The 288,358-nt window shown below is 44.4% G+C and overlaps 3 protein-coding genes across 4 annotated transcripts; 2 read left to right on the top strand and 1 right to left on the bottom strand.

Moving 5' to 3' along the window:
• Positions 1 to 93,288: 93,288 nt before the first annotated feature.
• Positions 93,289 to 190,570, bottom strand: rragd (ras-related GTP binding D). 2 transcript variants are annotated; one of them, XM_083792669.1, is made up of 9 exons: positions 190,197 to 190,570; positions 187,924 to 188,228; positions 181,580 to 181,779; positions 179,439 to 179,553; positions 172,410 to 172,552; positions 142,808 to 142,956; positions 93,928 to 94,073; positions 93,817 to 93,836; positions 93,289 to 93,606 (listed from the first exon to the last, which is right to left on the bottom strand). In XM_083792669.1, the coding sequence occupies exons 1-8, from the start codon at positions 190,459 to 190,461 to the stop codon at positions 93,822 to 93,824; spliced, it is 1,338 nt and encodes a 445-aa protein (XP_083648795.1). In that variant the 5' UTR covers positions 190,462 to 190,570; the 3' UTR covers positions 93,289 to 93,606; positions 93,817 to 93,821. The 2 variants fall into 2 exon arrangements, with proteins under 2 accessions (XP_083648795.1, XP_083648794.1); XM_083792668.1 differs by having other exon boundaries at positions 93,289 to 94,073.
• Positions 190,571 to 200,817: 10,247 nt separating this feature from the next.
• Positions 200,818 to 209,207, top strand: LOC310878428 (hereditary hemochromatosis protein homolog; the record flags this gene model as incomplete). Its single annotated transcript, XM_083792760.1, has 6 exons — positions 200,818 to 200,969; positions 204,348 to 204,608; positions 206,667 to 206,939; positions 207,528 to 207,668; positions 208,550 to 208,653; positions 209,106 to 209,207. Exons 1-6 carry the CDS (start codon positions 200,960 to 200,962, stop codon positions 209,205 to 209,207), a joined length of 891 nt encoding a protein of 296 aa, XP_083648886.1. The 5' UTR covers positions 200,818 to 200,959.
• A 24,941-nt stretch (positions 209,208 to 234,148) lies between these two features.
• LOC310878514 (uncharacterized protein) lies at positions 234,149 to 282,048 on the top strand (the record flags this gene model as incomplete). Its single annotated transcript, XM_083792843.1, has 13 exons — positions 234,149 to 234,406; positions 234,927 to 235,025; positions 239,141 to 239,239; positions 242,019 to 242,117; positions 243,617 to 243,715; positions 252,516 to 252,593; positions 255,856 to 255,960; positions 257,027 to 257,167; positions 271,057 to 271,227; positions 272,445 to 272,510; positions 277,733 to 278,057; positions 280,372 to 280,910; positions 281,860 to 282,048. 13 exons carry the CDS (start codon positions 234,149 to 234,151, stop codon positions 282,046 to 282,048), a joined length of 2,268 nt encoding a protein of 755 aa, XP_083648969.1.
• Positions 282,049 to 288,358: the final 6,310 nt, after the last annotated feature.

The following is a 288,358-nucleotide window of genomic DNA, read 5'->3' as shown; positions in this document are numbered from 1 at the left end:
ATGTCTTAAAAAAAAGCAATTGTAGACGCAAAAAAAGAGAAAATAACTAAAAAGAGCCCCGCAAACTAATTGTTCACCCTCATGCATGCCATCCCCACCCCCGCCCGCCCATACCCATACCCATCCACCCACCCACTAAGGCTGTCCCCAAACATTCAAGGTTCGAATGTTTGCTCGTTATAGGGTTGGCACTCGAATCTTAATTAATGGGCTTGAACCATTCGTTTTTTTATATTATTTTTATTTAAACAAATTTAAATTTTTATAAAAAAAGATATTAGTATTTTTTCCTTTTTAATTACCTTGAAAATATATCTCGGCGAGAATGCGATATGAGCATGTAAAAAAAAAAGTAAGTTTCTAGTGCATTCCTGTCAGAAGTTATGATACATGATACATGTGTGGGTGGCAACCACACATGTACCGGAGTCAGTTTCACAAGATTCTGCAATTTCCTGAAGTATGCATGCGTCTCTCTCTCTCTCTCTCTCTCTCTCTCCCTCTCCCTCTCTCTCTCTGCAAGAGAGACGTGAGGCTCCATATCCGCTGCTCTGAGGGGTAATGACAAGCTGCGATCAGAGCGTTACGGAGCTGTGACTGAACGCGCCTCACACCCTCAAGACATGTCTTCTTGAAATAAACACTTGTTGGATAAAATGTCCATCATGCTTGATTGAAGGGAGTTTTACAGAGGTGGACAGAGTACTCGACCCCTGGTTTACTTGAGTAAGAGTACAAATATACGACCTGGTCAGATTTAGTAAAGTAAAAGTATAGCTCAGTCAAAAACAAATCTTAAAAAGACGCTGGTAAAAAAAAGAATTGTTGAAACAAAAGACTAGTCTAGTCTAGGGTTGTCATTATCTGCAGTTCCAGCAACCACGGAGGCAGTGGGTTCAAACCCACCGTGGTGCAACCAGCTTTGTGGAGCGTCTACAGTCTACACACACACCAATAGACCCGTGGTGGGGGGAGGGGAGCCGGGCAGGGAAGGTGATAATTGTTGCCGTACTTATTCCCAAAATGAATGTGAAGTTAGAGGGCACAAATATCATCACACATCACATTCCGTGATCAGCCAATCATATCGCCATAAGAGTCATTCCGGCCAATCACATTGGGCGTCTTCACATTTCTGCCCACACTTTTATCTTCAATATTATGCACTTTGCTCAGCCAATCAAATCATCGGTATGGGGTGATCAGCCAATCGTCAGCCAATGTTTGAGTTCACACAGACCCACAAAGCTGGGCATAGGAGAGGCTAGCGCCCCTCAATAGAAGAAAGGAGGTTCTTAATAAGAAGCATTCTTTGGTTCCACTGCAAAATACAGAGATATCTTTATAGACAGAGCTCATGTCATCTGTGGTTTATTAATCTGTGCCAGCTGGACACTTTATACTATTTCATTTTTCACCTGGACTGATTTCTTGACTATTAGTCATGGCTGCCAGTTCCCACCTGATGTTGTGCGTGAGTTCAGACTGATCCAGACCGTACTGAATAACTGCCAATTTGCATAAGGTCTTAAGACTAGGACTTAGGTCTAAGATAAACAGGTCACCAGCGGGGTTGTTCCGTCTATCAAAGAGGAAGACACGATCTCCCACCATGCAACAGCACATGAAAGACAGCTGAGGCGGGCGTTTCCAATTGGGCTCGACCTTCTTCCAGGAGCAGGACTCTAGATTTAATTTCCACAGATCTTTGAAGGTCTGGTTCATGTTGATACCACCATATATGTACAGCTCTCCATTGAAGGTAAAGGCTGAATGACCCCAGCGTCCTTCTGGAAGAAGCTGTGCAGAAGGCGTTCTCAGCCAACAGCTGGTCTCTGTGTCAAACACACTGATGGTGTTGTATTTGACCCCAGACCACCCACAGCCCCCAAATACAAACATCTTTGTCCCGATGATGGTGGCAGAGTGACTTGATGAAGCATGTGGTGGCGTTCCTCTGGTGTTAATTAAAGTCCAGACCATTGTGGTGGTGTCCAACTTGTAGATGTCATTATTGCGTTCATACATTTGGTTGTATCCTCCATAGACATACATGACCGTCTCCAAGACACAGGCACAGTGGTTTCTCCACCCTTCAGGAAGACTCCCAGAAGCCTCGGTTCTGACCCACAGATGGGTGTCAACATCAAATGCATAAAGCATGTTACAGTACTCCCCTCCACAGTAGCCCCAGATGTAGACAACATATTGTATTAGCACAGCTGTGTGGCATTGGCGATAGGAGGGACACTCAAGGTGAGCTTCTCCTCTTCCATTTGTCTCTGGGGTCAACTTCCTCCAGCGCAGAGACACTGTGTTGAAGACGTTCACATCTTTCACATTCTTCTTTTCACATTCATTCTTTTCACATCTGATCACGGTTTCCATCACAACATCCTCCAAAGGTGAACACTTCATGCTTCACTGCAACAGCAACCAAACCGGATCTGTCTGGTCCTCCATTCAGATGTACCGTCCAGCAGAACATTGCTCACTCTGTATATCAGGTAAGATTCTTATTAAAAACAGCAGAGTCCCAAATGTATGTGTTATACATCGCATATATTGGTTTGGCGGCACAACTATCACGTAAAGATTGGCCTATGAACAAAGCCGATAAGTTGGGTTGGCCAATCAGGGAAGCCGATGCCTATTGATATTCCCAACATTGCAAATTGATCACTGGCATAATCACGTATTGAGGAAAGACCCCCCCCCCCCAGAGAGTACGTATAGGGCCTTAGTCCTAATCCTCCTCCCAGCCAACACTCCCCACTGACAGGGGGTCCGTTTCAACGGTGTACTGCAGCTGCCAATGCAATCCCTATATGAGAGGCATCATAAAATACCTTCATTTCACTGGTCCATTACTGAGGCTGTAGCGATTTTGTTTGTGTTCCAATAAAGTGTCCCATATGTTTGATTTGTCCTCTTCAATGTCACATACCATGCCATCTCAATATACAACCCACAATGTACTATAATAATTATACTCCATCAATTTGTGAAAAGTGCTAGCATTGTGAATCTCAAGTCAAAGGCGGGGCTTTTCAGAGTAAAATCGGCTTCATCTGCAGGGCACTCTAGCGCCTTTATTTTAGAGAAATTGCGGCGCGCTGGAAGTGTTAAAATGAATGCTCTCTCATACGCAAGATAATCAAATGATATATCGTTGCTGTTATATAGGCAGAAAACCTCTTCTCTCCATATTCTATAGCTCTATGTGTTTTATCGTAAATTAACGCCCTAGTGCAGAGGGGTGGTTTTCAACCCTTTTCACGTCAAGGCCCATTCTTTATTCAGGAACCACCTTTTGATGACATTTAGCCTCTCAGACCCAGAACTAAAGAATATGTTGTTGTCGTTCGATAAGATTTTTCCCACAATTCCATGCTGTTCATGCAGGCAGACAGCTTGGAAATAATTACAATTATTCTACATTCTCCAATTGTGTAGAGCAGGGGTCTGCAACCTTTTTTAAATGAAGTGCCATGTTTTTATTTTCTAGATAGTCAGTGTGCCATATCATTAATTAATTAATTCCATTAATTTCATTAATTTTAATGACACCACGTGAAAAATTCCAACATATTTTGCTTGTCCACAGATATGAAGTTTCTCCTGATTTTTAAATATTTTCTTTCACGTAAAAAAAAACGTAAGTTTCTAGTGCATTCCTGTCAGAAGTTATGATACATGTGTGGGTGGCACCCACACATGTACCGGAGTCAGTTTCACAAGATTCTGCAATTTCCTGAAGTATGCATGCGTGTCTCCTCTCTCTCTCTCTCTCTCTCTCTCTCTCTCTCTCTCTCTCTCTCTCTCTCTGCAAGAGAGACATGAGGCTCCATATCCGCTGCTCTGAGGGATGATGACAAGTTGCGATCAGAGCGTTACGGAGCTGTGACTGAACGCGCCTCACACCCTCAAGACATGTCTTCTTGAAATAAACACTCGTTGGATAAAATGTCCATCATGCTTGATTGAAGGGAATTTTACAGAGGTGGACCGAGTACTCGACCCCTGGTTTACTTGAGTAAGAGTACAAATATATGACCTGGTCAGATTTAGTACTCCGACCACTACTGGTAAAAGTACAGCTCAGTCAAAAACGAATCTTAAAAAGCCGCTGGTAAAAAAAAAATTGTTGAAACAAAAGACTAGTCTAGTCTAGGGTTGTCATTGTGTGAAGTTCCAGCAACCACGAAGGCAGTGGGTTCAAATCAAGGGGCCAGCTACGCACTCCAATGTTGAAGCGCTGGGCCCTAGTGGTAAGAGGAAGGACTGCAGGCGGACCCGTGGATTCATGACGAGGAAACCCCGTGCAGCAGCTGGGCTTTAACATTGAGCGCTCGGTTGCACTTCCGCATTTAACCTCCAAATTTTGGAGGTCAAATGCGGAAATGCGCCCCCAAAAGGCGGAAATAGACGGTCCCTCCGGCGGCTTCAAAACGCCACTGAGCAACTTCCACTGACATGAATAGCGGAGGGGGCGGAGCTTCGCTCCAGTTCAGTCTCTATCCTTTTAATACTCTATGGTTCAAACCCACGGTGGTGCAACCAGCTTTGTGGAGCGTCTACAGTCTACACACACACACCAATAGACCCGTGGTGGGGGGAGGGGAGCCGGGCGGGGAAGGTGATAATTGTTGCCATATTTTCCCCCAAAGAATCACACTTAGTATCACAAGAGTCAATCCGGCAAATCATCGTTATGCACTTTGCTCAGCCAATCAAATCATCGCGATGGGGTGATCAGCCAATCGTCAGTGTTTGAGTTCACACAGACCCACAAAGCTGGGCATAGGAGAGGCTAGCGCCCCTCAATAGAAGAAAGGAGGTTCTTAATAAGAAGCATTCTTTGGTTCCACTGTAAAATACAGACATAACTTTATAGACAGAGCTCAAGTCATCTGTGGTTTATTAATCTGTGCCAGCTGGACATTTTATACTATTTTATTTTTCACCTGGACTGATTTCTTGACTATTAGTCATGGCTGCCAGTTCCCACCTGACGTTGTGCGTGAGTTCAGACTGATCCAGACCGTACTGAATAACTGCCAGCTTGCATAGCGTCTTAAGACTAGGACTTAGGTCTAAGATAAACAGGTCACCAGCGGGGTTGTTCCATCTATCAAAGAGGAAGACACGATCTCCCACCATGCAACAGCCAATGAAAGACATCTGAGGCAGGCGTTTCCCCTTGGGCTCAACCTTCTTCCAGGAGCAGGACTCTAGATTGAATTTCCACACGTCTTTGAAGGTCTGGTTCATGGTGTAACCACCATATATGTACAGCTCTCCATTGAAGGTAAAGGCTGAATGACCACAGCGTCCTTCTGGAAGAAGCCGTGCAGAAGGCGTGCTCAGCCAACAGCTGGTCTCTGTGTCAAACACACTGATGTTGTTGTAGGAGACCCCAGACCCCCCATGGCCCCCAAATACAAACATCTTTGTCCCTATGATGGTGGCAGAGTGACTTCCTGAAGCAGGTGGTGGCGTTCCTCTGGTGTTAATTAAAGTCCAGAACATTGTGGTGGTGTCCAACTTGTAGATGTCATTATTGCGTTCAGACATTTGGTTGTATCCTCCATAGACATACATGACCTTCTCCAAGACACAGGCTGAGTGGTTTCTCCTCCATTCAGGAACAGTCCCAGAAGCCTTGGTTCTGACCCACAGATGGGTGTCCACATCAAATGCATAAAGCATGTTGTACTCCCCTCCACAGATGTAGACAACATCTTCTATTAGCACAGCTGTGTGGCATTGGCGATAGGAGGGACACTCAAGGTGAGCTTCTCCTCTTCCATTTGTCTCTGGGGTCAACTTCCTCCAGCGCAGAGACACTGTGTTGAAGACGTTCACATCCATCTGATCACGGTTTACATCACAACGTCCTCCAAAGGTGAACACTTCATCCTTCACTGCAACAGCAACCAAACCGGATCTGTCTGGTCCTCCATTCAGATGTACCGTCCAGCAGAACATTGCTCACTCTGTATATCAGGTAAGATTCTTATTAAAAACAGCAGAGTCCCAAATGTCTGTGTTATACATCGCTTATATTGGTTTGGCGGCACAACTATCACGTAAAGATTGGCCTATGAACAAAGCCGATAAGTTGGGTTGGCCAATCAGGGAAGCCGGTGCCTATTGATATTCCCAACATTGCAAATTGATCACTGGCATAATCACGTATTGAGGAAAGACCCCCCCCCAGAGAGTACGTATAGGGCCTTAGTCCTAATCCTCCTCCCAGCCAACACTCCCCACTGACAGGTAGTCAGTCGGGAAAAGCATGAATGTCTATTTAAAACAAAGTGTTTTTTGACTGGGGGGGGGGTCATATTTTGACAGCAGGAATTGCCTGTCATAATTTGACCCCCCAGTATTAGGATGTATTAGGATGTTGATATTCATTAATCAGCCAACACTCCCCCCCCCCCCCCCCCCCCCAGAGGACGTATAGGGCCTTACGTACAGGTTCTGTATTTCTGCCCTGTGTCGTATACTGCAGTCTGATGTCTTAAAAAAGAGAAAATAACTAAAAAGAGCCCCGCAAACTAATTGTTCACAGTCATGCATGCCATCCCCACCCACGCCCGCCCATACCCATACCCATCCACCCACCCACTAAGGCTGTCCCCAAACATTCAAGGTTCGAATGTTCGCTCGTTATAGGGTTGGCACTCGAATCTTAATTAATGGGCTTGAACCATTCGTTTTTTTATATTATTTTTATTTAAACAAATGTCATTTTTATAAAAAAATATATTAGTATTTTTTCCTTTTTTATTAACTTGAAAATATATCTCGGCGAGAATGTGATATGAGCATGTAAAAAAAAGTAAGTTTCTAGTGCATTCCTGTCAGAAGTTATGATACATGATACATGTGTGGGTGGCACCCACACATGTACCGGAGTCAGTTTCACAAGATTCTGCAATTTCCTGAAGTATGCATGCGTGTCTCCTCTCTCTCTCTCTCTCTCTCTCTCTCTCTCTCTCTCTCTCTCTGCAAGAGAGACGTGAGGCTCCATATCCGCTGCTCTGAGGGATGATGACAAGCTGCGATCAGAGCGTTACGGAGCTGTGACTGAACGCGCCTCACACCCTCAAGACATGTCTTCTTGAAATAAACACTCATTGGATAAAATGTCCATCATGCTTGATTGAAGGGAGTTTTACAGAGGTGGACAGAGTACTCGACCCCTGGTTTACTTGAGTAAGAGTACAAATATACGACCTGGTCAGATTTAGTAAAGTAAAAGTATAGCTCAGTCAAAAACAAATCTTAAAAAGCCGCTGGTAAAAAAAAAACTGTTGAAACAAAAGACTAGTCTAGTCTAGGGTTGTCATTATCTGCAGTTCCAGCAACCACGGAGGCAGTGGGTTCAAACCCACCGTGGTGCAACCAGCTTTGTGGCGCGTCTACAGTCTACACACACACACCAATAGACCCGTGGTGGGGGAAGGGAGCCGGGCAGGGAAGGTGATAATTGTTGCCGTACTTATTCCCAAAATGAATGTGAAGTTAGAGGGCACAAATATCATCACACATCACATTCCGTGCTCAGCCAATCATATCGCCATAAGAGTCATTCCGGCCAATCACATTGGGCGTCTTCACTTTTCTGCCCACACTTTTATATTCAATATTATGCACTTTGCTCAGCCAATCAAATCATCGGTATGGGGTGATCAGCCAATCGTCAGCCAATGTTTGAGTTCACACAGACCCACAAGGCTGGGCATAGGAGAGGCTAGCGCCCCTCAATAGAAGAAAGGAGGTTCTTAATAAGAAGCATTCTTTGGTTCCACTGCAAAATACAGAGATATCTTTATAGACAGAGCTCAAGGCATCTGTGGTTTATTAATCTGTGCCAGCTGGACATTTAATACTATTTTATTTTTCACCTGGACTGATTTCTTGACTATTAGTCATGGCTGCCAGTTCCCACCTGATGTTGTGCGTGAGTTCAGACTGATCCAGACCGTACTGAATAACTGCCAGCTTGCATAAGGTCTTAAGACTAGGACTTAGGTCTAAGATAAACAGGTCACCAGCGGGTTTGTTCCATCTATCAAAGAGGAAGACACGATCTCCCACCATGCAACAGCACATGAAAGACATCTGAGGCGGGCGTTTCCAATTGGGCTCGACCTTCTTCCAGGAGAATGACTCTAGATTTAATTTCCACACATCTTTGAAGGTCTGGTTCATGTTGTGACCACCATATATGTACAGCTCTCCATTGAAGGTAAAGGCTGAATGACTCCAGCGTCCTTCTGGAAGAATCCGTGCAGAAGGCGTGCTCAGCCAACAGCTGGTCTCTGTGTCAAACACACTGATGTTGTTGTAGGAGATCCCAGACCCCCCACGGCCCCCAAATACAAACATCTTTGTACCGATGATGGTGGCAGAGTGACTTGATGAAGCATGTGGTGTCATTCCTCTGGTGTTAATTAAAGTCCAGACCATTGTCGCTGTTTCCAACTTGTAGATGTCATTAATGCGTACAAACATTTGCTTGTATCCTCCATAGACATACATGACCTTCTCCAAGACACAGGCTGAGTGGTAGCTCCTCCCTTTTGGAACAGTCCCAGAAGCCTTGGTTCTGACCCACAGATGGTTGTCCAAATCAAATGCATAAAGCATGTTACAGTACTCCCCTCCACAGTAGCCTCCCCAGATGTAGACAACATCTTCTATTAGCACAGCTGTGTGGCATTGGCGATGGGAGATACCCTCAAGGTGACCTTCTCCTCTTCCATTTGTCTCTGGGGTCAACTTCCTCCAGCGCAGAGACACTGTGTTGAAGACGTTCACATCAATCTGATCACGGTTTACATCATAACGTCCTCCAAAGGTGAACACTTCATCCTTCACTGCAACAGCAACACAACCTGATGTGTCTGGTCCTTCATTCAGATGTACCGTCCAGCAGAACATTGCTCACTCTGTATATCAGGTAAGATTCTTATTAAAAACAGCAGAGTCCCAAATGTCTGTGTTATACATCGCTTATATTGGTTTGGCGGCACAACTATCACGTAAAGATTGGCCTATGAACAAAGCCGATAAGTTGGGTTGGCCAATCAGGGAAGCTGATGCCTATTGATATTCCCAACATTGCAAATTGATCACTGGCATAATCACGTATTGAGGAAAGACCCCCCCCCAGAGAGTACGTATAGGGCCTTAGTCCTAATCCTCCTCCCAGCCAACACTCCCCACTGACAGGTAGTCAGTCGGGAAAAGCATGAATGTCTATAAAGTGTTTTTTGACTGGGGGGGGAGGGGGGTCATATTTTGACAGCAGGAATTGCCTGTCATAATTTGACCCCCCAGTATTAGGATGTATTAGGATGTTGATATTCATTAATCAGCCAACACTCCCCCCCCCCCCCCCCAGAGGACGTATAGGGCCTTACGTACAGGTTCTGTATTTCTGCCCTGTGTCGTATACTGCAGTCTGATGTCTTAAAAAAAAGCAATTGTAGACGCAAAAAAAGGAGAAAATAACTAAAAAGAGACCCGCAAACTAATTGTTCACCCTCATGCATGCCATCCCCACCCACGCCCCGCCCATACCCATACCCATCCACCCACCCACTAAGGCTGTCCCCAAACATTCAAGGTTCCAATGTTCGCTCGTTATAGGGTTGGCACTCGAATCTTAATTAATGGGCTTGAACCATTCGTTTTTTTATATTATTTTTATTTAAACAAATGTAATTTTTATTAAAAAATATATTATTTTTTCCTTTTTTATTAACTTGAAAATATATATCGGCGAGAATGCGATATAAGCATGTAAAAAAAAAAGTTTCTAGTGCATTCCTGTCAGAAGTTATGATACATGATACATGTGTGGGTGGCACCTACACATGTACCGGAGTCAGTTTCACAAGATTCTGCAATTTCCTGAAGTATGCATGCGTGTCTCCTCTCCCTCTCTCTCCCTCTCTCTCTCTCTGCAAGAGAGACGTGAGGCTCCATATCCGCTGCTCTGAGGGGTAATGACAAGCTGCAATCAGAGCGTTACGGAGCTGTGACTGAACGCGCTTCACACCCTCAAGACATGTCTTCTTGAAATAAACACTCATTGGATAAAATGTCCATCATGCTTGATTGAAGGGAATTTTACAGAGGTGGACAGAGTACTCGACCCCTGGTTTACTTGAGTAAGAGTACAAATATACGACCTGGTCAGATTTAGTACTCCGACCACTACTGGTAAAAGTATAGCTCAGTCAAAACCAAATCTCAAAACCAAATCAAAGCTGCTGGTAAAAAAAAGAATTGTTATGTGAAGTTCCAGCAACCACGGAGGCAGTGGGTTCAAATCAAGGGGCCAGCTAGGCACTCCAATGTTGAAGCGCTGGGCCCTAGTGGTAAGAGGAAGGACTGCAGGCGGACCCGTGGATTCATGACGAGGAAACCCCGTGCAGCAGCTGGGCTTTAACATTGAGCGCTCGGTTGCACTTCCGCATTTGACCTCCAAATTTTGGAGGTCAAATGCGGAAATGCGCCCCAAAAGGCGGAAATAGACGGTCCCTCCGGCGGCTTCAAAACGCCACTGAGCAACTTCCACTGACATGAATAGCGGAGGGGGCGGAGCTTCGCTCCAGTTCAGTCTCTATCCTTTTAATACTCTATGGTTCAAACCCACCGTGGTGCAACCAGCTTTGTGGAGCGTCTACAGTCTACACACACACACACCAATAGACCCGTGGTGGGGGGAGGGGAGCCGGGCGGGGAAGGTGATAATTGTTGCCATATTTTCCCCCAAAGTATCACACTTGGTATCACAAGAGTCATTCCGGCCAATCATCTTTATGCACTTTGCTCAGCCAATCAAATCATCGCTATGGGGTGATCAGCCAATCGTCAGCCAATGTTTGAGTTCACACAGACCCACAAAGCTGGGCATAGGAGAGGCTAGCGCCCCTCAATAGAAGAAAGGAGGTTCTTAATTGGTGCAGGTTCCAAATAAGAAGCATTATTTGGTTCCACTGCAAAATACAGAGATATCTTTATAGACAGAGCTCAAGGCATCTGTGGTTTATTAATCTGTGCCAGCTGGACATTTTATACTATTTTATTTTTCACCTGGACTGATTTATTGACTATTAGTCATGGCTGCCAGTTCCCACCTGATGTTGTGTGTGAGTTCAGACTGATCCAGACCGTACTGAATAACTGCCAGCTTGCATAAGGTCTTAAGACTAGGACTTAGGTCTAAGATAAACAGGTAACCAGCGGGGTTGTTCCGTCTATCAAAGAGGAAGACACGATCTGCCACCATGCAACAGCCAATGGAAGACCTCCGAGGTGGGCATTTCCCCTTGGGCTCGACCTTCTTCCATGAGCAGGACTCTAGATTGAATTTCCACACAGCTTTGAAGGTCTGGTTCATGGTGTGACGACCATATATGTACAGCTCTCCATTGAAGGTAAAGGTTGAATGAATCCAGCGTCCTTCTGGAAGAAGCTGTGCAGAAGGCGTTCTCAGCCAACAGCTGGTCTCTGTGTCAAACACACTGATGTTGTTGTAGTAGACAGAAGACACCCCATGGCCCCCAAATACAAACATCTTTGTCCCGATGATGGTGGCGGAGTGACTTGATGAAGCATGTGGTGGCGTTCCTCTGGTGTTAAGTAAAGTCCAGACCATTGTCGCTGTTTCCAACTTGTAGATGCGTTTAATCATTCGGTTGTATCCTCCATAGACATACATGACCTTCCCCAACACACAGGCTGAGTGGTAGCTCCTCCCTTCTGGAACAGTCCCAGAAGCCTTGGTTCTGACCCACAGATGGGTGTCCACATCAAATGCATAAAGCATGTTAAGCATGTTGTACTCCCCTCCACAGTAGCCTCCCCAGATGTAGACAACATCTTCTATTAGCACAGCTGTGTGGCATTGGCGATGGGAGGGACCCTCAAGGTGATCTTCTCCTCTTCCATTTGTCTCTGGGGTCAACTTCCTCCAGCGCAGAGACACTGTGTTGAAGACGTTCACATCCATCTGATCACGGTTTACATCACAACGTCCTCCAAAGGTGAACACTTCATCCTTCACTGCAACAGCAACACAACCGGATGTGTCTGGTCCTTCACTCAGATGTACCGTCCAGCAGAACATTGCTCACTCTGTATATCAGGTAAGATTCTTATTAAAAACAGCAGAGTCCCAAATGTCTGTGTTATACATCGCTTATATTGGTTTGGCGGCACAACTATCACGTAAAGATTGGCCTATGAACAAAGCCGATAAGTTGGGTTGGCCAATCAGGGAAGCCGATGCCTGGTGATATTCCCAACATTGCAAATTGATCACTGGCATAATCACATATTGAGGAAAGACCCCCCCCCCCAGAGAGTACGTATAGGGCCTTAGTCCTAATCCTCCTCCCAGCCAACACTCCCCACTGACAGGGGGTCAGTCGGGAAAAGCATGAATGTCTATTTCAAACAAAGTGTGTTTTGACTGGGGTACGTACAGGTTCTGTATTTCTGCCCTGTGTCGTATACTGCAGTCTAATGTCTTAAAAAAAAGCAATTGTAGACGCAAAAAAAGAGAAAATAACTAAAAAGAGCCCCGCAAACTAATTGTTCACCCTCATGCATGCCATCCCCACCCACGCCCCGCCCATACCCATACCCATCCACCCACCCACTAAGGCTGTCCCCAAACATTCAAGGTTCGAATGTTTGCTCGTTATAGGGTTGGCACTCGAATCTTAATTAATGGGCTTGAACCATTCGTTTTTTTTATATTATTTGTATTTAAACAAATGTCATTTTTATTAAAAAATATATTAGTATTTTTTCCTTTTTTATTAACTTGAAAATATATCTCGGCGAGAATGCGATATGAGCATGTAAAAAAAATGTAAGTTTCTAGTGCATTCCTGTCAGAAGTTATGATACATGACACATGTGTGGGTGGCACCCACACATGTACCGGAGTCAGTTTCACAAGATTCTGCAATTTCCTGAAGTATGCATGCGTGTCTCCTCTCCCTCTCTCTCTCTCTCTCTCTCTCTCTCTCTGCAAGAGAGACGTGAGGCTCCATATCCACTGCTCCGAGGGATGATGACAAGCTGCGATCAGAGCGTTACGGAGCTGTGACTGAACGCGCCTCACACCCTCAAGACATGTATTCTTGAAATAAACACTCATTGGATAAAATGTCCATCATGCTTGGTTGAAGGGAGTTTTACAGAGGTGGACAGAGTACTCATCCCCACTGACATGTAGTCAGTCGGGAAAAGCATGAATGTCTATTTCAAACAAAGTGTTTTTTGTCATATTTTGACAGCAGGAATTGCCTGTCATAATTTGACCCCCAGTATTAGGATGTATTAGGATGTTGATATTCATTAATCAGCCAACACTCCCCACTGACAGGTAGTACCCCCCCCCCCCCCCCGAGAGGACGTATAGGGCCTTACGTACAGGTTCTGTATTTCTGCCCTGTGTCGTATACTGCAGTCTAATGTCTTAAAAAAAGAGAAAATAACTAAAAAGAGCCCCGCAAACTAATTGTTCACAGTCATGCATGCCATCCCCACCCCCGCCCGCCCATACCCATACCCATCCACCCACCCACTAAGGCTGTCCCCAAACATTCAAGGTTCCAATGTTCGCTCGTTATAGGGTTGGCACTCGAATCTTAATTAATGGGCTTGAACCATTTGTTTTTTTATATTATTTTTATTTAAACAAATGTCATTTTTATAAAAAAATATATTAGTATTTTTTCCTTTTTTATTAACTTGAAAATATATCTCGGCGAGAATGTGATATGAGCATGTAAAAAAAAAGTTAGTTTCTAGTGCATTCCTGTCAGAAGTTATGATACATGATACATGTGTGGGTGGCACCCACACATGTACCGGAGTCAGTTTCACAAGATTCTGCAATTTCCTGAAGTATGCATGCGTGTCTCCTCTCCCTCTCTCTCTCTCTCTCTCTCTCTCTCTCTCTCTCTCTCTCTCTCTCTCTCTCTGCAAGAGAGACGTGAGGCTCCATATCCGCTGCTCTGAGGGATGATGACAAGCAGCGTTACGGAGCTGTGACTGAACGCGCCTCACACCCTCAAGACATGTCTTCTTGAAATAAACACTCATTGGATAAAATGTCCATCATGCTTGATTGGAGGGAATTTTACAGAGGTGGACCGAGTACTCGACCCCTGGTTTACTTGAGTAAGAGTACAAATATACGACCTGGTCAGATTTTAGTACTCCGACCACTACTGGTAAAAGTACAGCTCAGTCAAAAACAAATCTTAAAAAGCCGCTGGTAAAAAAAAAAAATGTTGAAACAAAAGACTAGTCTGGTCTAGGGTTGTCATTATCTGCAGTTCCAGCAACCACGGAGGCAGTGGGTTCAAATCAAGGGGCCAGCTAGGCACTCCAATGTTGAAGCGCTGGGCCCTAGTGGTAAGAGGAAGGACTGCAGGCGGACCCGTGGATTCATGACGAGGAAACCCCGTGCAGCAGCTGGGCTTTAACATTGAGCGCTCGGTTGCACTTCCGCATTTGACCTCCAAATTTTGGAGGTCAAATGCGGAAATGCGCCGCAAAAGGCGTAAATAGACGGTCCCTCCGGCGGCTTCAAAACGCCACTGAGCAACTTCCACTGACATGAACAGCGGAGGGGGCGGAGCTTCGCTCCAGTTCAGTCTCTATCCTGTTAATACTCTATGGTTCAAACCCACCGTGGTGCAACCAGCTTTGTGGAGCGTCTACAGTCTACACACACACACCAATAGACCCGTGGTGGGGGGAGGGGAGCCGGGCGGGGAAGGTGATAATTGTTGCCATATTTTCCCCCAAAGAATCACACTTAGTATCACAAGAGTCATTCCGGCCAATCATCTTTATGCACTTTGCTCAGCCAATCAAATCATCGCTATGGGGTGATCAGCCAATCGTCAGCCAATGTTTGAGTTCACACAGACCCACAAAGCTGGGCATAGGAGAGGCTAGCGCCCCTCAATAGAACAAAGGAGGTTCTTAATTGGTGCAGGTTCCAAATAAGAAGCATTATTTGGTTCCACTGCAAAATACAGAGATATCTTTATAGACAGAGCTCAAGGCATCTGTGGTTTATTAATCTGTGCCAGCTGGACATTTTATACTATTTTATTTTTCACCTGGACTGATTTCTTGACTATTAGTCATGGCTGCCAGTTCCCACCTGATGTTGTGCGTGAGTTCAGACTGATCCAGACCGTACTGAATAACTGCCAATTTGCATAAGGTCTTAAGACTAGGACTTAGGTCTAAGATAAGCAGGTCACCAGCGGGGTTGTTCCGTCTATCAAAGAGGAAGACACGATCTCCCACCATGCAACAGCACATGAAAGACATCTGAGGTGGGCGTTTCCAATTGGGCTCGACCTTCTTCCAGGAGAATGACTCTAGATTTAATTTCCACACATCTTTGAAGGTCTGGTTCATGTTGTAACCACCATATATGTACAGCTCTCCATTGAAGGTAAATGCTGAATGACCCCAGCGTCCTTCTGGAAGAAGCTGTGCAGAAGGCGTGCTCAGCCAACAACTGGTCTCTGTGTCAAACACACTGATGTTGTTGTAGTAGATCCCAGGCCCCCCATGGCCCCCAAATACAAACATCTTTGTCCCGATGATGGTGGCAGAGTGACTTGATGAAGCATGTGGTGGCGTTCCTCTGGTGTTAATTAAAGTCCAGACCATTGTGGCTGTTTCCAACTTGTAGATGTCATTATTGCGTTTAATCATTCGGTTGTATCCTCCATAGACATACATGACCTTCTCCAAGACACAGACTGAATGGTCTCTCCTCCATTCAGGAACAGTCCCAGAAGCCTTGGTTCTGACCCACAGATGGGTGTCCACATCAAATGCATAAAGCATGTTAAGCATGTTGTACTCCCCTCCACAGAAGCCTCCCCAGATGTAGACAACATCTTCTATTAGCACAACTGTGTGGCATTGGCGATAGGAGGGACCCTCAAGGTGATCTTCTCCTCTTCCATTTGTCTCTGGGGTCAACTTCCTCCAGCGCAAAGACACTGTGTTGAAGACGTTCACATCCATCTGATCACGGTTTCCATCACAACGTCCTCCAAAGGTGAACACTTCATCCTTCACTGCAACAGCAACACAACCGGATGTGTCTGGTCCTTCACTCAGATGTACCGTCCAGCAGAACATTGCTCACTCTGTATATCAGGTAAGATTCTTATTAAAAACAGCAGAGTCCCAAATGTCTGTGTTATACATCGCTTATATTGGTTTGGCGGCACAACTATCACGTAAAGATAAGTTGGGTTGGCCAATCAGGGTAGCCGATGACTATTGATATTCCCAACATTGCAAATTGATCACTGGCATAATCACGTATTGAGGAAAGACCCCCCCCCCCCCCCCCCCAGAGAGTACGTATAGGGCATTAGTCCCAATCCTCCTCCCAGCCAACACTCCCCACTGACAGGTAGTCAGTCGGGAAAAGCATGGATGTCTATTTCAAACAAAGTGTTTTTTGACTGGGGGGGGGGGGGGGGGGGGGTCATATTTTGACAGCAGGAATTGCCTGTCATAATTTGACCCCCCAGTATTAGGATGTATTAGGATGTTGATATTCATTAATCAGCCAACACTCCCCCCCCTCCCCCCCGAGAGGACGTATAGGGCCTTACGTACAGGTGCTGTATTTCTGCCCTGTGTCGTATACTGCAGTCTAATGTCTTAAAAAAAAGCAATTGTAGACGCAAAAAAAAGAGAAAATAACTAAAAAGAGCCCCGCAAACTAATTGTTCAACCTCATGCATGGCATCCCCACCCACGCCCGCCCATACCCATACCCATCCACCCACCCACTAAGGCTGTCCCCAAACATTCAAGGTTCCAATGTTCGCTCGTTATAGGGTTGGCACTCGAATCTTAATTAATGGGCTTGAACCATTCGTTTTTTTATATTATTTTTATTTAAACAAATTTTTATTAATTTTTTTTTTTTTTTTTCCTTTTTTATTAACTTGAAAATATATCTCGGCGAGAATGCGATATGAGCATGTAAAAAAAAAGTAAGTTTCTAGTGCATTCCTGTCAGAAGTTATGATACATGTGTGGGTGGCACCCACACATGTACCGGAGTCAGTTTCACAAGATTCTGCAATTTCCTGAAGTAGTGTGGTACGATGTGTATTTCCGTAGGATTTTTTTGCTAAAAGTGTTTTTTTTTTCATTTTTTGGCTTTCATAGGGACCAAACTGTCAGAAAATGATGGGGTTCAAATTTTCCCGACCCCCACCCCTTATTTGGGGGATCATATATTTTGGGAACCCCCATAATAGTATGCCAGACAATTAATGTCCGATTTTCATAATATTAGGGTTGTTTTATAGGTTTTTTAATATTCTGAGTTGATTTCTTACACTTTGAAAGTAGCCAGAATAATCTTTTCTGACTTTTGGTTGGGGTCTTTCTTCACCCGGGGCCCCCGGACTCATCTCAGTACTCATTACATTCCTCGCTCTGCTCCTGTTCCAGAACAATGTCAAATTAGATAATAATTTAAGCATTAAAAGTTTTTGTAGCTGGGCACCGATTACAAAAATGAGTAGTATTTAATACCAGGGGTCTTCCACAGGGGGCCGGGACTAGTTTTGCCCCTATTCTTGCACCCATATATGTGATTTGCAAGTATTTAGAATAGTATTAGAATATCTTGCGTTTATGTAAAGTACTTTTAATAAAGATAGTTTATTAGTATTCTACCATTATTGTTGACACTGCAGGGAATAAAGGTATTACAACTTCTCACTTTGGGCACGCAGAACGTGTCTATTTATTTCACACACTGCACTCACACTAACACACACACACACACACACACACACACACACACACACACACACACACACACACACACACACACACACACACACCTATCCTCTTAAAGAGCCCATGGCAAATTATGCCTACAATACATCATTTGTAGGATCTATTCATCTTCGTCATCATCATCTTGAATGTCCTCCCTGAGAGTGTTGACACAGACTCCACCATAGCATTTGCAGAGAGGAGTGCAAGGCAGGTTATTGTTTGAGCAGCTGCACTGTCCCTTGCAACCTGCTTTGCAACCACATTTGATGAGCTCAAGTACTGCCTTTGGAGCAGGGAGGGCAAGACACCTGACTGGAACATACCCTCCACTATCTGAATTCCATCCATTTTGTTCGATTGGTGGAAGCTCAGGGCAATTTGCCAGGTATGAATGACTTATCCCGCATTGTGACGTAGTTGGCACAGAGGATATGTGGTAGCCGTGCAGCACGAGTTGGAGGTAGCATCTCACCCTCAAGTTATTTGACCGAAATAGTTCCCATCTAGTAATGGCAAGGTTGTTGGACCTCCATGCTCCAATGACTCCAATGGTGATGGAAGCTTGCCGTTAACAAGCTCAGGTGCTTGAAGCAGTTAATGGCAGGATCATCATCATCAAGCCTCAAGTAGGCATTGACCCATCTTCTTGGAGATTCCAACAAATTTTCCTCCCCAGTCAGGACCAGAAAATTTGTGTAGGCCCAGGAAGAATGTCATTTTTTGCCCCATCTGACACAAGCACTGATGAAACCAGACTCTTCAATGGTGTGTTCTCTTTGAACAGATTGCCTCCACAGTGCAACTCAATCAATTTACATTGCTTGAGAGCATTTTCTCTTGACCTCAATGCAATCTCTCCTGAGAGCTGATAATGTTCTTTCCTTGAAGACCTGGAAGCTTTTGGGTGTTGAGGTACTGATTCACTAGACCAGAAAGATGAGGTGTGGTAGTGACTAGTCGGTCCAGAGCTGCTTCATCTCTACTGATTCCAACCATCCCACCATGTCCCTTTAGCTTCTTGATTTCCTTCGGTATCTCTGACTTTGCCACAACAAATTCACCTGACTTCAGTGCGTTCCATGTTTCTGGGTCATCCTGTTCAAGAGCGTTCATTTGGGCAAGATAGACTGGCATCAGTCGAGCATATTTAAGGAGATCACGAGCAAAGAAATACTCGATGAGTTCCTCTAAGGATGACAAGTAGCCCTCCCAGTCACCTGACCAACAACAGAAAGACAAAGAGAAAGACAGCAGCAGCCTGGCTGATCTTGGCTGATCTTTATTTAGCAGCAATATTTGCTACACTGAGGCACCTTACTTTGAAAATAGCTGATCTACAAGCTCAAACTACAACCTTGTAGATCAGCTATTGTTGGCTAAAGTTCTCCCTGGAAAAGGGATGCTATGGTTCAAGTGGTTTAATGTAAAATAATAATAAAAAGTTCCTATCCCACAATGATTTGGTGGGCCCCTGTATAGTAACTCTGAGGACCCCCTAGGGGTCATGGGCCCCCTGTGGAAGACCCCTGGTATAGGCTACTACTATTTATTTTATATCAGAGCCCAGCTACAAATACTTTTATGCTTCATTTATGATCTAATTTGACGTTATTCTGGAACAGGAGCAGAGTGAGGAATGTAATGAGAACTTATAGGCCCAGAGGTCAGTCCGGGAGGTCCCAGGTGAGGAAACACCCCTACCAAAAGTCAAAAAAGATTCTTCTGACCACTTTAAAAGTTTAAGAAATCAACTCAGAATGTTTTAAAACATACAAAACAATTCTAATATTATGAAAATCGGACATTAACTGGCTGGCATACTGTTCTGGGAGGTCCCAAATAGATGACCCCCCCAGAAACGGGGTGGGGGTCGGGAAAATTTGAACCCCATCATTTTCTCATAGTTTGGACCCTATAGAACCAAGATCTGCAAAAAAATCAATTTTAGCACAAAAATCCTACGGGAGCTGTTTTTTTGACGCATCGTACCTATGCATGCGTGTCTCCTCTTCCTCTCTCTCTCTCTCTCTCTCTCTCTGCAAGAGAGACGTGAGGCTCCATATCCGCTGCTCTGAGGGATGATGACAAGCTGCGATCAGAGCGTTACGGAGCTGTGACTGAACGCGCCTCACACCCTCAAGACATGTCTTCTTGAAATAAACACTCATTGGATAAAATGAGCAACTTCCACTGACATGAATAGCGGAGGGGGCGGAGCTTCGCTCCAGTTCAGTCTCTATCCTTTTAATACTCTATGGTTCAAACCCACGTGGTGCAACCAGCTTTGTGGAGCGTCTACAGTCTACACACACACACCAATAGACCCGTGGTCGGGGGAGGGGAGCCGGGCGGGGAAGGTGATAATTGTTGCCATATTTTCCCCCAAAGAATCACACTTAGTATCACAAGAGTCATTCCGGCCAAGGCTCAAGGCATCTGTGGTTTATTAATCTGTGCCAGCTGGACATTTTATACTATTTTATTTTTCACCTGGACTGATTTCTTGACTATTAGTCATGGCTGCCAGTTCCCACCTGATGTTGTGCGTGAGTTCAGACTGATCCAGACCGTACTGAATAACTGCCAATTTGCATAAGGTCTTAAGACTAGGACTTAGGTCTAAGATAAACAGGTCACCAGCGGGGTTGTTCCGTCTATCAAAGAGGAAGACACGATCTCCCACCATGCAAGGGAGTTTTACAGAGGTGGACAGAGTACTCAACCCCTGGTTTACTTGAGTAAGAGTACAAATATACGACTTGGACAGATTTAGTACTCCGACCACTACTGGTAAAAGTACAGCTCAGTCAAAACCAAATCTTAAAAAGCCGCTGGTAAAAAAAATTTTTGTTGAAACAAAAGACTAGTCTAGTCTAGGGTTGTCATTATGTGAAGTTCCAGCAACCACGGAGGCAGTGGGTTCAAATCAAGGGGCCAGCTAGGCACTCCAATGTTGAAGCGCTGGGCCTTAGTGGTAAGAGGAAGGACTGCAGGCGGACCCATGGATTCATGACGAGGAAACCCCGTGCAGCAGCTGGGCTTTAACATTGAGCGCTCGGTTGCACTTCCGCATTTGACCTCCAAATTTTGGAGGTCAAATGCAGAAATGCGCCCCCAAAAGGCGGAAATAGACGGTCCCTCCGGCGGCTTCAAAACGCCACTGAGCAACTTCCACTGACATGAATAGCGGAGGGGGCGGAGCTTCGCTCCAGTTCAGTCTCTATCCTTTTAATACTCTATGGTTCAAACCCACCGTGGTGCAACCAGCTTTGTGGAGCGTCTACAGTCTACACACACACACCAATAGACCCGTGGTCGGGGGAGGGGAGCCGGGCGGGTAAGGTGATAATTGTTGCCATATTTTCCCGCAAAGAATCACACTTAGTAACACAAGAGTCATTCCGGCCAATCATCTTTATGCACTTTGCTCAGCCAATCAAATCATCGCTATGGGGTGATCAGCCAATCGTCAGCCAATGTTCGAGTTCACACAGATCCACAAAGCTGGGCATAGGAGAGGCTAGCGCCCCTCAATAGAAGAAAGGAGGTTCTTAATTGGTGCAGGTTCCAAATAAGAAGCATTATTTGGTTCCACTGCAAAATACAGAGATATCTTTATAGACAGAGCTCAAGGCATCTGTGGTTTATTAATCTGTGCCAGCTGGACATTTTATACTATTTTATTTTTCACCTGGACTGATTTCTTGACTATTAGTCATGGCTGCCAGTTCCCACCTGATGTTGTGCGTGAGTTCAGACTGATCCAGACCGTACTGAATAACTGCCAATTTGCATAAGGTCTTAAGACTAGGACTTAGGTCTAAGATAAACAGGTCACCAGCAGGGTTGTTCCGTCTATCAAAGAGGAAGACACGATCTCCCACCATGCAACAGCACATGAAAGACATCTGAGGCGGGCGTTTCCAATTGGGCTCGACCTTCTTCCAGGAGAATGACTCTAGATTGAATTTCCACACATCTTTGAAGGTCTGGTTCATGTTGTAACCACCATATATGTACAGCTCTCCATTGAAGGTAAATGCTGAATGACCCCAGCGTCCTTCTGGAAGAAGCTGTGCAGAAGGCGTGCTCAGCCAACAACTGGTCTCTGTGTCAAACACACTGATGTTGTTGTAGTAGATCCCAGGCCCCCCATGGCCCCCAAATACAAACATCTTTGTCCCGATGATGGTAGCAGAGTGACTTGATGAAGCATGTGGTGGCGTTCCTCTGGTGTTAATTAAAGTCCAGACCATTGTGGCTGTTTCCAACTTGTAGATGTCATTATTGCGTTTAATCATTCGGTTGTATCCTCCATAGACATACATGACCTTCTCCAAGACACAGGCTGAGTGGTAGCTCCTCCCTTCTGGAACAGTCCCAGAAGCCTTGGTTCTGACCCACAGATGGGTGTCCACATCAAATGCATAAAGCATGTTAAGCATGTTGTACTCCCCTCCACAGAAGCCTCCCCAGATGTAGACAACATCTTCTATTAGCACAACTGTGTGGCATTGGCGATAGGAGGGACCCTCAAGGTGATCTTCTCCTCTTCCATTTGTCTCTGGGGTCAACTTCCTCCAGCGCAAAGACACTGTGTTGAAGACGTTCACATCCATCTGATCACGGTTTCCATCACAACGTCCTCCAAAGGTGAACACTTCATCCTGCACTGCAACAGCAACACAACCGGATGTGTCTGGTCCTTCACTCAGATGTACCGTCCAGCAGAACATTGCTCACTCTGTATATCAGGTAAGATTCTTATTAAAAACAGCAGAGTCCCAAATGTCTGTGTTATACATCGCTTATATTGGTTTGGCGGCACAACTATCACGTAAAGATAAGTTGGGTTGGCCAATCAGGGTAGCCGATGACTATTGATATTCCCAACATTGCAAATTGATCACTGGCATAATCACGTATTGAGGAAAGACCCCCCCCCCCCCCCCCAGAGAGTACGTATAGGGCATTAGTCCTAATCCTCCTCCCAGCCAACACTCCCCACTGACAGGTAGTCAGTCGGGAAAAGCATGAATGTCTATTTCAAACAAAGTGTTTTTTGACTGGGGGGGGGGTCATATTTTGACAGCAGGAATTGCCTGTCATAATTTGACCCCCCAGTATTAGGATGTATTAGGATGTTGATATTCATTAATCAGCCAACACTCCCCCCCCTCCCCCCCGAGAGGACGTATAGGGCCTTGCGTACAGGTTCTGTATTTCTGCCCTGTGTCGTATACTGCAGTCTAATGTCTTAAAAAAAAGCAATTGTAGACGCAAAAAAAAGAGAAAATAACTAAAAAGAGCCCCGCAAACTAATTGTTCAACCTCATGCATGGCATCCCCACCCACGCCCCGCCCATACCCATACCCATCCACCCACCCACTAAGGCTGTCCCCAAACATTCAAGGTTCCAATGTTCGCTCGTTATAGGGTTGGCACTCGAATCTTAATTAATGGGCTTGAACCATTCGTTTTTTTTATATTATTTTTATTTAAACAAATGTCATTTTTATAAAAAAATATATTAGTATTTTTTTCCTTTTTAATTACCTTGAAAATATATCTCGGCGAGAATGCGATATGAGCATGTAAAAAAAAAGTAAGTTTCTAGTGCATTCCTGTCAGAAGTTATGATACATGATACATGTGTGGGTGGCACCCACACATGTACCGGAGTCAGTTTCACAAGATTCTGCAATTTCCTGAAGTATGCATGCGTGTCTCCTCTCCCTCCCTCTCCCTCCCTCTCTCTCTCTCTCTCTGCAAGAGAGACGTGAGGCTCCATATCCGCTGCTCTGAGGGATGATGACAAGCTGCAATCAGAGCGTTACGGAGCTGTGACTGAACGCGCCTCACACCCTCAAGACATGTCTTCTTGAAATAAACACTCATTGGATAAAATGTCCATCATGCTTGGTTGAAGGGAATTTTACAGAGGTGGACAGAGTACTCGACCCCTGGTTTACTTGAGTAAGAGTACAAATATACGACCTGGTCAGATTTAGTAAAGTAAAAGTATAGCTCAGTCAAAAACAAATCTTAAAAAGCCGCTAGGAAAAAAACAATGTTGAAACAAAAGATTAGTCTAGTCTAGGGTTGTCATTATCTGCAGTTCCAGCAACCACGGAGGCAGTGGGTTCAAACCCACCGTGGTGCAACCAGCTTTGTGGAGCGTCTACAGTCTACACACACACCAATAGACCCGTGGTGGGGGGAGGGGAGCCGGGCAGGGAAGGTGATAATTGTTGCCGTACTTATTCCCAAAATGAATGTGAAGTTAGAGGGCACAAATTTCATCACACATCACATTCCGTGATCAGCCAATCATATCGCCATAAGAGTCATTCCGGCCAATCACATTGGGCGTCTTCACTTTTCTGCCCACACTTTTATCTTCAATATGCACTTTGCTCAGCCAATCAAATCATCGGTATGGGGTGATCAGCCAATCGTCAGCCAATGTTTGAGTTCACACAGACCCACAAAGCTGGGCATAGGAGAGGCTAGCGCCCCTCAATAGAAGAAAGGAGGTTCTTAATAAGAAGCATTCTTTGGTTCCACTGCAAAATACAGAGATATCTTTATAGACAGAGCTCAAGGCATCTGTGGCTTATTAATCTGTGCCAGCTGGACATTTTATACTATTTTATTTTTCACCTGGACTGATTTCTTGACTATTAGTCATGGCTGCCAGTTCCCACCTGATGTTGTGCGTGAGTTCAGACTGATCCAGACCGTACTGAATAACTGCCAGCTTGCATAAGGTCTTAAGACTAGGACTTAGGTCTAAGATAAACAGGTCACCAGCGGGGTCGTTCCGTCTATCAAAGAGGAAGACACGATCTCCCACCATGCAACAGCACATGAAAGACATCTGAGGCGGGCGTTTCCAATTGGGCTCGACCTTCTTCCAGGAGAATGACTCTAGATTGTATTTCCACACATCTTTGAAGGTCTGGTTCATGTTGTTACCACCATATATGTACAGCTCTCCATTGAAGGTAAAGGCTGAATGACCCCAGCGTCCTTCTGGAAGAAGCCGTGCAGAAGGCGTGCTCAGCCAACAGCTGGTCTCTGTGTCAAACACACTGATGGTGTTGTATTTGACCCCAGACCCCCCATGGCCCCCAAATACAAACATCTTTGTCCCGATGATGGTGGCAGAGTGACTTGATGAAGCATGTGGTGGCGTTCCTCTGGTGTTAATTAAAGTCCAGACCATTGTGGCTGTTTCCAACTTGTAGATGTCATTATTGCGTTTAATCATTCGGTTGTATCCTCCATAGACATACATGACCTTCCCCAAGACACAGGCTGAGTGGTTTATCCTCCATTCAGGAACAGTCCCAGAAGCCTTGGTTCTGACCCACAGATGGGTGTCCACATCAAATGCATAAAGCATGTTACAGTACTCCCCTCCACAGTAGCCTCCCCAGATGTAGACAACATCTTCTATTAGCACAGCTGTGTGGCATTGGCGATGGGAGGGACCCTCGAGGTGATCTTCTCCTCTTCCATTTGTCTCTGGGGTCAACTTCCTCCAGCGCAGAGACACTGTGTTGAAGACGTTCACATCCATCTGATCACGGTTTACATCACAACATCCTCCAAAGGTGAACACTTCATCCTTCACTGCAACAGCAACACAACCTGATGTGTCTGGTCCTCCATGCAGATGTACCGTCCAGCAGAACATTGCTCACTCTGTATATCAGCTCAGATTCTTATTAAAAACAGCAGAGTCCCAAATGTCTGTGTTATACATCGCTTATATTGGTTTGGCGGCACAACTATCACGTAAAGATTGGCCTATGAACAAAGCCGATAAGTTGGGTTGGCCAATCAGGGAAGCCGATGACCATTGATATTCCCAACATTGCAAATTGATCACTGGCATAATCACGTATTGAGGAAAGACCCCCCCCCCCAGAGAGTACGTATAGGGCCTTAGTCCTAATCCTCCTCCCAGCCAACACTCCCCACTGACAGGTAGTCAGTCGGGAAAAGCATGAATGTCGATTTCAAACAAAGTGTTTTTTGACTGGGGGGGGGGGGGGGGGGGGGGCATATTTTGACAGCAGGAATTGCCTGTCATAATTTGACCCCCCAGTATTAGGATGTATTAGGATGTTGATATTCATTAATCAGCCAACACTCCCCCCCCCCCCCCCCCCCCAGAGGACGTATAGGGCCTTACGTACAGGTTCTGTATTTCTGCCCTGTGTCGTATACTGCAGTCTAATGTCTTAAAAAAAGCAATTGTAGACGCAAAAAAAGAGAAAATAACTAAAAAGAGCCCCGCAAACTAATTGTTCACCCTCATGCATGCCATCCCCACCCACGCCCGCCCATACCCATACCCATCCACCCACCCACTAAGGCTGTCCCCAAACATTCAAGGTTCCAATGTTCGCTCGTTATAGGGTTGGCACTCAAATCTTAATTAATGGGCTTGAACCATTCGTTTTTTTTATATTATTTTTATTAAAAGAAATATTTATTTTTTTCCTTTTTTATTACCTTGAAAATATATCTCGGCGAGAATGCGATATGAGCATGTAAAAAAAAAAGTAAGTTTCTAGTGCATTCCTGTCAGAAGTTATGATACATGATACATGTGTGGGTGGCACCCACACATGTACCGGAGTCAGTTTCACAAGATTCTGCAATTTCCTGAAGTATGCATGCGTGTCTCCTCTCCCTCCCTCTCTCTCTCTGCAAGAGAGACGTGAGGCTCCATATCCGCTGCTCTGAGGGGTAATGACAAGCTGCGATCAGAGCGTTACGGAGCTGTGACTGAACGCGCCTCACACCCTCAAGACATGTCTTCTTGAAATAAACACTCGTTGGATAAAATGTCCATCATGCTTGGTTGAAGGGAGTTTTACAGAGGTGGACAGAGTACTCAACCCCTGGTTTACTTGAGTAAGAGTAGGCTACAAATATACGACCTGGTCAGATTTAGTAAAGTAAAAGTATAGCTCAGTCAAAAACAAATCTTAAAAAGCCGCTGGTAAAAAAAAATAATGTTGAAACAAAAGACTAGTCTAGTCTAGGGTTGTCATTATGTGAAGTTCCAGCAACCACAGAGGCAGTGGGTTCAAACCCACCGTGGTGCAACCAGCTTTGTGGAGCGTCTACAGTCTACACACACAGACCCGTGGTCGGGGGAGGGGAGCCGGGCGGGGAAGGTGATAATTGTTGCCATATTTTCCCCCAAAGAATCACACTTATTATCACAAGAGTGATTCCGGCCAATCATCTTTATGCACTTTCCTCAGCCAATCAAATCATCGCTATGGGGTGATCAGCCAATCGTCAGCCAATGTTTGAGTTCACACAGACCCACAAAGCTGGGCATAGGAGAGGCTAGCGCCCCTCAATAGAAGAAAGGAGGTTCTTAATTGATGCAGGTTCCAAATAAGAAGCATTATTTGGTTCCACTGCAAAATACAGAGATATCTTTATAGACAGAGCTCAAGGCATCTGTGGTTTATTAATCTGTGCCAGCTGGACATTTTATACTATTTTATTTTTCACCTGGACTGATTTCTTGACTATTAGTCATGGCTGCCAGTTCCCACCTGATGTTGTGCGTGAGTTCCGACTGATCCAGACCGTACTGAATAACTGCCAGCTTGCATAAGGTCTTAAGACTAGGACTTAGGTCTAAGATAAACAGGCCACCAGCGGGGTTGTTCCGTCTATCAAAGAGGAAGACACGATCTCCCACCATGCAACAGCCAATGGAAGACCTCCGAGGTGGGCGTTTCCCCTTGGGCTTGACCTTCTTCCAGGAGAATGACTCTAGATTGAATATCCACAGATCATTGAAGGTCTGGTTCCAGGTGCGACCACCATATATGTACAGCTCTCCATTGAAGGTAAAGGCTGAATGACCCCAGCGTCCTTCTGGAAGAAGCCGTGCAGAAGGCGTGCTCAGCCAACAGCTGGTCTCTGTGTCAAACACACTGATGGTGTTGTATTTGACCCCAGCCCCCCCACGGCCCCCAAATACAAACATCTTTGTCCCGATGATGGTGGCAGAGTGACTTGATGAAGCATGTGGTGGCGTTCCTCTGGTGTTCATTAAAGTCCAGACCATTGTGGTGGTGTCCAACTTGTAGATGTCATTATTGCGTTCAAACATTTGCTTGTATCCTCCATAGACATACATGACCTTCCCCAAGACACAGGCTGAATGGCAGCACCTCCCTTCTGGAACAGTCCCAGAAGCCTTGGTTCTGACCCACAGATGGGTGTCCACATCAAATGCATAAAGCCTGTTACAGTACTCCCCTCCACAGTAGCCTCCCCAGACGTAGACAACATATTCTATTAACACAGCTGTGTGGCATTGGCGATGGGAGGGACCCTCAAGGTGATCTTCTCCTCTTCCATTTATCTCTGGGGTCAACTTCCTCCAGCGCAGAGACACTGTGTTGAAGACGTTCACATCCATCTGATCACGGTTTACATCACAACGTCCTCCAAAGGTGAACACTTCATCCTTCACTGCAACAGCAACACAACCGGATGTGTCTGGTCCTCCATTCAGATGTACCGTCCAGCAGAACATTGCTCACTCTGTATATCAGGGAAGATTCTTATTAAAAACAGTAGAGTCCCAAATGTCTGTGTTATACATCGCTTATATTGGTTTGGCGGCACAACTATCACGTAAAGATTGGCCTATGAACAAAGCCGATAAGTTGCGTTGGCCAATCAGGGAAGCCGATGCCTAGTGATATTCCCAACATTGCAAATTGATCACTGGCATAATCACGTATTGAGGAAAGATCCCCCCCCCCCCCCCCAGAGAGTACGTATAGGGCCTTAGTCCTAATCCTCCTCCCAGCCAACACTCCCCACTGACAGGTAGTCAGTCGGGAAAAGCATGAATGTCTATTTCAAACAAAGTGTTTTTTGACTGGGGGGGGGGGGGGGGGGGGTCATATTTTGACAGCAGGAATTGCCTGTCATAATTTGACCCCCCAGTATTAGGATGTATTAGGATGTTGATATTCATTAATCAGCCAACACTCCCCCCCCCCCCCCCAGAGGACGTATAGGGCCTTACGTACAGGTTCTGTATTTCTGCCCTGTGTCGTATACTGCAGTCTGATGTCTTAAAAAAAGCAATTGTAGACGCAAAAAAAAGAGAAAATAACTAAAAAGAGTCCCGCAAACTAATTGTTCAACCTCATGCATGGCATCCCCACCCACGCCCCGCCCATACCCATACCCATCCACCCACCCACTAAGGCTGTCCCCAAACATTCAAGGTTCCAATGTTCGCTCGTTATAGGGTTGGCACTCGAATCTTAATTAATGGGCTTGAACCATTCGGTTTTTTTATATTATTTTAATTAAAAGAAATATTTATTATTTTCCTTTTTCATTACCTTGAAAATATATCTCGGCGAGAATGCGATATGAGCATGTAAAAAAAAAGTAAGTTTCTAGTGCATTACTGTCAGAAGTTATGATACATGATACATGTGTGGGTGGCACCCACACATGTACCGGAGTCAGTTTCACAAGATTCTGCAATTTCCTGAAGTATGCATGCGTGTCTCCTCTCTCTCTCTCTCTCTCTGCAAGAGAGACGTGAGGCTCCATATCCGCTGCTCTGAGGGATGATGACAAGCTGCGATCAGAGCGTTACGGAGCTGTGACTGAACGCGCCTCACACCCTCAAGACATGTATTCTTGAAATAAACACTCATTGGATAAAATGTCCATCATCCTTGATTGAAGGGAGTTTTACAGAGGTGGACCGAGTACTCGACCCCTGGTTTACTTGAGTAAGAGTAGGCTACAAATATACGACCTGGTCAGATTTAGTACTCCGACCACTACTGGTAAAAGTATAGCTCAGTCAAAACCAAATCTTAAAAAGCCGCTGGTAAAAAAAAGAATTGTTGAAACAAAAGACTAGTCTAGTCTAGGGTTGTCATTATCTGCAGTTCCAGCAACCACGGAGGCAGTGGGTTCAAATCAAGGGGCCAGCTAGGCACTCCAATGTTGAAGCGCTGGGCCCTAGTGGTAAGAGGAAGGACTGCAGGCGGACCCGTGGATTCATGACGAGGAAACCCCGTGCAGCAGCTGGGCTTTAACATTGAGCGCTCGGTTGCACTTCCGCATTTGACCTCCAAATTTTGGAGGTCAAATGCGGAAATGCGCTGCAAAAGGCGTAAATAGACGGTCCCTCCGGCGGCTTCAAAACGCCACTGAGCAACTTCCACTGACATGAATAGCGGAGGGGGCGGAGCTTCGCTCCAGTTCAGTCTCTATCCTGTTAATACTCTATGGTTCAAACCCACTGTGGTGCAACCAGCTTTGTGGAGCGTCTACAGTCTACACACACACACCAATAGACCCGTGGTGGGGGGAGGGGAGCCGGGCGGGGAAGGTGATAATTGTTGCCATATTTTCCCCCAAAGAATCATCTTTATGCACTTTGCTCAGCCAATCAAATCATCGCTATGGGGTGATCAGCCAATCGTCAGCCAATGTTTGAGTTCACACAGACCCACAAAGCTGGGCATAGGAGAGGCTAGCGCCCCTCAATAGAAGAAAGGAGGTTCTTAATTGGTGCAGGTTCCAAATAAGAAGCATTATTTGGTTCCACTGCAAAATACAGAGATATCTTTATAGACAGAGCTCATGTCATCTGTGGTTTATTAATCTGTGCCAGCTGGACATTTTATACTATTTTATTTTTCACCTGGACTGATTTCTTGACTATTAGTCATGGCTGCCAGTTCCCACCTGATGTTGTGCGTGAGTTCAGACTGATCCAGACCGTACTGAATAACTGCCAGCTTGCATAAGGTCTTAAGACGAGGACTTAGATCTAAGATAAACAGGTCACCAGCGGGGTTGTTCCGTTTATCAAAGAGGAAGACACGATCTCCCACCATGCAACAGCACATGAAAGACATCTGAGGCGGGCGTTTCCAATTGGGCTCGACCTTCTTCCAGGAGAATGACTCTAGATTGAATTTCCACACATCTTTGAAGGTCTGGTTCATGTTGTTACCACCATATATGTACAGCTCTCCATTGAAGGTAAAGGCTGAATGACCCCAGCGTCCTTCTGGAAGAAGCTGTGCAGAAGGCGTGCTCAGCCAACAGCTGGTCTCTGTGTCAAACACACTGATGGTGTTGTAGTGGACCCCAGACCCCCCATGGCCCCCAAATACAAACATCTTTGTCCCGATGAAGGTAGCAGAGTGACTTGATGAAGCATGTGGTGGCGTTCCTCTGGTATTAATTAAAGTCCAGACCATTGTTGCTGTTTCCAACTTGTAGATGTCATTATTGCGTTTAATCATTCGGTTGTATCCTCCATAGACATACATGACCTTCCCCAAGACACAGGCTGAGTGGTTCATCCTCCATTCAGGAACAGTCCCAGAAGCCTTGGTTCTGACCCACAGATGGGTGTCCACATCAAATGCATAAAGCATGTTACAGTACTCCCCTCCACAGTAGCCTCCCCAGATGTAGACAACATCTTCTATTAGCACAGCTGTGTGGCATTGGCGATGGGAGGGACCCTCAAGGTGATCTTCTCCTCTTCCATTTGTCTCTGGGGTCAACTTCCTCCAGCGCAGAGACACTGTGTTGAAGACGTTCACATCCATCTGATCACGGTTTACATCACAACGTCCTCCAAAGGTGAACACTTCATCCTTCACTGCAACAGCAACACAACCGGATGTGTCTGGTCCTCCACTCAGATGTACCGTCCGGCAGAACATTGCTCACTCTGTATATCAGGTAAGATTCTTATTAAAAACAGCAGAGTCCCAAATGTCTGTGTTATACATTGCTTATATTGGTTTGGCGGCACAACTATCACGTAAAGATAAGTTGGGTTGGCCAATCAGGGAAGCCGATGACTATTGATATTCCCAACATTGCAAATTGATCACTGGCATAATCACGTATTGAGGAAAGACCCCCCCCCAGAGAGTACGTATAGGGCCTTAGTCCTAATCCTCCTCCCAGCCAACACTCCCCACTGACAGGTAGTCAGTCGGGGAAAGCATGAATGTCTATTTCAAACAAAGTGTTTTTTGACTGGGGGGGGGGGGGGGCATATTTTGACAGCAGGAATTGCCTGTCATAATTTGACCCCCCAGTATTAGGATGTATTAGGATGTTGATATTCATTAATCAGCCAACACTCCCCCCCCCCCCCCCCCAAGAGTACGTATAGGGCCTTACGTACAGGTTCTGTATTTCTGCCCTGTGTCGTATACTGCAGTCTAATGTCTTTAAAAAAAGCAATTGTAGACGCAAAAAAAGAGAAAATTACTAAAAAGAGCCCCGCAAACTAATTGTTCACCCTCATGCATGCCATCCCCACCCACGCCCGCCCATACCCATACCCATCCACCCACCCACTAAGGCTGTCCCCAAACATTCAAGGTTCCAATGTTCGCTCGTTATAGGGTTGGCACTCGAATCTTAATTAATGGGCTTGAACCATTCGTTTTTTTATATTATTTTTATTTAAACAAATGTCATTTTTATAAAAAAATATATTAGTATTCTTTCCTTTTTTATTAACTTGAAAATATATCTCGGCGAGAATGTGATATGAGCATGTAAAAAAAAAAGTAAGTTTCTAGTGCATTCCTGTCAGAAGTTATGATACATGATACATGTGTGGGTGGCACCCACACATGTACCGGAGTCAGTTTCACAAGATTCTGCAATTTCCTGAAGTATGCATGCGTGTCTCCTCTCCCTCCCTCTCTCTCTCTGCAAGAGAGACGTGAGGCTCCATATCCGCTGCTCTGAGGGGTAATGACAAGCTGCGATCAGAGCGTTACTGTGACTGAACGCGCCTCACACCCTCAAGACATGTCTTCTTGAAATAAACACTCATTGGATAAAATGTCCATAATGCTTGGTTGAAGGGAGTTTTACAGAGGTGGACCGAGTACTCGACACCTGGTTTACTTGAGTAAGAGTACAAATATACGACCTGGTCAGATTTAGTAAAGTAAAAGTATAGCTCAGTCAAAAACAAATCTTAAAAAGCCGCTGGTAAAAATAATAATTGTTGAAACAAAAGACTAGTCTAGTCTAGGGTTGTCATTATGTGAAGTTCCATCAACCACGGAGGCAGTGGGTTCAAACCCACCGTGGTGCAACCAGCTTTGTGGAGCGTCTACAGTCTACACACACACCAATAGACCTGTGGTCGGGGGAGGGGAGCCGGGCGGGGAAGGGGATAATTGTTGCCGTACTTATTCCCAAAATGAATGTGAAGTTAGAGGGCACAAATATCATCACACATCACATTCCGTGCTCAGCCAATCATATCGCCATAAGAGTCATTCCGGCCAATCACATTTGGCGTCACTTTTCTGCCCACACTTTTATCTTCAATATGCACTTTGCTCAGCCAATCAAATCATCGGTATGGGGTGATCAGCCAATCGTCAGCCAATGTTTGAGTTCACACAGACCCACAAAGCTGGGCATAGGAGAGGCTAGCGCCCCTCAATAGAAGAAAGGAGGTTCTTAATAAGAAGCATTCTTTGGTTCCACTGCAAAATACAGAGATATCTTTATAGACAGAGCTCAAGGCATCTGTGGCTTATTAATCTGTGCCAGCTGGACATTTTATACTATTTTATTTTTCACCTGGACTGATTTCTTGACTATTAGTCATGGCTGCCAGTTCCCACCTGATGTTGTGCGTGAGTTCAGACTGATCCAGACCATACTGAATAACTGCCAGCTTGCATAAGGTCTTAAGACTAGGACTTAGATCTAAGATAAACAGGTCACCAGCGGGGTTGTTCCGTCTATCAAAGAGGAAGACACGATCTCCCACCATGCAACAGCACATGAAAGACCTCTGAGGCAGGCGTTTCCCCTTGGGCTCGACCTTCTTCCAGGAGAATGACTCTAGATTGAATTTCCACAGATCATTGCAGGTCTGGTTCATGTTGTTACCACCATATATGTACAGCTCTCCATTGAAGGTAAAGGTTGAATGCCCCCTGCGTCCTTCTGGAAGAAGCCGTGCAGAAGGCGTGCTCAGCCAACAGCTGGTCTCTGTGTCAAACACACTGATGGTGTTGTATTTGACCCCAGACCACCCAGAGCCCCCAAATACAAACATCTTTGTCCCGATGATGGTGGCAGAGTGACTTGATGAAGCATGTGGTGGTGTTCCTCTGGTGTTAATTAAAGTCCAGACCATTGTGGTGGTGTCCAACTTGTAGATGTTATTATTGCGTACAGACATTTGGTTGTATCCTCCATAGACATACATGACCTTCCCCAAGACACAGGCTGAGTGGTAGCTCCTCCATTCTGGAAGAGTCCCAGAAGCCTTGGTTCTGACCCACAGATGGGTGTCCACATCAAATGCATAACGCATGTTACAGTACTCCCCTCCACAGGAGCCTCCCCAGATGTAGACAACATCTTCTATTAGCACAGCTGTGTGGCCTCGGCAATAGGAGGGACCCTCAAGGTGAGCTTCTCCTCTTCCATTTGTCTCTGGGGTCAACTTCCTCCAGCGCAGAGACACTGTGTTGAAGACGTTCACATCCATCTGATCACGGTTTCCATCACAACATCCTCCAAAGGTGAACACTTCATCCTTCACTGCAACAACAACACAACCGGATGTGTTTGGTCCTCCATTCAGATGTACCGTCCAGCAGAACATTGCTCACTCTGTATATCAGGTAAGATTCTTATTAAAAACAGCAGAGTCCCAAATGTCTGTGTTATACATCGCTTATATTGGTTTGGCGGCACAACTATCACGTAAAGATTGGCCTATGAACAAAGCCGATAAGTTGGGTTGGCCAATCAGGGAAGCCGATGCCTATTGATATTCCCAACATTGCAAATTGATCACTGGCATAATCACGTATTGAGGAAAGACCCCCCCCCCCCCCCCCCAGAGAGTACGTATAGGGCCTTAGTCCTAATCCTCCTCCCAGCCAACACTCCCCACTGACAGGGGGTCCGTTTCAACGGTGTACTGCAGCTGCCAATGCAATCCCTATATGTGACCAGTGCCAACAAAACATGCCTCATGTCGCCAGAATGAACATGCCTTAAATCAATAAATAAACTCGTTTTTTTTTTTTATGTGATTTTCTTTTTTTTTCATATTTATACAGTTTGAATGTTGAAGAAGGTTTTCATTCAAACAGATTGTTCATTTGGGCAAATGAAATGTATACATTTATACGTCAAAGTGGGCTTGTTTTTTAACAAGTTTCTGGGGCAGAAGAGCGCAGTTCCGAGATTTGCATGTTGTTTACAATTGGTCCTGGAATCTCTTTGTCCTCAGGTTTCACGCTCTGATCACCGCCCATTAGCGTGCTTGTGTTTGTAAACACAGAAGTATTCTACATGGCTATAGTATAGTATGGAGGAGCATTTGGGTTAGACTTTACAGAAAATAAACAAAACCACGTATAGCTACTCGCTGAAATACACTTCCCAGCTTGGAGTCTTTCACCAACAAACAGGCTAGAAACTAGCTAGCCTAGTTAGCTTGTCGTGTGTTAAAGAGCAAAGAGATCACACGTCTTTTCTTTTAATCACAACTCGCTCATTTCTTGCTCATTTAAAAAAAGGTTATATACTATGTAAACTATGAAATGCAGGCTTTCATTTGGTATATAGAACGTTTGTGTAGGCCCTCTCTACGAAACGGTATCAAGTGAAAAGGAAATGTCGGAAATCGGTTTATTGTGTAAAAGATTGGATACGTCTTTTCAAATACGGCCGTTAGTACTGTTAATTCAACATCCGGTGAGGGGAGGATACGGATCGTGTATGTATTGTGTATATAAATCAGCGCAGACAGTGGGTGGCCTTTAGACCGGATGTAAGCCTTGCACACTAAATAGACACCAGGCATTGTGACTGCATGTGGACAGATCTGTTTATTAAAATAGCAAATCTACAAGCGCACAACATCATAGCCTGATGCGTCGATTTTATTTATTTAAAATACTGGGTCAATTGTCTGACTTTGATTGCTTAAAGTAGACCTGCATAAAATGGTGTACTGCAGCTATTTACAACCAGGTAGTGTATAAGTTAAATTGAACACTTAACTTAATATTTAATACTTGAATACTTATACTTAGTATTTAACACTTAGTACTTTCAAAAGGGTTTATTGGGGCACCTTACAAATTGCATTGTTTGTTCTACTGGCTTAAACATGTCAGTGTTTCTAGTGTTGCACTGTTGACAGCTAAAACGTCCTATTGTCTCTTGTCCCTCCCATTGTCACACCCACTTCTGTCCAGCTCTAAGGTGATAAAATGTTGTGAATATTGAAAAGGGCTTTTCTCAGCTTTGGGTGAAAGGCCCCAGTCATTTTAAAATGGTTATATCTCCTTCAATTATTGTCCAATTTCATTGAATGATACATCATATGAAAGCTTACATTCTGTACTTTAATAATCTGTAAAAATCTGAAAAATGGAAAAGGCGACATGAGGCATGTTTTGTTGGCACTGGTCACATATGAGAGGCATCATAAAATACCCTCATTTCACTGGTCCATTACTGAGGCTGTATAGCGATTTTGTTTGGGTTCCAATAAAGTGTCCCATGTGTTTGATTTGTCCTTTTCAATGTCACATACCATGCCATCTCAATATACAACCCACAATGTACTATAATAATTATACTCCATCAATTTGTGAAAAGTGCTATCATTGTGAATCTCAAGTCAAAGGCGGGGCTTTTCAGAGTAAAATCGGCTTCATCTGCAGGGCACTCTAGCGCCTTTATTTTAGAAAGATTGCGGTGCGCTGGAAGTGTTAAAATGAATGCTCTCTCATACGCAAGATAATCAAATGATATATCGTTGCTGTTATATAGGCAGAAAACCTCTTCTCTCCATATTCTATAGCTCTATGTGTTTTATCGTAAATTAACGCCCTAGTGCAGAGGGGTGGTTTTCAACCCTTTTCACGTCAAGGCCCATTCTTTATTCAGGAACCACCTTTTGATGACATTTAGCCTCTCAGACCCAGAACTAAAGAATATGTTGTTGTCGTTGGATAAGATTTTGTCCACAATTCCATGCTGTTCATGCAGGCAGACAGCTTGGAAAGAATTACAATTATTCTACATTCTCCAATTGTGTAGAGCAGGGGTCTGCGACCTTTTTTAAATTAAGTGCCATGTTTTTATTTTCTAGAAGTCAGTGTGCCATATCAACATTCATTCATTTTAATGACACCACGTGAAAAATTCCAACATATTTTGCTTGTCCACAGATATGAAGTTTCTCCTGATTTTTAAATGTTTTCTTTCACGTTGTTATAATGATCATTAGAGTCAAGGCAATGACAGAGTTCAGTTTTAATGAATGTAGAATGCAGGATGTAATTTATACAAAAATGTGAGGGACTTCATTTATTTGACTGCATTTTTTTAAATAGTTTATTTAAAACCAAAAATACTCTCACACACTTGCCAGTGTGCCAGTGATCACCCTCCTTTCTGCCTAAGGTTGCCTATCCCTGGTGTAGACTTTAAAACAACAATTTAACTCTTGAGAGTGTAAAATGAAACCAAATTAACCTGTATAGGGGTCCATGTAAAGATCTACAAGGGCCCATTTGGTTAGCAACTCTCCATCATTTAGCTTGGGACCACCTGGAACCCCCTCAAGGACCACTGGTGGTCCCCGGACCACTGGGGACCACCTGGAACCCCCTCAAGGACCACTGGTGGTCCCCGGACCACTGGTTGAAAACCAATGTACTACAGCATCACACACAATGTTCGTCGACTACCATTTTGTCTTTCATGGACAAAAAAACACATAAAAACTAAAGGACTATAAAACTATGACTAAATATACTGTCGATTTAGTTAACAAATAAAAACTAAACTAAAATGTTAGGAAGGGACTAGTGGAGAAGAGATCCAGTATAAGTCATTTTACACTTGGCTGCATGCTGAAAATAGCAGATCTACAAGCTCACAATGACAGCCGGAATGTAGACGGAGTTCAGGAGTTGACCTGGTGAGACGTAGGAGGGGCCCGAACAGGAATCAACCCACAGAGCCTATAGTCCTTCCACGTGCCAGAATCTGGTTCTCTCAGTCCCGGCAGAGTAGTTCCGGAGCAACGTATTGTGTGGCCTTGCTCATTCCCTGATGGACTGATCGAGGGTATAGAGCTACTGGGACGTAAGTCGGTATTTGATCAACCACCGGCCGGGTCGCCTGAGTGAGGGGTATGATGTCGGTAGACCCCGAAACCCCGTTGACCTCAGGATACATCACTGAGGATACGTCCCAGGTGAAACCCCGTTGACCTCAGGATACATCACTGAGGATACGTCCCAGGTGAAACCCCGTTGACCTCAGGATACATCACTGAGGATACGTCCGAGGTGAAACCCTGTTGACCTCAGGATACAGGTATATATATGCAGAGAACATATGTGAACTTTGGAGGCAGCACTATGCTGCTTTGTTCAATTGTGTCAGTAGTGAGCCCTACTGTACAGGCAAGCTACAAGAGAAAGGGGTTCAATTCAGCCCTCATGAGATCCACCAAGCCATAAGGCAACTAGCTGATAATAAAGCTAGTGGCATGGACAATATTTCTGCTGAGCACCTTAAGTTGGCCAGCCCTAGAGTAGCAGCGTTGCTGTCCATCTGCTTTACAGGACTGCTAACACATGGTGTACTGCCAGATTCCTTGCTCACAGTGGTTTTAGTGCCTGTCATTAAGGACAAGGCTGGCAAGGTAGGTAGTATGGACAACTATAGACCTATCGCCCTAGCCAGTATACTGTCTAAAGTTCTGGAAAGGATACTACTAGAAAGGTTAAGTGATTTTATCCACACAACGGACAATCAGTTTGGCTTTAAGGCTAAACATGGCACTGACTTGTGTATTTATGCCTTAAAAGAAGCAGTAGAATCCTACAGAAGACACGGATCAACCATGCTGATAGGTTTTATTGACACTTCCAAAGCCTTTGACCGAATTAACCACTACAAGCTCTTTGTCAAACTGAAGCACTGGTATGCCAAGCAGAGTATGCAGGTAAAATGGGGGAACAGCCTATCCTCCCCCTTCAGTGTAGGCAATGGGGTGAGGCAGGGGGGGCTGCTGTCCCCCGCCCTCTTCAATCTGTATATGGATGACCTGTCAAGGCTGCTGGGAGGGTGTAGGACTGGCTGCATGATAGGTAACACTTTGATCAACCATTTTATGTATGCCGATGATTTGGCCATTGTTTCCCCGTGTAGTGCTGGGTTCCAGCAGCTACTGAACATTTGCTCTGAGTATGGGGTCACGTATGACATCAAATACAATGCCAAAAAGAGTGTGGTAGTCATTTGCAGGACCAAAGGGGGATCGGAAACAGCATTTCCCTGTGTTCTACTTGTCGGATCAAACCCTCTCTGTTTGTAGCAGCTGTAAATATTTGGGGCACATCATTACAGATAAGATGGAAGATGATGCTGACATGTATAGACAGCGTAGAATGCTCTATGTCCAAGCTAATATGTTAGCCAGGAAATTTCACTACTGTTCAGTTGAGGTCAAGGTGAACCTATTTAGAGCTTACTGCACCCCGCTGTATACAGCCCCCTTATGGGTGAATTATAAAAAAGAGAGTCTGCGCAAGCTAAAGGTGGCTTATAACGATGCTCTGAGGATTCTCCTGAAGAAGCCTAGGGGTGGCAGTGCTAGTCAGCTCTTCTGCGACTCTGGTCTAACCACCTTCCAGGCTCTCCTAAGAAACCTCATGTTCAGCTTTAAAAGCAGACTTGATGGCTCACTTAATAATGTGATTAAGGTGTTGACTAATCCTAGGTTTAGCACTGTTAGATACCGCTCCCTGATGTGGAAACATTGGTACGAGTGCCTCTTATAGATTTTCTTATTATTTTTTTACAAGAGAGTTTTTAGAGTTTTATGAACCAATGTATTTATTTGTAACTGTTTTGTATGTTTTTTAATTGTTTTTAGTCTTCTACTGGCTACGGCTGTCAATAAAGTTTCATTGATACATCACTGAGGATACGTCCCAGGTGAAACCCTGTTGACCTCAGGATACATCACTGAGGATACGTCTCAGGTGAAACCCTGTTGACCTCAGGATACATCACTGAGGATACGTCCCAGGTGAAACCCCGTTGACCTCAGGATACATCACTGAGGATACGTCCCAGGTGAAACCCCGTTGACCTCAGGATACATCACTGAGGATACGTCCCAGGTGAAACCCCGTTGACCTCAGGATACATCACTGAGGATACGTCCCAGGTGAAACCCTGTTGACCTCAGGATACATCACTGAGGATACGTCCCAGGTGAAACCCCGTTGACCTCAGGATACATCACTGAGGATACGTCCCAGGTGAAACCCCGTTGACCTCAGGATACATCACTGAGGATACGTCCCAGGTGAAACCATGTTGACCTCAGGATACATCACTGAGGATACGTCCCAGGTGAAACCCCGTTGACCTCAGGATACATCACTGAGGATACGTCCCAGGTGAAACCCCGTTGACCTCAGGATACATCACTGAGGATACGTCCCAGGTGAAACCCCGTTGAACCTCAGGATACATCACTGAGGATACGTCCCAGGTGAAACCCTGTTGACCTCAGGATACATCACTGAGGATACGTCCCAGGTGAAACCCCGTTGACCTCAGGATACATCACTGAGGATACGTCCCAGGTGAAACCCCGTTGACCTCAGGATACATCACTGAGGATACGTTCCAGGTGAAACCCCGTTGACCTCAGGATATATCACTGAGGATACGTCCCAGGTGAAACCCCGTTGACCTCAGGATACATCACTGAGGATACGTCCCAGGTGAAACCCTGTTGACCTCAGGATACATCACTGAGGATATGTCCCAGGTGAAACCCCGTTGACCTCAGGATACATCACTGAGGATACGTCCCAGGTGAAACCCCGTTGACCTCAGGATACATCACTGAGGATACGTCCCAGGTGAAACCCTGTTGAACCTCAGGATACATCACTGAGGATACGTCCCAGGTGAAACCCCGTTGACCTCAGGATACATCACTGAGGATACGTCCCAGGTGAAACCCCGTTGACCTCAGGATACATCACTGAGGATACGTCCCCGGTGAAACCCCGTTGACCTCAGGATACATCACTGAGGATACGTCCCAGGTGAAACCCCGTTGACCTCAGGATACATCACTGAGGATACGTCCCAGGTGAAACCCCGTTGACCTCAGGATACATCACTGAGGATACGTCCCAGGTGAAACCCTGTTGAACCTCAGGATACATCACTGAGGATACGTCCCAGGTGAAACCCCGTTGACCTCAGGATACATCACTGAGGATACGTCCCAGGTGAAACCCCGTTGACCTCAGGATACATCACTGAGGATACGTCCCAGGTGAAACCCTGTTGACCTCAGGATACATCACTGAGGATACGTCTCAGGTGAAACCCCGTTGACCTCAGGATACATCACTGAGGATACGTCCCCGGTGAAACCCTGTTGACCTCAGGATACATCACTGAGGATACGTCTCAGGTGAAACCCCGTTGACCTCAGGATACATCACTGAGGATACGTCCCAGGTGAAACCCCGTTGACCTCAGGATACATCACTGAGGATACGTCCCAGGTGAAACCCTGTTGACCTCAGGATACATCACTGAGGATATGTCCCAGGTGAAACCCCGTTGACCTCAGGATAGATCACTGAGGATACGTCCCAGGTGAAACCCTGTTGACCTCAGGATACATCACTGAGGATACGTCCCAGGTGAAACCCTGTTGACCTCAGGATACATCACTGAGGATACGTCCCAGGTGAAACCCCGTTGACCTCAGGATACATCACTGAGGATACGTCCCAGGTGAAACCCCGTTGACCTCAGGATACATCACTGAGGATACGTCCCAGGTGAAACCCCGTTGACCTCAGGATACATCACTGAGGATACGTCCCAGGTGAAACCCTGTTGACCTCAGGATACATCACTGAGGATACGTCCCAGGTGAAACCCCGTTGACCTCAGGATACATCACTGAGGATACATCCCAGGTGAAACCCCGTTGACCTCAGGATACATCACTGAGGATACGTCCCAGGTGCATCCATGCCATGTGTTCTTTTGTTATAGTCGACTAAATCTGAAACTGAAAACTATTCAAGAGACATTGGGCTGTATTTTGTGTGTCTTACTGTAAGTACCAGGTCTTATCCCCTAACTTGAGTAAACTAAATACCTGGAGGCGTGATCAATGCTCTTTGACCACTCAGAATAGCCAAATGGCATTGATCACGCCTCCAGGTCTTATAGTTTACTCAAGTTAGGGAATAAGACCTGGTACTTAAGACACGCAAAATACAGCCCTAAGACTAAAACAGAAACTTGCTGCCAAAAACAACACTGCACGAAAGCACAAAAAGCAGTAGCCCCATATGTGCCCTCTCCCTACGCTCATTCTGTAGCTCCGGAGCTACAGAATGAGCGTAGGGAGAGGGCACATATGTAGCAGATCGGTTCGCCAGCTCGGAGCACGGCGCCGATATAGAGCCAAATACCTTTGCTATACTTTAGCAATTGAATCAATTTGACATAATGAGGTTTCCGCCCGACAGAGACGATGCGCATTCATGTCCCTGTGATGCCTTTGTGATGTCACAATGGAAGAATAGAAACGACAAGACGAGATGCAATGAATAATATGCAATCAAACGGCATATTGTCTCGCACACAGAGGGATGCATACAGCATGTATTTATGTATGAATGCATATTGTCTCTCACACAGAGGAATGCATACAGCATGTATTTATGTATGAATGAATGCATGCAGGGATTATTGTGCTCTTGGACAGGATCAAAGCTTCAGGCACATCTCTCAAGGCATGAGCGGTATAGCAGTGTGATTGAGTTTGGGACTCAGGAAAATCTCATTCCCATACGCATGCACTCCTGATGTGCGCGCGCACACACACACGCACACGCACACACACGCACGCAGGTGGTAGATTTTGTGGAGACCATGTGGAGACCAATTTAGTGAGATCACCATAGGAGATGACATCAACATGTGATGCTGGAATGAGGGGTAGAGGATGTGGGATGAGGGGTAGAGCATGTGGGATGAGGGGTAGAGCATGTGGGAAATGGAGGTTGGGAGGTGTTTGTTTGTGGAGCTGTAGCAACTTGCTCTTATAGTCCGTTCTCTATAATTGACTCCACTTTCTTATTGAAAAAGTGTAAGTAAGGCTTCATATATACACACATAAAGAACAAGTGTTCTGTGCTCTGCCTGTGTCTGATGGCCCGCCTCGATGCTTTTCCAATGGAACTCACGTGGTTTGACCAAACATTGTTGTTTGATGTGGGCAATCAAACACAAGTGTTTGGTCAAAGCATGTGACTCCCATTGGAAATGCATTGAGGCGGCCATGACACACACAGAAGACACAGGACACAAGTGTGTCTTGCGTGTGTCTTACGTGTGAGTAGAGTGAGTAGACAAAACAGGAAAAGGCGCACACCAGTGTTGGCTGGCCTAAGGCAGTAAATAAGGAGGCCGCACACTCGTATAGCCACGATGCTGTATATTTATTATTATCCAACGTTTCGACCTTTCGGCCTTCTTCAGGGGAATAAAATAATGTTATTCCCTGAAGAAGGCCGAAAGGTCGAAACCGAGGGATTTGCGTGAGTGTACTGCCTCCTGAACTTCTTCTCTGTATTTATATAGTCTTTATGCTGGTTTGTGCGCTATGGGAGGAAAACGGTTTCTCTCTATTAGTTCATTTACTTCACGGGTACAGAGTCAAGTACTGCCGTACACATACTGTACACAGCAATAGATTTCAGATGTTGTATTGAAGGGATAAAGACCCTTGAGATGCAGCATCTCATTTTCAAGTGGGACTCATAAAACAGGAACAAAATACATATACTGTAGAAACATGCAGTACACACAGATACACAAAATATGCAGGTACATACACGCAGATAGCGTGCTCACCCTCTTCCACCAGTGCAATGGGAATGAAAAGTTCACAGTGCAACCGTAAGGTTCCCATGCAGTTCGAACCCAGGCTCCTCCAGAGTTACTGTCAAAGTGTCCTTGAGCAAGACACTGAACCCCTAATTGCTCCTGATGTGCTGGTTGGTATACCTTGCATGGTTTCCGCCGCCATCGGTGTGTGAATGTGTGTGTGTGAATGGGTGAATGTATAATGCACAATCTACAGTAAAGCGCTTTGGATAAAGGCGCTATATAAATGCACCATTTACCATTCACCGACGGGTTCCCTATACCCATGCACTTATCCCAGGAATGAATATGATGTAGTGTTTGCAATGGGCCTGTGGGCATACTTATACACATGCATATTTTTGCTGTTGCTATTACTGTCCAAGGAAATGGAACCGATGAATCTTGCATACCAATGGAACCAATTAGTTATTATTATTTAGCTCTTGTTAATCATGGATTAGTTCCGTATTTATATAACCGACAGACACTGTCGACACGTTTCAAAGATGGTGTGGAACACGCGAAGGAAAGGTGAGAGGCATAATTGTCAAAGCGTACGCGAGTCCCACAAGGCTGAACCTGTTTGTTCGGCGTGTGTATTGAAGGTGGCAGCAGGCGCCTTGATGTTGTGGAAGGCAGCAGTGTTTGCATGACAACGGCACGTTCCTTCCCCCTTAGGGACTAATCAGGCTTATCTATCTTAAACCATTTGTACCTGAGGCCGATTCTACAAAATTAAATAAATTCTGACAGTTTCCTGAAAAGCCCAGGTTTCTATATCAGTAGCCTCGGAAACCCAGACGTTTTTATTTCCAGGGAGAAAACTATATCAGTGGTGCTCAACCTTTTTCATGTCAAGAACCCCAGAAATATCTGTATTTGGCTGCCGACCCCCAGCTGAAAATATGTTGTTATACCTCCCATATAGAAGCAAAGATTTGAGTTAAAAATGTTCTGAAATAATTTGTATTCAAAGATGTGCGCCACATTTTCACAATTTCTTTCAAAAATAGCAGATCTACAAGCTCGTAGCTTCGGTGTTTTAAGCATTATGTATTCATGACCATGTTTATTAAGGTAATACAGTCTAGGTGAAGTTGGGCCCAAATACATGGACCTCTATGGAGATATGGGTTTTTTTTAGCCCAATGACAGCGCCACAACAGGCCATTATATGAATTTTCAGGAAATCCCGATTTCCCTATGGCTTCACAAAATATCTGTCTGACTGCCCCCCTGGCTTGGACAGACAGACCCAGGGACACACATAGCTGTGTAATGGAGTGGTTGCACCACTCAAAAATGGTTAGTATAAAGAAAAAAAAGTTCTAGAATCAAATGAGGAACATGAAGAACGACACTGAATAAAACAGTAGGTGATGTTTCTTCATGGGAACCGAATAGCCTTTGATAGAACCATTCCCTTTCTGTGTGAAAGCATTGTCACCGCCAGTGTTGTTTTCGTCGACTAAAACTAAGACGAAATATGTTCGTCGACTACCTTTTTCCACTGAAGAAAACTAAAGAAAACTGTGCTATGATGACTAAAACTAAGACTAAATATACTGACAATTTCGTCAACAAATAAAAACTAGACTAAAATGTTAGGAAGGGACTAGTGGACAAGTTTTATGCTGGGTTGCATGCAGAAAATAGCAGTTATACAATCTCACAACGCGTCTGCTATTTTCTGCATGCAACCAAAGTGTAAAATATGTCATTACAACGACATCAAGGCCTGTCAAAACACATTTTAGTCGACTAAATCAACTGTAGATTTAGTCGACTAAAATCGTATGACATTTAGTCGACTAAAACTAGACTAAACACTAGAACATTCCAGGTGACTAAAATGTGACTGAAACTAAATGAAAACTATTCAAGAGACAACGACTAAAACTAAAATAGAAATTTGCTGCCAAAAACAACACTGGTCACCACTTTGCCCCAATGTATCTGACCAGTACTGAACCAGTAGAGCGGGTACGGCACATCTTTCTGAAGACCAAATTTGTCTAAGAAAGCATACTACTTTATACTCAATTACCTTTCTTGTCAGGAAGCATTCTAAAAGTCAACTGAAAAGCCAAATTAGTAATTGACCTGTTCTTGACTTGTGGGAATAAAGACTTTGGCAGTTGGGAGATTATAACACCAAGGCATATGATTGATAACGCTGTCTCAAATAATCATTGCAATCATTACGCTACAAGTAAAATAACCCACACACTCCACCCATGTTACTCTATATCTCTAAGTCATATGAGAGGGGGGGGGGGGGGGGCGTAATTGCTTAACCCATTCTGATCTGAGATCAGATTCATACGAGGTTTCCACTGGACACACACTGGTCTGATGAACCCATTCTGACCTGAGATCAGATTCTAAAAATGTCAGTCGTTCTTCGATTTTTCAAAAATAGCAGACCTACAAGCTCGTAGCGCGCCACTCGGTGGCGCGCTATGAGCTTGTAGATCTGCTATTTTTCAATAGCTAAAGCATAACATGATGCTAACACCAAATTGTGTTCTCGTTCAGAATGGGTTAAAGACAGTATCATCACCATCATTTGAAGACTTGTTTTTGAAGTCGACTGCCTGAGGCACACTCATTAGCCTCTACGGTTTCACCAATTTGCTCTAACGATGACATTACATACTGTAGATCCAAGAGAGCATGAGCCAACATCTGGCAAGGATTCTGTAGGATTCCAGGATCTGGGAATCACAGTTCACTTCAGATAAGATAGCCTACGGAGTCTTCCATGTTTTACAGGCCAAGGAAAGACCCCTCCACTGAGAGAGAGAGAGAGAGAGAGAGAGAGAGAGAGAGAGAGAGAGAGAGAGAGAGAGAGAGAGAGAGAGAGAGAGAGATATATTTGAAATTTGAAATATGGACATACAGGTTTGCACCCGACAGCAATGAAATGGTGCAGTGAGAGCAGTGTGCTGTAGGCCATGTTTATTTCTATTGGTTTGGATTGTGAATGTAATGCGCTATAATTGTTGATAGCTGGAAGGATTAGGATTATTATCTAATGGGCTGTTTACGTACATACACACAGCTATAGTCACACACTTCCTTGCAAATCATGCAGAAACCTCTCTCCCTATTCCTCACATTCAAACAAGTGTGTGTGTGTGTGTGTGTGTGTGTGTGTGTGTGTGTGTGTGTGTGTGTGTGTGTGTGTGTGTGTGTGTGTGTGTGTGTGTGTGCTAATAAATGCTCCATTTACCACACACACACAAATGCTACTATTAACACCCAACTAAAACACACACATGCATTGATCTTTCACCAAGAGTTTTGGACCCATGGGAAGCATGGTGTCAATATGTTAACAATAACTCCAGGCATTAGTCAGAGCCTGCCCCAACTGTAGCCAACTGTGCAACTACAGTACATCATGCTGACTGACTCTGACTCTCTCTCTCATCTCTGTTATATCCCATTCCACTCACTGGATGTGTCTAGACTGAGATATTCAAAGATATTCAAACTCTCTGTGTGTCTCTCTCTCTCTCTGTGTTTTCTCTTAGGCACACTCTTAAACTTAAAGTTTAAAACAACATTGTCTGCAGACATTTACCTTGGCTCTCTCACAAAGCATGCAGAAGCAGGGGGTGTTCTTTGCCATTTCAGCCCTGAAAGAGACTGGAACAGATATTTCAAGTTTGGACGTGCTTGTTTTCACATTTAGCTGCCTCCTGCATCATGTGACATTTAGAAACAGGTGGTACGGCAGGACGGTTGAGTGATTTACAATGAGCGCTTCCAAACTCAACACTCCAACATGCTGCTCAATGTTCTGCCACTCAGTCTAGATGAGGGGGGCGTGTCCTGATGGGGAAATCATGCATGTGCATATACTCTCTATAGACCGATTCCGTACCGGTTTCATGGTTGCAGCCTACGTATTTCCTGTAGGCGGACTCGACATAGCTGCGGGAGTAAAACCCTCACCAGGCGCACCTCTTCCACTACAGTGAACGGCAGAGTGACTGATTTTAGTTTGCCTCAAACTTTACTCCTTTACCTGCTTTTTTACTAACACTAACATTACAAAAATGCCCAGAACATCGAGATGAACCTGTGTAGTTTATGGCTGCTCCAACAGTAGTGGCAACATAAAAAAAAAAAAAAAAAACGGAATGTCTAATATCCACCTCGGTGGCGGAGACCAGAGCCATTGAGTAATGGTTGAGACAAAGCAGTGAAGGGTCCTGAAAGATACGTAATTTCCCAATACCCAATCTTTCTGTTTTATGAACACAAGGCTGCTGTATTTTATACCTCATACTAAGCATTTAAAGTATGAGGTATAAAGTACAGCAGCCTTGTGTTAATAAACAGAAAGATTTGGTATTGGGTAAGACTTGCGTTATGTATCTTTCACTGCTTTGTCTCAACCATTACTCAATGGCTCTGGTCTCCGCCACAGCGGTGGATATTAGACATTCCGTTTTTTGTTTTTTTTTATGTTGCCACTACTGTTGGAGCAGCCATAAACTACACAGGTTCATCTCGATGTTCTGGGCATCTTTGTAATGTTAGTGTTAGTAAAAAAGCAGGTAAAGGAGTAAAGTTTGAGGCAAACTAACATCAGTCACTCTGCCGTTCACTGTAGTGGAAGAGGTGCGCCTGGTGAGGGTTTTACTCCCGCAGCTATGTCGAGTCCGCCTACAGGAAATACGTAGGCTGCGACCATGAAACCGGTACGGAATCGGTCTATTGGGTATGGCAGGATATGGTAGCTGCCATTCCTTGGCTTCAGGGGAAAATAAAAATGTAGCCTACTTTGAAAAAATAAATCCATGAATGTCTCTTTGTCTATATCTGCGTTGATTATTCTGCTATTAAATTACAGTAAAATAGCTACAAATGCAAATTTGAACAAAATTATTGTTTTCACAAGGTATTATTATATTGCCCACAACATGTATTTCCCCATATATATCTCAACTTCCAGGTTGTGAGCATTAGCAGGCGCCGCAATTTCAACATTCTGTGAGGGAGAGAGAGTGTGTTTACAGTATATACACTGTGTGCTAAAACCTAAACTGAAGAGCACCACCACATGAAAACAAGACTGCGAGGAGAAGACAGTGACAGTGAGTCAGTGACGAGTTTGCCTCGGAAACCCAGGCGTGTTTATTTAGTGAGACTTGGTTTAATTGAGCTCCTGCATAGCCTCAAGCCCCCAGATAACACCACCACCACCAGCAGCAGCCCCCAGATAACACCACCACCACCAGCAGCAGCAGCGTACAGGTAAACACAATGCTCCTGCTAATGCGGCAGTGAAGCTCCAGGATGCTTAATTGTCTCCACTAGGCCGAAGGCATGGGGAGAGAGTATGTTTTGCACTCCGTCCGTCCGTGTGTGTCCGTGTGTGTGTGTGTGTGTGTGTGTGTGTGTGCGCGGACAGAGGTGAGTTAAACTCACTGGTTGTGCAGTGGCGGTTCCATCCCCGGCTCCATGTGGCTGCATGTGTGTCCATGAGCAAGACACTCAACTTCCAGGTTGATGCCTTGCAGGGTTTTCCCCGGCCACGATGAGCAGGGACCTGCAGAGTCCGGTCGGCAAAGAGAGACACCAGGATTCGTGTGTGGTTTTCTTAAAAAAAAAACAATTTTACCGGGGCGCCCGCTGCATGGCCATGCAGGTTCAGGCGCATGCCACATATAGACTTTGCGCGTCACGTGTTCGAGTCCCGTTCATGACGACCTTCGCGGCGTGTCTCTCCCCTTCTCTCTCTCCCTCGTTCCTGTCTTGATACTATCAATAAAGACAGAATGTCAGGATGTGATCCAAGTAGGACCCAAATGCGAGGAAGTCAGAATCAAGTGGAAGTTTATTTTAACAGAGGTTGGCAGGAGAGCAACACCATCAAACAAACAGACTTGGAGCTCAGGTTTACAAGACAATAAAGAATAATCCAACAGAGAACACAACCAAACACAGGGTTTAAATAGGCACAAGATTAACAGGACACAGGTGAACTCAAATCAAATCAGCACAAGGATTGGCTGAGGGAAAAACAAGACACAGGTGAAACAAAGAACCAAAAATCAGGGAAGGTGAGACAAGGCAGGAACCAACTACGAAGGAAAACAGGAAACACAAAGCATCACTTCAAAATAATATTCAAGAACACCATAGCATAACTTCAGAATAAGTTTCAAGAACAACAAAAACAACACACGGAAGGCAGATCGTGACACAGAAAAGTCAAAAACAAATCTTAAAAAAATATTTTATTTTCTCCATGAAAAACAGAATGACAAACATTAATTCTATAGGCCCCAGATAATGAAGACAAACTGAAGACTGAGCGAGCCAAAATGAGACATGAGGGGAGCATATATATAGTGGGTGATCAAACCACTTTAATGACACAAGGGGGAAGACAAATAATAACATTTAAACATACTACAAATCACTGCAACACCATCCACTACAACACTACGTCACTAACTCATATTAACAAAAGAAAGATACAACTGAAACTGAAATATCAAAAATGCATTTCTTCAAAAATACAGATAAATTCAAAACTAAACCCCTGCCCATCCCTATATGAAAGGGGACATGGTGCAGTCCAATTACCCATGCTCCATGTAAGCAGCTGGGCCTTTCTGTGGCCAGCCATTTCAACCCTGCAGCATACTCATGAACTGATACTCAAAACAGACAGTGGCCTTGTGGTTAGAGTGTCCGCCCTGAAACTGGGAGGTCGGGGTTCGATCCCCGGCCGGGTCATACCAAAGACTGTAAGAAATGGGACCCAATGCCTCCCTGCTTGGCACTCAGCATCAAAGGGTTGGATTGGGGGGTCAAATCTACTAATCAAATGATTCCCGAGCGCGGCTCAGCTGCAGCTCACCGCTGCAGCTCACCGCTCCTTGGCTGCGGCTCACCGCTCCTTGGCTGCAGCTCACCGCTCCTTGGCTTCAGCTCACCGCTCCTTGGCTTCAGCTCACCGCTCCTTGGCTGCAGCTCACCGCTCCTTGGCTGCAGCTCACCGCTCCTTGGCTGCAGCTCACCGCTCCTTGGCTTCAGCTCACCGCTCCTTGGCTGCGGCTCACCGCTCCTTGGCTGCAGCTCACCGCTCCTTGGCTGCAGCTCACCGCTCCTTGGCTTCAGCTCACCGCTCCTTGGCTGCAGCTCACCGCTCCTTGGCTTCAGCTCACCGCTCCTTGGCTGCGGCTCACCGCTCCTTGGCTGCGGCTCACCGCTCCTTGGCTGCAGCTCACCGCTCCTTGGCTTCAGCTCACCGCTCCTTGGCTGCAGCTCACCGCTCCTTGGCTGCAGCTCACCGCTCCTTGGCTGCAGCTCACCGCTCCTTGGCTTCAGCTCACCGCTCCTTGGCTGCAGCTCACCGCTCCTTGGCTGCGGCTCACCGCTCCTTGGCTGCGGCTCACCGCTCCTTGGCTGCAGCTCACCGCTCCAAGAGATGGGTCAAATGTGGAGAACAAATTTCACTGCAGTAACGTGTGTGACAAATCGTATGACTTTGACTTTGACTTTGACTTTGAACAAATACAAATTAAATAACTCCTGATAAAAACCTGGCATTGACTAAATTAAGCGTATGTACAGTCCAGTCCGTAACTTTATCACCAAACTTTAAGTAAACAGTGTGTCATTTAACCAGTTGGAAATGGTAGTTTCTCATTGCATTGTACATAATCTGAAATGGTAGTTTGTTCTATAGTAAGAATTTAATTATAGATATCCAGAATGTTGATTTTAGATGGGCAGTTACGGATATCCAAAACGAAAAGCCCAATTATGAATGGAAATTTTCTCCTATAGGAAGAATGAGATATGGATATCTGAAATTACAGTTTTGGATAGGAGGAATGTCATTGTGGATATCTTAAATTACAGTTTTGGATAGGAAGAATGTCATTGTGGATATCTGAAATTACAGTTTTGGATAGGAAGAATGTCATTGTGGATATCTTAAATTACAGTTTTGGATCGGAATAATGTCATTGTGGATATCTGAAACGTTAGTTTTGACTAGGAAGGAACTGAATTACAGATATCTGGTCATACATTTCCAGTCTAGCTATTAAATGTTAAAACGGCTTGCCCTAGTCCGTGAACCGAAAGTGAAAGCCACCAATGTTAAATCTATATCAGATGGCATTATCTAAGTCACCCAGAACATAAACCTTGCAATAACGAGACTAGTAGCGACGTGGCCAAAATTGGCCGTAAACAACATACATAACGGTTGACTGTGGCTCAGGAGGTCGAGCAGGTCGTCCAATGATCCGTGGGTCGGCGGTTCGAATCCCGGCTCCTCCTCCTGTCTACATGTTGAAGTGTCCTTGGGCAAGACACTGAACCCCAAATTGCTCCCGATGTGCTGGTTGGTATACCTTGCATGGCTTCTGCCGCCATCGGTGTATGAATGGGTTGTTAATGCAATCTGTCGGTGAGCACTTATAACACAGTTGAACAACAATAATGAGACAGACACAATTCAGAGTTTCAGAGTATTGGAATAGAATGTATTCGAATACGGAGTAGCCGTGAAGCGTTACAATGGAACACCACGTACTGACTCAACATATCTCAGTCAGACTTCAGCTTAAGAACATTATTACCCCCCCCCCCAGGGGTATGGGTCCTAACACATGCCAATGAGAGACCCCTCCACACAAGTCACAGAAAACAGCTTCTCACGGTTTGGTTTATGATGTCCTTAAATATACAACTCAGGTCATTCCACATTTCCTTGACAGGGTGAATGTAATGCACAATCTATGTAAAGCTCCTTGGATAAAGGCGCTATATAAATGCACCATTTACTACAGTCGCCTAACAACCTGTTCCCCAGCTTCTTGCTCCTTGTTGCTCAGTTTGTTCAGGTTGTACTTCAGCTAAAGGATATCTATCTATCACTAGGCTATCAAATGTTGACTTGAGGCTCAAATTGAACGCCCACACGTGTGCCCAGATAATCTAGGGGAGATGGAGCGTGTACAGTAGGGGGACGGATGGCGTTGCCACAACCACTGTACCAAGCTAATAGTTTCTTTCAACAGCACTGACACAAGCTTTGTGAAGTTTATCATTTTGTCAGCCTTTCTTCTTTCCTTTGAAGGCAGGACTTGATGTGTAAAGCTTGTAACATGTCAGGAGAGGTCAAACTCATATACACACACTGCTGTTCGTTTCACACCAGGGGCGTCATTTGGGGTCCCATTGGGGATTGCCAACTCCCCTATAGGCGTCAAATTCAGCTCATTCATGCATACTTTCTCCACCTCATGAACATTGTTGTCTCCACCAGGCCGAAGGCATGGGGGGAGAGTATGTTTTGCATTCCGTCCGTCCGTCCGTCCGTCCGTGTGTGTGTGTGTGTGTGTGTGTGTGTGTGTGTGTGTGTGTGTGTGTGTGTGTGTGTGTGTGTGTGTGTGTGTGTGTGTGTGTGTGTGTGTGTGTGTGTGTGTGTGTGTGTGTGTCCGTCCGTCCGTCTGTCCGTGAGCAGCTAATCTCGGCCACCGTTAACCCGGTCGATGCCAAATTTTGCACACACACTCCCTGGATGCCAACGATGAACCTCTGCCCCAAAATTTCCAGAACGGCCTGTTATAGCGCCACCAGGAGGCCGCTTTGTGCAAAACAAGTTTTTGCACAGTACACCTACAGATTTTGTCCAAACATCGCGCAAATTGGTACACAGTCTCTCTAGAGCCATTCAACAAAACCGGTCAGATTTCTCAGACTCCATCCTGATTGGTTAAGATTGGCTTCCAAAGTTCACAGGAGTGCTCAGTTTCAAACAAAATGCTGCAAATCATGAACACATCGCGTGATTTCTATGAAATTGTGCACGCACATTCCCACTAGGCCGAGGAAGAAATGCCACATGAACGATTTCAACTCAGCCTCAAGGTGGCGCTATAAGTGGCCGAAAAGTGTTTTTACCTCTAATTTACTTTTGTTGCCCTTTTATCCAACCACCAGATGAAGGCAAGCTGCAATGTCCTACATTCCTATCCTGGTGGAGACCTGTGCCCAGAAGGGCACTTTTTCTAGTTTGCATATTAATCTGATATGAGGTCAGTGCTGGGTGCTTTTCAACGCCCGTCCGTGACACGTCTGTGATTCTGCAACCATACTGTACCAACAATTTTGAGGTATTTGTACTTGTATTTCCAATTTCCAATAGGCTACTTTTACTTACTACTCCACTACATCTCGTCTCCAAATATTGTACTTTTACTCATTTATTTATAAGCATTTATTTGAGAACTGTAGTTGCTATAGTTACATTGTATACTTTGACTCATTTATTTATAAACATTTATTTGAGAACTGTAGTTGCTATAGTTACATTGTTTACTTTTACTCATTTATTTATTAACATTTATTTGAGAACTGTAGTTGCTATAGTTACATTGTTTACTTTTACTCATTTATTTATAAACATTTATTTGAGAACTTTAGTTGCTATAGTTACATTGTTTACTTTTACTCATTTATTTATAAACATTTATTTGAGAACTGTAGTTGCTATAGTTACATTGTTTACTTTTACTCATTTATTTATTAACATTTATTTGAGAACTGTAGTTGCTATAGTTACATTGTTTACTTTTACTCATTTATTTATAAACATTTATTTGAGAACTTTAGTTGCTATAGTTACATTGTATACTTGTACTCATTTATTTATAAACATTTATTTTGAACGGGAACCCATTTTGGTGTCAGCATCATGTTATGCTTTAGCTATTTAAAAATAGCAGATCTACAAGCTCATAGCGCGCCACCGAGTGGCGCGATACGAGCTTGTAGGTCTGCTATTTTTGAAAAATCGAAGAACGACTGACATTTTTAGAATCTGATCTCAGGTCAGAATGGGTTAATCAGACCAGTGTGTGTGTCCAGTGGAAACCTCGTATGAATCTGATCCCAGGTCAGAATGGGTTACTTTTACACACAAAGCTCCCTGGAGTAAAAGAAAACAAAAAAAGGGTGAAAAAATTATCCTAGACTAAGGTGAACGGTCTCGGATCCTCCGAGCTTCCGTCTCATCATTGCAGACAGCCAGACACGTATACATTTATTGCAGACACGTACATTTATTGCAGACACGTACATGTATTGCAGACACGTACATTTGTCAAATCAAAAACAGTCGAAGCCTAGATATAGCTTGCTGCTTATCGGAAATGGTAATTAAAAAATGCATGTAACGGAGACGAACACGACAGGCTTGACAGCCTCGTTTCGTTTCTCTGCTTCTGGCAGGCCTAGTTCCAGAAGTCTTAGCATTCTGAGAATACTGTAGTTGTCTGGCTATTATTCATTAGACTACTATAGCCTATAATATAATTATAATCAGTGGGAACGACAGACTGACAGCGGTCAGCCTGCTGATGCTTAACCCATTCTGACCTGAGATCAGATTCATACGAGGTTTCCACTGGACACACACTGGTCTGATTTTAATTAAAGAACATCCGATGAGCTCACAAAGACGGACCGGTCAGTCCAACAACGACTTGTGAAAGGCACACGGAATCTGCCATGCCAAGACTGAACAGATACTCACTGCATGAAATGAGTGCAGACCGCTGTCTGAGTGAGCTGAGGGTTCCTGTGATCTTCAAGGTTTATCAGAGCAGAAACCTCTGTTTTCCTCTGAGGTGCACGGAGGTGTTGGCTGGAGGTGTTGGCTGATGATTTGACTCGGGCAGCAGACCTGAGTCAAACAGTATATGACAGGTTATTCACAGGAGACTTGACTCTCTGGTAGAATGTAATACCAGCGTACAGCGGAGGGTGAGCAGGTTTTCAAACAATGTTTTCTGTAAGTTCAAAACGTCTGCATGTCTGTACGTATATAAATTGGTATAGCAATATATAACGTTGCTGCCAATATAATAGCCTTATACATCTCCATATTTCATCTTTTTTATGTCCAGCAACAGTTGTCTATAACGACTCAAAACACACCGGGTTGAAAGTTTGTGTAGGCGTTTATAAATATTGAATCTTCTTTTGTCCTGTTTCTTGGAAAAGTATAAAAGGCGTTTGATACATGCAAGGTTACTGTGCTGATATAACCCATTCTGAACGGGCACCCATTTTGGTGTCAGCATCATGTTATGCTTTAGCTATTGAAAAATAGCAGATCTACAAGCTCATATCGCGCCACTCGGTGGCGCGATATGAGCTTGTAGATCTGCTATTTTTGAAAAATCGAAGAACGACTGATTTTTTTTTTGGAATCTGATCTCAGGTCAGAATGGGTTCGTCAGGCCAGTGTGTGTCCAGTGGAAACCTCGTATGAATCTGATCTCAGGTCAGAATGGGATAACCAGTGGTGTTACGCACCTTCGTCTAGGGTGAAGGTAAACAACATAATGTGAGAGGAGACAGGGTTGAAAAATAACTTTAGTTTATTGCTGTAGCTCTTTTCTTTGTCCACAGAGACACTGGAACAAAAATACAATACTAAACCCTAACTAACCTAACTAACAGAATTACAATAAAGAGAAAAACAAAAAGGGACCTAACACCCTTACAAAAGGACAGAAACAAAGATAGAATAATACTAATAACAAACTGGGGTTTTACTCTTAAAGGGAACAAACAGATAACAAAAGGAGCTAAGGCAAAACTTACAGAACAGAACGGAATCAAAGTCAAAGAAACTAAAGCAAACAAAAGGGCAGGCAAAGGGTGGAGGACCAGAGGAACCGAGTCTCTGCTGCAAACTGCTGTCGTCCTCTCCAGAGCAAAAGTTCAACTGAGCTTTTATAGGCAACAGCCAACTAGGCACAGCCAACTGGGATTAGGGTGTGGGCGAAGACACCCAATCAGGAAGGAGGGGCAGGTCAGAACATGGACCTGTCACTCTCACAGGCAAGTCTGCATTCAATCATTCACTGCCAGCCATCAGCCTCTCTCACTCTCCAACATACTCCATTCAGCTCCATTCAATACCTTACATGGAACACAGAAAGAAACAAATTATAATACAAGCCATCCACAGAAGACCAACATTTCCATACTATAAATATTATTCACAGCTCAACTAATTATCATCATAACAATTAACCATCACAACATCAATAACAAATACTGTCAGAAGGACCATGGTCCGTAACAAAAGTAAATTGGAGTATTTCCAATTTTCAACACTTTCTACTTTCTGCTGCAGGAGAAATGTTCAGCGAGTTCATATCGAGGAGGAGCTCAAATGGGACGCACGCATAAGATTGAACCCATTCTGAACGGGAACCCATTTTGGTGTTAGCATCATGTTATGCTTTAGCTATTGAAAAATAGCAGATCTACAAGCTCATATCGCGCCACCGAGTGGCGCGATACGAGCTTGTAGGTCTGCTATTTTTTGAAAAATTGAAGAACGACTGACATTTTTAGAATCTGATCTCAGGTCAGAATGGGTTAATCAGACCAGTGTGTGTCCAGTGGAAACCTCGTATGAATCTGATCTCAGGTCAGAATGGGTTAATCAGACCAGTGTGTGTCCAGTGGAAACCTCATATGAATCTGATCTCAGGTCAGAATGGGTTAATCAGACCAGTGTGTGTCCAGTGGAAACCTCGTATGAAAAGGCTCAACGGTGACTGTATTCATGGCTGAACAGTGACTGTACTCATGGCTGAACAGAGACTGTACTCATGGCTGAACAGAGACTGTATTCATGGCTGAACAGAGACTGTATTCATGGCTGAACAGTGACTGTACTCATGGCTGAACAGTGACTGTACTCATGGCTGAACAGAGACTGTATTCATGGCTGAACAGAGACTGTACTCATGGCTGAACAGTGACTGTACTCATGGCTGAACAGAGACTGTACTCATGGCTGAACAGAGACTGTTCTCATGGCTGAACAGTGACTGTACTCATGGCTGAACAGAGACTGTACTCATGGCTCTGAACAGTGACTGTACTCATGGCTGAACAGAGACTGTACTCATGGCTCTGAACAGAGACTGTACTCATGGCTGAACAGAGACTGTATTCATGGCTGAACAGAGACTGTACTCATAGCTGAACAGAGACTGTACTCATGGCTGAACAGTGACTGTACTCATGGCTGAACAGTGACTGTACTCATGGCTGAACAGAGACTGTACTCATGGCTCTGAACAGTGACTGTACTCATGGCTGAACAGAGACTGTACTCATGGCTCTGAACAGAGACTGTACTCATGGCTGAACAGAGACTGTATTCATGGCTGAACAGAGACTGTACTCATAGCTGAACAGAGACTGTAACCATGGCTGAACAGAGACTGTACTCATGGCTGAACAGTGACTGTACTCATGGCTCTGAACAGGGACTGTACTCATGGCTGAACAGAGACTGTACTCATGGCTGAACAGTGACTGTACTCATGGCTGAACAGAGACTGTACTCATGGCTGAACAGAGACTGTACTCATGGCTGAACAGAGACTGTACTCATGGCTCCGAGAGCATGGAATTCACGATGCCAAACGCCAGACTTTCCGGTCCTTCATTGCCATTCCCAGTTCCTGTTTGCTGATGCATTGCTAGTGTAACACCCGGCGTTCAAACTCGGGTCTCCCGCTTGAAAGTTCACCATCGTAACCCATTCTGACCTGAGATCAGATTCACACGAGGTTTCCGCTGGACGCACACTGGTCTGATGAACCCATTCTGACCTTGGATCAGATTCTAAAAATGTCAGTCGTTCTTTGATTTTTGAAAAAATAGCAGACCTACAAGCTCGTAGCGCGCCACTCGGTGGCGCGCTATGAGCTTGTAGATCTGCTATTTTTCAATAGCTAAAGCATAACATGATGCTAACACCAAAATGGGTTCCCGTTCAGAATGGGTTAAATTTGGAGTGAAATTAAAAATACGTTTTTCACACTTTTAGAGCATATATCTGTGGTCATCATATTATGGGCATACCTAAGTAGCAAAAAAACGTTTTTAATTACTTGAGGAAAACGTGCTGAGTGGTGACGTGTCGAGGCCGCCCACATCGATAAAAGCCAATACAAATGAAGCTCACCCGTTTAGTAACCTAAGCCTGGATCAATGCAGGCGCCTCCCATAAGGACCCACTCACTGTCGTTTCTTTGCTGAAAATAGAGGAATGGAGTTGAATGGGGTGGTGAGGACAGATGGGAGGATCATCGGTCCTCTGTTCCCCCCTGGGAGGATCACCGGTCCTCTGTTCCCCCCTGGGAGGATCATCGGTCCTCTGTTCCCCCCTGGGAGGATCACCGGTCCTCTGTTCCCCCCTGGGAGGATCATCGGTCCTCTGTTCCCCCCTGGGAGGATCATCGGTCCTCTGTTCCCCCCTGGGAGGATCATCGGTCCTCTGTTCCCCCCTGGGAGGATCATCGGTCCTCTGTTCCCCCCCTGGGAGGATCATCGGTCCTCTGTTCCCCCCTGGGAGGATCACCGGTCCTCTGTTCCCCCCTGGGAGGATCACCGGTCCTCTGTTCCCCCCTGGGAGGATCATCGGTCCTCTGTTCCCCCCTGGGAGGATCATCGGTCCTCTGTTCCCCCCTGGGAGGATCACCGGTCCTCTGTTCCCCCCTGGGAGGATCACCGGTCCTCTGTCCCCCCTGGGAGGATCATCGGTCCTCTGTTCCCCCCTGGGAGGATCACCGGTCCTCTGTTCCCCCCTGGGAGGATCATCGGTCCTCTGTTCCCCCCTGGGAGGATCATCGGTCCTCTGTTCCCCCCTGGGAGGATCATCGGTCCTCTGTTCCCCCCTGGGAGGATCATCGGTCCTCTGTTCCCCCCTGGGAGGATCATCGGTCCTCTGTTCCCCCCTGGGAGGATCATCGGTCCTCTGTTCCCCCCTGGGAGGATCATCGGTCCTCTGTTCCCCCCTGGGAGGATCATCGGTCCTCTGTTCCCCCCTGGGAGGATCATCGGTCCTCTGTTCCCCCCTGGGAGGATCATCGGTCCTCTGTTCCCCCCTGGGAGGATCATCGGTCCTCTGTGCCCCCCTGGGAGGATCATCGGTCCTCTGTTCCCCCCTGGGAGGATCATCGGTCCTCTGTTCCCCCCTGGGAGGATCATCGGTCCTCTGTTCCCCCCTGGGAGGATCATCGGTCCTCTGTTCCCCCCTGGGAGGATCATCGGTCCTCTGTTCCCCCCTGGGAGGATCATCGGTCCTCTGGTCCCCCCTGGGAGGATCATCGGTCCTCTGTTCCCCCCTGGGAGGATCATCGGTCCTCTGTGCCCCCCTGGGAGGATCATCGGTCCTCTGTTCCCCCCTGGGAGGATCATCGGTCCTCTGTTCCCCCCTGGGAGGATCATCGGTCCTCTGTTCCCCCCTGGGAGGATCATCGGTCCTCTGTCCCCCCTGGGAGGATCATCGGTCCTCTGTTCCCCCCTGGGAGGATCATCGGTCCTCTGTTCCCCCCTGGGAGGATCATCGGTCCTCTGTCCCCCCCCTGGGAGGATCATCGGTCCTCTGTTCCCCCCTGGGAGGATCATCGGTCCTCTGTCCCCCCCTGGGAGGATCATCGGTCCTCTGTTCCCCCCTGGGAGGATCACCGGTCCTCTGTTCCCCCCTGGGAGGATCATCGGTCCTCTGTTCCCCCCTGGGAGGATCACCGGTCCTCTGTTCCCCCCTGGGAGGATCATCGGTCCTCTGTTCCCCCCTGGGAGGATCATCGGTCCTCTGTTCCCCCCTGGGAGGATCATCGGTCCTCTGTCCCCCCCCTGGGAGGATCATCGGTCCTCTGTTCCCCCCTGGGAGGATCATCGGTCCTCTGTCCCCCCCTGGGAGGATCATCGGTCCTCTGTTCCCCCCTGGGAGGATCACCGGTCCTCTGTTCCCCCCTGGGAGGATCACCGGTCCTCTGTTCCCCCCTGGGAGGATCATCGGTCCTCTGTTCCCCCCTGGGAGGATCACCGGTCCTCTGTTCCCCCCTGGGAGGATCATCGGTCCTCTGTTCCCCCCTGGGAGGATCATCGGTCCTCTGTCCCCCCCTGGGAGGATCATCGGTCCTCTGTTCCCCCCTGGGAGGATCACCGGTCCTCTGTTCCCCCCTGGGAGGATCATCGGTCCTCTGTTCCCCCCTGGGAGGATCATCGGTCCTGTGTTCCCCCCTGGTGTTTCCCCAAAGCGCAGTGAGGCTTGAAAATGAACTGCGAAGTTCCATGAGATATGGGACTATTTTTATTTGTATATCAAAGGATTGTTGTAACATTTTGTATTTGTACATTACATATGATATAACCTTGGAACGTCTCGGAATCCCCCAGGAGGAAGTCACTAATGTTGCTCTGGAGAGGGAAGTCTGGAGCTCTCTGGTGGAGCTGTTGCCCCCGCGACCCGACTACGGATAAGCGGTTGAAGATGGATGGATGGATATGATATAATCACGAGTGTCAACAACAGAGTGTGGAGGGGTGTTGTCCAGGGGTTTTCTTTTTTTTTTTTACTGCTAGGTGTGTTTTGTTTGTTTGTTTTTTCTTGTCTTTTTCTTTTGTGTAAGTCATGTGGATTTTGTATGATTTATTTCAAATCATTAAAAAAACGTTGATGACAAAAAAAGAAAATGAACTGCGCCCCCCTGCCAATACATGTTTTGTTTTAGTTTTTAGCTTATATGTTTCTTAAATAGGTTCTACGTTTTATGTCACACTGCCAATAACTTGAGGGGAAACAGTATTTCATGTTCTTTTATGTATGCAAGTACATGATGGGAAAATGACAAAAATGGGAGGAGTACAATCAAATCAACAACGGTGACCCAGCACTGTTTATTATTACAGTGCTGCGATGGTGTCACTGCCTGGTGTTTGTCCTGTTAGTTAACATGCTCTACTGTACATGCTCAGCTGAAACACAGGCCTTTTGTGTGTTTCATCATCACACAGGCAACGATTTGCTCCGTTAATCTCCCAATATATCCGCCTCAGTCTCCACTAGATATGTTTGACCAACACGGGACAAAACATCTGTTGATTCCAGAGGCTATTGATGTCTCCACCGCCGAGTCCATGAAGCCCTTAATCCCGGGGGTTAAGACGATAGCCTGCTGCATGCGTGCGCCCAACCCGAGGAATCACAATAAAGGCACGTTGATTTTAATCGCAATCTCCAGTGAACACGCACAGCAGCGTCTCCCGTGTGTAGCCACATGGGGAGGCAGATTAGAAGTGATCTGGCTATTATCACATGACGAGCAGAGCAGGGCGGCTGAAGACATGAACAGCTTGCTGCCGTTCCAAGATGTCGTAGAGCTTTTCTTCCCCCGAGTGTTCTTAATCCATTCTGAACTGAGATCAGATTCATACGAGGTTTCCACTGGACACACACTGGTCTGATGAACCCATTCTGACCTGAGATCAGATTCTAAAAAATGTCAGTCGTTCTTCGATTTTTCAAAAAATAGCAGACCTACAAGCTCGTATCGCGCCACTCGGTGGCGCGCTATGAGCTTGTAGATCTGCTATTTTTCAATAGCTAAAGCATAACATGATGCTAACACGATGCTTAACATGGGTTAATCCATTTTGGTGTTTTAGTTATACTTTAGCTATTGAAAAATAGCAGATCTACAAGCCCATAGCGCAGCACCGAGTGCCGCGCTATGGGCTTGTAGGTCTGCTATTTTTGAAAAATCGTGAAAATGTGGCTCAAATCTTTGAATATATATATATATTCTTTCAGAGTTTCAGTTTCAAATCTTTGCTTCTGGGAGGGGGGGGGGTCGCAGGAACAACATATTTTCAGCTGCGGGTCGGCAGGCATATTACATATAATTTTCTGGGGTCCTTAACATGAAATATTGAGACCCACTGAAGACATTTTAAAAAGGACATTTTTTTTTTTTACGTCAGACCTAAATGGGTTAATGACTGCAGGCTCCAGCTGTGCCTGAGTCATCCTGTGTGCTATACATACATGACGGTAACTGTACATCGTTGTCTTGAGTTTCATGTAGGCTACGTACGTATTTTTTAAAATAATCTGTACATACATGGGACATAAAAGCGACAATACAATTGCAATACTATAGTCATTAAGCTACTAATATAGACTGAACTTAAAGGTATATTCAGTGATTTCACTTAATTCAAATATTACTTTTTTTTTTTGTTTTGTTGTGATAATCCTCCCTACTATAGAGTGTGCTGACCATATAAGGAGTTCCTCCCTGTCCCCAGTTAACCCCTGGGGGTCAAAAAACCTTAGGTTTCGTTTTTGGCTCTCTATCCTGATTGGATGAAAGGCTTAGGTCCCACAGCCAAAAAACGAAACCTAAGGTTTTTTGAGTGAAATCACTGAATATACCTTGAAGTAATTCAAAGCGATAATGTTTGGCATGTTTGGAACAGCTGAAATCAATACTACATTATTTCCGATAACCTTAACCTGCTTGGGAACCGAAAGGTTGCCAGTTCGAACCCTGTGGGCTCCCCCAGAGTTAGTGTCAACGTGTCCTTGAGCAAGACTCTGAACCCCTAATTGCTCCCGATGAGCAGGTTGGTGCCTTGCATGGTTTCCCTCGCCATCGGTGTATGAACGTATGTGTGTGAATCATAGACTGGAAAAAAATATGGACAAAGCGTTCCCCGGGTCTAACATGAACGTAAAATGAAGCCTGTCAGTCCTTGAATTGTAAGTCGCCATCTTTCTAGATCCGTTTTAGCCCAGCTGGCCATTGGCTGGCCCAGACAACGAGGCGGGACTTCCCCCCTTCTTCTCCGTTGGTTTTTATTTTGACTCAAGTGGGAGGGGAATCCCGATCATAGACTGTAACGGTAGCCACGCCCCTCAGAACATACGCGACTTTATGGTCATTTATTTTATAAATGGGACCATAATTTTCCAAAAAGAATATTATGACATTAGAAATGAGACTTTAAACTACTGACTGGAAGCAGAAAGTATTCATGACCATGTTTATTAAGGTAATACAGTCTAGGTGAAGTTGGGCCCAAATACATGGGCCTCTATGGAGCTATGGGGCTTTTTGGGTCCAGTCCAGCGCCACAACAGGCCATTATATGAACTTTCAGGAAGTCCCGATTTCAAAAGAGGCTTCATGAAATATCTGGCTGACTGCCCCCCTGGTGTGAATGTAGTAATAAGTAAGTAGCCTTGCCGAGCCATGAGGCCCATAGGGGCAGGAGCCTATCTCCTGTTTCTGTAGCCATGAGGCCCATAGGGGCAGGAGCCTATCTCCTGTTTCTGTAGCCATGAGGCCCATAGGGGCAGGAGCCTATCTCCTGTTTCTGTAGCCATGAGGCCCATAGGGCAGGAGCCTATCTCCTGTTTCTGTAGCCATGAGACCCATAGGGGCAGGAGCCTATCTCCTGTTTCTGTAGCCATGATGCCCATAGGGCAGGAACCTATCTCCTGTTTCTGTAGCCATGAGGCCCATAGGGGCAGGAGCCTATCTCCTGTTTCTGTAGCCATGAGGCCCATAGGGGCAGGAGCCTATCTCCTGTTTCTGTAGCCATGAGGCCCATAGGGCAGGAGCCTATCTCCTGTTTCTGTAGCCATGAGGCCCATAGGGGCAGGAGCCTATCTCCTGTTTCTGTAGCCATGAGGCCCATAGGGGCAGGAGCCTATCTCCTGTTTCTGTAGCCATGAGGCCCATAGGGGCAGGAGCCTATCTCCTGTTTCTGTAGCCATGAGGCCCATAGGGCAGGAGCCTATCTCCTGTTTCTGTAGCCATGAGGCCCATAGGGGCAGGAGCCTATCTCCTGTTTCTGTAGCCATGAGGCCCATAGGGGCAGGAGCCTATCTCCTGTTTCTGTAGCCATGAGGCCCATAGGGGCAGGAGCCTATCTCCTGTTTCTGTAGCCATGAGGCCCATAGGGGCAGGAGCCCATCTCCTGTTTCTGTAGCCATGAGGCCCATAGGGGCAGGAGCCTATCTCCTGTTTCTGTAGCCATGAGGCCCATAGGGGCAGGAGCCTATCTCCTGTTTCTGTAGCCATGAGGCCCATAGGGGCAGGAGCCTATCTCCTGTTTCTGTAGCCATGAGGCCCATAGGGCAGGAGCCTATCTCCTGTTTCTGTAGCCATGAGGCCCATAGGGCAGGAGCCTATCTCCTGTTTCTGTAGCCATGAGGCCCATAGGGGCAGGAGCCTATCTCCTGTTTCTGTAGCCATGAGGCCCATAGGGGCAGGAGCCTATCTCCTGTTTCTGTAGCCATGAGGCCCATAGGGGCAGGAGCCTATCTCCTGTTTCTGTAGCCATGAGGCCCATAGGGGCAGGAGCCTATCTGCTGTTTCTGTAGCCATGAGGCCCATAGGGGCAGGAGCCTATCTCCTGTTTCTGTAGCCATGAGGCCCATAGGGGCAGGAGCCTATCTCCTGTTTCTGTAGCCATGAGGCCCATAGGGGCAGGAGCCTATCTCCTGTTTCTGTAGCCATGAGGCCCATAGGGGCAGGAGCCTATCTCCTGTTTCTGTAGCGTGAGGCAGCTTGATGTACAAGTACACCCCCTGGACATGACGCTAGTATGTCACAGGGACTTACCCCCAATCCAACCCTTGATGCTGAGTGTCAAGCAGGGAGGCACTGGGTCCCATTTTTACAGTCTTTGGTATGACCCGGCCGGGGATCGAACCCGACCTCCCAGTCTCAGGGCGAACGCTCTAACCACAAGGCCACTGAGCTGGTGAATGGGTGAATGTAATCCACTGTAATCTATGTAAAGCGCCTTGGGATAAAGGCGCTATATAAATGCACCATATATCTAACCACAAGGCCTGCTTGTTGTAGCACTATAGGCTATACGTGTACACTTTGCCTTTGAGTACTGTGGGGTTGAGTACCTACTTGTCCATCACTGAAAGCATCACGGATCTTTTCCCCGTCCTCTAATCCACACGGGGCGCGTCGGCAGCACGCTCCATTTCACCACTACGATGAACAATAATAACCCATTCTGACCCGAGATCAGATTCATACGAGGTTTCCACTGGACACACACACTGGTCTGATTATAACCCATTCTGACCTGAGATCAGATTCTAAAAAAATGTCAGTCGTTCTTCGATTTTTCAAAAAATAGCAGACCTACAAGCTCGCTTGTAGATCTGCTATTTTTCAATAGCTAAAGCATAACATGATGCTACAGTAACACCAAAATGGCTTCCCGTTCAGAATGGGATAAACAAAGCATGATGTGACTGAAGAACTGAACGCCTGCCTTCCTGTTCGCTCAGAGCCCTGAGCCGTGCACTGTGCACGAGGCGCACACGCCCACAGCCTGCTGTGTGTTTGTTGGCATACGGTCCATTGACTCCGGTAATGGTGCGCGGCGGGGCTGAGCGCTGAATTTTCCCCTCCGATTCAGATTCAACTTCTCTTGTCACATCAAAGGTTTAACAAACAGGTGTCAAATGGGGGCGTCGTACATATAGCCTATACAAGATGCCGTCGTTCGCAGAGAAATGGGTACAGAATGAGAGAAAGAGAAAGAAATAATCACATTGCGTGTGTCAAAATAAATAAGTAATATTATCCTAACCTGACAGTAACAGATGTCACATATATACGGTGCGTGGTTACAAATACATGTGCACAGCAATTACAGAAGCAGAAATAGAAACAGACCCTCGCTTGTCTATATAGTCTCTTGTGCGACATCAATTAGCAGCAGATGTCATTAGATATCATTAGACATCATATCATTAGACATCAATTAGCAGCAGATATCAGATGTCAGCGTATGCAGAAGTGACAGTATCACAAATATATAGACACATATTGTATACACAAAAAAATTAAGCGATATTACACAAGAAGGTGTTCTTTATCGTCATTAATGCGTTGTCTGCGATGCTGCAGGAACTTTCCCTCAGGGGCCTGAGCGAGGCCCGATGCTGAAGGGCCCTCAGGGGCCTGAGTGAGGCCTGATGCTGAGGGCCCTCAGGGGCCTGAGTGAGGCCTGATGCTGAGGGCCCTCAGGGGCCTGAGGGCCCTCAGGGGCCTGAGTGAGGCCCGATGCTGAAGGGCCCTCAGGGGCCTGAGGGCCCTCAGGGGCCTGAGTGAGGCCCGATGCTGAAGGGCCCTCAGGGGCCTGAGTGAGGCCCGGTGCTGAAGGGCCCTCAGGGGCCTGAGTGCCCTCAGGGGCCTGAGGGCCCTCAGGGGCCTGAGTGAGGCCCGGTGCTGAAGGGCCCTCAGGGGCCTGAGTGCCCTCAGGGGCCTGAGGGGCTGAAGGGCCCTCAGGGGCCTGAGTGAGGCCCGATGCTGAAGGGCCCAAAAGAGGAGTTTATGATTATAAAGATTTCGTCGACTAAAACTATGATGAAAAATGTTGTGTCAAACCATGCATTGGGCCAAGATGTAAACAAACCCTTTGTATACATCTAGCATGCATCGATGTTGTATGCTAGATGGAAAGGTGTGAGTGAAGCCTAGGAGAGGAAAACAGGCACTCACCACTGACCACAATCACAAAACAACAACAACAACAAAACACTCACCACTGACCACAATCACAAAACAACAACAAAGAAAGGGAAATAAATGCAATTCACCTGAAAACACCCGCCGTACGCAAGTGACGACACTTGGGAAATCAGACAGAAGCCGACCCGCGCTGTGAACCGCAGCCGAGGGCAATACCATTATACCAACCACCAGCCGAGGGCAATACCATTATACCAACCACCAGCCGAGGGCAATACCATTATACCAACCACCAGCCGAGGGCAATACCATTATACCAACCACCAGCCGAGGGCAATACCATTATACCAACCACCAGCCGAGGGCAATACCATTATACCAACCACCAGCCGAGGGCAATACCATTATACCAACCACCAGCCGAGGGCAATACCATTATACCAACCACCAGCCGAGGGCAATACCATTATACCAACCACCAGCCGAGGGCAATACCATTACACCAACCACCAGCCGAGGGCAATACCATTATACCAACCACCAGCCGAGGGCAATACCATTATACCAACCACCAGCCGAGGGCAATACCATTATACCAACCACCAGCGCTTGACCCCAGCAAATAATAACCAACTTAAATCCCACGCCGTGTGTCTCATATATACAGAGGGAAATGAAGCAGACAATCCCACCTGCGGAGCACAGCGGGAAAACATGGAGATTGTTAACAGTGCCTCAGGTAAGGAAGGGCTCGCATGAACGGTGAGTGAGTCATTATTGACAGACACAACCAGGTGGGCAGGGTTCGACCCCGCAGTGGCCAATTTAGAAATAAATAATTCAGATCATTATTAGAATTAGATTCTGATTCGATTGGATTAGATTCAAAGTCGCATACTCGGGTGAATTCTTGTAAAAACTCACTTCATCGCTGCACCCCTGATTTGTTGTGTGTCAGTTTGACTAATATCATTAGGCAGGCCCAGACATGTAGACAACCCAAAGCCCCCGGAGCCCCCAGGCGCCCCGGCCCAGGGACTCTCTTGATAGACGGATTGATTTCTCCGAGCCGGAGGAGCAGAGGAACCGGCACGCTGCAGCATTCTTCATGCAGAATAACGGCACGCACCAGCATTCTTCATGCAGAATAACGGCACGCTGCAGCATTCTTCGTGCAGAATAACAGCACGCTGCAGCATTCTTCGTGCAGAATAACAGCACGCTGCAGCATTCTTCGTGCAGAATAACAGCACGCTGCAGCATTCTTCATGCAGAATAACGGCACGCTGCAGCATTCTTCATGCAGAATAACGGCACGCTGCAGCATTCTTCATGCAGAATAACGGCACGCTGCAGCATTCTTCATGCAGAATAACGGCACGCTGCAGCATTCTTCGTGCTACAGAATTCATCTGTATGCACGAGTTCCAGACTCTCGTCCCCTGAAGACCACGAGGGTTACATTTTGTAAAAGAATAATGTCATTTATTAAATATTTGTTATTAGTTATATTTATTTAAAAGGCCCATGGTTAACGTGCCCTGGGCGCGGCCATTACTGAGGGGTAATCCATTGAGCAGGTGCTGCATAGGCCAGGTGTAGCTAATCAGTGCTGCTGCACTCAATGGTACACCTCAGTAATGGCCGCACCCAGGAAACCCTCTGTGAATCGGTCTATAGAGGTTTAATTAAATTGTTGAATTGTGATATTATCAAAGATAAATATCAAACCTACTGTATATCAGACTATGTCTATGTTTCTCCCAAAAGGAAATGCATGTATTTATTTAATTCAGTTTGAAAGGGGCGGAGGTCGCGAGACATGGCCAAAGCATTCCCGGGGGTCCCCAGCTGTAGGAGCCAAAACCTTAATATGTTTAATTATATTATTTATTTATGGCCCTCTGGTGGTGGTGTTCTGTATAATAATGATGTCTGCTCTCTGCCCACTGCAGGATACCTTATAAGGAGCTGTGTGTCACAATAGGGGCGTGGCAGACTGGGCAAGCACACAGTCTTTTGACCTTAATTGCAACTGAAGGATCTCTGTGTACTTTATTTATTTACAAGTTTAAGTTTCCCGTTTTTGCATCCCTGTAAAGGAAGAAAATAAACAACTTTAATTTAACACCTGAACCAACCTGGAATGGACATTCTATCATTTCATTCAAACAACAACAACAACAAGCAAGCGTCTTTAGTATAGTCTGTAGTCTTCCCAAAGAAGTGGATCACACAAAGGGAGAAAAGTGGATAAGTGCTCACTACACCAGCCAACATCGATTTACAAGGAAAATACAGAAGGTTAGAATCTAACGAGACAAGACAAAAAAATAAGGGGAAACAACTGTAAGGAACGAAAGACAAAAGAAAATTGATCTGCTACCATTTGATAGCCTGGTTAATAAACCAGACCGAATCAGCCGTTGGCAAAAATAAATTGCCTGCCGGCGGATTACGGTCTGGAGAGGCTCAATTGTACGCCCATTTCCTACACCAGAGAAATGGGGCGGCCAATCGGGACACGGTATGCAATATGGGCGGGCTTTGGTACAGTGACTTTCAATGCTTGAGACCTTTGACTGACAGTAGCTCTGACCAATTGCGTCAAAGAGAAAATGTTTCCCTGGAAATGAAATCCAAGCTGAGCCTCCCCAGACTAATATCCCGCGGTCCGTGCGATATTAGTCTGGTTTATTAACCAGGCTAACCATTTGATGCTTTGGAATTTTGATTACTGGAAAAGTAACCGTTTTGGACATGCAATACTTCCACCTGCCACACAGGGGTCAAACAGGTCTACAGCAGGGGTCAAACAGGGGTCAAACAGGTCTACAGCAGGGGGTTTTCAACCCTGTTCACATCAAGCCTGCATTGTTTATTTATTCATTGTTTATTCTGCATTTGAGCCGTACGGAACCACCATGAGATTTAAATAGCCTCTCAGACCGCAACAACTAAAATATTATGTTCAAACAAATAAGTGTTGGAACAACCTTAAAGAGCATGTGTGTTTCTGTTCATGGAGTTAAGCTGCATGTGGAACAGCTTGTCTGAGCCCATAAAGCAAAGCAACAACCTAAAACAATTTAAAAAGAGGCTCAAACAGGAATTATTGCATAGATATAACCTGGAATGAGCGAGGAGCTGAGCCATGTTTATGCCATGTGGACTAAGGTATAACATTGTAGCTTTGTCTGTTTTTGTCTTTTTTCCCCTCCTTGTTTTGTTTTTTCTCTTTGTCTGTTTTGTTTTTTGTTTGTTTAATTTTCTATTCTCCTTCGTTAAATGCCATTTGTTTGTTTTGTTTATATGTTGATTGTGATGCATATCTTCAACAGTATTTTGGAATACATTGAGATAAGGATAGGCACTAATAAGCTTTAAGCTTCTGCCTATGCCTTTTCCATCACCTAAAAGTAAACTGTTTTTGTGTAATGTCTCCCTCTCAAAAGATCGAAATAAACTATTCATTCATTCGTTATCGTCGGATAAGCCTTTGTTCCACACAGTTCAATGCATTCCAGGCACGATAGGAGATTTAACAGGCAGACATTGATCAAAAATAACAAATCATTTTACATTCTCGAATTGTGTATTGACTATACACCCAGAGGCTAACATTTTGGATAGAATATACTGTTTGATATTGCACAAGGATAAAAAATAAGAAATGCAATGAAGGAAAACGGAGAATGTATTAATGCAAAGAACATCTTTGTTTGTTTTCACCACCAACGCTGCATGCTGGCTTATACGGGTACTTTATTTGCTTTGAGAAATTAGCAAACATTACAATGTAATATTGAAAGGCCATAAAATCATGAAAAAAGAAAAATCAAAGTTTGCTCTATTAAAGCAAACATAATTATGTTGCGGCTCCAAATGGAATTGTAATAATGTTTTGGTCCAAAAGTGTCTCTTTTGATAATAAAAGGTTGCTGACCCCTGCTACAGTTTAATAGAACATTCTGTCTTTTCTGGGGAAATCATGACTTGCGCGCAGCATTCCATAACAGAGCTGACAAACACACTTTTCACCAGTGTTGTTTAAAATGGGTCTTTAATGCTTCCAACTTGAGTAGAATTATTAATGTTTTGTACAAGTGTCCATGACAAAGAAAATATATGATGTGGAGACAATAAAGACTATTATTATCATTATTATTGAAGTCCATTTGCTCAGTACAATATTTCGGGGGCATATTTAGAATGTGTGCAGGCTTGAGTATGTTGAATCTTAGTTTGCAATTAATGAGGATTTAGTTGACACGATGAAATAAAATGGTGATAGTATTCCGTGTGGGGCAGACGGCCTGTCACTGCCAGATTTGGGAGAGCAGTAGCTTTGTTGTTTGCGAGGAAAGCGGTAAAATGAGACTTTCGTGGGTTGTTTTCGTCTCAGATTTAGTCCGACAGAGCGTCACAGTATAACTCTATGGGGACACAAAAGAGACACAAAAGTATAGGACCCGGAAGTATCTCTGGATGGGGGCGCTCACGTCACAGCTAAAATACTGAATAGTATAAATGCTGCATTGGTGGTCTGGAGAGGGCAGTTGTTTTAACCCATTTTGGGGCGGGAACCATTTTGGTGTTATGCATCATGTTATGCTTTAGCTATTGAAAAATAGCAGATCTACAAGCTCATAGCGCGCCACCGAGTGGCGCGCTATGAGCTTGTAGGTCTGCTATTTTTGAAAAATCGAAGAACGAACATAGTTTTTTTTTCAGAAAACTGTCAGGATGTAGAAGACATTTATAGAATCTGATCTCAGGTCAGAATGGTGCAGACCACAGATGGGGGGGGGGGGGGGGATAGGGGGGGGGGGGGCAGCAGTATGATGCTCAGGCATCAGACAGAGGGCTGTGTCTTTAAGGGCCGCTGTTGCTGGATAACAGTAAACATGGGATTGTGTTACGTAACACGTAGTAGTCCAGACCATCCTCACACGGACCAGCAGCGGGCCAGCGGGCCAGCAGGCCAGGCCAGGCCAGGCCAGGCCAGGCCGGGCCGGGCCGGGTCGGGTCGTGTCGGGTCGTGTCGGGCCGGGCTGGGGTGGGGCGGGGCGGGGCGGGCTGGGGCGGGTCATTCCGGGCCGGGCCTGGCAGGCCCTTCTTCTTCTTACGCAATCTCTGTTTGACCTGGCACACGACGTGTGTGCCGCGCACGTGTTAAGCACGAGTGTACGCAATAAGCTCGCGCTCGCATACTGTACACACACACACTCACACACACACACACACACACACACACACACACACACAGCTCCCTTGTGGGTCTTAACTGATATATCTGTTTGTTACAATTTTACAATTTACAATTTAGGCATTTAGCAGATGCTCTTAATCCAGAGCGACTTACATTAAGCAAGAACAAAAGCATGGGAATACATCACAATTGAACATTTATCAAGAAACATGCGTAAGCTAAGAAAGTAACAGTGGAATATCTATATAATGAAGCTATACATATAAACTATATATCTATACTACTATGCTATACATATGTACTATGACGTGCTATGACTACATACAATACAACTATAGTGCTGTCTACATAACATGCTATAAGTCTGTATCAAATGCTATCTAAGTCAACAGAAATGCTATCTAAGGGGTTAGGGTAAGTGCTATGGGCCATGATGGAGTCTGAAAAGGTGGGTTTTCAGACTACGGCGGAAGATTGGGAGTGATGCTGCAGTTCTGACTGCAATGGGAAGTGCATTCCACAGTTTTGGAGCCAGAAGGGAGAAGAGTTTGGGACGTGTGGAGCGTTGTTGTCCCGGCGTTTTTAGTGAGGGTACTTCCAGCTTCCCTGCGTTGGCTGATCTGAGTGCGCGGGAGGGTTTGTAGGGTTTGTTTCAGATATATCCGTTTGTAATACGGATATATGAAACAAATGGGAACAATGTCACTATAAGCTCCCGCATTTCGAGCGTGTGGAAACGGTGCATACATTTACAGTATATATATATAGCGCTTATATCATGGCTGCTGCGTGTTTCTAAGCAACATGGTCCATCTAACTGTAGGTGTGTATTTGCTATAGGTATTACTTAAACATTCTGCCTGATCCGTGCACACACACTTACCATCACAGGTTTCACCGATGATACTAATGAAGGCTCTGTTCCATTCTGCTCAAACTGATGGGTCTGTCTATGGGGGGGGGGGGTCTATTTCTTTATAAATGTTCCTATTTAAGGGTCTATTTATTTTAAATGTTTGATCCCACGATTTTGCAATAATTTTTTCTTTTCACCCCAGTATTCAATTATCTAATGGAATCTTGGGTGCTGTATATACACTACTACACCCAGGTTGGCAGAGGGAGTCTAGCCTATATACTACACTCCTTCTACCCAGGTCCGGATCTACCATATGGGCACTTTGGGCACCAGAGGCCCCTCAAAAAAAAAATGTTTTTTTTTTTTTTTAATAAAAAATGGTGTCTAAAAAGATTAGTGTTTTATTGTTGCATTTGTTGGTGAGAAGGGCAGCTGAAAAGTGCAAATTGTGTGTGTAAAGCAGCAACAATGCGCTAGATTGGCTGTCACTCTGGGGGGGGGGGGGGTAGGCGACCGGAAATAGGCCAATATAACGGCATAAAACCGCCCCAAAACGGCTCCAAAAAACAGCAAAAATGTTGCGCGCGGGTGAAGGGGGGGCCCTTCGAGCTTCAGTGCCCAGGTGCTCTCAGAGGTGTTAATCCGGCCCTCCCTCTACCTAGCCTAGGGGACACGGGGGAAAACAGGCCCTTTCGCCAACCCCCACCCAGGGTACTGATGATGCAGGAGGAGGGAACACGTCCCCCAGCAGCAGTGTTGCAGTTGACACTGTTGTCTATGGTGATATTGTTGTGGACTAAAACTAAGACGAAAAATGTTTGTCGACTACCTATTTTCACTGAAGTAAACTAAATGGAAACTAAATGAAAACTATGCTATGGTGACTAAAACTAAGACTAAATATACTGACAATTTCGTCAACAAATAAAAACTAGACTAAAATGTTAGGAATGGACTAGTGGACAAGAGATCCAGTATAAGTCATTTTACACTTGGTTGCAGACCAGTGTGTGTCCAGTGGAAACCTCGTATGAATCTGATCTCAGGTCAGAATGGGATAATTGCCTTATTGGCTCTGCACCCTGCACTGTCGAGGTGCGTGTAAATAGGTATGCTCTGAAATTTCTTTTTCCGAGAACAAAAATGTAAAATATATGAATGTTGTGTTCGAATCATGCAAGTGAAATGATATTTGAATGCATGTATTTTGATTCACTGACTTGATAGAATGAAATAAAGATCACGTACATCATTATTATTATTAGGGTGCCTCGCAGTCTCTTATAGCCTGTTTGCCTTTTCCTCACAGGAGTATTTCAAACAGGTGTTTCAAAGCGCTCCCCAGAGATCCGCCGCACAGCAAAACACACACCCCCTTTTTCCCACTCTGCCCTGCTCGGTAAGCTAATAGCTCACACTGTCAAACCTCCACAGCTGTTTACCAAGCGGAAAGTCAAGTATTTAGCTGGTACCGCCTGGGGGAGGAGGAGCGCTTGTTTACAACCCAGTTGATGTCTGCTCAGATGGCCTTACAGTAGACCGGTTTTGAGTGGTTGTTTTGAGTGGTTCACTGTCTTGATGAAGGTCGAATAGACCGAAACGTTGAATAAAGAGCAACATTTTTGGCAAGTTTCTGACAGTGTCCTTTTTAAGTATGCTTTATTGCCCTACGCACCTGTCACGAGTCTTCTGAGGTGTGCATCGGCCTTTTGCTAAAAGGGGCATTGCTTTAAGAAACACGCACCAAAGCAAAACAAGTTAGAATACAGATGAGAAATATTAGATCATTCTAAATATGTCATGTTCTTGGACAAAATGTGGCTCTTGTTTATTCAGTCGGTCTGACTAGCTGGATAATACTTATGCAAGCCAGTCTTTCCCAAGGCCTGTCTATGTTCTACTGAGGACAGGAGGGGGATGGTCTTACACTCCTGAGTCTCCTCCTGGACAATTTGTGTAACAAAGCAATTTGTGTTGATAGCTTGGAACAAATCGTGGATTAACATTTTATCTTCAGAGAAGCTGCAGTGAACACGCGCCTATTCTCACCTCTGTGAAACTGTATTTAATTCCATTACTTAGTTTGAATGTAAGGCGGTCATTCTCTCCGACGGCGTAAGGCCTTTCGGAGGTGCCTCTGCTGTAGGCTACTCTGAAATAAACCATCTGAGCCAACATCGCTCCATCAGCCAGGATGTGAAGAAGAGAAAGTAGGGGTGGATTGGACATACCCTCCAAAAACCTACTGACAACATCACTATAGGCAAGCACTGGACTGGAACCCACAGGGCCAAAGAAAAGTGGGGAGGGCCAAAACAGACCTGGAGAAGATCAGTGGAGAGTGCAGTGGCGTGCACAGATAGACACTAGGGGGTGCTAGGGGGTGCTGTTTATTTTTCTTAATTTGTAGTGTGTGGACCATGGTGACATTGATCAAATATTGATAAAAAACGCTTCTACTATATTATTTAGGCCCCCACAATCTAAAGCTATGTTTCTATGTCAGTGGTTCTTCGATTAAAGAAAAATAGCAGACCTACAAGCTCGTAGCGCGCCACTCGGTGGCGCGCTATGAGCTTGTAGATCTGCTATTTTTCAATAGCTAAAGCACCACTTGAGCACCTGCCCCTCTAAATGTCTGTGCACGCCACTGGGAGAGTGAGGCAAAGACGACCTGACTATGGTGGGCCCAGCTGAAGAAAACTGCTCAAAACAGAGTCCAGATGGCGGGGTGTGATTGCGGCCCTATGCTCCACCTAGGAGCCTACAGGAATAAGTCAACAACATCCCTCCATCTGCTGTCTGCCGTGTCTCACACTTTTCTCCTGCTCTCCGGTTTTTGGTTAAGTCTCTGTATACCGTGTATACAATGGTCGAATCAGATACCACACAGAGATGAGAGGTTTCTATACCCGACATCAATACTATTATACTGGGGCATGATTAAGCCAGCTATAGGGGTTGAAACTGGCTGCCTTCCCATTCCCAAACTAGCTGCGTTCCCATTCCCCAAAAAGGTCAAGGATACTTCATTTTTACACCTGCTTTTCAAAGGCTTCTGTTGCGTTGTGACGTGCTTGCGGTGATGTTTAGGTTTGGAGTATAGGGTCAGTGGCGTGCACAGACATTTAGGGGGGCAGGTGCTCAAGTTGGGCAGCCCCCAGCTCCGGTGGTGAGGTGACCACTGGAGCTGAAATAACGCTGAGCGGTGGTGAGTAAAAACAGAGAGAAGGGCTGAGGGGCGGTGGCGGTGGTTTTCTCTTCACCGCGGCTCGTGACGTCATGTTGTAGTTCAGTGGTCACCTCAGTGACGTCATGTTGTAGTTCAGTGGTCACCTCAGTGACGTCATGTTGTAGTTCGTTGGTCACCTCAGTGATGTCATGTTGTAGTTCGGTGGTCACCTCAGTGATGTCATGTTGTAGTTCGGTGGTCACCTCAGTGACGTCATGTTGTAGTTCGGTGGTCACCTCAGTGACGTCATGTTGTAGTTCGGTGGTCACCTCAGTGACGTCATGTTGTAGTTCGGTGGTCACCTCAGTGATGTCATGTTGTAGTTCGGTGGTCACCTCAGTGACGTCATGTTGTAGTTCGGTGGTCACCTCAGTGACGTCATGTTGTAGTTCGGTGGTCACCTCAGTGACGTCATGTTGTAGTTCGGTGGTCACCTCAGTGACGTCATGTTGTAATTCGGTGGTCACCTAACCACCGAAAATCCAGACTATGTATGAGCCTTAAGTTTCAAGCATGATAGTCCAGTTATAGGATCCCGCCTATATATGGAAAATAGTCGAAAATGTACTGAGGTCAATATTTGCGATTTTCATATTTTTCATGTCTCATATTGATTAGTATGTCTAGACGTAAATGTAGGCAGCATGGTTTCCTCTGCCGTCTGTGTGTGGATGTGTGGATAAATGTACCGTTTCATGTCATTTTCTTCTTTCCCCCAAACAGGCAATTTCCTTCTGAAATGGGCCTTCCGCAATCTGAACAGAATAACTCTAAGTCGACATAAAGTGCTATCTAAGGGGCTAGGCTATAGGGCAAGTGCTACGGGCCATGATGGAGTCTGAAGAGGTGGGTTTTCAGACTACGGCGGAAGATTGGGAGTGAGGCTGCAGTTCTGACTGTGATGGGAAGTTCATTCCATAGTTTAGGTTGGGAGTGAGGCTGCAGTTCTGACTGCGATGGGAAGTTCATTCCATAGTTTAGATTGGGGAGTGAGGCTGCAGTTCTGACTGTGATGGGAAGTTCATTCCATAGTTTAGGTTGGGAGTGAGGCTGCAGTTCTGACTGTGATGGGAAGTTCATTCCATAGTTTAGATTGGGAGTGAGGCTGCAGTTCTGACTGTGATGGGAAGTTCATTCCATAGATTAGATTGGGGAGTGAGGCTGCAGTTCTGACTGTGATGGGAAGTGCATTCCATAGTTTAGATTGGGAGTGAGGCTGCAGCTCTGACTGTGATGGGAAGTGCATTCCATAGTTTAGGTTGGGAGTGAGGCTGCAGTTCTGACTGTGATGGGAAGTGCATTCCATAGTTTAGGTTGGGAGTGAGGCTGCAGTTCTGACTGTGATGGGAAGTTCATTCCATAGTTTAGATTGGGAGTGAGGCTGCAGTTCTGACTGCGATGGGAAGTTCATTCCATAGTTTAGGTTGGGAGTGAGGCTGCAGTTCTGACTGTGATGGGAAGTTCATTCCATAGTTTAGATTGGGGAGTGAGGCTGCAGTTCTGACTGCGATGGGAAGTTCATTCCATAGTTTAGATTGGGGAGTGAGGCTGCAGTTCTGACTGCGATGGGAAGTGCATTCCATAGTTTAGGTTGGGAGTGAGGCTGCAGTTCTGACTGTGATGGGAAGTTCATTCCATAGTTTAGATTGGGGAGTGAGGCTGCAGTTCTGACTGCGATGGGAAGTGCATTCCATAGTTTAGATTGGGAGTGAGGCTGCAGTTCTGACTGCGATGGGAAGTTCATTCCATAGTTTAGATTGGGAGTGAGGCTGCAGTTCTGACTGCGATGGGAAGTTCATTCCATAGTTTAGATTGGGAGTGAGGCTGCAGTTCTGACTGCGATGGGAAGTTCATTCCATAGTTTAGATTGGGGAGTGAGGCTGCCGTTCTGACTGCGATGGGAAGTTCATTCCATAGTTTAGATTGGGAGTGAGGCTGCAGTTCTGACTGTGATGGGAAGTTCATTCCATAGTTTAGATTGGGGAGTGAGGCTGCAGTTCTGACTGTGATGGGAAGTTCATTCCATAGTTTTGGAGCCAGAAGGGAGAAGAGTGGACAACAGAGGACAACCATGTAGGCCTAAAACAAACATTTATTTATGATTAACATAAATAAATAAGCAGAACGAACGCCTTTTCAGCAGACCAGACAATGTCGAATGTACAATGAGGTGAACCAGTCTATAGAGTGCAGGGGAGTTTATTTGTACTGCTGACAGAGAAACAACTCATGTACAAAACAGTCAGAGTCTTCTGAGACGTCCGTGTCACTTCAGCAAAAGGCTAAAGGCCACATTTTATCCCATTCTGAACGGGAACCCATTTTGGTGTTGGCATCATGTCGTGCTTTAGCTATTGAAAAATAGCAGATCTACAAGCTCGTAGCGCGCCACCGAGTGGCGCGCTACGAGCTTGTAGGTCTGCTATTTTTGGAAAAATCTAAGAACGACTGACATTTTTTAGAATCTGATCTCACTCAGGTCAGAATGGGTTAATCAGACCAGTGTGTGTCCGGTGGAAACCTCGTATGAATCTGATCTCAGGTCGGAAAGCCTGGTCAGGTTTGGCATCACAGTTTGGTTCGGTAACCTCTCAGTGCAACTGAGGTCCAAATTGTTCAGATTGGTGCAGACTGCAGAGAAGATCATAGGGGTAAGACAACACCCCTCTCTTCAGTCTATTTATGAGCAGGCTACATTAAAACAGGCTCAAAAGATTGTCAGTGATGTTACCCATGTTTTAAATGGCGAGTTTGTACTTCTGCCCTCTGGGAGAAGATACAAAGAACCAAAGTGGAAGTACATTAGATTTAAAAAATCGTTTGTATCAGCATCAACTAAGATGCTGAACGAGGCTCTGAAACAGCGGTAACTACGTGAGGCCTGATTATCCACATCATGTGTGCAATGGTGTAATGTTGTGTCTTCCTCTGTAATGTATTTTTGTTGTCATTGATGTTTTATGTGTGGCTGTAGCTGGGGTGATGTTTTATGTGTGGCTGTAGCTGGGGTGATGTTTTATGTGTGGCTGTAGCTGGGGTGATGTTTTATGTGTGGCTGTAGCTGGGGTGATGTTTTATGTGTGGCTGTAGCTGGGGTGAAAGCCCAAGACAAATTTCCCTTGTGGACAATAAAGTTTACCTTGACCTTGACCTTGAGAATGGGTTATTTGTACTGCTGACAGAGAAACAACTCAAAACAGTCCGACTCTTCTGAGACGTTCCGTGTCACTTCAGCAAAAGGCTAAAGGCCACATTTTAATAAACAGACTGGGTTTCAGTCTGTCTGTGGGAAAGACATCAGTGAATAGGGTCAGACATGAGGGTTGAAACAAGGTCACTTTGGATGAGTGTGACACTGTGGCGCATCAGTCATCTGACTGAGCATGTCCGCGGTGCTGTGCAGGCTGAGACTGCTCAGCAGCGCCACCTAGAGAGGGACATTATAATAGGGAGTAAAGCCCTCATAGCTCATTACAGAGACCATCCCAGTGGAGGTTGAAGGAATTGCGTTCACTGTAGCAGTGTTGTTTTCGTCGACTAAAACTAAGACGAAAAATGTTCGTCGACCATTCTTCGCTGACTAAAACTAAATAAAAACGAATCTATGATGACTAAAACTAAGACTAAATATACTGACAATTTTGTCAACAAATAAAAACTAGACTAAAATGTTAGGAAGGGACTAGTGAACAAGAGATCCAGTTTTATGCTGGGTTGCATGCTGAAAATAGCAGATCTACAATCTCACAACGCGTAGCGCTGTGACGCGTTGTGAGATTGTAGATCTGCTATTTTCAGCATGCAACCAAAGTGTAAAATATGTCATTACAACGACATCAAGGCCTGTCAAAACACATTTTAGTCGACTAAATGAACTGTAGATTTAGTCGACTAAAATCGTATGACATTTAGTCGACTAAAACTAGACTAAACACTAGAACATTCCAGGTGACTAAAATGTGACTAAAACTAAGTGAAAACTATTCAAGAGACAATGACTAAAACTAAAATAGAGATTTGCTGCCAAAAACAACACTGGTGGGAAACTTTGATGATGAAGAGGGCCACTATATTTCAACATGCACGCACTCCAGAGGGGCCACATTGAATAACCCATTCTGACCTGAGATCAGATTCATATGAGGTTTCCACTGGACACACACTGGTCTGATTAACCCATTCTGACCTGAGATCCGATTCTAAAAATGTCGGTCGTTCTTCGATTTTTCAAAAATAGCAGACCTACAAGCTCGTAGCGCGCCACTCGGTGGCGCGCTATGAGCTTGTAGATCTGCTATTTTTCAATAGCTAAAGCATAACATGATGCTGACACCAAAATGGGTTCCCGTTCAGAATGGGATAATACTGTCGTAGCAAGAAATAGCCGATCTACAAGCTCAGTTTTGAGCTTCCTAGATCAGCAATTTCTTTCTATATTTTGAAATTGAAATCCTGAATATTTTTTTTTGCTATTTTTGGCTAGTTATATTATACTTTAATATGTTAACTTTATGAACTTAAATGCAAAAACATTGAACATAAAAGAAAACTAACTAACATTTTAATAGTAGGCCTAGTCATTAAGCTACTAATATAGACAGTTATTAACAGTTTGACTGTTTTAAACGTGTAACCCGCATTTTAATCAACCCCCCTTCACTGCCGAGATTGTTGTATTAGAGCATACGCTGAATTATTTGGGCTTTTGATCCGTGAAAATCCCGCGAAAAAAGGTTGCTCCGCTTGTTATGAACGATCGCACCACCCGCCATCTTGGTACGACGCAAGACGGCCCCACAAGACCCTCCTCCATGAGGCGTTGTACCCCGTTCATTTGCATTGGCCTCAATTTCCCAGAAGCCCTAGCAGCCCACAGCATGTGTTGATTTCCTGGTTTCGTCATCAAAACGAAACCTTCTCGTCTCCATAGCTCCGCAGCAAAGACGGAGTTTCTTTTTAATTATTACAATACGGCGTATTAAACACATAAAACAAAAGGCGGGTATGTCGTATATCGCAGCGACAGTAACCTGGAGTAAACCATTCCTGGCAGGTAAACTGTTTTAAAGTGGATCATGTTCGTATCTTTGGAATTGTAACAGCTGAAACCAATAATATATCAGTATTGGGATATTAACCTGTGGTTAAGGTTGGGGGCCACATGTGGCCCCCGGGCCGCCAGTTGCCCCATGTATGCTCTAGAGGGAATAAGGGTTGGCCCAAATCAATACATCATTCTAAAGGCCAGACCGCATCAACTCCTTGGCCTCACTCACACCTTTCCATCTAGCATACAACATTGATGCATGCTAGATGTAAGCAAGATGTAAGTGTCATGGCCGCCCCAATGCATTTTCAATGGACGTGACTACAAGCTGTTGTATGGCTTTCGGCTGTGTTTCGACTGCCCCCCTCCCCCTCATACAACACAAATGTTGTGTCAAAGCATAATGTGACTCCCATTGGAAATGCATTGGGGGCAAGATGTATCACACCCTTTGTACACAACAAGCATACATCAGTCTGTTGCGAAGGTGTGAGTGAGGCCTAAAGGCCAGACCGCATCAATGCAACTAGTTGCAACTCCTTCCTTGTCCTTGCAACAGACCAGTTTGCACCCATTCTGAACGGGAACCCATTTTGGTGTCAGCATCATGTTATGCTTTAGCTATTGAAAAATAGCAGATCTACAAGCTCATAGCGCGCCACCGAGTGGCGCGCTACGAGCTTGTAGGTCTGCTATTTTTGAAAAATCGAAGAACGACTGACTTTTTTTTTAGAATCTGATCTCAGGTCAGAATGGGTTATAATCAGACCAGTGTGTGTGTCCAGTGGAAACCTCGTATGAATCTGATCTCAGGTCAGAATGGGTTATAATCAGACCAGTGTGAGTCCAGTGGAAACCTCGTATGAATCTGATCTCAGGTCAGAATCGGTTAAGGCCCAGTCCACACATGTTGCAAGGAGTTGCACCTATAGTTGCATTGGTGCGGTCTTGTCTTTATCCGATGATGAAAGGGTTCTCCCCTGATGGGAGTGGTCTCTTCCAGGATGACAACAGCTCCCTCCACAGGGCACCAGGTGTCACTGCAGGGTTTGACGAGTATGACAAACATCATAATGGATCATGAGGTTGGGACTGTCACAGGTCAGGCACCATGATCTCAACTCCATTGAACACGGCCATCGATCGGCTATATCTTGCAAAATAGGCGATCTACATCGACCCCTCTTTGAGCCTGTAGATCGTCTTTATTTTTATTTTTATATTCTTTATCCCACGATTTTGTAACCCATTTTTCACCCCTGTGTCAATCATCTAATGTGATCCTGGGCTCTACACACCCTCCGCCAACCAGTCCCCATATATGGGGGACAAGGGGAGAGCAACGGTCTTGAACTCATGCTTCCTTCATGCCTGAGTGTCCAAGTTGCTCCTTTACACCTGACAGGGGGGAGTTTCCCTGGTTGGACGTAGCGCGTGGAACCAGTTCCTTTCCCCTCCATCAGGCGCCCCGGCTGGCCAGGGGGAGGCAGTTTAGTGACCAGGATTACTAGATAGATAGTAGATCGGCTATTTGAACTATTTTAGAATGTTTTTCAAAATAGTCAAAAATGCCTAAAACGCTTTAAATGCATAAGGGATGAGTCGGAGCACAAGCCAGGGGAGTACCTATAGGCCAAAAGGTAGATCGTGATCACAAATGAAAAAAAATATATATATATATATTGAATGGATTACTCCAGGTTAATGTCGCTGCCATATCGGACATACGCGAGTTTTGTTTTATGTGTTTAATCCGTAAGTAGGTGCATCTGTTGTGATAAAGCAACCGGAAATCGTCACATGCTGTGGGCTGCTAGGGCTTCTGGGAAATTGAGGCCAATGTAAACGAATGGGGTGCAACGCCTCATTGAGACCAGTCTTGTGTGCGTCTTCCGGGTGCACCAAGATGGTGGATGCTACACTCGGATCATAACAAACCAGGGGAGCTTTTTTTGCGGGATTTTCGCGGATTAAAAGCCCAAATAATTCAGCGTATGCTCTAAAGGTAATACAACAATCTCGGCAGTGAAGGGGGGTTGATTAAAAGTCTGGTAAATCGTTTTCCGCAGTCAAACTGTTAATATAATTATGTCGTATCTGGACAAATAATAATCATTCTATAACCAAATGACACACCGTGCTAAGTCAATGTTGGAGTCTGTATAAGTCTAGCTGAAGCCATCATGCATAGATAGTAAGTAGCCTGGCTCGGCTGGTCCTGGGTGTGATAGGAATTAGCATGCTATTGTTTCAACCAAGAGGTCAATTGAATAAATCTCAGACGTCACTCTATATGCATCTCAATGCCATTTGTATGTAAAAGTTTCAAACCCCTCCCAGAGACACCAATGTTTGATGTTAGACGCATTATAATGTCTGTTTTTGCAATGTTAGGAAGGCTTGAGCAGGCTGACGCCCGAGAGGTGGTCAGTCTGTTGTGTGCTCCCGTGGGCCAGCATGGCCACGGGGAAGCTCTCTGCTGTGTTCTTGGTCTGACTCTGCAATAAATACAATCCATGGATCTTCAGTTTCACCCGATCTGCCTGCGTGTTTCTTCATCATCTGATCGTCTGAGGCTTTGATGCCGAATACTCTTCGTCCTCTTTTTGTCACTATTTTAGTCCAGTTTAGTTAGTGTACTTGAAGTAGAAATTATACTTCATATACCGGTATTAAAAAAGTTATCTGCCACTTTAATTAAGGCGCCTTGTTTGACATCAAACCCACAAAGCAATATACTTTTTCAAGAGTGTTACGAACATGTAAGCGTCACTATAAAGTTAAAATAACCCTATACCAATTCCATTTCCCATTTCATGTGTGTTTGTCTTATAATGTAACGCCCCCCCCCCCTCAGGTAAAGTTTAAACTATTTTCAGCAATGGAATAATATTCTTTTTTTTGCTGGTCATTTTGAAAGTAGCTCTACAAAGTCAAACATGTGTGGGCACCCCTGATCTAGGCCTATATGGGAGATATTGGACCTAACGTGATAGATGTGTGGGCACGCCTGATCTAGGCCTATATGGGAGATATTGGACCTAACGTGATAGATATGTGGGCACCCCTGATCTAGGCCTATATGGGAGATATTGGACCTAACGTGATAGATATGTGGGCACCCCCTGATCTAGGCCTATATGGGAGATATTGGACCTAACGTGATAGATGTGTGGGCCCCCCCTGATCTAGGCCTATATGGGAGATATTGGACCTAACGTGATAGATGTGTGGGCCCCCCCTGATCTAGGCCTATATGGGAGATATTGGACCCAACGTGATGGATGTGTGGGCCCCCCCTGATCTAGGCCTATATGGGAGATATTGGACCTAACGTGATGGATGTGTGGGCCCCCCCTGATCTAGGCCTATATGGGAGATATTGGACCTAACGTGATATGTGGGCACCCCCTGATCTAGGCCTATATGGGAGATATTGGACCTAACGTGATAGATGTGTGGGCCCCCCCTGATCTAGGCCTATATGGGAGATATTGGACCTAACGTGATAGATGTGTGGGCACCCCTGATCTAGGCCTATATGGGAGATATTGGACCTAACGTGATAGATGTGTGGGCCCCCCCTGATCTAGGCCTATATGGGAGATATTGGACCTAACGTGATAGATGTGTGGGCCCCCCCTGATCTAGGCCTATATGGGAGATATTGGACCTAACGTGATGGATGTGTGGGCACCCCCTGATCTAGGCCTATATGGGAGATATTGGACCTAACGTGATAGATATGTGGGCACCCCCTGATCTAGGCCTATATGGGAGATATTGGACCTAACGTGATAGATGTGTGGGCCCCCCCTGATCTAGGCCTATATGGGAGATATTGGACCTAACGTGATAGATGTGTGGGCCCCCCCTGATCTAGGCCTATATGGGAGATATTGGACCTAACGTGATAGATGTGTGGGCCCCCCCTGATCTAGGCCTATATGGGAGATATTGGACCTAACGTGATAGATGTGTGGGCCCCCCCTGATCTAGGCCTATATGGGAGATATTGGACCTAACGTGATAGATATGTGGGCCCCCCCTGATCTAGGCCTATATGGGAGATATTGGACCTAACGTGATAGATATGTGGGCCCCCCCTGATCTAGGCCTATATGGGAGATATTGGACCTAACGTGATAGATGTGTGGGCTCCCCCTGATCTAGGCCTATATGGGAGATATTGGACCTAACGTGATAGATGTGTGGGCTCCCCCTGATCTAGGCCTATATGGGAGATATTGGACCTAACGTGATAGATGTGTGGGCCCCCCCTGATCTAGGCCTATATGGGAGATATTGGACCTAACGTGATAGATGTGTGGGCACCCCTGATCTAGGCCTATATGGGAGATATTGGACCTAACGTGATAGATGTGTGGGCCCCCCCTGATCTAGGCCTATATGGGAGATATTGGACCTAACGTGATAGATGTGTGGGCCCCCCCTGATCTAGGCCTATATGGGAGATATTGGACCTAACGTGATAGATGTGTGGGCACCCCTGATCTAGGCCTATATGGGAGATATTGGACCTAACGTGATAGATGTGTGGGCCCCCCCTGATCTAGGCCTATATGGGAGATATTGGACCTAACGTGATATGTGGGCACCCCTGATCTAGGCCTATATGGGAGATATTGGACCTAACGTGATATGTGGGCACGCCTGATCTAGGCCTATATGGGAGATATTGGACCTAACGTGATAGATGTGTGGGCCCCCCCTGATCTAGGCCTATAGGGGAGATATTGGACCTAACGTGATAGATGTGTGGGCCCCCCCTGATCTAGGCCTATATGGGAGATATTGGACCTAACGTGATAGATGTGTGGGCCCCCCCTGATCTAGGCCTATATGGGAGATATTGGACCTAACGTGATGGATGTGTGGGCTCCCCTGATCTAGGCCTATATGGGAGATATTGGACCTAACGTGATATGTGGGCCCCCCCTGATCTAGGCCTATATGGGAGATATTGGACCTAACGTGATAGATGTGTGGGCCCCCCCTGATCTAGGCCTATATGGGAGATATTGGACCTAACGTGATAGATGTGTGGGCACCCCCTGATCTAGGCCTATATGGGAGATATTGGACCTAACGTGATAGATGTGTGGGCCCCCCCTGATCTAGGCCTATATGGGAGATATTGGACCTAACGTGATGGATGTGTGGGCCCCCCCTGATCTAGGCCTATATGGGAGATATTGGACCTAACGTGATAGATGTGTGGGCACCCCTGATCTAGGCCTATATGGGAGATATTGGACCTAACGTGATAGATGTGTGGGCACCCCTGATCTAGGCCTATATGGGAGATATTGGACCTAACGTGATAGATGTGTGGGCCCCCCCTGATCTAGGCCTATATGGGAGATATTGGACCTAACGTGATATGTGGGCACCCCTGATCTAGGCCTATATGGGAGATATTGGACCTAACGTGATATGTGGGCACGCCTGATCTAGGCCTATATGGAGATATTGGACCTAACGTGATAGATGTGTGGGCCCCCCCTGATCTAGGCCTATAGGGGAGATATTGGACCTAACGTGATAGATGTGTGGGCCCCCCCTGATCTAGGCCTATATGGGAGATATTGGACCTAACGTGATAGATGTGTGGGCCCCCCCTGATCTAGGCCTATATGGGAGATATTGGACCTAACGTGATGGATGTGTGGGCTCCCCTGATCTAGGCCTATATGGGAGATATTGGACCTAACGTGATAGTGGGCCCCCCCTGATCTAGGCCTATATGGGAGATATTGGACCTAACGTGATAGATGTGTGGGCCCCCCCTGATCTAGGCCTATATGGGAGATATTGGACCTAACGTGATAGATGTGTGGGCACCCCCTGATCTAGGCCTATATGGGAGATATTGGACCTAACGTGATAGATGTGTGGGCCCCCCTGATCTAGGCCTATATGGGAGATATTGGACCTAACGTGATGGATGTGTGGGCCCCCCCTGATCTAGGCCTATATGGGAGATATTGGACCTAACGTGATAGATGTGTGGGCCCCCCCTGATCTAGGCCTATATGGGAGATATTGGACCTAACGTGATAGATGTGTGGGCCCCCCCTGATCTAGGCCTATATGGGAGATATTGGACCTAACGTGATAGATGTGTGGCCCCCCCTGATCTAGGCCTATATGGGAGATATTGGACCTAACGTGATAGATGTGTGGGCCCCCCCTGATCTAGGCCTATATGGGAGATATTGGACCTAACGTGATAGATGTGTGGGCCCCCCCTGATCTAGGCCTATATGGGAGATATTGGACCTAACGTGATAGATATGTGGGCACCCTGATCTAGGCCTATAGGGGAGATATTGGACCTAACGTGATAGATGTGTGGGCACCCCTGATCTAGGCCTATATGGGAGATATTGGACCTAACGTGATATGTGGGCCCCCCCTGATCTAGGCCTATATGGGAGATATTGGACCTAACGTGATAGATGTGTGGGCCCCCCCCTGATCTAGGCCTATATGGGAGATATTGGACCTAACGTGATAGATGTGTGGGCCCCCCCTGATCTAGGCCTATATGGGAGATATTGGACCTAACGTGATAGATGTGTGGGCCCCCCCTGATCTAGGCCTATATGGGAGATATTGGACCTAACGTGATAGATGTGTGGGCCCCCCCTGATCTAGGCCTATATGGGAGATATTGGACCTAACGTGATAGATGTGTGGGCCCCCCCTGATCTAGGCCTATATGGGAGATATTGGACCTAACGTGATAGATGTGTGGGCCCCCCCTGATCTAGGCCTATATGGGAGATATTGGACCTAACGTGATAGATGTGTGGGGCCCCCCCTGATCTAGGCCTATATGGGAGATATTGGACCTAACGTGATAGATGTGTGGGCCCCCCCTGATCTAGGCCTATATGGGAGATATTGGACCTAACGTGATAGATATGTGGGCCCCCCCTGATCTAGGCCTATATGGGAGATATTGGACCTAACGTGATAGATGTGTGGGCCCCCCCTGATCTAGGCCTATATGGGAGATATTGGACCTAACGTGATAGATGTGTGGGCACCCCCTGATCTAGGCCTATATGGGAGATATTGGACCTAACGTGATATGTGGGCACCCCCTGATCTAGGCCTATATGGGAGATATTGGACCTAACGTGATAGATGTGTGGGCCCCCCCTGATCTAGGCCTATATGGGAGATAGTGGACCTAACGTGATAGATGTGTGGGCACCCCCTGATCTAGGCCTATATGGGAGATATTGGACCTAACGTGATAGATGTGTGGGCCCCCCCTGATCTAGGCCTATATGGGAGATATTGGACCTAACGTGATAGATGCGTGGGCACCCCCTGATCTAGGCCTATATGGGAGATATTGGACCTAATGTGATAGATGTGTGGGCACCCCTGATCTAGGCCTATATGGGAGATATTGGACCTAACGTGATAGATGTGTGGGCTCCCCTGATCTAGGCCTATATGGGAGATATTGGACCTAACGTGATAGATGTGTGGGCACCCCCTGATCTAGGCCTATATGGGAGATATTGGACCTAACGTGATAGATGTGTGGGCCCCCCCCTGATCTAGGCCTATATGGGAGATATTGGACCTAACGTGATAGATGTGTGGGCCCCCCCTGATCTAGGCCTATATGGGAGATATTGGACCTAACGTGATAGATGTGTGGGCACCCCTGATCTAGGCCTATATGGGAGATATTGGACCTAACGTGATAGATGTGTGGGCCCCCCCTGATCTAGGCCTATATGGGAGATATTGGACCTAACGTGATAGATGTGTGGGCACCCCCTGATCTAGGCCTATATGGGAGATATTGGACCTAACGTGATAGATGCACTCCACCAAAGTCAGCCAAACAACACCAATGAGGGGATATCTTTGTTCCAGAATGGTGTTCCAGTCACTCGTGATAACCTTAAGACTTAAGAAACGTCATGTTTCTTTTCCCTTTAATGTGTCATCTTTACACAGAACAGGATCTCATGTATCATAATATGACATACAGTATTTAGCCCATTCTGACCTGAGATCAGATTGATACGAGGTTTCCACTGGACAGGACACACACTGGTCTGATTAACCCCATTCTGACCTGAGATCAGATTTTTTCGATTTTTTCAAAAAATAGCAGACCTACAAGCTCGTAGCGCGCCACTCGGTGGCGCGCTATGAGCTTGTAGATCTGCTATTTTTCAATAGCTAAAGCATAACATGACGCTAACACCAAAATGGGTTCCCGTTCAGAATGGGTTAGTTTTACATTCAAAAGGCTTCTATATAAGCAACGCTGAAACGAATGTTAAATATGGATATATAAATGAACTATAGTACACCGTAGTCATTTGGCACAGTATAGGTTTGCTTTTATCAGCCTGTCATGCACGAGGTGCACGTGTGTCTCTGACTCACGGGACCAAAGCCATATCCGTAACGCTGTGCATAACAGGCCCAGTAGACCCCGTCAGTGAGTGGAGCTGCGTTGCTAGGGAACAGTTGGGATCCATACGTTCACCTATCTATGCTGCCAGCCACTGTTCACACACCGCAACTTAACCCATTCTGACCTGAGATCAGATTCTAAGAAAATGTGTGTTTGAAAATGACAGTTTTCTGAAAAAGCTATGCTTCTATATGTCAGTCGTTCTTCGATTTTTCAAAGAAATAGCAGACCTTACAAGCTCGTAGCGCGCCACTCGGTGGCGCGCTACGAGCTTGTAAGGTCTGCTATTTTTCAAAAGCTAAAGCATGACATAATGCTAACACCAAAAGGGGTTCGCGCCCCAAAATGGGTTAAAGAAGATAATTAACTTGGAGCCATTTCGAAAATGTTGATGTTAAGTGTGAAAAAGCTCTACATCGTCGTGGACAAAGAGGAAGGATTATTTACGCAGATCCAAAAACACAAAGTTCATGGGCAGGTTAATGCTGCGTAAAATAGACTAAACTCTCGCACTCCTTTTGTTTTACAGATAAATCCTTTGAATTCTGCCTCTGGGGATCAGTGCACAATTCCCCGTGTAGAGACCGGATGTCAGCCCGTTCACGTTCACACTCCTTCAGGCCTCCCCTACACTAACCGAGGGTGGATTTGGTGCATTAGGGCTTTTCATATAGCAATACAATGTTTGTTTGTATTAAATGGTAGCAGCTAACAGGGTTGTGAACAGCACTAACAGGGTTGTGAACAGCACTCACACTTGCCTTGCACATGTTTGTTGAAAGGCGCACAGACAACTCATGCATTCCCTGGAGGAAACAGAGAGCAAACATGTTAAATAATTATTGTTGCTGTCAGGGAGAAACCTTACAGTGGGCTGTCAGTGGTGGGAAAAGTACTCAAATGTTAATAGTATTAATACTGCAATGTAGACGTCGTACAATGTAGACGCAGCGAAATGTACTTTAAGTACCAACAGTAAAAGTACTCATATTGCAGAATGTCCCATTTCACAAGTTCAAAATGTGTAGCCTATACATAATCTTGTGAAAATAATAGCCGATCTACAAGCTCACACTGCGTCGCATCGCGACACATTGTGAGCTTGTAGATCTCTCGAAATTAAGATCAATTGAAATTAAAATCGCCAAAGTAACTATAGTAACTAAAGTTTTCAAAAAACTATAGTGGAGTAAAAGTGCAAATTGTTGTGGCTCTGAAATGTAGTGCAGTAGAGTAGAAGTAAAAGTATTTGAAATAATAGTAAAGTACAAATACTTCAAAATTGCACTAAGTACGTAAGTATGTAGTTACTTTCCACCAATGTACCTTATTATGTTTTTAGTTTTTCATAAATGAATGTCCTACTTCGTCATACAAGAGTGTCACAATAAAATCATTGTATGATGAAGTAAGGCATTCATTTACTAAATGTATGCAGGCCTACAGTAGCACATGGAGATACTGTACTAAGGTGTCTGCCTTTATAGACGGGGTCACAATTATCATCTGAAATGTCTCTGGCATAGTTACACAAAACAAATAAATACAAATCCTTAGACGGTGTGCCAGGAGCAGGCATGGAGTGGTACACTTCTGCAGTGCCATTATACACATTATAGTGCCGTTTGTAAATTATCTATAATAATAAAGGTATATTCAGTGATTTCACTTAATTCAAATATCTTGTTTTGTTGTGATAATCCTCCCTACTATAGAGTGTGCTGACCATATAAGGAGTTCCCAGTTAACCCCTGGGGGAAGGGGGGGGGGGGGGGGGGGTCACAAAACCGTATAGGTTTTGTTTTTGGCTAGGTGGCCCAGCCTTCATCCAATCAGGATAGAGAGGGGCCTTCCGCCAATCATGATCGAGCGGGGGCGGGCCTTAGTGTGTGTGTTGCTAGCCTATCGCAACAGCTGTGGGTGCGGCTTCAGTTCAGGTGGATCACCACCCATCACCACCCACCAGGCAAACCATACTTACTTAAAGGTATATTCAGTGATTTCACTCAAAAAACCGTAGGTTTCGTTTTTGGCTGTGGGACCCAGCCTTTCGTCCAATCAGGATAGAGAGTCAAAAACGAAACCTAAGGTTTTTTGACCCCCAGGGGTTAACTGGGGACAGGGAGGAACTCCTTATATGGTCAGCACACTCTATAGTAGGGAGGATTATCACAACAAAACAAAAAAATAAGTGATATTTGAATTAAGTGAAATCACTGAATATAACTTTAATGAACTGGTGGGAGTGACCGCATAAAAATGACATTTTAACAAATACTGTCCATGCTTGAAACAATAATACACCCCCCCCCCACCCCTTTTTCCCCCTCACTGTATATGTTTCTTTTCCCTTTTTTACCTCCTTTATGATGAATTCCTGTTCTGTTCTTTGGCTATATAGAAGTGTAAACAAGTGCAATTCTTAATTGGGTCGTCCACTCACAGTTAACAAACAGTCTTTGTATTGAGTTTGTGCTTGAAATATTCTGCAAACTGTTAATACATCATATTTCAATCAATCAATCAATGATCATGTTTTAGGGTGAAAAGAAAATCACGGCACTATCAATAGCAATAATATCATATAAATAATTTCATATCAATATATCGAAATCATGACATGAGACACACCGGAGTGATGTTTGGATATCGTAATACTGTAAAATACTGAGTGTTTTAGTCACTTAATTAAGCCCTATTTAATACATTCCAAAACAATAAAAATAGCCAAGTATAATGCTCATCATAAAGCATCGCTGTGTGTCACGTTATGAGCATCATGAACGTGTGTTATGATCGGATATTTGAGTGAATGAAAACATACTAAAATTATAAAAGTATCATTGTCACAATATCGATATTGGAATTTGTCCATCCCATTCAGCCCTAGTTATGTCCACTGCCTTTTTACACATGGCTAAGGGGCTTTATTTTGTCATTTGAGCACCCCCCCCCCCCCCCCCCCCCGTGGGCACTGAAGCTAGAAGTCCCCCCTTCACGCGCACGCAACATTTTTGCTGTTTTGTAGCCGTTTTGGGGCTGCTTTAGACACAATTGCACTTTTCAGCTGCCCTTCTCACCAACAATAAAACACTAATCTGTTTAGACACCATTTATTGCATTCGGATTAGCAGGGAAATTATCTGTGGAACTAAAAGAATTTAAAAAAAATAAAAAAAATAAAAACGTTTTTTTTTTTTTTTTGGGCACGTGCCCAAAGTGCCCATATGGTAGATCCGGCCCTGCTTGTGCCCAACCTCGGCAGCGTTTGCGTTTGTTTGAACTATAAACCAGTGGTTTAAGCAAATTAAGTAACAGTGGAGGCAAGGCAGGGGTTTTTGACCTAATTGCAAAAAAGCAAAGTTCAGATACATTCATTAGCGGCGGCGACGGCGGCTGCCCGGCTGCGTGGCGTTCCCCTCAGTGGCGTCCCCCTCAGTGGGGGACCCCTCAGTGGGGGACCCCTCAGTGGCGTCCCCCTCAGTGGGGGACCCCTCAGTGGTGTCCCCCTCAGTGGGGGACACCACTGAGGGGGACCCCTCAGTGGTGTCCCCCTCAGTGGGGGACCCCTCAGTGGTGTCCCCCTCAGTGGGGGACCCCTCAGTGGGGGACCCCTCAGTGGCGTCCCCCTCAGTGGGGGGACCCCTCAGTGGGGGACCCCTCAGTGGCGTCCCCCTCAGTGGGGGACCCCTCAGTGGGGGACCCCTCAGTGGCGTCCCCCTCAGTGGGGGACCACGGGCGGCACGCCGTTGGTGGCCGAGGCCTGTCGGCTCCATCTCCTCTGGCTCAGCAGCTTGGCGCGGTTCTTCTGAACCTCCACGCGGACGTCAAAGACCTCCTGGATGGCTATCTTGAAACAGTGGAAGTTGTAGTCGATGAGGCCTATATGGAAGGTACACACATGGAGAAGAGGTATTACTTAACCCATTCTGACCTGAGATCAGATTCATACGAGGTTTTCCACTGGACACACACTGGTCTGATTATAACCCATTCTGACCTGAGATCAGATTCTAAAAAAATGTCAGTCGTTCTTCGTTTTTTCAAAAATAGCAGACCTACAAGCTCGTAGCGCGCCACTCGGTGGCGCGCTATGAGCTTGTAGATCTGCTATTTTTCAACAGCTAAAGCATAACATGATGCTAACACCAAAATGGGTTCCCGTTCAGAATGGGATAATGAGACAATAAGTTGTAGTCGATAAAGGCCTATATGAAGGTACACATGGAGAAGACGTATTACATAATGAGACAATAAGTTGTAGTCGATAAAGGCCTATATGAAGGTACACATGGAGAAGACGTATTACATAATGAAACAATAAGTTGTAGTCGATAAGGAGCTAAAGAAGAGTCTCACGTGGCCCTCTGGGGGCTATATGGACACGCTCAAAGGGGACAGGATGTATCATAGATCAGGGACCTTTGCGCCACAAACGGAATCCATCAGTGAGAGAAATAGAAGAAGAAAAAGCTTCTTGATTAAAATGTTGCAAATGGTAAATGGTAAATGGTGCATTTATATAGCGCCTTTATCCAAGGCGCTTTACAGAGACTGTGCATTATACATTCACCCATTCACACACACATTCATACACCGATGGCAGCGGAAACCACGCAAGGCACCAACCAGCACATCGGGAGCAATTAGGGGTTCAGTGTCTTGCTCAAGGACAGTTCGACAGTAACTCTGGGGGAGCCCGGGTTCGAACTGGCAACCTTACGGTTACCATCCAGGCACTCTACCCCTGAGCCACCGCCGCCGCTGTTGCCATACTGTATCGGTGAGACTTCACCCACACCGTATCGAGATAGCTGCCCCGGGACCCAGATTCTACCCAACAGCCTTATCCTTATTAACCCATTCTGACCGGGCACCCATTTTGGTGTCAGCATCATGTTATGCTTTAGCTATTTAAAAATAGCAGATCTACAAGCTCATATCGCGCCACTGAGTGGCGCGATACGAGCTTGTAGGTCTGCTATTTTTTGAAAAATCGAAGAACGACTGACATTTTTAGAATCTGATCTCAGGTCAGAATGGGTTAATCAGACCAGTGTGTGTCCAGTGGAAAACTCGTATGAATCTGATCTCAGGTCAGAATGGGTTAACCCATTCTGACCCGAGGACGATTCTACAAATGCCTTCTAAATCCTGACAGTTTTCTTGGAAAATCCATGTTTCTACAGTATGTCAGTCGTTGTCAAACTTTTTGATGTCAAGGACCCCCAAAAATATATAGTATTTGGTCGCCGACCCCCATCTGAAAATATGTTGTTCCAGTGACCCCCCCCCCCCCCCCCCCCCCCCCCGAAGCAAAGATTTGAGTTTAAAAATGTTCACTCTGAAAGAATAGATTCAAACATTTGGATACAGCATAGTATACTGTTATACTCTTATCTCTCGTTCTATACCGCTGCGAGAAGTTGACGAGAAATCACCATCAGTGTTTTTCGGGGCAGAACTGGAGAACAATACATAGCTACGGCCAATCGAAACAGCTCTATGTAAATACGTGCAGGAATGTTCACACCCCCAATATACGGAAAATAGTCTTTCATTATAGAGACATTTTTACAACGTAATTACAACGACTTAATGACACTAAAACGACTTTCTGATGGAATAAAAACATTCTTTAACATTCCAACTGTGTTAATGTGGCTAAAAACGAAAACGAAATAAAAAGAAATAATCTATTTTGCTCTATAGTGAAGTTATACTATTGCCGACTTGTGGTTCAAATCACTGGCACTGGTCACAGACAGAGGTGTCTTCGCAGTCTCCACTTTCTTGCCACCTTCTTGCGTCAGCCAGCTATAGCCTTGGCAGTTTGTTTCAAGGCTTGGCAGCTTGTTTCAAACCTTAGCACAGTGACAGTGACCATTACCATTCCTCATTTTTGCCCCCCCTCTACCCCCCCCCCCCTCCTAACATTAAACATAATATCATTAGAGCTTATTGCACCCCTCTCTAGTCTCTACACAGCTCCACTGTGGGTTAAGTATAAGAAGGAGAGCTTATACGCAAACTGCAAGTAGCCTATAATGACTGTCTTCGAATCCTGTTAAAAGAAAACCCAGGAGCACTAGAGCCAGTGGGGCTTTTCTGTTCACTGGGACTCACTACGTTCATGGCTCTGTTGAGGATTCAAATTCATGAGCAGGCTCATGGATCGCTCACTGAATGGACTCATTGGACAGATGACAGACCCAGGCCGTAGTTCTGTAAGGTACACTTCTACCATCAGAGGACACTGAATGGACTCATTGGACAGATGACAGACCCAGGCCGTAGTTCTGTAAGGTACACTTCTACCATCAGAGGACACTGAATGGACTCATTGGACAGATGACAGACCCAGGCCGTAGTTCTGTAAGGTACACTTCTACCATCAGAGGACACTGAATGGACTCATTGGACAGATGACAGACCCAGGCCGTAGTTCTGTAAGGTACACTTCTACCATCAGAGGACACTGAATGGACTCATTGGACAGATGACAGACCCAGGCCGTAGTTCTGTAAGGTACACTTCTACCATCAGAGGACACTGAATGGACTCATTGGACAGATGACAGACCCAGGCCGTAGTTCTGTAAGGTACACTTCTACCATCAGAGGACACTGAATGGACTCATTGGACAGATGACAGACCCAGGCCGTAGTTCTGTAAGGTACACTTCTACCATCAGAGGACACTGAATGGACTCATTGGACAGATGACAGACCCAGGCCGTAGTTCTGTAAGGTACACTTCTACCATCAGAGGACACTGAATGGACTCATTGGACAGATGACAGACCCGGGCCGTTGTTCTGTAAGGTACACTTCTACCATCAGAGGACACTGAATGGACTCATTGGACAGATGACAGACCCAGGCCGTAGTTCTGTAAGGTACACTTCTACCATCAGAGGACACTGAATGGACTCATTGGACAGATGACAGACCCAGGCCGTAGTTCTGTAAGGTACACTTCTACCATCAGAGGACACTGAATGGACTCATTGGACAGATGACAGACCCAGGCTGTAGTTCTGTAAGGTACACTTCTACCATCAGAGGACACTGAATGGACTCATTGGACAGATGACAGACCCAGGCCGTAGTTCTGTAAGGTACACTTCTACCATCAGAGGACACTGAATGGACTCATTGGACAGATGACAGACCCAGGCCGTAGTTCTGTAAGGTACACTTCTACCATCAGAGGACACTGAATGGACTCATTGGACAGATGACAGACCCAGGCCGTAGTTCTGTAAGGTACACTTCTACCATCAGAGGACACTGAATGGACTCATTGGACAGATGACAGACCCAGGCCGTAGTTCTGTAAGGTACACTTCTACCATCAGAGGACACTGAATGGACTCATTGGACAGATGACAGACCCAGGCCGTAGTTCTGTAAGGTACACTTCTACCATCAGAGGACACTGAATGGACTCATTGGACAGATGACAGACCCAGGCCGTAGTTCTGTAAGGTACACTTCTACCATCAGAGGACACTGAATGGACTCATTGGACAGATGACAGACCCAGGCCGTAGTTCTGTAAGGTACACTTCTACCATCAGAGGACACTGAATGGACTCATTGGACAGATGACAGACCCAGGCCGTATAGTTCTGTAAGGTACACTTCTACCATCAGAGGACACTGAATGGACTCATTGGACAGATGACAGACCCAGGCCGTAGTTCTGTAAGGTACACTTCTACCATCAGAGGACACTGAATGGACTCATTGGACAGATGACAGACCCAGGCCGTAGTTCTGTAAGGTACACTTCTACCATCAGAGGACACTGAATGGACTCATTGGACAGATGACAGACCCAGGCCGTATAGTTCTGTAAGGTACACTTCTACCATCAGAGGACACTGCAGGCATGAGTGCCTCGCCTACAGTAGTAACCTGTGGGGCTGGGGGTAAATGTACTGTATATTTTATTTATTTGTATTCTCGTATATGTGAGTCTTACCTTGTGGGCCACGAGCCTGTAATAAAGTTTATATATATTATTTTGTGAAATCGGCTGACGTTGGGGTTGGGGTTGGGGTTGGGGGGAGGTGACACGACTCACACATGCAGCATGGACTGCGTTCTACAACAACACCGCAGCAGAGCACAGATAAGATTCTCTGCACACGAGATTCAAGAAAAAGTCACTTTGGTGTCGTCCACAAAAATGCACCTGTGCCAAAAAACACAATGTCACCATATGCAGCACTAGAATCATTATGACCGGGAGTTCACCTTCTCCATCTACCCACTTGCCTTAAGGCGACACACGGACACCCTGAGCAGTCTGGCTGCGTCTCCCTCGCGGAGGCTACATGTATAGCAAAAAAAAATACTTTCTGGCCTTGACAGCCCCCATACATCCACAGGAAAAGTCCTGTCTGAATGCATTAAAACAATGTTAAACTCACCAACACTGCAGCATGTACGAAAAGCTTGAATTATCCTCTTTGTATCTGCAAAGTTTTTGTTTTTCATAAAAATCCACCATAGAAACGTTATTATGAGCTACTTTCTGTCAAGAAATGCCCTGCATTTGATTATTTTTGTAGTCAGAGTTTGGAAGTGCTTGTTTTCAATAACACAACGTTTTGCTGCCTCCTGCATTATGTGACATTTAGAAACAGGTGGTACGGCAACATGCTGCTCAATGTTTTGCCACTCAGTCTAGCCCATTCTGAACGGGAACCCATTTTGGTGTTGGCATCATGTTATGCTTTAGCTATTGAAAAATAGCAGATCTACAAGCTCATAGCGCGCCACCGAGTGGCGCGCTGCGAGCTTGTAGGTCTGCTATTTTTGAAAAATCGAAGAACGACTGACATTTTTAGAATCTGATCTCAGGTCAGAATGGGTTAATCAGACCAGTGTGTGTCCAGTGGAAACCTCGTATGAATCTGATCTCAGGTCAGAATGGGCTAGATGAGGGGGGGCGTGTCCTGATGGGAGAATCATGCATGTGCATACTCTCTATACTCTGACAGGGCGGTGGTGAAGGTCTGTATAGTGGCGAGGCTTGGGCGTGATCACAGCGTGACGCGTCGTGTGAGCTTGAAGATCTGTTATTTTCAGCAAGCGTTAAAAAAAAAAAAACAGTCGACATTACGATGGCATCAAGGCCCGCCAAAATACATTTTAGTCGACTAAAACTAGACACGCTGTACAGCAGAGACTGATGGATGTCTCGACCACGCTGTACAGCAGAGACTGATGGATGTCTCGACCACGCTGTACAGCAGAGACTGATGGATGTCTGGACCACGCTGTACAGCAGAGACTGATGGATGTCTCGACCACGCTGTACAGCAGAGACTGATGGATGTCTCGACCACGCTGTACAGCAGAGACTGATGGATGTCTCGACCACGCTGTACAGCAGAGACTGATGGATGTCTCGACCACGCTGTACAGCAGAGACTGATGGATGTCTCGACCACGCTGTACAGCAAAGACTGATGGATGTCTCGACCACGCTGTACAGCAGAGACTGATGGATGTCTCGACCACGCTGTACAGCAGAGACTGATGGATGTCTCGACCACGCTGTACAGCAGAGACTGATGGATGTCTCGACCACGCTGTACGGCAGAGACTGATGGATGTCTCGACCACGCTGTACAGCAGAGACTGGAGGATGTCTGGACCACGCTGTACAGCAGAGACTGATGGATGTCTGGACCACGCTATACAGCAGAGACTGATGGATGTCTGGACCACGCTGTACAGCAGAGACTGATGGATGTCTGGACCACGCTGTACAGCAGAGACTGATGGATGTCTGGACCACGCTGTACAGCAGAGACTGATGGATGTCTCGACCACGCTATACAGCAGAGACTGATGGATGTCTCGACCACGCTGTACAGCAGAGACTGATGGATGTCTCGACCACGCTATACAGCAGAGACTGATGGATGTCTCGACCACGCTATACAGCAGAGACTGATGGATGTCTCGACCACGCTGTACAGCAGAGACTGATGGATGTCTGGACCACGCTGTACAGCAGAGACTGATGGATGTCTCGACCACGCTATACAGCAGAGACTGATGGATGTCTGGACCACGCTGTACAGCAGAGACTGATGGATGTCTCGACCACGCTATACAGCAGAGACTGATGATGTCTCGACCACGCTGTACAGCAGAGACTGATGGATGTCTGGACCACGCTGTACAGCAGAGACTGATGGATGTCTCGACCACGCTGTACAGCAGAGACTGATGGATGTGGAGTGGGTGGCCGTGCCATTACCATGGTAATATTGAGCTTAAACAATCATCTCTAATTGTGTTCATGTCAGCCATGCCGCGCTGCTGAGCTGCTGAATTTATTCTCCGTAACAGGACTATGGCGCGTGCCGGAAATGCGTTTTTATTTTATTATGTTATTTTGTGTGTGTGTGTGTGTGTGTGTGTGTGTGTGTGTGCGTGCGTGGAAAGCTAAATAATAATAATAAAAAATAACGAAATAATAAAATAATATAATGAATGAAATAAATAGATAAATGCATTGGCGCTCGGAACTGTAGTTATTCATGTACAGATTGCTCAAGACATTAGATTAGAAGAGCGTTTTTTTGTGATGTAAAATAAATTGTTATTTAGAGGAAGCCAGAATGTATAAATGTAAATGTGCACACATGTGCATTTCCGTTGCTTTTAAAAACAGCCGTATGGAACGACTTAACCCATTCTGACCTGAGATCAGATTCATACGAGGTTTCCACTGGACACACACTGGTCTGATTAACCCATTCTGACCTGAGATCACATTCTAAAAATGTCACAGTCGTTCTTCGATTTTTCAAAAACAGCAGACCTACAAGCTCGTAGCGCGCCACTCGCGCCACTCTTCTTTTTTTAAGGTCCATATATGGGCATTCCAGACCTGTTGTTTCAGCGTGACCCTCACCCCTCTCACCCTCAAGGCGTCTTACTGGTTTAATATATTTTGATGAATCATACAGCATGTTAGGGAATTCAACATATCGGGTAAAATATAGCGAAAGTTAGTGATGGTGTGACAATTGTCAACGTTCTGGGACTACTGACGTTATCAATATTATTTTGTTGCAATGCATGATAGATTGTGCCAGTGATCAATTTGCCATATTAGGAAGATCAACAGTCTTCGGCTTCCCTGATTGGCCAACTCAACTTTTCAGCTTTGTGGATTGGCCAAACCTTGTGTGACATTTGCGCCGCCGAACCAATATAAGCTATGCATAACGCAGACATCTGGGACTTGTTTCTCAGGGTTAGAATTTAAGAATCTGAGCTGATATACAGAGTGAGAAATGTTCTGCTGGACGGTACATCTGAATGGAGGACCAGACACATACGGTTGTGTTGCTGTTGCAGTGAAGCATGAAGTGTTCACCTTTGGAGGACGTTGTGATGTAAACCGTGATCAGATGGATGTGGACGTCTTCAACACAGTGTCTCTGCGCTGGAGGAAGTTGACCCCAGAGACAAATGGAAGAGGAGAAGGTCACCTTGAGGGTCCCTCCTATCGCCGAGGCCACACAGCTGTGCTAATAGAATATGTTGTCTACATCTGGGGAGGCTACTGTGGAGTGGAGTACTGTAACATGCTTTATGCATTTGATGTGGACACCCATCTGTGGGTCAGAACCAAGGCTTCTGGGACTGTTCCAGAAGGGAGGAGCTACCATTCAACCTGTGTCTTGGGGAAGGTCATGTATGTCTATGGAGGATACAACCGATTGATTAAATGCAATAATGACATCTACAAGTTGGAAACAGCGACAATGGTCTGGACTTTAATTAACACCAGAGGAACGCCACCACATGTTTCATCAAGTCACTCTGCCACCATCATCGGGACAAAGATGTTTGTATTTGGGGGCTGTGGGGTCTCCTACAACACCATCAGTGTGTTTGACACGGAGACCAGCTGTTGGCTGAGCACGCCTTCTGCACAGCTTCTTCCAGAAGGACGCTGGGGTCATTCAGCCTTTACCTTCAATGGAGAGCTGTACATATATGGTGGTCACACCATGAACCAGACCTTCATTGATCTGTGGAAATACAATCTAGAGTCATTCTCCTGGAAGAATGTCAAACCAGCGGGGAAACGCCCACCTCAGACATATCGCATGGGCTGTTGCATGGTGGGAGATGGTGTCTTCCTCTTTGGAGGAGAGAACACACCCAATGACCTGTTGGTCTTAGACATGAGTCCCAGTCTTAAGACGCTATGCAAGCTTGCAGTTATTCAGTACGGACTGGAGCAGTCTGGACTCCCACACAACGCCAGGTGGGAACTGGCAGCCATGAGTACAGTAGTAAAGACCAAAAAGAGGTAAAAAATAAATAAATAAATAAATAGAAACAATATAAAATAGTGATAAAGCACAGATCACCTGACCACAGTCCATGATGCTCTATTGTATGTGACAGTGGAACCATTCATAAGAATGATGATTGATTGCTTCTTACTCAGAGATGGCTGCAGGGGGTTGAAACTAACCTGTGGCAGGTTAAAACTAACCCGTAGCAGGTTAAAACTAACCCGTAGCAGGTTAAAACTAACCCATGGCAGGTTAAAACTAACCCATAGCAGGTTAAAACTAACCCATAGCAGGTTAAAACTAACCCGTAGCAGGTTAAAACTAACCCGTAGCAGTTTAAAAGTAACCTGTGGCAGGTTAAAACTAACCCGTAGCAGGTTAAAACTAACCCATAGCAGGTTAAAACTAACCTGTAGCAGGTTAAAACTAACCTGTAGCAGGTTAAAACTAACCCGTAGCAGGTTAAAACTAACCTGTAGCAGGTTAAAACTAACCCGTAGCAGGTTAAAACTAACCCATAGCAGGTTAAAACTAACCTGTGGCAGTTTAAAACTAACCCATAGCAGGTTAAAACTAACCCGTAGCAGGTTAAAACTAATCAGTGGCAGTTTAAAAATCACACACACACACACACACACACACACACACAAAAAGTTCAAAAAGTTTGCTCTGCACTGTTGAATCCGATGCGGTTTCATTAACATTATTCAAGTGAAATGCGTTGCGTTGGTTTAATAGACTATTTAACAGCAACGTTGCGCTAATATAGCTACCAATATACGACACGTTATATATATATATATATATATATATATATATATATATATATATATATATATATATATATAAATAAATATATATATTATCATCTGATCATCTATCGATACAGTCGACAGACAGACAGACATACAGACAGACAGACAGATGCGGTCGCAACCCAGTTCATGCTGAATGAGGTCCAGTTGGCGAGGGAGCCAAATATCAAACCTGCTAGATATTCTTTCACACACAGCGAGCAAAACCTCTGCCATCAAAGCCAGATCTTGCGTCAGATCAGAATGAGAGGTTTGAGAAGGTCTTAAGGGTCTTATATATATATAAGGGTCTTGCAATATGGCATTACTGATATCCTGTAGCAGACATAAAATCATAAAACACAACTCACAAGATAAACTGTCCATATTTTTTTCAACAGCTTTAGAGATCATGCTTTTGTAAAACGATTAGATGTGTATAATTGGTAGAAGTGATTTTTTCTTTTTTCTTTTTTCTAGAATCATGAATTGTAGAATTTTCTGCATGCATGATAGAAAATAATATACCTTGTGCCAGTGGTTCAGTATCTGATTTCTGAATCCAAGAAATGTCTGTTCAAACAACCAATGTCCAAAACATATTCATTATTAATGAGAATGCAAAATGATAACAAAGCTACTGGTATTTTTTGTTTTTTTCGCATTAGATGAATTTTCAGAATTTAAAAGTATCTGTTGACCTGTGTTTATTATTTATGAGAATGCACAATTTATGAGAATGCTAAATTATATCAAAGCTACTGTTTTTTAGGATCAGAGGGAACTGTGTGCAACCTGGAGTTTACAAGGTCAATGTAGTCGGGAGCAAAAGATGAAACTCAATGAATAGTGTGTTCTAGTCAGAAAAATCTGTTTTCTGAAATACCTCATATTTCTGTGTCAGTGGTGATCCATATTTCATGTCAAGGACCCCAAAAATTATATGTAATTGGCCACCGACCCCCATCTGAAAATATGTTATTCCAGGAACCCCTCAGAAGCAAAGATTTGAGTTAAAAATGTTTCCTGTGAAAGAATATATATTCAAAGATTTGTGTCGCATTTTCACGACCTACAAGCTTGTAGCGCGACACTCTGTGCCGCGCTACGAGCTGCTATATTTTTCAATAGCTAAAGCATAACATAATGCTAACACCAAAAGGGGTTCCCGCCCAGAATGGGTTAAAGTTGTCGGCGAGTGATCAGATCGTTATGTATTTCACACTACAGGAGTCTTTTTTTATTATTCATTTATGTGTTTATTATTCATTATATCATTATATCTGCGTGGCTTTTCACACTAAATGATTGGTCTCAGACTAGGCATCAGACACTGCAAGAGTTCACCATGATGAGACCCAGACTAGGCATCAGACACTGCAAGAGTTCACCATGATGAGACAAGACTAGGCATCAGACACTGCAAGAGTTCACCATGATGAGACCAGACTAGGCATCAGACACTGCAAGAGTTCACCATGATGAGACAAGACTAGGCATCAGACACTGCAAGAGTTCACCATGATGAGACCAGACTAGGCATCAGACACTGCAAGAGTTCACCATGATGAGACCAGACTAGGCATCAGACACTGCAAGAGTTCACCATGATGAGACCAGACTAGGCATCAGACACTGCAAGAGTTCACCATGATGAGACCCAGACTAGGCATCAGACACTGCAAGAGTTCACCATGATTGGTCGCAGACTAGGCATCAGACACTGCAAGAGTTCACCATGATGAGACCAGACTAGGCATCAGACACTGATGTTCACCATGATGACATCCAGATACATAATTTGTTTTTTATTCCAATTCATTTTGACATCTGACGTGCAGGATGCTGTGATACAAGCGTGAGACCCACACAGGACGCCTCTCTCTCTCTCTCTCTCTCTCTCTCTGCATGCACGCCACACACACAGGAATAGCCAGGCTACACGCACGCATGCGCACGCACACGCGCGCACACACACACACACACACACACACACACACACACACACACACACACACACACACACACACACACACACACACACACTAACTAGAAAATTCGCAATTTTAAAAAATTGCAGAGTGTGGTTGCCGCAGTGGCTTACATATGCCCCTCCCACTAATATTGCCAGCCAATTACAATTTCAAGTCACGCCTTAGATCATGCGTAAGTAATTCGGAGGGGATTTAACCCCCGAAATTCATGTTTTTGCGACAATCGGTTACATTTCTCGCGTTTGCGGCGCCCCCTATGGATGAAAATGGAATTGCTTTTAGAACTTGGTTGATTGAACCACCCCGGACATGTGATTCAAATTTGGGATGGATTGGACATTCCGTTCGTGATTTATGGCATTTTTGTGATATAGGCCCCTCCTACTAACTTCGGAAGACGATTACGGCCGAACGATACGCACTACCAAAATTCTGCATTTGGTGTTTTAATCGGATATGTCCAGAGATCATGTGTGCCGATTTCTGTGAGATTTGGACAAAATATGTAGGAGGAAAAGCAAAAAGTTTGTTTTGGACAAAATTCAAAATGGCGGAAAATCCATCATGGCGGAAATGGGCGTGGCCTATATGGGGAGATGCGTCATGACCCAAGGAATCCAGGGAAAAAATAATTTTGATTTTACGACCTACGGTTCAAGAGTTATAAGCCAAAAGGTAAAGTGGGCTGTTATAGCGCCACCATGAGGCCGACCTATAAAATTATAATTTTAATTAATTTTAGTGATAATTAAGAAATATCCCTAAAAGTTTTGTAACTATAGTGATTACAGTCTCCGAGGAAAAAATACTTGAATGTGATTTTTTGCCTTTTCCCATTCATGTCAATGGGGAAATTTAATTCACTAATAAATTCATATCAATTAAACTATACAACATTTCTCTTAACAAAATACAAGCACACGATTCCCGATTTTTCCGGTCAATTTGACATATGGCTCAAGTGCGTACAGCGTACAGTGTGGGAGGTATAAAGCGACAAAAAAAAGACTACTGTGAAATAAAAAGAATACGCATGAATAAAGTGTTACAATTACTAGAGTCTGGTTGCCCCTTTTGGGGCAACCACACTAATTAGCACCAATTGTATGCTCTACCCGGCGAGAAAACTTTTTTCTTTTTCTAAGGTCCATATATGGTCATTCCAGACCTGTTGTTTCAGCGTGACCCTCACCCCTCTCACCCTCAAGGCGTCTTACTGGTTTAATATATTTTGATGAATCATACAGCATGTTAGGGAATTCAACATATCGGGTAAAATATAGCAAAAGTTAGTGATGGTGTGACAATTGCCAACATTCTGGGACTACTGACGTTATCAATGTTATTTTGTTGCAATGCGTGATAGATTGCGCCAGTGATCAATTTGCCATATTAGGAAGATCAACAGTCTTCGGCTTCCCTGATTGGCCAACTCAACTTTTCAGCTTTGTGGATTGGCCAAACCTTGTGTGACATTTGCGCCGCCGAACCAATATAAGCATTGCATAACGCAGACATCTGGGACTTGTTTCTCAGAGTTAGAATTTAAGAATCTGAGCTGATATACAGAGTGAGCAATGTTCTGCTGGACGGTACATCTGAGTGGAGGACCAAACACATCCGGTTGTGTTGCTGTTGCAGTGAAGCATGAAGTGTTCACCTTTGGAGGACGTTATGATGGAAACCGTGATCAGATGGATGTGAACGTCTTCAACACAGTGTCTCTGCGCTGGAGGAAGTTGACCCCAGAGACAAATAGAAGAGGAGAAGGTCACCTTGAGGGTCCCTCCTATTGCCGAGGCCACACAGCTGTGCTAATAGAAGATGTTGTCTACATCTGGGGAGGCTACTGTGGAGGGGAGTACTGTAACATGCTTTATGCATTTGATGTGGACACCCATCTGTGGGTCAGAACCAAGGCTTCTGGGACTGTTCCTGAATGGAGGAGAGACCATTCAGCCTGTGTCTTGGAGAAGGTCATGTATGTCTATGGAGGATACAAAAGGATTGGATACAACCAAATGACTGAACGCAATAATGACATCTACAAGTTGGACACCACCACAATGGTCTGGACTTTAATTAACACCAGAGGAACGCCACCACATGCTTCATCAAGTCACTCTGGCACCATCATCGGGACGAAGATGTTTGTATTTGGGGGCTCTGCAGGGTCTTTTGTCTCCTACAACACCATCAGTGTGTTTGACACAGAGACCAGCTGTTGGCTGAGCACGCCTTCTGCACAGCTTCTTCCAGAAGGACGCTTGGGTCATGCAGCCTTTACCTTCAATGGAGAGCTGTACATATATGGTGGTCACACCTGGAACCAGACCTTCAATGATCTGTGGAAATACAATCTAGAGTCATTCTCCTGGAAGAATGTCAAACCAGCGGGGAAATGCCCACCTCAGACATATTGCATGGGCTGTTGCATGGTGGGAGATGGTGTCTTCCTCTTTGGAGGAGAGAACACACCCAATGACCTGTTGGTCTTAGACATGAGTCCCAGTCTTAAGACGCTATGCAAGCTGGCAGTTATTCAGTACGGACTGGAGCAGTCTGGACTCCCACACAACGCCAGGTGGGAACTGGCAGCCATGAGTACAGTAGTAAAGACCAGAAAAATGTATAAATAAATAAAATAAAAAAATAGAAACAATATAAAATAGTGATAAAGCACAGATCACCTGACCACAGTCCATGATGCTCTATTGTATGTGACAGTGGAACCATTCATAAGAATGATGATTGATTGCTTCTTACTCAGAGATGGCTGCAGGGGTTGAAACTAACCCGTAGCAGGTTAAAACTAACCCGTGGCAGGTTAAAACTAACCCGTGGCAGTTAAAAACTAACCTGTGGCAGTTTAAAACTAACCTGTAGCAGGTTAACCCATTCTGACCGGGCACCCATTTTGGTATCAGCATCATGTTATGCTTTAGCTATTTAAAAATAGCAGATCTACAAGCTCATATCGCGCCACCGAGTGGCGCGATACGAGCTTGTAGGTCTACTATTTTTGAAAAATCGAAGAGCGACTGACATTTTTAGAATCTGATCTCAGGTCAGAATGGGTTCATCAGACCAGTGTGTGTCCGGCGGAAACCTCGTATGAATCTGATCTCAGGTCAGAATGGGTTAAAACTAATCTGTGGCAGGTTAAAACTAACCCGAAGCAGGTTAAAACTAACCTGTGGCAGGTTAAAACTAACCTGTAGCAGGTTAAAACTAACCCGTAGCAGGTTACAACTAACCTGTAGCAGGTTAAAACTAACCCGCAGCAGGTTAAAACTAACCTGTAGCAGGTTAAAACTAACCCGTAGCAGGTTAAAACTAACCTGTAGCAGGTTAAAACTAACCTGTAGCAGGTTAAAACTACCCCGTAGCAGGTTAAAACTAACCTGTAGCAGGTTAAAACTAACCCATAGCAGGTTAAAACTAACCTGTGGCAGTTTAAAACTAACCCGTAGCAGGTTAAAACTAACCTGTAGCAGGTTAAAACTAATCCGTGGCAGTTTAAAAATCACACACACACACACACACACACACACACACACACACACACACACACACACACACACACACACACACACACACACACACACACACACACACACACACACACACACACACACACACACACACACACACACACACACACACACAAATTTCCAAAAGTTTGCTCTGCACTGTTGAATCCGATGCGGTTTCATTAACATTATTCAAGTGAAATGCGTTGCGTTGGTTTAATAGACTATTTAACAGCAACATTGCGCTAATATAGCTACCAATATACGGCACGTTATATATATATATATATATATATATATATATATATATATATTATCATCTGATCATCTATCGATACAGTCGACAGACAGACAGACAGAAGGATAGACAGACGCGGTCGCAACCCAGTTCATGCTGTATGAGGTCCAGTTGGCGAGGGAGCCAAATATCAAACCTGCTAGATATTCTTTCACACACAGCGAGCAAAACCTCTGCGATCAAAGCCAGATCTTGCGTCAGATCAGAATGAGAGGTTTGAGAAGGTCTTAAGGGTCTTATATATATATAAGGGTCTTGCAATATGGCATTACTGATATCCTGTAGCAGACATAAAATCATAAAACACAACTCACAAGATAAACTGTCCATTTCTTTTTTCAACAGCTTTAGAGATCATGCTTTTGTAAAACGATTAGATGTGTATAATTGGTAGAAGTGATCTTTTTTTTTCTTTTTTCTAGAATCATAAATTGTAGAATTTTCTGCATGTATGATAGAAAATAATATACTTTGTCCCATTGGTTCAGTATCTGATTTCTGAATCCAAGAAATCTCTGTTCAAACAACCAATGTCCAAAACATATTCATTATTAATGAGAATGCAAAATGATAACAAAGCTACTGGTATTTTTTGTTTTTTTTCGCATTAGATGAATTTTCAGAATTTAAAAGTATCTGTTGACCTGTGTTTATTATTTATGGGAATGCACAATTTATGAGAATGCAAAATTATATCAAAGCTACTGTTTTTTAGGATCAGAGGGAACTGTGTGCAACCTGGAGTTTACAAGGTCAATGTAGTCGGGAGCAAAAGATGAAACTCAATGAATAGTGTGTTCTAGTCAGAAAAGTCTTTTCTGACAGTTTTCTGAAATACCTCATATTTCTGTATCAGTGGTGATCCATATTTCATGTCAAGGACCCCAAAAATTATATGGAATTGGCCACCGACCCCCATCTGAAAATATGTTATTCCAGGAACCCCTCAGAAGCAAAGATTTGAGTTAAAAATGTTTGCTGTGAAAGAATATATATTCAAAGATTTGTGTCGCATTTTCACGACCTACAAGCTCGTAGCGCGACACTCGGTGCCACGCTACGAGCTGCTATTTTTTTCAACAGCTAAAGCATAACATAATGCTAACACCAAAAGGGGTTCCCGTTCAGAATGGGTTAAAGTTGTCGGCGAGTCATCAGATCGTTATGTATTTCACAATACAGGAGTCTTTTTTTATTATTCATGTATCTGTTTATTATTCATTATATCGGTGTGGCTTTTCACACTAAATGATTGGTCTCAGACTAGGCATCAGACACTGCAAGAGTTCACCATGATGAGACCAGACTAGGCATCAGACACTGCAAGAGTTCACCATGATGAGACCAGACTAGGCATCAGACACTGAAAGAGTTCACCATGATGAGACCCAGACTAGGCATCAGACACTGATGTTCACCATGATGACATCCAGATACATCATTTGTTTTTTATTCCAATTAATTTTGACATCTGACGTGCAGGATGCTGTGATACAAGCGTGAGACCCACACAGGACGCCTCTCGCTCTGCATGCACGCCACACACACAGGAATAGCCAGGCTACACGCTCACACGCACGCACGCACGCACACACACACACACACACACACACACACACACACACACACACACACACACACACGCACACACACACACACACTAATTAGCACCAATTGTATGCTCTACCCGGCGAGAAAACGTTTTTCTTTATTTATTTTTCTTCTTTTTTTAAGGTCCATATATGGGCATTCCATACCTGTTGTTTCAGCGTGACCCTCACCCCTCTCACCCTCAAGGCGTCTTACTGGTTTAATATATTTTGATGAATCATACAGCATGTTAGGGAATTCATCATGTCGGGTAAAATATAGCGAAAGTTAGTGATGGTGTGACAATTGCCAACATTCTGGGACTACTGACGTTATCAATATTATTTTGTTGCAATGCGTGATAGATTGCGCCAGTGATCAATTTGCCATATTAGGAAGATCAACAGTCTTCGGCTTCCCTGATTGGCCAACTCAACTTTTCAGCTTTGTGGATTGGCCAAACCTTGTGTGACATTTGTGCCGCCGAACCAATATAAGCGATGCATAACGCAGACATCTTGTTTCTCAGAGTTAGAATTTAAGAATCTGAGCTGATATACAGAGTGAGCAATGTTCTGCTGGACGGTACATCTGAATGGAGGACCAAACACATCCGGTTGTGTTGCTGTTGCAGTGAAGCACGAAGTGTTCACCTTTGGAGGACGTTATGATGGAAACCGTGATCAGATGGATGTGAACGTCTTCAACACAGTGTCTCTGCGCTGGAGGAAGTTGACCCCAGAGACAAATAGAAGAGGAGAAGGTCACCTTGAGGGTCCCTCCTATTGCCGAGGCCACACAGCTGTGCTAATAGAAGATGTTGTCTACATCTGGGGAGGCTACTGTGGAGGGGAGTACTTTAACATGCGTTATGCATTTGATGTGGACACCCATCTGTGGGTCAGAACCAAGGCTTCTGGGACTCTTCCAGAATGGAGGAGCTACCACTCAGCCTGTGTCTTGGAGAAGGTCATGTATGTCTATGGAGGATACAACCAAATGACTGAACGCAATAATGACATCTACAAGTTGGACTCCACCACAATGGTCTGGACTTTAATTAACACCAGAGGAACGCCACCACATGCTTCATCACATCACTCTGCTACCATCATCGGGACAAAGATGTTTGTATTTGGGGGCTATGGGGGGTCTGGGGTCTCCTACAACACCATCAGTGTGTTTGACACAGAGACCAGCTGTTGGCTGAGCACGCCTTCTGCACGGCTTCTTCCAGAAGGACGCTGGGGTCATTCAGCCTTTACCTTCAATGGAGAGCTGTACATATATGGTGGTTACAACATGAACCAGACCTGCAATGATCTGTGGAAATACAATCTGGAGTCATTCTCCTGGAAGAATGTCAAACCAGCGGGGAAATGCCCACCTCAGACATATTGCATGGGCTGTTGCATGGTGGGAGATGGTGTCTTCCTCTTTGGAGGAGAGAACACACCCAATGACCTGTTCGTCTTAGACATGAGTCCCAGTCTTAAGACGCTATGCAAGCTGGCAGTTATTCAGTACGGACTGGAGCAGTCTGGACTCCCACGCAACGCCAGGTGGGAACTGGCAGCCATGAGTACAGTAGTAAAGACCAGAAAAAGGTAAAAATGAATAAAAATAAAAATAGAAACAATATAAAATAGTGATAAAGCACAGATCACCTGACCAGAGTCCATGATGCTCTATTGTATGTGACAGTGGAACCATTCATAAGAATGATGATTGATTGCTTCTTACTCAGGGATGGCTGCAGGGGGTTGAAACTAACCCGTAGCAGGTTAAAACTAACCAATAGCAGGTTAAAACTAACCTATAGCAGGTTAAAACTAACCTATAGCAGGTTAAAACTAACCCATAGCAGGTTAAAACTAACCCGTAGCAGGTTAAAACTAACCCATAGCAGGTTAAAACTAACCTATAGCAGGTTAAAACTAACCCATAGCAGGTTAAAACTAACCTGTAGCAGGTTAAAACTAACCCATAGCAGGTTAAAACTAACCCATAGCAGGTTAAAACTAACCTATAGCAGGTTAAAACTAACCTGTGGCAGTTTAAAACTAACCCGTAGCAGGTTAAAACTAACCCGTGGCAGGTTAAAACTAATCTGTGGCAGTTTAAAAATCACACACACACACACACACACACACACACACACACACACACACACACACACACACACACACACACACACACACACACACACACACACACACACACACACACACACACACACACACACACACACACACACACACACACAAAAAGTTCCAAAAGTTTGCTCTGCACTGTTGAATCCGATGCGGTTTCATTAACATTATTCAAGTGAAATGCGTTGCGTTGGTTTAATAGACTATTTAACAGCAACGTTGCGCTAATATAGCTACCAATATACGACACGTTATATATATATATATATATATATATATATATATATATATATATATATTATCATCTGATCATCTATCGATACAGTCGACAGACAGACAGACAGACAGACGTGGTCGCAACCCAGTTCATGCTGTATGAGGTCCAGTTGGCGAGGGAGCCAAATATCAAACCTGCTAGATATTCTTTCACACACAGCGAGCAAAACCTCTGCGATCAAAGCCAGATCTTGCGTCAGATCAGAATGAGAGGTTTGAGAAGGTCTTAAGGGTCTTATATATATATATATACATAAGGGTCTTATATATATATATATACATAAGGGTCTTATATATATATATTATATATAAGGGTCTTGCAATATGGCATTACTGATATCCTGTAGCAGACATAAAATCATAAAACACAACTCACAAGATAAACTGTCCATATTTTTTTCAACAGCTTTAGAGATCATGCTTTTGTATTAGATGATTAGATGTGTATAATTGGTAGAAGTGATCTTTTTTTTTTTTTTTTCTAGAATCATGAATTGTAGAATTTTCTGCATGCATGATAGAAAATAATATACTTTGTCCCAGTGGTTCAGTATCTGATCTCTGAATCCAAGAAACAACCAATGTCCAAAACATATTCATTATTAATGAGAATGCAAAATGATAACAAAGCTACTGGTATTTTTTGTTTTTTTCGCATTAGATAAATTTTCAGAATTTAAAAGTATCTGTTGACCTGTGTTTATTATTTATGGGAATGCACAATTTATGAGAATGCTAAATTATAACAAAGCTACTGTTTTTTAGGATCAGAGGGAACTGTGTGCAACCTGGAGTTTACAAGGTCAATGTAGTCGGGAGCAAAAGATGAAACTCAATGAATAGTGTGTTCTAGTCAGAAAAGTATTTTCTGACAGTTTTCTGAAATACCTCATGTTTCTGTATCAGTGGTGATCCATATTTCATGTCAAGGACCCCAAAAATTATATGTAATTGGCCACCGACCCCCATCTGAAAATATGTTATTCCAGGAACCCCTCAGAAGCAAAGATTTGAGAATGTTTGCTGTGAAAGAATATATATTCAAAGATTTGTGTCGCATTTTCACGACCTACAAGCTCGTAGAGCGACACTCGGTGCCACGCTACGAGCTGCTATTTTTTTCAATAGCTAAAGCATAACATAATGCTAACACCAAAAGGGGTTCCCGTTCAGAATGGGTTAAAGTTGTCGGCGAGTCATCAGATCGTTATGTATTTCACACTACAGGAGTCTTTTTTTTATTATTCATTTATCTGTTTATTATTCATTATATCATTATATCTGCGTGGCTTTTCACACTAAATGATTGGTCTCAGACTAGGCATCAGACACTGCAAGAGTTCACCATGATGAGACCCAGACTAGGCATCAGACACTGCAAGAGTTCACCATGATGAGACCCAGACTAGGCATCAGACACTGCAAGAGTTCACCATGATGAGACCCAGATACATCATTTGTTTTTTATTCCAATTAATTTTGACATCTGACGTGCAGGATGCTGTGATACAAGCGTGAGACCCACACAGGACGCCTCTCTCTCTCTCTCTCTGCATGCATGCCACACACACAGGAATAGCCAGGCTACACGCACGCACGTGCACGCACACGCGCGCACACACACACACACACACACACTAATTAGCACCAATTGTATGCTCTACCCGGCGAGAAAACGTTTTTCTTTTTCTAAGGTCCATATATGGTCATTCCAGACCTGTTGTTTCAGCGTGACCCTCACCCCTCTCACCCTCAAGGCGTCTTACTGGTTTAATATATTTTGATGAATCATACAGCATGTTAGGGAATTCAACATATCTGGTAAAATATAGCGAAAGTTAGTGATGGTGTGACAATTGCCAACGTTCTGGGACTACTGACGTTATCAATATTATTTTGTTGCAATGCGTGATTGATTGCGCCAGAGGTCAATTTGCCATATTAGGAAGATCAACAGTCTTCGGCTTCCCTGATTGGCCAACTCAACTTTTCGGCTTTGTGGATTGGCCAAACCTTGTGTGACATTTGCGCCGCCGAACCAATATAAGCGATGCATAACGCAGACATCTGGGACTTGTTTCTCAGAGTTATAATTTAAGAATCTGATCTGATATACAGAGTGAGAAATGTTCTGCTGGACGGTACATCTGAATGGAGGACCAGACACATCCGGTTGTGTTGCTGTTGCAGTGAAGCACGAAGTGTTCACCTTTGGAGGACGTTGTGATGGAAACCGTGATCAGATGGATGTGAACGTCTTCAACACAGTGTCTCTGCGCTGGAGGAAGTTGACCCCAGAGACAAATGGAAGAGGAGAACGTCACTTTGAGGGTCCCTCCTATCGCCAATGGTACACAGCTGTGCTAATAGAAGATGTTGTCTACATCTGGGGAGGCTACTGTGGAGTGGAGTACTGTAACATGCTTTATGCATTTGATGTGGACACCCATCTGTGGGTCAGAACCAAGGCTTCTGGGACTCTTCCAGAAGAGCGGGGCTACCATTCAGCCTGTGTCTTGGAGAAGGTCATGTACGTCTATGGAGGATACAACCGAATGTCTGGACGCAATAATGACATCTACAAGTTGGAAACAGCGACAATGGTCTGGACTTTAATTAACACCAGAGGAACGCCACCACATGCTTCATCAAGTCACTCTGCCACCATCATCGGGACAAAGATGTTTGTATTTGGGGGCCATGGGGGGTCTGGGATCTCCTACAACAACATCAGTGTGTTTGACACAGAGACCAGCTGTTGGCTGAGCACGCCTTCTGCACAGCTTCTTCCAGAAGGACGCTTGGGTCATGCAGCCTTTACCTTCAATGGAGAGCTGTACATATATGGTGGTCTGGCCTCGAACCAGACCTGCAATGATCTGTGGAAATACAATCTAGAGTCATTCTCCTGGAAGAAGGTCGAGCCCAAGGGGAAACGCCCACCTCAGACATATCGCATGGGCTGTTGCATGGTGGGAGATGGTGTCTTCCTCTTTGGAGGAGAGAACACACCCAATGACCTGTTGGTCTTAGACATGAGTCCCAGTCTTAAGACGCTATGCAAGCTGGCAGTTATTCAGTACGGACTGGAGCAGTCTGGACTCCCACACAACGCCAGGTGGGAACTGGCAGCCATGAGTACAGTAGTAAAGACCAGAAAAAGGTAAAAATAAATAAAAATAAAAATAGAAACAATATAAAATTGTGATAAAGCACAGATCACCTGACCACAGTCCATGATGCTCTATTGTATGTGACAGTGGAACCATTCATAAGAATGATGATTGATTGCTTCTTACTCAGAGATGGCTGCAGGGGGTTGAAACTAACCCATAGCAGGTTAAAACTAACCTGTAGCAGGTTAAAACTAACCCGTAGCAGGTTAAAACTAACCCGTAGCAGGTTAAAACTAACCCGTAGCAGGTTAAAACTAACCCGTGGCAGGTTAAAACTAACCCATAGCAGGTTAAAACTAAGCCATAGCAGGTTAAAACTAACCCGTAGCAGGTTAAAACTAAGCCGTAGCAGGTTAAAACTAACCTGTGGCAGGTTAAAACTAAGCCGCAACAGGTTAAAACTAACCCATAGCAGGTTAAAACTAACCCATAGCAGGTTAAAACTAACCCGTAGCAGGTTAAAACTAACCCGTAGCAGGTTAAAACTAACCTGTAGCAGGTTAAAACTAACCTGTGGCAGGTTAAAACTAACCCATAGCAGGTTAAAACTAACCTGTAGCAGGTTAAAACTAACCCGTAACAGGTTAAAACTAACCTGTAGCAGTTTAAAACTAACCCGTAGCAGGTTAAAACTAATCCGTAGCAGGTTAAAACTAATCCGTGGCAGTTTAAAAATCACACACACACACACACACACACACACACACACACACACACACACACACACACACACACACACACACACACACACACACACACACAGTTCCAAAAGTTTGCTCTGCACTGTTGAATCCGATGCGGTTTCATTAACATTATTCAAGTGAAATGCGTTGCGTTGGTTTAATAGACTATTTAACAGCAACGTTGCGCTAATATAGCTACCAATATACGACACGTTATATATATATATATATATATATTATCATCTGATCATCTATCGATACAGTCGACAGACAGACACACGTGGTCGCAACCCAGTTCATGCTGTATGAGGTCCAGTTGGCGAGGGAGCCAAATATCAAACCTGCCAGATATTCTTTCACACACAGCGAGCAAAACCTCTGCGATCAAAGCCAGAGCTTGCGTCAGATCAGAATGAGAGGTTTGAGAAGGTCGTAAGGGTCTTATATATATATATAAGGGTCTTGCAATATGGCATTACTGATATCCTGTAGCAGACATAAAATCATAAAACACAACTCACAAGATAAACTGTCCATATTGTTTTTTCAACAGCTTTAGAGACAATGCTTTTGTAAAATTATTATATGTGTTGTATAATTGGTAGAAGTGATTTTTTTTTTTTTTTTCTAGAATCATAAATTGTAGAATTTTCTGCATGCATGATAGAAAATAATATACTTTGTCCCAGTGGTTCAGTATCTTATTTCTGAATCCAAGAAATCTTTGTTCAAACAACCAATGTCCAAAACATATTCATTATTTATGAGAATGCAAAATGATAACAAAGCTACTGGTATTTTTTCTTTTTTTCGCATTAGATGCATTTTCAGAATTTAAAAGTATCTGTTGACCTGTGTTTATTATTTATGGGAATGCACAATTTATGAGAATGCAAAATTATAACAAAGCTACTGTTTTTTAGGATCAGAGGGAACTGTGTGCAACCTGGAGTTTACAAGGTCAATGTAGTCGGGAGCAAAAGATGAAACTCAATGAATAGTGTGTTCTAGTCAGAAAAATCTTTTCTGACAGTTTTCTGAAATACCTCATATTTCTGTATCAGTGGTGATCCATATTTCATGTCAAGGACCCCAAAAATTATATGTAATTGGCCACCGACCCCCATCTGAAAATATGTTATTCCAGGAACCCCTCAAAAGCAAAGATTTGAGTAAAAAATGTTTGCTGTGAAAGAATATATATTCAAAGATTTGTGTCGCATTTTCACGACCTACAAGCTCGTAGCGCGACACTCGGTGCCGCGCTACGAGCTGCTATTTTTTTCAATAGCTAAAGCATAACATAATGCTAACACCAAAAGGGGTTCCCGCCCAGAATGGGTTAAAGTTGTCGGCGAGTCATCAGATCGTTATGTATTTCACACTACAGGAGTCTTTTTTTTATTATTCATTTATCTGTTTATTATTCATTATATCATTATATCTGTGTGGCTTTTCACACTAAATGATTGGTCTCAGACTAGGCATCAGACACTGCAAGAGTTCACCATGATGAGACCCAGACTAGGCATCAGACACTGCAAGAGTTCACCATGATGAGACCCAGACTAGGCATCAGACACTGCAAGAGTTCACCATGATGAGACCAGACTAGGCATCAGACACTGCAAGAGTTCACCATGATGAGACCCAGACTAGGCATCAGACACTGCAAGAGTTCACCATGATGAGACCAGACTAGGCATCAGACACTGCAAGAGTTCACCATGATGAGACCCAGACTAGGCATCAGACACTGCAAGAGTTCACCATGATGAGATCCAGATACATCATTTGTTTTTTATTCCAATTAATTTTGACATCTGACGTGCAGGATGCTGTGATACAAGCGTGAGACCCACACAGGACGCCTCTCTCTCTCTCTGCATGCACGCCACACACACAGGAATAGCCAGGCTACACGCACGCACGCACACGCGCACACACGCACACACACACACACACACACACACACACACACACACACACACACACACACACACTAATTAGCACCAATTGTATGCTCTACCCGGCGAGAAAACGTTTTTCTTTTTTTAAGGTCCATATATGGGCATTCCAGACCTGTTGTTTCAGCGTGACCCCCACCCTCTCACCCTCAAGGCGTCTTACTGGTTTAATATATTTTGATGAATCATACAGCATGTTAGGGAATTCAACATATCTGGTAAAATATAGCGAAAGTTAGTGATGGCCAACGTTCTGGGCCTACTGACGTCATCAATATTATTTGTTGCAATGCGTGATTGATTGCGCCAGTGATCAATTTGCCATATTAGGAAGATCAACAGTCTTCGGCATCCCTGATTGGCCAACTCAACTTTTCAGCTTTGTGGATTGGCCAAACCTTGTGTGGCATTTGCGCCGCCGAACCAATATAAGCTATGCATAACGCAGACATCTGGGACTTGTTTCTCAGAGTTATAATTTAAGAATCTGATCTGATATACAGAGTGAGAAATGTTCTGCTGGACGGTACATCTGAATGGAGGACCAGACACATCCGGTTGTGTTGCTGTTGCAGTGAAGCATGAAGTGTTCACCTTTGGAGGACGTTGTGATGGAAACCGTGATCAGATGGATGTGAACGTCTTCAACACAGTGTCTCTGCGCTGGAGGAAGTTGACCCCAGAGACAAATGGAAGAGGAGAACGTCACTTTGAGGGTCCCTCCTATCGCCAATGGTACACAGCTGTGCTAATAGAAGATGTTGTCTACATCTGGGGAGGCTACTGTGGAGTGGAGTACTGTAACATGCTTTATGCATTTGATGTGGACACCCATCTGTGGGTCAGAACCAAGGCTTCTGGGACTCTTCCAGAAGAGCGGGGCTACCATTCAGCCTGTGTCTTGGAGAAGGTCATGTATGTCTATGGAGGATACAACCGAATGTCTGGACGCAATAATGACATCTACAAGTTGGAAACAGCGACAATGGTCTGGACTTTAATTAACACCAGAGGAACGCCACCACATGCTTCATCAAGTCACTCTGCCACCATCATCGGGACAAAGATGTTTGTATTTGGGGGCCATGGGGGGTCTGGGATCTCCTACAACAACATCAGTGTGTTTGACACAGAGACCAGCTGTTGGCTGAGCACGCCTTCTGCACAGCTTCTTCCAGAAGGACGCTTGGGTCATGCAGCCTTTACCTTCAATGGAGAGCTGTACATATATGGTGGTCTGGCCTCGAACCAGACCTGCAATGATCTGTGGAAATACAATCTAGAGTCATTCTCCTGGAAGAATGTCAAACCAGCGGGGAAACGCCCACCTCAGACATATCGCATGGGCTGTTGCATGGTGGGAGATGGTGTCTTCCTCTTTGGAGGAGAGAACACACCCAATGACCTGTTGGTCTTAGACATGAGTCCCAGTCTTAAGACGCTATGCAAGCTGGCAGTTATTCAGTACGGACTGGAGCAGTCTGGACTCCCACACAACGCCAGGTGGGAACTGGCAGCCATGAGTACAGTAGTAAAGACCAGAAAAAGGTAAAAATAAATAAAAATAAAAATAGAAACAATATAAAATTGTGATAAAGCACAGATCACCTGACCACAGTACATGATGCTCTATTGTATGTGACAGTGGAACCATTCATAAGAATGATGATTGATTGCTTCTTACTCAGAGATGGCTGCAGGGGGTTGAAACTAACCCATAGCAGGTTAAAACTAACCTGTAGCAGGTTAAAACTAACCCGTAGCAGGTTAAAACTAACCCGTAGCAGGTTAAAACTAACCCGTAGCAGGTTAAAACTAACCCGTAGCAGGTTAAAACTAACCCGTAGCAGGTTAAAACTAAGCCATAGCAGGTTAAAACTAACCCGTAGCAGGTTAAAACTAAGCCGTAGCAGGTTAAAACTAACCTGTGGCAGGTTAAAACTAAGCCGCAACAGGTTCAAACTAACCCATAGCAGGTTAAAACTAACCCATAGCAGGTTAAAACTAACCCGTAGCAGGTTAAAACTAACCCGTAGCAGGTTAAAACTAACCTGTAGCAGGTTAAAACTAACCTGTGGCAGGTTAAAACTAACCCATAGCAGGTTAAAACTAACCTGTAGCAGTTTAAAACTAATCCGTAGCAGGTTAAAACTAACCCGTAGCAGGTTAAAAATAACCTGTAGCAGTTTAAAACTAACCCGTAGCAGGTTAAAACTAATCCGTAGCAGGTTAAAACTAATCCGTGGCAGTTTAAAAATCACACACACACACACACACACACACACACACACACACACACACACACACACACACACACACACACACACACACACACACACACACACACACACACACACACACACACACACACACACACACACACACACAGTTCCAAAAGTTTGCTCTGCACTGTTGAATCCGATGCGGTTTCATTAACATTATTCAAGTGAAATGCGTTGCGTTGGTTTAATAGACTATTTAACAGCAACGTTGCGCTAATATAGCTACCAATATACGACACGTTATATATATATATATATATATATATATATATATATTATCATCTGATCATCTATCGATACAGTCGACAGACAGACAGACAGACAGACACACGTGGTCGCAACCCAGTTCATGCTGTATGAGGTCCAGTTGGCGAGGGAGCCAAATATCAAACCTGCCAGATATTCTTTCACACACAGCGAGCAAAACCTCTGCGATCAAAGCCAGATCTTGCGTCAGATCAGAATGAGAGGTTTGAGAAGGTCGTAAGGGTCTTATATATATATATAAGGGTCTTGCAATATGGCATTACTGATATCCTGTAGCAGACATAAAATCATAAAACACAACTCACAAGATAAACTGTCCATATTGTTTTTTCAACAGCTTTAGAGATCATGGTTTTGTAAAACGATTAGATGTGTTGTATAATTGGTAGAAGTGATTTTTTTTCTTTTTTCTAGAATCATAAATTGTAGAATTTTCTGCATGCATGATAGAAAATAATATACTTTGTCCCAGTGGTTCAGTATCTGATTTCTGAATCCAAGAAATATCTGTTCAAACAACCAATGTCCAAAACATATTCATTATTTATGAGAATGCAAAATGATAACAAAGCTACTGGTATTATTTTTTTTTTTCGCATTAGATGAATTTTCAGCATTTAAAAGTATCTGTTGACCTGTGTTTATTATTTATGGGAATGCACAATTTATGAGAATGCAAAATTATATCAAAGCTACTGTTTTTTAGGATCAGAGGGAACTGTGTGCAACCTGGAGTTTACAAGGTCAATGTAGTCGGGAGCAAAAGATGAAACTCAATGAATAGTGTGTTCTAGTCAGAAAAGTCTTTTCTGACAGTTTTCTGAAATACCTCAAGTTTCTGTATCAGTGGTGATCCATATTTCATGTCAAGGACCCCAAAAATTTTATGGAATTGGCCACCGACCCCCATCTGAAAATATGTTATTCCAGGAACCCCTCAGAAGCAAAGATTTGAGTTAAAAATGTTTGCTGTGAAAGAATATATATTCAAAGATTTGCGTCGCATTTTCACGACCTACAAGCTCGTAGCGCGGCACTCGGTGCCACGCTACGAGCTGCTATTTTTTTCAATAGCTAAAGCATAACATAATGCTAACACCAAAAGGGGATCCCGCCCAGAATGGGTTAAAGTTGTCGGCGAGTCATCAGATCGTTATGTATTTCACACTACAGGAGTCTTTTTTTTATTATTCATTTATCTGTTTATTATTCATTATATCATTCTATCTGTGTGGCTTTTCACACTAAATGATTGGTCGCAGACTAGGCATCAGACACTGCAAGAGTTCACCATGATGACATCCAGATACATCATTTGTTTTTTATTCCAATTAATTTTGACATCTGACGTGCAGGATGCTGTGATACAAGCATGAGACCCACACAGGACGCCTCTCGCTCTGCATGCATGCCACACACACAGGAATAGCCAGGCTACACACACGCACACGCACACGCACACGCACACACACACACACACACACACACACACACAGGAATAGCCAGGCTACACGCTCACACAGGGTTGGGAAGTAACGGATTACATGTAACGGAGTTACGTAATCAGAGTAAAAAAAAAAGTAACTGTAACGTCTTAGAGTACATTTTAAAATGTGTAATCTGGATTACAGTAACGGGGGTGTTGTAACGGGGGTTACATGAGGATTACATTCTCCCCTTCCCCTCATTAATTTGACAAACAAGTTATAAATTATTATAACACCAAACAACCACCTGCAAGAGCGCACACTCCGCACACACGGCAATGGATTGGAGTTGAGCGCAGCGCACACCTCTCTGACTCTGTGTAAAATCCTCACAGTGGAGGCTGCTGCGTCAGGGCGGTGTTGCCAATTTGCGAGATAAATAAGCAACCAGGTCTATGAAAACAAGCCCAAAAGAAGAGACTATAAAAGGCCACACGAGCACTTCAAAGCTATATATATCGTCCATTAAACAATGTGCATATTTATATATGTTGGCTATTTGAAAATAGACGATCTACAAGCTCACAACCGTTCTACCATTATTTACAAGCAACTTCAGAAAAATAAGCCCAATGTGGCTTATAATAATCAGACCAGGCAACACTGCAGAGATACTAGATAGGAGAGCATATATGATATATTGGATTGGGGATGAGTTCTTTGTAGACTATATAAATTAGTCTTTACTGTCTAGTCAATGTTTTAAACTCATGCCATGTCTATCTAAATGAGTGTCAGCCAGGAATGTCAAAAATAGTTTTTATTTGCCACTTTGACCACACATGGATGGAGTTGTTGGTTGTCAAAGTTGTTGGTTGTCAAAGTTCTTGGTTGGTGTCAAACAATCAAAATGGTTCTGTAGGTCAAGATGCATTTTTCTTATGATCTGTTATTGTTGACACAATGACTCTACAGTAATGTAACTGTTCAGAGAGGTCAACAATTAAATTACCTTAACCATGTTTCTGTTGTCCTTATCTTAATTTCATAGGCTCAACATTCTTGTCTATCAATGGTAAAACTTGTATTATCTAATACAATTGAGTTTTACTTCAAAGTAATCCAAAAGTAACTGAAAGTGACTTGTAGTTACTTTTTAAATGGAGTAATCGGGATTACGTTACTGACTACATTTTTTAGCAAGTAACTTGTAACTGTAGGGGATTCCTTTTTAAAAGTAACCTTCCCAACCCTGCACACGCTCTCTCTCTCTGCATGCACGCCACACACACAGGGATAGCCAGGCTACACGCTCACACGCACACACACACACACACACACACACACACACACACACACACACACACACACACACACACACACACACACACACACACACACACACACACACACTAATTAGCACCAATTGTATGCTCTACCCGGCGAGAAAACGTTTTTCTTTTTTTAAGGTCCATATATGGGCATTCCAGACCCGTTGTTTCAGCGTGACCCTCACCCCTCTCACCCTCAAGGCGTCTTACTGGTTTAATATATTTTGATGAATCATACAGCATGTTAGGGAATTCATCATGTCGGGTAAAACATAGCGAAAGTTAGTGATGGTGTGACAATTGCCAACGTTCTGGGACTACTGACATTATCTATTATTTGTTGCAATGCGTGATAGATTGCGCCAGTGATCAATTTGCCATATTAGGAAGATCAACAGTCTTTGGCTTACCTGATTGGCCAACTCAACTTTTCAGCTTTGTGGATTAGCCAAACCTTGTGTGACATTTGCGCCGCCAAACCAATATAAGCATTGCATAACGCAGACATCTGGGACTTGTTTCTCAGAGTTAGAATTTAAGAATCTGAGCTGATATACAGAGTGAGCAATGTTCTGCTGGACGGTACATCTGAATGGAGGACCAGACACATCCCGTTGTGTTGCTGTTGCAGTGAAGGATGAAGTGTTCACCTTTGGAGGACCTTGTGATGGAAACCGTGATCAGATGGGTGTGAACGTCTTCAACACAGTGTCTCTGCGCTGGAGGAAGTTGACCCCAGAGACAAATAGAAGAGGAGAAGGTCATCTAGAGGGTCCCTCCTATTGCCGAGGCCACACAGCTGTGCTAATAGAAGATGTTGTCTACATCTGGGGAGGCTACTGTGGAGAGGAGTACTCTAACATGCTTTATGCATTTGATGTGGACACCCATCTGTGGGTCAGAACCAAGGCTTCTGGGACTGTTCCTGAAGGGAGGAGACACCACTCAGCCTGTGTCTTGGAGAAGGTCATGTATGTCTATGGAGGATGCAACCAAATGATTGGACGCAATAATGACATCTACAAGTTGGACTCCACCACAATGGTCTGGACTTTAATTAATACCAGAGGAACGCCACCACATGCTTCATCAAGTCACTCTGCTACCATCATCGGGACAAAGATGTTTGTATTTGGGGGCTGTGGGCGGTCTGGGGTCTCCTACAACACCATCAGTGTGTTTGACACAGAGACCAGCTGTTGGCTGAGCACGCCTTCTGCACAGCTTCTTCCAGAAGGACGCTGGGGTCATTCAGCCTTTACCTTCAATGGAGAGCTGTACATATATGGTGGTTACAACATGAACCAGACCTTCAATGATCTGTGGAAATACAATCTGGAGTCATTCTCCTGGAAGAATGTCAAACCAGCGGGGAAATGCCCACCTCAGACATATTGCATGGGCTGTTGCATGTTGGGAGATGGTGTCTTCTTCTTTGGAGGAGAGAACACACCCAATGACCTGTTGGTCTTAGACATGAGTCCCAGTCTTAAGACGCTATGCAAGCTGGCAGTTATTCAGTACGGACTGGAGCAGTCTGGACTCCCACACAACGCCAGGTGGGAACTGGCAGCCATGAGTACAGTAGTAAAGACCAGAAAAAGGTAAAAATAAATAAAAATAAAAATAGAAACAATATAAAATTGTGATAAAGCACAGATCACCTGACCACAGTCCATGATGCTCTATTGTATGTGACAGTGGAACCATTCATAAGAATGATGATTGATTGCTTCTTACTCAGGGATGGCTGCAGGGGGTTGAAACTAACCCGTGGCAGGTTAAAACTAACCTGTAGCAGGTTAAAACTAACCTGTAGCAGGTTAAAACTAACCCATAGCAGGTTAAAACTAACCCGTGGCAGGTTAAAACGAACCCATAGCAGGTTAAAGCTAACCTGTAGTAGCAGGTTAAAACTAATCTGTGGCAGGTTAAAACTAACCTGTGGCAGGTTAAAACTAACACATAGCAGGTTAAAACGAACCCGTAGCAGGTTAAAACTAACCCGTAGCAGGTTAAAACTAATCTGTGGCAGGTTAAAACTAACCTGTGGCAGTTTAAAACTAATCTGTGGCAGTTTAAAACTAACCCGTAGCAGGTTAAAACTAACCCGTGGCAGGTTAAAACTAACCCGTAGCAGGTTAAAGCTAACCCGTAGCAGGTTAAAACTAATCCGTGGCAGTTTAAAAATCACACACACACACACACACACACACACACACACACACACAAAAAGTTCCAAAAGTTTGCTCTGCACTGTTGAATCCGATGCGGTTTCATTAACATTATTCAAGTGAAATGCGTTGCGTTGGTTTAATAGACTATTTAACAGCAACATTGCGCTAATATAGCTACCAATATACGACACGTTATATATATATATATATATATATATATATATATATATATATATATATATAATCATCTGATCATCTATCGATACAGTCGACAGACAGACAGACAGACAGACGCGGTCGCAACCCAGTTCATGCTGTATGAGGTCCAGTTGGCGAGGGAGCCAAATATCAAACCTGCTAGATATTCTTTCACACACAGCGAGCAAAACCTCTGCCATCAAAGCCAGATCTTGCGTCAGATCAGAATGAGAGGTTTGAGAAGGTCTTAAGGGTCTTATATATATATAAGGGTCTTGCAATATGGCATTACTGATATCCTGTAGCAGACATAAAATCATAAAACACAACTCACAAGATAAACTGTCCATATTTTTTTTTCAACAGCTTTAGAGATCATGCTTTTGTAAAACTATTAGATGTGTATAATTGGTAGAAGTGATCTTTTTTTTTTCTTTTTTCTAGAATCATAAATTGTAGAATTTTCTGCATGCATGATAGAAAATAATATACTTTGTCCCAGTGATTCAGTATCTGATTTCTGAATCCAAGAAATCTCTGTTCAAACAACCAATGTCCAAAACATATTCATTATTAATTAGGGCTGACCCAAAAAAATCGATTAATCGACGTTCAATCGATACGCATGGAAATCGTATCGGCCCCATTTGGTCCGCGAGCCATGCTTGCGCCTCGCAGCACCTCGCAACGCCTCCTCTTTCCCCGTGTTAAAAACAAGGAAGCGCACCACAGCTCAGTGGACATTAAATATAGGCTACCATGTTTTATAAGTCATATAAAAACATTACTTACACCCAAATGAAAATATAAACTTCACAGATTATAGATCACATGGATTTATAACAATCTGTTGAGTATTGCCTGAATAATGCCACTATAAAATCTCAACTTTTATCGACACGCCATTTCGCTGAGAACCTTGTGGAGCCTGGCGGTGTACCTATACTTGTGAGGACCTGCTTGGATTCACATGGTGACTGCGCGCACCGAAAATTCAAAGATCTGCAATCTCATGCGCTGCGTTGTGCATATTGGCTGAGTATAATGGCACGAATGAAACTAGGCCTATAGATTTATTTTGGCGATGCGGAGAACTGATTTAGCCGTTGCCAGCGATATCTTTATTTTTTCTTGTCTGAAGACTGACCTGTTCCATCACTGTGAACTCCCATGCAGCAGAGCAGCTCCTACAGACCCAGACCAAAACACCTTTTCTCTTTGGCATTTAATTGCACCTGATCGTATTATTGTAATTATGTAGCCTATTTGCCTGTGTTTTTTCTTTTAATTATGTTTTTTTTTGTGCGCCGATGGTGATGCTCCACTTGTTTCAGCCTGTAGGCCTACAGCACTTTGGTCAGCTTTTATTGTTTTAAATGTGCTATATAAATAAAGTTTGATTTAGGCCTATATTGGAGCAGGTGCTGGCAAATAACTAATTACTGTAATGCCATGCAGTGAAGTTGCGCAAATGTCAACTCAATTAGCAAGCGGAGCTGCTCTCATGCGCTCTGCACTGTCACAATGACTGCAGATCTCTTCTTAAAGTTTACTTATTATGGTTTACTTTCAACCATAAACCATAATATGATTGACAAACCTTGGATTATAATTCTTCATCGACCAACAGCGCATGCAGCATGACTATGAGGTAATTTAACTATGTGGGATTTCTCCATCGGCATCGCATGTCGATAAAAATGGGATTTCACTAGTGGCATTATTCAGGCAATACTCAACAGATTGTTATAATTACAAGTGATCTATAATCTGTGACGTTTATATATTTTTTCCCATACGCACACTCACATTAACTTTATGATCAATCAAATTAACCGTGGTTGATTTTATTTCTGACAAGTGTCAGGCTTGAAGAGTTCATTCATGTTACCGTTCGTTTACAATTGACAGAGAAGTTTGGATTATATATATTTTTTTTTGATGGAGAGGTAATGCCTGTTTCAGGCACTGTTTAATTGTTAAATAAAAGACCAATCCAATATGCGCTCCTCTCTATCTTCTGCAGCTATATCGCTGTTTTATTTTAAGCCTATAGTTCATTGGTCAGCCCTAAAGGCTTATCGTTTAAAATAAATGATACCAATCCAAGCATGCCTTTCTCTCCGCTATAGCGTTGTTTAAACCAAAGAGTCACTGCTCGCCTCGCGCGCCTCGCATCGCGCATGGTGCACCCCCCCCCGTTGGGTTTCGAAGCGTCAAATTTATATCGAAGCGTCGATCATCAAAAACGTAATCGAAGGTCAGCCCTATTATTAATGAGAATGCAAAATGATAACAAAGCTACTGGTATTTTTGGTTTTTTTCGCATTAGATTAATTTTCAGAATTGTATCTGTTGACCTGTGCGCTACGAGCTGCTATTTTTTCAATAGCTAAAGCATAACATAATGCTAACACCAAAAGGGGTTCCCGCCCAGAATGGGTTAAAGTTGTCGGCGAGTCATCAGATCGTTATGTATTTCACACTACAGGAGTCTTTTTTTTTATTATTCATTTATCTGTTTATTATTCATTATATCATTATATCTGTGTGGCTTTTCACACTAAATGATTGGTCGCAGACTAGGCATCAGACACTGCAAGAGTTCACCATGATGAGACCCAGACTAGGCATCAGACACTGCAAGAGTTCACCATGATGAGACCCAGACTAGGCATCAGACACTGCAAGAGTTCACCATGATGAGACCAGACTAGGCATCAGACACTGCAAGAGTTCACCATGATGAGACCCAGACTAGGCATCAGACACTGCAAGAGTTCACCATGATGAGACCCAGACTAGGCATCAGACACTGCAAGAGTTCACCATGATGAGACCAGACTAGGCATCAGACACTGCAAGAGTTCACCATGATGACATCCAGATACATCTTTTGTTTTTTATTCCAATTAATTTTGACATCTGACGTGCAGGATGCTGTGATACAAGCGTGAGACCCACACAGGACGCCTCTCGCTCTGCATGCACGCCACACACACACAGGAATAGCCAGGCTACACACACACACACACACACACACGCACACGCACACACACACACACACACACACACACACACACACACACACACACACACACACACACACACACACACACACACACACACACACACACACACACACACACACACTAATTAGCACCAATTGTATGCTCTACCCGGCGAGAAAACGTTTTTCTTTTTTTAAGGTCCATATATGGGCATTCCATACCTGTTGTTTCAGCGTGACCCTCACCCCTCTCACCCTCAAGGCGTCTTACTGGTTTAATATATTTTGATGAATCATACAGCATGTTATGGAATTCATCATGTCGGGTAAAATATAGCGAAAGTTAGTGATGGTGTGACAATTGCCAACGTTCTGGGACTACTGACATTATCAATATTATTTTGTTGCAATGCGTGATAGATTGCGCCAGTGATCAATTTGCCATATTAGGAAGATCAACAGTCTTCGGCTTCCCTGATTGGCCAACTCAACTTTTCAGCTTTGTGGATTGGCCAAACCTTGTGTGACATTTGCGCCGCCGAACCAATATAAGCGATGCATAACGCAGACATCTGGGACTTGTTTCTCAGAGTTATAATTTAAGAATCTGAGCTGATATACAGAGTGAGAAATGTTCTGCTGGACGGTACATCTGAATGGAGGACCAAACACATCCGGTTGTGTTGCTGTTGCAGTGAAGCACGAAGTGTTCACCTTTGGAGGACGTTGTGATGTAAACCGTGATCAGATGGGTGTGAACGTCTTCAACACAGTGTCTCTGCGCTGGAGGAAGTTGACCCCAGAGACAAATGGAAGAGGAGAACGTCACTTTGAGGGTCCCTCCTATCGCCAATGGCACACAGCTGTGCTAATAGAAGATGTTGTCTACATCTGGGGAGGCTACTGTGGAGTGGAGTACTGTAACATGCTTTATGCATTTGATGTGGACACCCATCTGTGGGTCAGAACCAAGGCTTCTGGGACTCTTCCAGAAGAGCGGGGCTACCACTCGGCCTGTGTCTTGGAGAAGGTCATGTATGTCTATGGAGGATACAACCGAATGTCTGGACGCAATAATGACATCTACAAGTTGGAAACAGCGACAATGGTCTGGACTTTAATTAACACCAGAGGAACGCCACCACATGCTTCATCACGTCACTCTGCCACCATCATCGGGACAAAGATGTTTGTATTTGGGGGCCATGGGGTGTCTGGGATCTCCTACAACAACATCAGTGTGTTTGACACAGAGACCAGCTGTTGGCTGAGCACGCCTTCTGCACAGCTTCTTCCAGAAGGACGCTGGAGTCATTCAGTGTTTACCTTCAATGGAGAGCTGTACATATATGGTGGTCACACCTGGAACCAGACCTTCAATGATCTGTGGAAATACAATCTAGAGTCATTCTCCTGGAAGAATGTCAAACCAGCGGGGAAACGCCCACCTCAGACATATCGCATGGGCTGTTGCATGGTGGGAGATGGTGTCTTCCTCTTTGGAGGAGAGAACACACGCAATGACCTGTTGGTCTTAGACATGAGTCCCAGTCTTAAGACGCTATGCAAGCTGGCAGTTATTCAGTACAGACTGGAGCAGTCTGGACTCCCACACAACGCCAGGTGGGAACTGGCAGCCATGAGTACAGTAGTAAAGACCAGAAAAAGGTAAAAAAAATAATAAAAAAAAATAGAAACAATATAAAATAGTGATAAAGCACAGATCACCTGACCACAGTCCATGATGCTCTATTGTATGTGACAGTGGAACCATTCATAAGAATGATGATTGATTGCTTCTTACTCAGGGATGGCTGCAGGGGGTTGAAACTAACCTGTGGCAGGTTAAAACTAACCCGTAGCAGGTTAAAACTAACCTATAGCAGGTTAAAACTAACCTGTGGCAGGTTAAAACTAACCCGTAGCAGGTTGAAACTAACCCGTAGCAGGTTAAAACTAACCCATGGCAGGTTAAAACTAACCCGTAGCAGGTTAAAACTAACCCGTGGCAGTTAAAAACTAACCTGTGACAGGTTGAAACTAAACCGTAGCAGGTTAAAACTAACCCATAGCAGGTTAAAACTAACCCGTAGCAGGTTAAAACTAACCCATAGCAGGTTAAAACTAACCCGTAGCAGGTTAAAACTAACCCGTAGCAGGTTAAAACTAACCCATGGCAGCTTAAAACTAACCCGTAGCAGGTTGAAACTAACCTGTGGCAGTTTAAAACTAACCTGTAGCAGGTTAAAACTAACCCGTGGCAGGTTAAAACTAACCCGTGGCAGTTTAAAACTAACCCGTAGCAGGTTAAAACTAACCCGTGGCAGTTTAAAACTAATCTGTGGCAGTTTAAAACTAATGTGTGGCAGGTTAAAACTAACCCATAGCAGGTTAAAACTAATCCGTGGCAGTTTAAAAATCACACACACACACACACACACACACACACACACACACACACACACACACACACACACACACACACACACACACACACACACACACACACACACACACACACACACACACACACACACACACACACACACACACACACACACACACACACACACACGTGGTCGCAACCCAGTTCATGCTGTATGAGGTCCAGTTGGCGAGGGAGCCAAATATCAAACCTGCCAGATATTCTTTCACACACAGCGAGCAAAACCTCTGCGATCAAAGCCAGATCTTGCATCAGATCAGAATGAGAGGTTTGAGAAGGTCTTATATATATATAAGGGTCTTGCAATATGGCATTACTGATATCCTGTAGCAGACATAAAATCATAAAACACAACTCACAAGATAAACTGTCCATATTATTTTTTTCAACAGCTTTAGAGATCATGCTTTTGTAAAACGATTAGATGTGTATAATTGGTAGAAGTGATCTTTTTTTTTTTTTTCTAGAATCATAAATTGTAGAATTTTCTGTATACATGATAGAAAATAATATACTTTGTCCCAGTGGTTCAGTATCTGATTTCTGAATCCAATAAATCTCTGTTCAAACAACCAATGTCCAAAACATATTCATTATTTATGAGAATGCAAAATGATAACAAAGCTACTGGTATTTTTTGTTTTTTTCGCATTAGATGCATTTTCAGAATTTAAAAGTATCTGTTGACCTGTGTTTATTATTTATGGGAATGCACAATTTATGAGAATGCAAAATTATATCAAAGCTACTGTTTTTTAGGATCAGAGGGAACTGTGTGCAACCTGGAGTTTACAAGGTCAATGTAGTCGGGAGCAAAAGATGAAACTCAATGAATAGTGTGTTCTAGTCAGAAAAATATTTTCTGACAGTTTTCTGAAATACCTCATATTTCTGTATCAGTGGTGATCCATATTTCATGTCAAGGACCCCAAAAATTATATGTAATTGGCCTCCGACCCCCATCTGAAAATATGTTATTCCAGGAACCCCTCAGAAGCAAAGATTTGAGTTAAAAATGTTTGCTGTGAAAGAATATATATTCAAAGATTTGTGTCGCATTTTCACGACCTACAAGCTCGTAGCGCGACACTCGGTGCCGCGCTACGAGCTGCTATTTTTTTCAATAGCTAAAGCATAACATAATGCTAACACCAAAAGGGGTTCCCGCCCAGAATGGGTTAAAGTTGTCGGCGAGTCATCAGATCGTTATGTATTTCACACTACAGGAGTCTTTTTTTTATTATTCATTTATCTGTTTATTATTCATTATATCATTCTATCTGTGTGGCTTTTCACACTAAATGATTGGTCGCAGACTAGGCATCAGACACTGCAAGAGTTCACCATGATGAGACCAGACTAGGCATCAGACACTGCAAGAGTTCACCATGATGAGACCCAGACTAGGCATCAGACACTGCAAGAGTTCACCATGATGAGACCCAGACTAGGCATCAGACACTGCAAGAGTTCACCATGATGAGACCCAGACTAGGCATCAGACACTGCAAGAGTTCACCATGATGAGACCAGACTAGGCATCAGACACTGCAAGAGTTCACCATGATGAGACCAGACTAGGCATCAGACACTGCAAGAGTTCACCATGATGAGACCCAGACTAGGCATCAGACACTGCAAGAGTTCACCATGATGAGACCAGACTAGGCATCAGACACTGCAAGAGTTCACCATGATGAGACCCAGACTAGGCATCAGACACTGCAAGAGTTCACCATGATGAGACCCAGACTAGGCATCAGACACTGCAAGAGTTCACCATGATGAGACCCAGACTAGGCATCAGACACTGCAAGAGTTCACCATGATGAGACCCAGACTAGGCATCAGACACTGCAAGAGTTCACCATGATGAGACCCAGATACATCATTTGTTTTTTATTCCAATTAATTTTGACATCTGACGTGCAGGATGCTGTGATACAAGCGTGAGACCCACACAGGACGCCTCTCTCTCTCTCTCTCTCTCTCTCTGCATGCACGCCACACACACAGGAATAGCCAGGCTACACGCACGCACGCGCACGCACATGCGCACACACACACACACACACACACTCACACACACACTAATTAGCACCAATTGTATGCTCTACCCGGCGATAAAACGTTTTTCTTTTTCTAAGGTCCATATATGGTCATTCCAGACCTGTTGTTTCAGCGTGACCCTCACCCCTCTCACCCTCAAGGCGTCTTACTGGTTTAATATATTTTGATGAATCATACAGCATGTTAGGGAATTCAACATATCGGGTAAAATATAGCAAAAGTTAGTGATGGTGTGACAATTGCCAACATTCTGGGACTACTGACGTTATCAATATTATTTTGTTGCAATGCGTGATAGATTGCGCCAGTGATCAATTTGCCATATTAGGAAGATCAACAGTCTTCGGCTTCCCTGATTGGCCAACTCAACTTTTCAGCTTTGTGGATTGGCCAAACCTTGTGTGACATTTGCGCCGCCGAACCCATATAAGCGATGCATAACGCAGACATCTGGGACTTGTTTCTCAGAGTTAGAATTTAAGAATCGGAGCTGATATACAGAGTGAGCAATGATCTGCTGGACGGTACATCTGAATGGAGGACCAGACACATCCGGTTGTGTTGCTGTTGCAGTGAAGCATGAAGTGTTCACCTTTGGAGGACGTTGTGATGGAAACCGTGATCAGATGGATGTGGACGTCTTCAACACAGTGTCTCTGCGCTGGAGGAAGTTGACCCCAGAGACAAATGGAAGAGGAGAAGGTCACCTTGAGGGTCCCTCCTATCACCACGGCCACACAGCTGTGCTAATAGAATATGTTGTCTACATCTGGGGAGGCAACTGTGGAGGGGAGTACTTTAACATTCTTTATGCATTTGATGTGGACACCCATCTGTGGGTCAGAACCAAGGCTTCTGGGACTCTTCCAGAATGGAGGAGATCCCACTCAGCCTGTGTCTTGGGGAAGGCCATGTATGTCTATGGAGGATACAACGGTTACAACCAAATGACTGAAATCAATAATGACATCTACAAGTTGGACTCCACCACAATGGTCTGGACTTTAATTAACACCAGAGGAACGCCACCACATGCTTCATCAAGTCACTCTGCCACCATCATCGGGACAAAGATGTTTGTATTTGGGGGCCATGGGGGGCCTTGGGTCTCCTACAACAACATCAGTGTGTTTGACACAGAAACCAGCTGTTGGCTGAGCACGCCTTCTGCACAGCTTCTTCCAGAAGGACGCTGGGGTCATTCAGCCTTTACCTTCAATGGAGAGCTGTACATATATGGTGGTTACAACATGAACCAGACCTGCAATGATCTGTGGAAATACAATCTGGAGTCATTCTCCTGGAAGAATGTCAAACCAGCGGGGAAATGCCCACCTCAGACATATTGCATGGGCTGTTGCATGGTGGGAGATGGTGTCTTCCTCTTTGGAGGAGAGAACACACCCAATGACCTGTTCGTCTTAGACATGAGTCCCAGTCTTAAGACGCTATGCAAGCTGGCAGTTATTCAGTACGGACTGGAGCAGTCTGGACTCCCACGCAACGCCAGGTGGGAACTGGCAGCCATGAGTACAGTAGTAAAGACCAGAAAAAGGTAAAAATAAATAAAAATAAAAATAGAAACAATATAAAATTGTGATAAAGCACAGATCACCTGACCACAGTCCATGATGCTCTATTGTATGTGACAGTGGAACCATTCATAAGAATGATGATTGATTGCTTCTTACTCAGGGATGGCTGCAGGGGGTTGAAACTAACCCGTAGCAGGTTAAAACTAACCAATAGCAGGTTAAAACTAACCTATAGCAGGTTAAAACTAACCCATAGCAGGTTAAAACTAACCTGTAGCAGGTTAAAACTAACCCATAGCAGGTTAAAACTAACCCATAGCAGGTTAAAACTAACCCATAGCAGGTTAAAACTAACCTGTAGCAGGTTAAAACTAACCTGTGGCAGTTTAAAACTAACCCGTAGCAGGTTAAAACTAACCCGTGGCAGGTTAAAACTAATCCGTGGCAGTTTAAAAATCACACACACACACACACACACACACAAAAAGTTCCAAAAGTTTGCTCTGCACTGTTGAATCCGATGCGGTTTCATTAACATTATTCAAGTGAAATGCGTTGCGTTGGTTTAATAGACTATTTAACAGCAACGTTGCGCTAATATAGCTACCAATATACGACACGTTATATATATATATATATATATATATATTATCATCTGATCATCTATCGATACAGTCGACAGACAGACAGACAGACAGACGTGGTCGCAACCCAGTTCATGCTGTATGAGGTCCAGTTGGCGAGGGAGCCAAATATCAAACCTGCTAGATATTCTTTCACACACAGCGAGCAAAACCTCTGCGATCAAAGCCAGATCTTGCGTCAGATCAGAATGAGAGGTTTGAGAAGGTCTTAAGGGTCTTATATATATATATATACATAAGGGTCTTATATATATATATATACATAAGGGTCTTATATATATATATTATATATAAGGGTCTTGCAATATGGCATTACTGATATCCTGTAGCAGACATAAAATCATAAAACACAACTCACAAGATAAACTGTCCATATTTTTTTCAACAGCTTTAGAGATCATGCTTTTGTATTAGATGATTAGATGTGTATAATTGGTAGAAGTGATCTTTTATTTTTATTTTTTCTAGAATCATGAATTGTAGAATTTTCTGCATGCATGATAGAAAATAATATACTTTGTCCCAGTGGTTCAGTATCTGATCTCTGAATCCAAGAAACAACCAATGTCCAAAACATATTCATTATTAATGAGAATGCAAAATGATAACAAAGCTACTGGTATTTTTTGTTTTTTTCGCATTAGATAAATTTTCAGAATTTAAAAGTATCTGTTGACCTGTGTTTATTATTTATGGGAATGCACAATTTATGAGAATGCTAAATTATAACAAAGCTACTGTTTTTTAGGATCAGAGGGAACTGTGTGCAACCTGGAGTTTACAAGGTCAATGTAGTCGGGAGCAAAAGATGAAACTCAATGAATAGTGTGTTCTAGTCAGAAAAGTATTTTCTGACAGTTTTCTGAAATACCTCATATTTCTGTATCAGTGGTGATCCATATTTCATGTCAAGGACCCCAAAAATTATATGTAATTGGCCACCGACCCCCATCTGAAAATATGTTATTCCAGGAACCCCTCAGAAGCAAAGATTTAAGAATGTTTGCTGTGAAAGAATATATATTCAAAGATTTGTGTCGCATTTTCACGACCTACAAGCTCGTAGAGCGACACTCGGTGCCACGCTACGAGCTGCTATTTTTTTCAATAGCTAAAGCATAACATAATGCTAACACCAAAAGGGGTTCCCGTTCAGAATGGGTTAAAGTTGTCGGCGAGTCATCAGATCGTTATGTATTTCACACTACAGGAGTCTTTTTTTTATTATTCATTTATCTGTTTATTATTCATTATATCATTATATCTGCGTGGCTTTTCACACTAAATGATTGGTCTCAGACTAGGCATCAGACACTGCAAGAGTTCACCATGATGAGACCCAGACTAGGCATCAGACACTGCAAGAGTTCACCATGATGAGACCCAGACTAGGCATCAGACACTGCAAGAGTTCACCATGATGAGACCCAGACTAGGCATCAGACACTGCAAGAGTTCACCATGATGAGACCCAGATACATCATTTGTTTTATATTCCAATTAATTTTGACATCTGACGTGCAGGATGCTGTGATACAAGCGTGAGACCCACACAGGACGCCTCTCTCTCTCTCTCTCTGCATGCACGCCACACACACAGGAATAGCCAGGCTACACGCACGCACGTGCACGCACACGCGCGCACACACACACACACACACACACACTAATTAGCACCAATTGTATGCTCTACCCGGCGAGAAAACGTTTTTATTTTTCTAAGGTCCATATATGGTCATTCCAGACCTGTTGTTTCAGCGTGACCCTCACCCCTCTCACCCTCAAGGCGTCTTACTGGTTTAATATATTTTGATGAATCATACAGCATGTTAGGGAATTCAACATGTCGGGTAAAATATAGCAAAAGTTAGTGATGGTGTGACAATTGCCAACGTTCTGGGACTACTGACGTTATCAATATTATTTTGTTGCAATGCGTGATTGATTGCGCCAGAGGTCAATTTGCCATATTAGGAAGATCAACAGTCTTCGGCTTCCCTGATTGGCCAACTCAACTTTTCGGCTTTGTGGATTGGCCAAACCTTGTGTGACATTTGCGCCGCCGAACCAATATAAGCGATGCATAACGCAGACATCTGGGACTTGTTTCTCAGAGTTATAATTTAAGAATCTGATCTGATATACAGAGTGAGAAATGTTCTGCTGGACGGTACATCTGAATGGAGGACCAGACACATCCGGTTGTGTTGCTGTTGCAGTGAAGCACGAAGTGTTCACCTTTGGAGGACGTTGTGATGGAAACCGTGATCAGATGGATGTGAACGTCTTCAACACAGTGTCTCTGCGCTGGAGGAAGTTGACCCCAGAGACAAATGGAAGAGGAGAACGTCACTTTGAGGGTCCCTCCTATCGCCAATGGTACACAGCTGTGCTAATAGAAGATGTTGTCTACATCTGGGGAGGCTACTGTGGAGTGGAGTACTGTAACATGCTTTATGCATTTGATGTGGACACCCATCTGTGGGTCAGAACCAAGGCTTCTGGGACTCTTCCAGAAGAGCGGGGCTACCATTCAGCCTGTGTCTTGGAGAAGGTCATGTATGTCTATGGAGGATACAACCGAATGTCTGGACGCAATAATGACATCTACAAGTTGGAAACAGCGACAATGGTCTGGACTTTAATTAACACCAGAGGAACGCCACCACATGCTTCATCAAGTCACTCTGCCACCATCATCGGGACAAAGATGTTTGTATTTGGGGGCCATGGGGGGTCTGGGATCTCCTACAACAACATCAGTGTGTTTGACACAGAGACCAGCTGTTGGCTGAGCACGCCTTCTGCACAGCTTCTTCCAGAAGGACGCTTGGGTCATGCAGCCTTTACCTTCAATGGAGAGCTGTACATATATGGTGGTCTGGCCTCGAACCAGACCTGCAATGATCTGTGGAAATACAATCTAGAGTCATTCTCCTGGAAGAAGGTCGAGCCCAAGGGGAAACGCCCACCTCAGACATATCGCATGGGCTGTTGCATGGTGGGAGATGGTGTCTTCCTCTTTGGAGGAGAGAACACACCCAATGACCTGTTGGTCTTAGACATGAGTCCCAGTCTTAAGACGCTATGCAAGCTGGCAGTTATTCAGTACGGACTGGAGCAGTCTGGACTCCCACACAACGCCAGGTGGGAACTGGCAGCCATGAGTACAGTAGTAAAGACCAGAAAAAGGTAAAAATAAATAAAAATAAAAATAGAAACAATATAAAATTGTGATAAAGCACAGATCACCTGACCACAGTCCATGATGCTCTATTGTATGTGACAGTGGAACCATTCATAAGAATGATGATTGATTGCTTCTTACTCAGAGATGGCTGCAGGGGGTTGAAACTAACCCATAGCAGGTTAAAACTAACCTGTAGCAGGTTAAAACTAACCCGTAGCAGGTTAAAACTAACCCGTAGCAGGTTAAAACTAACCCGTAGCAGGTTAAAACTAACCCGTGGCAGGTTAAAACTAACCCATAGCAGGTTAAAACTAAGCCATAGCAGGTTAAAACTAACCCGTAGCAGGTTAAAACTAAGCCGTAGCAGGTTAAAACTAACCTGTGGCAGGTTAAAACTAAGCCGCAACAGGTTAAAACTAACCCATAGCAGGTTAAAACTAACCCATAGCAGGTTAAAACTAACCCGTAGCAGGTTAAAACTAACCCGTAGCAGGTTAAAACTAACCTGTAGCAGGTTAAAACTAACCTGTGGCAGGTTAAAACTAACCCATAGCAGGTTAAAACTAACCTGTAGCAGGTTAAAACTAACCCGTAACAGGTTAAAACTAACCTGTAGCAGTTTAAAACTAACCCGTAGCAGGTTAAAACTAATCCGTAGCAGGTTAAAACTAATCCGTGGCAGTTTAAAAATCACACACACACACACACACACACACACACACACACACACACACACACACACACACACACACACACACACACACACACACACACACACACACACACACACACACACACACACACACACACACACACACACACACACACACACACAGTTCCAAAAGTTTGCTCTGCACTGTTGAATCCGATGCGGTTTCATTAACATTATTCAAGTGAAATGCGTTGCGTTGGTTTAATAGACTATTTAACAGCAACGTTGCGCTAATATAGCTACCAATATACGACACGTTATATATATATATATATATATATATATATATATATATTATCATCTGATCATCTATCGATACAGTCGACAGACAGACAGACAGACAGACACACGTGGTCGCAACCCAGTTCATGCTGTATGAGGTCCAGTTGGCGAGGGAGCCAAATATCAAACCTGCCAGATATTCTTTCACACACAGCGAGCAAAACCTCTGCGATCAAAGCCAGATCTTGCCTCAGATCAGAATGAGAGGTTTGAGAAGGTCGTAAGGGTCTTATATATATATATAAGGGTCTTGCAATATGGCATTACTGATATCCTGTAGCAGACATAAAATCATAAAACACAACTCACAAGATAAACTGTCCATATTGTTTTTTCAACAGCTTTAGAGATCATGCTTTTGTAAAACGATTAGATGTGTTGTATAATTGGTAGAAGTGATTTTTTTTTTTTTTTCTAGAATCATAAATTGTAGAATTTTCTGCATGCATGATAGAAAATAATATACTTTGTCCCAGTGGTTCAGTATCTTATTTCTGAATCCAAGAAATCTTTGTTCAAACAACCAATGTCCAAAACATATTCATTATTTATGAGAATGCAAAATGATAACAAAGCTACTGGTATTATTTTTTTTTTTCGCATTAGATGAATTTTCAGCATTTAAAAGTATCTGTTGACCTGTGTTTATTATTTATGGGAATGCACAATTTATGAGAATGCAAAATTATATCAAAGCTACTGTTTTTTAGGATCAGAGGGAACTGTGTGCAACCTGGAGTTTACAAGGTCAATGTAGTCGGGAGCAAAAGATGAAACTCAATGAATAGTGTGTTCTAGTCAGAAAAGTATTTTCTGACAGTTTTCTGAAATACCTCATATTTCTGTATCAGTGGTGATCCATATTTCATGTCAAGGACCCCAAAAATTATATGTAATTGGCCACCGACCCCCATCTGAAAATATGTTATTTCAGGAACCCCTCAGAAGCAAAGATTTGAGTTAAAAATGTTTGCTGTGAAAGAATATATATTCAAAGATTTGTGTCGCATTTTCACGACCTACAAGCTCTTAGCGCGACACTCGGTGCTACGCTACGCTATTTCTAAGTGGTGCAACCACTTCTACAATCAGGAATGTCCGTATCTGTCAAGAGCACGAGTGGTGTGCGCATGCGTGAAATTGGAAAGAGAGAAGTATGTGACATGTCTGCCACCTGCTGGACGCAAATCCAACTACTGACTGTCTAGGTTCATTGATATCTATAATAAAGCTAATCTGACGAGCAGAGAGAGAGAGAGAGAGAGAGAGAGAGAGAGAGAGAGAGAGAGAGAGAGAGAGAGAGAGAGGGGAGTTGCACCACTTGGTTCACACAGGTGTGATTTTTTTCAATAGCTTAAGCATAACATAATGCCAAGAATGGGTTAACAACCAAATGGAAAAGTGGATTTTGAGATGAGTGGAGCGGACGGATGCCTCGACACGAGGTCACATGATGCACCTACAATGAATAACTGAAATAATAAACTCATTAAAGCATGGAGGCACTCTCTAAGCATTTGGCTTGCTGTACTGTACATGACACGGATTATCAGGTTAATACAAAAAATTAATATCATTGCTGTCGGGCAGGAACCGTTTTAACGTTTAATGTTGTTGTCTCCACCATGCCCAAAGGCTGCAGGAAGCCCTTTTGGTGTTTTAATTAAAGCATTATGTTATGCTTTAAGCTATTGAAAAATAGCAGATCTACAAGCTCAAGCTCATAGCTATGAACTTGTATAGGTCTGCTATTTTTTGAAAAATCGTGAAAATTCGTGCCTCGAATCTTTGAATATATATTATTTCAGTGAACTCAAATCTTTGGTCCCTGGAAAAACATATTTTCAGATGGGGGGGGGTGGAGGCATATTACATATAATTTTTGGGGTCCTTGACTTGAAATATTAACCCATTCTGAACGGGAACCCATTTTGGTGTTAGCATCATGTTATGCTTTAGCTATTGAAAAAATAGCAGATCTACAAGCTCATAGCGCGCCACAGAGTGGCGCGCTACGAGCTTGTAGGTCTGCTATTTTTGAGAAATCGAAGAGCGACTGACATTTTTATAGAATCTGATCTCAGGTCAGAATGGGTTATCATCAGACCAGTGTGTGTGTGTGTCCAGTGGAAACCTCATATATGAATCTGATCTCAGGTCAGAATGGGTTGAGCACCACTGATACATGCACACACACACCCCTCCAATACGTTGGACACAAAGCGCTGGACCGACCTTTCCTCTCGAAGCTCTCCTGACGCAGGAAGCAGACCATGGCCAGGAACTTGGTGACCTCCTTCAGGTACATGACGGTGGTGTTGTTCAGGTGGATGATGGCCATGGACTCCTTGTCGTACGGAGAGCAGCCCTCGTCTTCAGCCAGACTGGACACCAGGAAGAGGAGCACATGGACAAGGATGAGGAAGAGCACATGAGGAAGAGGACACGAGGAAGAGCACAAACACTTCATTGTGGTAAAGTAACTGCCAGTCAGTGTTGTTTTCGTCGACTAAAAACTAAGTCGAAAAATGTTCGTCGACTACCTTTTTTCACGGACAAAAACTAGATAGAAACTAAATGAAAACTAAGCTATGATGACTAAAACTAAGATTAAATATACTGACAATTTCGTCAAGAAAAAAAAACTAAAGACTAAAATGGACTAGTAGACAAGAGATCCAGTATAAGTGATTTTACACTTGGTTGCATGCTGAAAATAGCAGATCTACAAGCTCACAACACGTCGCGGCGCGACGCGTTGTGAGCTTGTAGATCGGCTATTTTCAGCAAGTGTAAAATCTGTCATTTCGATGGCATCAAGGCCCGACAAAATACATTTTAGTCGACTAAATCAACTGTAGATTTAGTCGACTAAAATTGCATGACATTTAGTCGACTAAAACTAGACTAACACTAAGACATTCCAGGTGACTAAAACTAAATGAAAACTATTGAAAAGACTATGACTAAAACTAAAATAAAAATGTGTTCACTGCTGCCAGTGTAGATTTCGTAGACTATAAAACTATGACGGAAAAATGTTCGTCGACTACCAACCTACCTACGACGACAAAAACCAAGACTAAATATATTGACAATTTTGTCGACAAATACAAACTAGACTAAAATGTTAGGAAGGGACTAGTGGACAAGAGATCCAGTATAAGTCATTTTACACTTGGTTGCATTGCATGGGGGTGCATACGTACTTAGTTTAGACTGGATAGACATGGGTTAAGGTTATAGGTTTAGGTGTGCTGCCCCGTGGGAGGTTATAGGTTTAGGGTGAGGGTTTGAGATCGGTTGTAGTTGTAGGACTAATGACTGGTCTAACCCAATGACTAGTCTAAACCAAAAAAACATGCTGAAAATAGCAGATCTACAAGCTCAACATGTCACAGTTGAGAGCTTGTAGATCTGCTAGTATGCTAGTATACCAGGGTGGTCCTTTAGTTTAAAGTTCAGAATTAGATCAAGTTTAACACCTTTTGTGCTAATATAAGGACGTGTGCTTTTTTCCCTTAATTTCTTTGTTTACGGCCCGACTAAGCTGTCTCTTCTCTCTAACTCTACGGCCTGACTAAGCTGTCTCTTCTCTCTAACTCTACGGCCCGACTAAGCTGTCTCTTCTCTCTAACTCTACGGCCCGACTAAGCTGTCTCTTCTCTCTAACTCTACGGCCCGACTAAGCTGTCTCTTCTCTCTAACTCTACGGCCTGACTAAGCTGTCTCTTCTCTCTAACTCTACGGCCCGACTAAGCTGTCTCTTCTCTCTAACTCTACGGCCCGACTAAGCTGTCTCTTCTCTCTAACTCTACGGCCTGACTAAGCTGTCTCTTCTCTCTAACTCTACGGCCTGACTAAGCTGTCTCTTCTCTCTAACTCTACGGCCTGACTAAGCTGTCTCTTCTCTCTAACTCTACGGCCCGACTAAGCTGTCTCTTCTCTCTAACTCTACGGCCTGACTAAGCTGTCTCTTCTCTCTAACTCTACGGCCCGACTAAGCTGTCTCTTCTCTCTAACTCTACGGCCTGACTAAGCTGTCTCTTCTCTCTAACTCTACGGCCCGACTAAGCTGTCTCTTCTCTCTAACTCTACGGCCCGACTAAGCTGTCTCTTCTCTCTAACTCTACGGCCCGACTAAGCTGTCTCTTCTATCTAACTCTACGGCCCGACTAAGCTGTCTCTTCTCTCTAACTCTACGGCCCGACTAAGCTGTCTCTTCTCTCTAACTCTACGGCCTGACTAAGCTGTCTCTTCTCTCTAACTCTACGGCCTGACTAAGCTGTCTCTTCTCTCTAACTCTACGGCCTGACTAAGCTGTCTCTTCTCTCTAACTCTACGGCCTGACTAAGCTGTCTCTTCTCTCTAACTCTACGGCCCGACTAAGCTGTCTCTTCTCTCTAACTCTACGGCCCGACTAAGCTGTCTCTTCTCTCTAACTCTACGGCCTGACTAAGCTGTCTCTTCTCTCTAACTCTACGGCCTGACTAAGCTGTCTCTTCTCTCTAACTCTACGGCCCGACTAAGCTGTCTCTTCTCTCTAACTCTACGGCCTGACTAAGCTGTCTCTTCTCTCTAACTCTACGGCCCGACTAAGCTGTCTCTTCTCTCTAACTCTACGGCCCGACTAAGCTGTCTCTTCTCTCTAACTCTACGGCCCGACTAAGCTGTCTCTTCTCTCTAACTCTACGGCCTGACTAAGCTGTCTCTTCTCTCTAACTCTACGGCCTGACTAAGCTGTCTCTTCTCTCTAACTCTACGGCGCTTTCCATGGTTTTCATCAATACGGCAATGTTCTGTCCTTGTTTCTGACTCAACCAAGCACCTGGTTTGGAATATAAACGCATCTAGAGACTCAGAGATCAGATCAGACAGTGCGAGGTAGTAACAGAATATTATGCCTCCCGGTTTTTGGGGGGTAAAGTAAGATCTGCCCAACCTGCTTGGCACTAGAGCACCATTATTTTTTGAACAATTCCGACACATTCCAGGTGTTATAGTGATGCATATTGTATGAAGAACAGAAGAGAGCAACACATCTCATAGATGCACAAATAATGAATGTAGCATCACAATCATCCATACACACACACACACACACACACACAGCGCATGGCTTGGCGCTGCAAGCTTGTACTGTACGTCGGCTATTTTTGAAACTTTTTAGAAAAATGTAATAGAAACGGAAAGAAACCCCATGTGGCATAAAACCTCGTCACATGGGGGTCCGCGCAGGGCTGGCCCTGTCATTTTCGCGTGAATTTGGCCCAGACCGGCCCACCCACCACAACCAGCGCGCAGATAGGCACACACAGTCGACGAACATTTTTCCGTCATAGTTTTATAGTCTACGAAATCTACACTGGCAGCCGTGTTGTTTTTGGCAGCACATTTTGATTTTAGTTTTAGTCATAGTCTTTTTCAATAGTTTTCATTTAGTTTTAGTCACATTTTAGTCACCTGGAATGTCTTAGTGTTAGTCTAGTTTTAGTCGACTAAATGTCACGCAATTTTAGTCGACTAAATCTACAGTGACATTAAAAAACAGTTTTGGAATTGTTCTTATTTTTTTTAGGTTTTCTAATCTCAATTGCACCCAAAAAACATGAACTTTTAACATTCAGTAGATTTTCTGTGATCTGGGGGTTTTCTGGCTCAAACAGGTGCTCTGATTTGCCGGCAGTTTGTGATGTAAGAGCCTGCAAATCCCATATATGTCAATGGGATTTGCCAGCAGATGTCACTGTTTTCACTGTGTTGCCTGTTTTCATTGTAGCTCAAAAGGCTTCCAAACCCCAAAGAAAACTTCAGACCACAGTAAATCCACTGAATGTTCAAAGTTCAGGTTTTTTGGGTGTAATTGAGGTCATAAAACCTAAAAGAAAAAAGAAAAAGAAAAATACATGAAAATGAATGTCATAAAACCTTTAAAGAACTGGAGTTCAGAATGAGATCAAGTTGGTGGATGCATACTGCATGAAGAGGAGGAGAGGGCAACTGATCTCAGATCAGAACGGAGGGGAGGTGGAATAGAAAGCAGCAGAACATCTCTTAATGTATTCAATTTTGGGCGATTATTTTTTGTAGGGCTCAAACTCAAAAGGAAAAATCTCCATCTGATGAATATTCAACAAGTGGGAAACTTTTGCTCTCCTCCTCCTCCTGAATGATGAGCCTCTTTCAGATGGACTAAAATGGATCTTTTGATCTGCGAGGGACACTCCTCTGTTCTCCATGTACATTAAACCCACCTTCATCTGGTGTTGTGAACGTGATGAAGCAGAATCCAAAAGAGAAATGAAATTGCTTATTCACAACTATGAAAGCTCAAACAGAGAGCTCACATTCCATCTGCACTGTTTAGAGCGACGACTGCATGCTAAGCAGTTATTAGAAATCCAAAGAATGACAAAAAAAGATATATGTTAAAAGGCCATAGCTCTCATGTTTTAAATCTATGTTAAAAGGCCATAGCTCTCATGTTTTAAATCTATGTTAAAAGGCCATAGCTCTCATGTTTTAAATCTATGTTAACCCTTGGCCTACAATTCACGGAAAAAACGGAATGAATCGAAAAATCGAAACCTCCCGTTAACGAAAAAAACGGAATGACAATCAATATCAGTTATCGCGGGGTAAAGCAAAAAATAATATTTTTTCGCTAATATCACTAATGTTGGATGTAATTTACCAAAAAACGGCCGAAATCCGCGTGATCGTGCGCTATCGTGCACGCGCGCCGTCTCTATGTGCGTCGCTGTAAAAATTTTGATATTTTGCGATCTTTTGGGGTTGATTTGAGGTAAATTTGACTTAGTTATGAAAAATATAGCATTAGCTTAGCAATCCGGACCAGCCAAGCTATTGACTAGGGTCAAAATACTACAGGTTGTTGTTGATCGTTGAACCGGAAGTGACTTAGGAAGATCTGTCTATTTTAGCCAAAATCAGCATAATGATGCTTTCCCGCCATCTGGTGGCGAATCGAGAGAATACATTTGCAATGAATGAAAAAAGAAAAACATCTCTTCAATCCACCAGATCTTTCTTGTATGTTAAAACGATGAATTAAAAATATGCCAATTTGTTACCCAAACAAAAAAATTGGGACTGGTAGTCCAAGGGTTAAAAGGCCATAGCTCTCATGTTTTAAATCTATGTTAAAAGGCCATAGCTCTCATGTTTTAAATCCATGTTAAAAGGCCATAGCTCTCATGTTTTAAATCTATGTTAAAGGGCCATAGCTCTCATGTTTTAAATCCATGTTAAAAGGCCATAGCTCTCATGTTTTGGCCAAAGGGCCAAATGGGGCCCTGACGAAGGCTTGTAGCCGAAACGCGTTGGTCCATTTTGTAATGATCTTTGCCATGCCATAAACTAAAGGCTTTTTCACGTGACGGGAACAGAGTGCCTCGGACCCCCTTTTATCTTCTCATGTTTGAACCCTCGCCAACGAGCACCCGTTTTCAGTTCGCAGCTAAGGACCACGGCAGAGACCACGTGACTCCCATTGGAAATGCATTGAGGCGGCCATGACACACAGAGAAGACACAGGACACTGGGTGTGAATGAGCCTTAACCCATTCTGACCTGAGATCAGATTCTAAAAATTTCTTCTACATCCCGACAGTTTTCTGAAAAAGCTAATGTTTCTATGTCAGTCGTTCTTCGATTTTTCAAAAATAGCAGACCTACAAGCTCGTAGTGAGCTTGTAGATCTGCTATTTTTCAATAGCTAAAGCATAACATAATGCTAACACCAAAATGGGTTCCCGCGCAACATGGGTTAAAGGCAATGGAATGTGGCACGGCGATTGGTTTAATTATTGTAACGCACCTATGGTAAATGATGCATTTACATATAGATTGTGCATTACATTCACACACACATTCACACACCGATTGCGGCAGAAGCAATGCAAGGCACCAACCAGCACATCGGGAGCAATTTGGGGTCCAGTGTCGTCTTGCCCAAGAAGGACACTTCGACATGTAGACAGGAGGAGGAGCCGGGATTCGAACCGCCGACCCATGGATCATTGGACGACCTGCTCTACCTCTTGAGCCACAGTCTATGCATAATGTCCCGGGTAGCGGAGGTGTTTTTAAGGGTGTATAGGCTGTGGCACGAGATAGCCCATTCTACGGGGGCACGCCTCTTACGCAGGGCCGGATCTACCATATGGGCACTTTGGGCACGTGCCCAGGGGCCCTTGGGCACCAGGGGCCCCTCAAAAAAAAGGAAAAAAAAAACGTTTTTTTTTTTTTTATTCTTTTAGTTCCACAGATAATTTCCCTGCTAATCCGAATGAAATAAATGGTGTCTAAAAATATTAGTGTTTTATTGTTGGTGAGAAGGGCAGCTGAAAAGTGCAATTGTGTGTGTAAAGCAGCAACAAAGCGCTAGATTGGCTGTCACTCTGGGGGGGGGGGGGGTAGGTGGCCGGAAATAGGCCAATATAACGGCATAAAACTGCCCCAAAACGGCTAAAAAAAACAGCAAAAATTTTGCGTGCGCGTGAAGGGGGGCCCTTCTAGCTTCAGTGCCCAGGGGCCCTCAGTGGTATTAATCCGGCCCTGCTCTTACGCAGTGCTAAATCCCCAAATTACGGATAAAGTGCCTCTGAGACCGTCCATTATTTCAAACAGGAGAAAGGAATTCAACACAGGGTTCACTGCAGTATTAACGAAGGGTCAAGTGGGCATGCAGTGAGTGCATTATTTATTTATTTTCAAAACAAACAAGAATTAATTACATTTCGCCCGGCGATGAAATCTTTTCAATTCAGTGCAGCCAAGGGACATTTCTTTACCCTGCCAACTCCTTTGCATGCCAAGTTGCTCACAAGAGAGGCCCATTTGCTAAATGAAAAAAATAATTATAACAATAAAAGAAGACTCAATTTACTAAAGCCTCTAATTAACATTAATACCCCAGCTGTTTTCTTATGATAATGATGGCAGCTCTCCGTGGAGTAATCAGTCAACTTAAGCAACCTGCTAATACAATGACTGCAACTTGAATTGAGTGTGTGCACACGCACACACGCGCACACACACACACACACACACACACACACACACGCACACACGCGCACGCACACACGCGCACACACACACACACACACACACACACACACACACACACGCACACACACACACACACACACACGCCAGACTTTCCGGTCCTTCATTGCCGTCCCCAGGTCCTGCTTACTGATGCCCGTGTCCCTAGCGATGACATCATGTGTCCCTATAGCGATGACATCATGTGTCCCTAGCGATGACATCATGTGTCCCTATAGCGATGACATCATGTGTCCCTATAGCGATGACATCATGTGTCCCTATAGCGATGACATCATGTGTCCCTAGAGCGATGACATCAGGGAACGGCAGTTTTCTAACTCTGGTCTGCTTTGAGGCAGGACTCCAGAGAAGAAGGGAAGATATAACCTCATTGTCAGCTCTGTAGCAGTGGCCGGCAAACTGTGTTCTTCTGGATTGGACTAGTGAAGAAACACAGGGAAGGTTGCCGTATATTAGATCAGTCGATGGGTGGCTCTTCCAAGAGAGATTAGCGCTCTCATTAGAAGGAGGGTGTAAGTGCCATCCAGCCATTCCTCTAGTTTCTTTGAAAGTGTCCATGTCTCTCGGAGCCATAGAGTAGAATCGGCTCGACGGTCGTCCTTAATATTTTTTGCTTTGAACTTCTTACTAAGCTGGGATGAGCAGATATTATGCATGTTTTGCAGGCTGACCAGGCCATAGGTTTCCTATAGTTTGAAAGTCCCCCAAATATTGTAAAATACTTGAAAGTATTGGAACGTCATTGGAATCATTTGGACGTTATCCAACCTCTAAGTTGCAATACTCTCCATTGACAGTTCCATTCATTAAACAGAAAAGTCCCCCCCCCACCTCTCTCTCTCTCTCTCTCTCTCTCTTTTTTTATTTTTTTTATTTTTTATTTAATTTTTTATCCCACGATTTTGTAACCCAGTTTTCTTTTCACCCAGTGCCAATTATCTAATGTAATCCTGGGCGCTACACTTCCTCTGCCAACCTGGGGGGGGGCAGCGGACTGACCTCATGCCTCCTTCTATGCATGAGGAGTCCAAGCTGCTTCTTTTCACCTGACAGAGGGGAATTTCCCCGGCCGGACTTATAGCGCGTGGAAGGAACACGTTATTCCGACCAGTTCCTTTCCCCTCCATCAGGCGCCCCGGCTGGCCAGGGGGAGGCAGTTCTCTCTCTCTCTCTCTCTCTCTCTCTCTCTCTCTCTCTCCTCTCTCTCTCTCTCTCTCTCTCTCTCATTAGCAAGCAACAGTGCAGCACTCTTTGTTTCTGGCACAACAGTGCACAACAGCGCCCCTACTGGTGCTCATTACCGTCACACGGACACATAGGTGAACACGCGGACACGGACATTGCTGTTCCTTGAAGTGGTTGCACCACTTCAAAAAAACTAAAAGAAAACCACACCCGTGTGAAGCGAGTGGTGCAACTCCGTGTGGGGGTCCAAGGAACTTCCAGACCCACAGGAACGCGCCCAGGGTGGCGGCCCGGTTCCGGCAAGCCGCTCCGCATCCGAAACGGTTGAGAAATGACAGAGTTACCGCGTGGGGGTCCCCAGGGGGTCCCTCTATACTGTACAGCCTTTCAAACATCCCACAATGCAATAGACAACTATTACACAATCTCCGAATGCTATATAGAGTCTGGAACTATACACATCCTGAATGCTATATAGAGTCTGGAACTATACACATCCTGAATGCTATATAGAGTCTGGAACTATACACATCCTGAATGCTATATAGAGTCTGGAACTATACACATCCTGAATGCTATATAGAGTCTGGAACTATACACATCCTGAATGCTATATAGAGTCTGGAACTATACACATCCTGAATGCTATATAGAGTCTGGAACTATACACATCCTGAATGCTATATAGAGTCTGGAACTATACACATCCTGAATGCTATATAGAGTCTGGAACTATACACATCCTGAATGCTATATAGAGTCTGGAACTATACACATCCTGAAAGCCCAGAGCATATTAAGCCGTCATCTGTTCAGCAATTCCGTTCACGAACATATATTTTAAATGTATTAATTAATACTAATCTAAATCTTCCTCTTGCTTCATTTCACACATTTCACACCTGGAATAATTCCAGGCAACTGGAAGTGCCAAGCTCCAACCCTAGATGCTTTTTATTTCCAAGATAATAACAACAATTATACAAGTGTTGATATAACCCATTCAAGGCGGGAACGCCTTTTGGTGTTTAAAGCATTATGTCATACTTTAGCTATTGAAAAATAGCAGATCTACAAGCACAGTGCACAGCGCTATGAGCTTGTAGGTCTGATATTGTGAAAATGCGGCACAAATCTTTGAATATATCTTCTTTCGGAGCAAACGTTTTTAACTCAAATCTTTGAATATATATATTCTTTCAGAGCAAACGTTTTTAACTCAAATCTTTGAATATATATATTCTTTCAGAGCAAACGTTTTTAACTCAAATCTTTGAATATATATATTCTTTCAGAGCAAACGTTTTTAACTCAAATCTTTGAATATATATATTATTTCAGAGCAAACGTTTTTAACTCAAATCTTTGAATATATATATTCTTTCAGAGCAAACGTTTTTAACTCAAATCTTTGAATATATCTTCTTTCGGAGCAAACGTTTTTAACTCAAATCTTTGAATATATCTTCTTTCGGAGCAAACGTTTTTAACTCAAATCTTTGCTTCTGGGGGGGGGGGGGGGTTCCTGGAACAACATATTTTCAGATGGTGGTCGCCTGGTCGGCCAATTACATTATTTTTTTGCGGTCCTCGACATGAAATATTGAGCACCACTGATACAGAAACATTTATTAATTTATATATCGTCAGGCCTAAATGGATTAAAGGAGCAGTGCTTTGTATTATTTCTAGTATCAAAGGTAGGAGCATTGTTTTGTTAAATTGTTATGCACCTTCTTCACCTTTATCTTCAGTATTTTAGTTTTTCTTTCTTTCATTTTAATTGTATCCATTTTATTCTCCATCTCGTTTTTTTTTAAAGCGCATTGTTGCACTCCGTTTGTATTCTTTATTAACCCATTTTGGGCTTGAACCCCTTTTGGTGTTTTAAACATATTATAATTTAGCTATTGACAAATAGCAGATCTACAAGCTCATAGCGCGCCACCGAGTGGCGCGCTACGAGCTTGTAGGTCTGCTATTTTTGAAAAATCGTGAAAATGTCCCTCAAATTTGGAATATATTTTTTCAGAACGATTTTTGGGATCCTTGACATGAAATATTGAGTGATATAGGCCTATAGAAACATACAGTAGGTATTTCAGAAAACTGTCAGGATTTAGAAGACTTTTTTTCCCAGGCCTAAATGGGTTAAAGACCTCCTTGCCTTGCTCTGGGTGGATCTTTGTTGGTTGTAAAGTGTCTTGAGACAACAACTTGTTGTGATTTGACACTATAATAAAATTGAATTGAATTGCCTTGTTGGTGTTGCATACATGTATAAATAAAACGTCCCTTCACGAATAAAATGTTTTCAATTTATTTGGAGCTCATCTGAAGCTTGTATAATATTATTCACGCTTGTATTTACATTTCACGAACAACATGTTTTCAATCTATTTGTGAGTTATTATACTTCACTGATGATGATGATGATGATGATGAACTGCATTGTATTCATTGCTGCTGTTCTGGGCATACAGGAGACGTTGCTTACTTAGCTCGGGGGGGCTTTAATCATGGAAAAGGCTCTCTGATATTGTGCACATGCAAATTAGCACACCGTGAAGAGACCTCCCATCACTCCGTATTCATTTCACGGACATGAAAGAGGAATTAACCGCCGGCAGGCACCGGTGTTGATTGGGGTCACATGAGCAAGAAAATAAATGAACACATGGCCTATAAATGCATATCGAACTTAAACATGTTGAGACCAAAACTGCCTCCCCCTGGCCAGCCGGGGCGCCTGATGGAGGGGGAAAGGAACTGGTCTCTATACTGCCTCCCCCTGGCCAGCCGGGGCGCCTGATGGAGGGGGAAAGGAACTGGTCTCTATACTGCCTCCCCCTGGCCAGCCGGGGCGCCTGATGGAGGGGAAAGGAACTGGTCTCTATACTGCCTCCCTCTGGCCAGCCGGGGCGCCTGATGGAGGGGAAAGGAACTGGTCTCTATACTGCCTCCCCCTGGCCAGCCGGGGCGTCTGATGGAGGGGAAAGGAACTGGTCTCTATACTGCCTCCCCCTGGCCAGCCGGGGGGCCTGATGGAGGGGAAAGGAACTGGTCTCTATACTGCCTCCCCCTGGCCAGCCGGAGCGCCTGATGGAGGGGAAAGGAACTGGTCTCTATACTGCCTCCCCCTGGCCAGCCGGGGCGCCTGATGGAGGGGAAAGGAACTGGTCTCTAAACTGCCTCCCCCTGGCCAGCCGGGGCGCCTGATGGAGGGGAAAGGAACTGGTCTCTATCAATGTTCCCCCTAACGTGCGCCCGTGCGCGCGCGCGCACATGGCCAAATGCTCTCGCGCACAACTGAAATCTGTCGCGCACAGACACTGACGCTGGTGTAAAAAAAAGTTTTCTTTAAAAGAAAAAGGTGTTCCCCCCGAGTATCATCTACATTACAGTAATAATACCTATCCCGAGTCGACATTTGCCCACACTTTATTTCTATTTACTTCAGTTTATTTAGATTACACACACACACAGGCGAGGCGACAGACAGGTCTCCTCCCCTCCTTTTTTGACTCTTTGCTCTCCTCTCCTCTCCTCTCCTCCTGTGTACTGCGCCCAGTGCGCCGTCTGAGCGGCGAGTGAAGACCTTAGGTGGAGACGTAAGGAGCAGGCAGCACTGCAGTGCAGTCAGTCAGTGTGTGAAACCCCAAGAACCAGATAAGATCGCGTTGCGCCTTGGACCCGTGCGTTGATGGGACATTCAGATTTAAAAGGCGAACGGATGGAAGTGCGGCTGTGCGCAACAAGGAGAGGGGGAATAACGTTAGCTTCGCATTAGCTGGTTAGCTAACGTTGTTATCCCTACAGCACAACAAGCCTCCAGTCCAGTGTACTTGTGAATGAAACAACATGTGGAAGTTAACATTAATCTCTCTAGCGGTCTAGTCCCATATGGAACCTCTCTCTGTAATTATCCAATCTGTTAATACAGCTTTCTTCAATCAATCAATCAATCCTTCTGCTATGTAGAGCTACATATAATAATATATTATCTGGCGTAGTAGGGGCTGCTGACGTTCGACAATCTGAGAAACTATAGGAGTTGACACCAACAAACTCGGTCTTAGTGTGTGTGTGTGTGTGTGTGTGTGTGTGTGTGTCCCAATAAAGATTTTACGGTTTCTCATGCCCCCCATGTAATCGTTCTCAACCTGTGGGACCCCAGATGACAGTGAAGTGACAATTTAAGGACTTTTATAATGCCTCAAAGGCTCTAAAAGAAAAAATACCATTACTGCATCAAAAGTAATCAGCAAACCATGCTATAAAAACCGGTCAAACTGGTGAAAATAGCCGATCTACAAGTTCACAACGAGCTTGTAGATTGGCTATTTTCACAATATTTATCTGTGGAACCATTCTGTTGCTTGTCTGGGTGGGGGATCCCCAGTTCAAATATGATTACTTTGGGGGGGTCACAGCCTGAAAAGTTTGAGAACCACTGATAACTGAATATTTCTAAAATTGCTAGCATACCACCTTGATATAAAATAAAAATGTTGTAACTTGCGTAACCTTATGTAACTATTCATTGATTCACGTATACCAAAATCCATTTTGAAAAAAGAAAAAAAATCACACCTGTGTGAAGTGAGGGGCGCTCACTTCGCATTATCTAACGTTTGGATAGTTGGTGTCAAGGTGACGTATGTTTGCTCAGTAGTTGCTGATGTCTGCTCAGGAGGTTTGAGTGTTTGCTCAGACCGAAATTTTTTTAGAGGGAACATTGGTCTCTATACTGCCTCCCCCTGGCCAGCCTGGGCGCCTGATGGAGGGGAAAGGAACTGGTCTCTATACTGCCTCCCCCTGGCCAGCCGGGGCGCCTGATGGAGGGGAAAGGAACTGGTCTCTATACTGCCTCCCCCTGGCCAGCCGGGGCGTCTGATGGAGGGGAAAGGAACTGGTCTCTATACTGCCTCCCCCTGGCCAGCCGGGGCGCCTGATGGAGGGGAAAGGAACTGGTCTCTATACTGCCTCCCCCTGGCCAGCCGGGGCGTCTGATGGAGGGGAAAGGAACTGGTCTCTATACTGCCTCCCCCTGGCCAGCCTGGGCGCCTGATGGAGGGGAAAGGAACTGGTCTCTATACTGCCTCCCCCTGGCCAGCCGGGGCGCCTGATGGAGGGGAAAGGAACTGGTCTCTATACTGCCTCTCCCTGGCCAGCCTGGGTGCCTGATGGAGGGGGAAAGGAACTGGTCTCTATACTGCCTCCCCCTGGCCAGCCGGGGCGCCTGATGGAGGGGAAAGGAACTGGTCTCTATACTGCCTCCCCCTGGCCAGCCGGGGCACCTGATGGAGGGGAAAGGAACTGGTTGGAATAACGTGTTCCTTCCACGCGCTATACGTCCAACCAGGGAAACTCCCCCCTGTCAGGTGTAAAGGAGCAACTTGGACACTCAGGCATGAAGGAAGCATGAGTTCAAGTCCGTTGCTCTCCCCTTGTCCCCCATATATGGGGACTAGGTTGGTGGAGGGTGTGTAGAGCCCAGGATCACATTAGATGATTGACACAGGGGTGAAGAATGGGTTACAAAATCGTGGGATAAAAAATATATAAAAAAAGAAAAGAAAAATGTTGAGACCAGAGCCGAGTTAACACCTATGAGGGCCCCTGGGCCCCCCTTCACATGCACCTATGAGGGCCCCTGGGCCCCCCTTCACATGCACGCATAAATATTGTTGCTGTTTTGGGGTGGTTTAATGCCGTTATATTGGCCTATTTCCGTTCGCCTACCCCCCCCCCCCCCTTAATCTTTTTAGACACCATTTATTTCATTCGGATTAGCATTATCTAATTGATTGACCTATTGGTCAATCAATTAGACGACCAATAGGGACAGCCATGGGTTAGAAGGTGATCTTAACCCATTCTGACCGGGCACCCATTTTGGTGTTGGCATCATGTTATGCTTTAGCTATTGAAAAATAGCAGATCTACAAGCTCATATCGCGCCACCGAGTGGCGCGATACGAGCTTGTAGGTCTGCTATTTTTGAAAAATCGAAGAGCGACTGACATTTTTAGAATCTGATCTCAGGTCAGAATGGGTTCATCAGACCAGTGTGTGTCCGGCGGAAACCTCGTATGAATCTGATCTCAGGTCAGAATGGGTTAAGACGACCCAACTATGGATGACTGATGTCATAGTAGTGACATGGGTTGTTCTGGCCAACTGGCCAATCATATTGTGTGACAATACGATGTAATCATGCAATGACATCACAACTGTGTGATTGCACTTTTAGCACGTTACCCTTCTTATATTTATATGTTCACCGTGTAGTTTTTTTAATACTGTGCTGAATAAATAAATACAAATACCAATTGTTCTTTAAAAATGCTAGTCTGATACACTAAACATCAGTTAGCGATTGAAACGAGGAAACCAAGCTTCGTTCATCCTGTAAACATCTGTAAACTAGTTGTCAACACTCATTGACGGTGTAGCTGCTGCTGTGAGATGTTTCACTGGACAATACATCTGGAAGGAGAACATGGGAAGGACCGGGCTGCTGCTGTGGTGGTCGGACACGAGATCTACTGCTTTGGAGGAGACGGAAACGAGAGGGGAAGAGATCACATTGAAGTACACGTCTTTAATACAGTGTCTTTATGCTGGAGGAATGTGACCCCAGTGACCCCTGGACCAGGAGAAGGTCTCCTTGAGGTTCCCTCTGGGCGCCGGGGCCACACAGCTGTGCTGATTGAAGATACTGTCTACCTCTGGGGAGGGGTTGTTCTTTATGCATTTGATGTCGACGCCCACAGATGGTTCAAACCACAGGTTTCTGGGTCTGTTCCAAAGTTGAGGTTCGGCCACTCAGCCTGTGTGTTGGGGAAGGTCATGTTTCTCCATGGAGGATTAACCCAGACTGGATTCACTAATGACATGTACAAGTTGGACACCACCACGATGGTCTGGACTTTAATTAACACCAGAGGAACTCCACCTCCTGCTACAGCATGTCACTCTGCTACCATCATCATCATCGGGACAAAGATGTTTGTATTTGGGGGCTGGAGGTATCTGTACTGCAACACCATCATGAGAGTGTTTGACACAGAGACCAACCTCTGGATGAACACACCTTCTCCACAGATTATCCCAGAAGAACGTCAAAGACATTCAGCCTTTACCTACAATGGACAGCTGTTCATATTTGGTGGTGAAGGCATGTTGGGAAACCTCAATGATCTGTGGAGATTCAGTCCAGAGAGCTCCTCCTGGAGGAAGGTTAAGTCCAAGGGGCAACACCCAGGTCCAATGGAGGAAATGTGCTGTTGCATGGTGGGAGATCGTGTCATCCTCTTTGGAGAAGTTAACAGACCAGGTGACCTGTACGTCTTAGACTTCAGTCCGAGCCTCAAGACATTATGTAAGCTAGCAGTTGTTCGGTACGGTCTGGAGCAGTCTGGACTCCCACACAACATCAGGTGGGAACTGGCAGCCATGACTAGCAACAGCAGCTGAGAAAAAATAAGTTATCTCTAAAAAAAATAAAAAAATAAAATAAAAACAGAAAAAAATTAATACTGATCCCACTGAAATAAAAATAATAATTAAAATAATAAAAGTTCAGCTTCAGTACCGGCTGCTTTTGTAACAGAAGCCGGCCTACAGGCAATAGTCTGTGTCTAGTTTCACCCTCTTTCACTTTGAGAGGAATGGAAAAGCAAAAAAAAACAAAAAAAAAACATGATTATCAGTGCTACAGCAAGTGCTACGGCGTCTGAAGAGGTGTGTAAACACTAGGGCTGACCTCGATTAGTCGAATAGTCGACTAATCGATCGGAACGGGTCTCAGTCGACTGACCACCTCTTAGTCGATGTTCATCACAAAAGAAAATTCTATATAAAAATACAATATTTACAAAAACATACAAAAACATTGTATAATTCCACTAGGTCTGTGGGGGACATAAACACATTTGAACATTCTGACTGTTCAAATCTCCAATGTGCATGTGGAGTGTGTCTGCCTGTGTGGCAATGTGCCACTGCCTGTGACTTGAATCGCACAGTGCACTGGCCTGATAGACTCCAGAATCTCAATCTCACCTGCTGTGCTCAATCTGGCTAATGACCTCAGTTGCCTGGCTAAAGCCTCTCAGTTGTTCACAAAAAAAAAGGGGGGGGGGGGGGGGTTTCGGGTTTTTTTCTGGAGTCTATCAGGCCAGCGCACTGTGCGATTCAAGTCACACAGGCAGACACACTCCACATGCACATTGGAGATTTGAACAGAATGTTCAAATGTGTTTATGACATTGACGACAGTAAAGGCTATCCAACGTTGAAGCCTCCACTTCCTACTGTGGCCAAAAGTGGAACTGCAGCACGTTCATCATGGAGCTGCGGGAACCCTTTGGTGTTAGCACTATGCTATGCTTTTAGCATTGTTTTTTTGAAAAATCGAAGAACGACTGACATAGAAACATAGCTTTATCAGCAAAACAGTTAGGATTTAGAAGGCATTTGTAGAATCGTTCCCAGGTCAAAATGGGTTAACTTCCACTCACTCATTGATTTATAATTAATTATACTTCCGGCAGTCTTCAGAACGCCACTGAACAACTTCTATTGGGGGGGGGTTTGCCCGGCCGGGGAATCGAACCGGCAACCTTTGGGCAAACAAGGGCGCTCCTCTAACCCTTAGGCCACGGCTGCCCCATGTCTAAACTGTACAAAACAACCCGTACCAAAGGTTAAAGGTCGTGAGTACAGCTCATGCTTTCATTTTTCTCCCCTCTGGTCAGTTATAAAACATTTCCTCCTCCTCCTCAACAATAAGCAATTAATGTTATTGTACACATTGTGTGGGTGTGTACGAGCGTGCATGTGTGTTAGTGTGTGTGTGTGTGTGTGTGTGTGTGTGTGTGTGTGCGTGCGTGCGTGCGACGTGCGTAGGGTGTGCGGTGTGTGTGCGTTACTTAGTGTGTGTTCCCAAACAGAGTTTTAATTAACTGGAGCTCAAGGGCCTCTCCTCGTCTCCCAAACAGGAATTCACTCCCTCTCATTCCATCTCTAGGTCTCTCTACCTGTGTCTCTCTCTCTCTCATTCCATCTCTATGTCTCTCTACCTGTGTCTCTCTCTCTCTCTCTCTCTCCCTCTCTCATTCCATCTCTATGTCTCTCTCCCTGCAGGAAGAGAAGAGAAGGACCCCCATAAGAGAAGATTTATACAGTGATTCTCAACCCGTTTAATTTCAAGGACCCCCAGTTTGACAAGCATTAGCCATTAGGCTATGGACGGACCCTATGTTAATGCCATTTATAGCTGTGGGACTCCAATTGATAATGTAAAATCAATGTCAATTTGAAAAAGCTGAGAGCGTCCACATGACATGCCACAAGGGTCCATTTGGTTCCAAACTATCATGTATAGCTGTACCCCCTGGAATTGGCTCAAGGACCTCTGGCTATGAATATACGAGGTATGGAGGTCTGCAGGGAAGGCTCCTGTTGTCAGAATGACTATGAAATATTTTTTCACTTTGTAATTGCGGGGGGGGATAAAACTTCCTGGAGACAACTTTTATTTTGTAGTCAAGGCAACAGACGTGTGTCCCCCCCCCCCCCCCCCCCATCTGAAAATATGGTGTACCAGGGACCCCCCCCCCCCCAGAAGCAACGATTTGAGTTAAATAAAACGTTAAAAAAATCACACCTGTGTGAACTGGCAATCAAAGATTGAATGCACATTTTCACGATAAAAATAAATAAATAACAGATCTACAAGCTTGTAGCGCGGCGCTCGACTATTTTTCCAATCGCTAAAGTATAAAATAATGCTTAAAAAAAACAACCAAAAGGAGGTTCACGTCCGGAATGGGTTAAATAATGGACAAAATTGAGTATATATAGTATATAGTGAGTATAGTATAGAGTATTGAGTATTGTATAGTAATATTATGTTGATAAAAGCCAGGCATCAACAATGCCTCCGTCAACCAATTTTGGTTGTATCGGCGTGCAACAACTGCATGCGCTGCCCCCCCCTTTCAGTTCATGCTTTCTTGCCTCCTGTCAAAGCCTTCACCCATCAATGCCGTTCGTCTTCCTTGTCAAAGCCTGCCGACTGACGGATTCTTTGAGTCTTCTCTGAGCCCATACGCTCCTCTACGGCCCAACGCACACTTCAAAACATCTGCTCAGCCATGCTGCAATCCATGGCAGCGTCTCGCACAGCGTCTTGCTGTTCGCACCGGCAGCATAATTGGAATTTGTTCATTTTTTAATGCTCAGAAATGCATCAATGATGCTCTATGATGAAATAATAACGATTTAAGGTATTTTATTAATGCTCAACTGATGCTTAATAGTGTACATTTGAAACATGTACAACCGTGTTTACTATTAGTAATGTATTAATAATGATGGATTAAGTATTAACTAAATAGTGTGTGCTACCGAAATGTTCTAACAACACAAATCCCTGGCATAAACTATGTTCAGATCGGGGCCCGCGGGCAAGTACACATATTTATATAACATCAAGACCACAAATGCAGCATTTACTACATGGTGAAAGAAATGCAAATGCCCTCCCTCTCCTTTCCATGCGAAAATAGCTGATCTACAAGCTCTCTCAACGCCACGAGTTGCCCACGTATGCAGTACTGAACTTGACTGCAAGTGAAAAAACTTATCCATGTCTGTGTGTACCAACGGTTGGAACTTGGCACTCCACCATTATGGGTGCGAGCGACTGAAATCAATAGCCCTATATACAGTATAACCTAACCACCCACATGATGCAGTAGTATGGGCAGAAGTATATTGTACCAGTGCTGCATAATCATAGTGATATTACAGTAAACGTGCAACAGGAAAAGAGTGGCAATACGCCTATATGTAAAAACAGCAACAGTAGCCGAAGTATGTTGTGTGTATTTCACCTCTTATTAAAGGGATTGTGACATTAAAAAAAAGGTTTTGGAATTGTTCTTGTTTTTTTTAGGTTTTCTAATCTCAATTGCACCCAAAAAACCTGAACTTTTAACATTCAGTAGATTTTCTGTGATCTGGGGTTTTCTGGCTCAAACAGGTGCTCTGATTTGCCGGCAGTAAGTGACATCACTTACTGCAAATCCCATATATGTCAATGGGATTTGCCAGCAGATGTCACTGTTTCACTGTGTTGCCTGTTTTCATTGTAGCTCAAAAGGTCCAAAAAACCCCAAAGAAAACTTCAGACCACAGAAAATCCACTGAATGTTCAAAGTTCAGGTTTTTTGGGTGTAATTGAGGTCATAAAACCTAAAATAAAAAATAAAAATAGAAATAAATGAAAATGAATGTCATAAAACCTTTAAAGCATATCCAGTCTCTCAACACATGGTCTGCTCCTTTCGTCCTTCTACACCAAATCGCTTTGCCAACAATAACTAATATACACTATTCACAATGAGCTTATAGCTTATCTTCCATTTTTGACAAATGAATCAACTGAATCCTAAAGTAAGTGGCATATAGTCTCTAATCGAAATAATGTACGACTCCAAAAAAAATGCACCAAGCCTACAGTTTTCTATCATCTTTTGAAAATGATTCAGTGAATCTAACGTTGTCTGATGTTAATCTAACTTTGTCCAAATCGATGCGTTATTAAACGGTTGTCTACGATTATACGCGTAGATGGCATAAATAGGTCCCAATAGCCTAGCTACTGTACGTTTATAAGCGTAGATGGCAATAAAACAATGAAAGGTTAAAGCAGCCTTACTTTGCCTATACTTACTATTGTGTATATTATCTTTGGTGAGAACCACACATAAGCCCTCCATCGGTTTCTCTTCTCTCCTGCACACATTTCTCTTTTATTGATGTTAACTTATTTTGTATGTTTTTGTTTTGTCCGAATAAACTAAACTAAAAACTAAACTAGCCTTTAGCTAAAAGTCAAGACTGAATGAATATTCAGCATCGCAGACTGAACTTCACAGACCTTGATCGTACAAAGCAAAGTGTGTTCTGCGACAAGTTATGTCAAACAAAGTGGAAGCACATTTCTGCATGCCAGTGAATATAATGAATAAGTGCCAAATTTGTCTTTCTCGTAAATTATGAGAGAACGACAACAATAAAAACAAAAACCATACAATTCAATGCCATACAATGTAGACTGAATTCAGTGGCATTGATGAGCTTCCATAGAGAACACCTACTCTTTACTAACACATTTTGGACGGAGGTCGATTAAAAAAAGGCTTCTAAATCCTAAACGTTTACTGAAATGCTTTACTACGTTTCTATACCAGTAGTGCTCAATGTTTCATGTTTAGGACCCCCAAAAATATATGTAATTGGCCGCCGACCCCCCCCCCCATCTGAAAATATGTTGTTCCAGGCCCCAAACCCCCCCCCCCCCCCCCCCAGAAGCAAAGCTTTGAGTTAAAAACGTTCGCTCTGAAAGAATAAATATTCAAAGATTTGCGCCACATTTTCACGATAAAAAAAATAATAATAGCAGATCTACAAGCTCGTAACACGGCGCTATGAGCTTGTAGATCTGCAATTTTTCAACAGCTAAAGGATGACATAATGCTTAAAACACCAAAAGGGGTTCCCGTACAGAATGGGTTAAAGCCAACAACACATATGAATGTTTGAAACAGGAATATGCACATAATGAGCCCCCTCGCACTGCACGGTGCGTCTTTGTCTTGACAGCAGGAAAAGGTCAGAGAGTTGCCAGAGCTCGCATGTTCTTCTGTACAGAACAAAGAACAGAGAGATCCATTAGCAAATAGCAACTCTAATTACGTACATTCTCTGCTGGAGTGATGTCGAACTGACAATGAGATGTGCATCAGGTGTCATTGTGGAAAAGCAGCACATGAACGGTTTACTCGAACGGTTTAGTTTTCGGCTTGAGATGATATGTACTTTATCGCATTCTGAACGGGAACCCATTTTGGTGTTAGCATCATGTTATGCTTCAGCTATTGAAAAATAGCAGATCTACAAGCTCATAGCGCGCCACCGAGTGGCGCGCTATGAGCTTGTAGGTCTGCTATTTTTGAAAAATCGAAGAACGACTGACATAGAAACATGGCTTTTTCAGAAAACTGTCAGGATGTAGAAGACATTTTTTAGAATCTGATCTCAGGTCAGAAGGGGTTATTATCCCCGCAGGGACATTGATATACGTTACAGCAGCATAATGTAAAACCCACACCTCTCTCTCTCTCTCTTTAATTAGCAGGCAACAGTGCAGCACTAGCCCTCTCTGTTTCTGGCACAACAGCACCCCTACCAGTGTTGTTTTCGTCGACTAAAACTAAGACGAAAAATGTTCGTCGACTACCTATTTTCACTGACGAAAACGAATGGAAACTAAATAAGAACTAAGCTACCATGACTAAAACTAAGACTAAATATACTGACAATTTCGTCGACAAGTAAAAACTAGACTAAAATGTTAGGAAGGGACTAGTGGACAAGAGGTCCAGTATAAGTCATTTTACACTTGGTTGCATGTTGAAAATAGCCGATCGTCGCAACGCGACGTGTTGTGAGCTTGTAGATCGGTGTAAAAACACTCATTATGACGGCATCAAGGCCCGCCAAAATACATTTTAGTCAACTAAATCAACTGTATATTTTAGTCAACTAAAATCTTATGACATTTAGTCGACTAAAACTAGACTAACACCAAGACATTCCAGGTGACATTCCAAATGTGACTAAAACTAAATGAAGTTTCAGTCCAAAGACTATGACTAAACTAAAATAGAAATTTGCTGCCAAAAACAACACTGGCCCCTACTGGTACTACTAGTCATATACTGGTGCTCATTAACGTCACACAGGCAGAGATGGGCAAAATACATTGAAAATGTATTTTGATACAAAATACAAATACTGGGTCAAAAAATGTATCTAAATACAAAATACAAAATACATCTTCCATCCCCATCGAAATACAAATTACAAAATACAAAAAAGTATTTCAAATACGTATTTCAAATACATGTATTTCAAATACTGCCCATCTCTGATGGGCAAAATACATTGAAAATGTATTTTGATACAAAATACAAATACTGGGTCAAAAAATGTATCTAAATACAAAATACAAAATACATCTTCCATCCCCATCGAAATACAAATTACAAAATACAAAAAAGTATTTCAAATACGTATTTCAAATACATGTATTTCAAATACTGCCCATCTCTGATGGGCAAAATACATGAAAATGTATTTTGATACAAAATACAAATACTGGGTCAAAAAATGTATCTAAATACAAAATACATCTAATTTCTTCCATCTCAGCGAAATACAAATTTTCAAAATACAAAAAAGTATTTCAAATACTGCCCATCTCTGCACATAGGTAGGTGAAGTTGGTGAACACGGACATCTCCGTTCCTTGTAGTGATTGCGCCACTCAAAAACACAGACAAACAGAAAAACACATTGAACACACAACTGGACATAATCTCAACTAAATCTATATATTTAGTATAATCTATACAAGTATCACACAGTGTGTCGTGAGCTCGGAAAAAAATTGACTATTCTCTGCGGATGTTATTCGCCCGAGAATATAGACCCTAGACTTCATGTAATATTCAGCATTCGTCCCCCATGCGGTATTCCGTTCAAGAGCTGGTAAATATGAACACCATATCCATATTTACAGTAACCCAGATAAGACATGCAAATGGTGTTTGTTTGTGGGTACACACACACAGACACACACACACGCACGCACGCACGCACGCACGCACGCACGCACACACACACACTGCCAGTGGCAGTGGAGCAACTTTCGACACGGTGCGCTACTAACAGAACATCGGATGAGTTCTGCTTCTCTGGCTTTTAATTTTGGGTTAAGGAACCGTTTCAGGAAGGGACGTCGCCATGAGCAATGTCTCTGTGCCACCCACGCCGAAATGTATTCTGTAATAATGTGGAGAGTGTGCACTAAAACAGTGTGTTTTAACCCATTCAGAACCCAACTCGATTCCACAAAATGTCTTCTGAATCATGGAAAATATTCCATGTCAGTGGTTATCAAACATTTTCATGTCAAGGACCCCCAGTGTGTGGGTGAGCAGCATCAGATCGGATACACAGGGCTTTGTTAAGTACCTGTTTCTTAAAGATCTGGTCTTCTAGGCCGTTCATTTGTGAGCCAATGATTTTAGAGGCCACTTTTACAATTCTCCCTAGGGAATTTTTTTGTCTCTGATGCAGAGATTACCATACCAACAGATAATGGAGAAAGAAATGACGGACTCGATGTAGGCACTGTAAAACAGTTTAATCAGAGTCTTGTCGACATTGAACTTAGCCAATTTCCTTAGGCAGTACAGGCGTTGTTGACCTTTTTCATGCATCACATCAGTATTTAGGTCGAATTTCAGTTTGTCATCAATAATTGTGCCTAGATACTTGTAGCTGGGTACAATATCTACAGTCTGTCCGTTGACAACACTCTTCTGGGGGGGGGATTGTGGGGAACGTCTAAAATCTATGCATAGCTCTTTTGTTTTTGAAACATTAAGCTGCAAGAAGGCGTTGTCACACCAGGATAGAAAGTCGTCTACCACGTTGCCCGTGACAGTTCTCATCATTGTCAAGCAGGCTGACGATGACCGAGTCGTCAGCGTATTTAATGATCTAATCTATTTTGGAAATGGCTAACACAATCAATGGTATAAAGAATGTAAAGAAAGGCAGATAAAACACAACCCTGGGGCGAGCCAGTAGAAGATGTCACGAAGCTAAGACAGTATTTCATTAACCCTTAACACGTTGAGATCTGTTGGTTAAGAAGTCAAGAATCCAGCCCACCAGACAAGGATCTACACCAAAGGAGTTATAACCAGTTTATCAACCAAGACATGGGGTTGTTATGGTATTAAATGCTGAGGAAAAATCAATAAAGGAGCAGCCTGGCATGGGTTTTACTACCTTCAAGGTGTTTGTGTAGGAGATTCAATAACCCATTTCTGACCTGAGATCAGATTCTAAAAATGTCTTCTATATCAGGACAGTTTTCTGAAAAAGCTATGTTTCTGTGTCAGTCGTTCTTCGATTTTTTCAAAAATAGCAGATCTACAAGCTCATAGCGCGCCACCGAGTGGCGCGCTATGAGCTTGTAGATCTGCTATTTTTAAATAGCTAAAGCATAACGTAATGCTATCACCAAAACGGGTTCCCGTCTAAAATGGGATAAGGTGGCAAGTGCATCTTGAACGCCCTTCCAGCCCTCTATACACAGTCCAGTAAGCGCTCTGTTTTTGCCACGAGGAGCTCGGACTTGATTAGTTTTTCAAATTGTTTCAATTTTGCAGAATCGTTCCCGCAGGTCAAAATGAGTTATGCCAGTTCATGTAGCAATCTGAATATAACTAGATAGGCCTGAGAGTGGTGTGAGTATCAATGACATTGGTTTATGCCCCCTTGTATATAATGCCTCGGAGGAGAGAGAGAGAGAGAGAGAGAGGATTAGGTGTATTCAGTGCATTTGAAAAGGACTTCAAGACAAAGCAACACTAATATCCGTGATAACGGTGGAAGGTTTTCAACGTGAAATTAACCCATGTTGGACGGGAACCCTTTTTGGTGTTCTAAAAACACTTATAATTTAGCTATTGAAAAAATAGCAGATCTACAAGCTCATAGCGCGCCACTGAGAGGCGCGCTACGAGCTTGTAGGTCTGCTATTTTTGAAAAAAGCGTGTGCCTTAAATCTTTGAATATAATATTCTTTCTGTGTTTCCATTTTTAACTCAAATCTTTGCTTCTGGAGGGTCCCTGGAACAATATTATTTTCAGATGGGGGTCGGCGATATAGTACCGTACATATATTTAATTTTTTTATCTTGACATGAAATATTGAGAACCACTGATGTAGAAACATGAGGTTTTGCAGAAAAAATACATTTAAAAAAAAATGCATTTTTTTTAATTTCGATGTCAGGCCTAAATGGGTTAGGTTTGGAAAGGTCGTTATGAGGATGACAATACAGGAGGTATGAATCATAGTGATTAGAGGTTGTTGTTTATTTGGTAGACTCACTTCTTCTCATTCAAAAGGGAACCCGGGTCAATTTAATCCATTCTGACCTGAGATCAGATTCATACGAGGTTTCCACTAGTGGACACACACTGGTCTGATGATCCCATTCTGACCTGAGATCAGATTCTAGAAAAATGTCAGTCGTTCGATTTTTCAAAAAATAGCAGACCTACAAGCTCATAGCGCGCCACTCGGTGGCGCGCTATGAGCTTGTAGATCTGCTATTTTTCAATAGCTAAAGCATAACATGATGCTATCACCAAAAGGGGTTCCCGTTCAGAACGAGTTAATCGAGTCGCTCTGAAGTGCAGCGAGGTGTCCTGGAGAGAATTCAATAACATCCTGATAGTTTTAACCCATTCAGACCCGACGTCGATTTTTTTTAAATGTCTTCTAAATTATGATTTTTTTTTTAAATACCTCATGTTACCTCAGTGGTGCTCAATATTTCATGTCAAGGACCCCAAAAATGATCTGTAATTGGCCACCAACCGCCCCCCCCCCCCCCCCCCCCCCCCCATATGAAAATATGTTGTTCCAGGGAACCCCTCCGAAGTAAATATTTGAGTTAAAAAGCGTTCGCTCTGAAATAAATTATTTTCAAAGATTTTTGTGCCACATCTTCACGATTTTTCAAAAAATAGCAGAGTGGCTCGCTATACGAGCTATAAGCTTGTAGATCTGCTATTTTTCCAATAGCTAAATTATAAGACAATGTTTACAACCCCAAATGGGGCTCCCGGCCAAAATGGGTTAATGTGAATTCACAGTCCCTCGGGGGGGGACATTGAGACCTTTCTGAATAGCCCAGATTTCTCCTTTCATTCGGGGGGCGTGCATAATCACAAAACGATCGCCCATGATCCCTACAAACTTTATAAAACCTCGGGCGGTTTTTTATACGGCACAGTAACGGGGAAGTTTTAACCTATTCTGACCTGAGATCAGATTCATAGCAGGTTTCCACTGGACACACACTGGTCTGCTTAACCCATTCTGACCCGAGATCAGATTCTAAAAATGTCAGTCGTTCTTCAATTTTTTCAAAAATAGCAGACCTACAAGCTCGTAGCGCGCCACTCGGTGGCGCGCTACGAGCTTGTAGATCTGCTATTTTTCAATAGCTAAAGCATAACATGATGCTGACACCAAAATGGGTTCCCGTTCAGAATGGGTTAAATTGCCTGACAGCTGCCACTATAGTATTTCTGAACGTGGTTTGGATGAAAGCCAAGCGACCTTCACTTGAGCGAACAGCGCTTTAAAACCCAATGACCACACAGACAAACACACATCTGTTTCATCGCAGTAGGCCTACACTCTCTCTGAAAAGGTTTGGCACATTATTTTATTTTTTGTAAAATATAACGTGTCTCATAGCGAGCTGTGATTGAGGTTATGTTTGGTTAACCTTAACCCATTCTGACCTGAGATCAGATTCATACGAGGTTTCCACTGGACACACACTGGTCTGATTATAACCCATTCTGACCTGAGATCAGATTCTAAAAATGTCAGTCGTTCTTCGATTTTTCAAAAATAGCAGACCTACAAGCTCATAGCGCGCCACTCAGTGGCGCGCTATGAGCTTGTAGATCTGCTATTTTTCAATAGCTAAAGCATAACATGATGCTGACACCAAAATGGGTTCCCGTTCAGAACGGGTTAAAGGCGAACATGGACCAAAACACTTAATCTCGTTAAGACGCTGAATATTATTAGAGGGCGTATAATTCCAGGGATCATTCCAGCGCTGAAATTGGCTTCTCTTGAGAGCCCATTATTAGAAATCAGTTGCTTACACGCACGCGCACACACAGACACAGACACGCACACACGCACACGCACGTGCACACACAGACACGCACACACAGACACACACGCACACACACACCATCTAAAATGACACGGATGCTTTCCCGGTTCACCGTATTAATGCCAGGAACATGGAATTCCGCACGGAGACTACATTGTTTTTGGGGAGTGTTTTATACCCATTGCTGGCTGTCTGAATAATACCAAAACATATATAAATGAAAAAAGGTCATTCAAATGTTGACATATTATTCTTTATGGCTCCATGACTGCCTGTCTAAATATGTCCCAAACCAAAAAACACGGGGAAGCAGCTTTTTGCTTCTACGGGCCGTCGGCATGGAACAAGCTCCCACTGTACCTTCGTCAGGCAGCCTCTGTAGACATTTTTAAAGCTCAGCTCAAGACCCACTTCTACAACATTGCCTTTAATTGATCTTGTATTTTTTTTTTTTTTCATGTCCTCACTGTACTGCATTACTGCTTGTTTTTTAATGTCATTGCCTTGCTTTTCTTTTATTCTCCATTGTTCTGTAAAGCACTTTGAGCTGCATTTCATGTCATGAAAGGTGCTATACAAATAAAGTTTTATTATTATTATCATTATTATTACCCGTAGATGCAGGAGATGAACACTGGGTGGGTGTTACTAGTGTGTTGTTTTCGTCGACTAAAACTAAGACGAAAAATGTTCGTCAACTACCTATTTTCTCTGACAAAAACAAATGGAAACTAAATGAAAACTAAGCTACGATGACTCAATCTAAGACTAAATATACTGACAATTTCGTCGACAAATAAAAACTAGACTAAAATGTTAGTAAGGGACTAGTGGACGAGAGATCCAGTATAACGGAGGGTTACACTCTCTGTAACCCGGGTTCTCTGAGTGGAGAGACTGGCTCTCCACTACATATTATTCAATATGTACGGGAACTGACCCCACAGGGCAGTGTTCATGGATATCTCTTTAAGACACATTAATACTATGGTGGCCCTGCCCAGATGCCAATCAGCAGGCTATTTAAGCCCCATCTGTGCAGAGCCACTTCGATTAACTCTTGATTGACACGAATTTCGGAGCGGCTCTTTCGTGGAGAGCCAGTCTCTCCACTCAGAGAACCCGGGTTACAGAGAGTGTAACCCTCCGTTCTCTATCGTGTTCGAGACTGGATCTCCACTACATATTATTCAATATGTACGGGAACTCTCTAAGACACACCGCGAGGAAATAAGCAGACCAGCTGCCCCCGCGGCAGCCCGAGGCAGTTTACCTGAATTCCATCAGAGCCTATAAGTTGTGAGCGCCATGAGTCTGACCGTGGCTATCCTTGCCACAGGCGCTTGCCAAAATGCTCCAAAACTTCAGTATTCATACCAAGTAAGTAATATTGCGCCTAGGCGCAAGACGCCACCTAGGCTCAGCTGGCCCAGCACGATGCTAGGCCAGTGACCACCGGGGTGAAGGGCTGCTCAAGCCAGCCCGTCAGATGCCCGGCCGACCTGACCGGTCAAGGTGCCGGTGACCCTACCGCTGAGTAGCACGCAGGAGCGACTCCCACAGGGGGAGCGGATGCCACCACGTTCCATCGGTAGGACAGGGTGAATGTAGACAGAGACGACCATGTCACTGCTGTGTAGATCTCTGTCAGAGATACACCATTCTACAGCAACCAGGGGGCTGTCGTCCCATGGGCAGAGTGTGCCCGCCTTCCAGACGACACTGGCACTTCTGCCTGCTTGTCCCTGTTGGATCACCCCTGTGATCCGATGGGACAGTCCAGCCTTCGTCTACCCGAGCACCCCTGCTAAAACACACGAAGCGCTGGTCCGTCACTTTGTGGGCCTACGTGTGGCACTGACATACAGCTCCAACGCTCTAGCGGGGCAGAGTGGGTGACCGGCTCTGTCTGCACACTTCATCCGTCTGCATAAAAAGAGAGGACAGAGCTCAATCACCCGATTGAGATGCGCCCCTGAGAGAACCTTGGGGAGAAGGTTGGGTCGAGGTGTAAACTACTCCATCACCCGGCCGAGCTTGTTATGGGTTGACAGCGCTCGCAACTCCCACATTTCCCCTTGCAGACGTGACTATATAATACTGCTGTCTTGAGTGACCGCATGGCAGGCTCACTGACTAAATTATTTTAAAGAGGGCTCATCATAGAGCCTCCCGGGCTAACGGCCTGGCCCCCTAAACAGGACTGGTGGGGCCCTAACCTGAGCTCCTCTGAGCCCCAGGGTGCCATTCGGGAAATGTAACCAGGTTACTGCAGTCTGCAGTCATGCACTCCCGCTCAAGTCAGCCCGTCAGACAGTAGGCCAACAGACTGTTGAAGCCATGTCCTGATGCGGAGCCCAGCCCACTCAGTGAGGTGGGTGCTGGCTGTCACATGGATACCACACTGGTATAACCTGCTGCGACGCGTTGCGAGATTGTAGATCTGCTATTTTCAGCATGCAACCCAGCATAAAACTGGATCTCTTGTCCACTAGTCCCTTCCTAACATTTTAGTCTAGTTTTTATTTGTCGACGAAGAAATTGTCAGTATATTTAGTCTTAGTTTTAGTCATCATAGATTCGTTGTTATTTAGTTTTAGTCAGTGAAAAAAAGGTAGTAGACGAACCTTTTTCGTCTTAGTTTTAGTCGACGAAAACAACACTGGTTACTATAGGGTGCAGTCTCCTACCCGTAGATGCAGGAGATGTCGATGACGACGTCGATCATGTCGCAGCACAGCTCGTAGGTCTGCAGGTCCACCGGGCTGCTGTCCGTGGCGATGTAGATCTTGCTGACCACGTCGAACAGGAAGGCCTTCTCGATGCCCGAGTTCTGACCAAAGGGGGACAGAGGCAAAAATGGTGCATTTACTGTATATAGCGCCTTTATCCAAGGCGCTTTACAGAGATTGTGCATTACATTCACCCATTCACACACACATTCATACACCGATGGCAGCGGAAACCATGCAAGGCACCAACTAGCACATCGGGAGCAATTAGGGGTTCAGTGTTTTGCTCAAGGACACTTCGACAGTAACTCTGGGGGAGCCCACAGGGTTCGAACTGGCAACCTTACGGTTACCATCCAGGCACTCTACCCCTGAGCCACCGCCGCCCTGAGGCGACAGGCCCGGGGGAGAGGGTGAATGGCAGCATCATCAGAATTTACACTGCGTGAAAAGAGGAGTTAACGGGCAATTATATTACGGGCACTGTATTTTGCCCCGTAAACCTCAAGTTTAGCGGACATATACAGTTAATATACGGTAATATACAGGTGTGAGGGTACAATTCGGGAGTTTACGGGAGTTTGTTGGAAAGTTTAACGGGAGTTTCCTGTAATATACACAATCTTTTTGTGCAGTGTTAAAGTATGTGATGTTGTTTGGGTGAGGGGGTAATACCTTAGAGTATATATGAATAGAGACGGCACCCAGAGGAAACCCTGAGGCGAAATGGACATAGTGGCCGAATGAAGGTATTGCAGATCTGGGCCCCAAACACATGAACGCGCTGTCCGTTGACTATTATTGTACACGTTCACGACGGACGACGCTCGTGCGCGTTCAACGGCAGCGCGTTCATGTGTTTGGGGCCACTCACCATTGCAATCCGTCCCAGAATGCACTCTGTTCCTACCAGGAAGGAGGAGTGAAATCGCCTCATGCGCTTTTGAGCAACTCAATGCAAGTGGATGGGAGGAGAACTCGGGTGTCTTCTCTATAGATATATATACTCTATGGGTAATACAGTAATTTGAGTATAGTGTGTAGAGGGAAGGACACAATCCTGGCTGTGTTGGTGTTAACAGTTGATGAGAATAAAGAAAATGATCATATGTTGGCGTTGGATAGTGTTAAAGGCAGAACTAAAGTCCACAGAAAGAATATAGTAGCACAATAATTGCCATGGATGGAACTATTTTCAGGGGGATTTTCAAGGAGCAAAATACTTCGGCGTTATGCTCCAAAGGTAATTTTTAAAAATCCCGGCAGCCTCGGTATATATGTCACCATTTTTAATCTAAAGCCGTCAAGGTGTTAAAGAACTGTCTGGGGGTGTGTGTGTTCACATAAGCCTGAGTAGACGATGAAAAATGACCAAAAGTTTTTTAGGAAGTGAAATATCCCTTTAACCCATTCTGAACGGGCACCCATTTTGGTGTTAGCATCATGTCGTGCTTTAGCTATTGAAAAATAGCAGATCTACAAGCTCATATCGCGCCACCGAGTGGCGCGATACGAGCTTGTAGGTCTGCTATTTTTGAAAAAAATCGAAGAACGACTTTTTTTAGAATCTGATCTCAGGTCAGAATGGGTTCGTCAGACCAGCGTGTGTCCAGTGGAAACCTCGTATGAATCTGATCTCAGGTCAGAATGTGTTAAGTCCCTGTAGATTCTTATGGACTCGGTGGAGCCAGGCAAGGCGCTCACCGTAGTTTACTGCAGTGTTGTTGGTTATTGTGTTTGTGAATCAGCAGACACAGCTTGGGCCGGGAACCCCTTTTGGTGTTTTAAGTCATTATGTTACACTTTAGCTAGAAAAATAGCAGATCTACAAGTTCATAGCTGCGCCACCGAGTGGCGCGCTACGAGCTTGTACTGTAGGTCTTGCTATTTTTGAAAAATCGTGAAAATGTGGCACAAATCTTTCAATATAATTATTTCAGAGCGAATGTTTTTATTGACTAAGATTGACTTCCAAAGTTTTCAAGGAGTTGCCCGTTTTGTTCAAAATGCTGCTCATCCAAAATTCTATCCTCAGAGATGCTATGAGTGGATCTGGCTCTGCATCTCCTCAACAAAATGAATAGAATTGTTGCAAAAAAAAAAAAAAAAAAAAAAAAAACATGTTTATATTACTCCTAAACATATTGCCAAACACCTCACACAGTCTTATCCTCCTGGTGGAGACCTGTGCCCAGAACATAGACTGTAAAAAATATGGACAAAGCGTTCCCCGGGTCTAACATAGACGTAAAATGAAGCCTGTTATTCCTGCACTGTAAGTCGCCATCTTTCTAGATCCGTTTGGGCCCAGCTGGCCATTGGCTGGCTCCGTTTTGGCCCAGCTGGCCATTGGCTGGCCCAGACAACGAGGCGGGACTTCTTCCAAAAAGAATATTATGACATTAGAAATGAGACTTTAAACTAGTGACTGGAAGCAGAAAGTATTCATGACCATGTTTATTAAGGTAATACAGTCTAGGTGAAGTTGGGCCCAAATACATGGACTTCTATGGGGCTATGGGTTTTTCTGGGTCCAAAGACAGCGCCACAACAGGCCATTATATGAACTACGATTTCCTTAGTGGCTTCACAAAATATCTGTCTGACTGCCCCCCTGGCCCAGAAGCACACTTTTTCTACTTAGTATTCACTGTATTGTTTGCGTACTAGTTCCCGATGTATTCCATTTGTTCCCCGTTTGTAGAAACCATGGCTTACTGAAGATAATAAACTGCCGATCAGCTCCACACATCCAGCAAAACTAACCAGGCAGCAGAGAATATTTAATACTCATATTATCTCAGATTTAAATAGCACTGTGTATCAGTTTTATAACTGCACCTGTATAACTCATTTAGTGTCTGTTGCCTGGCAGCAGACTTGTTATATCTGTGAGGTGTCTTGTTTTAATTATGCCCTGAAAACAGAGAATTCAAACATGCGCTAAGCCACATTTATTAAAGGCTCAATGCTTTATTAAAGCCTTGGTATTTTCGAGGCTTCTCTTCTCTCTCTCTCGTGTTATGATGCAATTTGTTCGGTGGTGTGTGTGAGTTATTTTGCAATACCATTTTGTTGTACTGTAGTGTTTTTTTAAATGCGTGTGTGTGTGTGTGTGTGTGTGTGTGTGTGTGTGTGTGTGTGTGTGTGTGTGTGTTCGTGCGTGCCAGCGAGAGAGTCATACAGACATTGTGTGACTGTGAGATTCAAAATGTGCAATTTATATTCAATCGTTCAGCTTATTGTGGACTAACCCACAGCCACATGCCATGAGTCTATCCAGTGAACTGCAACCTTTCCAATGATTCATATGATTTCCATACTCGTCAAACCATTCAGTGACACCTGTGGATCATAGGATGAAGGTTGACCGACCGCTCGGCTGTAATAATAACCCATTCGGGAACCCGTTTTGGTGTTAGCATCATGTTATGCTTTAGCTATTGAAAAACAGCAGATCTACAAGCTCGTAGCGCGCCACCGAGTGGCGCGCTACGAGCTTGTAGGTCTGCTATTTTTTGAAAAATCGAAGAGCGACTGACATTTTTTTAGAATCTAATCTCAGGTCAGAATGGGTTATAATCAGACCAGTGTGTGTCCAGTGGAAACCTCGTATGAATCTGATCTCAGGTCAGAATGGGATAATACAATTGCAGTGAATTTCCCCAGCAATGAATGGGACCCAAGGTGGACCCCAAACCACATGAAAACGAAGCATATAGCAGACCTGGTCACTGAAGGGGGTCAGGCATTCCGGGGCCTGTAGCATTTCGCTTTGGTGCGTGCAGCGCGCCACACGCACACTCGTCCCCACAACGCTCTGCACCACTTCACTTCCAAGTGTACATTAACCCATTTAGGCCTGACGTCGAATTTTTTTTTTTTTTTTTTTTTTTAATGTAATTTTTTTCCTGAAAAACCTCATGTTTCTATATATCAGTGGTTCTTAATATTTCATGTCAAGGACCCCCAAAACTATATGAAATTGGCCGCTGACCCCCATCTGAAAATGTGTTGTTTCAGGGACCACCTCCCAGAAGCAAAGATTTGAGTTAAAAAACGTTCGCTCTGAAAGAGTATATATTCAAAACTTTGCACCACATGTTCATGATTTTTCAAAAAATAGCAGACCTACAAGCTCGTAGCGCGCCACTCGGTGGCACGCTATGAGCTTGTAGATCTGCTATTTTTCAATAGCTAAATTATAACATTATGTTTAAAACACCAAAAGGGGTTCCCGCCCCAAAATGGTTTAACCTTCGCAATGGAGGGCTCTATATATATATATATATATATATACACATACATACTGCAAAACCGACTATTTAACATCACTCTCGATGTTGCTGACGCGCCCGATCACGCTTAGCGACGCTGACCAGCACGGCCAAAGTATACAAACGCCTTCTGAATCAGTTTTACTGTTTCTGTCGTTCAAGCATTTTTATGTCAAGGACCCCCAGAATTGTATATATGTATTAGGCCGCCGACCACCCCCCCCATCTGAAAATATGTTGTTCCAGGGACGTCCATCATTTCTTTAAAAAATAATGTTTTTCTTTGAAAAAGAAAATGTAGAAAACAAGAAAAACTGAAAATTACACACAGCAAATACAATTGTATATCCGCAACCCATAGAGTATATATGAATAGAGAAGACACCCGAGTTCTCCTCCCATCCACTTGCATTGAGTTGCTCAAAAGCGCATGAGGCGATTTCACTCCTCCTTCCGGGTAGGAACAGAGTGCATTCTGGGACGGATTGCAATGGTGAGTGGCCCCCAAACACATGAACGCGCTGCCGTTGAACACGCACGAGCGTCGTCCGTCGTGAACGTGTACAATGATAGTCAACGGACAGCGCGTTCATGTGTTTGGGGCCAGGCTGCAATACCTTCATTCGGCCACTATGTCCATTTCGCCTCAGGGTTTCCTCTGGGTGCCGTCTCTATTCATATATACTCTAAGCCGCAACCCCCCAAAAAACCCTATTGTATGAGAAACACTGCTTCATACAAGTGTGCAAATAGGACCCTTTTTCCCACCAGTTCACAGTGTTTACACTGAAAATGAATTGGTTCAGATTAGAACCATAAAAGTTGGTTCATAACTGGAACAAAAAAAAAAAAAAAAAGGGTCTGCCGGTTCCATGAAAGCACCAATAAAAGGTTCCAAGAATCTAGAACGGAACCAATTCTAGAACCAAAAAGGTTCTTCTGGTGGAAAAGGAGCCAGCATCATTACAGTCTGTTCCATGCTATCAGTTAGACATTGATGCCACCTACTGGCCGCAACACAAAGTGCATGAAGGCCTGTGTGTGTGTTTGTGTGTGTGCGCACGCATTAGAACATCGGTTCTCAAAGTGGGGTCCGGGGACCCTCAGGGGTCCCTGAGGGAGTTCTGGGGTGTCCCCATGCAGCTAAATGATCGTTATATGAACCAAATGGTCCCTAAACGGGTCCCTTTGGTAAATGGTAAATGGTGCATTTATATAGCGCCTTTATCCAAGGCGCTTTACAGAGATTGTGCATTACATTCACCCATTCACACACACATTCATACACCGATGGCAGCGGAAACCATGCAAGGCACCAACTAGCACATCGGGAGCAATTAGGGGTTCAGTGTCTCTTGCTCAAGGACACTTCGACAGTAACTCTGGGGGAGCCCGGGTTCTAACTGGCAACCTTACGGTTACCATCCAGGCACTCTACCCCTGAGCCACCGCCGCCCCCCTTTAACTCTAAGAGAGTACAAAATGGAACCAAATACATTCGTACACACTCTCAGAGTAAAATTAACATTGATTGTACAATATAAATTAGGGTCCATGGGGATAGAAACGCCATTAAACGGGGGGTCCGTAGACTAATGCATGTCAAACTGAGGGGTCCTTGAAAATAAAATGGTTGAGAATCACTGCTAGAGAAGTTAAAAAAACATATTCTCTTATGGGGGGTCCCTGGCATTATCTTTTCAAATGGGGGTCCCCGGGGCGAATAAATCAAGTCAAATGTATTGCATCGTATCCGTTGAAGCACCCACACTGTGGAACGAACTTCCACCTCATGTCAGAGCTTCTCAATCCTTGCCTGTGTTTCTGACCTGAGATCAGATTCATACGAGGTTTCCACTGGACACACAGTGGTCTGATTAACCCATTCTGACCTGAGATCAGATTCATACGAGGTTTCCACTGGACACACAGTGGTCTGATTAAATCCCGTCTGAAAACTCACTTTGGCATTATTTTGAACATACAAAGGTTTGAGAACCATGCACTGCATTAGTGTAGACAGCACTATAATTGCATTGTATATAGTCATAGCACGCCATAGTACATAATGTATAGCATATATGTATAGTTTAATTATATAGATATTCCACTGTTACTTTCTTAGCTTACACATGTTTCATGATAAATGCTTTTATGTGATGTATTCCCATGCTTTTGTTCTTGCTTAATGTAAGTCGCTCTGGATTAAGAGCGTCTGCTAAATGCCTAAATTGTAAATTGTAAATTGTAAATTGTAGAATGCCGTGACGCCCCCATGGTCTGCCCCCATCAACATCCAGCTCCAGGCTGTGAGGCAGTGTTGTTTTCGTCGTAGACTACCTTTTGTCACTGACGGAAACTAAATAAAAACTAAACAAAAACGAATCTATGATGACTAAAGACTAAATATACTGACAATTTCGTCAACAAATAAAAACTAGACTAAAATGTTAGTAAGGGACTAGTGGACAAGAGATCCAGTTTTATGCTGGGTTGCATGCTGAAAATATGTATATCTGCTATTTTTTTATTTTCAGCATGCAACCAAAGTGTAAAATATGTCATTACAACGACATCAAGGCCTGTCAAAACACAATTTAGTGTTAGAAATTTTCTGCCAAAAACAACACTGCTGTGAGTCCAGTGGCCCCGAGGCAGAGAGAACTGGCCTCGGCAAAGAGCCCAGAGGAAGAGGAGGCTTTTTACTCACAGAGATGAAGATGTTGATCAGGTTCTCCAGCGTAGGCAGCTGTGGAATGAGCTTCTGGACCACTTTGCTGAACGCCTCGAAGATGGAGTGGTCGTAGATACTGGTTAGATAGAAGCTGTGGGGGAATTAAAAAACTTCAGTGCACTGTGCCTACACAATGCAAGGAATAAATGCATTCGCCATGTATCCGAAGGAAGTCTGATCCAATCATTTTTAGATTTCTCCAGTTTAATCCTGAGTTTAAGTTTTTGTTGCGTTCAAGATCTGATTTTAGGCATGTGCTGTGTTGAGGTTCTTAATCCACTGTTTTTCATTAAAACGTCTTTGTCCTACTGTCCAGTTGGGATTGTGTTGAAGTCCAGCGCATTTTAGAGCTTCAATGCCGTGAGCCATGAAATGTTGCACAAACCTTGTGGTTGTCTTTTTTCCATTGTTAATATTGTATCTGTGTTGTCCCAGCCTTGTACCTATTGTTTTACCCGTTTCTCCGACATATTGTAAACCACATTTGTCACATGTGATTAAGTAAATGCAGTTGCTGGTTCTGGTTGTTATTTGTTGTTTAATCTCTAACACGCGTTTTGTAGTTTTACAATTTACAATTAGAATTGTGTTATTGTCGAGAGGAAACCTCCTAACTCCATTTTTTTTTTTTGCATAAATCAGTGCTATTGAACACCCTTTACACAGATGGTGTGTTGTTTTTCGAAAATATTGAATATCGATACGAGATCATCTGATATCACATGAGCAGAGCCACACCGCCATACTAACATGCAATACGGCTTTGCAATAAATGGGTCTATGGTCAATCTGAGCCAGTGTTGTTTTTGGCAGCAAATTTCTATTTTAGTTTTAGTCATAGTCTTTGGACTGAAACTTCATTTAGTTTTAGTCACATTTTAGTCACCTGGAACGTCTTAGTGTTAGTCTAGTTTTAGTCGACTAAAGGTCATAAGATTTTAGTCGACTAAATCTACAGTTGATTTAGTCGACTAAAATGTATTTTGGCGGGTCTTGATGCCGTCGTAATGAGTGTTTTTACACTTGATGAAAATAGCCGATCTACAAGCTCACAACGCGTTGCAACGTGAGCTTGTAGATCAGCTATTTTCAGCATACAACCAAGTGTAAAATGACTTATACTGGATCTCTTGTCCACTAGTCCCTTCCTAACATTTTAGTCTAGTTTTTATTTGTCGACGAAATTGTCAATATATTTAGTCTTAGTTTTAGTCATCGTAGCTTAGTTTTCATTTAGTTTCCATTTGTTTTTGTCAGTGAAAATAGGTAGTCGACTAACATTTTTCGTCTTAGTTTTAGTCGACGAAAACAACACTGATCTGAGCCGAAGTGTCTCAAATGAACTAACTATGTCCAACTTTCTCTACCTTTACTTCCACTCCTCCACATCTTAGAGGCATGTATTGTACTCCGCTAAGATTAGTGTAGCACGAGCTTGTAGATCTGCTATTTGTCAACGGCGGCGAAAGTACAAAACAACTGTTAGAGCGGTTTCAAAGCTAAAACGACACAGACGCGTTTCCAGGTCTAAGTGGGTTAAAGCCATAAACGTGGGAAGTGTACACACTTCCTCCACCGCCCGCTTCACCGCATGGCCCCTTCCTCCCTTCCTTTCCTTTCCTTTCCTTGGCTACTCACCTCCAGTGTTGTTTTAGTCGACTAAAAATGTTCGTCGACTACCTTTTTTGACTGACTAAAACTAAATAAAAACGAATCTATGATGACTAAAACTAAGACTAAATATACTGACAATTTCGTCAACAAATAAAAACTAGACTAAAATGTTAGGAAGGGACTAGTGGACAAGAGATCCAGTTTTATGCTGGGTTGCATGCTGAAAATAGCAGATATACAATATCACATCTCAATTGTGAGATTGTATATCTGCTATTTTCAGCATGCAACCAAACTGTAAAATATGTCATTACAACGACATCAAGGCCTGTCAAATAACATTGTAGTCGACTAAATCAACTGTAGATTTAGTCGACTAAAACTAGACTAAACACTAGAACATTCCAGGTGACTAAAATGTGACTAAAACTAAGTGAAAACTATTCAAGATACTATGACTAAAACTAAAATAGAAATTTGCTGCCAAAAACAACACTCCTCACCTCAGGTGTATGCGCTCCAGCGCGGCGTCGGCCAGGTCGTCGTTGGCGCGCTTGTGGATGTCGCGCTGCTTCTCGATCTTGTGGTCGTCGGGCAGACCGTCCACCTTGTGGATGAACACCTCGAAGTTGATGTCCGGGTTCACCTTGTAGGCCCGCGTCACCGTGAGGTGGAGGCGACTCAGAGCCTCCACATAGTCGTCCTGAGGAGATGAGAGAGAGTTTTAGTGAAGTTGATGTCCGGGTTCACCTTGTAGGCCCGCGTCACCGTGAGGTGGAGGCGACTCAGAGCCTCCACATAGTCGTCCTGTGGAGATGAGAGTTTTAATGAAGGGTTCACCTTGTAGGCCCGCGTCACCGTGAGGTGGAGGCGACTCAGAGCCTCCACATAGTCGTCCTGTGGAGATGAGAGAGTTTTAATGAAGGGTTCACCTTGTAGGCCCGTGTCACCGTGAGGTGGAGGCGACTCAGAGCCTCCACATAGTCGTCCTGCATGCAGAGATATGAGAGAGTTTGGAGTATTTTAACCCCATTTAGACCTGAGATCAGATTAAAAAAAATGTCTTCTACATCCTGACAGGTTTCTGAAAAAGCTATGTTTCTATGTCAGTAGTTCTTCGATTTTTCAAAAATAGCAGACCTACAAGCTCGTAGCGCGCCACTCGGTGGCGCGCTATGAGCTTGTAGATCTGCTATTTTTCAATAGCTATAAAGCATAACATAATGCTAACACCAAAATGGGTTCCCGCCCCAAAATGGGTTAACCCATTTAGACCCGAGAACAATTCTACAAAATGTCTTCTAAATCCTGACAGCTTTCTGAAAAACCCTGTTTCTATATCAGTGGTTCTCAAGCATTTTCATGTCAAGGAGGACCCCCCATAAATATCTGAAAATATGTAGTTCCAGGGACCCCCCCTGACGCAAAGATTTGAGTTAAAATGTTCACTCTGTAATAATATATATTCAAAGATTTGAGGCACATTTTCACGATTTTTCAAAAATAGCAGACATACAAGTTGTAGATCTGATATTTTTCAATAGCTAAAGTTTAACATAATGCTTTAAAACACCAAAAATGGCCCAAAATGGGTTATTGACAGTTTGCAGAATTACCGTACATTTCAAGTACAACTCAATACAAAAACTGTTAACTGTGAGTGGACGACACCATAAAGCATTACACTTGTTCCTTCATCAATACATTTAGAGACGTACGAATATACACAACTATTATAGTCATCACAAAAGTCACGCACGCACGCACGCAGTCTTTTAGTAAGTAGCCTTGCCGTGCCATGAGGCCCATAGGGCAGGAGCCTATCTCCTGTTTCTGTAGCCATGAGGCCCATAGGGGCAGGAGCCTATCTCCTGTTTCTGTAGCCATGAGGCCCATAGGGGCAGGAGCCTATCTCCTGTTTCTGTAGCCATGAGGCCCATAGGGGCAGGAGCCTATCTCCTGTTTCTGTAGCCATGAGGCCCATAGGGGCAGGAGCCTATCTCCTGTTTCTGTAGCCATGAGGCCCATAGGGGCAGGAGCCTATCTCCTGTTTCTGTAGCCATGAGGCCCATAGGGGCAGGAGCCTATATCCTGTTTCTGTAGCCATGAGGCCCATAGGGGCAGGAGCCCATCTCCTGTTTCTGTAGCCATGAGGCCCATAGGGGCAGGAGCCTATCTCCTGTTTCTGTAGCCATGAGGCCCATAGGGCAGGAGCCTATCTCCTGTTTCTGTAGCCATGAGGCCCATAGGGGCAGGAGCCTATCTCCTGTTTCTGTAGCCATGAGGCCCATAGGGGCAGGAGCCTATCTCCTGTTTCTGTAGCCATGAGGCCCATAGGGGCAGGAGCCTATCTCCTGTTTCTGTAGCCATGAGGCCCATAGAGCAGGAGCCTATCTCCTGTTTCTGTAGCCATGAGGCCCATAGGGGCAGGAGTCTATCTCCTGTTTCTGTAGCCATGAGGCCCATAGGGGCAGGAGCCTATCTCCTGTTTCTGTAGCCATGAGGCCCATAGGGGCAGGAGCCTATCTCCTGTTTCTGTAGCCATGAGGCCCATAGGGGCAGGAGTCTATCTCCTGTTTCTGTAGCCATGAGGCCCATAGGGCAGGAGTCTATCTCCTGTTTCTGTAGCCATGAGGCCCATAGGGGCAGGAGCCTATCTCCTGTTTCTGTAGCCATGAGGCCCATAGGGGCAGGAGCCTATCTCCTGTTTCTGTAGCCATGAGGCCCATAGGGGCAGGAGCCTATCTCCTGTTTCTGTAGCCATGAGGCCCATAGGGGCAGGAGCCTATCTCCTGTTTCTGTAGCCATGAGGCCCATAGGGGCAGGAGCCTATCTCCTGTTTCTGTAGCCATGAGGCCCATAGGGGCAGGAGCCTATCTCCTGTTTATGTAGCCATGAGGCCCATAGGGGCAGGAGCCTATCTCCTGTTTCTGTAGCCATGAGGCCCATAGGGGCAGGAGCCTATCTCCTGTTTCTGTAGCCATGAGGCCCATAGGGGCAGGAGCCTATCTCCTGTTTCTGTAGCCATGAGGCCCATAGGGGCAGGAGCCTATCTCCTGTTTCTGTAGCCATGAGGCCCATAGGGGCAGGAGCCTATCTCCTGTTTCTGTAGCGTGAGGCAGCTTGATGTACAAGTACACCCCCTGGACATGACGCTAGTATGTCACAGGGATTTACCCCCAATCCAACCCTTGACGCTGAGTGTCAAGCAGGGAGACACTGGGTCCCATTGTTACAGTCTTTGGTATGACCCGGCCGGGGATCGAACCCTCGACCTCCCAGTCTCAGGGCGGACACTCTAACCACAAGGCCACTGAGCTGAGTCTTTCAGTGCCGCGCTATAAAAAAAAGGAGATGCAGGAAAACTAAATAAATAAAGAAGAAAGTTCTGCAATTAATTCAAACCCCATTTTTGGAGAACAAGATTTGAGCTTGTGTGCTGTATTAACCACTGTCATGTTTCTATGGTCTATGGTTCTATGGCGATAATAAAAGCACTTCTTCAGAAGAAGAAGAAGAAGCGGTGCTTCCATGGAAAATGTAATTACTTTTTTTTTTCTTTGAAATCCCTGCGAGCAATGGTTTGCAAAAATAAAAAATAAAGTTTCTTTCTTAATTTTAAAAGTATAGCAGCCGTTTTCTCGGATGGGTAATTCTCTCATTCATCACGTTCGCCGCGCCAAGAACTAGACGTTGTTGCTTCTCTGTAGGCCAGTTCCGCTTCGACGAGCGAGCGGAGAGGGTGACGGAACACAACACAGATGTTCCACCAACAAACACAAACAGCTCTAACAATCGAAACAACTCGACAGCTCTATTATTTTTGTCCGATGTTGCCGAAGAAATCCACACAGTGCCGAATTGATTTATTTTCCTGAACAACAACAAACCGCAGTGTGTTGGAAGGCTTTATTTATTAAAAAGGTCTCTGACTCAGAGCACAACCTTTTGTGCTTTTAACCCATTCTGGGCGGGAAGGGAACCCCTGTTGGTGTTTTATGTTATACTTACGCGAGCTTGTAGGTCTGCTATTTTTTTTCGAAAATCGTGAATTTGAATATATATTCTTTCAGAGCGAACGTTTTGAACTATGCTATGCTATGCGTTTGAACTATTTAAATCTTTGCTTCCCGGGGGGGGGGGTCCACTGGAACAACATATTTTCAGATGGGGGTCCGCGGCCAATTACATATAATTTGCGGGGTTCTTGACGTGAACTATTGAGAACCACTGATATAGAAGGGTTTTTTTTCAGAAAACTGTCTTCGGGTCTAAGTGGGTTAAACAGAAGACATTCTATAGAAACATGAGGTTTTTTTTTCCAGAAAACTGTCAGGATTTAGAAGGCATTTGTAGAATGGTCCTCAGGTATAAGTGGGTTAAACAGAAGACATTCTATAGAAACATGAGTTGTTTTTTTTCTTCAGAAAACTGTCAGGATTTAGAAGGCATTTGTAGAATGGTCCTCAGGTTTAAGTGGGTTAAACAGAAGACATTCTATAGAAACATGAGTTTTCTTTTTTTCAGAAAACTGTCAGGATTTAGAAGGCATTTGTAGAATGGTCCTCAGGAATAAGTGGGTTAAACAGAAGACATTCTATAGAAACATGAGGTTTCTTTTCTTCAGAAAACTGTCAGGATTTAGAAGGCATTTGTAGAATGGTCCTCAGGAATAAGTGGGTTAAACAGAAGACATTCTATAGAAACATGAGTTGGGTTTTTTTCAGAAAACTGTCAGGATTTAGAAGGCATTTGTAGAATGGTCCTCAGGTATAAGTGGGTTAAACAGAAGACATTCTATAGAAACATGAGTTTTCTTTCTTCAGAAAACTGTCAGGATTTAGAAGGCATTTGTAGAATGGTCCTCAGGAATAAGTGGGTTAAACAGAAGACATTCTATAGAAACATGAGTTTTTTTTTCCAGAAAACTGTCAGGATTTAGAAGGCATTTGTAGAATGGTCCTCAGGTATAAGTGGGTTAAACAGAAGACATTCTATAGAAACATGAGTTGGTTTTTTTTTCAGAAAACTGTCAGGATTTAGAAGGCATTTGTAGAATGGTCCTCAGGTATAAGTGGGTTAAACAGAAGACATTCTATAGAAACATGAGTTTTCTTTCTTCAGAAAACTGTCAGGATTTAGAAGGCATTTGTAGAATGGTCCTCAGGAATAAGTGGGTTAAACAGAAGACATTCTATAGAAACATGAGTTTTTTTTTCCAGAAAACTGTCAGGATTTAGAAGGCATTTGTAGAATGGTCCTCAGGTATAAGTGGGTTAAACAGAAGACATTCTATAGAAACATGAGTTGGTTTTTTTTTCAGAAAACTGTCAGGATTTAGAAGGCATTCGTAGAATGGTCCTCAGGTATAAGTGGGTTAAACAGAAGACATTCTATAGAAACATGAGTTGGTTTTTTTTCAGAAAACTGTCAGGATTTAGAAGGCATTTGTAGAATGGTCCTCAGGTATAAGTGGGTTAAACAGAAGACATTCTATAGAAACATGAGTTGGTTTTTTTTCAGAAAACTGTCAGGATTTAGAAGGCATTTGTAGAATGGTCCTCAGGTATAAGTGGGTTAAACAGAAGACATTCTATAGAAACATGAGTTGTTTTTTTTCAGAAAACTGTCAGGATTTAGAAGGCATTTGTAGAATTGTCCTCAGGTATAAGTGGGTTAAACAGAAGACATTCTATAGAAACATGAGGTTTTTTTTTTTCAGAAAACTGTCAGGATTTAGAAAGCATTTGTAGAATGGTCCTCAGGTATAAGTGGGTTAAACAGAAGACATTCTATAGAAACACAGAAGCAGGCTGTTGTTGTGTCTCAGTCCGTGGCTGATGATTATCAGAGTGCAGCGGTGGGTTTCTCAACCTGTTCTGTACACGCACATTTCCACTAGGCCGAGGACGACATGCCACTTCATTTCTTTCCAAATCAGCCTCACAGTAGCGCTTATAACAGACCAATTCCTGTATTTACCTATAACTGCATCGGTCTGTGGACAACTTTGTATGTGCACTCCCTTAGAGACCATGGCAAAACATTTGTCCTGCATATTCTACATCTTCCAGTTATAGCGCCACCATGAGGCCGATTTCTGCAAAACAATTTTTTTTCATATTACTCCTTTTTTTTATCCAAAAGATCTACAAGCTTCTGTTCTGCTATCTAAATCGTGAAAATGTGGCGCAAATCTTTGAATACATATTCTTTCTGTTCCTAACTCAAATCTTTGAATACATATATTCTTTCTTTTCCTAACTCAAATCTTTGAATACATATTCTTTATTTTCCTAAGTCAAATCTTTGAATACATATTCTTTCTTTTCCTAACTCAAATCTTTGAAAACATATTCTTTCTTTTCCTAACTCAAATATTTGAAAACATATTCTTTCTTTTCCTAACTCAAATATTTGAATACATATTCTTTTTCCCAACTCAAATCTTTGAATACATATTCTTTATTTTCCTAACTCAAATCTTTGAAAACATATATTCTTTCTTTTCCTAAGTCAAATATTTGAATACATATTCTTTTTCCTAACTCAAATATTTGAATACATATTATTTTTCCTAACTCAAATATTTGAATACATATTCTTTCTTTTCCTAACTCAAATCTTTGAATACATATTCTTTCTTTTCCTAACTCAAATCTTTGATATATTCTTTCAGTGCGAACCTAACTCAAATTCTGGGGGGTTCCCTGGAACATCATATTTTCAGATGGGGGTCCGCCGCGGTCAAATACGGATCATTCTGGGGGTCCGTGACGTGAAAAAGGTTGGGCACCACCAGCATTTGTAGAATCAGTCCCCCCCCCCCCCCCCCCCCCATCCTCACCTGCGAGTCGATGACGAAGATAAGCGCGCCGGTGCCCCGGAAGATCATCTCGTAGTCAAAGGTGGGGTCGAAGAAGTCGATCTGTCCGGGGAAGTCCCAGATCTGGAAGCTGACGAAGGAGCTGTTGGACACGTCCTCGCGGCAGATCTTGTTGGTGCTCTCCAGGAAGAGCGTCTCGTTGGGAGACATCTTGTGGAACACCACCTTCTGGATGGAGGACTTCCCGCTGCGCCTCAGGCCCATCAGCAGGATGCGAGGCTTCACCTCGCCGCTGAGGGGGTCTCCTCCCCCCCCGTAGCCCTGGGCTAGCACACCGAACAGAGAGAGAGAGAGAGAGAGTCAGTCAGGGGGTCTCCTCCCCCCCCGTAGCCCCCAGGGCTAGCACACAGAACAGAGAGAGAGAGAGAGAGTCAGTCAGGGGGTCTCCTCCCAGTGGCGTGCACAGACATTTAGAAGGGCAGGTGCTCAAGTGAAAAAAAGGGCACCTTTTTGCAGCGCATTTTGGGGCGGAAACCCATTTTGGTGCTTTAGCTATTGAAAAATAGCAGATCTACAAGCTCATAGCGCGCCACCGAGTGGCGCGCTACGAGCTTGTAGGTCTGCTATTTTATTTTAATCGAAGAACCACTGACATAGTAACATAGCTTTAGAATTGTGGGGGCCTAAATAATATAGTAGAAGCGTTTTTTTATCAAGATTCGATCAATGTCACCGCATGGTCCACACACTACAAATTAAGAAAAAAAATAAAACGTTTTTTTCTTTTTTTTTAAGAGGAAAATTGCCAAAAGGGCAGGGGGTGCTCTAGCACCCCCTAGAGTCTCCCTGTGCACGCCACTGTCTCCTCCCCCGTAGCCCTGGGCTAGCACACAGAACAGTCTTAACCCATTCTGACCTGAGATCAGATTCATACGAGGTTTCCACTGGACACACACTGGTCTGATTAACCCATTCTGACCTGAGATCAGATTCTAAAAATGTCAGTCGTTCTTCGATTTTTCAAAAAATAGCAGACCTACAAGCTCGTAGCGCGCCACTCGGTGGCGCGCTATGAGCTTGTAGATCTGCTATTTTTCAATAGCTAAAGCATAACATGATGCTAACACCAAAATGGGTTCCCGTTCAGAATGGGTTTAGTGTTAGTCTAGGCTTAGTCAACTAAATGTCATAAGATTTTAGTCGACTAAAATCTACAGTTGGTTTTAGTCGACTAAAATGTGTTTTGGCGGGCCATGATGCCGTCATAATGACTGGTTTTTACACTTGCTGAAAATAGCCGATCTACAATCTTGTAGATCTGCTATTTATTTTCAGCATGCAATTTTGGAAAATGACTTATACTGGATCTCTTGTCCACTAGTCCCTTACTAAAATTGTAGTCTAGTTTTTATTTGTTGACGAAATTGTCAGTAGGTATATTTAGTCTTAGCTTTAGTCATCATAGCTTAGTTTTAATTTAGTTACCAATAGATTTTGTCAGTAAGAAAAAGGTAGTCGAACATTTTCCGTCTTAGTTTTAGTCGACGAAAACAACACTCTCTGGACTGTGTGTGTGTGCGTGTGCGTGTGCGTGTGCGTGTGCGTGTGCGTGCGTGTGCGTGTGTGTGTGTGTGTGTGTGTGTGACATGATGGCACATCTGCAGTCCCTGCAGTGACACCTGCTGGCGGACACGTGCTACTGCAGGCTGAAGCTCATACCTAGAAAATCTGGCAGTGGAGCAACAGCACACAGTTTGCTGTGACACACACACTCACACACACACCGACAGTCTGACACACACACACACACACACACACACACACACACACACACACGCACGCACGCACACACAGTAGAACCGGTAGAAATCCTGTGTGTGGAGTCGGAGTCGACACACAAGTTAATGTCTCACTGTACTGCTGCGGGCTATTATTATAATGTCCTTATAGGGCAACAACACAACACAGGACTCCCCCCCCCCCCCCCCACAGCACTCCCCCCCCCCCCCCCCCAGCAGCAGAAACGTGCCCATGTGTTACAGTTACAGTTACAAAGTGTACACACACAGACATGCTAACGTAAACACAGCGCTATGAAAGGAAAGGAAGGAATGCAAAGCAACGCATTCCTCCATATCGGTGTGTTAGGACTGTGTCCATAATAGCAGCAGGACCGGACACAAGCACTATTATATTATGACCCCCCCCCCCCCCCCCCCCCCCCCAACACGCCCACCTCCGTCCACGCACACACACACACACACACACACACACACACACACACGCCAGCCCACCTCCGTCCTCACAGCCGCAACACTCCAGGTTTCCGCCGTCCGGAGCGAACGCGTCAAAGTCGTCGTCATCGTCGTCGTAGTAGTAGCAGCCGCCCGAGGAGCCCGACATGGCGGCGGCCGTGGTGGCCGCGGCGGCGGCGGCGTCCCCTGACTCCCCTCCATCCTCCTCCTCCTCTTCGTCCTCTTCGTCCTGGTCCAAGCTGAACTTATTGGTGGAAGAAGAAGAAGGTCCTCCTCCTCCTCCTTGGTTGCTGCTGCTAGTCATGGTGGCGGACTGACTGACTGACTGACTGCACTGAGGCTTTGGTTTGGTTTGTTTTCACAACAACCTCCACATAATGATCTGCTGCTGCCGCTGCTGCTGTCCAACTTTAACTGTCACCTGATATGTGGAAGCCATGCTGCTGGTGAACTCTCACCCGGCCCGGCTCCTCTTCCTCCTCACTAGCGCACGCACGCACGCGCACGCACACAGTCACACACGCAAGCACGCACGCGGCAGTGGTGTGAAGTCATTAACCCTCTAAGACCCGCATTAATTTCTACTTGCAAAAAATAGATTTCAACCTTACTACTACTTTGTACTACAAGGACTAAGACTAAAAAATATGTTAAAGGTATATTCAGTCAAAAAACCTTAGGTTTCGTTTTTGGCTGTGGGACCCAGCCTTTCGTCCAATCAGGATAGAGAGTCAAAAACGAAACCTAAGGTTTTTTGACCCCCAGGGGTTAACTGGGGACAGGGAGGAACTCCTTATATGGCCAGCACACTCTATAGTAGGGAGGATTATCACAACAAAACAAAAAAATAAGTGATATTTGAATTAAGTGAAATCACTGAATATACCTTTAAAAAAAATAAAAAAATAAAGTTTGATGAAAAATGTATAATAATTATATAATAATTATATAATAATATAATACATTAATAATTTACATTTGGGGGATATCTTTCACAATAATGAATAAAACATGTTATAGACATTCTAATGATCACAGAAAAACATATATTACAATTATTTTACCTACTTTTATTAGGGTTAAAGGTCAAAAGTCTTAGGTTAAAAAATGTCCAAAATCGCACAGAGTCCAGACATTTTTAATTTGTGTGAATTTCAGCCTCTGTGGGGGGTATTTATATGCAAATATCATGACCAATGGCATTGAAATGGCATTGCAATGAACATCACTGATGACGTTTAGGTGAAAAAAGAACAGAAAAAAATAATAATAATTTAGTAATTAAATAAAATAGAATTGTTGCTAAAAAGCAACGCTGGGTCTTAAGGAGGGTTAAAGGACCACTTCACCACTTTTCAACCTATCTTCATATAATAGGTCCTCACTAATAATCATGAAAAAATTGCACGATTTTTTTCTACAGTCTGTGTCTCATATAGGAGGGCTGTGGGCAGTTTAGAAACCGTCCTCCAGTGACATCATCATTAGGCAGATTTATTTTTTTAAACAAGATTGTTTTACAAAAATGTTTAGATTTTCATTATCGTGAGAACAATGGCTTCCATTTTCGCATTGCAACTTTTCAGGACTAGAAAGCCTGCAGTTTCTATTAGCTTGGATTCCCCATCGATGATGTCACTGGAAGACGGTTTCTAAACTGCCCACAGCCCTCCTATGAGACACAGACCAAGTAGAAAGAAATTGCACCATTTATTCATGATTATTAGTGAGGACCCATTATATGAAGATAGGTTGAAAAGTGGTGAAGTGGTCCTTTAAGTACATTTACCATTTACTCAATGGTGGGGTTTTTTCCTACTCCACTTTAATGTCGCAGACAAAAAATGTTGTACTTTTTTTGTTTACTCCATTGGACAGCTTTTTTGACAATAATTATTGGTACACATTTTTGATAATTAATCAAATTATAAATCGGAAATCTAACTTGTAGCCAAAAGTACTATAAGTATAGGCTAGATTATACAATTGTTTAGCCTACTTATTTCCCTATGTATTATTTTGAATTTATATTTTATTGTATTGTATATTGTATGAGAGGCAATTTACTTTCTCTTTGCTTATTTTTTTTGCCTAACAGTAAGTATAGCCTTGAGGCCCTTAGGGCAGGAGCCTATCTATATCGCAGGGATTTACACCTTGATGCTGAGTGTCAAGCAGGGAGGCACTGCATGGGTCCCATTTTTAGGGCTAGAGTCTTTGGTATGACCCGGCCGGGGATGGAACCCCGACCTCCTAGTCTCAGGGCGGACACTCTAACCACAAGGCCACTGAGCTATAGCCTAACAGTGGCAACATAATATTGCTGCTATACTTTTACTCAAGTAGTAGTAACTCGAGTAGTTTTTCAACCACTGGCACATAGCTGTCACTGTGACTCTGCCCACTGCTGGACAACAGTCTGCTCTATTCTGTGGTCTGTCCAGGTTCTGGATGGGAAGCATTGGTTCAGTCCAACCCACTGGGAAGCATTGGTTCAGTCCAACCCACTGGGAAGCATTGGTTCAGTCCAACCCACTGGGAAGCATTGGTTCAGTCCAACCCACTGGGAAGCATTGGTTCAGTCCAACCCACTGGGAAGCATTGGTTCAGTCCAACCCACTGGGAAGCATTGGTTCAGTCCAACCCACTGGGAAGCATTGGTTCAGTCCAACCCACTGGGAATCATTGGTTCAGTCCAACCCACTGGGAAGCATTGGTTCAGTCCAACCCACTGGGAAGCATTGGTTCAGTCCAACCCACTGGGAAGCATTGGTTCAGTCCAACCCACTGGGAAGCATTGGTTCAGTCCAACCCACTGGGAAGCATTGGTTCAGTCCAACCCACTGGGAAGCATTGGTTCAGTCCAACCCACTGGGAAGCATTGGTTCAGTCCAACCCACTGGGAAGCGTTGGTTCAGTCCAACCCACTGGGAAGCATTGGTTCAGTCCAACCCACTGGGAAGTGTTGGTTCAGTCCAACCCACTGGGAAGCATTGGTTCAGTCCAACCCACTGGGAAGCATTGGTTCAGTCCAACCCACTGGGAAGTGTTGGTTCAGTCCAACCCACTGGGAAGTGTTGGTTCAGTCCAACCCACTGGGAAGCATTGGTTCAGTCCAACCCACTGGGAAGCATTGGTTCAGTCCAACCCACTGGGAAGCATTGGTTCAGTCCAACCCACTGGGAAGCATTGGTTCAGTCCAACCCACTGGGAAGCGTTGGTTCAGTCCAACCCACTGGGAAGCATTGGTTCAGTCCAACCCACTGGGAAGCATTGGTTCAGTCCAACCCACTGGGAAGCATTGGTTCAGTCCAACCCACTGGGAAGCGTTGGTTCAGTCCAACCCACTGGGAAGCATTGGTTCAGTCCAACCCACTGGGAAGCATTGGTTCAGTCCAACCCACTGGGAAGCATTGGTTCAGTCCAACCCACTGGGAAGCATTGTTTCAGTCCAACCCACTGGGAAGCATTGGTTCAGTCCAACCCACTGGGAAGCATTGTTTCAGTCCAACCCACTGGGAAGCATTGGTTCAGTCCAACCCACTGGGAAGCATTGGTTCAGTCCAACCCACTGGGAAGCATTGGTTCAGTCCAACCCACTGGGAAGCATTGGTTCAGTCCAACCCACTGGGAAGCATTGGTTCAGTCCAACCCACTGGGAAGCATTGGTTCAGTCCAACCCACTGGGAAGCATTGGTTCAGTCCAACCCACTGGGAAGCATTGGTACAGTCCAACCCACGTCCACAATCACATGGCAGTCCAGTGTGTGGGACTATAGTTACAAAACGTCCTTTGTGATGGGAATACTGAAATCATCATGTTCTCTCTCACTCAAACCATGCAGGAAAGGAACTATAAGTGCATTTACTCAAGTACTGTACTTAAGTACAATTTTGAGGTACTTTTAGGACTTCTCTGGAGAATGTCCAATTGTCAATACTGTTGTAAACTCTAAGTACTGGACCCTCGTCTGGTTTTACAGACAGGTAGTGTGTGTGCCGGCTGGGTGGTGTGTGGTTCTGACAGACAGGTAGTGTGTGGTTCTGGGTGGTGTGTGGTTCTGACAGACTGGTAGTGTGTGGTTCTGGGTGGTGTGTGGTTCTGACAGACAGGTAGTGTGTGGTTCTGGGTGGTGTGTGGTTCTGACAGACTGGTAGTGTGTGGTTCTGGGTGGTGTGTGGTTCTGACAGACAGGTAGTGTGTGGTTCTGGGTGGTGTGTGGTTCTGACAGACAGGTAGTGTGTTGTTCTGGGTGGTGTGTGGTTCTGACAGACTGGTAGTGTGTGGTTCTGGGTGGTGTGTGGTTCTGACAGACAGGTAGTGTGTTGTTCTGGGTGGTGTGTGGTTCTGACAGACTGGTAGTGTGTGGTTCTGGGTGGTGTGTGGTTCTGACAGACAGGTAGTGTGTGGTTCTGGGTGGTGTGTGATTCTGGGTGGTGTGTGGTTCTGACAGACAGGTAGTGTGTGGTTCTGGGTAGTGTGTGGTTCTGGGTGGTGTGTGATAATCCAGTTGAAGTATTCCTTCGGTACGGCGACAGCGACGGTGGGCCCGGGAGAACAAATAACGCAACATGAGACAGTATCACGCTAAAGGTTCACACAGTCTATTACACACACAGGAACATGTATAGAGTCTATTACACACACAGGAACATGTATAGAGTCTATTACACACACAGGAACATGTATAGAGTATTACACACACAGGAACATGTATAGAGTCTATTACACACACAGGAACATGTATAGAGTCTATTACACACACAGGAACATGTATAGAGTCTATTACACACACAGGAACATGTATAGAGTCTATTACACACACAGGAACATGTATAGAGTCTATTACACACACAGGAACATGTATAGAGTCTATTACACACACAGGAACATGTATAAAGTCTATTACACACACAGGAACATGTATAGAGTCTATTACACACAGGAACATGTATAGAGTCTATTACACACACAGGAACATGTATAGAGTCTATTACACACACAGGAACATGTATAGAGTTTATTACACACACAGGAACATGTATAGAGTCTATTACACACACAGGAACATGTATAGAGTTTATTACACACAGGAACATGTATAGAGTCTATTACACACACAGGAACATGTATAGAGTTTATTACACACACAGGAACATGTATAGAGTCTATTACACACACAGGAACATGTATAGAGTCTATTACACACACAGGAACATGTATAGAGTCTATTACACACACAGGAACATGTATAGAGTTTATTACACACACAGGAACATGTATAGAGTCTATTACACACACAGGAACATGTATAGAGTCTATTACACACACAGGAACATGTATAGAGTCTATTACACACACAGGAACATGTATAGAGTCTATTACACACACAGGAACATGTATAGAGTATTACACACACAGGAACATGTATAGAGTCTATTACACACACAGGAACATGTATAGAGTCTATTACACACACAGGAACATGTATAGAGTCTATTACACACACAGGAACATGTATAGAGTTTATTACACACACAGGAACATGTATAGAGTCTATTACACACACAGGAACATGTATAGAGTCTATTACACACACAGGAACATGTATAGAGTCTATTACACACACAGGAACATGTATAGAGTCTATTACACACACAGGAACATGTATAGAGTATTACACACACAGGAACATGTATAGAGTCTATTACACACACAGGAACATGTATAGAGTCTATTACACACAGGAACATGTATAGAGTCTATTACACACACAGGAACATGTATAGAGTATTACACACACAGGAACATGTATAGAGTCTATTACACACAGGAACATGTATAGAGTCTATTACACACACAGGAACATGTATAGAGTCTATTACACACACAGGAACATGTATAGAGTATTACACACACAGGAACATGTATAAAGTCTATTACACACACAGGAACATGTATAGAGTCTATTACACACACAGGAACATGTATAGAGTCTATTACACACACAGGAACATGTATAGAGTATTACACACACAGGAACATGTATAGAGTCTATTACACACAGGAACATGTATAGAGTCTATTACACACACAGGAACATGTATAGAGTCTATTACACACACAGGAACATGTATAAAGTCTATTACACACAGGAACATGTATAGAGTCTATTACACACAGGAACATGTATAAAGTCTATTACACACAGGAACATGTATAGAGTCTATTACACACACAGGAACATGTATAGAGTCTATTACACACACAGGAACATGTATAGAGTCTATTACACACACAGGAACATGTATAGAGTCTATTACACACACAGGAACATGTATAGAGTCTATTACACACACAGGAACATGTATAGAGTCTATTACACACACAGGAACATGTATAGAGTATTACACACACAGGAACATGTATAGAGTCTATTACACACACAGGAACATGTATAGAGTCTATTACACACAGGAACATGTATAGCCCATATTGCATACCGTGTCACGATTGGCCGCCCACATTCTCTGGTGTAGGAAATGGGCGTACAATTGAGCCTCTCCAGACCGTAATCCGCCGGCAGGCAATTTATTTTTGCCAACGGCTGATTCGGTCTGGTTTATTAACCAGGCTACAAGTACACAGCCATGGGCGATCAAGATTATAACAAATACTTTTACTTCTAATCCATTCTGAACGGGCACCCATTTTGGTGTCAGCATCATGTTATGCTTTAGCTATAAAAAAAATAGCAGATCTACATAGGTCATAGATCTACGAGCTTGTAGGTCTGCTATTTTTGAAAAAACGAAGAACGACTGACATTTTTAAAAATCTGATCTCAGGTCAGAATGGGTTAATCAGACCAGTGTGTGTCCAGTGGAAACCTTGTATGAATCTGATCTCAGGTCAGAATGGGCTAATCCACTACATCTCAGGGGGCAAATATTGTACTTGTTACCGTACTATTTGAAAACCTCCTCCACGTCAAAGCCTATTGTGGCTCTATATTGCCCACTGAATCATGCTGGATTTGAGAAAGCAGTATAGGCTAGCATTGATTCAGCAAACTTCCATGACCATCACACTTCCATAATCATAGGTTATTTATTGATATATCGACGCAAAGGTGTCAGATCCATAGGTGCCTCTATCACATTCACCTGCATGCTATGTTCGACCACAAGATGGCAGTGTAAGTTATAGTTTTGAGCATAGACTGTAAAAACAAAAATAGGTTGTTGTGTGTGAGCTTCTGCCTAATGTGCTAATCTGGGCAATTAACTTTAAGTTAAGAGGTCCAGGGACCTCAGAACCACTGCCCTGCAGTAGGCCTATACATTCATTGATTGGATATTCTATTGATTTATAAAGTAAATAAATAAAAATCCAGCAGTAGGGCTCGTTTCCCTTATGGTCCATTAACCCATTCTGACCTGAGATCAGATTCATACGAGGTTTCCACTGGACAACACACTGGTCTGATTAACCCATTCTGACCTGAGATCAGATTCTAAAAATGTCAGTCGTTCTTCGATTTTTCAAAAATAGCAGACCTACAAGCTCATATCGCGCCACTCGGTGGCGCGATATGAGCTTGTAGATCTGCTATTTTTCAATAGCTAAAGCATAACATGATGCTGACACCAAAATGTGTCAGCATTTGTTCCCTTATGGTCCATTAACAACAGTGCAACGATACAAAAATAAAGTTTTAAGCAATCGAACTAACCATGCAGGCTACTTTAAATTCCTATTACTTGTCACATGAAAACTCTTTTTTTTCTAGGTTTTAAAGGAAAAAAATACCATGTGTTTTATATTAATATTTGCAGTATAGGCCTATATTCCGTAAATATATTCCCACTTGCAGTATCCCCACGGCCCACCGAGTGGGCCCCAGGAGTAAACAATGTGAGTGCAGAGAGGGCTCTCTGCTGGTACAGCCTGCCCACCAGTGTTTTTCCATCGACTAAAACAAAGACGAAAAGTTTCCGTTGACCATGGAAAATTTCCAAATTTCGAAATGATATTTAGAAATTTGGAAATTTTCCATGGTCAACGGAAATTTTTCGTTTCGAAATTGTCAACATATTATTATGTTGACAATTTCGTCAACAGATAAAAACCAGAGTAAAATATTAGGAAGGGACTAGTGGACAAGAAATCCAGTATAAGTCATTTTACACTTGGTTGCATGCTGAAAATAGCAGATCTACAAGATCACAACGCGTCGCAGCGCGACGCATTTTATTTTAGTATAAATAGTAAGTATAAAAATCAGCCATTAAGACACGGCATCAAGGCCCACCAAAACACATTTTAGTCGACAAAATCACCTGTAGATTTAGTCGACTAAAATCACATGACATTTTTTGTCGACTAGAACTATACTAACACTAATACATTCCAGGTGACTAAAATGTGACTAAAACTAAGTGAAAACTATTCAAGAGACTAATGACTAAAACTAAAATAGAAATGTGCTGGCAGAAAAACAACACTGCTGCATGACAATAATGAGACGCAGCTTTTTCAGTCATACGTGCTATAAATAGAGTTATTATAACCCATTCTGACCTGAGATCAGATTCTAAAAATGTCTTCTACATCCTGAGAGTTTTCATTCTGACCTGAGATCAGATTCTAAAAAAATGTCTTCTATACATCTTGACAGTTTTCTGAAAAAGCTATGTTTCTATGTCAGTCGTTCTTCGATTTTTCAAAAAATAGCAGACCTACAAGCTCGTAGCGCGCCACTCGGTGGCGCGCTATGAGCTTGTAGATCTGCTATTTTTTCCAATAGCTAAAGCATGACATAATGCTAACGCCAAAATGGGTTCCCGCCCAAAATGGGATAAGCCACGGGGTGAGCTGGACCAATCAAATGGCTAGGCCTGTACGCTCACACCACAATGGCACGTTTAGAGGCGTGTTTGTTTTTTTGGCATGGAACTTTCCAGACAAAGTGGCAAAACAGGTCCATCGGGCCGGCATTTGAATGAAAACGTAGCTCCTGCTAAGGGCGATCATTCATTGCACTCACCACCTGGAGTTGTGCCAATTGAGAATATGAAGGAGATATTCTTTGTCATTGAATGTTTTCTCGCGTCAACGGCTAAATGCGGTAAGGACAATGTCATAGCACTTACCCTAGCTACCCCCTTAGATAGCATTTCTGTAGACTTAGATATAGCATTTGATACAGACTTATATAGCATGTTATGTAGACAGCACTATAATTGCATTGTATGTAGTCATAGCATGTCATAGTACATAATGTATAGCATAGTATAGTATATATGTATAGTTTATATGTATAGTTTCATTATATAGATATTCCACTGTTACGTTCTTAGCTTACGCAATGTTTCATGATAAATGCTTATTATGTGATGTATTCCCATGCTTTTTTTGTTCTTGTTTAATGTAAGTCGCTCTGGATTAAGAGCGTCTGCTAAATGCCTAAATTGTAAATTGTCATTACTATATACTTTAAGGCTGTTGTCAACACCTGGAGTGGTTTGTTGCCATTTGTGGATTTCTGAAAGGAAAACAAAAGCTCCGTCCCCATTGAAAAGCACCCTCATATGGGCTGAATGGAAGTTCTGTGTGACCGACACACCCCGTTTATTTTGTTTAAACGTATATATATATAATATATATATATATATATATATATATATATATATATATACTATGTTTGTTTAACCTAATTGTTTTATATTGTGTCACTGTTCAACACTTTGTAACCTTGTTTCGAAAGATGCTCTATAAATAAAATGTACTTACTTACTTACTTACTTACTTACTTATTTACTTATTTACTAAACCTGCTCTCGTGAAAAGGCATTCGTTTCTGAACCGAGATGCTTGCTGTTGTGTTTTGATCAGTATAGTGGAAAGTAACTACTAAGTACTTTTACTTAAGTACTGTACTAAATCTCGGAGCCAATATCGGAGCCACTTTTACTTCACTACAATCATTTGAAAACTTTAGTTACTTTAGTTACTTTGGCGATTTTAATTTTGATTAGAAAACATACATTAACCACTTCAACACTATACATTTCGGGCCATTTGAAAACAGCCGATCTACGAGCTTGTAGATCGGCTATTGTCAATACATCCTAATACAACTCTAAACTCTAAAAGAATACTTTCACTTTTAGTACTTTAAGTACTGTACATTTTGATGCCGATACTTTTGTACTTTTACTCAAGTACATTTTCAATTCCGTACTTTTACTTGTAACGAAGTAGTTCTAAATTGCAGTAATGGTATACTTTTACTTAAGTAAAACAATTGAGTATTTTTTTTCCCCCACCCACTGGTTTTGATTGAGAACCATTTAAATTCACGAGTGACATTTATTTGACACATTGGGCTGTATTTTGCGTGTCTTAAGTACCAGGTCTTATTCCCTAACTTGAGTAAACTAAAGACCTGGAGGCGTGATCAATGCTATTTGGCTATTCTGAGTGGCCAAAGAGCATTGATCACGCCTCCAGGTCTGTAGTTTACTCAAGTTAGGGAATAAGACCTGGTACTTAAGACACGCAAAATACAGCCCTAAATATCCCACTTTCAGATTCCCATTCTCTAGAGTTCCGTTCTTTTGGGCTCAAAGTGGCCGGAGGCCAGATAAGCGTGGGACAGCAGGTCTTATACGACGGAGTGGCAGCTTCGTATTGTTGTGAAGACAGAACGCGGTCTGACATATTCCAAGGCTGGAGGAGCTCGGATATCGTATCGGATATCGTAGCGTCCTACTATCAGATTCATCACCTGACCAACATGCCAGTGGGTGAGTTTGTCAAATTGTCATGTGTTTATTTTCACATTTTTTTTTTTTTTAATATATATATATCCCATTAGAGGAAAGTTAAGATGTCCCATATTACCATATTGTTTACCGGTATTCATCATTTACTACTATTAACTACTCTAACTGAAATAATTTACACTTGACCTTTGATTGAGTGCTGTGACTTATAGCAGTAGTTCCCAAAGTGGGGTCCGGGGACCCCTAGGGGTACTTGAGGGATTTCCAGGGGGGACCCAGCTAGATGATAGTTTGTAACTAAATGGACCCTTATGGGTCTGTAACTCAGAGTGTACAAATTGAACCAAATGGACCCTAACCCTCAATGCTAAAGTAACTCTCAGAGTTAAATTAGCATTGATTTTACAATATAAATTGGGGGTCCCAGAGATAGAAATGCTATTAAATTGGGGTCCGTAGACTAATGCTGGGGGTCTTTGAAATTAAACGGGTTGAGAATCACTGCTAGAGACATAAAAATCTTCTCTAATGGGGGGTCCCTGGCATATCTTTTCAAATGGGGGTCCACAGGCTGATTAGTGTCGATTTGGGGGTCCTTGACTTGAAAAAGTTGTGTCCGTCCCTCTATAACGTCTGGTTGTTCTGTACACAGATGTCCTCCAGAGACAGTGTGTCTGTGTGTCTGTCCCTCTATAACGTCTGGCTGTTCTGTACACAGATGTCCTCCAGAGACAGTGTGTCTGTGTGTCTGTCCCTCTATAACGTCTGGCTGTTCTGTACACAGATGTCCTCCAGAGACAGTGTGTCTGTGTGTCTGTCCCTCTATAACGTCTGGCTGTTCTGTACACAGATGTCCTCCAGAGACAGTGTGTCTGTGTGTCTGTCCCTCTATAACGTCTGGCTGTTCTGTACACAGATGTCCTCCAGAGACAGTGTGTCTGTGTGTCTGTCCCTCTATAACGTCTGGTTGTTCTGTACAGATGTCCTCCAGAGACAGTGTGTCTGTGTGTCCGTCCCACTATAACGTCTGGTTGTTCTGTACACAGATGTCCTCCAGAGACAGCGTGGCTGTGTGTCCGTCCCACTATAACGTCTGGTTGTTCTGTGTACAGATGTCCTCCAGAGACAGTGTGTCTGTGTGTCTGTCCCACTATAACGTCTGGTTGTTCTGTATACAGATGTCCTCCAGAGACAGCGTGGCTGTGTGTCTGTCCCACTATAACGTCTGGTTGTTCTGTGTACAGATGTCCTCCAGAGACAGCGTGTCTGTGTGTCTGTCCCACTATAACGTCTGGCTGTTCTGTACAGATGTCCTCCAGAGACAGCGTGGCTGTGTGTCCGTTCAACCAGTGTTGTTTTTAGTCGTTGTCTCTTGAATAGTTTTCACTTAGTTTTAGTCACATTTTAGTCACCTGGAATGTTCTAGTGTTTAGTCTAGTTTTAGTCGACTAAATGTCATACGATTTTAGTCGACTAAATCTACAGTTGATTTAGTCGACTAAAATGTGTTTTGACAGGCCTTGATGTCGTTGTAATGACATATTTTACACTTTTGTTGCATGCTGAAAATAGCAGATCTACAATCTCGCAACGCGTCGCAGCGCGGCGCGTTGTGAGATTGTATATCTGCTATTTTCAGCATGCAACCCAGCATAAAACTGGATCTCTTGTCCACTAGTCCCTTCCTAACATTTTAGTCTAGTTTTTATTTGTTGACGAAATTGTCAGTATATTTAGTCTTAGTTTTAGTCATCATAGATTCCTTTTTATTTAGTTTTTATTTAGTTTTAGTCAGTGAAAAAAGGTAGTCGACGAACATATTTCGTCTTAGTTTTAGTCGACGAAAACAACACTGCGTCCCACTAACGTCTGGTTGTTCTGTACACAGATGTCCTCCAGAGACAGTGTGTCTGTGTGTCCGTCCCACTATAACGTCTGGCTGTTCTGTCCAGATGTCCTCCAGAGACAGTGTGTCTGTGTGTCCGTCCCACTATAACGTCTGGTTGTTCTGTACAGATGTCCTCCAGAGACAGTGTGTCTGTGTGTCCGTCCCACTATAACGTCTGGTTGTTCTGTACAGATGTCCTCCAGAGACAGCGTGTCTGTGTGTCCGTCCCACTATAACGTCTGGTTGTTCTGTACAGATGTCCTCCAGAGACAGCGTGTCTGTGTGTCCGTCCCACTATAACGTCTGGTTGTTCTGTACACAGATGTCCTCCAGAGACAGTGTGTCTGTGTGTCCGTCCCACTATAACGTCTGGTTGTTCTGTATACAGATGTCCTCCAGAGACAGTGTGTCTGTGTGTCTGTCCCACTATAACGTCTGGTTGTTCTGTACACAGATGTCCTCCAGAGACAGCGTGTCTGTGTGTCCGTCCCACTATAACGTCTGGTTGTTCTGTGTACAGATGTCCTCCAGAGACAGTGTGTCTGTGTGTCTGTCCCACTATAACGTCTGGTTGTTCTGTACACAGATGTCCTCCAGAGACAGTGTGTCTGTGTGTCTGTCCCACTATAACGTCTGGCTGTTCTGTACAGATGTCCTCCAGAGACAGCGTGTCTGTGTGTCCGTCCCACTATAACGTCTGGTTGTTCTGTACAGATGTCCTCCAGAGACAGCGTGTCTGTGTGTCTGTCCCACTATAACGTCTGGTTGTTCTGTGTACAGACGTCCTCCAGCGACAGTGTGTCTGTGCCATAGAGTTATATATCTATAGAGAAGACACCCGAGTTCTCCTCCCATCCACTTGCATTGAGTTGCTCAAAAGCGCATGAGGCGGATTCACTCCTCCTTCCTGGTAGGAACAGAGTGCATTCTGGGACGGATTGCAATGGTGAGTGGCCCCAAACACATGAACGCGCTGCCGTTGAACGCGCACGAGCGTCGTCCGTCGTGAACGTGTACAATGTTAGTCAACGGACAGCGCGTTCATGTGTTTGGGGCCAGGCTGCAATACCTTCATTCGGCCACTATGTCCATTTCGCCTCAAGATTTCCTCTGGGTGCCGTCTCTATAAATATATATACTCTAAGGTCTGTGTCCGTCCCACTATAACGTCTGGCTGTTCTGTACAGATGTCCTCCAGAGACAGTGTGTCTGTGTGTCCGTCCCTCTATAACGTCTGGTTGTTCTGTACAGATGTCCTCCAGAGACAGCGTGGCTGTGTGTCCGTCCCACTATAACGTCTGGTTGTTCTGTGTACAGATGTCCTCCAGAGACAGTGTGTCTGTGTGTCTGTCCCACTATAACGTCTGGTTGTTCTGTACAGATGTCCTCCAGAGACAGTGTGTCTGTGTGTCCGTCCCACTATAACGTCTGGCTGTTCTGTGTACAGATGTCCTCCAGAGACAGTGTGGCTGTGTGTCTGTCCCACTATAACGTCTGGTTGTTCTGTACAGATGTCCTCCAGAGACAGCGTGGCTGTGTCCGTTCGACTGACGGAACCGTCTCCGCTTTCGAAAAATGGGCGGTGAGCGGCGTGGACTTCATAACCTTTGACCCTCACTCGCTCAGATGGACGTCCCGGTCTCGGTGGGCGGAGGCGGTCGAACGGAGCTGGAACGAAGAACAAACGAGGAATCGCGTATTTAGTTACTTTCTCAGGAGTCAGTGTCCCTCCATGTTGCAGCAAATTAAGTTGAAACCAACGGAGCGTATAGGTAAGAATGACAACAAGGATAGTTTATACACACACACACACACACACACGTTTTACTTAAAGGACCACTTCACCACTTTTCAACCTATCTTCATATAATGGGTCCTCACTAATAATCATGAAAAAATGGCGCAATTTTTTTTCTCTACTCGGTCTGTGTCTCATAGGAGGGCTGTGGACAGTTCAGAAACCGTCTTCCAGTGACATCATCGATGGGGAATCCAAGCTAATAAAAACAGCAGGCTTTCTAATCCTGAAAAGTTGCAATGCGAAAATGGAAGCCATCGTTCTCACGATAATGAAAATCTAAACATTTTTGTAAAAAAATCTTGTTTAAAAAATAATCTGCCTAATGATGTCACTGGAAGACGGTTTCTAAACTGCCCACAGCCCTCCTATGAGACACAGACTGAGTAGAATTTTTTTTTGCCATTTTTTCGTGATTATTAGTGAGGACCTATTATATGAAGATAGGTTGAAAAGTGGTGAAGTGGTCCTTTAAGTAAAACAAATAGTACCACAATGCAGAAATTCTCAAAATTAAAGTAGGCCTACAAAAGTTTTGGTATCAACATATACCAAAAAAGGTAGCCTATACTATACCTATTGTGCAGCATTTTCCATTTCACAAATGTGTCGCATGGTGAGCTTGTAGATCGGCTATTTTCAAATGGCAGAAACATATGGGGCTGGAGTGGTTAATGTGTGTTTTATAACAATAACAATTAAAAAATCGACAAAATAACTAGTATAGCCTAACTCAAGTTTTTATATAATTGTAGTTGAGTAAAAGTACAATATATTCCTTGGAGTGATATTGTATCATTGTGCCTGCACAATGCAACTGTAATGTTATGTGATGTCTCTGCCCCCTACCCCCCCTCCCTCTCTGTCATTACCCCCCACCCAAATTCTGCCTCCGCCCACCCCCCCCCCCCCACATCCTTTTCCTTTCCTTTCTGAAGATGCGAGTAGGCCGGGCGCAGCGCACGCTTGCGACCAGCAGCAATAACTTTGGTCTGACTCATTTATATGTGTTTCAAGCCTTATGACCTTCGGGCGGCGGTGGCTCAGGGGTAGATTGCCTGGATGGTAACCGTAAGGTTGCCAGTTCGAACCCGGGCTCCCCCAGAGTTACTGTCGAAGTGTCCTTGAGCAAGACACTGAACCCCTAATTGCTCCCGATGTGCTAGTTGGTGCCTTGCATGGTTTCCGCTGCCATCGGTGTATGAATGTGTGTGTGAATGGGTGAATGTAATGCACAATCTCTGTAAAGCGCCTTGGATAAAGGCGCTATATAAATGCACCATTTACCATAAACAACCTTGAACCTTGAACCTTGATATGTAGAGGAGCAGAAGGATTGCAAATTGTAAATACTGACGGGAGTAAAAAAATAAGTACCTCAAAATTGTACTTATGTACAGTACTTAGTAGTAAATGTACATGTTTTCACTCAGACAGTTGATTAAGCCATTTTGGGGCGGGAATCCCTTTTGGTGTTTTAAGCATTATGTTATACTGTGGCGCGAATCTTTGAATATATATTATTTCGGGAGCGAATGTTTTTAACTCAAACCTTTGCTTCTGGGGGGGGGGGGGTCCCTGGAACAACAACATATTTTCAGATGGGGGTCGGCGGCCAATTAACCCATTCTGAACGGGCACCCGTTTTGGTGTTGGCATCGTGTTATGCTTTAGCTATTGAAAAATAGCAGATCTACAAGCTCATATCGCGCCACCGAGTGGCGCGCTACGAGCTTGTAGGTCTGCTATTTTTGAAAAATCGAAGAAGGACTGACATTTTTAGAATCTGATCTCAGGTCAGAATGGGTTAATCAGACCAGTGTGTGTCCAGTGGAAACCTCGTATGAATCTGATCTCAGGTCAGAATGGGTTAAAAAAAAAATTGGGGGTCCTTGACACGAACATGTTTGAGAACCACTGACATATAGAAACATGAGGTTTTTCAGAAAACTGTCAGGATTTAGAAGGCATTCGTAGAATCGTTGCCAGGTTCGAAATGGGTTAATCTCTCGATTCCACGTTTGTCTCCCAGACGTGCGCATCTTCGCAAAGGCCATTCCCGGCACCGCAGCGAAGGTGTCCCTGAGGTGTCACGTGACAAGCCGTGACAGATCCCTGACGGTCTCTCTGAGCGGAGACGGGGGAGCTCCCACGGTGAACCGGGTCAGAGCCACTGGACCGCTGCCCACTGGAGACGACGGAGCTGTGATCTTCAGACTGACCGCAGAGGTCCTCAGCAGCCACGACAGCACGTATGTCTGTGCAGTGCAGACGAGGAATCACAACAACGTCTCTGTCCTGTGGGGTGAGAGAGCTTTATTTTACCCGCGATGAAATCGATGCCACGATGTTTAATCCATTCTGAACGGGAACCCATTTTGGTGTTTCATCATGTTATGCTTTAGCTATTGAAAAATAGCAGATCTACAAGCTCATAGCGCGCCACTCGCTACGAGCTTGTAGGTCTGCTATTTTTGAAAAATCGTTTTTAGAATCTGATCTCAGGTCAGAATGGGTTAATCAGACCAGTGTGTGTCCAGTGGAAACCTCGTATGAATCTGATCTCAGGTCAGAATGGGTTAGATGATTTAACTCATTTAGACCCGAGGACGATTCTACAAATGAACCCCCCCCCCCCCCCCCAAGAAGCAAAGATATGAGTTAAAAACGTTCGCTCCTCTGAAAGAATATATTCAAAGACTTGCACCACATTTTCACCATAGCAGAAGATCTGCTATCGAAGATCATGAGCTTGTAGATCTGCTATTTTTCAATAGCTAAATTATAAATAAAAAAAAATGCTTAAAACACCAAAAGGGGTTCGATCCGCCCCAAACTGTTTTTTTTTTTTACTGGATGAATACGTCGCTGATCATATTCTTTCCCGTTGCAGACGGCCTCACTCTGGATGGCAGACGAATCCCAATGGATGGCGGAGATAAAGGCCGTTCGTGGACCATTCTGATGATGCTCTTTGGTATCGGCGTCTCGGTGGTTATCGTGTGTGGATTTAAAAGGTGTTTCATCAAGATAGGTGAGATTTTTGTTTTTGTTTTTTCTCTCCATTTTTGTTTCACCTTTAAAATAAACAACTATATACTAGTTATTTGCGAGGAAAAATAAGTTGCCCTTCTTTAATTTGAACAGTTCTTCTGCGTGACCCGCATTCCCCGCTATTTAATCCAGTATTCTACGCTGCCTAGATCGTCTTATTACCTTTGGAGCATACGCCAAAGTATTTGCAGCTTTGAACCACGAAAAATAGTCCGATGGTTTGTTGTTGATGAGAAAAACAGGCCGCAATTACAATGCGAAACGGCAACAGCCTCCACAGCATGTCGCAGTCCAAACAAACTATTATTTTAAAACACATTAAACAACAATTTAAAGCCCTCAAGGTGTTAAAGGTTTTATGACATTCATTTTCATTTATTTTTATTTTTTATTTTAGGTTTTATGACCTCAATTACACCCAAAAAACCTGAACTTTGAACATTCAGTGGATTTTCTGTAGTCTGAAGTTTTCTTTGGGGTTTGGAAGGGGTTTGAGCTACAATGAAAACAGGCAACACAGTGAAAACAGTGACATCTGCTGGCAAATCCCATTGACATATATGGGATTTGCAGTAAGTGATGTCACTTACTGCCGGCAAATCAGAGCACCTGTTTGAGCCAGAAAACCCCAGATCACAGAAAATCTACTGAATGTTAAAAGTTCATGTTTTTTGGGTGCAATTGAGATTAGAAAACCTAAAGAAAACAAGAACGATTCCAAAACCATTTTTTTTATGTCACAATCCCTTTAACAGTATGCTTTGACTAATATGCTTTATAGTCTGGTGTACTGTATGTGTTGTTTTGTCATGTCAATAAAAAACTAATATAACAAAAACCTTATGTTGTGACTTGTCGTAGTCACGGTGAGACATGGACATCCTCCACTGTTTGATAAGAACCTGCCACTGCCAGAGGAGCACCAACAGCTCCACAAGAGCTTCCACACTATGGAAATGAACATGGTAAGAAAATATGATCCATAGCACACTTTGGCCTGCAGATTGTATGTGTCTGACTCTGACTGTACTACTGTAGACTGTGGGCAACTTTCACTCCAGAGGGCCACTATAGTTCCACACTCACTCCAGAGGGCCACTATAGTTCCACACTCACTCCAGAGGGCCACGATAAGAACAAGACCTACAAGCTACGAGCTTGTAGGTCTGCTATTTTTGAAAAATCGTGAAAGTGTGGCGCAAATCTTTGGATATATCGTTGCTTCTGGGAGGGTCCCTGGAACATCATATTTTCAAATGCATATATTTTTGCATATATTTTTTGGGGTCCTTGACATGGAATAGTTTGAGAACGACTGCCATAGAAACATAGGGTTTTTCAGAAAACAGTTAGGATTTAGAAGACATTTGTAGAATCGTCTTCAGGTCTAAATGTTCTTCCTGCTTCCTTGCCCTAGGACACAGAGGAGACACAGGAGGGCGAGGAGGACGAGGAGGACGCCATGGAACTCTTCTCCAAACAGTTCTTTATACCCAGCACCCTAATCAAGGGAACTTGATTAGGGCCCATGGTTGGGAATCAACCCAAGACTATACGGGTGATGATCACGTTCCAGGTGGCCTTTAACACAACTTCTTAATCTGTAATGCCTTTAGGTTTTATAACCTAAGGGCATAAGATATAAGATAAGGCTTATCTTAAGGCATAAGATATATATAAGATATATAAGACTAATATCTCAAATCTGTCAGCGCTGCCTATACTGCCTTCAACATGATGTAATGTTGTTGTTAGTATGAATGCACACAGATGCGTGGCCCACCGGGAATATGCCTGCGGACCCGAAAGCAGTGGTGGAAAAAGTACTAGATTGTTTTACTTATAAGTAAAAGTACCAATACTGCAATTTAGAACTCGTTACAAGTAAAAGTACGGAATTGAAAATGTACTCCCAGTACTTCCCGCACGACTTGCCGCACCCATAGGCAGCAGTGGACGAACGGTTTGCGGAGCGGTCTTGATATCGGAAGGTCGCTATAGTTCGTATCCCCGGACCGGCACGTTAAAATTACCACCGCTGAAGTGCCCTTGGACAAGGCATTGAACCCCTACCATGAAATGTTCTATGAGCAGGGCCTGGCTGTAAACAAGTTCTTGAGCTTAGTCCAGTTACCCTGCAGGGTAAACATAGTACCTTTCCTTTCCTTAGTCCAGTTACCCTGGGTAAACATAGTACCTTTCCTTTCCTTAGTCCAGTTACCCTGGGTAAACATAGTACCTTTCCTTTCCTTAGTCCAGTTACCCTGGGTAAACATAGTACCTTTCCTTTCCTTAGTCCAGTTACCCTGGGTAAACATAGTACCTTTCCTTTCCTTAGTCCAGTTACCCTGGGTAAACATAGTACCTTTCCTTTCCTTAGTCCAGTTACCCTGGGTAAACATAGTACCTTTCCTTTCCTTAGTCCAGTTACCCTGGGTAAACATAGTACCTTTCCTTTCCTTAGTCCAGTTACCCTGGGTAAACATAGTACCTTTCCTTTCCTTAGTCCAGTTACCCTGGGTAAACATAGTACCTTTCCTTTCCTTAGTCCAGTTACCCTGGGTAAACATAGTACCTTTCCTTTCCTTAGTCCAGTTACCCTGGGTAAACATAGTACCTTTCCTTTCCTTAGTCCAGTTACCCTGGGTAAACATAGTTTCCTTTATTTTTAGCGTAGCCGTGCTACTCATACGCTGAGTTGGCGGTGCCCGCCCAGGGATCGAACCCGCAAACTTGTAGTCCAAAAGGCGAGAGCTCTACCGACGTACTGAGCTACCCCTAGATCGGTTATTTACACAATTATTGTGGCCAATATTGTTTTAGGTAATATTTGACAATTCGGCCAATGTTTGACCATTTCTTACAGTGCAGTCGTATTATTAGTTTATTTATTTTTTAGAGCTATTAAAAAGGTCTATAGCCTGACACTCGTTTCACGAATCACCAGTGGCTAGAGATTCAGGGTCTGGATCCAGGCAAAAAAAGAAAAGTTCAAAGTGTCACTTTAGAAATGTGTACTACATTCACTACTGTATATACAGTTATACTGTATATATTCACTTTACACTGTTTGTTTACTGTTGTTTGTTTGGGACCCGATCCCCAGTTTGGGAACCATTGCTCTTATGTACAGGCAAGAGAGTCAAGAATTAAACCAAGACAAATAACAATAAAACTTTATCCTTTTTAATAAATACATTATTAGAGTGTCAATCTAGACACCTGTTCTGGGTCTCTGAATTAATGACATTATGTGATGTGTAATGATTGATGATTGGATCCAGACCTATACGGCATGAATACATTACATTATTTAAGCCAATAAGTCCTTTGTTTTTTATTTAGACGCACAATGTTCTTAAAAACCCTCTAACACCCGCATTAATTTCTACTTGCAAAAAATAGATTTCAACCTTACTACTACTTTGTACTACTAGGACTAAGACTAAAAAAATAAAATAAATAAAGTTTGATGAAAAATGTATAATAATTATATAATAATATAATAAATTAATAATTTACATTTGGGGGATATCTTTCACAATGATGAATAAAACATGTTCTAGACATTCTAATGATCACAAAAAAACATATTTTACAATTATTGTACCTACTTTTATTAGGGTAAAAATTTTTCAAAATCGCACAGAGTCCAGACATTTTTAATTTGTGTGAATTTCAGCCTCTGTGGGGGGTATTTATATGCAAATATCATGACCAATGGCATTGCAATGAACATCACTGATGACGTTTAGGTGAAAAAAGGACAGAAAATAAAAATAAAATAGTAATTAATTAAAATAAAATTGTTGCTAAAAAGCAACGCTGGGTCTTAACCCATTCTGAACGGGCACCCATTTTGATGTCAGCATCATGTTATGCTTTAGCTATTGAAAAATAGCAGATCTACAAGCTCATAGCGCGCCACCGAGTGGCGCGCTACGAGCTTGTAGGTCTGCTATTTTTTGAAAAATCGAAGAACGACTGACATTTTTTAGAATCTGATCTCAGGTCAGAATGGGTTAATCAGACCAGTGTGTGTCCAGTGGAAACCTCGTATGAATCTGATCTCAGGTCAGAATGGGTGTAAAACACATCCAGTCAGCCCAATCTAAACACACTGTCACATTGTCATCAGTAGCCATATGCTGTTTCTGTGCAGGTTGACCAAACATGCTTTTTTTTTTTTTTATGTTTTTTCTTCTGTGACTTTGTAGAGCTCATTATTTAACTATATCGATAACGAACTATTGCTGTTGAATTTTTATTCTGTTTTTATTGACTACTAAAATGCACCACACTTTTTATATGAAAATCATGAGTTTTCATGGGCATGACGTAGCAAGAAAATAAATTTAGATGAAATGATTCTTGCATGAAATTGATTAAATGATTCTTGCATGAAATTGATTAACCCATTCTGACCGGGCACCCATTTTGGTGTCGGCATCATGTCGTGCTTTAGCTATTTAAAAATAGCAGATCTACAAGCTCATATCGCGCCACCGAGTGGCGCGATACGAGCTTGTAGGTCTGCTATTTTTGAAAAATCGAAGAGCGACTGACATTTCTAGAATCTGATCTCAGGTCAGAATGGGGTTAATCAGACCAGTGTGTGTCCGGCGGAAACCTCGTATGAATCTGATCTCAGGTCAGAATGGGTGAAATGATCCTTGCATGAAAAACCTTTGGGCCTAAGTACGTGTGACTATTACCTTGAACACGTGTTACTTGTTTTTGTTGAATAAAATTTAATTTAAAAAAAAATGTCCTTTTCTGGCACACCTACTTCAAGGACAACAGGTGCATAGGAGCGGGCAGCCAATTCTCCATATGCAACTTCCAATGGCAGCCCATTCAGAAAGGTTTATAAATAAAATGCTATCTAAGTTACATAAGTTGGGCCTTTGCATACGCCCGTAAGGTCGTCTGGGCTGGGGCAAAGTGCTACGGGCTATGATGGAGTCTGAAGAGGTGGGTTTTCAGACTACGGCGGAAGATTTGGGAGTGAGTCTGGAGAACCCTGGTGGTCCCCGGACCCCACTTTGAGAACCACTGTGTTATGTCAACAAAACCTTTACCGTTAAAGTGATTCGTTAAAATTGTCATTAAAGTGGTTAGAGCAAGCAGCCAATAAAGCTGATCAATCAGTCCATTGTTGCCGGCTACTATAAAATAGTACAAACTAAGAGGAGCCCTCTTGTCCACAAGATGGCAGTGCAAGTTAGTTTTAACTCTCTAACACCCGCATTAATTTCTACTTGCAAAAAATAGATTTCAACCTTACTACTACTTTGTACTACTAGGACTAAGACTAAAAAATATGTTAAAAAAAATAAAAAAATAAAGTTTGATGAAAAATGTATAATAATTATATAATAATATAATAAATTAATAATTTACATTTGGGGGATATCTTTCACAATAATGAATAAAACATGTTCTAGACATTCTAATGATCACAAAAAAACATATTTTACAATTATTGTACCTACTTTTATTAGGGTAAAGGTCAAAAGTGTTAGGTTAAAAAATGTTCAAAATCGCACAGAGTCCAGACATTTTTAATTTGTGTGAATTTCAGCCTCTGTGGGGGGTATTTATATGCAAATATCATGACCAATGGCATTGAAATGGCATTGCAATGAACATCACTGATGACGTTTAGGTGAAAAAAGAACAGAAAAAAATAATAATTTAGTAATTAATTAAAATAAAATTGTTGCTAAAAAGCAACGCTGGGTCTTAGAGGGTTAAAAGTGCAAGGCCGCTTTTGTAGAGGTTTGCGTTGTGTAGTTAGTACTTTACCTTATTGCCATGATGTAACTCCAAATGTGGATGTGAAGTTGGCCGACCGGCCAAGGCTCCAAAAAGACAGACGAGTCCAAGAATGCCCTTTTAGGGGTTTTTTATTCACCTTTCCAGTCCCGTGCAGATTATGGTACAGTGCGGCCTCGGCAAAGACAATGACGAAAAACAAGATTTGGCCAAAATAACAGATGTACAAACAAACACACTTGAAGACAACACTACTGAACAACACCTAAAACAAGGAGAAGCTGTAACAGGCCATACCCTTACTTTCCAAAGGGCCCTGGCAGCTCTCACTTAGGCTGTTACCTGTGTGTCAACCAAGGTCTAACTCCCAAACATCAGCTGCGGTCTCCCCTTTATAGGAGAGAGAGTGAGAGACATACCAAACCATATCACAGCAAATTGGCAATTCAATTAACTCACCATAAGCATACAAAAGGCCAATGAGTTAACACACCATTACTGAAGGTTTTAACCTGAACTTAAACATGAAATTCCGGACGTCCATTCATACACAACCTATAGTTTGGTTTTAAATAAGATTGCTCTCGAATAAAACACCCCTCCTCCTCTGCAGCACTTGGCACCTTCCAGGTCAACAGGAATGCCACTGCAGAGGGAGAGGTGACTCACAATCAATTCAACTTCACATCAATAAATACCTTTAAAACAATTAGTATCCTTCAGCCATGCATTTCAGTTACAGTATCAATAAATAGAACATACACTTTACAACTTGAACCGCCACTTCCAAGCCGGCTAATTGATGATAATTAATTGGAAGCAGGTGTAGTAAAGTTTATGAAATGTCCCCAATCATTGTCTGTGTATAGGGCACGGGCTGCCCCGTGACAGTGGACAAGAAATCAAAAATAATATGATTGCTCCAGTGAATATGGATCATTCTAAATATGCTCCTCATTGACTTACTTTGTACGGACGCTGAAACAGCTTATAATAAAAACAGTACAAGGTTTGGTGACGCACTATATATTGTCTGAATGAACTGTGCTTGTGTTTGTTTACGTACTAAAAGAGTGAGTTTGAGAGCTGTTGCAGCTTACAATGTAAGTCAATGAGGAGCATATTTTGAATTATCAAATTCTAATTACTGGAGAAATCATTTTAGATTTATTGTCCACATTTGGAGCTACATCATGTCAAGGCATGACACAACAATTTGATGAATTGAACAATGTGGACCCTGTTGTAAACAAGTGTAATGCTTAATTGGGTCGTCCACTCACAGTTAACAGTCTTTGTATTGAGTTTGTGCTTAAAATGTACTGTAAATTCTACAAACTGTTAATAAATATTTCAATCAATCAATCAAAACCCAAACGTACAGATTACGTACCATATGGTGGTTTTGTCAAGGCAGGTGAAAAGTGAGTTGCAGTAGTCCATGCGTGAGGAGGATTATAATAATAATCATAATCATCTCTAGTTCGAGGAAGGAGACAATTGAGCTGAGCTTAGCAATGTTCCTGAGGTGGAAGAAACAAGTGTGGGTTATTAACTTGTTTGATGTGAGTGTCTATAGAAGCATGGTCTGATCAAAGTTAACACCGAGGTTTCCATTAATTAAGGAGGAGGTTGGGTGGACGAGGATGGCACATTTGAAGCAAAGAATAGCGAAAATAGCCGATCTACAAGCTCAGTATAGCCCCGTGTTTGGTCTGTCGTGAAGCAGAGGTTAAGAGAGTTGGTTAAGAGATGGCAGCCAGGTGTATTTATGCTGTGGTGATTGCAGGTGGAGAGAGGCGGCAGGTGTAGTGGATACAGGTGATTGTGAAAGGGGAGTGCAGGCATTGAGTGAAGGCAGGAGGTGATTGAGAACAGGAAAATCTTTTTCACGTGAATTTGGCCCAGACCGGCCGACCACAACCAGCGCGCAGATAGCAGAAACTCTACCGCCCGCTCCGTCGAGGCACACACAAACAAACAAGCCCTAATAATACCACCACTTTTACAGAACAACATAAATTATACAAACCAACAGACAAACCAACAGCACATTGCATTATTGAAATTGAGCGCTTCCAAACTCTGACACTGATACAAAAGTATTCACCTGCACGGATGTTCTGAATCTTGACAGAAAGAAGCTCATAACATGTCTACGGTGGATTCGTATGAAACAAAAACCTTTGCCGATAGAAAGAGGATAATTCAAGCTTTCTGTACCGCTATACCATGTTGGTGAGTTTAACGTCGTTTAATACAATCTAATAGGACCTTTCTGTTTGGATGTATATGGGCTGTAAAGGCCAGAAAGTTGTTATTTTTTTGCCACTCAGTAGGTGTATAACTTCCAGGTACGATGATGTCACGCACATAGCCTCTTAAATTTCTCATCGTGACCTCACTGGTGACGACAGGAGCTAACACCCTCGTGCGACATAAAACGACCACGGCCCGGAAACTAAATAGATTCCTTGTTCAATGTCTTAACATCACGCATATAACCTTGTCGTTTTCTTCGTAGTTTTCTTGTCACCTCAGAACATGGCGTTGATCCTTAACATATTCTACGAGATATTCGGTCTGCGAAGAAAAGAAACCGTCGGCCAGCACGAGGCGGCGATCAAGAAGCTCCGGGAGACGGAGGAGATGCTGAAGGACAAGAAGGAGTCTCTGGAGAAGGACATCCTGGTCGCCGACGGCGACGTCCTCGCCGCCGTCAGCGACGCCAAGAGCGACGGCCACGCCCTGCAGGCGCTGAAGAGGAGGAAGCGCTACGAGAGGCAGGTGGAGCAGATCGAGGGCAAGATGCTGAACGTGGAGGCGCAGCGGGAGGCGCTGGAGAACGCCAACGTCTACACGCGGGTGCTCAAGAACATGGCGTTCGCCGCCGAGGCCATGCGGGCCGTGCACGAGAGCATGGACGTGGACAACGTGGACGAGCAGATCCAGGCCATCACGGAGCAGCAGGAGATGGCGCAGGACATCTCCGACCTCATCTCCAGGCCCATGGGCCCCGCCGGGGGGGAGCTGCACGACGACGACCTGCTGCTGGCCGAGCTGGGTCAGATGAGACGGCAGCAGGACAAGAAGCTGCTGGAGCTGGTCGTCGTCGTCGACGACGACGACGGGACGCTCCTCAGCGCGGCGGTGGCGGCGGATTCCGTCGTCTCTCCTCCACAGGAGGCCGGCGAGCGGACGCTGCGGCCGCCATCCATCGTGGCTTCCTCTTCCCCTCTCTGCCTACCGACCGCCGACTGCAGCACAACAACGTCCACACAACAACAGAAACAGCAGCGGCGTGCTACAGACGGCGTTTCAGATGAACCTGTGCTGAAAAGGCCTAGACTGAACTTGTGATAGGGGAAAAACACTCACGCACGCACACACACACGCACAAATTGAATGGACAGAGAATGGAAATGTAATGTCTAGCCCATTCTGTCCTGGGATCAGATTCATTCGAGGTTTCCACTGGACACACACTGGTCTGATTAACCCCATTCTGACCTGAGATCAGATTCTAAAAATGTCAGTCGCTCTTCGATTTTAAAAGAAATAGCAGACCTACAAGCTCGTAGCGCGCTATGAGCTTGTAGATCTGCTATTTTTCAATAGCTAAAGCATAACATGATGCTAACACCAAGATGGGTTCCCGTTCAGAATGGACTAGAATATAGATTAATTGCAGATTGGAATTCAGGTTAAAGCTATATATATACATTATGTAACTTTCTCGGGTCTAACCCCGGATTTGAACCTTGATCCTCTGCCGAAAGTGCTGAAATAAATGTACCAGTGAGCTAATAGAGGCTGCCTGCTTGCTCAGGGGAGAAATATAATTGAGACTTTCGGGTCAGAATTGGTGTCAAACCCGGAAACAGGGCCGCGTCAAATCCTGGACACAGGATTTAAACGTCTCAATACTAGTCAGTATCAGGGAGACCATATAACACTCAACACGATTATATATGTTATTATATTAAACTCTAAAAACTCTACCTTTAGATAGATTTTATTCACAAAAAAAAGACAGATTTAATGTTCAGACAAAAAAGATCACACCTGTGTGAAGTGAGGGGCATTCTTATCATCAAACATCATCGTCATCATCATTCTGGCCAATCACAATTTGCGTTCTCATTTTCCCTCTTCGCTTTTGTCTTCAATGTTTGTGTTTACACAAACTCGGAAAGCTGTGCATAGGGGGGGCTACCCCCCCCCCCCCCCCACCACCACCACCACCACCACCAATAATACAAATAAAAAAATCACACCTGTGTGAAGTGAGGGACGCTAATATATTAAAGTCTAACTCATGTTGATTCTAGGTGATGTGATGGTGATGTAAAACAAACATTAATTAACAATAAAGAGACAATGTGACGTAATATCTGATAATCAGTTCTCAAAGTGCCCAACTTTGACAACAAATATAAATGGTTCCGTATAAGGGTCCATTTGGTTCCATGTATGCACTCTCAAGCACTTCTAACTTCTTGCATAATTATCATAGGTAAGATGAGGGGGGCCAACGCATTTAGACCGCACGTCGAAATTCAAAAAAATGTCTTCTAAATCCTGACAGTTTTCTGAAATACCTCATGGGGCGGCGGTGGCTCAGGGGTAGAGTGCCTGGATGGTAACCGTAAGGTTGCCAGTTCGAACCCGGGCTCCCCCAGAGTTAGTGTCGAAGTGTCCTTGAGCAAGACACTGAACCCCTAATTGCTCCCGATGTGCTAGTTGGTGCCTTGCATGGTTTCCGCTGCCATCGGTGTATGAATGTGTGTGTGAATGGGTGAATGTAATGCACAATCTCTGTAAAGCGCCTTGGATAAAGGCGCTATATAAATGCACCATTTACCATTTACCATTTACCATGTTTCTATATCAGTGGTGCTCAATATTTCATGTATTTGGATGTCTTTTAGGATGTATTTGGTCGCCGACCCCCATCTGAAAATATGTTGTTCCAGGGACCCCCCCCCCCCCCCCCCCCCCCCAGAAGCAAAGATTGGAGTTAAAAACGTTCGCTCTGAAAGAATATATATTCAGAGATTTACCCCACATTTTCACGATTTTTCAAAAGATGGCAGACCTACAGTACAAGTTCGTAGCTTGTAGATCTGCTATTTTTCAATAGCTGAAGCATAACATAATGCTTAAAACACCAAATGGGGTTCCCGCCCAGAATGGGTTAACTGTTTGCTTTGATTTAGGCTACTGTACATGTCATTTGTATTTAGGCTATATAACCCATTCTGACCGGGCACCCATTTTGGTGTCGGCATCATGTTATGCTTTAGCTATTGAAAAATAGCAGATCTACAAGCTCATATCGCGCCACCGAGTGGCGCGATACGAGCTTGTAGGTCTGCTATTTTTGAAAAATCGAAGAGCGACTGACATTTTTAGAATCTGATCTCAGGTCAGAATGGGTTCATCAGACCAGTGTGTGTCCGGCGGAAACCTCGTATGAATCTGATCTCAGGTCAGAATGGGATAATATTATATAATATTGTGTGTACTGAACATGAAATAGACATTTTCACTATAGCCTACATTGTATGCTCTTATTCCGCACCTGTTATTTGTCAAAAGTTGTAAAAAGCCTTTCTCTCTCTCCCAGGTGAAAAATAAATATACTAAAAAGTACATTTATTATACATGTATTATTTTGCACTAAAGATATGCTAAAACACATTTTTAATACATTTTAATGTGATCAGTATTGTGTTGAGTTTGTGCTTAAAATGTACTGTAAATTCTACAAACTGTTAATAAATATTTCAATCAATCAATCAGATTCTAAAAATGTCTTCTACATCCTGACAGTTTTCCATTCTGACCTGAGATCAGATTCCAAAAATGTCGATTTTTCAAAAATAGCAGACCTACAAGCTCATAGCGCGCCACTCGGTGGCGCGCTATGAGCTTGTAGATCTGCTATTTTTCAATAGCTAAAGCATAAGATGATGCTGACACCAAAACGGGTTCCCGCACAAAATGGGTTAATGAAAAAATACAAGTTGATTACAAATAGACTTACAGGAAGGTACACTTTCTGATGTCATTAAAGTATATACTATCATTACATTTATAGTGCATTAACAGACTTGATATTAATCAAGTACTACATAGCAATTATGCTTAAAATATACTATCAATGTATTACAAACATACTTAGAGTATGTATTAAATTAATCTGAAGTATACCTTTAATAGTTTCAAGTGTCCTATCCTCAATGTAATGATAATGCATTTGAACTACAATGAATGAATGAATGAATGAATGAATGAATGAATGAATGAATGAATGAATGAATGAATGAATGAATGAATATTGTGAAGCCTGTACCACTAGGCTAAACAGCAGGGCAACTGGGTTGAACTGAACTGAGTTTGAGACGCGTGCAGTGATTAATTCAATGTCCAGAGAGTTGTGTTACGTTCGGATATGTCAATCCATTTATTTGATATCCACTTTCTTTCAGCAGCAGTATTCAAACGTAAATACATTTCTTGACCCATCCCACATGGGATTATCAGACACAGCAATTTAAAACAATAACAATAACAACAAAACAACAACAAAACTAAACTAAACTACAAGTCGTCAATGGTTGGAATATACATAATCTAGATATCAAAGAGCACAAATCCTGTATGGCAGCTCAATACAAATTGGAGTAAGTAAGTAAAGTAGCCTTGCCGAGCCATGAGGCCCATAGGGCAGGAGCCTATCTCCTGTTTCTGTAGCGTGAGGCAGCTTGATGTACAAGTACACCCCCTGGACATGACGCTAGTATGTCACAGGGACTTACTTACCCCCAATCCAACCCTTGATGCTGAGTGTCAAGCAGGGAGGCACTGGGGTCCCATTTTTACAGTCTTTGGTATATGACCCGGCCAGGGATCGAACCCCGACCTCCCAGTCTCTGGGCGGACACTCTAACCACTGATCCACTGGGCTGGTGTATACAATACAAATTGGAGACATGGGTTAAGTTACATTTCACTCCGAACACATCTCTCTCTGTGCACACAGGGGCACAACGAGATGCCAATTGTGGGCAGTAGTCCATGTGAGACAGAAGCTCCCTGTGTTGGCTTACGGTGTACTCAACATGGCAACCTGGACACTCCAGGAGGCTGTGATCACTGGGGAACAGGAACCTGTCAGAGCTGGATGGTGGTGGCGTTCTGGTTCTGGACATGACCCTCTGGACAGGGCAGGGACATGCAATCGCTGCTGCTGCTGCTGGAGAATGAGCAACACTTGTTTGGTTGTTCACCGGCCTCCTGTCCTGGAATGTGACCGCTGCTGCTCGTGGTGCCGGTTCATGCCTTACTGAGGAGTCTTTTTCGTGGCCCCACCCTGGGGCCCACTTTGCCCCCCCGCAGGCGCACTTGCGATGCGACTGAAGTTCAGTCACGTCGCTGTGTGTCGTCGTTGCAGCGGCCTCCTGGATCGCACGCTTTTTTGTGACGGGGGGCGAAGGCCCGGCGGGAGGCTGGTGCTGGAGCGGACGCTTCGTACAGACCGTCCTCGGCTTGGGTGTAGTGATGTCCTGGTGCTGGAGCGGACGCTTCGTACAGACCGTCCTCGGCTTGGGTGTAGTAGGGCCAGTGATGTCGTGCTGCTTTGCCACGGGACCCATTTCCTCAAACAGGTCGGTGAAACCCGGGCTGAGCGGTGCCGTGACGGCCTTGGCCTTGGCCCGAAAGGCATCGCGGTGATCGATGGGCTCCAGGTCCGCGCCGTGGGGCACGGCGCTCAGGTAGATGAAGTTGTTGTCACGCTCTGCGGCGGCGAGCGCCCTGTCGATCCTGCCGCCGAGGTCCTCGTCGTCGTAGCGAGGCTGCCGCCATGCCCCCGTCTTCACCAGCTCCGCCGCGCGCCGCAGACGAGCGACCACCTCTCCGTGGCGTCCCTCCCGCCCGGCCACGGCGCTCTGGTGCAGCTCGGCCCGGGCCCACATGACACGCCGCTTGGCCGCCAGCGCCGAGTGGAACTTCTTGGGGAGCTTCGTCGTCGTGTTGTTGTTGCTCTGGCATAGGGCGAAGGCGTCGTCGTATAACTCCGCCGCCAGAACGGCCATCTTGGCGACGCTGGAGTCGATGTAATGACCCGAGGTGGCTCTGAGGACGATGACCTCCTGTGCCTGGGCCACCATGATGGCACAGAGGGCGTCCAGCGTCCCGTGGGAGAGGTCCTTGTCCTTGATGTGAGCGTCCGTGGTGGTCTTGATGTGAGCGAACAATCCGCCGGCCAGCGCGAAGTGTTTCAGCGCGGTTTCAGCGCGGTCTTCACTCCCGCCGTCCACGCCTCGTCGCTGTGATCGTGAAGCGAGCTTACTCGCCAAGGCGGCCGCGTTGAAAAGGACAGCGCTCTTCTCGTAGGCCACGCTGGCCAGAGAGAGCTTGGCCGAGCGGCCGACCAGCGCCGCGGGGCCTCTGCGGAACGCACCGTACCAGGTGAACGTCGGGCACCACGTCACGTCGCCGTCAGAGAAGGAGAACTTGGGTTCAACGGCACACAGCTGGTCGTAGTATTTCAGGAGGACGTCCAGCGACGCCTTGTCCACGTTACCCGTGGCCACGAGGGCCTCCTCGCGGAGTCCGTTCAGCTGCTTCACGGAGCGTAGGTGGCGCTCTCGGGCTTCGCCGTCCGGAAACGCTGCCGAGACGGCGTGGGACAGCGGCTTGACCAAGTCCACCTTATTGGACGACCGTTTCACCGGGACCGAGATGAATGTAGCCATTTCAGCAAGCAAAAAAAAGAGTACGTATAAATATCTACTCTGCACTTAATTCTGTTCTGCTCTGTGAACTGAATGAAGCACAAGGGTGAATAAACGGTGTGCTCTACAAATTACAGCATTTAAAGACAACCACAACAGACACTGCAATGTTGATGATCAACAATGCAGAGTGACAACGTCATGGCTGTTGCTGCCATGGCAACGAGCGTCTGACCGGTGGAGCCATGACGTCGTTGTCAACTCGCAACATTCATTGCAGCGTCACAGTGTTGTGCCACGCGTCTTTTAATATTGTCAACAAACACACTCAGGTCCTGCCCGTTGCCTGGCAACCGACTACCAATTGCAGCGTTAGCGTCCCTCCACGCAATGGGAGTTATAGTTGCTAGTGCTAAACATCATCACACCAACCACCACCCCCCACACACAAACACACACACACACACACACAGCCAAAGAAAGCACTGCTCGAAACGAAGCGACGTACTGTTGTTGTTATTTTATTTATTTATTTAGTATTTGGAGCACATGGCTGTATTTGGGGCTAGATGATCAACTATAGTACCGTTAGCAGCATGCTAACGCTAGTAACAGGCTGCCGTTAGCAGCATGCTAACGCTAGTAACAGGCTGCCGTTAGCAGCATGCTAAGCTCTGCTCAAATAGCTTTATTTCGACCGACAACAACAGTGTGTGTGTGTGTGTGTGTGTGTGTGTGTGTGTGTGTGTGAGAGAGCAACCATGAGAATTTGCCGTGCCGTCAGTCAGACAGTTGACAACAACGCACACACTACCATTCACCCAGAGGAATCATAGGAATGATATTGCTTTTGCCCCGTGGATGGGACATTTAGATTTAAAGACCATCGGTTGACTGGAAGCATGGATAAAGCCATACATGGTTGTGTGCTACAGAAAGGGGACATGGGGCTACAGTACTATACACCAACGTTTGACGTTAGCTTCCAATGCATGCTAGGCTTGAATGAATTCCTGTTCTGTTCTTTAGCTACATAGAAATGTCTATTTGTATATCTAAATGTTTTGATGAATTGAACAATGTGGACCCTGTTGTAAACAAGTGTAATGCTTAATTGGGTCGTCCACTCACAGTTAACAGTCTTTGTATTGAGTTTGTGCCTGAAATGTACTGTAATTCTACAAACTGTTAATAAATATTTCAATCAATCAATCAAAGCTTGCTAGCTGGCATCTACATTAAATAATAATTATGTTGGTATACATATATCCTCTGAAGCAACAGATGTTTTCTAATGCTCAGATTGTTCTGGAATTGCTTCCCCAACACTGGAATTTAGGCACTCCCCAAAACGCTCTCATTCCACAGTTTTTATTGTTGATTGTTGATATTATTCATTTTAAGTATTCCCCCCAATAAAGTTGTTTTTATTTGTTTTCTCATGCCACCCATGTAAAATCCTTTTGAAAATAAATATCACTGTTCTCAGGTCGAATATTGATATGTGATTAAAATGTGATTAATTTAGATTAATTAATTACAAAGCCTCTGATTAATTCGATTAACATTTTTAACCAAGCCCTATTTTTCATCTGGGAGCATTTTGACTAAATCAGTGTATCTACAGAAGAAACATGAAGCCAAACAAATAATGTATTTATTGATTGATTGATTGATTGAAATATTTATTAACAGTTTGCAGAATGTACAGTACATTTCAAGCACAAACTCAATACAAAGACTTAACTGTGAGTGGACGACCCAATTAAGCATTACACTTGTTTACAACAGGGTCCACATTGTTCAATTCATCAAAACATTTAGAGACATACAAATATGTAGCTAAAGAACAGAACAGGAATTCATCATATAGGAAGCAAAAAGGGAAAAGATACATATACAGTGAGGGGAAATGGGGGGGTGGGGGGGATTCAGATTTTACAGTTTCGAATTGCAGCCATCCGTACTGCATGTATTCAATACATGCAGTAGGCTACATTATTTGTTTGGCTTTAATTGTATTTCTATTACAATAGGAATACAGTTATTAATTTCACAATTTGAGTGGTGCTTTTTTTGTACTTTTATTTTCCCGGGACGGTATACATTTACTTCGGGACGGTTCTAATTGTATTTTGGGACGGTTCCGGGACGTTGGTGAAAAAGGTTAGTCTGGCAGCCAAGATGAAACATTGATGAAAATAACAATAGAGGGTATGCGCTTAATTGACATCAACCACTGAGTGGCAAAAAAACTACTTTCTGGCCTCGACAGCCCATTCATCCACACAGAAAAGTCCTGTCTGATTGCATTAAACAATGTTAAACTCACCAACACTGCAGCTGAACGAAAAGCTTGAATTATCCTCTTTCTATCTGCAAAGTTTTTGTTTCATGAAAATCCACCATAGAAACATTATGAGCTACTTTCTGTCAAGAAATGCCCTGCAGTGTCAGAGTTTGAAAGTGCTTGTTTTCAATAACACAACATTTTGCTGCCTCCTAGCATTATGTGACATTTAGAAACATGCTGCTCAATGTTTTGCCACTCAGTCTAGATGAGGGGGGCGTGTCCTGATGGGGAAATCATGCATGTGCATACTCTATTATTCTACATTCACTAATTGTGTAGACAGACTTCATGTAAATGAAGTAATGCAGATGTTTAACAATAATGTACGGGTATGGCATTTGGTTTCATTTTAGCTAAAGATAAGGAGGGTCCATTTGGTTACCAACTCTCCATCATTTAGCTGGGGACCATCTGGAACCCCACTGGTAGATTTTGATATTTTCGTTTATTGGCTATTTTAAGTATTATTTGATGTGGTCTGATCGAGGCTGCAGTTGAACTGCACTCCACAGGAGTTTGCTTGTTCAACAAAATTATACTTGATTCAAAGTGATCATATACAGACAGTAGTTGATTAGTTTGTCATATTGCGCTTAACTTCAACTGTCTTCAAAATTACTTAGAACAACTTTAAATTGTTTTGTTATACAGGTAGGCCTATTATGTATTACATCATGGAACTATTTGCTGAGTAATGTTAGTCAAAACATTTCCTAGCCTCTATATTCTAAGTTCTTTAGTTTGTAAAACTATGCTTTCAAAGGTAACGGTAATGGGTCACACACACCCTGCCTTCATCAGTGTGTTGACACTGAAATGTCTGTCTTCCATTATGCAAAAATAAAAGAAATGCAGTCTTGGAGTGTGCAACCCATTACCGTTATTTTTCATATGATTTGAACGGGTCAGAGCGAGGTGGTTACAAGAAAGGTTTTCTAAAACTATGCTTTCACATGCAGTGGTTTCAGTGGGTAACAGGTACGGTCGCCCTAATTCCATCTCGCCCCAGCAGTTCTTGTATTCTTTATTTTGTTTTACTGAGAATAAGGTTGGAAATAAGTTCAGGGTTAGGCATAGTTTTACTGGGGTTAAGTTTAGGAATAGGGTTAGGTTTAGGCATAGTTTTACTGGGGTTAAGTTTAGGGTTAGGGTTAGGTTTAGGCATAGTTTTACTGTCTGTCTGTCTGTCTGTCTGTCTGTCTGTCTGTCTGTCTGTCTGTTATTCTGTGTGTGTGTGTGTGTGTGTGTGTGTGTGCGTGCATGTATATACGAGCGTTGATTTATTTAGCACAAACAAATAAATCATTAGTTGTTTCATCATCATCAAATCATCGTCAAATCATTAGTGAGTGCAATTACTTGTCCCCCGCAATGAATGCTTGGATTAAAAAAACAATAATAATACTTTCCCAGCATGCAGAGCAAAGCCATGACATTTCATCTGGGTGTGTTTTATCCTAATCCACACATAATGCGTTGGAGGCTTTCTGCCAGAGAGACTCATATAGGGATATGTGCCGTTCGTTACAGAACACTATGTCTGTAAACAATACCCCCTATTTAGCTTTTTATTCATTTTTTAATCTTGCATAATTTGATCGCAGTCAGACCGAACTGACTATATCAAGTCTTCAAGTCAAGCTTTTAGTCGTTTAACCCATTCTGACCTGAGATCAGATTCTAAAAATGTCTTCTACATCCTGACAGTTTTCATTCTGACCTGAGATCAGATTCTAAAAATGTCTTCCACATCCTGACAGTGTTCTGAAAAAGCTATGTTTCTATGTCAGTCGTTCTTCGATTTTTCAAAAATAGCAGACCTACAAGCTCGTAGCGCGCCACTCGGTGGCGCGCTACGAGCTTGTAGATCTGCTATTTTTCAATAGCTAAAGCATAACGTAGCACCAAAAGGGGTTCCGGACAAAATGGGTTAATAACATAATTTGTGGAGTTGTTTATATTTGTGGAGTATACTGATGGCAGGGTTGATGCTGTGGCTCTTGTTGACAGATGGGTGAATGAGTGTGTGCGTGCGTGCGTGTTTCCATGTATTTGCGTACACACATAGCTGCTGTGTTTATCTCATGCCTTGCTCTATTTCCCTCTATGTTCCGTCTCACGACCGTCCAGTCTCGTTTTGTCTCCTCTCTGTCACCACCGCCAGCCACCGGCATCCTCTCTATACTCGTCCTGACCGTCTAACGGTATACAGCCACCGGCATCCTCTCTATACTCGTCCTGACCGTCTAACGGTATACAGCCACCGGCATCCTCTCTATACTCGTCCTGACCGTCTAGCGGTATACAGCCCACCGGCATCGTCTCTCTATACTCGTCCTGACCGTCTAACGGTATACAGCCACCGGCATCCTCTCTCTACTCGTCCTGACCGTCTAACGGTATACAGCCACCGGCATCCTCTCTATACTCGTCCTGACCGTCTAACGGTATACAGCCCACCGGCATCGTCTCTCTCTACTCGTCCTGACCGTCTAATGGCTTCATGCTGGATAGCAGTGAGTAGCCATCAGATTGTTTTACTTAAAAAACGTTCATTGCGAAAGAATAATACTAGATTTGTGCCACATTTTTCAAATAAATAGCAGATCTACAAGCAAGTTCCCGTCCTGAATGGGACTCTCTTGAACCCCATATGATTGAGCAGAGTATAGAGGTCTCTATATTAGTGTATTTACGGTGTTCTGTTTATTGTGTGGAGAATACTTTAGCAGAAACAAGCTGCAGATCGACAAGCTCAAAGTATATGAATGTTTTTCATCGTTATTAAAACCTTTATACAATCCAGGAACCCCTTTTTGTAACATTAGCTGTTGCTGTATTGCAACTTTTCAGAAAACCTCCACAGCACTTATTAGGTCAGAATTAAGAAGGCGTATATCATAATATTTGCCGCTGTGATTTGGTCGAGTATCCAAAAAAGTATGAAAAAAATCACACCCGTGTGAATTGAGGGGCGCTGATATGTTAAAGTCTAACTCGTGTTGATTAGGTGACTAGAGGTTAGGTTAGATTGGGTGGCAAAACAAACATTAAATTCTCTCTATTGTTAAATGGCATTTGATGTTTGTGTTAGGGACAAGAGCTTGTAGATCGGCGTAATGTGTAAAAACTGTCATTACGACGGCATCAAGGCCAGCCAAAATATGTTTTTGTCGACTAAATCAACTGTACATTTTGTCGACTAAAACCTTATGACATTTAGTCAACTAAAACGTTGAGTCCGACGGGCCCCAGTCGCCCGTCGCCTATTTTCAGCATGCAACTCATTGTAAAATGACTTATACTGACTTATACTTGTCCACTATAGTCCCTTCCTAACATTATAGTCTAGTTTTTATTTGTCGACAAAAATTGTCAATACATTCAGTCTTAGTTTTAGTCATCATAGCTTAAAGGTATATTCAGTGATTTCACTTAATTCAAATATCACTATTTTTTTTGTTTTGTTGTGATAATCCTCCCTACTATAGAGTGTGCTGGCCATATAAGGAGTTCCTCCCTGTCCCCAGTTAACCCCTGGGGGTCAAAAAACCTTAGGTTTCGTTTTTGACTCTCTATCCTGATTGGACGAAAGGCTGGGTCCCACAGCCAAAAACGAAACCTACGGTTTTTTTGAGTGAAATCACTGAATATACCTTTAAGTTTTCATTTAGTCAACAGAAACAACACTGGTCGTTTGGTTGGCTGGTTGGTTGTAGTTGCTGAATAGAACCACAAAGCACCAGGTGCTAATTAAGCTTACTGACCTCTCTGTGAGTCGTTGGCACAGTTACTGTGAAGGTCCACAGGTGTGTGGACGAGGGGGAATCATTGTGTGGGCCAACTGCTATACTCTCCACCTCCACCTTCATCTATTCTATATAGGCTAATGTGTTTCTTTTGAAGTCACGATCGTTGTGTGTACATGTATAGAGGATCTGCAGTGGCGTGCACAGACATTTAGGGGGGCAGGTGCTCAGTGGCATGCACAGACATTTAGAGGGGCAGGTGCTCAAGTGAAAAAGAAAGGGCACCTTGTGCAGCGCGTGGAACTGGCCGGTTGCCTTAATAGTGTGAGATGTATAGATTTTGGGGCATGAATAATATATTAGAAGCTTTTTTTAATCAAGAATTGATCAATGTCACCATGGTCCACATACTGTAGTGTACACTGTACCAAAATCCATTTTTTAAGGGCACATTTCTGTCCAGAGGGCAAGGGCAGGTGGCGCTCTAGCACCCCCTAGTGTCTATCTGTGCACGCCACTGAGAATCCGCTTTGAAGTCATTTATTTACTATTTACAATGAAATTGTGCATTTCAGTCAGTCAGTCAGTCAGTGAGCCAGTCAGTCAGTGAGTCAGTCAGTCAGTGAGTCAGTCAGTCAGTGAGCCAGTCAGTCAGTGAGTCAGTCAGTCAGTCAGTCAGTCAGTCAGTCAGTCAGTCAGTCAGTCAGTCAGTCATTGAGTCAGTCAGTCAGTCAGTCAGTCATTGAGTCAGTCAGTCAGTCAGTCAGTGAGTCAGTCAGTCAGTCAGTCAGCCAGCCAGCCAGCCAGCCAGTCAGTCAGCCAGCCATTCAGCCAGCCAGTCAGCCAGTCAGTCAGTCAGTGAGTCAGTCAGTCAGTCAGTCAGTCAGTCAGTCAGTGAGTCAGTGAGTCAGTCAGTCAGTCAGTCAGTCAGCTAGTCAGTCAGTCAGTCAGTCAGTCAGTCAGTCAGTCAGTCAGTCAGTCAGTCAGTCAATCAGTCAGTCAGTCAGTCAGTGAATCAGTCAGTCAGTCAGTCAGTCAGTCAGTCAGTCAGTCAGTCAGTCAGTCAGTCAGTCAGTCACTCACTCACTCAAAATCCCCATACATGGGGAAAAGCCCCATATATGGTGCCCGCAGGTCTCGTGACATCACGTGACATCATCAGCAATGGAGATCCCATGATGTCATACTAAATAGGACTGCTGTCGCAATTAAACCCATATATGGAGATCCCTCATGATGTCATCAATATTGGCCAGCTCAACTCTACATCTGACCTCTCAAACCTCGAACCCTTAGATGTCACAACCTAGAGCTGGTCTGACATTCCATATGTTGATCCTTCCCCATCCATCCTTCCTCTTCGATGTCTCTCTTTTGACTATATATACACCTGTCCATTTAAACTCTAGGCGGGCCTGCCCCAAAGTTATTAATGCAGCCGCGCCCTGGCAGCCGGTGAAAACTAGAGTTCTCGAACAGGCCCGGAAATTAAGACACTGCTGCCCCCCCCCCCCCCCCCCCCGCTGCCACCCTTAGATCTCCATATATGGAGCTGACCTGTTCTGACGTTCCAAATGTACACGCTCCATATATGGCCATGAGTACAGAATTCATTCCATATTTTAATCTGACCCCCCGCCCCCCCCCCCCCCACCCACATGCCAAAGCGCCAGTGCTCGCCCAGCAGTCTGCCGTCACCCATGGCGGATGGATGGGTGCACGCGACCGTGGTCGCTTCTCGCCCTCAGGGCGTCTTACTGGTTTATAAAATGGTAGATGTGGAATATGGGAATCAATCATTCTATACAATATCTCAGGTTTGAACAAATGTAAACTGTTGTAGCCTATTCAGTAGGTCTGTCTGGCTTAATTCTGCAAGTCAGTTCGTCTCTAAGGCCTGCCTTTGTTATTCAAAGTCAGGGTGTCGTTGGCCTGTTTACATGCCTTTGGTTTTAGTTCAGATCCTGGGTCACAAGGATTTTACATGCTAGAATAATAATAATAATAAAACTTTATTTGTATAGCACCTTTCATGACATGAAATGCAGCTAAAAGTGCTTTACAGAACAATGGAGAATAAAAGAAAAGCAAGGCAACGACATTAAAAAACAAGCAGTAATGCAATACAGTGAGGACATGAATAACAAAAAAAAAAAAAAAAAAAAATCAATTAAAAGCAATGTTGTAGAAGTGGGTCTTGAGCTGAGCTTTAAAAATGTCTCCAGAGGCTGCCTGACGAAGGTACAGAGGGAGCTTGTTCCATGCCGACGGCCCGTAGAAGCAAAAAGCTGCTTCCCCGTATTTTTTAGTTGCCATGTTTTTAGGCAAAGCGAGCAGGCCAGCAGTGGAAGACCTTAGGGGGCGGTTTGGGACATATTTAGGCAGGCAGTCATGTAGGTAGGAAGGTGCGAGACCATTGAGAGCTTTATACACAAGTAAAATAATTTTAAAATCAATCCTAAAAACAACGACGAACAATGGATCAAAGTGATCTACAGTGATCTACCTTCCAGGGGAGTGGCCAAATGCCAGTCTGGCTCAATGTGTATCTAACTCTGTTTAACCCTCTAAGACCCAGTTTTATTTTAATTAATTACTAAATGATTATATATTTTTTCTGTTCTTTTTTCACCTAAACGTCATCAGTGATGTTCATTGCAATGCCATTTCAATGCCATTGGTTAATGATATTTGCATATAAATATAAATATGAAATTCACACAAATTAAAAATGTCTGGACTCTGTGCAATTTTGAACATTTTTTAACCTAAGCCTTTTGACCTTTACCCTAATAAAAGTAGGTACAATAATTGTAATAGTTTGTTTGTGATCATTAGAATGTCTAGAACATGTTTTATTCATTATTGTGAAAGATATCCCCCAAATGTCAATTATTAATTTATTATATTATTATATAATTATTATATAATTATTATAAATTTTTCATCAAACTTTTTTTTTTTTTTTTTTTTTTTTAGTCTTAGTCTTTAGTCTTAGTCCTAGTAGTACAAAGTAGTAGTAAGGTTGAAATCTATTTTTTGCAAGTAGAAATGAATGCGGGTCTTAGAGGGTTAAAGCAGTTCGATTTCAATGTAAACGTCAATGTAAACGACAGGCTCCTGTGTAAAATGGTAAATGGTGCATTTATATAGCGCCTTTATCCAAGGCGCTTTACAGAGATTGTGCATTACATTCACCCATTCACACACACATTCATACACCGATGGCAGCGGAAACCATGCAAGGCACCAACTAGCACATCGGGAGCAATTAGGGGTTCAGTGTCTTGCTCAAAGGACACTTCGACAGTAACTCTGGGGGAGCCCGGGTTCAAACCGGCAACCTTACGGTTACCATCCAGGCACTCTACCCCTGAGCCACCGCCGCCCCCTGTGTGAGCCTGTATGCTCTGCTGTGCTGTGTACTCTGAATGAAACAACATCATGGAACTTCATCTCGTCTGTCTGCCGTGCACATTTTCTCTCCTGTATGGTATTTTAATAATACTACATAGACATTACTCTATATTGTCTGCATCTCACGACCCATGTTTTTGGGTCCACATCCATGCGGCTGAGGAGGTATGAACCATTTTAAATTTAATACAAATCTTTATATCAGGTTTTGGGTTCTAGAAATAGATAATGCTCATCCTTTCCCTGATGCGACAGAGATATATATATATATATATATATATATATATATATATATATATATATATATATATATATATATATACGATTACTGAAGCTATAACAAAGCAGGCACGCATGCAGAAGATGATCCCAAGACTTAAGTGAATGTGTCCACACACACAACGCAGGGTCAAGAAGACAGAAGATGATCCCAAGACTTAACCCATTCTGACCTGAGATCAGATTCATACGAGGTTTCCACTGGACACACACTGGTCTGATTATAACCCATTCTGACCTGAGATCAGATTCTAAAAAATGTCAGTCGTTCTTCGATTTTTTTCAAAAAAATAGCAGACCTACAAGCTCGTAGCGCGCCACTCGGTGGCGCGCTATGAGCTTGTAGATCTGCTATTTTTCAATAGCTAAAGCATAGCATGACGCTGACACCAAAATGGGTTCCCGTTCAGAATGTGTTAATTGAATGTGTCCACACAACGCAGGGTCAAGAAGACATGCAGCGTTCATTATGAGGACCGGAGATTAGTGTCTGGCCCCATATACAGTATAGCTTGTACTGTACATACAGCCTATAATCTGTACGGCGACCACGGATCACATGGAAATCCTTTGTCATGTGGGTCAGGCGCTTAACAGGACAGGCGCAGGATAACCAACATAATATATTATTATTAGACAAATGGGATGACATGCGCTGAGGAGGCCTATATAGTGATCGGCCTTGTACTGTACTGTACTGATGAATTGCATTTTGTTATGAATAATTGCATTTTTATATCGCTTTTCTTGCAAGTGCTCAAAGCGCTTTACAATGGTTATCGTGGCCTTTCTCACTAAACAAATAAGGCCACTGTTTTGTCGGGGTGGTGTTGCAGTCTATTGTTGCTGTATAACTTGCGTCGCCTCTCCTCTTGCAGATCCAAATACTCACGGAGATCGGATTGTTTTGTCAGAACAAATCATATTTATTTCTCCGTCACATAACATAAACTTGTATTCAAATAAAACAATAAAGAGCCTGTGAGCGCGGTCAACAAACTGTGAGCTTCCCCGTCTATGCCACATTCTCTCCCAGCAGGGAGTCCATTCTATCTCCCAGCAGGGAGTCACCTATCTGTCACCAGGTGCCTAGCACCTAGATATCCTTTCTCAAAAGGGGAGGGGAAACCTCCATTCAGTCCATCAAATTCATAGCGTAATTATAATAATTTAAATGACCACAAAATAAATACATATCATAAAGCAGGCAATAATAATCAGAATAAATATAAATCATCATAAATAGAAAATGGCTCTAACAATGGTTCATTATACAACAGGTCGTTTCGAGGAAGCAATCTGATTGGTTGAAACAGCCTTCTAGCCGTGGTTCAAACCAGCACCACTACACACCTAATCAAAACAAAAAAAATCAGCTGCTCTGTTTTCCCAGAGCGCAGCAAACTCGGTGGCTACAAGCTCGTAGATCAGCTATTTTCAGCTTGTAGATCAGCTATTTTCAGCATGCAACCAAGTGTAAAATGACTTATACAGGATCTCTCGTCCACTATAGTCCCTTCCTGACATTATACTCTAGTTTTTATCTGTTGACGAAATTGTCAATACATTCATTCTTAGTTTTAGTCATCGTAGCTACAGTACGTTTTCATTTAGTTTCCATTTAGTTTTCGTCGGTGGAAAAAAAAAGTAGTCGACGAACATTTTCCGTCTTAGTTTTCGTCGACGAAAACAACACTGGCGCGATGGTGTCATGTCATATCGAGTAACACACCGTATGTCACGTATTACATGGGGACACTCTTTGGAACCATAAGAGTATCCTATAATACATATTTATTTTGCCATTTGCATTAATGTGCTTCAGCTGCCTCTGCTGCTGCTGCCCAGCTGGGACATCGTTTAGTGTCACATGACTGGATTAAATGTTGTTTACTACTGTTAATTCAGCCTCATGGTGCATGCACTCATGCTCATGTGGGCGCACGCACGCATGCACGCACGCACGCACGAAGGTCACCCATGCAGCGTTATTGCAGCTGTTCGACAGACAGACAGACAGACAGACAGACAGAGACACACGCACAAACGCACGCAATAGAGCGTCGCAGTCCCGCCCCCTATACCGGGGCCCAGGAAATGATTCCCTTGTTCATTTTCCTCATAGACATTTCAAACGAAGATGAGTGAGCAGGCTCTCGTCCGCCACCACGCCCCTCCACCAGCACCGGGCCACGCCCAGGGCGACCACGCCCCTCCACCAGCACCGGGCCCCGCCCCGGGCCCCGCCCAGGGCCCCGCCCAGGGGCACCAGACGGCCCTCCACAGAGCAGCCACGGTGGGCCACCAGACGGCCCTCCACAGAGCAGCCACGGTGGGCCACCATGACACCATGTCTGCCCTGGTCCAGGGAGGATGTGCCATGGACCTGCAGGACCGGGTGAGAGGCAGCGTCGTTGTTGTTGTTGTTGGTTTTGGCAGCAAAATTCTGTTTTTAGTTTTAGACATAATAGGCTAGTCTCTTGAATAGTTTTCATTTAGTTTCAGTCACATTTTACTATAGTCACCTGGAATGTTTTAGGTGTTATGGTCTAGTTTTATTCGACTAAATCTATACAGTTGATTTTGTCGGTTTTGTGTTTTGGCGGGCCATGATGCCGTCGTAATGACGTTTTACACTTTTTACACAACTAAAATAGATTTTAAACAATAATTTCAATTCAAATTAAATTAATATTGACCCAGTTCAACCACTTTCAACATATCCCTATTTTGGGGAATGAATGGTCAGTCACGGTCAAAGATTTACAAGAAAGACTCTAGTGTCGCGACATGTTGTGAGCTTACCGATTAGCCAATAATATCAATATTCTTGTGGGGTTTTGTGTGTGTGTGCGTGTGTGTGCATGCGTGCGTGTGCTGTGCATGCATGCGTGTGTGCGTGCATGCGTCTCCGCTAGGATGGTAACACAGCGCTCCATGAGGTGGCGTGGCATGGGTTCTGTCAGTGCGTGAAGCTGCTGGTGAAGGCCGGGGCTGACGTCCACATCAAGAACAAGGTAAGGAAAGGAAAGGAAAGGTACTATGTTTACCCAGGGTAACTGGACTAAGGAAAGGAAAGATACTATGTTTACCCAGGGTAACTGGACTAAGGTAAGGAAAGGTACTATGTTTACCCAGGGTAACTGGACTATAAGGAAAGGAAAGGTACTATGTTTACCCAGGGTAACTGGACTAAGGAAAGGAAAGGTACTATGTTTACCCAGGGTAACTGGACTAAGGAAAGGAAAGATACTATGTTTACCCAGGGTAACTGGACTAAGGAAAGGAAAGGTACCATGTTTACCCAGGGTAACTGGACTAAGGAAAGGAAAGGTACTATGTTTACCCAGGGTAACTGGACTAAGGAAAGGAAAGATACTATGTTTACCCAGGGTAACTGGACTAAGGAAAGGAAAGGTACTATGTTTACCCAGGGTAACTGGACTAAGGAAAGGAAAGATACTATGTTTACCCAGGGTAACTGGACTAAGGAAAGGAAAGGTACCATGTTTACCCAGGGTAACTGGACGAAGGAAAGGAAAGGTACTATGTTTACCCAGGGTAACTGGACTAAGGAAAGGAAAGGTACTATGTTTACCCTGCAGGGTAACTGGACTAAGGAAAGGAAAGGTACTATGTTTACCCAGGGTAACTGGACTAAGGAAAGGAAAGGTACTATGTTTACCCAGGGTAACTGGACTAAGGAAAGGAAAGGTACTACACACTAAACCCAAGCGTTTAGGTTATAAACAGTTTTAAACACATATTTGTAACACTTTTTAAACGTGTCACTGTCACGCCCCACCCCTCTGCCTTTGTATTTGAGCCAAGACTCATGGCTCCAAACCCTGAACTCTTATTATGACATGACCATTTTGTGTTTAGTTCATGTTCTGTAAGACCTTGAATGTTATGCCTTGAATGTTAAAGAAAGCGCTTGTCATGTGTGTTGCTTTGAACACTTGAACCTTGAACCTAAGTAGGCCTAGGTTTTGGACTTATTCTGTATTTGGCCTTGTGGTGTTTGGGTTTTGTTTTCTGTTACTCTGTTGTTGTTTTGGTTGTCTTGTTTTGTAGTATTGTTCTGTGCCTTCCTGCCTCCTCTTGTTTGTGTTTCCTGTTCTGTCTTACCTACCTGATTATTGTATCCTAGTCACCTGTGTCCTCTTTGTCCTGTTAGCCTATCCTGTGTTTGATTGTATTTTGAGTTCACCTGTGTCTAGTTAGTCCTTGTCTATTTGTATACCCCAGTTTGTTCAGTCCCTTGTCAGATCGTCATTTCATGTCAGAGTGTCTACCGTGTTTTGCCTGCCCCATTTTATGGGAAGTTTAAGTTATTGTTTAATAAACATCCTGAACTGTGAATCCTGCCTTTTGGTCGTACTGCTTTTGGGTCCTCTGAACTCACCCTGACAGTCACAGTGTTTAGATTATAAACAGAAGAACATGTTTAATCCCTGTAACACTTTTTAAACACATAAACGTGTTTAGTTTTTACAATCAAAGTCAGTCATATTATAGGTGTTTAGAATTTGAACACTAGGTGTTCTCGTGAGGTGTTTGAGTGAACTCGTGTTCTACTGTATTTTATGACCATTCATAAACACTTGGCATTTTATTATTACACACATGGTGTTTAGGTTTAAACGCGTCACATGTTCCAGGGATTTACAGTGTATGTTTACCCAGGGTAACTGGACTAAGGAAAGGAAAGGTACTATGTTTACCCAGGGTAACTGGACTAAGGAAAGGAAAGGTACTATGTTTACCCTGCAGGGTAACTGGACTAAGGAAAGGAAAGGTAATATGTTTACCCTGCAGGGTAACTGGACTAAGGAAAGGAAAGGTACTATGTTTACCCAGGGTAACTGGACTAAGGAAAGGAAAGGTACTATGTTTACCCAGGGTAACTGGACTAAGGAAAGGAAAGGTACTATGTTTACCCAGGGTAACTGGACTAAGGAAAGGAAAGGTACTATGTTTTGTTTACCCAGGGTAACTGGACTAAGGAAAGGAAAGGTACTATGTTTTGTTTACCCAGGGTAACTGGACTAAGGAAAGGAAAGGTACTATGTTTACCCAGGGTAACTGGACTAAGGAAAGGAAAGGTACTATGTTTACCCAGGGTAACTGGACTAAGGAAAGGAAAGGTACTATGTTTACCCAGGGTAACTGGACTAAGGAAAGGAAAGGTACTATGTTTACCCAGGGTAACTGGACTAAGGAAAGGAAAGGTACTATGTTTACCCAGGGTAACTGGACTAAGGAAAGGAAAGGTACTATGTTTTGTTTACCCAGGGTAACTGGACTAAGGAAAGGAAAGGTACTATGTTTACCCAGGGTAACTGGACTAAGGAAAGGAAAGGTACTATGTTTACCCAGGGTAACTGGACTAAGGTAAGGAAAGGTACTATGTTTACCCAGGGTAACTGGACTAAGGAAAGGAAAGGTACCATGTTTACCCAGGGTAACTGGACTAAGGAAAGGAAAGGTACTATGTTTACCCAGGTTAACTGGACTAAGGAAAGGAAAGGTACGTATGTTTACCCAGGGTAACTGGACTAAGGAAAGGAAAGGTACTATGTTTACCCAGGGTAACTGGACTAAGGAAAGGAAAGGTACTATGTTTACCCAGGGTAACTGGACTAAGGAAAGGAAAGGTACTATGTTTACCCAGGGTAACTGGACTAAGGAAAGGAAAGGTACTATGTTTACCCAGGGTAACTGGACTAAGGAAAGGAAAGGTACTATGTTTACCCAGGGTAACTGGACTAAGGAAAGGAAAGGTACCATGTTTACCCAGGGTAACTGGACTAAGGAAAGGAAAGGTACTATGTTTACCCAGGGTAACTGGACTAAGGGAAGGAAAGGTACTATGTTTACCCTGCAGGGTAACTGGACTAAGGAAAGGAAAGGTACTATGTTTACCCAGGGTAACTGGACTAAGGAAAGGAAAGGTACTATGTTTACCCAGGGTAACTGGACTAAGGAAAGGAAAGGTACTACACACTAAACCCAAGCGTTTAGGTTATAAACTGTTTTAAACACATATTTGTAACACTTTTTAAACGTGTCACAGTGTTTAGATTATAAACAGAAGAACATGTTTAATCCCTGTAACACTTTTTAAACACATAAACGTGTTTAGTTTTTACAATCAAAGTCAGTCATATTATAGGTGTTTAGAATTTGAACACTAGGTGTTCTCGTGAGGTTTTTGAGTGAACTCGTGTTCTACTGTATTTTATGACCATTCATAAACACTTGGCATTTTATTATTACACACATGGTGTTTAGGTTTAAACGCGTCACATGTTCCAGGGATTTACAGTGTATGTTTACCCAGGGTAACTGGACTAAGGAAAGGAAAGGTACTATGTTTACCCAGGGTAACTGGACTAAGGAAAGGAAAGGTACTATGTTTACCCAGGGTAACTGGACTAAGGAAAGGAAAGGTACTATGTTTACCCAGGGTAACTGGACTAAGGAAAGGAAAGGTACTATGTTTACCCAGGGTAACTGGACTAAGGAAAGGAAAGGTACTATGTTTACCCAGGGTAACTGGACTAAGCTCAAGAACTTGTTTACAGCCAGGCCCTGCTCATAGAACATTTCATGGTAGGGGTTCAATGTATTGTCCAAGGGCACTTCAGCTGTGGTAATTTTAACGTGCCGGTCCGGGGATACGAACTATAGCGACCTTCAAGATATCAAGAGCGCTCCGCAAACCGTTGGGCCACCGCTGCCCGCTGTCAAGTTAGGATGAGAAGACAGCCATGCAGCTAAACAATGATGTTGTGTCATGAAACCATGTGACTCTCATTGGAAATGCATTGAGGCGAACATGACACACAGAAGACACAGGACACACAAGTGTGTCTTGCGTGTGAGTGAGGCCTTAATTAACCCATTCTGACCTGAGATCAGATTCTAAAAAATGTCTTCTACATCCTGACAGTTTTCTGAAAAAGCTACGTTTCTATGTCAGTCGTTCTTCGATAAAAATCTACAAGCTATGAGCTTGTAGATCTGTAGATTGTCAATAGCTAAAGCATAACATAATGCATAACTCTCTCTCTCTCTCTCTCTCTCTCTCTCTCTCTCTCTCTCTCTCTCTCTCTCTCTCTCTCAGGCAGGAAACACGGCCTTACACCTGGCCTGCCAGAACTCTCACGCTCAGACGACTCGGGTCCTTCTCCTGGGAGGCTCCGGGCCCGACACCAAGAACCATGTGAGTGAGTCCATTGAAGGTGCAGCCATGCATCCCATAGCAAGGCAACAACATTAACCCATTTTGGGTGGGAACCCCTTTTGGTGTTATAGCATCATGTTATGCTTTAGCTATTGAAAAATAGCAGATCTACAAGCTCATAGCGCGCCACCGAGTGGCGCGCTATGAGCTTGTAGGTCTGCTATTTTTGACAAATCGAAGAACGACTGACAGAGAAACAAAGTTTTTTCAGAAAACTGTCAGGATGTAGAAGACATTTATAGAATCTGATCTCAGGTCAGAATGGAAAACTGTCAGGATGTAGAAGACATTTTTTTAATCTGATCTCAGGTCAGAATGAAAACTGTCAGGATGTAGAAGACATTTTTTTAATCTGATCTCAGGTCAGAATTAAAACTGTCAGGATGTAGAAGAAATTTTTTGAATCTGATCTCAGGTCAGAATGGAAAACTGTCAGGATGTAGAAGACATTTTTAGAATCTGATCTCAGATCAGAATGGGTTAAACGGTGTGTGACTAGCGGGGAACCCCCTCGGTCAAAGACAACTCGCATCGTGACAACTCATAACAACAAACAACAATGTTTTGGGGGGCCGAACAAATCATTATTAGAAAAATGAAAAACAACAAAAAAAAGTTGTTGTACCCTGCCCTTTTTTTCCCCTTCTAATTATGTGTTCGTCCCCCCAAAAAATGGGTTTGTTGTCATGGGTTGTCACGATCCGAGTTGGCTTTGACCGAGACTTACAGGGCTTTGGATAAATACTTTATGAAACAAACGTCTATGGGGGGAGAAAGAAAAAGTATTGGAAATAATTGTCTTCCGGGCTCTCGTCGGGGGGCAGGACTGCGACGCCCTATTCCGAAGTAAACCTGGACATTACATGTGTGGCAGGCAGTGTTGTTTTTGGCAGCAAATTTCTATTTTTAGTTTTAGTCATAGTCTCTTGAATAGTTTTCATTTCGTTTTTTTTTTGTCACATTTTAGTCAACTGGAATGTTTTAGTGTTAAGTCTAGTTTTAGTCGACTGCATCTACAGTTGATTTAGTCGACTAAAATGTATTTTGGTGATCCTTGATGTTGTCGTAATGACTGATGTTACACTTGCTGGGAATAGCAGATCTACAAGCTCTACAATGCGTTAGCATGCAACCAAGTATAAAATGGCATATACTGGATCTCTTGTCCACTACTAGTCCCTTCATAACATTTTAGTCTAGTTTTTGTTTGTTGATTAAATCGTCAGTATATTTAGTCTTAGTTTTAGTCATCATGGCTTAGCTTTCATGTAGTTTCCATGTAGTTTTCGTCAGTGGAAAAAGGTAGTCGACGGACATTTTCCACCTTAGTTTTAGTCGACGAAAACACTGGTCCATGTCTATAGTCTATGTTTGGGATGCAATCATTTTGTCTTATCTGCCCTTGAGTCTTATACGTGCCTGCCTTTGCCTTGGTAGCAAATAAGCTGCTTATATGAGCATCTGTTTTTGCTCTTTTTCTGCACATTTCTGTCCGACCACACATATTAAAGGGATTGTGACATTAAAAAAAAGGTTTTGGAATTGTTCTTGTTTTTTTTTAGGTTTTCTAATCTCAATTGCACCCAAAAAACATGAACTTTTAACATTCAGTAGATTTTCTGTGATCTGGGGTTTTCTGGCTCAAACAGGTGCTCTGATTTGCCGGCAGTAAGTGACATCATTTACTGCAAATCCCATATAATTATGTCAATGGGATTTGCCAGCAGATGTCACTGTTTTCACTGAGTTGCCTGTTTTCATTGTAGCTCAAAAGGCCCAAAAAAACCCAAATAAATCTTCAGACCACAGAAAATCCACTGAATGTTCAAAGTTCAGGTTTTTTGGGTGTAATTGAGGTCATAAAACCTAAAAGAAAAAAGAAAAAGAAAAATAAATGAAAATGAATGTCATAAAACCTTTAATGAGCATGTCACCCTGACATTTTAAATAGTCACCAAAATTATCCAAACGGAGTTTGAAAGAATAGATTGTGAGAATTTAGAATGTTTTTTACATGATAATGAAAAACAAACACATGTATTCCTACTGTAGGCTGTTTTTTTTTTTTACATGTAGGCTGATTATGTATACTTTTGATTGATACAGTTGAACTGACATGAGGTTTGGTCAGAGAAAGAAAGTCATTATCATCAGTATAACTGGAATGACATACCATATATAAATTAGGTACTTGAAAACAGGATTTGTGAGGATTGATGCTAGGATGAGTGATCTGAATGTTTACTAAATGGTCAGATCGAGTTACTGTGAATTCATCAGCTCATTATTCCTAATAATGTACAATATACAATAGCCATCCCCAAAATGTAGAAATGACTGGTTCTTAGTAACCGTAACGGTAACCGTATTTCTTATGATGAATGTTTGCATGTCTGATGCCTTTTATTGCACTGTGAGTGTGGGGGGGGGACTGCATTTATCCCATTCTGAACGGGCACCCATTTTGGTGTCAGCATCATGTCATGCTTTAGCTATTGAAAAATAGCAGATCTACAAGCTCATATCGCGCCACCGAGTGGCGCGATACGAGCTTGTAGGTCTGCTATTTTTGAAAAATCGAAGAGCGACTGACATTTCTAGAATCTGATCTCAGGTCAGAATGGGTTCATCAGACCAGTGTGTGTCCAGTGGAAACCTTCGTATGAATCTGATCTCAGGTCAGAATGGGTTAATTCCCTTTAGTGTATGTACACAATTAGAATAAAGTGTGTCTGAATGGGAATCATTTTGCTTCCAGGTGGGCGATACATGTTTGCACGTGGCTGCTCGCTACAACAACCTGACCATCGTGAAGATTCTCCTGGGAACGATGTGCTCTGTGACCAAGAAGAACCAGGTGTTGTATATCTATCTGCAGTCTAATGAAACCAGGTGTTGTTCCAGGGACCCCCACCAGAAGCAAAGATATGAGTTAACCCATTCTGACCTGAGATCAGATTCATACGAGGTTTCCACTGGACACACACACACTGGTCTGATTAACGTACCCATTCTGACCTGAGATCAGATTCTAAAAATGTCAGTCGTTCTTCGATTTTTCAAAAATAGCAGACCTACAAGCTCGTAGCGCGCCGCTCGTAGCGCGCCACTTGGTGGCGCGCTATGAGCTTGTAGATCTGCTATTTTTCAATAGCTAAAGCATAACATGATGCTAACACCACAATGGGTTCCCGTTCAGAATGGGTTAAACACGCTCTGAAAGAATATATATATATATTCAAAGATTTGCGCCACATTTTCACGATTGTTTTTTTCAATATAGCTAAAGTATAACACAATGCTTAAGACACCAAAAGGGGTTCCCGTTCGCAAATTATAATTGCGGATTATGTTATGTAGGGATTATTATTTTCATTTAAGCATTAACAAACGTATATGCATTAAGGCCTAACGTGCCATTGTGTATACAAAATGCCAAATATGCCAAGTATGCCAAATCCATATGGCCACCATTAAAAACATATACATTGTGTATGTGTATGTGTGTATGTATATACATATATATACCGTAAATAATATTTTTCTATATTTCATTATGCTTTAAGTAGCGTGTGATGTGTCAAACTAGGGAGGTTCGCTGTGGTGACCTCGAAGGTCGCCAGCTGTTAGAGCATGCCCATAAATGTGGCGCTTTTCGACGAAATTATGCAAAATCACCCTCATCTATCCCTATAGGGTCCACCAAAATCTCCCGGAGGGGGCGTTAACATAATGTGTCACGTGGTAGCGGCCTCCATGTTGGCAGGCATTTCTCGTTTGTTTACAGTCAGCTGCCATCCGTGTGCGTTCTAATTTTTAAACACCAGAGGGAGTTCAACGAGCTCGTTCCTGGCGACAACACAGTGAGCCAACACCAGGATGGAAAGAAAAAACGACGGCCTCAACATACCTTGCTTACAAGGACAAGCTTAACTTTGAGGAAAGGGAGCGTTACCTCAACAAAATCAAGGATATTGACGGTCTCGACCCCTATGAACACACTGACTGAACAGAGGATTCCATCTTCTACCACCACTAATGCGACTACATTTAATGCTTGTCCTTGTAAGGTATGTCGAGGCCGACGTTTTTTCTTTCCATCCTGGTGTTGGCTAACTGTGTTGTCGCCAGGAACGAGCTCGTTGAACTCCCTCTGGTGTTTAAAAATTAGAACGCACACGGATGGTCGCTGACTGTAAACAAACGAGAAATGCCTGCCAACATGGAGGCCGCTACCACGTGACACATTATGTTAACGCCCCCTCCGGGAGATTTTGGTGGACCCTATAAGCTCCAACACTGTAAACTCTGCCGATAGACCCAAATGCACTCTCTTATATTATGCCTTTCCCCCAGGCAGGGGACACGGCCCTCCATGTCGCTGCTGCCCTCAACCATAAGAAGACGGTTCAGCTCTTACTGGAGGCTGGGACTGACGGCAACGTCAAAAACTGTGTACGTACAGAGAAAAATATTAACGCATTCTGACCCGAGATCAGATTCATACGAGGTTTTCGACTGGACAACACACTGGTCTGATTAACCCATTCTGACCTGAGATCAGATTCTAAAAATCTCAGTCGATTTTTCAAAAAAATAGCAGACCTACAAGCTCGTAGCGCGCCACTCGGTGGCGCGCTATGAGCTTGTAGATCTGCTATTTTTCAATAGCTGGGTTCCCGTTCAGAATGGGTTAACATCTAGCTCCAGTCATTTGTCAAACTTTGCCTATATTAGGTGTTGTATTGTTGGCTATTGGGGGTTTTCCTTACGATATAATGGTGTATTTTCACAATTGATTAGTTCAACATACCTTCCATCCATCTATCCATCCATCTTCAACCGCTTATCCGTAGTCGGGTCACGGGGGGGCGACAGCTCCACCAGAGTGATCCAGACTTATCCCTCTCCAGATCAACATTAGTGACTTCCTCTTGGGGGGGATTCCGAGCGCGTTCCAAGGCCAGTGAGTCGATGTGTTTCCTCCAACTGCGCCTTGGTCTGCCCCGGGGTCTGCGTCAAGGACCTCCCTAGGGAGACATACCTTCCCCATCGGTTAAATTGACTAGTTCAATTAAATGCCTACACACCTATACATTCACATTACAAAGCAACACACGGTGGCACAGTTGGTAGTGCTGTCGCCTCACAGCTAGAAGGTCCTGGGTTCGATTCCCGCTGGGGACGCTGTGGGCACTGGCGGCGTGTTCCCTCCTCCGCGTCATCAGTGCCCATACCCGAGGCGGGAGTTGGCGATAGGGCCTTTCTGTGTGGAGTTTGCATGTTCTCCTCGTGTCCCCTAGGGTAGATACCCTCACAAAAACATGCCGTAATCCTGGTCTCTAAAACTACCTCCCCCTGGCCAGCCGGGGCGCCTGATGGAGGGGAAAGGAACTGGTCGGAATAACGTGTCCCTTCCACGCGCTACGTCCGTCCGGGGAAATTCCCCTTTGTCAGGTGAAAAGAAGCAGCTTGGACTCCTCATGCATAGAAGGAAGCATGAGGTCAGTCCGCTGCCCCCCCAGGTTGGCAGAGGAAGTGTAGCGCCCAGGATTACATAGATAATTGGCACTGGGTGAAAAGAAAACTGGGTTACAAAATCGTGGGATAAAAATTTTAAAGAAAGAGAAAAAAAAACAAAGCAACACACATGGTTTTAGCCGGAGACCCAGTGAATATAAACATAGCAGATCTATGGCTTTTTTCACTACTACTTTTTAAACATTTGTTTTCAAAAATCTATGGAATTTCTTAGATTTTTGACGGGTGCTAGCCCCTCCTATATACAGGTTTAATGTTTGTTTTTAGTTCAATGTTTGTTTTAAGAACGCCATTGACAATGAAGGGAAGAATTTACGTCATATTTGTCCCTCATTACGTCATATTGTCTTTTTATTTGTTAATGGCATTTAATGTTTGTGTTGACACCGTTTGTTTTACATCACCATTACATCACCTGATCACGTCACACAGGTGTGATTTTTATATATTATTTGTTCATGACATTATTTTGAAAATTCATCATTGAATTTTTTTTTTAATTCATGAATAATTTAGAATGTTTTTTGAAAAGGTTTTGAAATAAGTCGTTAAAAACAAAATGTAGGGAAAAAAATAATCACACGCGTGTGAAGTGAGGGGCGCTCTTATCATCGGACATCATAATCATCAAATTTCCCATTCATCGTCAATGGGAATGTAATGTTGTAATGTGTACGTTTGAGAACATACACTAAACGCTGGACAAAAATATAGGGATATTATTTACTTTTGACTCATAAAGTGTGTCCGCGCCCCACAGGCGGGTGTTTGCGCTGTAAGCCTATATGACCAAACATTCAAAGGAATAGAAGTCATTGTAAATGGCGTAACCATGTTCTTACATGAGTCACGTTCCGATGGTGTGGTGATAGGACCCAAATGCAGGACAGCAAGCAGAAGAACACAAACACTGAACTGAACAAGAAGTGACACCAAACCAGTGTTGTTTTCGTCGACTAAAACTAAGACGGAAGGTCGACTACCTTTTTCCACTGACGAAAACTACATGGAAACTAAATGAAAACTATCTATGATGACTAAAACTAAGACTAAATGTACTGACAATTTCGTCAACAAATAAAAACTAGACTAAAATGTTAGGAAGGGACTAGTGGGACAAGATATCCAGTAGCCTATAAGTCATTTTACACTTGGTTGCATGCTGAAAATAGCCGATCTACAAGCTGCGACGCGTTGTGAGCTTGTAGATCGGCTATTTTCAGCAAGTGTAAAAACTGTCATTACGACGGCATCAAGGCCCTGCCAAAATACATTTTAGTCGACTAAATCACCTGTAGATTTAGCCGACTAAAATTGCATGACATTTAGTCGACTAAAACTAGACTAACACTAATACATTCCAGGTGACTAAAATGTGACTAAAACTAAGTGAAAAGTTTTAGTTGTTAACGTTAGTTCAACTTAGAGCTGTAATGCTCCATCATCCGTCTGCTCCAATCAGATCTGCGTTACCTTGTCCGCACCCCTTTATAAACGGTCCTCACTTCCCTTCGCTCATCTGTGCTTCCGTTCAGGTAGCACACAGACACGTTCGAGAGCTCACAGCTCACCTTCTTCATTCGTCATTTCCATCCAAGTTCAAGAGTCAACAAACTCCTCCACGGCCGCAGCTTTCATCCCAGGACACACCGTCGGGTGTTTCGCCAGCGACCCAGGCCCTGCATGCCTCCATCAGATACAGTATCATTCTAATTGCTCGTCACTGCTATTTATCCACCTGAATGGTTCAACCTTCAAAACAAACGTAACTGCTAACAGCCTAATTTCGATTCCGTTCCGATGCTGCCTCCGCACTAGCCACTTTTTACCCTGCTTGCTTGCTTCTGCTCAGTGCTTTGTATGTCGTGCGTTGCCGTTACAAGGCTGCTTATGCTGTATAGTGTATACTGCTGCTAATGCCTCATGCCACCAGTCTCGCACTGCTTCAGGTGGCGTCTGGGCGATCATGCATTAAACGTTGCTTTCACGGCAGTAAGCTACTGGTCATCCTGTGAACGTAGCATAGATCAGGCTGCAGGTCTAAAATCATACACGGCGTTTTAGTTCGTCCACAGTGTAGAGTGGCGACACGCTTTGTCTAGTTCCAAACTTTTTGTTCCTTGGCGGAACTTTCCCCCGAGATAGAACGAGCACTTCCGCATTCCATTGTTGCCACGAGAGTCAACACTAGTGTAGGCTCGAGGATCGTTTGCTTTTGCCTGAAGGCTGGCGTGCTTTGATGACGCAGTGTTGTGATGCGCCAGTGTTGGCTGTGATGAGCTGTTGGATGGAATAATAATAAACGGAGCGACCGGTGGCGTTCCAATGATAAACTCCTCGTCATCTATCCTTATAAAGAGAGTCTAAAGCCTGCATTTTCTTCTAGCTGCGGCCGGCGCTACACTAGCGTCACCACTATCGTATCTTAGACTCCTAGACTACTCTGAGCATGTCCGGTGCCGTCAGGTTGCCACGTCCGCTCATTATAAGCGTCTCAGGCTTGTTTTATTTAATCACTTACCAGGTGGACGCCGTTGTTTAAACCCACGGTTCATTCGAAGCACCCTCAGTGTTACATGTTGGTAAATTATCTGACGCTGTCGGATCGTTTTCATAATGATTCAAGTTAGTTTTCGTGACTTGTTTTTGCGGACCTGGCGCTTGTCTCCTCCAACATGGCAACTCATTCATGCCCTGGCAATCTACTAGTGCTCCAGATTCTTTCTTCAATCATGTGGATTGTGATGAGATGTTGAGCGTAATCGTAGGAAAAAGAAAAAGAGAGAAGAGAGAAAGGGAGAAAGAGAAAAAAGAGAAGAAGGAGGAAAAGAAACAAAGTAAAAAGAGGAGAAGAAGAGAGAAAAGAGAGGCGTGTGTCAGTGTGAACACGTTCAAATAGCTGATCTACAAGCCGTGAGCTTTACAGGTCGGAGCTCCCACTATCAGCTCAATAAGTCACATTTTGCTGTGGTTTATTCCCGGGTTTTCATTCCATGTCTAACCCCCTGATCGACGTTAGACCCTCAAGAACGCTCCATTATTACATTGTCAATGAAGGGAAAATGCTTGCCATATTGTCCCTCTTTACGCCACTCTGTTCCTATCATTCACGGCATTTAATGTTCATGCCGGCACCGCTCGTTCACTTGACCTTTCACCACCTAGTTAACTTGAGCTAGCCCCACCCTCCCCGACCGCTTCCGCTTTCAACGCGTCAGTCACGCTAACTCGACGCAGGTATAGTGCAAACATACAAATGGCTTGTCTTCAGGGCGGCCGTGTTCCATCTGGTATTCCTCTCCTTTCACAGCAAATCTCAAATCTGCTGCCGCGTTTGCACATTGTCGTACCTCGCCCAGCAGATATGGGAGTTTTTCGCCACGGGTCACGTTCTCAATCTCCAGTTGTAATCCGTGGGAAGTACGTGTCTCTGATGTCTCGGTTCAACACATGGTTAGAAAGCGTAGCTCGCTTTCCACTTCATTCACGCGCAGTGGGCGCATAGTCTGTCTTCTCTCAGGATTCAGGTCCGCCTATGTCGACCTTCTCGATGGCGAGACCGTGCTCACCGAGCCGTACCTAATTAAGATTTTCTCTGTTACTCACCCGTCAACTGCATTGTTTCTCCCGTCAATTAAGTCTTAATATTCTACTCTCACTCCAACTGCCACGTCGGTCCGACCATACTAACCCCATGCTTGTGCCCCTCCTGTCCAGCTACCTGCTCGGCGATCATCAGGGAAACGAGCACTGTTCACGCATGCCTGGAAGGCCAGGTTCCCGGCTAGGCCTCAACACGGACCCCCACCGAGCTGAACTCGTCAGCCATCCAACGCAGCCTAATCCCATCAGCAGCCACGCACTGCAGCAGCCAAACCCAGCCGGCAGCCACGCACCGCGACAGCTAAACTCAGTCGGCAGCCATGCACTGCAACAGCTAAACTCAGTCGGCAGCCACGCACTGCAACAGCTAAACTCTCTGGCAGCCATGCACTGCACCAGCTAAGCTCGACAGCCACGCACCGCAACGTCTCAACTGCGCCGTAATGTCTAAACTCATAGGTAACCACCCACTCAACGTCTCAAACCACTCACCTCAACCCATTTCCGGGCGGGAACCCCTATCGGTATCTTACCCCCTCAGGCCGGGAACCCATACAGTACGTACAGTATTCAAATGTAAAATTTCGATGCTGCTTTATAAATATTTGAAGTTTTTCAGAAACCTTAGGTCAGGATTCAGAGGCGTTTTTAGAATCCGCCTTAGGCCTAAATGGATTAAGCCATAACCTATTCACAGCCTCCGTTGCTCGGAGAGCTCAGGCCACCGTGCTACGCTCCCACTTCAGTTTTGGGGGGGAATTCCAAGCGGAATAGTTTCCCGCAGTCGGCCATATCACTATTAATAATTTCGGTTCCACGTCCACTGCGTCAGCCATAGCCCAAGAACCTATGTTCGTCAAACCTTTCCCCTCGGGTCTGCCGCGTTCGTCAAACATCACGACGCCCAGTTTTCGCTCGATGCCCAGAGATCCATGGCGTCTACTAGTCCGGCACCGTGGTCAGGTACCTCTCCTCCGTGCTCCTCCCCCTCCACGTTAAGACCAGTTTCTTCCCTGCTACTGCGGAGACCGTCCTCCTCCTCGGCCGTGAATGCCGGACACTTCCGCCCCACGGAAATCCCTGGACGGGTGCTGCACCAGGATGTCTCCGTGGTACTTGACATCAACCAGGATGAGCACATCACCAACGAGCATCCGTACGGGCCATTACCAAGTATAACAGAGAAGATAGCAGTGAGGAGACTAGCTGGTCACTGCCACCGCCATCGAGAACTCCCGGCCAAGGCCGCACCGCGGGAACCAACGCTGGGCGTCGATCGAGAGGACGTCCCACACCTTCCTAGGCAGACGCACTAAAGAAAGATACCGGTGCGGAAGCACAAAGGAGCTGGCCAGATGTACGAAGGACCGAGATGACCGGAGTCGTCGTTGGAGGGCTCGTCTGAGGTCGTCGTAGAGAGTTCGCCTCCCATCTCCGCTCGCTGCTCCTAAGATGTGGTCTCCCTCCTGACCGCTATACTCCAGCCACTCCCTGAGAATCGGAGCCGCCACCACCGCTGCTGCCAGCGGCGTCTCCGTCCTGATCCTGCAAGCCTCGGGCCACTGGTCGTCCTCCGCCTTCTCCTCCTACGTCAGACCTTCCTCCGCCTCCGTGCTCGATGCCCAGAAGTCCATGGTGTCTTCCAGCGCGGTACCTACATTGACTGGTGGATGTGTCGGGTGGCGGGTACCTCCTCCTCTGCCCACTTCTAAACATGTTCTCCCTCTCCAGGACGCCCACTCACTTCCTCCAAAACGACGGTCGACCCGTCCTCCGGCCACGCAGGCCTCCTCCGTCGGGAGTCTCCCTGTCCCGCCAGGCGAATCAAATTCTCACTCACTGCCCTCTGTCGAGAGGACGCCTGCTAATCAAATTCTCACTCACTGCCCTCTGTCGAGAGGACGCCCGCTAAACAATCATTCCATTCACGTTTCATTCATGCTATGCTAACCAACCTTACTCTCATCCCAAACAGACTCCGCCGGCAAACGATTTCCGGCCAACCATCCAGAGGCTCGCTAACCATCGGGCTGTTCGCCTACCAACCATACCTACTAACCATTCTCCCACAAGCCCCTTCCGCAAAGGCTCCCATGTCGGCGGCACCAGCCGTCGTGAGGCTCCAATGGCGCGGGGCCTTCCTGACTCTCCCACGGATCCCTTCTCGCTAAAGGCCCCGGCTCGTCGAGGGAATCTCTCCAACATCGTTTGTATAGTCCCTTCCAGGTAAACCTTAATTTACTCCTTCCTCCAGACGTTTGCACCATTCCTCCAGGCGCGCACTATTTAATTCCTTTTGGGGGGCAGGCTCAAGAGCCCCCCCTGCCTCCGCCAGGCAGGATCCGAACCGAGGCTCTGGTCCGTCCCCAGGGGGCCCACGCCAAAGCTCCTCCACTGTCTCCTCCTCGTACCGTCATCATTCTGTTATCATTCTGTTATCATACTGTCAGTCACTTCTCTGTCCATTCACTCAATCCCAGCTCCATACTGTAATCAATTCATCTGCAATAAATCTCACCTCCAACCTCCACCCTCCGTCTTAAGTGTAAGCTCGTTAAGAGTTGAAGTTTTAGTTGTTAACGTTAGTTCAACTTAGAGCTGTAATGCTCCATCATCCGTCTGCTCCAATCAGATCTGCGTTACCTTGTCCGCACCCCTTTATAAACGGTCCTCACTTCCCTTCGCTCATCTGTGCTTCCGTTCAGGTACCCGCCACCTCCCCGACGACCGCCCAGCAGCAGGCTCCACCAGGTCGGCCCCAGGGGGGCAGGCTCAAGAGCCCCCCCTGCCTCCGCCAGGCAGGATCCGAACCGAGGCTCTGGTCCGTCCCCAGGGGGCCCACGCCAAAGCTCCTCCACTGTCTCCTCCTCGTACCGTCATCATTCTGTTATCATTCTGTTATCATACTGTCAGTCACTTCTCTGTCCATTCACTCAATCCCAGCTCCATACTGTAATCAATTCATCTGCAATAAATCTCACCTCCAACCTCCACCCTCCGTCTTAAGTGTAAGCTCGTTAAGAGTTGAACTATTCAAGAGACAACGACTAAAACTAAAATAGAAATTTGCTGCCAAAAACAACACTGCACCAAACAATGACTGGACAATGAAGGACTGACTGGGGAACAAGACTGATATACACAGGAGGGCTGATTAGTGATTACACATGAGAAACACCTGGGGAACAAGACTGATATACACAGGAGGGCTGATTAGTGATTACACATGAGAAACACCTGGGGAAGACAACATAGAGCCAACACAACAAGAACACAACATAGAATTACAGGAGCTAGACAGGCAAAGTCTGTGACTGTGACAACATGCCATTATATATACCATCATACACTCCATCTAGAACACTAAGATCCTCAACAGCAGGTTTACTAAAGAAACCACAAAAGAAAATAGGAGAGGCAGCATTCTCGTTTTACGCACCAAAATTATGGAATACAATTCCTCAGGAAATCAGAGAGGCCAACGTTACTCCACCAACATATTCAAACACAAACTAAAATCCCACCTCTTCAGATTAGCCTTCTCCACCCTGCCGTAGCACTTTATTGAGGCTTCCCATCATGTATTTTATTATTATTATAAGATATATTTTCTTCTCTTAACAAATATCTTGAATGCTGGACCTTCTCATGCCTATTTCTATCCCGATGTCTGACTTCATGCACATTCACTGTCTTGTCTTGTATTGTGTTTGATCTAAAATGGTAAATGGTGCATTTATATAGCGCCTTTATCCAAGGCGCTTTACAGAGATTGATTCACACACACATTCATACACCGATGGCAGCGGAAACCATGCAAGGCACCAACTAGCACATCGGGAGCAATTAGGGGTTCAGTGTCTTGCTCAAGGACACTTCGACAGTAACTCTGGGGGAGCCCGGGTTCGAACTGGCAACCTTAACGGTTACCATCCAGGCACTCTACCCCTGAGCCACCGCCGCCCCTAACCTATATGACCTAACTGTAAAGCACTTGATGTATGTCCTGCCTGTGAAGCACTTTGAACTGCAACCCTGTATGAAAGGTGCTATATAAATAAAGCTTATTATTATTATTATTATTATTATTATATACTGTATACCTCCCCAGGCAGGAAAGACAGCCCTGGACAGAGCCAGGGACAACAACCACAGAGATGTGGCTCTCCTCCTGGCCAGAGCCCCACAGGTTGGTGCTTGTATTTCACACGCATATACACGCATATCGCTGCCCATAATAACAGCCATATCCCATTCTGACCTGAGATCAGATTCTAAAAATGTCTTGTATACATCCTGAAAGTTTTCCATTCTGACCTGAGATCAGATTCTATAAAAATGTCTTCTATACATCCTGAAAGTTTTCCATTCTGACCTGAGATCAGATTCTAAAAAAAATGTCTTCTACATCCTGACAGTTTTCCATTCTGACCTGAGATCAGATTCTATAAAAATGTCTTCTATACATCCTGAAAGTTTTCCATTCTGACCTGAGATCAGATTCTAAAAAAATGTCTTCTACTGTACATCCTGACAGTTTTCCATTCTGACCTGAGATCAGATTCTATAAAAAATGTCTTCTACATCCTGACAGTTTTCCCTTCTGACCTGAGATCAGATTCTAAAAAAATGTCTTCTACTGTACATCCTGACAGTTTTCCATTCTGACCTGAGATCAGATTCTATAAAAATGTCTTCTACATCCTGACAGTTTTCCATTCTGACCTGAGATCAGATTCTAAAAAATGTCTTCTACATCCTGACAGTTTTCCATTCTGACCTGAGATCAGATTCTAAAAAAAATCTTCTACATCCTGACAGTTTTCCATTCTGACCTGAGATCAGATTCTAAAAAATGTCTTCTATACATCCTGAAAGTTTTCCATTCTGACCTGAGATCAGATTCTAAAAAAATGTCTTCTACATCCTGACAGTTTTCCATTCTGTCCTGAGATCAGATTCTAAAAAAATGTCTTCTACTGTACATCCTGACAGTTTTCCATTCTGACCTGAGATCAGATTCTAAAAAAATGTCTTCTACATCCTGACAGTTTTCCATTCTGACCTGAGATCAGATTCTATAAAAATGTCTTCTACATCCTGACAGTTTCCCATTCTGACCTGAGATCAGATTCTATAAAAATGTCTTCTACATCCTGACAGTTTCCCATTCTGACCTGAGATCAGATTCTAAAAAAATGTCTTCTACTGTACATCCTGACAGTTTTCCATTCTGACCTGAGATCAGATTCTAAAAAAATGTCTTCTACTGTACATCCTGACAGTTTTCCATTCTGACCTGAGATCAGATTCTATAAAAATGTCTTCTACATCCTGACAGTTTTCCATTCTGACCTGAGATCAGATTCTAAAAAATGTCTTCTATGTCCGTCGCTCTACGATTTTTCAAAAAATAGCAGACCTACAAGCTCGTATCGCGCCACTCGGTGGCGCGCTATGAGCTTGTAGATCTGCTATTTTTCAATAGCTAAAGCACGACATGATGCTGACACCAAAATGGGTTCCCGGCCCAAAATGGGTTAAGCAACTAGTGGACTAGTAAATCCACTAGTCGACCTTGTTGGTACTAGTTGACTAGTTGACTATAGTTGATTTTGTAGGCCTCAAGATCAGGTAGATTATAGTTATATTCACCATGTACACAGTTTTTAAATGTACAAATATTTTTATTTCCGAAAAAAAAAAAAAAAAAACTAGGCAACTTAGTCAACTAGTAAAAATGACTAGAAGTGAATGCCCTAGCTTGTATTTCACACGCATTACACTCGACCGTTGCCCATAACAACAGCCATATAGAGCGGCGCAGTCCCTCCCCCTTTCAGAACAACGAACGACCCAGGAAATGAAATGCAATGCATTCTGACCATAGGATTTTCTTTAAGTATTTATTTAAAGACGGTTACGCCGCGGACAAAGCCAAGTCGGATCGTGACAAATCATGACAATGAGCACAATATTTTGGGCCGATCAAATCATTAGAAAGAAGAAAATAAAGGCAGGAGACAACACTATTTGTTTTGTTTTTCTTCTTATAAATTATTTGATCGGCCCAAAACATTGTGTTCATTGTCATGATTTGTCACGATCCGAGTTGGCTTTGTCCGCGGCGTAACCGTCTTTAAATAAATACTTAAAGAAAATCCTATGGTCAGAATGCATTGCATTTCATTTCCTGGGCCGTTCGTTGTTCTGAAAGGGGGAGGGACTGCGCCGCTCTATAGTGACTCTGTGGTAATTACATTATACAACTCAGATTTATACAGAGTAATGCTCTGTCTTCTTTCCCAAGCTTGACAAATAAAATCTGCCGTGACATAAAAGTCCCGTTGGCAAAACATATATCTCAATTTTTTTACATAGTCATTTAAATCTAGGAAATCCCCACAGATAGAAGACATCTTATTAACCAAAATATCATCATATGTCATCATATTTACATTAAAAACAATTAAAACATTAAACCTGCCATTCTCCAGTGCTAATGCTAATGTTCCTGACCGTATTGGTGCACAGAGAGATCGTCTTTTGTTTAAATTATACTTAAAGGTATATTCAGTGATTTCACTTAATTCAAATATCACTTATTTCTTTGTTTTGTTGTGATAATCCTCCCTACTATAGAGTGTGCTGGCCATATAAGGAGTTCCTCCCTGTCCCCAGTTAACCCCTGGGGGTCAAAAAAACTTAGGTTTCGTTTTTGACTCTCTATCCTGATTGGACGAAAGGCTGGGTCCCACAGCCAAAAACGAAACCTAAGGTTTTTTGAGTGAAATCACTGAATATACCTTTAATTCACATAAGGTTCTACGGTGTATATGTCTTTTATAAAGCAGTAGGTTCGCAACTTAGGTTCATACCATACACCAGTTTTCTTTATATCTAGAACAAAGGGTGGTGCAACTTTGATGATGGAGAGGGCCACCATATTTCCACACTCACTCCAGAGGGGCCACATTGCACATTACTGTCATGGCAAAAAATAGCTGATCTACAAGCTCAAAACGCGTCGCACTGCGACGCGTTTTGAGCTTGTAGATCAGCTATTTTCGCTATATTTTAATTGAAACCCTGAATTCTTTTTTTTTTTGCTATTTGTGAATTGAAATACAGAAACAGACATTTTTCATTTAATTTCAGATGCCTTTCAAATGCTTTTAATTATAGTTATGTTAACTTCATGAACCAAGTACAAATACATCAAACGGACGTCAAAAAGGAAGTGAAATAACCTTTTAATACTACTCATTATTAAGCTACTAGACTGACGTAATTAAAGCATGTTTGGAATTGTAACAGCTTGAAATCAATAATACCAGTATAAAAATCAGTATTCTAACCTGAGGGCCTCATTAAGTGAAGGTGGGGGCCGCATTTGTATTTCTAATTAGTAATGGCATATATCTTGGTTAACTCACACATGTGTTGTCCAGGTACATCGCTTCTTGCGAGGGCGAACCGTGAGGAAACGGAGGGAACAACTGAAGGCCGAACGCAGGACCCAGTCCGTCACCCGGGTGGAAATACTGCCAAAGAAAGTGAGAAAGCTGGCCCTTTTTTTTATTTTTTTATTTCCACCCCTGACTGTGTCAATCATCTAATGTGATCCTGGGCTCTACACACCCTCCGCCAACCTAGTCCCCATATATGGGGGACAAGGGGAGACCAACCTAGTCCCCATATATGGGGGACAAGGGGAGACCAACCTAGTCCCCATATATGGGGGACAAGGGGAGACCAACCTAGTCCCCATATATGGGGGACAAGGGGAGACCAACCTAGTCCCCATATATGGGGGACAAGGGGAGACCAACCTAGTCCCCATATATGGGGGACAAGGGGAGAGCAACGGACTTGAACTCATGCTTCCTTCATGCCTGAGTGTCCAAGTTGCTCCTTTACACCTGACAGGGGGGAGTTTCCCTGGTTGGACGTAGCGCGTGGAAGGAACACGTTATTCCAACCAGTTCCTTTCCCCTCCATCAGGCGCCCCGGCTGGCCAGGGGGAGGCAGTTTAGAGACCAGGATTACTGGTTTACATGTTTTTTTTTGTATTCTAACAACTTACCATTGTAGCAAAGATTTTCAACCATTTTCAGCCTAATGTATCTTCATATACTGTATATGGGGAGCGGTCCTCACTAATGCTCATGAGATACATTACTACTTGGTCTGTGTCTCATAGGAGGTCTGCAGCAACCAACTCCATTTCAATATTTTTATTGTTTATTAAAGGACCACTTCACCACTTTTCAACCTTTATATAACAGGTCCTCACTAATAATCATGATAAAATGGCACGATTTCTTTCTACTCAGTCTGTGTCTCATAGGAGGGCTGTGGGCAGTTTAGAAACCGTCCTCCAGTGACATCATCATTAGGCAGATAATTTTGTACACACACACACACACACACACACACACACACACACACACACACACACACACACACACACACACACACACACACACACACACACACACACACACACTGTCCACAGCCCTCCCTCCTCTGAGACACAGACAGAGTAGACAAAAATGGACTCAAATAATTCTAACTGCTTCCCCCTCTCGGGGTTGGGTTTTGTGTCCCGACTCTGAGCAGCAGCAGGAGGACAGCTCTCTGGAGGAGGAGGAGGAGGAGGAGGAGGAGGAGGACAGTCCCAGTACTGACCAGCTGGCCAGCAGAACGGCTCTCGTCAGGACAGGTCTCCACAGTCGCCACCGACACAGGTTCAGAGAGCTGGTTGGTATAGCTAGCGATAGCCTCATGGTACCACATGGTTCAGAGGGCTGGTGGGTAGAGCTAGTGATGGCCTCATGGTACCACATGGTTCAGAGGGCTGGTGGGTAGAGCTAGTGATGGTCTCATGGTACCACATGGTTCAGAGACCAGGTGGGTTTAGCTAGTGATGGCCTCATGGTACCACATGGTTCAGAGGGCTGGTGGGTAGAGCTAGTGATGGTCTCATGGTACCACATGGTTCAGAGGGCTGGTGGGTAGAGCTAGTGATGGTCTCATGGTACCACATGGTTCAGAGGGCTGGTGGGTAGAGCTAGTGATGGTCTCATGGTACCACATGGTTCAGAGGGCTGGTGGGTAGAGCTAGTGATGGTCTCATGGTACCACATGGTTCAGAGGGCTGGTGGGTAGAGCTAGCGATGGTCTCATGGTACCACATGGTTCAGAGGGCTGGTGGGTAGAGCTAGTGATGGTCTCATGGTACCACATGGTTCAGAGGGCTGGTGGGTAGAGCTAGTGATGGTCTCATGGTACCACATGGTTCAGAGGGCTGGTGGGTAGAGCTAGTGATGGTCTCATGGTACCACATGGTTCAGAGGGCTGGTGGGTAGAGCTAGTGATGGTCTCATGGTACCACATGGTTCAGAGGGCTGGTGGGTAGAGCTAGCGATGGTCTCATGGTACCACATGGTTCAGAGGGCTGGTGGGTAGAGCTAGTGATGGTCTCATGGTACCACATGGTTCAGAGGGCTGGTGGGTTTAGCTAGTGATGGTCTCATGGTACCACATGGTTCAGAGGGCTGGTGGGTAGAGCTAGTGATGGCCTCATGGTACCACATGGTTCAGAGGGCTGGTGGGTAGAGCTAGTGATGGTCTCATGGTACCACATGGTTCAGAGGGCTGGTGGGTAGAGCTAGCGATGGTCTCATGGTACCACATGGTTCAGAGGGCTGGTGGGTTTAGCTAGTGATGGTCTCATGGTACCACATGGTTCAGAGGGCTGGTGGGTAGAGCTAGCGATGGTCTCATGGTACCACATGGTTCAGAGGGCTGGTGGGTTTAGCTAGCGATGGTCTCATGGTACCACATGGTTCAGAGGGCTGGTGGGTTTAGCTAGCGATGGTCTCAAGGTACCACATGGTTCAGAGGGCTGGTGGGTAGAGCTAGCGATGGCCTCATGGTACCACATGGTTCAGAGGGCTGGTGGGTTTAGCTAGCGATGGTCTCATGGTACCACATGGTTCAGAGGGCTGGTGGGTAGAGCTAGTGATGGTCTCATGGTACCACATGGTTCAGAGGGCTGGTTGGTATAGCTAGTGATGGTCTCATGGTACCACATGGTTCAGAGGGCTGGTGGGTAGAGCTAGCGATGGTCTCATGGTACCACATGGTTCAGAGGGCTGGTGGGTTTAGCTAGCGATGGTCTCATGGTACCACATGGTTCAGAGAGCTGGTGGGTAGAGCTAGTGATGGTCTCATGGTACCACATGGTTCAGAGGGCTGGTGGGTAGAGCTAGTGATGGTCTCATGGTACCACATGGTTCAGAGGGCTGGTGGGTTTAGCTAGTGATGGTCTCATGGTACCACATGGTTCAGAGGGCTGGTGGGTAGAGCTAGCGATGGTCTCATGGTACCACATGGTTCAGAGGGCTGGTGGGTTTAGCTAGTGATGGTCTCATGGTACCACATGGTTCAGAGGGCTGGTGGGTAGAGCTAGCGATGGTCTCATGGTACCACATGGTTCAGAGGGCTGGTGGGTAGAGCTAGCGATGGTCTCATGGTACCACATGGTTCAGAGGGCTGGTGGGTAGAGCTAGCGATGGTCTCATGGTACCACATGGTTCAGAGGGCTGGTGGGTTTAGCTAGTGATGGTCTCATGGTACCACATGGTTCAGAGGGCTGGTGGGTAGAGCTAGTGATGGTCTCATGGTACCACATGGTTCAGAGGGCTGGTGGGTAGAGCTAGTGATGGTCTCATGGTACCACATGGTTCAGAGGGCTGGTGGGTAGAGCTAGTGATGGTCTCATGGTACCACATGGTTCAGAGGGCTGGTGGGTAGAGCTAGTGATGGCCTCATGGTACCACATGGTTCAGAGGGCTGGTGGGTAGAGCTAGTGATGGTCTCATGGTACCACATGGTTCAGAGGGCTGGTGGGTTTAGCTAGTGATGGTCTCATGGTACCACATGGTTCAGAGGGCTGGTGGGTAGAGCTAGTGATGGTCTCATGGTACCACATGGTTCAGAGGGCTGGTGGGTAGAGCTAGCGATGGTCTCATGGTACCACATGGTTCAGAGGGCTGGTGGGTTTAGCTAGTGATGGTCTCATGGTACCACATGGTTCAGAGACCAGGTGGGTAGAGCTAGCGATGGTCTCATGGTACCACATGGTTCAGAGGGCTGGTGGGTAGAGCTAGTGATGGTCTCATGGTACCACATGGTTCAGAGGGCTGGTTGGTATAGCTAGCGATAGCCTCATGGTACCACATGGTTCAGAGGGCTGGTGGGTAGAGCTAGTGATGGTCTCATGGTACCACATGGTTCAGAGGGCTGGTGGGTAGAGCTAGTGATGGTCTCATGGTACCACATGGTTCAGAGACCAGGTGGGTAGAGCTAGCGATGGTCTCATGGTACCACATGGTTCAGAGGGCTGGTGGGTTTAGCTAGCGATGGTCTCATGGTACCACATGGTTCAGAGGGCTGGTGGGTAGAGCTAGCGATGGTCTCATGGTACCACATGGTTCAGAGGGCTGGTGGGTAGAGCTAGCGATGGTCTCATGGTACCACATGGTTCAGAGGGCTGGTGGGTTTAGCTAGTGATGGTCTCATGGTACCACATGGTTCAGAGGGCTGGTGGGTAGAGCTAGTGATGGTCTCATGGTACCACATGGTTCAGAGGGCTGGTGGGTAGAGCTAGCGATGGTCTCATGGTACCACATGGTTCAGAGGGCTGGTGGGTAGAGCTAGTGATGGTCTCATGGTACCACATGGTTCAGAGGGCTGGTGGGTTTAGCTAGCGATGGTCTCATGGTACCACATGGTTCAGAGGGCTGGTGGGTTTAGCTAGTGATGGTCTCATGGTACCACATGGTTCAGAGGGCTGGTGGGTTTAGCTAGTGATGGTCTCATGGTACCACATGGTTCAGAGGGCTGGTGGGTAGAGCTAGTGATGGCCTCATGGTACCACATGGTTCAGAGGGCTGGTGGGTAGAGCTAGCGATGGTCTCATGGTACCACATGGTTCAGAGGGCTGGTGGGTTTAGCTAGTGATGGTCTCATGGTACCACATGGTTCAGAGGGCTGGTGGGTAGAGCTAGCGATGGTCTCATGGTACCACATGGTTCAGAGGGCTGGTGGGTAGAGCTAGCGATGGTCTCATGGTACCACATGGTTCAGAGGGCTGGTGGGTAGAGCTAGTGATGGTCTCATGGTACCACATGGTTCAGAGGGCTGGTGGGTAGAGCTAGCGATGGTCTCATGGTACCACATGGTTCAGAGGGCTGGTGGGTTTAGCTAGTGATGGTCTCATGGTACCACATGGTTCAGAGGGCTGGTGGGTAGAGCTAGCGATGGTCTCATGGTACCACATGGTTCAGAGGGCTGGTGGGTAGAGCTAGCGATGGTCTCATGGTACCACATGGTTCAGAGGGCTGGTGGGTAGAGCTAGCGATGGTCTCATGGTACCACATGGTTCAGAGGGCTGGTGGGTTTAGCTAGTGATGGTCTCATGGTACCACATGGTTCAGAGGGCTGGTGGGTAGAGCTAGTGATGGTCTCATGGTACCACATGGTTCAGAGGGCTGGTGGGTTTAGCTAGTGATGGTCTCATGGTACCACATGGTTCAGAGGGCTGGTGGGTTTAGCTAGTGATGGTCTCATGGTACCACATGGTTCAGAGAGCTGGTGGGTAGAGCTAGTGATGGTCTCATGGTACCACATGGTTCAGAGGGCTGGTGGGTTTAGCTAGTGATGGCCTCATGGTACCACATGGTTCAGAGGGCTGGTGGGTAGAGCTAGTGATGGTCTCATGGTACCACATGGTTCAGAGGGCTGGTGGGTAGAGCTAGCGATGGTCTCATGGTACCACATGGTTCAGAGGGCTGGTGGGTTTAGCTAGTGATGGTCTCATGGTACCACATGGTTCAGAGACCAGGTGGGTAGAGCTAGCGATGGTCTCATGGTACCACATGGTTCAGAGGGCTGGTGGGTAGAGCTAGTGATGGTCTCATGGTACCACATGGTTCAGAGGGCTGGTTGGTATAGCTAGCGATAGCCTCATGGTACCACATGGTTCAGAGGGCTGGTGGGTAGAGCTAGTGATGGTCTCATGGTACCACATGGTTCAGAGGGCTGGTGGGTAGAGCTAGTGATGGTCTCATGGTACCACATGGTTCAGAGACCAGGTGGGTAGAGCTAGCGATGGTCTCATGGTACCACATGGTTCAGAGGGCTGGTGGGTTTAGCTAGCGATGGCCTCATGGTACCACATGGTTCAGAGGGCTGGTGGGTAGAGCTAGTGATGGTCTCATGGTACCACATGGTTCAGAGGGCTGGTGGGTAGAGCTAGTGATGGTCTCATGGTACCACATGGTTCAGAGGGCTGGTGGGTATAGCTAGTGATGGTCTCATGGTACCACATGGTTCAGAGGGCTGGTGGGTAGAGCTAGCGATGGTCTCATGGTACCACATGGTTCAGAGGGCTGGTGGGTATAGCTAGTGATGGTCTCATGGTACCACATGGTTCAGAGGGCTGGTGGGTAGAGCTAGTGATGGTCTCATGGTACCACATGGTTCAGAGGGCTGGTGGGTAGAGCTAGTGATGGTCTCATGGTACCACATGGTTCAGAGGGCTGGTGGGTTTAGCTAGTGATGGCCTCATGGTACCACATGGTTCAGAGGGCTGGTGGGTTTAGCTAGTGATGGTCTCATGGTACCACATGGTTCAGAGGGCTGGTGGGTAGAGCTAGTGATGGTCTCATGGTACCACATGGTTCAGAGGGCTGGTGGGTAGAGCTAGCGATGGTCTCATGGTACCACATGGTTCAGAGGGCTGGTGGGTAGAGCTAGTGATGGCCTCATGGTACCACATGGTTCAGAGGGCTGGTGGGTAGAGCTAGCGATAGCCTCATGGTACCACATGGTTCAGAGACCAGGTGGGTTTAGCTAGTGATGGTCTCATGGTACCACATGGTTCAGAGGGCTGGTGGGTAGAGCTAGCGATGGTCTCATGGTACCACATGGTTCAGAGGGCTGGTGGGTTTAGCTAGTGATGGTCTCATGGTACCACATGGTTCAGAGACCAGGTGGGTTTAGCTAGTGATGGTCTCATGGTACCACATGGTTCAGAGACCAGGTGGGTAGACCTAGCGATGGTCTCATGGTACCACATGGTTCAGAGGGCTGGTGGGTTTAGCTAGTGATGGTCTCATGGTACCACATGGTTCAGAGGGCTGGTGGGTTTAGCTAGCGATGGTCTCATGGTACCACATGGTTCAGAGGGCTGGTGGGTAGAGCTAGTGATGGTCTCATGGTACCACATGGTTCAGAGGGCTGGTGGGTAGAGCTAGTGATGGTCTCATGGTACCACATGGTTCAGAGGGCTGGTGGGTAGAGCTAGTGATGGTCTCATGGTACCACATGGTTCAGAGGGCTGGTGGGTAGAGCTAGCGATGGTCTCATGGTACCACATGGTTCAGAGGGCTGGTGGGTTTAGCTAGTGATGGTCTCATGGTACCACATGGTTCAGAGGGCTGGTGGGTAGAGCTAGCGATGGTCTCATGGTACCACATGGTTCAGAGAGCTGGTGGGTTTAGCTAGTGATGGCCTCATGGTACCACATGGTTCAGAGGGCTGGTGGGTAGAGCTAGCGATAGCCTCATGGTACCACATGGTTCAGAGACCAGGTGGGTTTAGCTAGTGATGGTCTCATGGTACCACATGGTTCAGAGGGCTGGTGGGTAGAGCTAGCGATGGTCTCATGGTACCACATGGTTCAGAGGGCTGGTGGGTTTAGCTAGTGATGGTCTCATGGTACCACATGGTTCAGAGACCAGGTGGGTTTAGCTAGTGATGGTCTCATGGTACCACATGGTTCAGAGACCAGGTGGGTAGACCTAGCGATGGTCTCATGGTACCACATGGTTCAGAGGGCTGGTGGGTTTAGCTAGTGATGGTCTCATGGTACCACATGGTTCAGAGGGCTGGTGGGTTTAGCTAGCGATGGTCTCATGGTACCACATGGTTCAGAGGGCTGGTGGGTAGAGCTAGTGATGGTCTCATGGTACCACATGGTTCAGAGGGCTGGTGGGTAGAGCTAGTGATGGTCTCATGGTACCACATGGTTCAGAGACCAGGTGGGTTTAGCTAGTGATGGTCTCATGGTACCACATGGTTCAGAGGGCTGGTGGGTAGAGCTAGTGATGGTCTCATGGTACCACATGGTTCAGAGGGCTGGTGGGTAGAGCTAGCGATGGTCTCATGGTACCACATGGTTCAGAGGGCTGGTGGGTAGAGCTAGTGATGGTCTCATGGTACCACATGGTTCAGAGGGCTGGTGGGTTTAGCTAGTGATGGTCTCATGGTACCACATGGTTCAGAGGGCTGGTGGGTTTAGCTAGTGATGGTCTCATGGTACCACATGGTTCAGAGACCAGGTGGGTAGAGCTAGTGATGGTCTCATGGTACCACATGGTTCAGAGGGCTGGTGGGTTTAGCTAGTGATGGTCTCATGGTACCACATGGTTCAGAGGGCTGGTGGGTAGAGCTAGTGATGGTCTCATGGTACCACATGGTTCAGAGGGCTGGTGGGTAGAGCTAGTGATGGTCTCATGGTACCACATGGTTCAGAGGGCTGGTGGGTAGAGCTAGTGATGGTCTCATGGTACCACATGGTTCAGAGAGCTGGTGGGTTTAGCTAGTGATGGTCTCATGGTACCACATGGTTCAGAGGGCTGGTGGGTAGAGCTAGTGATGGTCTCATGGTACCACATGGTTCAGAGAGCTGGTGGGTTTAGCTAGTGATGGTCTCATGGTACCACATGGTTCAGAGGGCTGGTGGGTAGAGCTAGTGATGGTCTCATGGTACCACATGGTTCAGAGAGCTGGTGGGTTTAGCTAGTGATGGTCTCATGGTACCACATGGTTCAGAGACCAGGTGGGTAGAGCTAGCGATCGTCTCATGGTACCACATGGTTCAGAGGGCTGGTGGGTAGAGCTAGTGATGGCCTCATGGTACCACATGGTTCAGAGGGCTGGTGGGTTTAGCTAGCGATGGTCTCATGGTACCACATGGTTCAGAGGGCTGGTGGGTAGAGCTAGTGATGGTCTCATGGTACCACATGGTTCAGAGGGCTGGTGGGTTTAGCTAGTGATGGTCTCATGGTACCACATGGTTCAGAGGGCTGGTGGGTAGAGCTAGCGATGGTCTCATGGTACCACATGGTTCAGAGGGCTGGTGGGTAGAGCTAGCGAAGGTCTCATGGTACCACATGGTTCAGAGGGCTGGTGGGTTTAGCTAGCGATGGTCTCATGGTACCACATGGTTCAGAGGGCTGGTGGGTAGAGCTAGCGATGGTCTCATGGTACCACATGGTTCAGAGGGCTGGTGGGTAGAGCTAGCGATGGTCTCATGGTACCACATGGTTCAGAGGGCTGGTGGGTAGAGCTAGTGATGGTCTCATGGTACCACATGGTTCAGAGGGCTGGTGGGTTTAGCTAGCGATGGTCTCATGGTACCACATGGTTCAGAGGGCTGGTGGGTAGAGCTAGTGATGGTCTCATGGTACCACATGGTTCAGAGGGCTGGTGGGTAGAGCTAGTGATGGTCTCATGGTACCACATGGTTCAGAGGGCTGGTGGGTTTAGCTAGTGATGGTCTCATGGTACCACATGGTTCAGAGGGCTGGTGGGTAGAGCTAGTGATGGTCTCATGGTACCACACGGTTCAGAGGGCTGGTGGGTTTAGCTAGCGATGGTCTCATGGTACCACATGGTTCAGAGGGCTGGTGGGTTTAGCTAGCGATGGTCTCATGGTACCACATGGTTCAGAGGGCTGGTGGGTAGAGCTAGTGATGGTCTCATGGTACCACATGGTTCAGAGGGCTGGTGGGTTTAGCTAGTGATGGTCTCATGGTACCACATGGTTCATAGGGCTGGTGGGTAGAGCTAGTGATGGTCTCATGGTACCACATGGTTCAGAGGGCTGGTGGGTATAGCTAGCGATGGTCTCATGGCACCACATGGTTCAGAGGGCTGGTGGGTAGAGCTAGTGATGGTCTCATGGTACCACATGGTTCAGAGGGCTGGTGGGTTTAGCTAGCGATGGTCTCATGGTACCACATGGTTCAGAGGGCTGGTGGGTAGAGCTAGTGATGGTCTCATGGTACCACATGGTTCAGAGGGCTGGTGGGTTTAGCTAGTGATGGTCTCATGGTACCACATGGTTCAGAGGGCTGGTGGGTAGAGCTAGTGATGGCCTCATGGTACCACATGGTTCAGAGGGCTGGTGGGTAGAGCTAGTGATGGTCTCATGGTACCACATGGTTCAGAGGGCTGGTGGGTATAGCTAGCGATGGTCTCATGGCACCACATGGTTCAGAGGGCTGGTGGGTAGAGCTAGTGATGGTCTCATGGTACCACATGGTTCAGAGGGCTGGTGGGTAGAGCTAGCGATGGTCTCATGGTACCACATGGTTCAGAGGGCTGGTGGGTAGAGCTAGTGATGGTCTCATGGTACCACATGGTTCAGAGGGCTGGTGGGTTTAGCTAGTGATGGTCTCATGGTACCACATGGTTCAGAGACCAGGTGGGTAGAGCTAGCGATGGTCTCATGGCACCACATGGTTCAGAGGGCTGGTGGGTAGAGCTAGTGATGGTCTCATGGTACCACATGGTTCAGAGGGCTGGTGGGTTTAGCTAGCGATGGTCTCATGGTACCACATGGTTCAGAGGGCTGGTGGGTAGAGCTAGTGATGGTCTCATGGTACCACATGGTTCAGAGGGCTGGTGGGTAGAGCTAGCGATGGTCTCATGGTACCACATGGTTCAGAGGGCTGGTGGGTAGAGCTAGCGATGGTCTCATGGTACCACATGGTTCAGAGGGCTGGTGGGTAGAGCTAGTGATGGCCTCATGGTACCACATGGTTCAGAGGGCTGGTGGGTTTAGCTAGCGATGGTCTCATGGCACCACATGGTTCAGAGGGCTGGTGGGTAGAGCTAGTGATGGCCTCATGGTACCACATGGTTCAGAGGGCTGGTGGGTAGAGCTAGTGATGGTCTCATGGTACCACATGGTTCAGAGGGCTGGTGGGTAGAGCTAGTGATGGTCTCATGGTACCACATGGTTCAGAGGGCTGGTGGGTAGAGCTAGCGATGGTCTCATGGTACCACATGGTTCAGAGGGCTGGTGGGTAGAGCTAGTGATGGTCTCATGGTACCACATGGTTCAGAGGGCTGGTGGGTTTAGCTAGTGATGGTCTCATGGTACCACATGGTTCAGAGGGCTGGTGGGTTTAGCTAGTGATGGTCTCATGGTACCACATGGTTCAGAGACCAGGTGGGTAGAGCTAGCGATGGTCTCATGGTACCACATGGTTCAGAGGGCTGGTGGGTTTAGCTAGTGATGGTCTCATGGTACCACATGGTTCAGAGACCAGGTGGGTAGAGCTAGCGATGGTCTCATGGTACCACATGGTTCAGAGACCAGGTGGGTAGAGCTAGCGATGGTCTCATGGTACCACATGGTTCAGAGACCAGGTGGGTAGAGCTAGCGATGGTCTCATGGTACCACATGGTTCAGAGGGCTGGTGGGTTTAGCTAGCGATGGTCTCATGGTACCACATGGTTCAGAGACCAGGTGGGTAGAGCTAGTGATGGTCTCATGGTACCACATGGTTCAGAGGGCTGGTGGGTTTAGCTAGCGATGGTCTCATGGTACCACATGGTTCAGAGGGCTGGTGGGTAGAGCTAGTGATGGTCTCATGGTACCACATGGTTCAGAGGGCTGGTGGGTTTAGCTAGTGATGGTCTCATGGTACCACATGGTTCAGAGGGCTGGTGGGTAGAGCTAGTGATGGTCTCATGGTACCACATGGTTCAGAGGGCTGGTGGGTAGAGCTAGTGATGGTCTCATGGTACCACATGGTTCAGAGGGCTGGTGGGTAGAGCTAGCGATGGTCTCATGGTACCACATGGTTCAGAGGGCTGGTGGGTAGAGCTAGTGATGGTCTCATGGTACCACATGGTTCAGAGGGCTGGTGGGTAGAGCTAGTGATGGTCTCATGGTACCACATGGTTCAGAGGGCTGGTGGGTTTAGCTAGCGATGGTCTCATGGTACCACATGGTTCAGAGGGCTGGTGGGTAGAGCTAGCGATGGTCACATGGTTCAGAGACCAGGTGGGTTTAGCTAGTGATGGTCTCATGGTACCACATGGTTCAGAGGGCTGGTGGGTTTAGCTAGTGATGGTCTCATGGTACCACATGGTTCAGAGGGCTGGTGGGTAGAGCTAGTGATGGTCTCATGGTACCACATGGTTCAGAGGGCTGGTGGGTAGAGCTAGTGATGGTCTCATGGTACCACATGGTTCAGAGGGCTGGTGGGTAGAGCTAGTGATGGTCTCATGGTACCACATGGTTCAGAGGGCTGGTGGGTAGAGCTAGCGATGGTCTCATGGTACCACATGGTTCAGAGGGCTGGTGGGTAGAGCTAGTGATGGTCTCATGGTACCACATGGTTCAGAGACCAGGTGGGTAGAGCTAGTGATGGTCTCATGGTACCACATGGTTCAGAGGGCTGGTGGGTAGAGCTAGTGATGGTCTCATGGTACCACATGGTTCAGAGGGCTGGTGGGTTTAGCTAGTGATGGTCTCATGGTACCACATGGTTCAGAGGGCTGGTGGGTTTAGCTAGTGATGGTCTCATGGTACCACATGGTTCAGAGGGCTGGTGGGTTTAGCTAGTGATGGTCTCATGGTACCACATGGTTCAGAGGGCTGGTGGGTAGAGCTAGTGATGGTCTCATGGTACCACATGGTTCAGAGGGCTGGTGGGTAGAGCTAGTGATGGTCTCATGGTACCACATGGTTCAGAGGGCTGGTGGGTAGAGCTAGTGATGGTCTCATGGTACCACATGGTTCAGAGGGCTGGTGGGTTTAGCTAGCGATGGTCTCATGGTACCACATGGTTCAGAGGGCTGGTGGGTAGAGCTAGCGATGGTCTCATGGTACCACATGGTTCAGAGGGCTGGTGGGTAGAGCTAGCGATGGTCTCATGGTACCACATGGTTCAGAGGGCTGGTGGGTAGAGCTAGTGATGGTCTCATGGTACCACATGGTTCAGAGGGCTGGTGGGTAGAGCTAGCGATGGTCTCATGGTACCACATGGTTCAGAGGGCTGGTGGGTTTAGCTAGTGATGGTCTCATGGTACCACATGGTTCAGAGGGCTGGTGGGTTTAGCTAGCAATGGTCTCATGGTACCACATGGTTCAGAGACCTGGTGGGTTTAGCTAGCGATGGTCTCATGGTACCACATGGTTCAGAGACCAGGTGGGTAGAGCTAGCGATGGTCTCATGGTACCACATGGTTCAGAGGGCTGGTGGGTAGAGCTAGCGATGGTCTCATGGTACCACATGGTTCAGAGGGCTGGTGGGTAGAGCTAGTGATGGTCTCATGGTACCACATGGTTCAGAGGGCTGGTGGGTTTAGCTAGTGATGGTCTCATGGTACCACATGGTTCAGAGGGCTGGTGGGTAGAGCTAGCGATGGTCTCATGGTACCACATGGTTCAGAGGGCTGGTGGGTAGAGCTAGTGATGGTCTCATGGTACCACATGGTTCAGAGGGCTGGTGGGTTTAGCTAGCGATGGTCTCATGGTACCACATGGTTCAGAGGGCTGGTGGGTAGAGCTAGTGATGGTCTCATGGTACCACATGGTTCAGAGACCAGGTGGGTAGAGCTAGTGATGGTCTCATGGTACCACATGGTTCAGAGACCAGGTGGGTAGAGCTAGTGATGGTCTCATGGTACCACATGGTTCAGAGGGCTGGTGGGTTTAGCTAGTGATGGTCTCATGGTACCACATGGTTCAGAGGGCTGGTGGGTAGAGCTAGTGATGGTCTCATGGTACCACATGGTTCAGAGGGCTGGTGGGTTTAGCTAGTGATGGTCTCAAGGTACCACATGGTTCAGAGGGCTGGTGGGTAGAGCTAGCGATGGTCTCATGGTACCACATGGTTCAGAGGGCTGGTGGGTAGAGCTAGTGATGGTCTCATGGTACCACATGGTTCAGAGGGCTGGTGGGTTTAGCTAGTGATGGTCTCTTGGTACCACATGGTTCAGAGGGCTGGTGGGTAGAGCTAGTGATGGTCTCATGGTACCACACGGTTCAGAGAGCTGGTGGGTAGAGCTAGTGATGGTCTCATGGTACCACATGGTTCAGAGGGCTGGTGGGTAGAGCTAGTGATGGTCTCATGGTACCACATGGTTCAGAGACCAGGTGGGTAGAGCTAGCGATGGTCTCATGGTACCACATGGTTCAGAGGGCTGGTGGGTTTAGCTAGTGATGGTCTCATGGTACCACATGGTTCAGAGGGCTGGTGGGTAGAGCTAGTGATGGTCTCATGGTACCACATGGTTCAGAGGGCTGGTGGGTAGAGCTAGTGATGGTCTCATGGTACCACATGGTTCAGAGGGCTGGTGGGTAGAGCTAGTGATGGTCTCATGGTACCACATGGTTCAGAGGGCTGGTGGGTTTAGCTAGTGATGGTCTCTTGGTACCACATGGTTCAGAGGGCTGGTGGGTAGAGCTAGTGATGGTCTCATGGTACCACATGGTTCAGAGGGCTGGTGGGTTTAGCTAGTGATGGTCTCATGGTACCACATGGTTCAGAGGGCTGGTGGGTAGAGCTAGCGATGGTCTCATGGTACCACATGGTTCAGAGACCAGGTGGGTATAGCTAGTGATGGTCTCATGGTACCACATGGTTCAGAGGACTGGTGGGTAGAGCTAGCGATGGTCTCATGGTACCACATGGTTCAGAGGGCTGGTGGGTAGAGCTAGTGATGGTCTCATGGTACCACATGGTTCAGAGGACTGGTGGGTAGAGCTAGCGATGGTCTCATGGTACCACATGGTTCAGAGGACTGGTGGGTAGAGCTAGCGATGGTCTCATGGTACCACATGGTTCAGAGGGCTGGTGGGTAGAGCTAGTGATGGCCTCATGGTACCACATGGTTCAGAGGGCTGGTGGGTAGAGCTAGTGATGGTCTCATGGTACCACATGGTTCAGAGGGCTGGTGGGTAGAGCTAGTGATGGTCTCATGGTACCACATGGTTCAGAGGGCTGGTGGGTAGAGCTAGTGATGGTCTCATGGTACCACATGGTTCAGAGGGCTGGTGGGTAGAGCTAGTGATGGTCTCATGGTACCACATGGTTCAGAGGGCTGGTGGGTAGAGCTAGCGATGGTCTCATGGCTTTTATTATTTTCGTCTCCAAAATGAAAGTCTTAAGTGGTTAATCAGACTAATTAAACTAATTATTCAGTGATTTCACTCAAAAAACCTTAGGTTTCGTTTTTGGCTGGGACCTAAGCCTTTCATCCAATCAGGATAGAGAGCCAAAAACTAAACCTAAGGTTTTTTGACCTCCAGGGGTTAACTGGGGACAGGGAGGAACTCCTTATATGGTCAGCACACTCTATAGTAGAGAGGATTATCACAACAAAACAAAAAAATAAGTGATATTTGAATTAAGTGAAATCACTGAATATACCTTTAATTGAGTGGATTATAAAAAAAAAAAGAGAGAATGACACAAATGTACCCTTTCTTTTGGTCAATTCATTGATATAGAATATATATTCATGTAACAGTTATTACTTCTTATAAACGCCAGGCTTTGGAAGATGACTCTTCCAGACGAGGTGAGAACGATCTCTTCTTAGAGAAAAAGAACGGGAAGACGGAGCCGTCTCATTCCTACGATGGAGAAGTACCCCATCCCCTGGAGGGAAGAGCCTATCAGCTGTACACACTCTACCGGGACAAGGACGGTAACATCAGACAGGTGAATGAAACAAAACAAACATCATCAGTAACATCCGTCAGACGTCTGCTCTTTTCTACAGTGTGATGCAGGGCATTCACTTCTAGTCATCTTTACTAGCCCATTCTGACCTGAGATCAGATTCATACGAGGTTTCCACTGGACACACACACACTGGTCTGATTAACCCATTCTGACCTGAGATCAGATTCTCTAAAAATGTCAGTCGTTCTTCGATTTTTCAAAAAATAGCAGACCTACAAGCTCGTAGCGCGCCACTCGGTGGCACGCTACGAGCTTGTAGATCTGCAATTTTTCAATAGCTAAAGCATAACATGATGCTGACACCAAAATGGGTTCCCGTTCAGAATGGGCTAGTTGACTAGTTCTAGTTGCCTTGTTTACTAGTCGAATATGTAATACATATTTGTACATTTAAGAACTGTGTACATTGGTGACTATATAACTATAATCTACCTGATCTTGAGGCCTACAAAATCGGAGCAAACCCTGAACAGTCGACTAGTTACTTAAAGCCCTACGGCCTGCGCTGTACTAAGTATGTATGATCATCACGTATGGGCATTCATAACAAACACTATGGAGATAAGCAGTGTTGTTTTTGGCAGCACATTTCTATTTTAATTTAGTCATAGTCTTTGGACTGAAACTTCTTTTAGTTTTAGTCACATTTTAGTCACCTGGAATGTCTTAGTGTTAGTCTAGTTTTAGTCGACGAAATGTCACGCAATTTTAGTCGACTAAATCTACAGTTGATTTAGTCGACTAAAATGTATTTTGTCGGGCCTTGATGCCGTCGAAATGACAGATTTTAAACTTGCTGAAAATAGCCGATCTACAAGCCCGCGTTGTGAGCTTGTAGAGCGGCTATTTTCAGCATGCAACCAAGTGTAAATTCACTTATACTCTTGTCTACTAGTCCATTTTAGTCTAGTTTTTATTTCTTGACGAAATTGTCAGCATATTTAGTCTTATAGTTCTAGTCATCATAGCTTAGTTTTCATTTAGTTTCCATTTAGTTTTCTTCAGTGGAAAAAGGTAGTCGACGAACATTTTTCGTCTTAGTTGTAGTCGACGGAAACAACACTGGTATGGAGATAAGAGGTTTCTGCCCGACAGTGACAATACCGTTTGTGTGTGTGTGTGTGTGTGTGTGTGTGTGTGTGTGTGTGTGTGTGTGTGTGTGTGTGTGTGTGTGTGTGTGTGTGTGTGTCCAGCGCCCTGCGCCTAACGGCTGCCACTGCAGGCCGCTGGTCCGGAGGCTGGAGGGTCAGCTCAAAGCCGCCCAGGAGGACATGAAGCTGCAGGTCCTCAGAGTCCAGGAGCAGGTCGGCTGCAGACTGGGCAAGATGGACCGCAGGACCAGACACCAGGTCCGCCTCTTAAACCACATTCTGACCTGAGATCAGATTCATACGAGGTTTCCACTGGACACACACACACACACACACTGGTCTGATTAACCCATTCTGACCTGAGATCAGATTATATAAATGTCAGTCGTTCTTTGATTTTTCTAAAATAGCAGACCTACAAGCTCATAGCGCGCCACTCGGTGGCGCGCTATGAGCTTGTAGATCTGCTATTTTTCAATAGCTAAAGCATAACATGATGCTAACACCAAAATGGGTTCCCGTTCAGAATGGGTTAACCCAATCTGACCTGAGATCAGATTCTATAAATGTCTTCTACATCCTGACAGTTTTCTGAAAAAGCTATGTTTCTATGTCAGTCGTTCTTTGATTTTTCAAAAATAGCAGACCTACAAGCTCATAGCGCGCCACTCGGTGGCGCGCTATGAGCTTGTAGATCTGCTATTTTTCAATAGCTAAAGCATAACATAATGCCAACACCAAAAGGGGTTCCCAACCCAAAAAGCCATAGACCTGAGGACGATCATGCTACAATTCTAAATCATGACAGTTTTGTGAAAACTATGTCAGTCGTTCTCAAATGTTTTCATGTCACACACACACACACACACATACACACACACACACACACACACACACACACACACACACACACACACACACACACACACACACACACACACACACACAGCCTCAAAATACAACACAGCTCAGTGTTAGGGAACGCTGTAGCAATTTACAATGTAGGCATTTAGCAGACGCTCTTAATCCAGAGTGATTTACATTAAGCAAGAACAAAAAAGCATGGGAATACATCACATGAAAAGCATTTATCATGAAACATGCGTAAGCTAAGAACGTAACAGTGGAATATCTATATAATGAAACTATATTATAAACTATACATATATACTATACTATGCTATACGTGTGGAAGACCCATAGATCCATAGACCCATAGATCCATAGACCCATAGATCCATAGACCCATAGACCCCAATGAAGTAATAAATATAGCAATAGAGTTCAAAGGGTGCAGATGAAGAACAGCTGCACTAATTGGCGTCGTTAAGGCGTGGATGGCAACAGTTTGTGTCTCGTGTGATTTCACACCAGAAGATATAAGATGATGCATCGTGTTGAAAATGACTGTAGACATCGAGAGAGAGAAGAGAGACAGACAGACAGACAGACAGACAGACAGACAGACAGACAGACAGACAGACGACAGACAGACAGACAGACAGACAGACAGACAGACAGACAGACAGACAGACAGACAGACAGGGTGATGTTGTCTTGGACCGTTTCCAAAGCAGGAGGACCAAAGCGAGTCTCTCATGCTGCTGTAGCAGTGAGGAACAAACTGTACTCCTTTGGAGGTGATGTATGGACCTTCAACAACATGCAGGGACAGATGGATGTCCATGTCTTCAACACAGTGTCCTTATGCTGGAAGAAGTTACCTCCAGTGGAACCTGGAAGAGGGGACGGTCACCTTGAGGTTTCATCCATGCGCTACGGCCACACAGCTGTGTTGGTTGAAGATACAGTCTACATCTGGGGAGGGGGGTCTTACTGCAATGTGCTTTATGCATTTGATGTTGACTCCCACAGATGGTTCCAACCCAGGGTTTCTGGGACTGTTCCAGAGGAGAGGAGTTACCACTCAGCCTGTGTGTTGGAGGAGGTCATGTTTATCCATGGAGGACAGACCAAGCTGACTGGATACACTAATGACATGTACAAGTTGGACACCAGCACAATGGTCTGGACTTTAATTAACACCAGAGGAACTCCACCTCCTGATTCATCAGCTCACTCTGCCACCATCATTGGTACCAAGATGTTTGTATTCGGGGGCTGGATACCTGGGTACCAGGAGGTCTACAACAGCATCAGAGTGTTTGACACAGAGACAAACGTCTGGCTGGACACACCTTCTGCACAACTTCTACCAGAAGGACACTGTTGTCATTCAGCATTTACCTACAATGGAGAGCTGTACATATTTGGTGGCTGGAACGGTAACCAGAACATCAATGATGTGTTGAAATTCAGTCCAGAGACCTTCTCCTGGAAGAAGGTTGAGCCCAAGGGGAAAGGACCATGTCCAATGCGTGGTATGTGCTGTTGCATTGTGGGAGATCATATCATCCTCTTTGGAGGATACAAAGGAGATTACACTATCTCTGATGAGCTGTTCATCTTAGACTTGAGTCCTAGTCTTAAGACGTTATGCAAGCTAGAAGTTATTCAGTACGCTCTGGACCAATCAGAACTCCCACATGACATCAGGTGGGAACTGGCAGCCGTGGCAACCAACGACAACAGACGACAACAACAACAACAACCGAGACCACATTCCAGACGAAGGAACAGCAGAAAGATCAAGAAATGATGGATCAACATCTCATCCCACCTGATGGTGAGCCACCTCTCAGCATCACTTACTGAGATTCAAACCTCAGGAGACTCCTTCTCTCCAGACAGGCTCTCTAACCATTCAGCTAGGCATCAAACAATGACAATTGTTCCGTCCAACACAATGCGGTGGAAACACAAACCTGTGTCTGTATGTTCCAAACTGAACACGGTGGAACTCTCTTTATTGTACATTTATTTCTATTTATTTTTTATTTAAAGGACCAAGGAGTCCTGAAAGGACTTGGTCCTTTATTGTTATTGTTAGTTTTTTTTTCCTTCTCCTTCTGCCAAAAAAATAAAAGTGTCCTTGGGCAAAGACACTGAACCCCAAATTGCTCCCGATGTGCTGGTTGGTACCTTGCATGGTTTCGGTGTATGAATGTGTGTGTGAATGGGTGAATATAATGCACAATCTATGTAAAGCGCTTTGGATAAGGGCGCTATATAAATGCACTATTTACCATTTGGTACACAGCAAGCTAAAAGGAATCAACACACCAGCATGCCAGAGACCAGAATACTTCAAACCCAAACAAATAGTTAAAAATAGAACTACAAAACGCACGTTGAAGATTAAACAACAGATAACAGCCAGCACCAGCAACTGTGTTTATTTAATCACATGTGAAAAATGTGGCTTACAATATGTCGGAGAAACAAGTAAAACAATAGCTGCAAGGCTGAGACAACACAGATGCAATATTAACAATGCAAAAAATACAACTAAAAGGATTGTTCAACATTACATGGCACATGGCATTGAAGCTCTAAAAGTATACCTGGACTTCAACGCAATCCCAACTGGACAGTAGGACAAAGACGTTTTAATGAAAAACAGTGGATCAAGAACCTCAACACGGATTTTCCTGGAGGTTTAAACATGCCAAAATATTAGACAAGTTGTTTTGATTTTGTACCAAAACTCCACAGCCATATACATGCTAAACACAGCCAACAATCAATGGAAATCAGACTTTGAATATAGGGGACAAATTAGCACATTTGCTAACCTGGGACACGAAGCAAGAGTGTTACGTTAGTAAAGTTACACCTATTTTATGTAAATAACATGGTAAAATGTGCAGCATCAGGAGGTAAAGGGGAGACACTTTAATTGTGAAGGGACGACAGGATGAGGAAAGGTGGTGTTGTTGCTAATTGTCCAGAGTAATAGCTGCGTGTGATATTGAACAGTCAAACTATTCGTATCAATATACGGCTGTATCAACAAAATAATGATGTCATAGGTATATGGGGTCCTCATATTTGGTCTTGAAACGGGCCTCCAGATTCCTAAGGCCGCCCCTGGATATCGGAAGGTCGCTAGTTCGTATCCCCGGACCGGCACGTTAAAATTACCACCGCTGAAGTGCCCTTGGACAAGGCATTGAACCTCTACCATGAAATGTTCTATGAGCAGGGCCTGGCTGTAAACAAGTTCTTGAGCTTAGTCCAGTTACCCTGGGTAAACATAGTACCTTTCCTTTCCTTAGTCCAGTTACCCTGGGTAAACATAGTACTGTACCTTTCCTTTCCTTAGTCCAGTTACCCTGGGTAAACATAGTACTTTTCCTTTCCTTAGTCCAGTTACCCTGGGTAAACATAGTACCTTTCCTTTCCTTAGTCCAGTTACCCTGGGTAAACATAGTACCTTTTCTTTCCTTAGTCCAGTTACCCTGGGTAAACATAGTACTTTTCCTTTCCTTAGTCCAGTTACCCTGGGTAAACATAGTACCTTTCCTTTCCTTAGTCCAGTTACCCTGGGTAAACATAGTACCTTTCCTTTCCTTAGTCCAGTTACCCTGGGTAAACATAGTACCTTTCCTTTCCTTAGTCCAGTTACCCTGGGTAAACATAGTACCTTTTCTTTCCTTAGTCCAGTTACCCTGGGTAAACATAGTACCTTTCCTTTCCTTAGTCCAGTTACCCTGGGTAAACATAGTACCTTTCCTTTCCTTAGTCCAGTTACCCTGGGTAAACATAGTACCTTTCCTTTCCTTAGTCCAGTTACCCAGGGTAAACATGGTACCTTTCCTTTCCTTAGTCCAGTTACCCTGCAGGGTAAACATAGTACCTTTCCTTTCCTTTCCTTACCGTGAAAACAAGCCAAACCTTAACCTGTGTGGTGTCCAGATCCAGGTGTTGGACCTCCTGAACCAGGAGAGGGGGGACGCAGAGAGACAGGACATGTTGTACAGGATAGATCACATGGCCGCTCGGAGCAGAGAGGACGCCGACAGGAGACAGGTAGATGTCGCATACTGTAGCATGTCTACGAGCTTGTAGATCTGCTATTCTACCACAGGTCGTTTCGAGGAAAGCAATTTGATTGGTTGAAACAGCCTTCTAGCCGTGGTTAAACCACCACACACCAAATCCACCTAATCAAAACAAAGAATTCAGCCGCTCTGTTCTCCCAGAGCGCTAGCAGACTCGGTGGCTAGGCTATAGCTAGTTTATTGGGACATTTGTGGTCGTAGGCTGAAGCATCACTTCAGTGATGCTTTGCGGAACTCGACTCCGTCTCGTTCCTGACCGCATCCCTGTCGTGGCAATAATCACGTTAACCCACACCCTCTCGTGTAATATTGCTTAATTCTTCAACAGCTAAAGTTTAAAAAAGAATGGTTAAAGTGGTTGAAAGCTATATAAGGCGACACAGAACACACAGAATGACCTCTTCTTCTCCACGTGTGTCAAAGCAGGCGGCGGTAAGCCGCCAGCTGAAGGCGCTGTGCATCGTGTCTCCGGACGACCCCCCCGTCGCCGCCGCCTGCAACCCCCCCCGCCGCTACTACAAGCTCCTCCCCTCGCCCTCCGTGGACCAATCGCTGGCAGACGAGTCCCTCCCGCTGCTGTCCGTGTCGGTGTCCGACGAGAGCAGCGGCTCGCTGGCCACGTACGTCAACGTCCTGCCGCGGCCGCGGCGCCACAGCGCCCCCTACGGCCTGGCGGGCGAGGAGGAGGCGCGCGAGTACTTTGCGGCGGCCAGCGGGAAGTACTTTGAGGTCAAAGTGGAGAGGTCACCGGGTGAGTCGTTTGGACCAACGGGCTCCCAACGGACAGCAGCGTTTCCATATCTGCATATTATCTTCTAATCCATCGCCTTAATGGCAGGAGCCAATAGACCAGTGTTGTTTTTGGCAGCAAATTTCTATTTTAGTTTTAGTCATAGTCTCCTGAATAGTTTTCACTTAGTCTTAGTCACATTTTAGTCACCTGGAAATGTGTTAGTGTTAGTCTAGTTTTAGTCGACTAAATGTCATAAGATTTTAGTCGACTAAATCTACAGGCGATTTAGTCGACTAAATTGTATTTTTGCGGGCCTTGATGCCGTCATGACTTATTTTACACTTGCTGAAAATAGCTGATCTACAAGCTCACAACACGTTGCGTTGCGATGCGTTGTGAGCTTGTAGATCTGCTATTTTCAGCATGCAACCAAGTGTAAAATGACTTATACTGGAGCTGTTGTCCACTAGTCCCTTCCTAACATTTTTGTCTAGTTTTTATTTGTTGACGAAATTGTCGGTATATTTAGTCTTAGTTTTAGTCACCATAGATTCGTTTTTATTTAGTTTTAGTCAGTGAAAAAAGGTAGTCGACGAACATTTTTCGTCTTAGTTTTAGTCGACGAAAACAACACTGCAATAGACTCCTTCTAATTTTTTTAGAACGAGAGTTGTAAGATTTGCGGTAATTCATGATTATAATGTTATCAATTAATATGCCCTTTTAAAAATAGGTTATAAACATCCTTGGCAGTGGGGTATTTCATGAAAAATACGTTAAATATAAGTCCTTGGCAGTGGATGAGATTTATAAGCGACTTTAGGCTTCTTTTCATAATGTTACTAGTGGTAGTTGCGGGTTGTGTATTTTTTTCATTGGGCTTGTTGGGTCAATCCTGACAGTTTTCTGTATCAGTGGTGCTCAATATTTCATGTCAAGAACCCCAAAAACTGTAATGTAATTGGCCTCTTGCCTTTGAGTTAAAATGTTCACTTGAGGCACATTTTCACGATTTTTCAAAAATAGCAGACCTACAAGTTCCGCGCTATGAGCTTGTAGATCTGCTATTTTTCAATAGCTAAAGTATAACTGCTTAAAACACCAAAAGGGGTTCGCGTCCAGAATGGGTTTAGATACACAGGGGCACAGGTGAGGGTAATGAACACAAATGAAGATGACACACTGACGACATCTGGTGGACAAGCAGGGGAACACAGGCAGCTAGGAGCCGTGGCATTTTGTATTATTTCAAGTCTCCTGAAAATAAATCTTGCAAAATGACATTGCATGATCGTTCATATATATGCAATTAATTATTTCATAGAAGATTATTAAGTGTTCAGAATGGGATAAGTTAGTTGACATAACACTCAACACTCAATTAAAAGTAATGTGATGATGTCAGCCTACTCTCTGTACCTCTATAAAAAGTAAAGGCGAAAGCCACAAAAAACATAAAAATAAAAAGTTATATGAGATGAGCAAGGCAAAGGGAAACAGAAGGAAAAAAGTCTCCCTACTGTATTATCAGCCTATATTCAGATAATCTTCACTTTCATTCTTTTTACTTTCGTTTTTTTACTAATAGCGTATTGCTAAGGTTTTATCGCGCGTAACACTTACGCTGACAAGCCAAATAAACGTAATCGCATGTTACAGTGACAAACTGCTGTGTGTGGTGTGTGGTGCTGGCATAGAGTATATATATATCTATAGAGAAGACACCCGAGTTCTCCTCCCATCCACTTGCATTAAGTTGCTCAAAAGCGCATGAGGCGGATTCACTCCTCCATGAACGCGCTGCCGTTGAACGCGCACGAGCGTCGTCCGTCGTGAACGTGTACAATGATAGTCAACGGACAGCGCGTTCATGTGTTTGGGGCCAGGCTGCAATACCTTCATTCGGCCACTATGTCCATTTCGCCTCAAGATTTCCTCTGGGTGCCTTCTCTATAAATATATATACTCTAAGGAAAAACCCGACCGCGAGTATCACAGCTACAGGCCGTTGAAAACGCTTGTCTGGGCCAGAGAAACGGCCCCCTCAATGTCGTTTCTGAGACACAGAGCTTTAAATGCAGGGCGTAGAATGTGCGCGCATCTTCAAACTGCCCACGACCACTGTCCCACTTGGTGTTGATGTGCTAACGAACGGTGGCTATAACGATACAATCGGATCAAAACATGGATTAAATAATGTAAACCCTGGGAAAACGGAGAAGCCGCGTTTGGCAGGCTATATAGGGTACTAATTTAACCCTCCGTGTTCCTCCGCTTTTATCGTACTCCGTGTTAAACATTCCCAATCCCTATGCTATCTGTGTCTTTCCAGGTGACTACGAGAACACGGCCATCTTTCCTCTGCCCTTGGTGAGCTCCACTGATCCCTTCTGGCATCCAGAGCGCCCGGTGACAACGCAGACGACGACAACAACGGCCATGGTGGGCCTGGCAGGAGAGGGCCACCAGTACCCCATGGTGGGCCTGGGGGCGGGAGAGGGCCACCAGTACCCCATGGTGGGCCTGGGGGCGGGAGAGGGCCACCAGTACCCCATGGTGGGCCTGGCAGGAGAGGGCCAGTACCCCATGGTAGGCCTGGGGGTGGGAGAGGGCCAACAGTACCCCAGCAGTGTCAGCAGTAGCCCGTCGGCAGCAACAAGCAGCGACTGGAGCCACAGGAACCGCCTGCGACAGCGCATCCTGGCCCACAGACACGGAGGAGGGAGGGGGAGGAGGAGGCCCGGAGGAGGAGAGCTGCAGCACCACACCGGAACTCTGGAGTTCTTGGTGGACCGTGCCGGGCCCTCCTCCTCCTCCTCCTCCACGGAGCCCGCCTTCGTCCAGGAGAGAAACAACCTGCACGCCATGGAAGTGAGCCATTAACCCATTCTGACCTGAGATCAGATTCATACGAGGTTTCCACTGGACACACACTGGTCTGATGAACCCATTCTGACCTGAGATCAGATTCTAAAAATGTCAGTCGTTCTTCGATTATTCAAAAATAGCAGACCTACAAGCTCGTATCGCGCCACTCGGTGGCGCGATACGAGCTTGTAGTTCTGCTATTTTTCAATAGCTAAAGCATAACATGATGCTAACACCAAAATGGGTGCCCGTTCAGAATGGGTTCTAAGCGCCTTAACCCATTTTGGGAGCGGGAACACCCTTTTGGTGTTTTAAAAGCATTATGTTATGCTTTAGCTATTGAAAAATAGCAGATCTACAAGCTCCGAGTGCCACGCTATACGAGCTTGTAGGTCTGCTATTTTTTGAAAAATCGTGAAAATGTGTCCTAAATGTTAGAATGTATTCTTTCATAGCAAACTCGAATCTTTGCTTCTGGGCGGGGGGGGGGGGGGGGGGGGTCCCTGGAACAACATATTTTCATATTTTTGGGAGTCCTTGACATGAAATTGTTTGCGAACCACTGACATAGAAAAATATAGGCTTTTCAGAAAACTGTCAGGATTTAGAGGACATTTGTAGAATCTGCTATTTTCTAGGGCCGCAACCCAGCACTCTTTAGCTAGTGGAGATGCAGTGTGTAACGACATGGATTTATAAACACATTGGTTCACAAAATGCTGTGTTCAAGTTCAGAAAAAGCTATTCTCCTGAATGCTGCCTTCCGGTTATAGCATAGAAAGGAGTGGCATTTTGCCTTTTTTTCATCATAGTAAACGCTGCATTCGTGGTCTGGAGAGGGCAGTTGTTTTACAGACGGGGTAAAAGGGCAGGGGCTGAACTGAAGCCCCCTTTGATGTCTATGTGTGCACGCCCCTGACGTTGTGGTCCTATTGGTTCGTTCCGTTGTCAGGTGACTCAGCGTTTCTTCGAGACGGTGTCGACCCAGCTGGAGCGCTGGTACGAGAGGAAGGTCCTGGAGGCGCGGCAGCAGGCGGAGTTCGTGGGCCGCGAGGACCGCGAGCGGCTGCTGCAGCGAATCATCAGCCTGGAGGAGGAGCTACGGCTGCTCCGGACCAATGGCGAGAGAGCAGAGAGCTGAGGGGCACAATCACGCGAACACGCGAGATTTAGGGTCACACGGCGACCCACAGCTGTCGCACGAGAGACAGATTTTATATATCGTCGCTGGACAAAAAAAGAAGAAAGAAACAGTTTTGAAGGTTTTGGTTATAGGCTATATTATTATTAGATATAAACAGATCTGCTATTGGCCATATTCAGACCGCAGCCATCTTGCCAGCAAGGTGATACCTAGGTGATGCTTCCCATAGACAGCCCAACAGTGATACTTCCCATAGACAGCCCATTCATCCAAACAGAAAAGTCCTCTCTAATTATATTAAACAATGTCAAAATCATCAACATTGCAGCTGTTGTAGGGAAAGCTTGAATTGTCCTCTTTCAATCTGTAAAGTTTTTGTTTCCACCGTAGACATTTTATGAGCTATACTTCCTTCCTGTCAAGAAATTCCTTGCAGATGATTATTTTTCTAAAGCCAAATTCCAACACCGCAACTTTCACACTCGCTCACTCCCCTCGCGTCCTCCACTCGCTTCAACAAACAGCAAAGCTTTTTCAGTTTAACACCATTCTATACGGGAACCCATTTTGGTGTTAGCATCTACAAGCTCATAGCGGTGAGCTTGTAGGTCTGCTATTTTTTGAAAAATCGAAGAACGACTGACATTTTTAGAATCTGATCTCAGGTCAGAATGGGCTAATCAGACCAGTGTGTGTCCGGTGGAAACCTTGTATGAATCTGATCTCAGGTCAGAATGGGTTAATGTGTGTACGTGTGTGTGTGTGTATGTGTGTGTGTGTGTGTGTGTGTGTGTGTGTGTGTGTGTGTGTGTGTGACTGTGCGTGCATGTGTGTGTTGGGTCAGCCGCAAGCAGTGTTTTCTGTGCCACTATGTGGACTTATGTCACTGGAGAAAGAAAAAAAAACATGTCCACGTGATGCGGAGGAGACAACATACCCCACCGAGCCTGCACCTGATGTACACTCGCTCTATGCGCTCTCGGAGAGCCCACTCGGCTCCTCCTCTCGACTCCACTCGCCTCCTCGATGGAGCACTTTAACAATTTAAGCAATAAGCCACGAGAGGTCTCAGGTTACCGGGTATTTTACACTGCCTGGGGGCGTAGGTGGACCCGACGCGAAGCGGAGGGTCTTCTACCCCCCAGCCAGTGTAAAATACCCGGTAAGCTGGGGCCTCGAGTGGCTTATTGCTTTTCTAAAACGGTTACAAACATCATAGCAATATTATCCTAATAAAACTATTAAATTCACAAAAGTATCTACGCTTTGTGCCACCAGAGCGAGCGAGCCAGAGCCACAACACTTCCTTGTTTTGCTCCGTAAGTAGCCTATGTGACGGGAGAATAGCGCTTGATGTATTTACGGGGCTGCCTGGAGCCACACATTCACAGTCATATGAGCCGGGCGGTGCTTAGACGCCCGCACGGCATGTGTTTGTAAAGCAATCAAGCACTCCCCTTTCCCAGTTCAGCTACAAGGCTGCAGTTTGATACAAAGTGATTGAAGGAGTGGGTTATCGGTGAAATTTACACCGGTCACGTGACGGTAACCAGCCAATCAGAATGAAGTATTGGGACTACCCGTTTTAGAATGGAACGTTAACCATTTCCCGGTCAAGCTGGAATGACCCCGAGTATGGAAGCACTCGTTATCAGTAAAGCAACCTCCTGCTGCCTCCTGCATTATGTGCAAATTCAAAACAGGTGGTACGCCTGGGCCGTTGAGTGATAGTCAACGAGCGCTTCCAAACTCCAGCACTTATAGATAAAAATCACATGAAAGGAAGTAGCTCATAAAATCTCTACGGTGGATTTTTTTATTAAACAAAAACTTTACAGATTGAAAGAGGATAATTCAAGCTTTCCCTACAGCTGCAATGTTGGTGATTTTGACGTTGTTTAATATAATTAGAGAGGACTTTTCTGTTTGGATGAATGGGCCGTCTCTGGGAAGTATCACCTAGGTATGAATTGATGAATTCCTGTTCTGTTTATGATGAATTCCTGTTCTGTTCTTTAGCTACATAGAAATGTCTATTTGTATGTCTCTAAATGTTTGTATGTCTCTAAATGTTTTGATGAATTGAACAATGTGGACCCTGTTGTAAACAAGTGCAATGCTTAATTGGGTCGTCCACTCACAGTTAACAGTCTTTGTATTGAGTTTGTGCTTAAAATGTACTGTAAATTCTACAAACTGTTAATAAATATTTCAATCAATCAATCAAAGTATCACCTTGCTGGCAAGATGGCTGCGGTCTGAATATGAAAATTAGCTAATTTTGTGTGACACCCCCCCCCCCCCCCCCTCTCCTCCATCATCTTCCCAATAAGAAAACATACAACTACAGTGGCGTGCACAGACATTTAGAGGGGCAGGTGCTAAAGTGAAAAAAAGGGCACCTTGTGCAGCGCATTTTGGGGCGGGAACCCATTTTGGTGCTTTATAGCTATTGAAAAATAGCAGATCTACAAGCTCATAGCGCTACGAGCTTGTAGGTCTGCTATTTTTCTTTAATCGAAGAACCACTGACATAGAAACATAGCTTTAGATTGTGGGGGCCTAAATAATATAGTAGAAGCGTTTTTTTAATCAAGATTTGATCAATGTCACCTTGGTCCACACACTACAAATTAAGAAAAAAAAAGAAAACTTTTTTTTTTTTTTTTTTTTTTAAGAGCAAAATTGCCAAAAGGGCAGGGGGTGCTCTAGCACCCCCTAGTGTCTATCTGTGCACGCCACTGCATGATTCCGAGAGCAGAGTCACCGGAAACAAGTGTAGGGTGAAATGAAGAAAATGTGCACTTGAATATATTAAACTGCCACCCCCAAGATTACCACATCTTATCTCTCTCTCTGACGTTTGATTGGCATGCATAACATATTGCCATATGCCTATAATACAGTAAAATACATGTGATATGAGATTACAGGCACAATCCGACTTGTAGGTGTTACTTTATACTAATTAATTTATATATTTTTTAACCCATTCTGACCGGGCACCCATTTTGGTGTTAGCATCATGTTATGCTTTAGCTATTTAAACATAGCAGATCTACAAGCTCGTAGCGCGCCACTCGGTGGCGCGCTACGAGCTTGTAGGTCTGCTATTTTTGAAAAATCTAAGAACGACTGACATTTTTTTAGAATCTGATCTCAGGTCAGAATTTGGTTAATCAGACCAGTGTGTGTCCGGCGGAAACCTCGTATGAATCTGATCTCAGGTCAGAATGGGTTAAATAATTTTTATACCACAATTTTGCAACCCATTTTTTTCACCCAGTCTATACTAATTAATGTACGTATATAGGCCTACTGTATAGAGCGTCCCGTCCCCTTTCATGACGACGCCAGGCCCAGGAAATAATTCCCAATGCATTTTTCCCTCATAGACATTTCAAAAAGTATTTATTTAAAGACCTTATAAGTGTCGTAACTCGAGTTGTGACAAATCATGACAACAAACACAATGTTTTGGACCAAACAAATAATTACCAAGAAGAAAAACAACAACAAAAAAGTGTTGTATAACCTGCCGTTTTCTTCTTCTTTCTAATTATTTGTTTGGCGCGAAAAATTGTGTTTGTTGTCATGATTTGTCACGACAAGAGTTGGCTTCGTACGAGGCTTAAAGGAGAATTCCATGCTAGAATGCTTTCTTATCTTTCTGACCTTTCTTTGTAGTTGTTACGTCCCCACCAAAGAGGTCCAGGTGTTTTTTCGTGCAAAAACTCCTTATTGGCCATTTTCCCTACCATAAGCCCTCAATGAATTGCATTGCATTGAATGGGAATTGAATGGGGCTATGGGGTGTTATGATAATTCGCTTATTTCCATCGAAAGAAGTAGTAAAGTGTGCCGCTTGGGATATTATTTACATTATGAAGAGAGGATATATACAAAGAAATTATAATTTTGAGCGATGGAAATAAGCGAATTAGCACAACACCCCATAGCCCCATTCAATTCCCATTCAATTCAATGCAATTCATTTAGGGCTTATGGTAGGGGAAATAGCCAATAAGGAGCTTTTGCACAAAATAACACCTGGACCTCTTTGGTGGGGACGTAACAACTACAAAGAAAGGTAAGAAAGCCTTTTAGTATATGGAATTCTCCTTTAAAAGGTCTTTAAATAAATACTTTTTGAAATGTCTATGGGGGAAATGAACGGGGGATCATTTCCAGGGCCCTGGTAGGGGGCGGGACTGCGACGCTCTATAGAGGGTATGAGCGTGACATCATCATCAAACCAGGAAGTTATGCAGGAACGCCCACTGAGTGGCAAAAAACTACTTTCTGGCCTTGACAGCCCATAAACATCCACACAGAAAAGTCCTTTCTGATTGCATTAAACAACGTTAAACAATGTTAAACTCACTCTGCCTGTTGCTTTGCCACTCGATGTGCCATTCACTTCAAGCATGCGCATACCCTCTATTACGCTACTGTATGTGAATGAAGACGTGTTTAAAGGAAATTTGCTAGCTTGCATATTGTTACTGCAAGCAGGTAAGTTGTTGATTCTGTTGGCCACAAACTGCCATGCTGTCTTGTCTTTGCCACATTGTGTCAATGATGATTCAATTAAAGGATTTACCGAATGCCATATTGTACCACGCCACGGTCTTTGAGGGACAGGCCCGGCACCACGAGGGGGCAAAGGGGGTATTACCCCCTAAATCAACCTCTTTGCCCCCTTAGATCAAATAGTTACAGACAAAACAATGGTACATTTCCAGGCATTCAATTACGAAATCGTGCGCCTCTGCCCTCTATAGATATGCAAATGTGGCGCATTGTCTTCATGTCCAATACCTGCCCCCGATTGCCCCCTCTGTCATTTCATCCTGGCGCCGGGCCTGTGGAGGGACCACAACACACCACTAGATGGAGCACTGACTGGGGGGTGTATTGATCTAAATGAGGTCGATGGGGTTGTCAGCAAAATAGTCAACCCATTTTAATGATCAAATTAGGCCGATGAGGTTGTCAACAAACAGTCAACCCACTTCAAATGGACCACAAAACCGCTGTCAAGTCAGATCATCAGAGCATTTCACTTCCGTTCTGTGGATTTAAAAATAAACGGTGTGGCTGCTAGAGGGTGATACTGTCTGTCTGTCTGTCTGTCTGTCTGTCTGTCTGTCTGTCTGTCTGTCTGTCTGTCTGTCTGTCTGCCTGCCTGCCTGCCTGCCTGCCTGCCTGCCTGTCTGTCTGTCTGTCTGTCTGCCTGCCTGTCTGCCTGCCTGCCTGCCCACGGCTAATCATGCAAAACACTGCAACGATCAGTTCCAAATGTCTTATACCACTGTACCAATTAGGAATTAAACTCCCGAATATAAACTTGTAAACATGATCTGTTGACCTAAATTCTATTTAGAAAGATTACACCGGAAGTCAAGCGCTTATGCTGGGCTGACTCGACTCGACGCGGTACTATAGGCTGTTCGATGACCATGACGCAGGTCAAATGGACTGGGCTGACTTGAACGCGGTACAAATGGAGAACAGGTCAAATGGAGAACATCGCCTGCCGAGCACTTGATGAACCGGCCGTTCATTGTGTAACCCCCCCCCCCCACCCCCACCCACCCCAATCACGATCATGCTGTGACATCTGGCCTCTGTTAGCGACGGCAGAGGCTTCAGAAGGGAACATCGGATCAATGGCGTGCATTGACTCTGTGAGCACGCGATGGAAACCTAATTAAACCTTTCTGACCGGGCACCCATTTTGGTGTCAGCATCATGTTATGCTTTAGCTATTGAAAAATAGCAGATCTACAAGCTCATAGCGCGCCACCGAGTGGCGCGCTATGAGCTTGTAGGTCTGCTATTTTTGAAAAATCGAAGAGCGACTGACATTTTTAGAATCTGATCTCAGGTCAGAATGGGTTCATCAGACCAGTGTGTGTCCGGCGGAAACCTCGTATGAATCTGATCTCAGGTGAGAATGGGTTAAAGCACCCTCGGGCGCTTTAATTTAACTGGGCTCTCAAATCAACCACTGTGTTATCGCTCTTTACTCCATGGTGTGGCGGCGGGGTTCGCACACATGGACAGCATTCAGTTGAGCAAGTTCATTCTTTTTTTAATCTCAGTATACCGTACATTCAAATAAGTGCATGGCACGGCGTATAGAAGTATAGCTAGGCTGTTGTTTCACGTGAAAATCCACAGATTGATTGTGAGCCTTATATGGCTCTTCGTCACTCTGGTCGAACCTGTCTGACCCGACGACCTGCAGGCGAAGAGCCCTGGGCTCGGAACGCTGTCGTTAAAATCAATCGGAGAATGTGAG

This window comes from Protomyctophum parallelum, assembly GCF_964188405.1.
Source record: "Protomyctophum parallelum genome assembly, chromosome: 20".
Classification (NCBI taxonomy): domain Eukaryota; kingdom Metazoa; phylum Chordata; class Actinopteri; order Myctophiformes; family Myctophidae; genus Protomyctophum; species Protomyctophum parallelum.
The sequence above is the reverse complement of the archived record's forward strand: the minus strand, read 5'-3'. Positions and strand labels throughout refer to the sequence as shown.

Coding starts and splice junctions, on each gene's coding strand:
- rragd (XM_083792668.1), bottom strand. CDS start 190,461: ATGACTAGCAGCAGCAACCAAGGAGGAGGAGGAGGACCTTCTTCTTCT. Junction 172,553..179,438: donor TGATCAACATCTTCATCTCT/GTGAGTAAAAAG, acceptor CCCTTTGGTCAG/AACTCGGGCATCGAGAAGGC. Junction 94,074..142,807: donor GGAGAGCTTCGAGAGGAAAG/GTCGGTCCAGCG, acceptor CCTTCCATATAG/GCCTCATCGACTACAACTTC.